The 237283-nt window shown below is 35.2% G+C and overlaps 15 protein-coding genes and 1 non-coding gene across 32 annotated transcripts; 6 read left to right on the top strand and 10 right to left on the bottom strand.

Moving 5' to 3' along the window:
* Positions 1-3797: 3797 nt before the first annotated feature.
* Positions 3798-7051, bottom strand: LOC123316743 (putative exonuclease GOR). Its single transcript, XM_044902958.1, has 3 exons — positions 6992-7051; positions 5888-6173; positions 3798-5481 (listed from the first exon to the last, which is right to left on the bottom strand). Exons 1-3 carry the CDS (start codon positions 7049-7051, stop codon positions 4364-4366), a joined length of 1464 nt encoding a protein of 487 aa, XP_044758893.1. The 3' UTR covers positions 3798-4363.
* A 3874-nt stretch (positions 7052-10925) lies between these two features.
* LOC123317438 (putative exonuclease GOR) lies at positions 10926-17093 on the bottom strand. Of its 3 annotated transcripts, none has more exons than XM_044903973.1 (3): positions 16747-17093; positions 13032-13344; positions 10926-12630 (listed from the first exon to the last, which is right to left on the bottom strand). In XM_044903973.1, exons 1-3 carry the CDS (start codon positions 16840-16842, stop codon positions 11492-11494), a joined length of 1548 nt encoding a protein of 515 aa, XP_044759908.1. In that variant the 5' UTR covers positions 16843-17093; the 3' UTR covers positions 10926-11491. The 3 variants fall into 3 exon arrangements, with proteins under 3 accessions (XP_044759908.1, XP_044759911.1, XP_044759910.1); XM_044903976.1 differs by lacking the exon at positions 16747-17093 and adding an exon at positions 15188-15597; XM_044903975.1 differs by lacking the exon at positions 16747-17093 and adding an exon at positions 14650-15057.
* A 9123-nt stretch (positions 17094-26216) lies between these two features.
* On the bottom strand, positions 26217-29851 carry LOC123317396 (multiple inositol polyphosphate phosphatase 1-like). Its single transcript, XM_044903909.1, has 9 exons — positions 29688-29851; positions 29113-29247; positions 28555-28730; positions 28014-28127; positions 27801-27954; positions 27571-27671; positions 26764-26876; positions 26550-26711; positions 26217-26497 (listed from the first exon to the last, which is right to left on the bottom strand). Exons 1-9 carry the CDS (start codon positions 29827-29829, stop codon positions 26227-26229), a joined length of 1368 nt encoding a protein of 455 aa, XP_044759844.1. The 5' UTR covers positions 29830-29851; the 3' UTR covers positions 26217-26226.
* Positions 29852-31648: 1797 nt separating this feature from the next.
* Positions 31649-34114, bottom strand: LOC123316551 (multiple inositol polyphosphate phosphatase 1-like). 2 transcript variants are annotated; one of them, XM_044902680.1, is made up of 10 exons: positions 33632-34114; positions 33441-33575; positions 33189-33364; positions 33011-33136; positions 32806-32959; positions 32646-32746; positions 32462-32574; positions 32142-32336; positions 31999-32069; positions 31649-31947 (listed from the first exon to the last, which is right to left on the bottom strand). In XM_044902680.1, the coding sequence occupies exons 1-10, from the start codon at positions 33798-33800 to the stop codon at positions 31871-31873; spliced, it is 1317 nt and encodes a 438-aa protein (XP_044758615.1). In that variant the 5' UTR covers positions 33801-34114; the 3' UTR covers positions 31649-31870. The 2 variants fall into 2 exon arrangements, with proteins under 2 accessions (XP_044758615.1, XP_044758614.1); XM_044902679.1 differs by having other exon boundaries at positions 31649-32069; positions 33632-34113.
* A 162-nt stretch (positions 34115-34276) lies between these two features.
* On the bottom strand, positions 34277-36272 carry LOC123316619 (cell cycle checkpoint protein RAD17). Its single transcript, XM_044902790.1, has 7 exons — positions 36121-36272; positions 35814-36056; positions 35469-35758; positions 35289-35417; positions 35060-35238; positions 34530-34983; positions 34277-34436 (listed from the first exon to the last, which is right to left on the bottom strand). Exons 1-7 carry the CDS (start codon positions 36136-36138, stop codon positions 34346-34348), a joined length of 1404 nt encoding a protein of 467 aa, XP_044758725.1. The 5' UTR covers positions 36139-36272; the 3' UTR covers positions 34277-34345.
* A 136-nt stretch (positions 36273-36408) lies between these two features.
* LOC123316620 (density-regulated protein homolog) lies at positions 36409-37362 on the top strand. Its single transcript, XM_044902791.1, has 4 exons — positions 36409-36595; positions 36662-36920; positions 36982-37121; positions 37236-37362. The coding sequence occupies exons 1-4, from the start codon at positions 36500-36502 to the stop codon at positions 37278-37280; spliced, it is 540 nt and encodes a 179-aa protein (XP_044758726.1). The 5' UTR covers positions 36409-36499; the 3' UTR covers positions 37281-37362.
* Positions 37362-38235, bottom strand: LOC123316621 (DNA-directed RNA polymerase III subunit RPC9). Its single transcript, XM_044902792.1, has 4 exons — positions 38198-38235; positions 38030-38141; positions 37765-37917; positions 37362-37689 (listed from the first exon to the last, which is right to left on the bottom strand). Exons 1-4 carry the CDS (start codon positions 38203-38205, stop codon positions 37564-37566), a joined length of 399 nt encoding a protein of 132 aa, XP_044758727.1. The 5' UTR covers positions 38206-38235; the 3' UTR covers positions 37362-37563.
* A 287-nt stretch (positions 38236-38522) lies between these two features.
* Positions 38523-52622, bottom strand: LOC123316617. Its single transcript, XM_044902787.1, has 3 exons — positions 52354-52622; positions 41252-41496; positions 38523-39495 (listed from the first exon to the last, which is right to left on the bottom strand). The coding sequence occupies exons 1-3, from the start codon at positions 52620-52622 to the stop codon at positions 39176-39178; spliced, it is 834 nt and encodes a 277-aa protein (XP_044758722.1). The 3' UTR covers positions 38523-39175.
* Positions 52623-52662: 40 nt separating this feature from the next.
* Positions 52663-56323, top strand: LOC123316616. The gene is made up of 3 exons (XM_044902786.1): positions 52663-52788; positions 54564-54835; positions 55316-56323. The coding sequence occupies exons 2-3, from the start codon at positions 54650-54652 to the stop codon at positions 56261-56263; spliced, it is 1134 nt and encodes a 377-aa protein (XP_044758721.1). The 5' UTR covers positions 52663-52788; positions 54564-54649; the 3' UTR covers positions 56264-56323.
* A 122-nt stretch (positions 56324-56445) lies between these two features.
* Positions 56446-57823, bottom strand: LOC123316618 (DNA-directed RNA polymerase III subunit RPC8). The gene is made up of 4 exons (XM_044902788.1): positions 57564-57823; positions 57301-57484; positions 56987-57246; positions 56446-56755 (listed from the first exon to the last, which is right to left on the bottom strand). Exons 1-4 carry the CDS (start codon positions 57672-57674, stop codon positions 56705-56707), a joined length of 606 nt encoding a protein of 201 aa, XP_044758723.1. The 5' UTR covers positions 57675-57823; the 3' UTR covers positions 56446-56704.
* A 680-nt stretch (positions 57824-58503) lies between these two features.
* On the top strand, positions 58504-71897 carry LOC123316241. Of its 6 annotated transcripts, none has more exons than XM_044902198.1 (4): positions 58504-58684; positions 59210-59263; positions 62657-62698; positions 63599-64017. In XM_044902198.1, the coding sequence occupies exons 1-4, from the start codon at positions 58600-58602 to the stop codon at positions 63919-63921; spliced, it is 504 nt and encodes a 167-aa protein (XP_044758133.1). In that variant the 5' UTR covers positions 58504-58599; the 3' UTR covers positions 63922-64017. The 6 variants fall into 6 exon arrangements, with proteins under 6 accessions (XP_044758133.1, XP_044758134.1, XP_044758137.1 ...); XM_044902199.1 differs by lacking the exon at positions 63599-64017 and adding an exon at positions 68284-68609 and having other exon boundaries at positions 58509-58684; XM_044902202.1 differs by lacking the exon at positions 63599-64017 and adding an exon at positions 71691-71897 and having other exon boundaries at positions 58513-58684.
* A 699-nt stretch (positions 71898-72596) lies between these two features.
* LOC123316238 (platelet-activating factor acetylhydrolase-like) lies at positions 72597-78115 on the bottom strand. 2 transcript variants are annotated; one of them, XM_044902187.1, is made up of 7 exons: positions 77971-78115; positions 76236-76375; positions 75743-75843; positions 73825-74105; positions 73409-73765; positions 73143-73316; positions 72597-72897 (listed from the first exon to the last, which is right to left on the bottom strand). In XM_044902187.1, the coding sequence occupies exons 2-7, from the start codon at positions 76276-76278 to the stop codon at positions 72669-72671; spliced, it is 1185 nt and encodes a 394-aa protein (XP_044758122.1). In that variant the 5' UTR covers positions 76279-76375; positions 77971-78115; the 3' UTR covers positions 72597-72668. The 2 variants fall into 2 exon arrangements, with proteins under 2 accessions (XP_044758122.1, XP_044758121.1); XM_044902186.1 differs by lacking the exon at positions 77971-78115 and adding an exon at positions 76552-76692.
* Positions 76141-82607, top strand: LOC123316239 (deoxynucleoside kinase-like). 2 transcript variants are annotated; one of them, XM_044902188.1, is made up of 5 exons: positions 76141-76247; positions 78869-79121; positions 81775-82081; positions 82138-82368; positions 82424-82607. In XM_044902188.1, exons 1-5 carry the CDS (start codon positions 76174-76176, stop codon positions 82507-82509), a joined length of 951 nt encoding a protein of 316 aa, XP_044758123.1. In that variant the 5' UTR covers positions 76141-76173; the 3' UTR covers positions 82510-82607. The 2 variants fall into 2 exon arrangements, with proteins under 2 accessions (XP_044758123.1, XP_044758124.1); XM_044902189.1 differs by lacking the exon at positions 76141-76247 and adding an exon at positions 76750-76888.
* On the top strand, positions 79823-79984 carry LOC123318108. The gene has a single exon (XR_006538265.1). It is a non-coding gene; the product is annotated as a U1 spliceosomal RNA (small nuclear RNA).
* A 243-nt stretch (positions 82608-82850) lies between the features above and the next one.
* LOC123316240 (class A basic helix-loop-helix protein 15-like) lies at positions 82851-140770 on the bottom strand. 7 transcript variants are annotated; one of them, XM_044902194.1, is made up of 7 exons: positions 140674-140770; positions 126301-126348; positions 114749-114822; positions 85950-86109; positions 85414-85559; positions 84957-85093; positions 82851-84778 (listed from the first exon to the last, which is right to left on the bottom strand). In XM_044902194.1, exons 4-7 carry the CDS (start codon positions 86098-86100, stop codon positions 84640-84642), a joined length of 573 nt encoding a protein of 190 aa, XP_044758129.1. In that variant the 5' UTR covers positions 86101-86109; positions 114749-114822; positions 126301-126348; positions 140674-140770; the 3' UTR covers positions 82851-84639. The 7 variants fall into 7 exon arrangements, with proteins under 7 accessions (XP_044758129.1, XP_044758131.1, XP_044758130.1 ...); XM_044902196.1 differs by lacking the exon at positions 114749-114822 and having other exon boundaries at positions 140674-140764; XM_044902195.1 differs by lacking the exons at positions 126301-126348; positions 140674-140770 and adding an exon at positions 114881-115014.
* A 38409-nt stretch (positions 140771-179179) lies between these two features.
* LOC123316932 lies at positions 179180-179954 on the top strand. Its single transcript, XM_044903250.1, has 2 exons — positions 179180-179415; positions 179583-179954. The coding sequence occupies exons 1-2, from the start codon at positions 179217-179219 to the stop codon at positions 179840-179842; spliced, it is 459 nt and encodes a 152-aa protein (XP_044759185.1). The 5' UTR covers positions 179180-179216; the 3' UTR covers positions 179843-179954.
* Positions 179955-237283: the final 57329 nt, after the last annotated feature.

Raw genomic sequence — 237283 nt, 5'->3', positions numbered from 1 at the left:
ATATTCTGGAATAGGGAGATCCTTTATAGGACTGGGGACATTTTTCAATTTCATTTTTCCATTCAGTGTGAAAGGAAAATCATTTAAGATCAGTTGAAGCACAAGTTTCATTAGTGGGACGAAGCACAAGTGTCATTCGTGGGACGAAGCACAAGTGTCATTCGTGGGACAAAGCACAAGTGTCATCTATGTGCGAAGCATACATGTATCTGTGTGCGAAGCATAAATGTCACGTATGTGACGATCTGTTGTTCCTCGAAAAATCCTGAAAAAGATGGAATAGGTTAAAGATTCGTCAAGACCGAACGGCTCTTTATGATTATGTAGGTATCTCATTACGACGATTTTTCGTTGGGAGGGATATCAATCAAACAATATTTAATTAAGTATGTTACGCATAAACGGAATAGAATAAGAATAAAACTCATAAATTCAAATTAAAAAGCAAAGTGAAGATTTACAACAACATTTCCATGACCAATTAGACTCAGATGGCATAAAATCATAAAGGAACAAATAACAGAATCTTACATGAAGGAAGCAATTTGAAATAATAAGAACTTAGTTGAATCATTAGAATAGTTTGAAATAACTTATTCGAAACCTGATAAAATTCCATTTTGATTGTCTCTTTCCTTTATAATTTTATTCATTTATTTGTACGCAATTCTCGTTTCAGCACATGCATAAATTCTCGAACATTCTTTCCATTATCCTCCAAAGAATTTCAATTTGAACCTATGAACCATAATTTCAAAGAATCTGCCTATTAGTTTTGAATGATGTGCCTACCATAAAAGATAAGCAGTGGTGCATACCGGGAAGTAAAAGATGTCGTTAAGGCATAGGTATTGTTCACCCTCCATTACCTGGAAAATCAAAATCAACTTGTCATATACTTAATAACACTATTAGACCTTTAGCTCAATTCTCTTTGAATCGCACCCCTAATTTGGTACATACCTAATGTCTCTTACGCCTTTCAGTCTTTTATTATTCCTCGGGTAAAATATTTGCATCACCTAAGATACCTACCGTAATTCCAAATGGTCAATTTTATGAGGATTCCAGGAAAACAATACGACTAACATCGACTTTCAATACTCATAAACTAATGTCTTAGAACTACATAGGTATATGGCCAATATGGAGCTCCTTTTTTGTTTTATTTGTAGGCTACATACCTTGTTAAATGACCAATATCATCCATAACATAGAAAAGCGTTTTAGAGCTTTCATTCTCATGAACAATAAAGTTATCAAATAATTGCAATTTTCCAATTTTGACACCAAAATGGTCTCACGTCTCAAACAATCGAATTTTATTTATTAATGAAGAATACGTAGTCAAATTCAAAGGTCCGAAATTATCAAAGGAATAATAAGTACCGGTAGATTCGGGTAGATTCGGCAGCTAAGATAAAAAGAGATGGACTGCCGAACTTTTTCGAAAACATATCTATTTGGATAACATATGACGTCTTGTGTCTTAGGAACAAAACAGTTTTCGACAAAAGTCTGAGGTCGCAATCTTTCTGAAACACCCTGTATAGTGTATATCATCCTGATTTAGAAAAAAACTACTTTCGTTCAATCAATTCTCGTTTCAGCATATGCATAAATTCTCGAACATTCTTTCTATTATTCTCGAAAGAATTTCAATTTGAATCATTTGAATAAACCATAATTTCAAAGAATCTCCTTATTAGTTTTGAATGATGTGCCTACCATAAGATGAGCAGGGTTGTCCATACAGGGAAGTAAAGGATGTTGTTTAGGCCATTTCTTCGAAAATCAAAATCAACTTGCATTTACAATAACACTATTAATTATCAATTATCTTTGAATGTCACCACTAATTTGGTACCTATCTAAGGTCCCTCAGGCCTTTCGATCTTCTTATTCTTCCTCGTTCAAAATATCTGCATGAAAAAAATAGTAGGTACGCCAAAATGATATTCATTTCCACAATTCTTATATAATTTGGAACAAAAATAATCTCTCTGTTTTCTCTAGGATGCCCTACTTTTCAGTAAAACTTGAAAATCATTATTTATATTCGAAAACATACTTGAGTAGAGCAATCGAACATTGAATTTTATTTAATGTCGGATTACAGTAATTGTTGAAAATGGCTGCCTCCAGCTAAGATAAAAATATATGGACTGCCGAACTTTTTCGAAAACATATCTATTTGGATAGCATATAACGTCCTGTGTCTTGGAAACAAAACAGTTTTCGACAAAGGTCTGAGGTCACAATCTTTCTGAAACACACCCTGTATAGTGTATATCATCCTGATTCAGAAAAAAACTACTTTCGTTTAATCAATTCACGTTTCAGCACTTGCATAAATTCTCGAACATTCTTCCATTATTCTCGAAAGAATTTCTATTTGAACCAATAAACCATAATTTCAAAGAATCTCCCTATTAGTTTTGAATCATGTGCATACCATAAAAGATAAGCAGAGTGGACCATACTGGGAAGTAAAAGAAGACACATTAAAATGACCACACTATAAAAGTATACCAAAAAGCGTTCTGGATGATGCATAGATGAAACTGCGAATATTTTCCTTTAAAAAGTTCCTTTACTCAAAAAGATATCTTTCGGCCTGCACATTTACCATCAAAATTTCTCTAGAATAAGTCAAGTTCAATTTTGGCCATTATTTTTGTCCTTTAGGCGAAAGGTACAAAACGTTCTGGAATAGGGAGATCCTTTATTGGATCGGGGACATTTCTCAATTTCATTTTTCCATTCAGTGTGAAAGGAAAATCAGTTGAATCACAAGTGTCATTCGTGGGACGAAGCACAAGTGTCATTTATGTGCGAAGCATAAGTTCATCTGTGTGCGAAGCATAAATGTCACCTATGTGACGATCTGTTGCTCCTCGAAAATCCTGAAAAAGATGGAGTATTTTTGTCCTTTAGGCAAAAGGTGCAAAACGTTCTGGAATAGGGAGATCCTTTATTGGACCGGGGACATTTCCCAATTTCATTTTTCCATTCAGTGTGAAAGGAAAATCAGTTGAATCACAAGTGTCATTCGTGGGACGAAGCACAAGTGTCATTTATGTGCGAAGCATAAGTTCATCTGTGTGCGAAGCATAAATGTCACCTATGTGACGATCTGTTGTTCCTCCAAAAATCCTGAAAAATATGTAGTCAGTTAAAGATTCGCCAAGACCAAACGGTTGCACTGAGGTCGATGAAATTTCGAGATTTATTACTAGAAGAAATGCTTTTTATGATTATGTATCATATTAAGCTCTACGATGATTTTTCTGGGAGATACGCGTGTTGAAGTTTGTTCTTCAAAAAATCCTGAAAAATATTTTTTTCAAGATCGAACGCTTGAACTGAGGTCGATGAAATTTCGAGATTAATTACAAGAAGAGTTGCTCTTTATCATTATGTAAGTATCTCATTAATATCTACGACGATTTTTCGTTGGGAAGGATATCTAAATGATGGAACTCTGATTTTTAACGGAAAAATCAAATTATATTGAAACGATTCAATTATAGAGTATATTGTATGAGATAAGTGCCTCGTCTGATTATTTATCCATTCAAGGAATTTCTGCAGGATAATTGATTTCGTCATATCATCAAAGATGTCCAGAATTCATGAAGGGAAATATTTTACTATGATGGTTCTAGGAATATTTTTTGATTGGTATTTTTATTGTGCGTTATAGGAGGCTTTGCTTCGATTTATTCAAGGCAGGCTTAACTGTAAGCCTCAAATATGTATGTATTCCGTATGCAATTAAGTAATAAAAGAAAAAATTTGAAAAGAACTTCTATTATTATTCATAAAATAATTTGTACATTGACAGCACAGCCATGATTGGAACTTAAGATTAACATAAAAAAGTAGATATTTACAATTATATACAAATAGTGGACGGTGATAGATAGAAATTTGTCCATAAGTAAAAATGACAAAATTGTCGATATAAAATTGTATTCATTCATACAATTTTGTTTTAAAATCAGTTTGTTTTTATATACGTTTAGGAACATCTTTATAGTAATCATATGAAACTAATTTAGACATTTTTTCAAACTGTTTGCTATCAAAAGTTTGGTAATAAATTGAAATGTCCTAATTCAATTAGAAAACAAGGATTTATTTGAAATATAAACATATATACATATATACATAAGTGCGGTCAATTTAAAAGTAACACAACCAATTGAATTAACAATTAGCTAACATACTGAGATCATATAAAATATTGAAATATATACATAAAAATTTTAGTTTTATATCACATGTGTTGTACCTATATACAAAATTCATGATGAGGATCACGGAACTGTTGGACAAGATCTTGCGAACTGGTCTCTTCTTAAATTGTGAGACGTCTCTCAGCGTAGTACAGTTGTATCTTAAACTTTATCAGCTCCAAGCAACTCAGAGCATCCTCATATGGACTATGTCCATGATCGGATGTCTGAATTGCTTTATTCAGATGAACTGACATCAACTGTTTTAAGGAGTTCCTGAAGGGAAAACCGCGCTCATGAGGGAAAATGAGAGACGTGTCCACAATTTTAGAATGGACCAGTTTCAGCACTCGCAAATCATTGTCCAACGCGTGTCCTATCAGAATGGTGTCCTCGTGGATAATGTTCAATAATTCACTCTGAACCTGTTGGAAAGTTTTCGAATTTGCCCCATACACATCACTTTTCGTCACTCCGGAAAATCTAGTGTTGTAGTCCACAACTTCTTCCTCCGGTTGCACAAAAAAATCGTACACCGTGGCACCATCAAAACCCAGAACGGTTACCCTGCAAAGTTCCAAGCCTCGCACGGTGTAGCACATTTCGCAGTCTACAGCGAAAACCTTCCGTTCTGCTTTTTTGCTGCGTCTTGTGCTTATGAAACCTTGCAGGGGCTCGTTGATCCCGGCCACTGTACCGTTCCAGACGTGGTGTTTTGATGATGTGCAACCTTTGGATCCCGGAGTGTTCTCGCAACATGTATGGCGGCAGTACGAAATTTTCCCCCAGTGGTAGAAGCACTGCTGTTTCGTCAAGTAACCGTTCTCGTTGACGAAGAACTGATCGTTACACCGAACGCAGGTCCTCTCAACTGCGGTCGGTGAATTCCGATCAAAATCCTCCTCAATACCAGCCAATCTCCTCGGGATCCTGAAAGGTTTTCCAAAACAGTGTTTGTACAGGCGGACTTGGTTCTTAACCTTATCCACCTGTGGAAAACCATTGGAAAACAGATCCTCCGGAGCTACGGTGAACTGGTTGAGGAGGTTGTACAGTCGTTCTTCGGTCAATCCGAACACTGGCGAAACAGCAGCTTCCACCCTAGGGGGGTTATTCCTTTCCTTGGCACCACAATCTGATGGTCGTTCGTCCCTTGCTGAGCGAATCGGCTTCTTACATTTCTTCTTTAATGGTTTCTGCTGCTGAGGACACCTCGGTGAGCCAGCATCAGATTGTTTTTCTGGAAAATAAAAGTTGATTGATGAATACGCCAATGACGCCGAATCTCAGTATTAAAAATGGTCAGGGATCTAGAGGATTTTGAAGATTAGATAGCGAAAAGAAAAAAAGGCTCTATGATGTACCTATGCACTTTTTTTTCAGCGGTGGGTAAAGAGTCTGCAGGTTTTCAAAGATGTCATATTAAGATACTTTCATTTGAGCCACCTTATTTTGAGAAGAAAAGACTGTATATTATGAAAGGTATTTCAACATTGAACCCTGAATCTTTCAAGTCTTGAGACCAATTCAAAAAGTCTCGAAACTAGTAGTTACAAGCATGAAACTTGTGAACTGAAGAACTTTCCCTCCTGGTTCTAATCATACATAATATCATTATTTTTGTAATTCCAGAGTGGTCGACTTACCGTAAAAACTTGAATGCCGACGTTGAGTATCATTGTGGTGCCTCCTGCTTCTTTTCTCATCCTTGACATTTTCACATTCTTCAGGCAAAGGTCTTCTGTGGTGCTTATTCGCCGAAGCTGAAGCCATATGACTGTTGGCAGTTCCGTAATAGGTGGTACCGTTCACTTCATAGACATTAGGTTGCTGCACATTATTGTAATGAAGACTGATGGACTGTTGTCTGGGATGGAGGATCGGTGGCTGTAAAAGCTGGGGTGTGTGCCAAACTGGTGGCTGTACCAAATTCTGGAAAAAAAATTCAAGATTAGTATGGGACACAGAATAAATCAAACTTTTATTTAATTGATGCAACAATCCGAATGATTGTTGTTGGAAGACCGAATTTTCAAAACGCTGAATTGAATTGAATCATCTCAATTTACTGAAAAAGTAATGAATTTTTCATGGTGTGGTTTACTGGGCTATTTCAATTATTTTGGAAGAAGTTGGAAAATTATTCTGACAGTAGATTCTCGAGGTCAAAATAAACAATTTTTTCCTTTACCATTTTTTACGAATCGACTCGGTTTGAAAGATACAGACTGTTGCCATGAAAAAAATTTCTTGTTCAAATAGGCTTTTGCGTCGCTTGGCTATCGTACTGTAAAATATCAAGGAATCGAGTTTCTTGAACGAACATCGACATTTCGACGAAAATGAAAGAAGCAAAACACGGAGAAATTCTCGTACAATGAACATTTCTGTATCACAACTTTACACAGACTGAGTATCTGAAGAGCTGTTCGGCCCTGTTGGGAATTTTGGCACTTAGTCAAATTGGCTACAATACGCATGTACCTCGAATATTCGAAATTTGAAAATGACAAATGACAGATGACAGATATATTTCAAGAAATACTTCAGCGGCCGTTTCATGAACTATTGGGAATTTTGGCACTCACTCAAATTGGCTGTAGTACGCATGTACGTATTCGAATATTCGAAAATGACAAATGATAGAAAAAAAAAAATTAAAGTTTTGATGTATTTCAAGAATTCAAATTCGGCGTTACGATTCGACATATTATCAACTTCAATGAATGTTCAAACAAAAATTTACTTACCCCTCTGCGATCGAAAAACATAGCTGGCCTGCCGTACGCTGAAAAATCTGGATGATACATCTTGACAAAATCGAAAAAATCACAAAAATCACAACACGTTGAATTTTACTCACAACTAAGAACACTTCTGTATCACACGTATACCAAGCGAAGAATGATCTGAAGAACCCTCTTTGGGCCCTTTATATATGAGATGGGCAAAATTTTTGCATAGTCTAATTGCTTAATACGCAGGTCATCAGGTACCTACCCCTTCAGTTATTTCCAAAAATTTTGGGTGGATTCGTCATTAGTCAAATGACAGGTCGTTAATATAAGAAAGTTCCAGGTATTAAAGATAAGAAAGGGTGCATGTCAGATTTCAGCGGTCAATACAAACAGTATTGAATTGAGTATGTAACACATAATCTGAATAGAATAAGAACAACTCATAAATTGATATCAGAAAGAAAAGTGAATAGAATCAAGAAAATTTACAACAATACTTTCATGACAAATTAGATTCAGATGACATAAAATCATAAAGGAACAAATAACAGAATCTTATATGAAGGAAAAATTTTGATATGAGAAGAACTTAGTTGAATAATTAGAATAGTTTAAAACAACTTTTTCGAAACCTGATAAAATTCTATTTTGATTGTCTCTTTTATTTATAATATTATTCAGTTATTTTTACGCAATTCTCGTTTCAGCACATGCATAAATTCTCGAACATTCTTCCATTATCCTCGAAAGAATTTCAATTTGAACCTATAAATCATAATTTCAAAGAATCTCCCTATTAGTTTTGAATGATGTGCCTACCATAAGATGAGCAGGGTTGTCCATACAGGGATGGACTGCCGAGCTTTCTCGAAAACATATCCATTTGAGAAACATATATGACGTCCTGTGTCTTGAAAACAAAACAGTTTTCGACAAAGGTCCAAGGTCGCAATCTTTCTGAAACACCCTGTATAGTGTATATCATCCTGATTCAGAAAAAAACTACTTTCGTTCAATCAATTCTCGTTTCAGCACATGCATAAATTCTAGAACTTTCCTTCCATTATCCTAGAAAGAATTTCAATTTGAACCTTTAAACCATAATTTCGAAGAATCTGCCTATTAGTTTTGAATGATGTGCCTACCATAAAAGATAAGTAGGGTGGTTCATACTGGGAAGTAAAAGATGTCGTTAAGGCATACGTATTGTTCTCCCTCCATTACCTCGAAAATCAGAATCAACTTGTCATATACTTAATAACACTATTAGACCTTTTGCTCAATTCTCTTTGAATGGCACCCCTAATTTGGTACCTACCTAATGTCCCTTACGCCTTTGAGTCTTTCATTACTCCTCGGGTAAAATATTTGCATCACCTAAGATACTTACCGTAATTTCAAACGGTCAATTTTATGAGGATTCCAGGAAAACAATACGACTAACATCGACTTTCAATACTCATAAACTAATGTCTTAGAACTACATAGGTATATGGCCAATATGGAGCTCCTTTTTTGTTTTATTTGTAGGCTACATACCTTGTTAAATGACCAATATCATCCATAACATAGAGAAGAGTTTTCGAGCTTTCATTCTCATGAACAATAAAGTTATCAAATAATTGCAATTTTCCAATTTTGACACTAAAATGGTCTCACGTCTCAAACAATTGAATTTTATTTATTAATGAAGAATACGTAGTCAAATTCAAAGGTCCGAAATTATCAAAGGAATAATAAGTACCGGTAGATTCGCGTAGATTCGGCAGCTAAGATAAAAAGAGATGGACTGCCGAACTTTTTCGAAAACATATCTATTTGGATAACATATGACGTCTTGTGTCTTAGGAACAAAATAGTTTTCGACAAAAGTCTGAGGTCGCAATCTTTCTGAAACACACCCTGTATAGTGTATATCATCCTGATTCAGAAAAAAACTACTTTCGTTCAATCAATTCTCGTTTCAGCATATGCATAAATTCTCGAACATTCTTTCTATTATTCTCGAAAGAATTTCAATTTGAATCATTTGAATAAACCATAATTTCAAAGAATCTCCCTATTAGTTTTGAATGATGTGCCTACCATAAGATGAGCAGGGTTGTCCATACAGGGACAACATCCTCTGTTTAGGCCATTTCCTCGAAAATCAAAATCAACTTGTCATATATACAATAACACTATTAATTTTCAATTATCTTTGAATCTCACCACTAATTTGGTACCTATCTAAGGTCCCTAAGGCCCTTCAATATTCTTATTCTTACTCGTTGAAAATATCTGCATGAAAAAAATAGTAGGTACGCCAAAATGATATTCATTTCCACAATTCTTATATAATTTAGAACAAAAATAATCTCTCTGTTTTCTCTAGGATGCCCTACTTTTCAGTAAAACTTGAAAATCATTATTTATATTCGAAAACAAACTTGAGTAGAGCAATCGAACATTGAATTTTATTGCATGTCGGATTACAGTAATTGTTGAAAATGGCTGCCTCCAGCTAAGATAAAAATATATGGACTGCCGAACTTTTTCGAAAACATATCTATTTGGATAGCATATAACGTCCTGTGTCTTGGAAACAAAACAGTTTTCGACAAAGGTCTGAGGTCGCAATCTTTCTGAAACACACCCTGTATAGTGTATATCATCCTGATTCAGAAAAAAACTACTTTCGTTTAATCAATTCACGTTTCAGCACATGCATACATTCTGGAACATTCTTCCATTATTCTCGAAAGAATTTCAATTTGAACCTATGAACCATAATTTCAAAGAATCTCCCTATTAGTTTTGAATCATGTGCCTACCATAAAAGATAAGCAGAGTGGTCCATACTGGGAAGTAAAAGAAGACACATTAAAATGACCACACTATAAAAGTATACCAAAAAGCGTTCTGGATGATGCATAGATGAAACTGCGAATATTTTCCTTTAAAAAGTTTCCTTCACTCAAAAAGATATCTTTCGGCCTGCACATTTACCATCAAAATTTCTCTAGAATAAGTCAAATTCAGTTTTGGCCATTATTTTTGTCCTTTAGGCGAAAGGTACAAAACGTTCTGGAATAGGGAGATCCTTAATTGGATCGGGGACATTTCTCAATTTCATTTTTCCTTTCAGTGTGAAAGGAAAATCAGTTGAATCACAAGTGTCATTCGTGGGACGAAGCACAAGTGTCATTTATGTGCGAAGCATAAGTTCATCTGTGTGCGAAGCATAAATGTCACCTATGTGACGATCTGTAGTTCCTCGAAAATCCTGAAAAAGGTGGAGTATTTTTGTCCTTTAGGCAAAAGGTGCAAAACGTTCTGGAATAGGGAGATCCTTTATTGGACCGGGGACATTTCCCAATTTCATTTTTCCATTCAGTGTGAAAGAAAAATCAGTTGAATCACAAGTGTCATTCGTGGGACGAAGCACAAGTGTCATTTATGTGCGAAGCGTGTTGAAGTTTGTTCTTCAAAAAATCCTGAAAAATATTTTTTTCAAGATCGAACGCTTGAACTGAGGTCGATGAAATTTCGAGATTAATTACAAGAAGAGTTGCTCTTTATGATTATGTAGGTATCTCATTAAGATCTACGACGATTTTTCGTTGGGAAGGATATCTAAATGATGGAACTCTGATTTTTAACGGAAAAATCAAATTATATTGAAACGATTTAATTATAGAGTATATTGTATGAGATAAGTGCCTCGTCTGCTTATTATTTTTCCATTCAAGGAATTTCTGCAGGATAATTGATTTCGTCATATCATCAAAGATGTCCAGAATTCATGAAGGGAAATATTTTACTATGATGGTTCTAGGAATATTTTTTGATTGGTATTTTTATTGAGCGTTATAGGAGGCTTTGCTTCGATTTATTCAAGGCAGGCTTAACTGTAAGCCTCAAATATGTATGTATTTCGTATGCAATTGAGTAATAAAAGAAAAAATTTGAAAAGAACTTCTATTATTATTCATAAAATAATTTGTACATTGACAGCACAGCCATGATTGGAACTTAAGATTAACATAAAAAAGTAGATATTTACAATAATAAACAAATAGTGGACGGTGATAGATAGAAATTTGTCCATAAGTAAAAATGACAAAATTGTCGATATAAAATTGTATTCATTCATACAATTTTGTTTTAAAATCAGTTTGTTTTTATATACGTTTAGGAACATCTTTATAGTAATCATATGAAACTAATTCAGACATTTTGTTAAACTGTTTGCTATCAAAAGTTTGGTATTAGATTGAAATGTCCTAATTCAATTTGAAAACAAAGATTTATTTGAAATATAAACATATATACATATATACATAAGTGCGGTCAATTTAAAAGTAACACAACCAATTGAATTAACAATTAGCTAACATACTGAGATCATATAAAATATTGAAATATATACATAAAAATTTTAGTTTTATATCACATGTGTTGTACCTATATACAAAATTCAGGATGAGGATCACGGAACTGTTGGACAAGATCTTGCCAACTGGTCTCTTCTTAAATTGTGAGACGTCTCTCAGCGTAGTGCAGTTGTATTTTAAACTTTATCAGCTCCAAGCAACTCAGAGCATCCTCATATGGACTATGTCCATGATCGGATGTCTGAATTGCTTTATTCAGATGAACTGACATCAACTGTTTTAACGAGTTCCTGAAGGGAAAACCACGCTCGTGAGGGAAAATGAGAGACGTGTCCACAATTTTAGAATGGACCAGTTTAAGCACTCGCAAATCGTTGTCCAACGCGTGTCCTATAAGAATGGTGTCCTCGTGGATAAGATTCAACAAATCGCTCTGGGCCTGTTGGAAGGTTTTCGACTTTGCCCCATACACGTCACTTTCGGTCACTCCGGAAAATTTAGTGTTGTAGTCCACAACTTCTTCCTCCGGTTGCACAAAAAAATCGTACACCGTGGCACCATCAAAACCCAGAACGGTTACCCTGCAAAGTTCCAAGCCACGCACGGTGTAGCACATTTCGCAGTCTACAGCGAAAACCTTGCGTTCCGCTTTTTTGCTGCGTTTTGTGCTTATGAAACCTTGCAGGGGCTCGTTGATCCCGGCCACTGTACCGTTCCAGACGTGGTGTTTTGACGAAGTGCAACCTTTGGATCCCGGAGTGTTTTCGCAACATGTATGGCGGCAGTACGAAATTTTCCCCCAGTGGTAGAAGCACTGCTGTTTCGTCAGGTAACCGTTCTCGTTGACGAAGAACTGATCGTTACACCGAACGCAGGTCCTCTCAACTGCGGTCGGTGAATTCCGATCGAAATCCTCCTCAATACCAGCCAATCTCTTCGGGATCCTGAAAGGTTTTCCGAAAGAGTGTTTGTACAGGCGGACTTGGTTCTTAACCATATCCACCTGTGGAAAACCGTTGGAAAACAGATCCTCCGGAGCTACGGTGAACTGGTTGAGGAGGTTGTACAGTCGTTCTTCAGTCAATCCGAACACTGGCGAAACAGCAGCTTCCACCCTAGGGGGGTTATTCCTTTCTTTAGCACCACAATCTGATGGTCGTTCGTCCCTTGCCGAGCGAATGGGCTTGAACACATTAGGGAATGGCTTCTTAGATTTCTTCTTGTTCGGCCTCTGCTGCTGGGGACACCTCGGTGAGCCAACATCAGATTGTTTTTCTGGAAAATAAAAGTTGATTGATGAACACGCCAATGACGCCGAATCTCAGTATTAAAAATGGTCAGGGATCTAGAGGATTTTGAAGATTAGATAGCGAAAAGAAAAAAAGGCTCTATGATGTACCTATGCACTTTCAGCGCTGGGTAAAGAGTCTGCAAGTTTTCAAAGATGTCATATTAAGATACTGTCATTTGAGCCGCCTTATTTTGAGAAGAAAAGACTGTATATTATGAAAGGTATTTCAACATTGAACCCTGAATCTTTCAAGTCTTGAGACCAATTCAAAAAGTCTCGAAACTAATAGTTACAAGCATGAAACTTGTGAACTGAAGAACTTTCCCTCCTGGTTCTAATCATACATAATATCATTATTTTTGTAATTCCAGAGTGCTCGACTTACCGAAAAAACTTGAATGCCGACGTTGACCATCGTTGTGGTGCCTCCTGATTCTTTTCTCATCCTTTGCATTTTCACATTCTTCAGGCAAAGGTCTTCTGTGGTGCTTATTCGCCGAAGCTGAAGCCATATGACTGTTGGCAGTTCCGTAATAGGTGGTACCGTTCACTTCATAGACATTAGGTTGCTGCACATTATTGTAATGAAGACTGATGGTACCTTCATCAGGAATATTCTGATGAAACTGTTGTCTGGGATGGAGGATCGGTGGCTGTAAAAGCTGGGGTGTGTGCCAAACTGGTGGCTGTACCAAATTCTGGAAAAAAAATTCAAGATAAGTATGGGACACAGAATAAATCAAACTTTTATTTAATTGATGCAACAATCCGGATGATTGTTGTTGGAAGACCGAATTTTCAAAACGCTGAATTGAATTGAATCATCTCAATTTACTGAAAAAGTAATGAATTTTTCATGGTGTGGTTTACTGGGCTAATTCAATTATTTTGGAAGAAGTTGGAAAATTATTCTAGCAGTAGATTCTTGAGATCAAAAGGAAAATATTTTTCATCTACCATTTTTTCCGAATCGACTCGGTTTGAAAGATTCAGGCTGTTGCAAAACCATAAAAAAATTTCTTGTTCCATCTCTTAAACGCTTTTATCGAATGAAATGAATTTCGGAATGTAGTTTTTCATTTATTTGATGTATCTTTTTCGAACACCCACGTCTTCCAGTTTACTCAATATGACACTTTCGTACCATAAAAACACCAAAAATTCAAAGAACCAAACTCTTGAAAATAAGTTGGACGCTATCAAATGAATATTTAAACGTTTTGTAAAATAAAAGTATTCTTTATATTTTTTCGTATAGTGTCATAGATTTGCTAGTTATTCTGAAAGTAATTTTGTTTTTCCAGGGGTGGCACAGCTCATTATGAAAACTTAAAATGGCTATATCTTTTTATCAGGGCCGAATCGGAAAAAATGTTTTTCTTTTGACCTCAATAATATACTGTTGAAATATTTGTACGTGTTAAAGACTCTCCCTGTATATAGGTAGATATGTGTATATAGTTATGTGAAAACATAGAAAAAATCAACAAATTGGTAGTACGCAGTTGATCGTTTCAAGGAAAACAACATGTTGAAGCATTTCCATGCTCGTCTAAAAATAAGCGAGAACATAAACGTAACCACTATATTGAAAAACTTGGAAAGTCTGTGTGAAAGCAGTAAGGTGAGTAAATTATAGTGCGAAATCAATTAAAAGTTCATCGCATGTTGCTATAAATGAACACCACGTGTGCGGGCAATACGTCACAGAATCAATCAAAATGGCGACCTTGAGGTCAATTTTCAAAACAGAACAAGTCATCGTGCCCGACAGTCAGTGACATGACAAGTGTTTTTGAGTTGGTACAACCGTGCAGTTTAGATTTCATCGATGTTGATAAGGAATCGATCGGTGATGATGCCCCCTTATCAATTGCAATTGCAGTTACTCAATCCTCAAGAAAAAACATCGCTTTGTTGTGAAAGAGTTCATTGATCAAGATCGTACGAGCGAAATACTGAGCAGATTTTTTGAGTGGGACTCATAATACTAAATTACTCGCCATTTCAAAGGTTCACATGCTGAAAAGTGCACTTTGAATATGACACAGAGCACGATCATCGACTAAAGAAGACTGAGTAACAAAAAATCACAATATGACCGCTAGCATCAGGCAATCGAGGAATAATGAGATGTAAAAATACTAAAAATAATCGGCCTCTAGCCTTGCATCCGAACATGCTCGAACACTGACCCCGCAAGTAGCGATTTTTCGATAAACATAACCTTCAAAACAATAACTTGGAGCGAGACAACAAAAGACAACAAATTTTGTTTACCTCCATAAATAATGCATCACCTATTTGGCGAAATGATTCCGCCGATTCTAATTTCATAGGAATAGGGAAATAGATTGAGATTCAGACTAGGAAAAACTTTCAAGTACGAATCCAAAATAGGTCTGTACCAAGAGAGGCTTCTCTTGGTGAATAATTCATAGTCTTGCTTTGGTAAATCACGAATATTTGATATTCATCAGTCGATCAAGCGGAAGGCGCATTAGAAAATATTCAAAAAAATTCTTGACTGTCATGACTTACTTTTTCGGAAAAACAACAAATCTCACATCTCTCCCAGCATTTATAACAACACTTCAATCATACCGACCAATTCGATGCTATTGACAATCAAAAACGTAATCACCGAGGAGAACTTTTTAAAAACCTTCATTAGTATATGAACGGTGAACAAATGAATCATTAGTCTAATGACACACTTGGTTTGGTTGCACGTAGCGCTTTTGGATAAACACGTATAGTCGGCTGGGTTAACTAGATTTGTTGGAACCACGTGGCTGAGACAAAACAAAACAGAAGTGCGATAAGTAAGTATAAGGCGATCAACCTATTACGATCGAATGATAGCAGTTTTGGGTTTGATACATCTAGCAGGCCATGACAAAGAAACAATGGCTCTTTGTGAGTCATGTAGGTGAGCGATATTGTGCGGAATATCAGTTTTGAGTCTCCAGAAACTAGAGCGATCAAACAATCGTCGGTACAAGAATATCTTGCGAAAGGATTGAATGCCAATTTCATGATATGATATGTCATATACCCCCTGATAAATTGAAATATACAGGGTCGCCCAAAAAGACATGAAGAATGATAGTTATGTTTTTGTTGAAGGAACGTCTTGTTGATTTCAAACATTTTTATTTTCTATGATAAAGGTGCCTTAATTCATTAATTTTCTAGAAATCGGCATTTCAAAAGAGAGAAAATAACAAGTGAAACGGTTTTGAATGGCGAAAACCCAAACTAATGCTTGAGATAATTTGTATCCTTGTCATTTGGTAAATTTCAAAACAATTTCAATATTTCTTTTATTCAATACTTGGAAATTTCTAGAAGTTTATTGACTACAGAGTTGTTAACTAATACAAGTCTATTGAATCAAGGGTTGACCTTTTGCGCCGTTTTCCCTATTGCTCATCAATAAAACCTTTCCGACTCCTAATGACTTTAGCAGGTACGGAGTTGTAGAGTCGAGATTCAACAACACGTGGCTATTTCATGTAAACACAGAATATAGCCAAAGAATAATAAATGAATGACAATGAATTCCGACGTGACTATGATTGTCTTCAATCTTCAAAAATATCTTCTCAGTCTATAACACAAATTTGTATTCCAAATAACAAGAGAAAACTTTTCTTATTGCTGAAATCTTTTTTTTGATTTTCGTAATATTCAAATATGAAAATGGTATCTCTCGAAAATTAATGAAAACATGAAAGAATCTACCATTTGAAATTCACACTAAATACTAACACTAAACAATAATAACAGTGAATATTTAAAACCAAGTAAATCACTTGAAGTAATATCAAAACATTTAAGAACATAATACACGTCGGGTACAAAACTTTCAAGTAATCTATTAGTTATCAGTCAATAATCTTCAAATTGCTGCAGCCCATAGTTTGAATAAAAGAGAATTTATGAATGACAAATTTAGAAATATGCGATTCTAACGACTCTACTTAGTTTGTTTAGAGCAAAGTTGAGGAGAATCTTCATTACCATTGCAAATGACGAATATATTCCAAGAAATACTTCAGTTATAGAAGGAATATTTTGAACAAAAATTCACTCACCCCAGACCGATCAAAAAACAAAATAGGCTTTTGCGTCGCTTGGCTATCGTACTGTAAAATATCAAGGAATCGAGTTTCTTGAACGAACATCGACATTTCGACGAAAATGAAAGAAGCAAAACACGGAGAAATTCTCGTACAATGAACATTTCTGTAGCACAACTTTACACAGACTGAGTATCTGAAGAACTGTTCGGCCCTGTTGGGAATTTTGGCACTTAGTCAAATTGGCTACAATACGCATGTACCTCGAATATTCGAAATTTGAAAATGACAAATGACAGATGACAGATATATTTCAAGAAATACTTCAGCGGCCGTTTCATGAACTATTGGGAATTTTGGCACTCAGTCAAATTGGCCGTAGTACGCATGCACGTATTCGAATATTCAAAAATGACAAATGACAGAAAGAAAAAATATTAAAGTTTTGATGTACTTCAAGAATTCAAATTCAGCGTTACGATTCGACATATTATCAACGTCAATGAATGTTCAAACAAAAATTTACTTACCCCTCTGCGATCGAAAAACATAGCTGGCCTGCCGTACGCTGAAAAATCTGGATGATACATCTTGACAAAAACGGAAGAATAACAAAAATCACAACACGTTGAATTTTTCTCACAACTAAGAACACTTCTGTATCACAAGTATACTAAGCGAAGAATGATCTGAAGAACCCTCTTTGGGCCCTTTATATATGAGATGGGCAAAATTTTTGCATAGTCTAATTGCTTATTACGCAGGTCATCAGGTACCTACCCCTTCAGTTATTTCCAAAAATTTTGGGTGGATTCGTCATTAGTCAAATGACAGGTCGTTAATATAAGAAAGTTCCAGGTATTAAAGATAAGAAAGGGTGCATGTCAGATTTCAGCGGTCAATACAAACAGTACTGAATTGAGTATGTAACGCATAATCTGAATACAATAAGAACAACTCATAAATTAATATCAAAAAGAAAAGTGAATAGAATCAAGAAAATTTACAACAATACTTTCATGACAAATAAGACTCAGATGACATAAAATCATAAAGGAACAAATAACAGAATCTTACATGAAGGAAAAAATTTGATATATGAAGAACTTAGTTGAATAATTAGAATAGTTTGAAATAACTTTTTCGAAACCTGATAAAATTCTATTTTGATTGCCTCTTTTATTTATAATATTATTCAGTTATTTTTACGCAATTCTCGTTTCAGCACATGCATAAATTCTCGAACATTCTTCCATTATCCTCGAAAGAATTTCAATTTGAACCTATAAACCATAATTTCAAAGAATCTCCCTATTAGTTTTGAATGATGTGCCTACCATAAGATGAGCAGGGTTGTCCATACAGGGAAGTAAAGGATGTTGTTTAGGCCATTTCCTCGAAAATCAAAATCAACTTGTCATATGCAATAACACTATTAATTATCAATTATCTTTGAATGTCACCCCTAATTTGCTACCTATCTAAGGTCCATCAGGCCTTTCAATCATCTTATTCTTCCTCGTTCAAAATATCTGTATGAAAAAAATAGTAGGTACGCCAAAATGATATTCATTTCCACAATTCTTGTATAATTTAGAACAAAAATAATCTCTCTGTCTTTCTCTAGAATGACCAACTTTTCAGTAAAACCTGAAAAGCATTTTTTATATTCGAAAACATACTTGAGTAGAGCGATCAAACATTCAATTTTATTACACGTCGGATTACATGTTGAAAATGGCTGCCTCTAGCTAAGATAAAAAGAGATGGACTGCCGAACTTTTTCGAAAACATATCTATTTAGAAAACATATATGACGTCCTGTGTCTTTGAAACAAAACAGTTTTCGACAAAGGTCCAAGGTCGCAATCTTTCTGAAACACCATGTATAGTGTATATCATCCTGATTCAGAAAAAAACTACTTTCGTTCAATCAATTCTCGTTTCAGCACATGCATAAATTCTAGAACATTCCTTCCATTATCCTAGAAAGAATTTCAATTTGAACCTTTAAACCATAATTTCGAAGAATCTGCCTATTAGTTTTGAATGATGTGCCTACCATAAAAGATAAGCAGGGTGGTTCATACTGGGAAGTAAAAGATGTCGTTAAGGCATACGTATTGTTCTTCCTTCATCTCCTCGAAACTCGAAATCAACTTGTCATATACTTAATAACACTATTAGCCCTTTAGATCAATTCTCTTTGAATCGAACCCCTAATTTGGTACCTACCTAATGTCCCTTACGCCTTTGAGTCTTCTTCTTAGGTATTCCTCGGGTAAAATATTTGAATCACCTAAGATACCTACCGTAATTCCAAAGGGTCAATTTTATGAGGATTCCAAGAAAACTATACGACTACATCAACTTTCAATACTCTTTAGTTAATGTCTTAGAACTACATAGGTATATGGCGAATCTTGTTCTCCTTTTTTGTTTTATTTGTGGGCTACATACCTTATTAAATGACCAATATAATCCATAACATAGAAAGGCATTTTCGAGCTTTCATTCTTATAAACAATAAAGTTATCAAATGTTTGCAATTTTCGAATTTTGACACCAAAATGATCTCACGTCTCAAACAATTGAATTTTATTCATTAATAAAGAATACGTGCTAGATTTCTTTGTTTCTTACCATTTATGAGTGAAGGGACAAACTTATAAGAGTGTGTAGCGTCTTTTCCGTTAGTTTAATTAATTCCTGTTGAGTTTGCCGTGACCAGAGCGTTTGAATTGACAGTAAAAATTTACGAATTCAGGATAGTAAAAGCGCGTTTTTTATGGACCTTTTACTTTCTAGTGTCCTGTACAAGTGTTTCACTTTGTGCATGTGTAATTTTTTTTTCTGGATACGTGGGATATTATATTGGGATATCAGATATGTCATTAAACAAGGTTGTTTACAAATCAAACACCAAGTCTCCTGACGGGTGACTTGGGACAAGTATATTTTATTTTTTATAAATTTATATCCGAGTTCTGAAGCATGGTATATATCCTAATCAATAGTCCGAGTAATTAAGTATATTTGAACCTCTTTCTCACATGAAAATAGGTCACCGTTTTTGGAATATGATAAGTTGAATTTCAAAATCGTCCCAAGTCACCCGAATCTACGATACTACAGATTTTTCAAATGTATGTGCACACAAAGAAAGCGAATAAAGTAGCTGGAATTGTATTATATAATAAATAAATCAATATCATAAAGGACCTACGTTGTAGATTATACAGTAAATTTGAATGAATATTTAATACATATTTTGTGTTTCATTGACCAATTCCTGATTCTTGATTTCCTATACTCTAAGTTCTAAGTCACATGTCGCGAAATATACTACGGAAGTGATAAAAATTGCAAAATAGTAAGGCTTCTTTTTCCCCCTATAAAGTTCGCCGATAAGAATTTTTTATCAGAGAACAAATAAAATTTCGGTTCATTAGCATGTCGACCTTAAACTGTAACGTTGATTCTGAAGAGGACAGGAAAAAAAGATAAGAGATGAGACGTATGTGAATCGTATCAAGTTTTGATGCTAATTAAGGTTGAATTCTCCGCAATATCAGTATCGTGCCATTTGAAAAATTGAGGTCAGTTATATTTGAGGACATCCATTGAAGTGGAGACTTTATTGTTGTTTACATTTCCTTACTTTTCCAAGGCGTACACGTCAAACTTGGATAGAAATGTATGAATACGCAGATAAACGCAATTACCTAATGGTATTGATCAACAGTATGATATTTTCGGAATGGAATATTCCAAATCATTAATTTTCTCACTTCAGAATTTACCGTACTTTCTTTAGAGTTTATTTTTCAGCGAAGACTGACACTATATGCATCCTGAAATCGATCAGAACTACTTGTTTTGGATACTGAGTGAAACATGCTGCAATTAAGATCGAAATGTCTATAATTATGAATGTAAATGTTAGGTATTATCAATAGGTAATTAAGAAAAAATTGATTGATTCAGTGTATGATTTTCTTGTTCCATTAGTGAAATGAAGTATTTCCATTTTCTATTTCTATACTAGTGGATAAGGTTATAACTTTCTGGTATCGGTAGATTCGGGTGACTTGGGACAGTCCTGTAACTTGAGACAATTACCCCCCTTGCAGATTTCTTTGTTTCTTACCATTTATTAGTGAAGGGACAAACTTATAAGATTGTGTAGCGTCTTTTCGGTCAGTTTAACAATTAATTTCTGTTGAGTTTGTAATGACCAGAGCGTTAGAATTGACAGGAAAAATTAACGAATTCAGGAGAGTAAAAGCGCGTTTTTTATGGCCCTTATACTTTCTAGTGTCCTGTACATGTGTTTCACTTCGTGCATGTGTAATTTTTTTTTCTGGATACATGGGATATTGGGATATTAGATATGTCATGAAACAAGGTTGTTTACAAATCAAATGGCAACACTGATCTCATTCATTTATTTTGTTGTTTCATAGGGTGACTTGGGACAATGCCGAATAGATACAAGCGGCGCATTGGCAGCAGGAAATATGCCGATTTTTCGCAGGATATTATTATTTATGTAATTTAGACAAAGAAATCAACAAAGAATGAAAGAAATCGAAGTTTCCTTGTTTTGTTTACTTTTCTTACATTTGAGTTGCAATATATTTACTTTCGTTGTAATAGGGGTTTATCATTTAATTTCCTTTCCGAATTTCAACTATATTATCACAAATTCTAATTTTTCAAAACTATACACCGTCCCAAGTCACCTATTTCATTTGAGAGTTGAGAAATCAATAGATTTTAACTTGTGTCCCAGCCTCCCAAATCGGTAGGCGACTTGGGACAAGAATATTTTATTTTTTTTTATTTATATCCGAATTCTGAAGCATGGTATATATCCTAATGAATAGTCTGAGTCATTAAGCATATTTGAACCTCTTTCTCACATGAAAATAGGTCACCCGTTTTGAAATATGACAAGTTAAATTTCAAAATCGTCCCAAGTCACCTGAATCTACGGTACCTATGAAAAAAATGAAGAATAGTTGATACATAGAAAAATAGTTTGTCTTTCAGACTATGTATCAAGAAATATCATTGATTTATCACAATCAAAATTATCGTCGCACCCTTCCATTGAGAAATAGTACCTACATGTAAATATTGTTCGAAAATTTCGAAATAATACGCAGTTCTACATTGGGTAAATGAGGTTGTCAAATATTGATAATGCAAAGAAGGCGAACGACTCACGCAGTGCTTATCCAATTTATTATTGAACATATATCAACACAAATTATGTTAAATATAAGCGAAGGATTTTGCACGTCATCCAATTGATTACGTTTACTGATATTGCTGAGAGATTTTCTACATGATTATACTAGAGATTTGCCAGTTCTCTAGGAAGTTTATTAACAAATTGGAACATTAAAATGATAAAGAGCACATATTACGTTTCTTGACTATTTCTGGATCTCATATGAGTTCCTGACCGCCTATATAGTATTTGTATTAATACTCGTTATAGAATATTATGTCATTGTCTAAGTCCTTGTACCTTGCTTGCTTCTACAAAAAAAACAAAACATGAAACATAATATTATATTTCGCTACGATAACTTTTAAAATCAAACAGTTAACTATGTGACAAACCTTGGAAATCTCTTCCTTATTTCGTTCACACTATATACTATTCTGGACAGGTCGTATATCTGCATGTATATCAAACAACATGACTACGATTCTGTTCACGATTCATTCTCGTACGTAAATTATCAATATTCTCAGCAAGGATAATTTTAATACAGCATCAGAATCATAATCTGTTTTTAGGAGAGTGGTAGAAGATGTCAATGCTCTCATTTGATTCAGAAAGTACTGGATTAATATAGAAGAGTGATCTGAGTAAGCAGATATTCAACTGCAGGGGCAATTTCAACCCTTTTAAAGTTAGATTTTAATTTTTTTTTATTTCCATGATGGAGGAGATGACTGCTGAAGATTTTCGAAATTTTCTTTGTGTTTCCCAATATCACGACTACCTATACGATTAATCAATTTGCTCTACAAGATTGCCACTACTTAGTAAGACGAATTCTATTTGGTTGTGCAAATGAATCATATCTCCATTGAATACCTTACAGTACAACTTTATTTCAAGGACCTTTATACATAATAATATACAGATAGCAAATGACCTCCAAAATTTCAATGCCTTTAAGCTTTACAGCTTCAAAAAACTCTGCCTAGGTATAAGGTTCCATATTTAAGAGAACGAATCTCAATTCATTTTTAAAATTCTTTCGATCTTCAAAGTATCAAAACTAGTTGAGTTATTTAACCATTACTAATCCTATTGAAAATCGGGTAATTCAGTTTTAAGTTCAAAAGTACCTGCAGTATATGAAGTATGCTATGATTTATTCCAGAATCTTGAAGTAATACAAAAATTTTCAGCATTTTTCAATTATAATTCCAACCTAAAACCATAATTCACCTGTTAATTTCATCGATTGATTCTTCATTTCAAAATCGACTAAATAATATACGAATTTCCATTTTTCATGAAATTATCATATCGGATATTCCATATGACAAAAAATGTGATCATTGCCTTGGAAATAACAATGGCTGTGACGTTTTTGAGAATGAGCCTATATATTCGATAATTCAAGTAATAATTGTTTCATCGTTTGAAGAATATGTTAATCACTATTCCACTGAAAGCAAGGACATAAATTCGACAAAATGCAATAGATTTTCTCAGGGAAATAATTCTGTTTTTCGATTTTCAAATTATTAAGAAGCACATCTTCATTTCTTACCTAGATATGATTTTTTGAATGGAATTATTTATGACAATAAAATTTTTCGAAAATCACCTCCAAAAATTGTCAATAAGTTCATTTCATGAAATAGCATGCAATGAACTTTCTTGTCGGGTGGATACCTTGCTGGGTGTTCTTGATTTTAAGCCTAAAATGAATTTTAAGAACTAAAAATTTAAGGCCTAGAAAGATTCCATTAAAATGAAGACTACCGACTAGGGCTATATTTTTCAACGTACGAATTTCCAAGAACAAATGAGATCATCATTCGCTTCATGAAGTATAACTTGAATAAATAAGATAAAAAAAGGCGAGTAAGGTTCCTTTGTTCCTAGGCATATGTATATATCTTTAATAATAGAGGTAACACTAGAATAATTGCCTAATTTCAACATAAAGTTACTTTTATGAGTCATTAGTAGTTAAGCTGTTAAAAGAGTTAATCTCTGTTTAGTTTCTATCATGACTGTGAATTTAATTTTGGCTCCACCACTTCTTTACGCATTCTTACATCATTCCACTAGATATAGTGGGCCACAACTCTATTTGGGAGTCAACTCATTAGAATAAACAAAACAGTAATACTAATTCTTATGCCCAGTACGACCTGCGTAGTATGATTAGCGTATAAATGTATTCCTTCATGGCCTACTACACCAATGACCCAAGGTCAGAATGTAGGTTCTCTTCCGCAATGCTGAGCCCTGTGGTACACCGTAGTCCGGACCATAATATATGCCGGTGACTTGGTCAATAAACTCTCTGAGAATCGAGACATAGATAGGTGGGTCTTGGTATGCCAGTAGTACTGGGTATGAACGGCTCTCGAATTTTATCCAACTGGATATGAGAATACCTTTGAATCAAAAGGAGGTACAACAAAAAATAAATTAAATCGCTGAGAAATTTGGCAGGAAGAAATTACTCATAGAACAAGCATCGCATAAGGACATCTTATAGCCTATTTAAAAATATTAGGGTGTTTACATGCGGCAAACTGCAGGAGATGATTGCTGGTCTGAAAACATCAATATTTCGTAAAGAAACACTCTCTCTTCTGAGGGTTGTAAAAATCAGCACTTCCCTCACCAAAAATTCAAAGGACAAAGATATATTTCTTTGATATTTTTGATATGTATCCAGTGGCCAATTGTTTCAGTGCAGTGAGGTAAAACAAGAACTTAAGTTCACATGATCTGAATTTTCTACGAAGTAAAAAGTTCAGACAGCACTGTTCCTGCAAGAAACCTAAATTAATTCAAATAAAGAAGTCTTTGGCTCATATACAGGATTGGGATGGAATTCAGTAAACATCTTCAAAATAAAAAAGATATTTTTTATGAAACATTCGCAGGTTGCACTCAAGTACAATGATCTTTTCAAATTCGTTTCATTCCATCCATGTCAACTGTTCCATTAAGGGATTATTGCTGAGTCTTCATCCCATAAAGAGTGAATTTCACCGAATGAAGAAATTAAAGTACGTAATCCTATCGACGATGTTGGTCAGAAACGGTTCCCTACTTATCATCGAATTTTGGACATAGAGAAGACGTTGATGCAACATTTGATAATATTGTATCAGTCATAATCGTTTCATATTAAGTAGAGCCATGAAATTATAAATTGGTCTGCGTAGATTGACTCGATTGTAATTTTTTGATTCTCAATGAACCTGTTTTTTCGACAGCTTGCTTACGTGTTAATTGATTAATGAATAATTCCAAGTGGATATTATATAACACAGGTGAACTGTATGAGTTATATGAATTGCTGAAAATACTTCAACACTATTTCGTGAGGGGTTAAAAATGTAGGAAAGTCTCTGATCTTTTTGATGGGTGAGAATCCTGAGAATAAAGCTCATGAAAAGGATTATTTCACACATTCTGTATATCGAATAAATCCAACGACCATCCACGGCATTGCTCCTTTCATGGTAGTACCTCTACTGGTAGAATTCTCAGAATTCCTCATAACCGATTGGGAGATGTTACAAGGCTCGTCCAATATGAGTCCTCCAACCTTCTACCATACTCCAGACATGGTCTATAGAGGCTCGACAAACGGCGTCCCAAGTATGAATCAGTCACTGACCGTAAACTAACGGAATTTAAACTGCCCAGTGGAGACTGGCTGAAATGAAAGCGGCGTATTTTTTTGTTGTTATTAAATTCAGCGAATTCTCGCGAGGTGACTGGTTTTCTGATACATTCCGTGGAACCAGATTCAAACTACGTCGCGGAATTCTTTCAGACTGGAGCAGTGACTTCTAGCAGGTAGATTTCAATGATTTGCTCCGTGGTATGACTACCGAACTAACGAATGAAACAATATTTCATCACCTTCAGATTAATACTTAAGGCAACTCTTTTTTCTTCACTACAACAAACACAAAGAAGTTTGAGCCTTTTCGAAGTATTATTGAGACGAAATTTCATACAGGGCGTTCACTTAAATTGCACCAACAATTCTCTAGTTTATTCCTCATCCGAAAACAATTCGTGAATCAAAGTATGGGGTCAGATATGCGCTTCTCTTCTGAGATTTGGGTATGGTTTGTCAAAAATCACTCATCCCACGTTTTCATGGATAATATTCAAAGGCAAGAGATAGTTCGTTAAATAAATCATTACTAACATTTCATTTTGTGAATCAAACTCTCGACTTATTTCAGCCTTTTTTTTTAATTATTCAACAAAATATGTTTACAATAGGTTAGGATGAAAATAATCGAAAAATTCATATTAATGTTAGAGCCCCTGTTGAACATTATAAAAGATTCCAATTCAATACGATTATTTTGTTCTTTCTTCTCACATATTTCGTCGTAGGCACAAATGTGGGAGTAATACTCCGAAATCTTGTTCAGCTCACACAATATAGTGAAGGGACAGAAAGGAAGTTTGATAACATGCTCCTCAAATAGTGTCAAAACTTTAAAGACACCATGACAGCTAAAATTAAAAAAAAATCACAATTTTAACTCAACGCTACATCAATACTCACTTATATAAAACGAACGCCAAATTCGTCTCGAATGGATTGACATGGGCGATACCAAGATTCTTTCTGGAGAACTCATCGTTGTACTTGTCGAAAAATAGCAGTACCCTCATGATCGCCCCTGAGTTAGTGAAATAAATCGTGCACTTACGAGCATCATCTTCACTGAAAAGTATCATTTGATGAATGTGGTATATTTGGTTCAAATATAATTCACCTCTTCATGAAAGTGATCAAGTCATCAAAAGCTACGCATGATTTTCTTTCATTCGAAATCCTGGAGTGTTCATGTTCTGAGAAATATTTGACATCCTCAAGGTATTTGAGCACCTAAAATATAACATGTAAGAACATGTAAGAACATTACAGATTGAGTCAAGTAAAGAGAAGTCTTTCTTCAAGAAAGTATAACTATAAGTAGTCCCATACCACAACAATAAAGCAGTACCTAGTAGCTCAACAAAATCTGATTTTCCCAAGTATTTTATTTCCTTAGTGCTGGATATGCAGAAAACCTTCCAAGTGTTTGCGTGTGTATAAAAATAATTTAGCAAAAAAGTGCAATTTTTCGTTTTATCCTTTCGTCTTAGTCAAAGTAGCATCTTTACGCTTAATATTTTCTTATGGAAGATGACAGTTGCAAAATTGCGAAGGCTTCGGTCACTTATATTATCTGTACACTAAATAAGAGGGCAAATTTCATTGAAATTGTACGTAAGTACAACGAAAAAGTTTCTTTATTTTAGGAGATTTATTATTCTTGGAACCTCGTCTGTAAACTATTTACGCTGCAAAATATTTTTTATTGATGGAGTCAGTTGCAAAATGGCGCAGGCGTTTGACACTATTATAAATATTACCTAAAAGTACATAGAACTGGTAGATGGGAAAAAGTTGTGCCAAGATCTGCTGAATAAAAATCATCCCTACACTAAACCCCCCGATGTTGTGGAGCGTTGATAATATTAATATTCGCATCTTTCGAAAAAACTGTTTTTGAAACTTAATTTTGGAGGTTACTTACCTTCAAGTGATGAACAGAAAAAGCTGAACACCATGGTGACTTGGTTGATATGTTAGATGCTGTCTCAAACAAACAGCAAGTATGCATAAGATGTATATCCTCTGTCAATATAAAAGAAAAATTATTTCAATCAGAATATTCCACAATAAAGTTCTATTTCGAATTTCAAAGACAAAGGACGAAGGAAATCATAAACAGATTCGATTGGAGACTGAAATAACAAATTTTACCAAAATTGATTGTGTCCTCTGGTAGTTTCAATCTTTCATTTATCTCGTCAACAGTCTGTGAGATTAGGATGTCACTGGATACTTGTTGCTTCAATTTGGGTACTGCAGCATTATCAACTCTATTCACTTTCCAAGCCTCACATATCTTGCTTAGCTGAAATCAGCGAAAACATGAGTTGGAAATAAAATACAGGTTTGATACAAAATTATTACTTCCGCTACGGTATCTACTCTTGAAGTATTATCATACCAAGATCTACTGTTTTTATCGTCGAACAGGCCCATGGTGAAGAAATATGGTGGACCCTTAGACTCCGCATATTTCAACTGAAATAATAAATCATAAATGAAGGAAAACAGAGGTATGTGCGATTACATATTAATTCTGCATTAGCTATGCAATCCTTAAGCAAGTACAAGTCTATATAGTATCATTTTAAAACAAAAAACAAGTAAAAAATGAACAATTATACAAAAAAATAGGAAATAAAAAAATCATCTGCTAAATAACAAAATTAATAAAAAATGTGATTCATCCCCAATTCTGCCAGAAGGAGTAACATTAATATTTCGTAATACCCTGTATACTAAGCTCGAGAATAAGGTTATATATGGACGTGGCTACTTGGTATATAAGCAAATGTAAAAACACTCAAAATGATAGAAATTATAAATAGGTACATACATAGAAAAATAGGTAAAGCATTTCAGTTAGTAAAATTGAATGCTACTTGAAATGAAGTCATATCATTACCTTATAAATATCTCTGTCATATCCCTTACTCAACAAAGATGGGAATCGTATTCTCATTCTTTCAGCAACATGCATCAATTCTTTTTCGTTTTCCGTTGGCAACTTGTAATAATCGTGGGAGTTCAACTTGTTATCCCATTTTCGAAAAGCTCTCAAATCATAATCGTGCAGTATATCTACAAGGAAATAGACTAAGGGACATGGAAAACAGTACACCCCAGTATATGAATGAATTTATTAGAAAGTATTTCTAGGAATTTGTTTAGGGCCCAGTTGCAGAAAAAACCATTAATAAGATCTGATGCCTCATTAAAATTAAAAACTGTCATTTTTGAAAGGAAAAATGGCGGATTAACAGTTCGATGGAGTATCAAATTTTAACGAACTTTCCTCTGCAATGATGGGCGTGAGTCAGTATAAGGAAGTATGAGTTTTTTAACCATGTTCTGTTTTCTATTCCACTGTGTATACCTATACGAAAAGAATAATTCCAAACAAAACACTTTGGATTCTAACCGAAAATTTTTTTCACTCAATAAAAATCTGCACTATACTTACTTGAGGAGGTAGGATTATATTTCAGTATCAGATTCCTGATTCTAGGTAATCTCTTTCCTATCAGATAAATGTCTTTCATGGTAGGACCCCTATTCCCGCGCTTTATCATCATCCATATTTTGCTTGATTTACAACCTGTAATACAGTTAACTCTAATGCCTACTGTTTTCTCATCTTTTGAGAGAACACCATGAATGAACGGAAATAAATTTCTTATGTATGCAGACAATTATCTACATTTAATAGGTTGAAATTGATAGTGATATTGAAGATCTTTATTATATAAATACAAAATGGAGCCCTTTTCTGCGTTTTGTCATCGCATCACGTAAAAACTGCTGAACCGATTTATCCGTTTTTTCTTTGAAACCGTCCTCATACTTCGTGCAAGGTTCTAACGAAAGAAATAAAGTTTAAGTTTAGAATTTAATAAAAGTTGATTGGTGAACACTTCGAAATTTACATGTATTGGGATGGGACACTTTGACCTGTAACTTTTACAATGTACAGCAAGGCAAACAGCATATGTGTCCAACGTAAATTCTAATAAAGGGAAACGAAAACTTTATACATACCAGGAATCTCAAGCTTTTCAGAGAGTCTATTGAAAATTTTCTTGTGAATATTCTTTTTAGTCCATATATTCTCATTGGAATTCGTGACGGAGATTGAAACAAATGTAATTAAGAAAATCAACACCTTATTGATTTTGTTCATATTGAAGAATGGCACGCATATTGAATCTGTATTACGCTGAACTTGTTTTAAAATTATTCTCTTCCTACTTCGGGAATACTGAAGAGAAAAACGATAGGGAGTCAGACAATGGTCAGCAGATAAGATAGTTTGTTTTTTGTTGTAACCTATATGCCCGCTCATTACTGTTCAATAGTGAAAGATACACAAAGTTTCTAATTGGTTCAACTATCCTTCTATTGAAAAGTTATACTTATACGAGAGCGAGGTGGCAAATAACTAAATGAATATTCATTATAAGTTACACAATGTTAAACTAGGTATCGTTGATTCGGGTGACATGGGACGATTGTTGAATTCAACTTGTCATATTTTCCAGACGGTGACTATTTTTATCTGAAAAAGAGGTTCGAATATGCTTAATGAATAGACTATTGATTAGGATCACCATGCTTCAGAATTCGGATATAAATTTTGAAAAAAAATAAAATGTACTTGTCCCAAGTCACCCACCGATTTGGGAGGCTTGGGACACAATTTAAAATCTATTGATTTCTCAACTCTCAAATGAAATAGGTGACTTGGAACGGTGGTAGTTTTCCTGGAATCCTCATAAAATTGACCATTTGGATTTACGGTAGGTACCTTAGGTGATTCAAATATTTTACCCGAGGAATAATAAGAAGATTCAAAGGCGTAAGGTACAATAGGTAGGTACCAAATTAAGGGTGCGATTCAAAGAGAATTGATCTAAAGGGCTAATAGTGCTATTAAGTATATGACAAGTTGATTTTGGTTTTCGAGGTAATGGAGGAAGAACAATACGTAAGCCTTAACGACATCTTTCACTTCCCAGTATGGACCACCCTACTTATCTTTTATGGTAGGCACATCATTCAAAACTAATAGGGAGACTCAACAGGAATTAATTGTTAAACTAACCGAAAAGACGCCACACAATCTCATAAGTTTGTCCCTTCACTCATAAATGGTAAGAAACAAAGAAATCAGCAAGGGGGTAATTGTCCCAAGTCACCCGAATCTACCGGTATATATGAATCTGGTACCGATTTATTTCATAATATGGTTATCGACAGATAATCCTCTCCAATTCAATTCGATACCCTACTCATCTCCTATCCCCGGGTTTCATAAAGCTTGATCCGGGAATCAACGGTTGATTGAATAATAGACGTCAATTTGTTTTCAATAGATAATTCAGTCATGATCATTCAGAATATCATTCTCGCATCAAATTATGATGTTCCTACGTCCATTCATTTATTCTCAATTGCTCTGTCCTCAATATATTCAGAAATGCAAAGGTTTCAGTGATTTCATTTTAGAAATCGAGTGACTGTCAAATCGTTGATCGGGCAATCAAAGTTATATGATACCCGCTATATATCTTGCAATATAAGGTTGAAAACTGGCGGCTACTCGTCGTTTTTAAATAGTATATTATTCAAGGAGCATATTTTGCTGGCTATTATTCCACGCTGATGACATTCACCAAAAGTCGATTTTGGTGAATCGTCCAAGTGTGAATAAGATGCGAGAAGAATACTATACTTTGCCCACGATATAACCTATTAATTTTTCCTGTAGAAGACGTTGAAATTTTGATACTATTTTGTTATTTGTTCAATTTACTCAACGAAACTTTGGCAGTCCAACATCAGCGAGTTCAGTTTTCTTTATAGAGTTCACTGTCCAGCATTTAACATTTGGCAAACTCTATTTCATGACATGTTACCCTCTCAGTATCATTGACGACCATTTTTTTTACCTTCTCTATTCATTTACTTGGGGAAAGGGGCATATTTTGAAGAATTAACTCTTAGTTTCATGGCAGTTTAATAACAATCTGTTACAAAATAAATAAAATATATTTCCTTACAAAAATATGTCATTTTCGTTAAAACTGTTATCTCAGTTTCATAACTTACGTATGAATCATTAAAACCGCGGCTTTCTACTTTCCTAACTATCGAATTAGCAATATATCTCAACTAAACTCATCTACTGGCTTGTCTATTCACTGGATGTTATGATTTTGTTCTCAAATGCTATCATCTGTGTTCTCTTCATCCGTTTCATCAGTTCCGTTATCACAAATTTCTTCGAATTCGCAGGTAGCTGTGTCACCTCTGTAGTATCTTAGAGTTTCATTAAAACCGCAGAGGTCGCTTGTGGGACAACTGGGTAACCTAACGATTCGTTCCTGATGAAGAGCTAATATTTTGGGGGTTCCTTCACAACTGCAAAAGCCAGCATATTAGAGAAATATTCAATAATTAACTCATTTATAGTCATCAAAGTGTTCTACTCACTCCATTAACACTAACGCCAAATTAGTGGCAAAAGATCCAATGCGACTAACTCGGAATGTTCTATTGTCAACTTTATCGTTGAAGTTATTCTCAGTGAGCGGTTGATCTTCCTTATATAGTCCAAAGTGCGACATTACTTTCAAAAGAGTTCCAGAATGGGTGAAATAAACAGTTGCCTTAGGATAGGAGCTCTTACTGAAATGATATTTAGTGAGGAATATAGAATAGAAGCGACACAAAATGTTTATTTTCCTAACAAGTGCAGAAAGTAACACTTTTCCGCACGAGTACTGGAAAGTGATTAGAAAAACATGTTTTACCTGTTGAAGAAAGACACAACATCATCAAAGGCCACACATGCCTGTTTATGATTCAAATTATAACCATATCCATCAATCCAGTAATATTTCAAATCTTCGTAGTATTCAAATGCCTGAAATTATGAAAAAAATTTTATAATCACTCATACAACTGAAATTAGATGAGATATGGAATAAAAAACACCTTCATATCATTTATAGTGAAAGCAGAACACCAAGGTGACTTCACATTCGCTTTCCAAGCAGTTTCGAAGGCACAAGTTGAATACATGGTGTAAGCATCATCTGGAAAAAGAGATAAAGATAAAAAATTCACAAAAATTTTTGCCCCTTTCAAAACTCACCGAATGTTAAACTGTTCTTCGGCAACTTTAATCTATCACTAATCTCTGTAACAATCTTTGTCATCAGAGGACTCGCTCCAAAAGCTGTTCTGTGCGATAAGCTCTCAGGATTTAGTTTAACATCGTTCCTCCACTTCTTGCACAGTTTATAAAACTACAATGTATATCATCAGTATTGATACAATTTCGAAAATTTCAAACTCACTCTCAGAATGGGGTCTTTCTTTGAGGGCTCAGGATACCAAACTGACTTAGCTGTATTTTTACCGAAAAGTCCTACAGCAAAATAATATGCACTTTTCTTTGTTCTTTGTGAATCGGTAAACTTGAACTGAAAGATCCAAATTATAAGTAAGAAATTAACGTAAAATATTATATCCTACCTTATAAGAGGTATTACTGTAAATATTACTGAGGAGAGATGGAAATCTACTTTGCATTCTCTCAGCTATATTGATCAATTCATTTTGTCCTTCGTGTGTTAATTTTTTTGAATCTTTTTTGTGGAGCTTTGCATCCCATTTTTGAAATGCCATCAAATCAGAATTGTGTAAAACTTCTGAATAAAAGAGAAATATCTTAGCACATATCTTCAGAATTATCTTCCTGAATTAAAATAATGAATTATAGAATACCTGATGAAATTGTATTATGCTTCAATATGAGATCTCTTATTTGGGGCAATCTATTATTCATGGATTCAATGAACGAGTGACTGGGGTTCCTAGTGCCATGTCTCACTATCATCCAAATTTTCTTAGTAGTACATCCTGAAAGATTTTCACAAGTTATGTATGCAAGTATTATTCATAAATCAATTTTCAACCTGGGTACTCTATTCTTCCAAAAGTATTATTTCCAACAAATCTGTAGGGCGTTTTCGTTCCTAAATAATTTTGATAGGCTTTGGGATTATCACTACATATTTCACCCCCCAAATTATAGGTTACGCAGATTGCAAGGTAAAGCAATATTAGCCAAATTTTGTTCTCCATTGGAACAAAATTGTGAGAACGTTGAACTATTGAAAATTACTTGAATATGAGACTCATTTGCTGGCAACAAAATTTATAGCTGCTATTCACAACTTGTTTAACCAGAAATACCGTTATCCTTTGGAATATCCCACCTAACGTAAATTTAGAATTAAATCATTCTGTAATCTGGAAATAAATTCCAACATCTAGGGGAACCTTTTTTAAACTTTGATCCCTATTTTCACATCGGATATTTACTCTTTCCAATTTTATTTAGGGGGAATGGGGGAAACCTGTGGAAATATCACAGAAATAACTTAATTTTCACAGGTGAAACTGTCGTAGTTCTTTTGTATTATTTGCAAACAGGACTGTTATTGTACAGGACCGGCTTCAGGTTTTTTGATCTTTGATTTTGATTCACTGTTTTAGCAGGCTATGAATTAACGAATTATATTCTTGAAGTTTTTGTGAGCAGAACAACTATTCATTTAATTTGAAGTATTTATTCACAGATAAATTTAAATATAATAATAAATATAAATAATTGTGATGACAGAACACTAACATAAAAACTGGCCATCTTTACATGACTTCCTGATGATACTTGCATAAAATTCATCCACAGTATTCAAAGTTTCTTGATTTCGTATTCTGAAAATAAAATTATTTTCACTTCATGTAAATGTAAAAGAGAATATTTTCAATTTTCATAATTTTCACAGAAAAAAAAACTGAGGCACCTACATTTTTTTCTGCATTTTCTTAGGTCCTTCAATTTGATTCCACTTGGAAACTTTATGATTGTTCACACTCATTAATCCCAAAATAGATATCCACAAAGGATAGACATGAAGATCATTCCTTTCCGTCCATTTATCAAAGAACTTTTGTGAAAAGCTGAGGAATTCAGAAGCTTCTTGACATTCTCTCAAATCCCCAAAGTATTTTATATAATTGGTGAATAAAAAAGAGACTGTATTTTCAGGCTGAGATTGAAGTTCTGTTATGAGACTGTCAAAGTCACAATTCAGTTTACCATTATCTGTTCTTTTAGGGTTCAGTACTCTGCCCAAAGCATGGAATAATCCAAGCGTTTCATCTTTAGCCATAATTTTGATGCTTGAGGACTTTTCTGTTCTTTTCCTCTTCATACCAGTCTTTATTGTGATGTTTTTCTCTGTTGGCATTTCTTTGCTCCCTAAAAGACAAATTTTTCATTTCAAATATGCTGCTCTCAAATATTTACACATACAGAATGAAAAATGAGAAATTACCTAACAGACTAGCAAAATAATATTGACTTATAGCACATCTTATGTCCCCCATGGATGAGGACAAAATTGCATCTACTAACTTAGAGGATGGTGTTTGAAATAGGTCTTTATTTTTTTGTACTATATCATGTGCCCTTCTTAGGGCTGTTTTCAGCAGTGTCGGAGCACAAGCATTGAAACTAAAACTCATTTAGTGAGATCAAATAACATACTATTAAACTACACCCACCTTATATGTGCTATGCCATATTTAACTAAAATTTCTTGTGGAAATAAATTATATACTAAGTTGACTCTATTATTAGCAACCTCTGTACAAATAAATACTATAGGATGTTTTGATTTATAGTGGCATTCACTGAAAATAAAGTTTTTATTTTTTAAAAACACAAGATCTATGTTACCTCACTCTAAGATGTTGGCAAATTCTTCGTGCTGCTTAATGAAGATATTAGGAAAATCTTCAACTAACACAATTCTTTTAGAGGATGAAATATCAAAAAGTGATGTATAATTAGATTCAGTTGTTAAAAATTCCAAGAATTTGTTAGCTTGATTTGGTCCTCTCAATAGTTCGAAGTCCTGATCAACCGGATTTATCCATTCAGAAATAGAAATTCCCATACTTTTACAGAGAACATTAAGAGTTGCTGTTTTACCTGACCCTGTGGGTCCTGATAGTAGTAAAAAAGATTTTTGCTACAAAAATTATAATAGAAAGGATTTCAAATAGTACAGAGGCAAGGTGACATACCCCATTTTCATCGTTGAACACCTTTTCTAACCAAAATTTCACCTCCTCAATTTTTTTCGAGTGCACTGCTAAATCACTAACATCTCTTGGGGAGAGTTCTGCGAAAAAATCAAATGATTTCTTCTGAGAATAATTATTTTTTGTATTAGCAGGCCGTTCCCATTCTGTATTAGAAGTTTGAGTAATAGATGAACGCTTTTTGGGCAATACTTTTTCAGGGCCAAAATCGAAGGACTTCCAGGACTAAAATGATAATGGCAACGAAATTTTTCGATTCAAAGTGAGTTAAATAATCTGATCAACTCACATTAGCAGATTTTTTCATGTCCTCTTCCTATTATATTATTGAAAAACAAAAATCAGATTCTGTTTGTTTTAAAATTTCGATTTTGAAATAATAATGAGTCAAAAGATCTACTACGAACACTCATCAATTTCAAACTATTTCTGATTCCAATGAATATTTGCTTGACTCCTTGTAAAACGAAGATTATTTGAATCATTGTTCACAATAACTTCGAATTGCCATTACTCAATTTCGAAAATATCTTCATATTTTCAAAATTTTGAATCAAGGTAGGTTATATGTCCTTCATAACCTCTTAATTTGACAACACCAGTTCATTCAAGAAAGGCTGATCGTGAAAAGGAAATTGTTTAACACTTATATAAATTATTAATGAAAAATGACTGAAGTTGATAAACTAGCTATGGGTCCTAGAGAAGGCGTTACATATCCAATTCATGTTCCATATTGTGGAAATTGCAGTATGCCTATTGAGGTATGCAAAATTAAAACTTCTTGCTACTAGTTGAAACTTTTTTATTATTTTCTCTTTAATCTTCAGTATTGCGAATATTACCCTGAATATGAAAAGTGTAAATTATGGTTAGAAAAAAATCTACCTGATGAATTTGACAAAATGAGAGTTATAGATGAATCTGAAGGTGGTGTAACAGAAGAAGAAAAGAAAAGGCAGAAGCGAGGAGGTAAAGGTATCATTAAAGCGAAAAAGAAGGAGGATGGGCCCAAGAGAGTATGCGTTTCAAGAGCCCCTAGAGGAAAAAAGAAGTCTGTAACAGTAGTGACAGGCTTGAATACTTTTGGTAATAGCTGAATAGTGTTAGATAACACCACATATAACTCTAAATTGATATCATTTTGTAGATATTGATTTGAAAGTGGCTGCTAAATATTTTGGCACCAAATTTGCTTGTGGATCTTCAGTAACAGGTGATGACGAAATAGTCATTCAAGGTGATGTGAAGGATGATTTATTTGATATTATACCAGAAAAATGGCCAGAAGTAAGTGTTTTTTTTGTATCTTATTTGTGAATTCATTACAGCGAATAAAATCTTCAAGATTTTATAGAGAGGAATTAATTTTTTTAATCATATTTTACATAATACTTTTTTCAGATCGATGAGGACTTCATTGAAGATTTGGGAGATCAGAAACGATAAATAATTGCTAATAAAATATATTTAAATAATGTATTTGGTGTACCTTTCAGAGAATAAAATTGTCCGGCAAATAAAAAAAAAACACTTTCACATTTACTTTTTGAAATAACAAATTTAATTAGGTAGTTTAATCATACAATATCACATTTTGTTTGGTTAGGAAGTGAATCTTAATTCTAAATCAGGAGTAAATGTACTTGCATACACTTTTTAAAATTTGAATTTATGAATGCATCTCTTAAAAACCTGATGTATTGATGTATGGCAAGCAACAAATTCCCTGCTATTCAGAATCGTCATCTTCACTGTCTTTCTTTACTTCTTTAACATGGGGAAAGTTCCTTGCAATTATTTCCAAAATTTTATCCACCTCTTCTTCAGTAAGACGTTCTTCACTATCTGAGATTATCTAGAGATGTGATGATTAGAATTGAAGTATGAATTTTTTATTTTGTTCTTTGATTAAAGAAAAAATTTCACATACCAGTTGCAGTTCAACTGCATTTCCTGGCGGGGTATTTACAAGCATTAATCTTTCCAAGTCTCTCAGTACAAATGGTTTCAATTCCCTCATGCAATTCCTTACAGATGAATCACTCATTTTTTTACAAGGTGTACTTTCAAGATAACATAAGGTCTGAAAGATGAATTCATAGAACCAATTACGAGAAAAAACTGGAACTCGATTGAAGTGTTTTCTTTCGATGATATATCGAGAAAAATTCAAATTACAATTTGAATTTACGTACCTCATATGTTATCGTCGCTAATTCTCCTTTCTTCATTGTTTTAGCTGCTCTGATTTTTTTGAGCTTTTCCATTACTTCAAAATTGCAAAGAGTGGCTACATTTTCATTTTTGCTGTAAGTAGGGTTTCTATGAATTTGTACTGATCCTTCTTGAAAACAGATACTCACGTCTCCATTTAGAATTATTTACTGATTTATAGTATTTATACCAATTGAACACAGTTGATTTCCTTTTAATCCTGAGCTTTGTTTCTGCATTTAGATTTGTTGTCGATAAAATTTAGGTTAAGTTAGTGAGGTTAGGATGAATTAAATCTTTGGTTTCCTAAGAGATACTTCTATGGTTAGAAAATTGAGTTTTGTTCTCCTAGCGGAGACTTACTGAACCTTCGAATACCTCCTCTTGCGCATAATTTAAAAAATTTTCAAACTTCTTTCTGGAAGTTTTTTGTATGGAAATTTTTGAATGGTAGGAAGGAAAAACAAGAAACTATTTCACTTGGATTTTTTTATTCATTGAGTACTTAACCGATTACTTTCTTTCTACAAATAAATAATATTCTTAAGTATGCATTCATCAGAATGCGTTGATCATTCATCTAAAAAAACTTAAATTTCATTTTCCAAATAAAGTGTTTGTTTATTCGAAATTGCTCCATTATTTTTATATCCTAAATCCTAGATATAAGAACCTGGTACGCAGTGTATATAAATATAAATAATATCTAGTGAAATGAAAGATTTTCGTTGAGGAAAACTATTGTCTAACTTAAATAGAGATAGTTTTCAACATAAATAACCTATTCTTTTGTATAATAGGTTATATTTTTGTGATATACCTACTTGGATGAAGGAAAAGTTAGTAATATAACTTTTTGAAGCAATCCGTTTCCTGATTTTTTATTTTATTAATGAAAATGATGGAATTTCAGGCAATTAACATTCTTTTCAAGTGATTTTTGATCAGCAGAGATAAAATATCCAAATTTCCTACTAATAATATAGTGGAGATACAAAAATGGCCTCTGATATAGGACTACGCGGTTTATACTAGGTGATGAATATGAAATAAAACATTCGTTTAATTTTCTGGAACGTCTTCTTCACAGAAAATACCTATTTAAAGTTTTGTGGACTGTCTGGAAATCAAAATTCTTTAGCCTTCCTGAAAATTTTTCCTTCTTCACGGTCTTCCAAGCAAGGCACTTTGACCAAATTGAAATATATGTGACCTAAGATTTGAGCAGACTTTGTCCTCTGCATTTTCATGCATTTATGAAAAATATCGTCGCATGTGCAGTGTGATTTTGTGTACAAAGAGTCGTTGTTCAGATTGTATTTTTTCGAATACGCTCTAATTTTCACCGGGCAAAGATCATGGTTTCTGCAACACATGTCAGTCGATACGTCTTCTCCTAGATCGTGGTAATTCTTGGCTATATCACCTGTGCCACACCATTTAGTACCTGAAACAGACGTAAAATTATAAAATTGAATGTTGTTCCTCTTTTTATCCGTTGTCAAATAACAAAGCAAAATACAGTTAAAGTTCTTAAACCCTCACTTCGAGCAGAACTATGGAATCCTCCATTACAAAATCAATAATAATAAGAACTGTATATTTTCAATTATTCAGTATTCCCAATAAACACACACACGTGTATTATACGTTTAAATGTGGTGGGGGGCGTTGATTCAAGGTTACTCGTTGAATTTTGTAACGTTATTTCGAAACCTAAATTCCACCATAGGTTGATTTCACATATAATCAACGTTTATGATCAAGCTGGTTACTGAATCCACTAACATGAAACGTTGTTATTTCAGTGCACCATCAACGTGTATTCAATAGGAAGTGAGAAACATTGAATTAACGTTGAATACGATACCATTCAACAACTCGTTACTGTAGTCACCAATATGTAACGTTTCTTTAGCGTACTTCCTCAACGTATATTCAATAGGAAATAAATAACATTACATCAACGTTGTATACGAAATCATTCAACAACTCGTTACTGCAGTCACGAATATGAAACGTGGATATGTGGTGTTTTCTCAAAGTATATTCTATTATATTAAAAGCAACGAACATCCCCTTCTTTTAGCCACTATTACAGAACGTTTCCTTGTCTTGCCAAGTAGGATATATCGAAAAAAAATGAGTGTCCTGTATGTGGCATTGTAAGAGCAATAGCGATCACTTTTTTATAATGGATTGAGTATGTTCTACCAGTTACCATTAATTATGAGATCTGCTTATAATTTGAATCAATTCAAGAGACTGGTAATGGTAATAAAGAATAGGTATTGAGCGAATGACTGTTGATGTAGATATATTGTAAATATAATGTTATGAACTTTGCAGCTAATGGAATATTCACTACTACTATCGTAAAAACTATAGGTTGCAGTGGTCTCGAGGGCAGCGATGTAGGGTAGGACGCCAGAGGTAGCAGGTTCGAATCCCGGCGGTGATGGATGTTTGCGGTTGTCTCGATGAACCTAGTGTGGGAAGAGATATAATGTTGGCTAATGGGAACTATTACAAGACTAGTGGGTGCTGGGCAAAAGAGCAAATAAATATTTATTTTAGAATCAACATTTGAATTTCGCATTGTACTTGTAGCAACGTTACTTCAATCGAATGGCAACGTTATATTCTCGTAGAATTTCCATTCCAAAAAGATTGTCCGCTACGTTACTGTACCACTAGAACGAAACGTATTTCCTAACGACATTTTGCCGGTTTCTCAACGTAGCGTTACTTGAAGAACTCAACGTTACTTCCACGTATCTGTGTTTATTGGGTTGAGCCCATATCGAACATTTAAAGTTTTCTCGAACAATCAATAGAATAGATATAACCCACAACCTACTTTCATTTTGTTTAATATTTGAAGAACTTCTGGAAATAAGATATATTTTATGCAGCAAATCGATAAGTCGTTAATATGAAGTTATATCCAATTGGTAAAACTGGATTCTTCCAGAAATTGGAAAATTCTTGAAGCAGCTTCATTCGATAGGTATATTTTTTTCAGAGTGATGGGCACAAAGGACCCTTTTTTCAAAACAAGTTACTTTCATCACAGAACACAACAAAATTTCGTTGGAAAGTAGTGAGTAGTAGTGAGTTTTTACAGATGCATTTTCCTATACCGATATAGGTAATGAATAATAAATAGTAAGAATTCTGTTGTATCGTATACTCCAACACACCTGGTATGATTCCACTGAGCAGAACTAATTGGCTATTGATTATAGCTTTGGCCTCTTCAACTCTCGTAGTGAAGTTCTTTCGTTCTTCTTCGCTCTGCTGGGATACACCAGTCCGGTGTCTTCTCTTCATTCGTTCTAACTGAACGCATTGGTCCATCAGATGCACCATTTCATTGAAATTAATTGGCACTGGGGTTGTTTTGTCCACTAGTGGACCCATGGCTTTGTCCACGTCGGTTGGGGAACTGCAAATATGATATAAAGCCCAAAGTAATACAAATATGTTGATTGCCAATCAAAAATGAAGAAAAGATTCGTTTTCAAATATCACAAGCTGTGATAGCCATTATCGGATGCCAATAAAGATTTTTGATTTTACCCAGGGATGCGAACTATTGAAATCAGCATTGTCAAGGCTTCCACGCTAGCACAAAAATTCGATTTCGAAAATCTCGATATTTTAGGTCAAAAATGAGCAAGGGGTTAGACCCCCCTAAAATCACCTATTTGCTACTCTGTCTGAGAATCAGGAGGTTCTATTACTGTCCTCGGATGAGGAGTGCATAGAATTTGTTTCGAAGATTCTAGAAAACAAAACAGTTGATGATTCAATAGAGAATTGTACTCCAGAGAGCTCTTCAAAGTCAACACGAAAATGAAAAGTCGAAAAACAAAAAAAAACTATTTTCTCCTAAACAGTGTCAGATATTGGAAAGTTTGGTATGTAAATATAGGTTTTCGAACACGCTGAATCTATTGCGAGCAATTTCGAAAGCCTATCTCGCTTCGTTTAGATTTTCATCTCCGAAATGGCATTTTTCAAAAAATTGCAATTTCCAATCTGCGATATCTCCTGTTATATTCATCTGATCCAATTGGGATTTCCGGTTATATAATCAGCATTGCCTAGGCTTCCACCCTAGCACAAAAACTCGATTTCGAAAATCTCGATTTTTTAGGTCAAAAATGAGCAAGGGGTTAGACCCCCCTAAAATCACCTATTTGCTACTCTGTCTCAAAATCAGGATGTTCTATTACTGTCCTCGGATATGGAGTGCATAGAATTTGTTTTGAAGATTCTAAAAAACAAAACAATTGATGATTCAATAGAGAATTGCACTCCAGAGAGCTCTTCGAACTCAACTCGAAAATGAAAAGTCGAAAAACAAAAAAAATTATTTTCTCCTAAACAGTGTCAGATATTGGGAAGTTTGGTATAAAAATATAGGTTTTCGAACACGCTGAATCTATTGCGAGCAATTTCGAAAGCCTATCTCGCTTCGTTTAGATTTTCATCTCCGAAATGGCATTTTTCAAAAAATTGCAATTTTCAATCTGCGATATCTCCTGTTATATTCATCTGATCCAATTGGGATTTCCGGTTATATAATCAGCATTGCCTAGGCTTCCACCCTAGCACAAAAACTCGATTTCGAAAATCTCGATTTTTTAGGTCAAAAATGAGCAAGGGGTTAGACCCCCCTAAAATCACCTATTTGCTACTCTGTCTAAAAATCAGGATGTTCTATTACTGTCCTCGGATATGGAGTGCATAGAATTTGTTTTGAAGATTCAAAAAAACAAAACAATTGATGATTCAATAGAGAATTGCACTCCAGAGAGCTCTTCGAACTCAACTCGAAAATGAAAAGTCGAAATACAAAAAAAATTATTTTCTCCTAAACAGTGTCAGATATTGGAAAGTTTGGTAAGAAAATATAGGTTTTCGAACACGCTGAATCTATTGCGAGCAATTTCGAAAGCCTATCTCGCTTCGTTTAGATTTTCATCTCGGAAATGGCATTTTTCAAAAAATTGCAATTTTCAATCTGCGATATCTCCTGTTATATTCATCTGATCCAATTGGGATTTCCGGTTATATAATCAGCATTGCCTAGGCTTCCACCCTAGCACAAAAACTCGATTTCGAAAATCTCGATTTTTCAGGTCAAAAATGAGCAAGGGGTTAGACCCCCCTAAAATCACCTATTTGCTACTCTGTCTCAAAATCAGGATGTTCTATTACTGTCCTCGGATATGGAGTGTATAGAATTTGTTTTGAAGATTCTAAAAAACAAAACAATGATGATTCAATAGAGAATTGCACTCCAGAGAGCTCTTCGAACTCAACTCGAAAATGAAAAGTCGAAAAACAAAAAAAATTATTTTCTCCTAAACAGTGTCAGATATTGGAAAGTTTGGTATGAAAATATAGGTTTTCGAACACGCTGAATCCATTGCGAGCAATTTCGAAAGCCTATCTCGCTTCGTTTAGATTTTCATCTCCGAAATGGCATTTTTCAAAAAATTGCAATTTTCAATCTGCGATATCTCCTGTTATATTCATCTGATCCAATTGGGATTTCCGGTTATATAATCAGCATTGCCTAGGCTTCCACCCTAGCACAAAAACTCGATTTCGAAAATCTCGATTTTTTAGGTCAAAAATGAGCAAGGGGTTAGACCCTCCTAAAATCACCTATTTGCTACTCTGTCTAAAAATCAGGATGTTCTATTACTGTCCTCGGATATGGAGTGCATAGAATTTGTTTTGAAGATTCAAAAAAACAAAACAATTGATGATTCAATAGAGAATTGCACTCCAGAGAGCTCTTCGAACTCAACTCGAAAATGAAAAGTCGAAATACAAAAAAAATTATTTTCTCCTAAACAGTGTCAGATATTGGAAAGTTTGGTATGAAAATATAGGTTTTCGAACACGCTGAATCTATTGCGAGCAATTTCGAAAGCCTATCTCGCTTCGTTTAGATTTTCATCTCGGAAATGGCATTTTTCAAAAAATTGCAATTTTCAATCTGCGATATCTCCTGTTATATTCATCTGATCCAATTGGGATTTCCGGTTATATAATCAGCATTGCCTAGGCTTCCACCCTAGCACAAAAACTCGATTTCGAAAATCTCGATTTTTCAGGTCAAAAATGAGCAAGGGGTTAGACCCCCCTAAAATCACCTATTTGCTACTCTGTCTCAAAATCAGGATGTTCTATTACTGTCCTCGGATATGGAGTGTATAGAATTTGTTTTGAAGATTCTAAAAAACAAAACAATGATGATTCAATAGAGAATTGCACTCCAGAGAGCTCTTCGAACTCAACTCGAAAATGAAAAGTCGAAAAACAAAAAAAATTATTTTCTCCTAAACAGTGTCAGATATTGGAAAGTTTGGTATGAAAATATAGGTTTTCGAACACGCTGAATCCATTGCGAGCAATTTCGAAAGCCTATCTCGCTTCGTTTAGATTTTCATCTCCGAAATGGCATTTTTCAAAAAATTGCAATTTTCAATCTGCGATATCTCCTGTTATATTCATCTGATCCAATTGGGATTTCCGGTTATATAATCAGCATTGCCTAGGCTTCCACCCTAGCACAAAAACTCGATTTCGAAAATCTCGATTTTTTAGGTCAAAAATGAGCAAGGGGTTAGACCCTCCTAAAATCACCTATTTGCTACTCTGTCTAAAAATCAGGATGTTCTATTACTGTCCTCGGATATGGAGTGCATAGAATTTGTTTTGAAGATTCAAAAAAACAAAACAATTGATGATTCAATAGAGAATTGCACTCCAGAGAGCTCTTCGAACTCAACTCGAAAATGAAAAGTCGAAATACAAAAAAAATTATTTTCTCCTAAACAGTGTCAGATATTGGAAAGTTTGGTATGAAAATATAGGTTTTCGAACACGCTGAATCTATTGCGAGCAATTTCGAAAGCCTATCTCGCTTCTTTTAGATTTTCATCTCGGAAATGGCATTTTTCAAAAAATTGCAATTTTCAATCTGCGATATCTCCTGTTATATTCATCTGATCCAATTGGGATTTCCGGTTATATAATCAGCATTGCCTAGGCTTCCACCCTAGCACAAAAACTCGATTTCGAAAATCTCGATTTTTTGGGTCAAAAATGAGCAAGGGGTTAGACCCCCCTAAAATCACCTATTTGCTACTCTGACTAAAAATCAGGATGTTCTATTACTGTCCTCGGATATGGAGTGCATAGAATTAGTTTTGAAGATTCAAAAAAACAAAACAATTGATGATTCAATAGAGAATTGCACTCCAGAGAGCTCTTCGAACTCAACTCGAAAATGAAAAGTCGAAAAACAAAAAAAATTATTTTCTCCTAAACAGTGTCAGATATTGGAAAGTTTGGTATGAAAATATAGGTTTTCGAACACGCTGAATCTATTTCGAGCAATTTCGAAAGCCTATCTCGCTTCGTTTAGATTTTCATCTCGGAAATGGCATTTTTCAAAAAATTGCAATTTTCAATCTGCGATATCTCCTGTTATATTCATCTGATCCAATTGGGATTTCCGGTTATATAATCAGCATTGCCTAGGCTTCCACCCTAGCACAAAAACTCGATTTCGAAAATCCCGATTTTTTAGGTCAAAAATGAGCAAGGGGTTAGACCCCCCTAAAATCACCTATTTGCTACTCTGTCTCAAAATCAGGATGTTCTATTACTGTCCTCGGATATGGAGTGCATAGAATTTGTTTTGAAGATTCTAAAAAACAAAACAATGATGATTCAATAGAGAATTGCACTCGAGAGAACTCTTCGAACTCAACTCGAAAATGAAAAGTCGAAAAACAAAAAAAATTATTTTCTCCTAAACAGTGTCAGATATTGAAAAGCTTGGTATGAAAATATAGGTTTTCGAACACACTGAATCTATTGCGAGCAATTTCGAAAACCTATCTCGCTTCGTTTAGATTTTCATCCCGAAAATGGCATTTTTCAAAAAATTGCAATTTTCAATCTGCGATATCTCCTGTTATATTCATCTGATCCAATTGGGATTTCCGGTTATATAATCAGCATTGCCTAGGCTTCCACCCTAGCACAAAAACTCGATTTCGAAAATCTCGATTTTTTAGGTCAAAAATGAGCAAGGGGTTAGACCCCCCTAAAATCACCTATTTGCTACTCTGACTAAAAATCAGGATGTTCTATTACTGTCCTCGGATATGGAGTGCATAGAATTTGTTTTGAAGATTCAAAAAAACAAAACAATTAATGATTCAATAGAGATTTGCACTCCAGAGAGCTCTTCGAACTCAACTCGAAAATGAAAAGTCGAAAAACAAAAAAAATTATTTTCTCCTGAACAGTGTCAGATATTGGAAAGTTTGGTATGAAAATATAGGTTTTCGAACACGCTGAATCTATTGCGAGCAATTTCGAAAGCCTATCTCGCTTCGTTTAGATTTTCATCTCGGAAATGGCATTTATCAAAAAATTGCAATTTTCAATCTGCGATATCTCCTGTTATATTCATCTGATCCAAATGGGATTTCCGGTTATATAATCAGCATTACCTAGGCTTCCACCCTAGCACAAAAACTCGATTTCGAAAATCTCGATTTTTTGGGTCAAAAATGAGCAAGGGGTTAGACCCCCCTAAAATCACCTATTTGCTACTCTGACTAAAAATCAGGATGTTCTATTACTGTCCTCGGATATGGAGTGCATAGAATTAGTTTTGAAGATTCAAAAAAACAAAACAATTGATGATTCAATAGAGAATTGCACTCCAGAGAGCTCTTCGAACTCAACTCGAAAATGAAAAGTCGAAAAACAAAAAAAATTATTTTCTCCTAAACAGTGTCAGATATTGGAAAGTTTGGTATGAAAATATAGGTTTTCGAACACGCTGAATCTATTTCGAGCAATTTCGAAAGCCTATCTCGCTTCGTTTAGATTTTCATCTCGGAAATGGCATTTTTCAAAAAATTGCAATTTTCAATCTGCGATATCTCCTGTTATATTCATCTGATCCAATTGGGATTTCCGGTTATATAATCAGCATTGCCTAGGCTTCCACCCTAGCACAAAAACTCGATTTCGAAAATCTCGATTTTTTAGGTCAAAAATGAGCAAGGGGTTAGACCCCCCTAAAATCACCTATTTGCTACTCTGACTAAAAATCAGGATGTTCTATTACTGTCCTCGGATATGGAGTGCATAGAATTTGTTTTGAAGATTCAAAAAAACAAAACAATTAATGATTCAATAGAGATTTGCACTCCAGAGAGCTCTTCGAACTCAACTCGAAAATGAAAAGTCGAAAAACAAAAAAAATTATTTTCTCCTAAACAGTGTCAGATATTGGAAAGTTTGGTATGAAAATATAGGTTTTCGAACACGCTGAATCTATTGCGAGCAATTTCGAAAGCCTATCTCGCTTCGTTTAGATTTTCATCTCGGAAATGGCATTTATCAAAAAATTGCAATTTTCAATCTGCGATATCTCCTGTTATATTCATCTGATCCAATTGGGATTTCCGGTTATATAATCAGCATTACCTAGGCTTCCACCCTAGCACAAAAACTCGATTTCGAAAATCTCGATTTTTTGGGTCAAAAATGAGCAATGGGTTAGACCCCCCTAAAATCACCTATTTGCTACTCTGACTAAAAATCAGGATGTTCTATTACTGTCCTCGGATATGGAGTGCATAGAATTAGTTTTGAAGATTCAAAAAAACAAAACAATTGATGATTCAATAGAGAATTGCACTCCAGAGAGCTCTTTGAACTCAACTCGAAAATGAAAAGTCGCAAAACAAAAAAAATTATTTTCTCCTAAACAGTGTTAGATATCGGAATGTTTGGTATAAAAATATAGGTTTTCGAACACGCTGAATCCATTGCAAGCAATTTCGAAAGCCTATCTCGCTTCGTTTAGATTTTCATCTCGGAAATGGCATTTTTCAAAAAATTGCAATTTTCAATCTGCGATATCTCCTGTTATATTCATCTGATCCAATTGGGATTTCCGGTTATATAATCAGCATTGCCTAGGCTTCCACCCTAGCACAAAAACTCGATTTCGAAAATCTCGATTTTTCAGGTCAAAAATGAGCAAGGGGTTAGACCCCCCTAAAATCACCTATTTGCTACTCTGACTTAAAATCAGGATGTTCTATTACTGTCCTCGGATATGGAGTGCATAGAATTTGTTTTGAAGATTCAAAAAAACAAAACAATTGATGATTCAATAGAGAATTGCACTCCAGAGAGCTCTTCGAACTCAACTCGAAAATGAAAAGTCGAAAAACAAAAAAAATTATTTTCTCCTAAACAGTGTCAGATATTGGAAAGTTTGGTATGAAAATATAGGTTTTCGAAGACGCTGAATCTATTGCGAGTAATTTCGAAAACCTATCTCGCTTCGTTTAGATTTTCATCTCGAAAATGGCATTTTTAAAAAATTGCAATTTTCAATCTGCGATATCTCCTGTTGTATTCGTCTGATCGAATTAGGATTTCCGAATTGATGCGAAAGATTTCAATGGGCTTTGGATTTATGAGGCATTAAACATTTTGTTTTTATATTAGCAATATCAGTTTCGTCGGTATTCCACTCAAAAAAGAATAATTGGTGCGTTATTTCGCACTAATGATAAGGTACTTAAATTATAAGCATTTCTAAAGAGTAATGTGGGTCTATAATCTACCATTTTGCAATAATAATGGACAACTGTAGATAGGTATGCTATTAACTTATTCAAGGGTAAGCGTTAAATAACGTGATAGAATGTAAATTTTGTGAAAGGTGTTCTTGCTTTGTCTTGGTTACAATAAAAATCGTCGAAAAGTGATTTATTGTCTCCTTTTCTTGCCAATTGTTAGAAAAATTAATGTTTTTGGAGCGAAAAGCAATGCATATTGTTCTGATCAATAGGTATTCATGAAAATTATAAAATTCCAAGTTTAATTTAATTACGTTATGTTTAGGAATATAAAATTATTTGAAAAAATCGATTTTCTTTGATGGAACTACCAGAGTATCTAATTAATCACTTCAATTTTAATGCCAATGGTAATTCACATCAAATTTTCCATCATAAAAGTGATTATTTCACGAGATCATATGCAGTTCAATCAGGGAGTGAAATGTTTATAACTCCCATTATTGCCTTTTTCAATCAAATTGAGAAATTTTGTTTGAACAACTTCTTTCAAGGATATTTGAAATATTGTGGAATTGCTTCTTTTATTACCGGTGTGAAATGAATGTACAACTACAATTTCTTTCAAAATACTGGAAGAATTGAAATTATATATTTTAAATGTTGTAGGATAGACTTTGTATTCCATAATGGGAATGTAAGGTTTGTTGACCTTAAGATAAAAAAGGTGCATTGAAATTACTGAAATGATGCTTTGTTTCGGATAACTAGAAAAAATGTAGATACCGATAAACCCCACATATCACACAATGCGGGGAATGGTATAGAACCATTGAATTGTCAATTTGTTGAAGATTTTATAACTTAGATTGAAAGAAATGAAGATTTCAATTGTTATCTCCGAATTGCACGCATAAATATTTTTCATTCTATCGTTTGACTGCATTCATAAACCTACATATTCCAATGATTGATTCAACCAAAGTTTCGCTACTAAAATAATAATGATATTTGATGAAACGATATTCAAATCATCTCTTATATACTGACAAATAAGATGTAGTTTGTTATTGAGTCAAGTTATTTATTTGTTTTAGAAATTATTTACAAAAAACTTGATTATATATATTTATATCACGCATGCATCATTTCATGACAGAAGTATTGGGATAAGGTTATTCTTCTAATGAGGTGTAACTTCAAATAACCCAAGAATTTAATATTTTAAGAACGGATGAATTTTTTATAGTACAAATAAAAAACCCAAAGTCATTTTTAGTATGTAGCCTTTTACTTTGAAAAGTATATTCAGAGCTTGTGGTTCTTCTCAAAAATAATCATTGATATTCCAAAATTCAAGAGAACCCTTCATCATTGTGATTGAAAATAAGTTATTGAAGCACTCCTGCACTGTAAGATGATGTAGGAATACCAATAGCTAAATCTACAATCCATAAGGGAAAAATAAATGTCCGAATTGATCATTGGAATCCTTGACACGTTCTCATAAATGTACGTGTCATTATCATCCAACTATGAGAGCAGATTTTGGACAGAATATGTATCCATCCAATGAAACACGTTTAAGCAAACTTATATATTATGTTCAGGGCATACAAATTATCAGAAACTTAGTTTCGGCTATAGACTCAGCTCTATACCAGTCTATATAGATGTGGATATACACATGCATAGATCTGCTATAACAAAAATTAGTTTGTTTTGGAAAATATTCAAATTTCTGCCAAAAAGTTCTAAGAAAATACGAATGAAATAGTTTATCTTTAAATTTCCTACTTTCATAATAATCGAAAATAAATGATCCTCTCATATACAGCATTAATTTGATAAAGGCTCCAAATAAGTGCCTTCAATCAAATGGACAATTTTTTGTTGAAAAGAAAAGCCTTGTCACGATAGATAAACCAATGGTTTTACGTAATATTCAACTTAATGGAATTGACATGATAATTTTGCAATGAAACAACGGCATTTTGACGGGGAACATACATGATATGACTGGAAATGATCGATCATTATTTATACCAGGAATTTTGAGATGACTCAAATGACCTTTATTGGTTTACCATTAATCTAAGTGAGGATTCTTGCAGAAACCTTATGTTATCTTGTGGTTGATAGTCTAATTTCCTCTTAATCATTAGCTCCATGCAAAAAATTTGCATACTTATCGTGGATTGATTGAATCTCCAGAATTATTATATTTCTCTATCAAAAGCTTTCAAAATATCGGTTGGTAGAATTGGTATAGAATTTTTGTTTGGCAAGCTCCACAGCAGTCCTGTATGATAATTTACCAAACAATTTTTTTCATAAGTGAGATTTCATTTATTTTGGATTCTAGCCTTTATTAAGGTTTATTTATGGCATTTTTCGAGGGTCAAAAATATTTCCCTCAAGTTTTCAAAGAGGGGTCCATGGCTTATATATATGGCCCCCTACTAGAACCACCCTTGCTTGACATATAATTTTTGAGACCTTCAAATAATATTTTATCACTACAATAGTAGTTGTTCCCTTACAGTGGTATTGGACTTTCAGAAATGATGTGAACACTTGGACACAGCTTCAACATCATGAATATTGATGTAGGTAGATATTCAAACACGAGATGTGAGTTCCTATTATGTAATCGGCCGAATTTGCACAATAATAAATAAATTATTATATAATTGCGAAAGTTTGGTTTTATTACTATATGGTATGGAAGAAAAATGTGATATTATACTGGTACAAATAACGAAAGTATTCAAAAGGGGTAAACATTTGGTTTTTGTGCCTTTTCTGTCCTCATTTTTGAAGTTGATTAGAATTGAATCCATTATTCCAGGGAAATTTGATTTTTAGTTTGAGTTAGAGTTTTACGATGGGAAATAAAAATGATAAAAAAAATAAATGAAATTATTTTTTTTTAACCCAACTCATGTTTTTATTAAGACCACTGGAACTCTGCACTACAAAAGGTGTAGCATGTTTAAATATGAACTGAGTTATATAAATTTTAAAAAAACATTACATTGAGTTTTGACGAGGGGTTGAATACTCAAAGATTTCATTAAAAATAGATACTTTTGATAAACTCATGAGCTAAAACACGTTTTGTGAATTATCATCTGCCCAATAATACTTCGAAACCAAAAATCTAATAAAACAAAATGAACACTGAACACAACATTGTTATTTGTTTTAATCATCAATTTTCTACCCTCCAAATGAGTCGATAGGGTAAAAAGAATAATGGTCTCGAAAAGCTTTAGAATTTTGTTCAAAATTTCATAGGGTAATCCCCAATAGTTTCCTAGAGGAAACCAGATATCTTTATATTCGTTTTTTTTCTACAAATCTGCTACAAGAACGGTAATTATAAATTAATGACCCATTAATTTTTTAATCCTCCATTAAACAGAATATATAAACCGTTTAATGGAGGATTAGTATTCACAATAAAATCGATATTTCTACCTCAGCATGACTAGCTTTTCAAGTAGAGATCATTATACATAAGAAGTTGAGTAATCAGACAAAAATATGAATGAGTTCAGCAAAGGAGGAATAAGAATTTCCATCGTGAATCCTTCTGCAACTCTTCGAGTGTATGATATAAAATTTGAGACATTGAAATGAGTGCAACTTACTATATTTCTATTATGTTACAATTGAGCAATAACTTCTTAGGTCCCAGTTCCACCACAGCCACACTCAGGTCGTGATAGTACACCATCAGCAGAGAATCATCCCTTAACCGATTCCCGTCGTATCGCTTGATGGCTGGGGGTGGTCCATCGTTGAGCCGCAAACCGGGAAGATGAAAATTGAAATTAAGCGATCTCTCCGCAGCCTCCGCACTCTGTAGCGCACAAAATAGTCCGAAAATAAACGGAAAAACCAATTTCTTGACGATCATTTCTGCGTGTTGCACTGAGCGCGAAACAGTGTTGGCTTTGAATTTATGAAGTTTTGTCACATTTTAAAATCCGAACATTGTCAATGATTGTCAAGCGCGACCAGTCGATACAGTTCTTGTGAGACGAAGAGAAATTCGAGAAATGAACGAAGGCAACGCTTTGTAGGTCAGTATGATTCCTGTGTTGTTTGACCACACTGTACAACGTTCTATCGTATACTAATTCTCCTGTTTCCATTCATTAAGATTGGTGGCTGACAGGTGAACTCATTGACGATTCAAACCTTAACAGATCTTGCGCACGTTTATCTGATCTTTTTGTTTTTCGAATACAAACTGAGCATTATGGACTGTTGCACTCTTGTGTCGCCATTATTTGAGGTGAAATTGCCAAATTACCGATGAAACGCTCGGTTGAACTCCTATCACAATTCGGTTGCATCAGTCGATGACTTTTATCGCATTCAAGGCGTTTTTATGATCATCTCCGAGAGCTGAAAATTTCACGAATTTGTCCAGAGTTATTTACCACTTTTGCAATTGTAGAAAGAATTATTTTTCAATCGAGAATGAAAGATCACCACCCTGTGTGTTTTTTCGAGAAACGCTTAAGGGAAAAGCTACAAAAAATTTTCTTGTCTGCTCAATTCATTTCACAAAGAAAAATTCAAAAATTGCATCTGAGGTACCATCTTCAGGGAAATTTATCTAAGCAAGGACTGCTCAAAACATGCTATTTTTTGGACAAGGAATATTCTCTCAATATTTTTTGTAACTATTTCATTTACTCTAAATTTTTTTTTGCCTTTCCACTAAAACCAGAATCGTTCAACTTCTGGCTGATTGAAAGGAGACGAAACATGTTCTTCTTCATTCAACTTTGAAATGTAACCTTGGATAAATAACGAACATTTACAATTTCTTCACACAGTCCCTCTCACTATTCAAAATTCCCTCGATGAATTTTTTTTTCCAGTTTCTTTGTTAAAAGAGCGCCCAAAATTGCATTGGCCAAAGAGATTTCCAATCCGAATGAACTTGAAAATCGGATCTGTACGAGGTCATGTTTATCTTTCGGAGAAACCAATTGCATTGGAGTGTGAAATTTTTTCAACACTTTTCCCAGAAGCTGTATCCGCTTCTAAATTATATCTGTACTCGACTATAAGACTTCATTACTCTATGAGACAGCGAATTGTACGACCTAGAAAGATTTCTTGAGGGTTATTACCTATAATTATATGATCTCTGAGATTACTCATCTAGTCATCTACACTTAATTTGATTCTCAATTAGTTTAATAGTAATTCCCCCTAATCTCTGTTAGATGGATGATGTTACTATGAAATTCATTAATGGAAATTGAATTTATATAGTTCTTGTGAATGAATTCACATCTTCGAAATTTACTTTTTGTAGAAAAATTAACCAAATTTTTTCATGTACTATTGTTTTATCAACATTTTTCTGAATTTACTTAGGAATGAAATGGTTTAACTCAATGAATTAGAATTTTTTATGCATTTTGAGAGCGACGACAAACAGTATAGTTGTGATTGATATTTTTGTTGATATCGAAAACATGTCTTTTATATGGGGTAAATGATATTTTATGAATAAGGCATCTGAAACACATTACAAAAATAAATGAACATGTATGAACGTTCTTTCATCTTTCTCCATAAGAAAAAAAAACATCAATCACTTCCAAAGATGTATATTGTTGATCTCAAAATACATAAAAAAATTTAAATTAAAAACCTCTTTTTTATTGGCAAAGATGATTTATTTTCCAGATACATATATGTATTTATCAACTCTTCATCATATCAGGGTCTTCTATACTTCTTCCTAGCTATATTTAACATAAGTATCTAGGAAACCAATTCAGAAAAGATGGTTAATAATTAGTATCTAATATGATTTTTGTTTTTGTTACAGGTCGAAGAGTCATCCACTTGTTCTTACCTCTATCTTTCTCCATTTTGATGATTTTTCATAGTTGGACATAGTTTGTAGTATCACTCATGTTTTACGCAACATCGTATTCTGAAGAAAAGAGTATTACGGAGAGCGAGAAGAACAGAGAAGTTTCCAGATGGCTGAACCATGAGGAAGATGAAGAATTGGACGACGAGCTGAAGGAAATTTTCAGAAATGACGAGGAATTTGCTTCGAAAATTGTGATGAGCTCTTCCACTTCTGAATCCGAGGTAGGAATCAAATTGGGTATTTTTCTTCACTTGGACAATATCAGATCCAATTTGAGACCAAGTGAATATGTTTCACTGAGGAGTGCAGTAAAAATTGTACATATCGTATAATAAATGCTCTATAATGCCCATCTTCACCAAGAGCACCAAAACAAGCACCTATCTAAGTATTCCTTAGCATTAACTAACTCTGCCATTAGCATAAATTAATTTTACAACGTAGTAAGTTACAAGAAAGGGGTTGTTACCCAAAACACTTCGACTCCCTAAGGGATTTCACACCGGCAGGAATCCTATTCACAGTACTGACGAATTAAAACGCGGTTATCCCCAAATTAGAACTAAAACAGGATAAAAACGGTCCTCAATGTTATAAGCCTCCTTTTTACCCTGTCCCTTTGGTGTTCATTCATCTGTTGACGTTTCTTGAGCCCAATATTGGCATTTTCCACATCATCTGAGGTATTTTCTACTCGATAGGGAAACGTTGAAGGCGCAACTGAAGGCATCCAGGACTTCCACATCCCCGAACCCACTTCAGACGATGAAAAGGAGAGAAACAGACCAGGAAAAGTTTTCATAATTGGCGCGAGCAGGAAGGACTACAGAACACCCGGACAAATGGACATAAAATCAACTTCTGATGAATCGGAACCGGTTAAGCAGTTCCATCTGTACGTAACGTCGTTCGAGAACAGGGACAGATCCAGGCCCCTCATCACTGTCGAAAAATTCAGGAAAGCCGTCGAAGACGTTATAGCGAGCTCTCAGATGCTGGTGCTACAAGTGCGTTGCGGTCTTCTGGTGACCGTCACCAGGCAAACGGACGTCGACAAGATTCTGAAGACCAATTTTCCGAAAATCTTCGGTAGTCCGGTCCAGATTGCCAACATTTCAAAGAACGACCCACCGTTCAGACGGAGGGTTTTCTTTAGGACCATACCTTGGATAATCACGCTGAGGGAGATAAGATGTTGCCTGGAGAGGCAAGGGATAAGGTACGGACGAATAAAGAGGGTGAAAAACGTTGTCAAAGTTGAAATTTTGAATTCGAATCACGAAGAGCGACTTTTGAAAGAGGGGTTGAACTTTTATAACACTGTATCTTTTATGGGTATACCAGAAATACCGCACTACAGCGACAGGTGTAGGACGAAAGAGGTTATTCAGTGTTATAACTGTCAGGGATTTTGGCACACTGCCACCAACTGTAAGAACGAAGTCAGATGCGTGAGATGTGGGGAGCATCACGAGGTGGAGCAATGCAAGACTTCGAAAAACAACCCGTTGTGTTGTAATTGTCATGGAAATCACCACGCCGCATATAAACTTTGCCCGGTGCGCTTGCAGATGATGAGTTATATTAACCTCAGTTACAAGACTGTCCCTAGAAGCCCAAACTTTTTGACCAGAGCTTCTACATCTTGAACCAAAAGAAAATATTAAGTTTGTAGAGTTTTTTCGCTTTAATAAAGCAGATTCCATAAGCAGCCTTGTTTTCCTCTAAGAAAAAAGCTTCAGAAGAGATTCTTGACTTTTACCAAATGCAAATCAGATTCAGGCTGGAAATATGTGGAATACTTAGTAATTGATCAACCAAATACCGAAAATATTTCTTCGATGTTTATATTTAATATATCAAAATATTACAAAATAATTAACATAATACAATCGATTTTGCATAAGTATTCTTCTATTGTATGAATAGATAGGCCCTGTTAAAGAAGAGTAGATGCAGAATATGATTATGGTTGAAAAACTTGAACACAAGTAAACTGTTGAATCTTATTTACAAAATTTCTCAAAAAAAAAAATAAAAAAATAGGTAATCAAATATTTACAAGTTGGTCATCTAGGTGTTACATCTTATTAATCTGCCCACCAATGTAGAACCCCCAAGCCTTGCTCACATATACTACCCTGAAAGAACAATATGCATGATTATTTCACTGAATGATAGCAGTTACAGTTTGATTTTTATATATCGAAAAAAGATAATCCCATATTCAATGTCTGATGAACAAATGTGTGAAAGACTAGCACAGCCAAAATTAGGCAAGAATAAAAGTGAAGATAAATGAGACATGCCTATATAACATGACAATACAGCTATCGAACAATATGAATTTTTTCTGCGATTTCATGACATACCTTTAATGAATAAGGTGTTTTATTGTCTATATCCTTAGGTAGTTCTGTAGCTGTTCCTTCAGTTGTCGGTGTTGTGTCAACGAAGGTTTCCTCGATCACCCTAAATCTGATATTGTCATCAGTATCTATATATAAATCATGTTTATCCCCTTCTGCTGTAACATATTCCCAAATCCAGGCTTGGTCATCTTCAGAAAACCTTGAGGGATATGGAATATACTTTGGTGGAATGTGTATATCATCGAAAAACCCAAGGGTGACTGAAACGATATGGATGTTGGGATAAAGATGAACATTGAAAATATTCAACATACCGTGTATTCCTTCACGACTGACACTTTTGACTTTTCCTACCAAAATTTCCTCCATTGAAGGCCTGAATATAATGTATCGAAAAGTAACCTTCGTGTATGTCGCCCCTTCTCCAGGTTTAATGAAGCTTTCTCCAATATCCGTGATATCATAAAGAGCAATGCAGAGGCCTACACAAATGAGCACCTATAAAAAGCATTTTGGGAAGATATTTATTATGAACATTGGACACTATTATTGGTGCATCATATTTGTAACTACTCACTTTATTAGCTAGTTTTTTATTCAATTCTTGTTCAACAGCTTCACGTAAGTCTAGATGAAATAGCTCTGGAGGAATACGGAGACTATTTTCGAGTAAAGCTAGTACAAACATTTTCCCTTATAAGTTCACAGTAACTGGTTTTATATACAATCAGCAAATATTAATGATTTTTTGCTACAGTTTTTATACGTGCATTTTGACAACATATTTCTAGGTTAAGAACACTTCAAAGTGAGGTTAGGTATTTTGGCACCGAAGCACAGAATATAAGCAAATTTTTCATTTTTGTTGGAAAACGAATACTCAGTCTCGGTTTTTCAGTTAATTTGAAAAATCCAATTCAACAAAATTATTATTGAGGAACATATATGAGCAATATGTTATCAATTTTCAATTAAGTCAATGTTTTTTCTGTACCAGTATTTGCACTTGCCCGAAAGAATCAAAAGAGAATTTCCACTACCTATATTTTGTATTTTTGATGATATAAAATGAAAAATTTATCACTAGTTGTCTCAAAATCTCCAATTGATGGATATATGAGGTGGAATTACACTTGTTTAACATTCGTTCTAAGTTTTTTTCGAATATTTAACATTAAAAATATGTAGCCTATCTTCTTAAATCAGCCGCAACTTTACGAATCATTACCATATGAAATCAATTCGTGCAAATTCGTTGAAGTCACACTGTAATTTTCAACATCAAAATTGAACTGATTTCAACTAGGTAGAAGATACAGTTCAACCTCAATCGAGGGACCCTTTTCATTTTATGATTTTCGATTGAATTCGAAAAAAGCATAATAAAACTCATCGAAACAATCTCAATTTAGGTGTAAGATTGAAATATTATAATTTGAATGGAGGAATAAATCGATTAATGGATCATTCATAAGTGGGATGTTTATAGTTACCTGAATAAACTATAACTTTCTTTATCTTCCTTATATATCCAGCATTGTGTATCCAGTCTTCTTCAGTGAGTTTTGGTTGTTTTGAGGCTAATTACACCTGCTACAATAAATAAATCGATAATGAAAGTGTTATACTTCCTACTGATTTTTTTGTTGGCCTATGCTGCTGCAACCCAGGCTTTGCCATCTCACCAAACATCTGATGGTAAGTAAAAGTGCTTTCATGACAAAAATCTGTTTAATGAATCAATTTTTATGTGTTTTTCGACTGATCCACAAATTGAATCCCAATGTGTAGGGATCTAAATTTTCAATCGACGAACTTCAAACTATCAGTATGTACATAGTATCACATTGTATAGTGTATACTGATGGAGCCCCCTAAAACTGGCACTAAAAATGGCAATTTTAAATTTTCATCTTAGAAACCAGAAATGAAATTATCTTTTAGGGGACTGTTTAAAAAAAAAACAATTTATATGAAAGACCCACACTCTTTAATGACAAGGATACACTCCCTAAATTTTTTGTTCATTTACTTTAGACCCTGTATAAGAGGCTCGTGGATGATAAAAATATATAACATATATATTGATTTAAAGGAAAGCCATTTTGAAAAAAAAATTAAACTGTTTGGTAGATTTTGTTCTACTACCTGAAAATTTTTCTTTTTTCTTTGTGTTTATTTTCTTTGATAAATTGTAAATTTTCTTTTTATTTTCGATTTCAGGTGCAGATATGGATGGAACCGTAGAAAGCGTAGATGAAGTCAGGGCGAAAAGAGGTACCTACATTATTTGTTTAAAAATCATAGATGCCTATGAAAACTTGATCGGATATCTTAAGATATTCGATCATTTGTATATTTCGTCATACATTTAATATTATGAATGCGATCAATATCAATCAACTATCATTCGAAATAATATAAGGGATAAAATAATAGATATGATAACGATAACATACATATTCCGGTGAAAAGATGAAATTTCTTGGAATCTGTCAATTTTGAAATCACTGTGAGTTGTTTTCTCGTTGTTTCAGATAGGCAAACAGAGAAAATAGAAAGACAAGGCGAACTGATCAATAAACTAATTAATATCGGTAAAAAAACTCAAAGCGTTCAAGTGACAAAAACCCAACAAAAATTAAATTTGTACGAATACGCCACATTGAAGTTTATTTAATAATTTATTAACAACCAAACAGTAGGTAGTATATCAATACAATACCACACAATACACACAATAAGAACAACCGTCCAAACAAAAATATGAAACCTATATTACTATTTTCAACACACAGAGTGTTTGCTCATTTGACATACCTTACATGTAACAAAAACACACAAAAACCTATCCTCTATCGAATGTTTTCTTCATAAAATATTTCATGAAAAGACAAATCACACACACTCGTCAATTTGAGAGAATTGTTATGAATTTTATTATTTCATTAAAATTTTAAATTGTTTTAAGAGTACACAATATACAAGGTTCCATTTCGTTTTTTCAAATGTTAATTGCTTGTGAGAATTCTGAAATTTTCACGAATTTTTTCTTTATTTTTTTGAACTCACCTCCATATCATAAGTTTTTTTTTAGCTTCATAAGTACAGATGGAATATTTTCCGAAATATGTAAATTCTTCAAATTTCTAGCCTTAGGGGATGAAAGCAACCTTGTTTAATTGTGACCGATTTTCGAACAAAAATCTCATTGAATGATTAATTTTATTTTTGATTATATTTTTAGAACAATGGAAGGTAGCAAAAGATTTTACTTCCTTATTTTCTCACAACTCACAGGTCACATTAATGTTTCCTTCTATCTAGCTATATTTGTCTCAATGCTTGTTTCCGAAGCTTTCAATTGACAATAAATTAATCAAGAAAGGTGTAGGCTTCTTGGAAGATATATTATCTTTAATTCTAAGAGACTGAACCAAATCCTTTTGGTTTTCCTTTTTTCTTTTCGCGATAAATTACATTGTTTTTTTATATTTTAGATTTTTCCAAATTAGAAAAAATATTGTTTTTTTTTTTTAAATTCTCTCGAGAAGCTGTACCTCTATTCATTTTAATTGAATTAAGTTCGGGTCTTTTTTGGTGCAAAATAAATAGTAGATAGATACCCACATAGTTTCATTCTTTAAACGGAAGAAAAACTATTTTGGCGTTAAAAAAAGAAGAATTTCACTAACAATATCCAAATAATACAAAAATAGATAACGTATTCTGCTTGAATTTGTGTGATGTTTTTTATATAAACGCGTTCTGTGAATACGCACAATGAAATCATGTGATATTTTTGTGACAAACTATACCTATTAGGTAAGTAAGTCTTATTTATGTTTTCTCAAAAAAAAATTGGGATCTATTAATAATGAAATTCAAAAACAAATAAGCAAACACTCTGATGGTTTGAAACGCACCTAGATTTTCATTTATCTCATCAAACCATCAAATGTTTTTTTGTTATCGGTACTTGGTAGATTGTGATTGAAAATATTCTCAATTCAAATTTGCAAGAAATTATTATAAGTACCTCTTTCTTGTTATAAAAATGGAGCATCCCATATCCAGGCAATTGAATTTATTCATTTGAACATCAATATAACAATAAGTGTCTATATGCACTCAAAAATAGTTACATAATGAAATCATATGAGAACATCAATCACTAAGAAACAGAATAAATATCATAAATTTCAGTTTAACTGTGAAATGTCCGAAAATTCTTAATTTTGAAAGCAGTTCTTAGTTCGAATGATTAAAATGATCTACTAGGATTCAAAGAGAGAAATGATTAAAAAATAAGTACGTTACTTGCACGATTGAATATACCAGTTCACATATTAACTAAGTACCTTGTGCTCAAAACAACAATACATTTACAGTAAAAAATCGGAAACTATATATATTCTGAAAATTTTAATGCGAATATTTTTTCAGGTATATTCTCAACTCGAAATCCACTTTTTAGTTCCATCATCAGAAACATAATTTCTATATTTTTCCCGTTCATGGTTCCTGTTATAATGGCTTACGATATTCTACGTGGAATGCTGAAAATTTTGTCATCAATTTTCAGAAATTAACATGCATTGTTGATTATAGAAGTCTTTTGAATGAATTAAAATTTTATTAATCAGTACTTATTGTTTTCATCTATTTACCCCATTGATTGCGGAATGCTAATTTATTTTTCGTTTTCTTTTTACTATAATACTCATGTGGCTTCAATTAAGGTCATTCTAAATATGACTAACTTGTTGAAATTTGTGAACGTTGTTGGGTTTTTGCCATATTGGACTGAAAATTCAATATCGAGTATCTTCTACTTTTTTGAGATGGCGGTATTTCAGGTATGTCGGTTGAGGATTTTGTCTTGAATCGCAGAAAAGGAAGAAACCTCTGGAAATAATATCAGAGTCAAACCTTATCAATATATGAAGGCAATGTAATCGAATAAGTATTCGGATAAAGTGTGAGCTACATTCGTTTCTTATTTACAGTATAATAATAATGTACAGAAACCTCCAAATAAAGGTTGTTCTATTCACAGCACTTGAGCCATTTTTATTTCATCATTCGGCGAACTGGGATTTTCTGTGCAAATTTTAGTTTCAGATCAAATCTTTTCTAATTAGACTCTTGAAATTTAAATTAAAACTGTCATGCATAACAAAATTTTATGTGATGTTTCTTTAAATAAGAAATTTGGGAGTAAAACATTCAATAAAACTGCCCTCATGGCGTAAAATTATATCTCTGTAGCTGTTGAAAAACAAGGTGAAAAGATTGAAATGAAAATAATACAGAAAAGCGTTGAGAGTAGATATGTTTCTGGATACTTGAGATTATAATGCTATTCCATACATATTTTGTTCAACACAAGTGAGGATTTCCGGTGTTATGAAAAAGTGTTTACCAGAAAAAAGGAATTTACTTTCAGTGTAATAAACTTAGAAGTGCTTTTAGCAGCTTTTAGCAGGAATGAAATTAAATAAAAAATAGGTACCTATGGTATTTGAAGGATATGCTTCGATAGGGATATCCGGGGATGTATCAACATAGAAAAAGAAGGAATATAATTGAATAAGAATATAAGTTTGAAATAATAGAGGGTTTTTATTTTTTAAAACTGCTGAAATTTTATTCGTTTTTTGTTCACAGGTTTCGACGACAGAGAAAGTTCATCATTGAGGGACAAACGAGGTGAGTAATTAGCAAGAAATCAATGTTATAAAAGATCTAACAATGAAATCAATCATAGTTTTGAAATATTTACAAAACTTTCCAATTAACGGTTTTTCACTTTCCTTTTTAATTACAGAATTTTAGTGACTTATGTTGGTTTTGTTTAATTTTCAAATGGAAGAAATTGACGTTAATCTTCCTTTTGACTGTAGTGATGTGTATTCAATTACTTTATCGAAAGGTTTCTCAAGTTCCTCATTCAAGTGTTCTCTAGTGTTTTAGTGGTAAATAGAAATTGTGTCCGAAAGGTAAGTCTTCTTTTGTCTCGATCAATGTTATTTATATTCATGGTGAGGCTTCGAAGGTAACTTTGTATTTCAGTTACTTTTCCATTGGGTTTATCATTTTGTAGAAAATAAAAGAGGTTTTTCAACAAAGCTTGAACCAGTTCAGAATACTCTGTTCTCTGGTTATGAGTTTGAGAAAACGCACAAAAGCTCCTAAAGTGTTTTTCTCATTTATTATCAATTCATCGAATTTTTTTAACAGAACAAAGTTGATTACAATCATTTTCTTTCTTCAGAGAATTCTGAATTGGTTTTCAAGGAAAAAACATTTCTTGTTTTTGACTCAACATTGCACTCATTTTAATACATACTCATTTTAATGGCTCTACTATTTGTAGGGCCAGAAGTCAAGGCATGCTTCCTCATATTTATTTCCCAATAGCAAATTGAACCACTGAAGTGAAAAACCTCTTTTTTCATCCGCTTTAAGGCAACCTGCTTTCGGTCTGTTGAATCAACAGAAGTTTTGTAAATATTTTGGAACCAGTATCCACTTTGTATATGAAGAAGTCGGATCACTGAACATCGTTGGGGAATTGCCATAGAAAAGAACTAAATCTTTCGATTTCAGATTATATATCGCAACTGACAAATACTTATTTGAGCAAAATTAGGCTTAAACGTGATACTCTAATCCGAACATACGTGACGCAAATAGGAATCTATATCGCTCAGTTTTTGACCAAGCTTCTGGGTGATGCAGCCACTGACAACATGAAAGGATTGTTCAAAACTGCTAATATCAAGAAAGGTGCCAGTATCTTAATGAAATTTGGGAAATCTAGGCTTAAAGGCAGACGTTCCAAATCTATGCCGAAGAAGCAGGAAAAAAATTTGAATATCAACATCGACCGTACCAAAAAAACGAAAATCTACAAGAATAGGGGTTATTGATTCAGGAAAATTGGAGTGAAAATTAACTTCCATATATCTTGCGATGCTTGTGTTTCAATTGATTGTAATAGGAAATAAAATGAGCCAAATTTCGAATGATACGTTATTTCGAATCCCTTATGAATTTTGCCTTGAAAATGTGGAAATGTTGCATGTTTCTTTGGAGCGTTGATTAATATACAGAGTGAGTAAAAAGTAACGCCCGAAATTCTAATCTTCGATATTCATCTTTTTGTAGTAAATGCACCTCTTGATTTTGAGGATGATTCGGTCACCCATGGGTTTTTTATCGTCTTTTTTTTATTATAGGGAAGAAATGGTTGACCATTCCTCTTTCATGTATTTTGAGGTCTAATGACATACACTTAAGCAGTGATTTATGTTTTTAAGTGCTACAGAAAACGTGCTTTTTTCGTAGGTTTGTAATTGGTGAATAATTTGAATCTTTCATCAATTCTATATTTTAGATAACACTAGTATCATTCACTCCTAAAGGGAATGTCATTTACACCCAAAATACATGAAAAATTCAATAAGTTTGATGATTCCTTTCCTATAATAAAAAGGTTGATGAAATTCAAAGACAATTCCTCAGCAACTAAATGCCATTTCTTCTTGCACAAACCTTCCAACCTATTGTAGGGGTTTAATGACAAAAACCTCGATTAAAAAATTGCAAATGAAAATTGACCTATTCGGGATTTCTTCCAAAAAATGAATAACGAATATACAGGGTGAGTCTTCGATTCATACAAATATTTAAACAGTATATTCTTGAGGTCAAAAGAAACACGTTTTTCCTATATCATTTTTTCCGATTCAGCTCTGATAAAAAGATATGGCCATTTTAAGTTCTCCTAATAGGCTATGCCACCCTGGAAAAACAAAATTACCTTCAGAAAAACTAGCTAAGTCTGTGACACTACACATCTGTGGATCCTTTAAACAGAGATGTTCACAATTTTTCAAATTTCGCAGATACTTTTTAATTTTTGAACATCAAATTACTCGAAAACGGCTTATTAAACAAGAAAAGATGAAGGATACTCTTATTTTAAAAACTGTTTAACTATTCATTAGATAGCATCAAATAAATGAAAAACTATATACCGAAATTCAGTTCATTCGATAAAACCGTTTGTGAGATAGAACTGAAAATAACCTCTTTTCATGGTTTTCAACAGCCTGTATCTTTTAAACCGAGCTGATTCGAAAAATGGTATAGGAAAGGTGTTTCTTTTGACCTCGAGAATGTACTGTTCAAATATTTGTACCAATCGAAGACTCACCCTGTATAAATTCGGTTAGTTACTTGTACTCATTTTGTATAGGTTTGTCTAAAACTTGTATAATAACTTGTTATTTAAGCATTGTTGGTGTTCTGTGTGGCGACTAGATTTTCATTAAACCGAGGTGAATGAATTAATTCTTACGTAAAACAATATCAATAATTGATCTTTGTTACCCCAGAAAAAGCCTACTTTCAATCATAAATTTTTTATAAGTTTTTGAAACTTATATAATTCAAAAAGATTTTTTGACGTATTCTGTATTTTTATGTTTCCTAAATTATTTCCAAAAAGTAAAGTGATAAAGAGATTTGTTTTGTGTTGTTTTAAAGATATCGAATAGGATATCTCTTTTTATGTCCATCAAAAAAATGCCTTCCTTAAATCTTGTTTTCTCTTTTCTCATTCTTGTAATCTTGATAGATTTATTTGCGGTTTTTATTTCGAATTAAAAATTGAACAACGAATTGACGACAAATATATATCGAATTCAAACATAAAGTGCAATTTGTAGGGTTCCCATTTGAACAAAAATTGTCTATGGCAATATCTCATCATGGTCGATTGCAATGTTTTTATTCTGAACGAAGCATAACACAATTATAATTTTTTCGTTAATTTTTGACATAGGTCAAAAGGTGCCTTTATTTTCATGATTGATAGTTACATATCGTTTTCATCTCCAACTCAACTATATCGATCATAGTATTAACAATCCCATCATTGTTTCTAGAAATTGAGGGATCTGTTTATTTTCGCCAGTGGCTTTCTACCAAAACTTTGATTGGCGGTATCCGTTTCGCATGTAGTCTCCTGATGAGATGTCTAGCTGGCGTATCTTTCCCAGGGGAAAGGTTTCTGCCAGGGGGAAGTTTCAACAGTTTCGCAGGATCTATGAAAATAAGAATTTCTGAATTCCAGAAAATAATATTCTGAAAATTTGTAAATCATCTGTAAAGTGTTGCCAGTTGGGTCGGTATTTTCATCGAAAGAACATTCGGATCCTTCATTATTTCCTTATATCTATTCATAAATTCAAGAATAACCAATAATATGACTTATGACATATTAGTTTGATTTTTTTCGCTTTAAGCTGCAGTTAATAATTTGCATTTCAGATGACGGAATAGAACAAGATGCTCTGAATTGGCTCACCCACTATTTGAAGGGATCTGGTTTGATCCGGATTATTTGTTTCATTTTTATAGGGTACACGAGATCCCTTCCTGCCATGATCAGAAATACCTTGTTTTAGTTCTCCCCATAAAAATTATCTATAAAATATTCAAACCATGGTCCTTCAATACTTCAAAATCCAATGAAAATCGTAAATACTTTCCACGCAACATCGTCACAAGTCATTCAACTTACAAAATAAAACAAACGCCATATTCTATATCAGGTACCTACATGCACAGAACACCACAATTATATCCGAAAAAACCTTAACACATGAACAGATAAAAGCCCAAAAGATACATGCAATATTACTAAACAATATTACAACATTCAACAGATGTTGGGGGTAAGTTTTTTTTTATTAGTATTACCATCTGAAATAGTTGTTATTACTATGAAATTCCTACGTGTTCTTTCTGAAAAATGGGCCTGTTTTGACAATATTCTATGGATGATAAAACTCTATTTGAAATGTGAAAACTTAGATGTTCTCCAATTGTAAAAAATTACAGAAAATAAAGTGGAATTTTATCATACCGAATCAAATGTTTTTTCATTACGTTTATAGATGTGTGTTCTAAAATAACGCCATTCGAAAATCAAATTTCAAATTAATTTCATAGACATGTGCAAAAGTTTTATTAATTGCATGGTATGAAATAAATTACTATTACTCTCATTGAACTGTAATTGAGACTTATGTAATACGATGAAATAATGATAATGCCTTAACAGGAGGCAATGAATACAATAACAAGAATTATTTTACCGTTCGCATCAATTCTGCCGCGAACTGAACGTGCCCCAACTTCTCGATTCATATATGTATGTTGTCTGCAATAAGCAGGCTTATTGACTTCGAGGAAATATGGGGCCTAAGATTATAGAGCTAACCAACTCTAATATTTGGAGTTAACTCTATAATCTTTGCATGGGACATATGCCATTGTCTTTGTCTGGGTTTCGATCAGAGGGGATGGAACCGGACCTCGTTTCATACTGGATGGCGCTCGATAATACTCGATACTCGAAGATATTGCCAGTATTTCCGTCAATTCCAAACGTTTTCCATCGAAGAAGGAGCTGTGTTGCTCTGACGAGGTCAAACGAGATCGAAACCATGGTCAGCATTTGCTCTTCTTCGGTGGAACGTTCTCTATTTAGTTGTCTTGGCAATGGCAAATTGACTAGTTCAATTCGGATCGTAACACTTGTTGATATTCATATCAGCGTGTGGTATGCATCTCAATTAGTTCTTATTATTGATTAAGTAATCTTTTTACGCCTTGAAAAATGTCCTGTTGAGTTGAGTACATTTTGTACTTATTCAATATGAATTATGAAGATATTACCGTCTTTTCGGTCATAACATACTCCAAAAATGATACTATAATGAAAATAGTGCGAGTTCTCTTTAACTAATTTATTTGCACTTGTGAAATTATATACTTACTACTAAATATTTATACAATTGTATAATGTATTTTCACTGCCCGAATTTATCTTGTGTTGAACTGTACTCATTCTGTTTTAGTGAGAGTAGACTAGAAACCTTCTTACCTATTTTACTTAGCCATTTAAAAAATTACTTGCACTGGTGAAAAACATTGAAATGAATAAGTACCTACCTTGTCTTGTTGGTGGTTTTCAGTGAATTCAACGTCTGTTGTACTTTTTACCTTTAACTTACGAATTAATTCGTTGAAGGCCTTTTAAGAAATTTTCAGCCAGTCCAGATATAAAACACTTATTTTAAATTCAAAATTTTTCGAATAGTATCCAGTTTGCCCCTTCATTATTTTTTTGAGCTAGAGTGAGGACTGCCGAAAAAGCATAAAACAATTCTTCTTCTTCAAATTATGTGATATGTGTTAACGAAATCCATTTTTTTCAGATCTTACTATTTCCGATATTTTGCAACCACCCGATATGTACCTTATGTTTAATTATGGTTTAGACTTAGTTTTCAAACTATTTGGAATAACCCCCTATCAGATGATTCTGCTTTTACGAATGGCTACTAAATTATTGGCAGTTTGGGACAGTTTTTCGAACAGTTATCACTTGGTCTTAGCTAGAATGAACAATTTTATAGACTTCCACTACAACTCAGTAGAAGATGTCAACTAACGTATCATGCCAAAATAATTTTATTGTAATCATTTGTGATGAACTTCCTCGTTGTTAACTCAAGCAAATAAAGACAATCTCCCTTAAAAATTGGCTTCAATTCCAACGCAGAATATTCAATTTTCAACATTTTTATTAATTTAACTTTAACCATCGTATACAGGGTGATTTAATAAGATGACCGATTGGATTTTTTTATTTGCACCCTGTCGATTGCTGATAACTGAGTCTTCATGACTTAAACTGCTCCAGAAAAATCAAAGGAAGTTCAGAAATTTTGAGAGTGTTTCAAGAATCCCAATTTTTTCTAACCCATTTCAAAGGAGTATGAGAAATTTGATTGTGATTTTTCTGAATTATTCTAGGTGACCCCATTTCGACTTACGTTGTGAATTTTAACTCAATCTGAATTAACAAAATTGAATCGTTCAGAAGCAGAATGAAAAAAAGCCAATAAAGTAACTCTGGATCTATTCACGCTTGTACGATAATACATTATTGCATAGGTGCAATATAATTAATACCATAACAAAGACACATTTGAGTAGACACAAAGAATAGTCAATGAATAATTGCTTTCATCCTATTTAGCTTTTCACAGTACAATATTTTATCCATAACGATACTTACGTCGTAGACAAACTCTCTGCTGAAATCTGATTATCATGGTCGAGTCTCTCGAGGATAAGTTTATGTTGTTCAGAATGAAATCCTCATAATAATTTCCTTCAAATCTGTCGGAAGCTCCTTTTAATTTTTTAACTGGAATTTGCCTGATGACACTCATCAAAATGCCCGAAAGATTTCTGCAGTGGCGATACAAAGAAGCTCCTGTCAGATTTGGCAATATTTGGTAAAAGTGTATTTCATTATCTGCAAAGTTACATCACCAAAAATATGAAATGGGAACCGACCCTATTGGAATGAAACGCACTTTGATCAATTATTTCAACTGTAGCTCGATATATTTCCATATACGTAAAATATTTTATAACCTCTTCGTGCTTTCATTCGGTGAAATTATGCTAAGTGAAACTACATTTGTGAGTTTTAGTTTATCCGTGAAATAGGAAGAATGTGGGGTTCATTTTGATGGGTGTACTTCAGACCATGCTATTCCAGTTAAGTTGATGATACCTTTTGAAATATCCAGTAATCAAAAAGCCCCATCCTGAATTAAGTTTTTTATTTTCAGAAGAAAATTCTGTCTTTGACAAGGCGAGTGAATACGCTAAAAAGATGGAAAAACAATTAATGGATGCTGCCACAGTGGCGCGAAACACTTTGTCCTCGTTCTTGGGAGGCTCCAAGCTGAAAGCTTGATCGAACTGCTTCTATCCCTAACCAGCTAGTCAGGGTTTGATCGAATTTAATTTTTAGATTATTAAGGTCATTAAATATCAAGAATAAATTGTGTGTCTCTTTACGGACCTAATGAATCTAATAGAAAGATTGAACAGTTTATCTAGAGAGCTCTGGAATCCATTTATTCAACCCCTATTTTGGTTATATTTAGGAATCAGATAAACTGATATATCGTTGACTACTTTAGATGACGGAGAAAAAATTTTCGTAATTTATAATCATTCTTCAGGGCTGAAATTGAGATTTAAAACGTAATAATTGCATATTCTAGTTATGTGGTTCTCAGAATAAATTGTGTATATAGTGTTTTCTTCAAAGACATGTACCGCTACATGCAAGTGTTCGTGATAGTGTGGTGATTGAAAATTCATCGTCAGTGAAAAATTTTTTTCGAACTCACTACATCGGTCACACAATTCAATGATTTGCCCAAGAAGAAACAAACAGCCATGAAGTTACTCAAAGAATAAAAGCGTGTCATGTTTGGATTCAAGGAGAGTGATTTTCATAGGTATGGCCACATATACGACATACAAATCTGGCAGTATACATTTATATTTCTCGAATTCTCTAATTTTCAACATACGAAAAGTAAGTTCAAATAATATCTGTTATTTTCAAAATGGAAACCTCACGATAAATTATGAGAAGCTCTGACTTCCACCTCTGACTTAGAGCCTGGATGTCTTTCAAGTAGGACTGCAACATTCAAGGTGAGAAATGTACTCATATAAACCCATAGGGCTGTACAAAGAATGTGTAAATAAGTTCACTGTATATAGCGTATTTTAAATGTTATTAGTGCTTTTGCTTTTGTATATTTTTTAGTTGAAATTGATTTATTGAAGGGATTTCACTTTGAAGTACATTATCCTTTCGCATTCTAGATATATGTATTTGAATATAATAATTGATATAAATTTGCACGAATACCTATATTATATCTACGAATTAAATGAGAAACCTAAAGTGTTTTCAATTTTTGTCAGGAAATGTTTGGTAAAAAGGTTCAAAAATATTGAGTAATATCTTGAATCATATGAGATTTCTGTTTTTATAGATCATCAGTATTGAATTTAAAAAGTTATCAAAATATTCTGCAGTTACCAAAACATTCCATTATAATTATCGACACTGTGTAATATTAATCAGACATTAATTCGACAGCGATAGTGAAATTTTGATTCTTTTTCAAGGAGTATGCTGACTGTTTTATTATTGTAATTCCTATCTTTTTTCACTTTTAATTATTATTGTGAAATGGTTTTTCTAGAGGTTTTGTATGTATTATGGTAATCCTACATATCGCTTCGAATTTATTAGCATACAGTAACCCCACAAATACAGACTAGGAGAACATTACAAACAAAATGTCCCTTTCTACCATGGTCTCACTGATTGTTTTTATTTTCAATTCTCGACAGCGTTTCGAATTAGGGAGCACTAAGCCGATATCATTATCACTTGTATATACATATATTCTTTATCATTAACTCTGCTTTTTTTATAAAATATCCATCGAAACTTAACACGATCCCATTAATATTGTCAGATCATTTTTAGCATTTTGGTCAATTCGTAACATTGCATTCGAAATCAATTCGAAAATATGTGATTTTCTTGAGAAATTAAGTATTGAATTTTAAGTTTTGCTATTTGAATTTCCTTCATTATGCAAATAATATCATGTCTTCCTCATGACATCAATATTTTTCATTACAAGATTTACATATACTGTAAATTCATTTTTCATAATCCTGAACGATTAAAAAACGAGCGATTTTTATAATTCATTCTACTTTTCAGATATGATTGAGGTTTGGGCACATTCTGTTTCCATCTTCAGGGACAGATCCATGTCACTATTCTGTATAATTAGAACCTTCGTGGTAAAACGTACATGCCGTTTTTTATCCCGAATGAGAGACTTGATGCTCATAATGCCCTTCTGAGTTATCATTCTTTAATTGTGATTTAATGTGAAATTGCGAAAATAAATGATAGTTACCAGGATTTCTCTTTTCATTCGGAATATCGCAGATTTTATAAAATAAATGAATAAATAGATAAAATAAAATCATAAATTATTAAGCCTATCATTATCATCGTCATGCTGCATCCCGCTGCCGGGAATGAATCTACAAAAAGAACAAAAAAGGAAAAAGCAAAAAGAAAAAAAAATATTAAGCCTATGGATAGTATTGAACAAACGAAGAAGAAGCGACTATCCATAAACAAATATCAAAAAGAGAAAAATTAAGAGCAAAGTGGATGAAAGTTCTTTGTCGATGAAATGCAATCTACAGCTAAATTGGACGAAATGATATAACTGCTAATGATTTTGACAAAGCAGTTGTTTTAAGTAAGATAGTACGGGATCGGAAAATTAGAAATCATTCAAACTGAGTCCAGTTCCATTATCTGATGACCAACAATAGAAAACTGTTGCGAAAAAAATCTTAAATGACAGAATCACTGACATACGTCATTCTTCACTTGCCGAAGTATCAATCTAGCACTCAGAAATGACTCATTTGAAATTGCTAGCAAAACTGCATGCAAGTTGTACTTTTTCATAAAAAAGAATAAACTTTTTTGGGGCAGTTTGAGATTTCAGAATCTGACTATTTCCTTATAAATTACTTCAGTCAATCCTACTAGAAATTCGAAAGAAGATACACTATTTGCCGATAATGTGGAATTATACTCTCATTTAAAAATAAATAACATCTTTATTTCCATAATCGATAAAAAAAGAAAAACTAAATAAATATCTCAGTAAAATCATACCCACGGCTTTGTAAGACCCTTTTCAATATTTCTACTTTGTTCGTTTATCAGATCTTCGTGCTCTGTTGCTTCACTTGGATGTCCGACATGAATACTCAAGAATTTCAGTATCAGAGAATTGTTGATTCTCAGAGCCATGTAAGGGTTTAGCTTTTTCATGAACCAGTTCAGCCAGTAGCCTATGAGCAGCACAGAATCAGATTGGTTTTCATGGGTGGTATGCCTGTAATCAAGGGAAAAAGTGGAATAATCGGATAAAGACAAATATCTTCTTATTTGGTTACTTCTACATTAATGTTACTATGAGAATGAGAATTTAGCAGATTTGGAACATTTACTATATACCCACTCATTAAAACATACTACCTCTTTGAGAGGAAGTTTAATAAAATGTAGCTTCATATCTTTTCAAGAAGTGGAAGTATTTTAACCTAATCTTTTATTTTTTGGAGTTCCACCCACACTTACAATATCGTATACATCTCTCGCTTCTGGGGATCAGTCATGTACCTTGACATTGCTTCTGTATTCGCACTCACATGAAAAGTTTGTGTGTTTACGAATAAAAGTGGTTGATTCACTTTCTCATCAAGCTTCTCGTCCTTTATGGAAAACATCCATGGATCTAACAGCACACCGTACCTGAAACATACAAAAAATCGTGCATGAAATCGATGTAGCTAGCTGTCAGCTGCAACCAGTATAATAAGAAGAATATTCGTTTATATACACACTTTAGTTCCTTCCTTCGGCTCAGAGTAAGCAAAGCAGTTGCTCCACCAAAAGAATGCCCCATCATGATGATGTTTTCAACATCCAAATGGCCAACAAGGTCGGACAGTTTGAAGTTAGACAATCGCTGTCTGCACATCACATCGTCCATCACATTGTGTGGGACATCGCCTGCATTCAGACCCAAAATAAAATCAAGCACTTTTGTACATTCGTCGGATCGTAGATGCACTTGTTTTTTCCTAGTTTCAAAATGGCCTCCATCGAGTGGAATCCTCTTGTATCTGATGCTTGTTCTGCAGTCGTTTTTGGCATGTTCTTCGTTTTGGTAGTAGTAAGTATAAGGTCCGGATTTATCCCTGAAATACCATTAATTCGTCTCCTTCATGTAAAACAGAAAGTGAAGCTTGTTACAGACCTATGCTCAATGGCGAACACTATGAATCCTTGAGAAGCAAGCTCGTAGCAGATGAGGCTGTATAAGAATCTGCTGCCTCCAAGTCCGTGCGACAATATGATGCATTTCATTTTTTCACCCTTAGGTTTCCTGATCCTTTCGCCGAAAAGAACAGGAACATGAATGTTACCAGACCACCATATCAACCCTTTCACCACAACAGGAAGTAGCATCAGAACAGAAGCTATACCATCTAGGTAATCTGAGTCAGGGATCCAGGGTATCCATTTTCTGTGGTTGTCCTATAATCAAGTGGATTGATTGAATGTTTTCAACTTCTACTACGAGAGCGTGGAAGTGTCACCCGAAATATTTTTTTCGTAATGTATAATTCTGACTTAGGAGTCGGAATTCTGAGATTCGAGTGAAATTCCGAGATCCATAAGTCGGACATCTGAAATATAAGTCAGAAATCTGAGGTACAAGACGGAATTTTGAGATTCAAGACAAAATTCTGGAACCCACAAGTCAGAATTTCAATTTGCTAGTCAAAATCCTGAGTTAGGAGTGGAATATCTGGGGCCCAAGTCGGAATGCTGAGATACAAATCGAAAATTTCACTTACAAGTCAGAATTCTGAGATTCAAGAGAAATTCTTATATTCAAGTCGAAATTTTGGAATTCACAAGTCAGAATTTCGATTTGCTAGTCGAAATTCTGAGATAAGAGTGGAAAATCTGAGGTCCAAATCGGAATTCTGAGGTACAAGTCGAAAATTTGAGATACAAGTAAGAATTCCGAGATTCAAGCCAAAATTTGATGTTTAAGTCGAAATTCTGAAACTCACAAGTCCGAATTTCAAAGTGCAAGTCGAAATTCTGAGGTAAAAGTGAAAAATCTGAGGTCCAATTGAGAATTCTGAGATACAAGTAGAAATTCTGTGATACAAGTTGGACTTCTGAGATACAAGTGGAAATACTAATCGGTAATCTGATGAGGTACAAGTCGGAAATGTAATTTCTCAGATATTAGTCGGAAATGCCACTTATAAGTCGAAATTCTGAGATAGAAGTCAGAATTTTGAGATACAAGACGGAATTCTGGATACAAGTCGGACTTCTTAAGTTCGAGCCGAAAATCTGATACTCATAAGTCGGAATTCTGAGATACAAGTCGAACATTTGAAATATAAGTATAAGAATTCTGAGATATAAGCTGAAATTCGGATATTAAAGTCGTAATTCTGAAAACTCGCAAGTCAGAATTGCAATTTGCAAGTCGAAATTCTGGAATATGAGTTGAAAATTTTAGGTAAGTCTGAGATATAAGTTGTATTTCTGAGATTGAATCGAAATTCTCAGGTAGAATAAGTCGGAATTCTGAGATACGAGTCGGAATTCTTAGATACGTGTCAAAAATCTGAGATATAAATCAGAATTCCGAGATACGAGTCGAAATATTGAAAACCGAGCCGAAATTCAGAGATAAAAGTCGGAAATCAGAGGAACAAGTCAGAATTCGGAATTATTCCGAAACGCAAATCGGTATTCTGGGATACTAGTCAGAAATGTTAGGAACAAGTCAGAATCCTGAGGTACAAGTCAGAATTCTGAGACACACAAGTCAGAATTCTTAGGTGAAAGTAAGAATTTTGGGATAAAAGGAGGAAATCTGAAGTACAAGACGGAATTCTGAGATACGAGTTGGACTTCTTGAATTCGAGTCGAAATTCTGATACTCACAAGTCAGAATTCTGAGATACAAGTCGAATATTTGAGGTACAAGCCAGAATTCTGAGATATAAGCCAAAATTCTGCTATTCAAGACAAAATTCTGAAAGCCACAAGTCAGAATTTCGATTTGCAAGTAGAAATCTAGAGATGAGAGTGAAGAATCTGAGGACCAAGTTGGAATTCTGAGATTAGTTTACGTTACTTACATTATCGTTTTTAGATGCGTCTGTTGGGTAATAAACTCTCATCAATACGCCATCTATAGAATAATCGAGCATCACATCAGCTGCACCAGGAACGAAGGGACCTGAAAATCAATGTTATCTTGAAAGATAAGTGGAAATACCTGTGTTTCCCAATAGATGGAGAGTGCATCTATCTTAGACAGAAATCTATCAGCTTAGAATTCACATAAACTAGGGGTCCCACTCCTGATAATAAAAAGTTCACCCTCTGATGCCCTGAACTTTGTTTAACGAATTAACGCAAAATGGTATCTCATGAATATTCCCGCCAATTCAAAGGCGGGAACCAAGGTCGTGCGCATCGACCACAAAACACTAGTAGGATAGTGTCAACGTACCAGAGACAACAGTTGTCTCTGCAACGTACTCTAGATTTGGGAGTCGTATGTGTTATGTTAAGCTTGAAAAGTGCTGTAGTACGTATAATACCACGTTTTAAAAGAGTGACACTCACCTCTGGCTGCAGGTAAATGGTTCGGTTTTCTTCCGAAACTCATCTTCAGCACTAAAACAGTTCGTTCACATATAGATGGTTGTCTTGGCGATGACCCTTTTGAGGTTATGGCGCGATTTAAAATATTATTTCGGCACTACCTGTAAACCAGTATCAAGGTTTAGTGATTCTTCGACAATGGTATGAGATGGGTGGTTCAAAGATCAAAGAAAGGCGGTCATGAAAAGCACTTCAATCGAAGTGTGGTGAAATTGAATTAAAGCATAGCTTTGATGTATAGACGTAGGAATTTATTGTGAATAGATAATAAACCTACCAGTATCCAAACTGCGGAAATTTTATCGAGTCTGAAACAATGGTTGTGGGAGTCTTTGAAACTCCGGTTAAATTTCACGCTAAAACTAACGACATTTAACTGAATCGCCTATTTTGATTTCGCTTCAAAGTTCAAAAAGATGATAAGCGGATGGCAATCTATTGAAAAAATGCAATCAAGTTCCAGTTAGTAGTACGGATACCCAACCATGATCGCACTATTGACCAACGAACTGACTGCACGAAGTGTAAACACTAATTGACCGTTGTGTTCATCAATTAAATCGTAACCACAATGGATTTATACCTGAATGTTGGTAAAGGTTTTTGAACTGCCGGTAATTTGGAATGAAATTTGAATTTAAATTCGAATTGGGCAACGATTGACGTTCGAAGTTTCCCAAAACGAACGGATTGATTTGTGGAATTTTACCAGATAAGTTGCCAACTGCCGCAATATGTCCTGAATTTCATTCGAATTATGATTTAGCTTCGTAATAAAAGATAGTTGATAGTTGATGTTTTGTGCTTCAAAATTAATAATTAGAATTTAATTATATAAGTTATCAATAGAAGAATAAAATAAAAAGTTGCACTCGAAATAAAACAATAAAAAAATATAAAAATGGCTAAGTTTTTAATGAGAACGGAAATGGGAGAAAATAGTGCAAAATTATTGAAATAATTAATAAAGTAAATTGCAGATATTTTTTCAATGTAATAATAATATACCTACATACATGTATATATCATAATATGCTATTCACTAATTATTCACCTATCGCAAAATAATCGTATGATGAAAATCTATTCGCGATACAACTATCCATATTTTTGAAAATTATATCTTCAATAACAACAATAATTATTATCCGAATAATTTCTTGTTCCATATTTTTCACTATGCATAACATGAGAAATTGTTTCCATATCATAATTGGTTCAAGTTGCTTATCGAAAAAATTCGAATATTGTCATACTGTTTTCGCTGTGAAAAATGACCTAAATAACACTAAAATTTTTCTCAATTGTTTATTTGAAAAAACTTGAAATTTTTATAGTAGATAACGAATATCAAATTTGTGTTTTGCACAAAAAGTATTTTCCAAAAAAATGCCCCCCCAGAAAATTTCTTGAATTGCAATTGTTTCGTCGAGGTCTCGATCTTAGAATTAATTCAACAATTTACATAAAAAAAACTAATAGGCATTCACAAAAATGATCACACACAAATTGAATTTCTGTGAGTTTTTTGCAATGAGAAGATTATTACCGTTATAATAGCACTTTGTATGTTCAAATTAAGTTTTTATTATTATAATAATAATTGCGTGAGTTTGGTCAAAAAGTCTAGTTTCTCGAACAAAATTATGTTTGGATATACTACTATTGTTTCCAATTTTGAATTGATTTTACTTACAGTTATGAATTTCATGCACTTCACATCAAGCAAAGCCACAAATTTACATTTTCTATGGTGGAAATCATCAATATAGGTTCGAAATATAGGCAATCAAACATTCTCCAAGAGAGAATGAGAAATGAAGAGAGATATATTTCTTTGTATTTTTATTTTATCAATCGAATTCAAATGATAATAATCAATAGAATATAACCGATATCAACTGGTGCAATTTTATAACACCGAACAACACAAATGAAAATATTATTCAGGTAGATAATATTTTCATTTATTTTATCACGAGAATATTTATTATTATTTTGTTATGATGCGTTCTTTTATCAATCGCATTTTTTTTACCTGATTCACGTTATTATATTACATACCAACGTTTCAAAAGGACGCACATGGACCTTAACTATAATCCGTAAATCATCAAATATAACATACCTGTCTACTGGTTAGTTAAAAATGAATATTTGGAAGAAATTCCAACGTGACTCTTGTTATTAATGGTTTTGTTTCACTTATTTCACTTTGAGGTATAGGAGAAATTCTGTTGTATCACATGTAACTGATTTATTTGTTGACCAGCCAGAGTTAGAGAAAGTTGGAATGGGTTTTAATCGAAACTTGATAATTCCGTGTTATAGAGCTGTTGATAAGTAAAAGAAATCTTTGAGATGAATATGTGTAGAGACCTACAGTCACATATTTCACGACCCTTTTCTGTAATAGCATTGAGTATTAAGGCAGGGGGTTAATACTTGAAGGTACTAGACTAGTTGTATTCAATGATTTGACGCATACCATCTCTATTCGATCTAAGCTACCGAATAGGGCTTAATAAGAGAGTTGATAACTATTTTTGCACTCTAAAACCTTCAGAAACAAGAATTACCTAATTATTTTTCAGTTCGTTAGCAAGATCCAGTGGCAACATGGAAAATGTTCTACTCAACATAGTCAAGGGAGCTAATGACGAAAAGGTCACTTCAGTGTTTTCACCTGGCAAACAGGCAAACTTCTTGGGTATATCACCACTGAAAGATGTTGAAACCAAGAGAGAGGGAAGGCCGTTTCGGGTTTCTATAGAGGGAAACATAGGGGCTGGAAAATCGACGTGTATTGAGTATTTCGACAAGTTAGCTACAGTTGAAACATATGCCGTAAGTTGGTTGAAGAGTAGAATTTTTGATTTTAGCAATCGTCTGTTTTTTCCGATCCTTGACTTCTAAATTTCTTTATTCTTTATTTCAGACAGAATAAAAAGAATAAAATGATAATATTAGTTGCCAATGTAATACTACTAGAACATCATAATGTAAATTTCTATAACTAGTAAGCCCGTAAATCTAACTTGCGGGTAGATTCATCATTACAGGCTGAATTCGCCTTTCTTGTGTAGCTCGGGCCTACGGCCCTCACGTTTCGCTTATGCTCCGTAGCTCGGGCTTTCGGCCTTTTATAAATGTCTAAGCCAAAAAAGCTATTTCAAGAGCCCGTTCTGTGATCGCTGCCAAGATACTTCCGTCAAAACTGACGTTGACATTGCACATTGTCAAAGTACACCAAATTTTTTCTGATAATCGATAGAAATAATTCAATAGCAGTTGCCAATGTAACAGACTCACTCAATAATATTTATTGTGCATCGGATACAGCATCATAATCATTATATGGAACATTCTTCCCCATTTATTCCATGTTTAGAGCCATCTACAGTCGTAATATTGAAACCTCTGCAGGAGCCTTTATGGAGCGCTGGTTTTAGTTACATTGTCGTCCGTGAAGATGGTGCCACCAATTGTATATGACTCATTAAAACGTTTCCTAGGGATATATAACGGATCCCCGAGCTGCACAATTCATACTTACCTGGCGTAGGGGTTACCGTGATCAACAAGGCGGTTCCCCCGGAGTGAGGCCCTTTCATTGCACTTCGATCGGGCTGACCTCTGCGATTATCCCTAATGCGGATAACTCGGGCGCGTAATTTTTGGTAGTCGGGACTGCGTACGCGCTGTCCCGGATCTAATAATGAATATTAGTAGCACTTTTAGACCTAAAGAGTGGATTCTGCTCAATTTGGGTTATCTTATCACAGCATATGCAAGGTTAAACTGAATAATTATGGGTTTCATTCATGAATTTTTCAAATGCACCGCGAAAACTATTCAAAATCATTCTTCAAATATGAGGTTTTAAAATTTAAATCGCTTCGTCTCTAGATCACTATTTGGCAACAGCGTTCACTAGAAGAAGAAAAGAACTATGGCTTCTTTATAAAATAACAACTGTTCATCACAGCCATCATAAGGCGCGTACTCACTGGCGAGCCTCAACAGCAACCGGCCATAAAAATCCCATAAAATTTTACGACCTTCTTCGTCCGTCCCAGACTTCATAGACACTAGACAGCCATTTTTGTCTATCTCATCAAGATAATGTATTTGTTGTCCTTTAATATCAACGCATATTTCAGTCGATGTTGCCAACTTGGGCAATTGCAACGAAACCCTTTAAATTTAAAACACCCGTTTTTATTTTTCATTTTCACTCGAATAAAACGATCCACTCTTTTTTTCAGTCATAGTTAATGAGGTTGTGGGCCATCTTGTTGGAAAATGGTCGTTTGATGGTCTTCTGCATTCTCCATTGAGGAGGTAAGCTTCATAAATACTAGGGCTAACCTAGACAAGAAAATACACAACGTATCAATTCGGCATCACGGGAATTCTGGAAGATAAAGGACAGAGTGTTTTAAAATCACGTCCTCAATCTGAAGGCCAAGGCAGCTGTTTATAAAGCAGTGGTCCTCCCAACGCTTCTTTACGGAAGTGAAAGCTGAACGCCCTACAGGCGACATATTAAACAGCTTGAACAAACGGAACAACGTCATCTAAGACAAATAATGCACATCAGATGGTTCCACAAAGTTTCAAATGCAGGTCTTGCAACGCGCGAGTTGTACAACAACTGAGACTCAAGTAACGAGGGCCCGACTCAGATGGAGCGGCCACATTCTGAGGATGCAAGACACAAGACTCCCCAAAATAGCTATGTATGGCGAATTCACAGAGGGAGCTTGGAAACCAGGACGCCAAAATAAGCGCTTTAAGGATATACTACATCAATCCCTATAATCAGTTAATGCCTATCATAACTGGGAACAACTAGCGTTATACAGGTCACCGTGGAGGTCTTTGGTACACAATTATAATGGAGATTCGAGAAGGATACAGCGGCGGCCAGATCTGGTTGGCGACTATCCACGCCCGGAGTGTGGAAGGATCTGTAGATCACGGTTGGGTCTCTTCAGTCACAGGAGGGCACACAGTCGCAATTAGCCCTAAGAAATTATAAGTCTGTTCGCACCGTTTTTTTTTGTGTGTGTCTTTTCGTATATTTATCCCCGGTAACGGGATGCAGCAATGATGAATGAACGACAGTTATGCCGGTTAACAATGTCGTTAAGGTAAAATGAATACTCGTCCGAAAAACAGATAACGAACATGTAGTTTTGATTACCGTTAATCATTTCACTGACCACTTCCCAGAACACAGTCGGCGATCGGGATCATCCTCATTCAGTTCCTGAACCTGTAATATCTCACTAGTAAGCCAGTAGATCTACCTTTATTGGAAGATTCAAAGCTCAGGCCTGCGGCCATCCTTGTTCGCCTCAGATATGAGCCTGCTTGTTGTTAATACCTCTACTATTATGATGGTCTTGATGCTTACGTCAGATACAGATAGATACTGACAATTAAACCAACCTAATGGTCTATACAGACTGATCACATACGTTTTCTTATGCAGGAACCCATTGAGTGGTGGAGGAACGTAGACGGGGAGAACCTTCTAGAGCTCCTTTACACTGACATCAATAAATGGATTAGCGTCTTCCAGAGCTACGTCCAACTAACAAGACTGAAAGTACAAACAACCAAACCTAAGAAGCTTGATACTACTGTCCAAATCTTCGAAAGGTCTATACAGAATAACAGATTTTGCTTCTTGGAGCATGCGTACAGGAAGGGTTCCCTAACCAGTGCAGATTACGCTGTGTTGGATCAGTGGTACAGGTGGATTAGGGCTAATGTTGATATAAACCTCGATTTGATAGGTGAAAATCTCAATTTTAAATACCTTCCATATATAATTGCAAATATGTTATTACAGTTTACCTGAGGACATCTCCAGAGGTAGTATACGAGAGAGTGAAGACAAGGAATCGACCAGAAGAAACTGGATTGACTCTTGAATATCTCAAAGATTTACATGACAGCCATGAAAAATGGCTGATGTCCAATGATGAGAGGTTCAACAACGTTCCACTGATAGTGTTAGACGGCAATAAGCCTCTTGCTGAGATGGAAACACAATACAAAATATTCGAAGACCAAATACTAGGTACGCGAGTAATTCCATCGCATATTCTGCACGCATTTGAATCTTTTTGTTGCAGGACGAGATAGTAGAGGACTGAAAAGAAGTAATACCGCAGACGAACTCTTGGGTAGGGTGAAGAAAAATTTAAGAGAAGATTTATAATCATACAAAAAACATCAACTATATGTAGTGATGGAATTCCAAATATTACTTTATATTTTCTCAGAACAATTAATCATAATAAACTATATTTTCAAATCGTCCAGATTTTTTTTATAACATCGCTTTAGAGTGACGTTGTCGCCCATTTTTGAAGGCTAGTATTCATCGTCCGCATCAGACACTTTTCGTCCGTAAACACTTTTCATCCGCTGTTCGTCACTAAGATACAAATACGCCAATGCGATTGCATCAATTTCGTGAATCCAAGATTACTTTATATTCTTCAGGGATTTGCCAGATTTGTCAATTAGTCGATATGGAATAAGCTAGAGACAAGTATGTTTCAGTATGCATCTCGTAACTTTATTTATAGTTGACACATGTCCATAAACTTTAATATAATTAATATACGTTCAATAATATTCTTATAAGAATACACTTAGTTACATTCATCATAAAATATATAATATAATAATTACTTATACATTTTTTATATAACTAAAAACTTGTGCAAGTTTTTCTACCATATCACAATTGCATTTGGAACTTTATGCTTCTTTTTCTTCATGTACAATTTGTTTACTATTGAAAGAATAATACAGTCAGATCATTTTTTGTTTTCTCCTAAATTTCTCAATTTTTAACTCCTTATAAACAAATGTACACAATGAATTAGTACCACTTTGAGCATAGCTTGGTTAGAGTATTTGGAAGAAAGTGAACTTCCCAACAAGGTAACTCGATTCATGTACTACTATAATCTAAATTCCTGTTATCGGGATTTGAACTAGACGTTTTTCAGTTGATTGCATTCAACTTGAAATCATATTCAGTCGTAATATAATTGTACATTCACATTTCTAAACAGAATTGGCTGGACTGATATGGAATGTTGTTGATAGAATATTAATTGTTTCGAAAAAATTGAATGACGTTTCAAAAATACTTTCTCAAGATACAAATTGGTATAAGGAATGTCTAGAACTGCCTATATAGTAAGTAAATTATAATAATATGAGAAAATGGGTAAGTACAAAATGAAGGATTGTAAAACAAACGATCTGAAAATATAATTTGACATTTAGTAATCTCGTACTTCGCAAAAATTTCCTAATAATACGTGTTTAATTATATGTACATTGTTATCTACAAATCTAGGAAATAATTCAATGCTGGATGAAAACTTCCTGAATCCTCTTCTTTGATTATATTCTATATAACTAAAATACACACCACAGAAGCACATTGAAATCACATTTGCTTATCATAGAATCAGATTAAGATCGGCCATGCGGCCTAGAGATATGCACATTCAGTGGTTTTTGAGAATGGGCTGAACTTTGAACTCTTTCTGCTATTCGAATCTTGGATGTATCTATAAAAATAAATGCGGAAGAAATTCAACGAGTTTTGCTCTTAGCACTCCCAGAAGAAGTTCATAGTTCTGTTAAAGTCGTAATACAAATATATAATATTCATATTTAGATTCATACAATATACGTTATATATGTATAAAATATAGGGATGTTGATTACGCCTAAAAATCTCTGAGTTTCGAATATTCACCAGAAATGTTCACTGTAATGGTAGGCAGATAGACTTATTTTGAAACTGCGAAAAAGTGCTTATGAAATTATATCGAAAAGTTTTGATTCAACTTTTTCAAAAAAGAGCTGTTCTCATTCACGTTATGGTTTTCGTCTATCATTACCCAATTAATGATTTCGGCAAAAATGGTCAACCTTGAGAACTGAAGATAAAACACCGTACTGCGATAAATTTCCATTTTCGTTTTCGACTATGAATGAATACAAATTTGGACTATCTTCATAATTGTTCGTACAACTTGCCTAAGGAATACACTTAATTAACATACACGTACATAAGCTGATTTACGTGAATTCGAACAAGCTGATAAGGACTGCAGTGATGTGATATTTTCACGAATGTTGATTACCAACAATCAGCAAGATCATCTTGGCAGTTGCTGCGAAGATGTGGCAGCATTTTTTCACGATAGTCGAAGAATATTAACGAAAATTCGTGTTTCTCGATTAGGAAATGAATTCGCACTCACTAGCTGCTGTCTATCTGTACCATTGAACTAGGTAATCACTAGAATGATTGGCTTCAACGCGAGTTGATCATTTCATTGTCTTGGTGATTCTCTAGATTTTGCTGGAACATCGAGTTGTTATTTTGTTCTCTACTGATTTCTTCCGATGTTGGTTCTAATTCTATATTCGTATCACTTTCTACGTCTTGGAATCTGAAAGGGATCATTTATTAATCACCAGATGAACACAAAAAGGGATGGAAACGAATTCTTGAGATTGAAAAGAGACTTGAAATTATGTTTCCTTGTACACACATTTCATCACAACTTTTTCTAAGCTACGTGTGTAGTTATACACACATCGATAAAATAATAAATTCAGATTACTTACGTGTAATGTTTTTCCTCTCCTCTCATCTCACAAATAACATTTGTAAGGGCCATAATATAATTTTTAGCTAATGTAAGTGTTTCTATTTTGGACAGCTTCCTCTCCATTTTTATATGTGGTATAACTTCTCTGAGTTGCTGAAATGAATCGTAGTAAATTAAATACTTGCCGATAGAAATTTTTCTCTATCTCTTCATCTTTTCAAATTGAAAACAACAATTCTGTTCCAATAATGCGAGCTAGTCATGAAGAGTGCAGGAAATCCCAGAGAAATCGAAACATCTAAACTGCAGATCGGTTTAGGGATCATTGTCCCTCATCATTACAGTGTAGGGTTAAATATTCCAACCTCACTTTCTGTGCAGACTCCTACATCAATTCATGGCTCCCAGATTTAACTTTAATGTCTTCATCTTTCATTGAGATTCGATTCATATTTTTGCTAAGAAAAACTCACCTCGAAGGCGTCGTTAAGTGAGTGCATTCTCATTCTTTCTCTCTCATTGCTTTCCAGTCTTCTTAAATTTCTCTCTCTCGCACTAATACAGGTTTTTCTACGTCGTGTCGTTGTAGCACTGGATGCACTACCACTGGACGCACTACCTATGGATGAGAAATAAAAAATCTGAGAAAGATTAACAAACTTTTCATAAAAAAGACTCTCAGCATTTTAAAATGATCGAGTGTTTCTCCAATATACTCTAGAAGACTAAAACATGTCCAGGAGCTTCTGGTTTGGGAGAAAACTAAGTTTTTTTGACAAACCTCAATTTATGAGTGCTTCTGCGTATTATTGCAAAGAAGTTACGCGCGCATGCTAACAATAACGTGAATAATAAGTAACAACAATTGTATGCGCATGAGCTAGAATAAATCAAATACCTACATCCAAACGTTACGTTGAAATTGTAACAAATTTATTCTTACTCGTGCACTGTAGTTATTATTTTAAATTCAGTTTGTCCAGCCTCAAATATACAAAAATCTATTTACCTCCATTTTTTCTTCTTTTTCTACCTACAGCTTCGTCACTACTAGATTCTGTGAGATCATCCCTTCCATCATGTTTGCTCAGCTCCATGTCTTCAACTTCTACATCCTCTTCTTCCTCGGGCCAAGGAGTTGATAGTTCAAGCGATCTCATTCTCGTAAACTGAAAAAAAAACATATTTTTAAGACAAAATGTCTGAACAGGTCAATTTTCAATTTAAATCACGCTACTTTTAATTTATAACAGAGGAGTTTATGCACCCTCCAAGAGAAATGGAGGGTAGTTGTTTTTTTTGAATGGCAACCTTTCCATGTTTGACAGAAGTTATATATGTTTGCCAAGCCTCTCAATGAAATTGTAATTTGAAATGAAAATTGACGATTATTATTCTAATAAAATACTGAATATTGAAAGTTATGAGTCAATTGAAGAATGATAAATTGGAAGACAATTTGTTAGTCGAAAAAGCTGTAAGATTCAACAATATAATCAAAAGTTTAGCACCAAAGATTATGAATTCTGTGTGTTACTTTTTACTGTCTCTGTATACAATTACTGTGGTAAATTAAATTTGTTCAGAGGGAGAATGTTGGTAATTTTACTATTATTCTAGTTTACGAATATTCTGGTGAATGAACCAGTCCTATAACACGAATTTTTTCAGTTTAGAAATCTTGCTCATAAGCTATAAGCCATGTTTACATGTTAAGGATAAATCTGAGTTCATTTTCCTAAAAAATGATCGAAGGTAGAGTTTTAGAGATCGCCTCCTATTAGTGGTACTGAATTTTACTTACGTTCTAAGATATATTCTCAGACAATAATAACAATGGAACGTACACGCAACATTAGAAGGTAAAAATTGTAAGCACAACACTTCGTTGATCCACCAAAATGTCAATATATTGTAGAATACGAAAGGAACTCAATTAAAATTCGAAGCTGATAAGGGGGCACTTAGGAATTGCATTTTGCATATTTCGATAAATATCAATGACGAAAACGATAATTGTAACAAAAATATCAATTATTCGAGTACCTATATGAGAAACGTATATGCCAGTACTATAATCTCGTGCTGGAGATCAAATGTCAAACTAAAATGATTACATTCGAAAATCGGAGATTTAATTGGTGATCATTCTGTTAATTAGGGTTCGTGATTAGGGAATCACATGTGGACTGGAAATTTGTGGAAGTGCGTTTTTATTGGAATTGTTTTTGAAAACTCTGGATTGACCCCGATTTAGTTGTGATGGATTTTTCTCGAGGAAGGTTAGAATATGCCCGGAAATTACACTGATAAGATATTCCTGAAAATTATTCTTCTTGGTCTAACAGACCAAGGATTTTTGGGATTCCACAATTGAAAACATTCTTATGGTTCATCCTTAATAACGAAGTTAAATGCTTCTTGACTATACTGCTCCACAAAAGTTGAGGAAATTTTGTTACCTTTTCAAAAGTTTGTTCAGCAATAATGCCTAGATACATAGGCGTAACAATAGGGGTTATTGGAGACCTAACCCCATAGATTAGAAGAAATTGAAACAAAATTGGAAGTATCAACAAAATAAATATAATGGGGGAAGATTGTGAAGGGAGTAATGTGTTGCAGTGATTGACTGGGGTGAACCCTCATGAGTCAACTTAGTTACGCCACTGCCTAGCCCTAAACTTAGTCAGGATGAAGCCAATAAGGTTATTGGTATGATCGTTAGTGATAATCTTATACTCTTGTCTTTTTTTTTTGTATGCTCTTCAACTTTGATCTGAAGATCGGTAAGTTCTGGCATCAGATATCATTTTCATTGATTGACCACCTATTGTGTCAAATCACACAAACTTTTTATGAAAATAACAGTTTATTCGTACGTTTTCCATCTCCTCAGAATATCTTTGCAACTTCCCTCGAACAAAAATAAATATTTCGATCCGAATTCAGAGAGATTCGAGTGATTGAACTGAAATATAGGAATTATTTATTCATTGTTGTGTAAAAATGGGACATCGTGAGAATATAAATTGAAAATTATGTAGCAATTTAGCCTGAAGAAATTTCCACTGCCATCTTTTCAAGGGATATGTTTCAGGAAAGATAGCAGATTGATTTTCTGAACTCGAAATATTGAAGTTTATGATGGGCCCTGATGAAATTCTTGAACTATTTCTTCGTCAATTGAACTGTGAAATATACAGGGTCACCCACAAAGGTGTTCAGTGTTTGGACATGAGAAAAATTGCTGCAAAAAGGATCCCCTAATGTTTGAATGTTGTCCAAAAGCGTGCAAGGGTAGAAGCATTGCGTTCGATCTGTGCTCGATTTGAAAACGATGTAGACTTCTTAAACCGAATTGTTTGTTTACTCTGGATGAGACTTGGGTACATTTCTACGATCCAGAAACAAAGCAACAATCGATGGAATGGCGACACTCTGGTTCTTTAAGACCTAAGAAGTATCGTGTCCAAAAATGTGCTGGAAAAGTTCTTGCTTCAGTTTTTTGGGATTGCCATGGAGTAATAGTGATTGATTTCTTGGTTAAGGGTAGAACAATAACCGGAGATTACTATTCGAGATTACCGATCACTCTCAGGGAAAAAATTAAATTGAAAATTGAAATTTTGTTAAATTCTATAGTAGGCTAAGAATCTTTCAATATATCCTCGTATGCTAAATCTATATTTAGTAGATCAGTAGATCATCAAACTCATGATTGAAAATTCCATCATCAACTTCTGGTGGAGCTATATTTGTCCAAATCGTGGCAGCTTCATACTCATTACTCGTACTGAACAAATCCTAAATGTGAAACACCCATCCATTATGGATATAAAGGACCTAAACCGCGCGTTATATACAAAATCCATCAGCAGTTCCACAAATAATAATGTGATAGTGACCGAACCAGAGACTCTCTGCAAGTATTTTAAAATGTGGCGCCAGATTTGAGCAGAGAATCAAATTTAAGCATCTCGCGTTTGCTTATTCGTCGGTTTAAAGCCGAAGTTTTAATTTTCCGTCCATCATAATAATGTTACAGCTTGTGAAGTGCCTGAGTCAACCGCGGTTTTCAGTTTAATATTCAATTTAAGGGAAAAACGTGAGCTTGATGTTAATACTATACGCGACTGGATTACAGGGGGAAAAAACGGTTTTCGAGGGCGACTGATGAAAAATGGAAAATTGATTTTGAAAAAAATTGGAAGAATTAACACGAATCTGGGTTAAGAGTGGTTTATACGGTTTTACTACTGAAAAACATATAGAAAATTGAAAGAAACTTTTGACGACAATGTTGTTCAACATAATTATTCAATCCTAAATATCTCGAAATGAAACTAGATTTTAAATTTGAGGTTCATCGAGATTGATATTGATAAGGTAGCTTTAGTTGATTACTCTTGTTCTGTTTGGTTCCACTAATGTAAATGTACGAGGATGTATTGATATCTAGTTAGCCTAGACCAGTTCTATGCATAAAAAAATATTGCGTTACCATAGCAACGAACAATAACTCATTAGAAGTGTCAGTGTGAAGTTTGAGGTCGAAAAAGTAAACCAGAGTTACACAATAAATTAAAAGAAAGAAGATGTTCACCGAAATTGTGAAAATGGAAAAATTGGAGCATCGAGGCATCATCAAGTACCTGTATTTAAAAGGGTTAAGTGGTAAGCAGATTTACGAAGATATGCTTGATACCCTTGGTGATCAATGTCCTTCGTATCCGACCGTGAAACAATGGACTGCAAGCTTCAAAATAGGAAAATTTTCTATTGAAGATGATGACCGATCGGTAGGCCAGTTTCTGTGTCAGTCCCCGAAAATATCGATGCAGTTCATGACATGATTTTATCAGACCGTCTAATTGGGCTAAAACAGATATCAGGAGCACTGAATATTTCATGCGAACACGTTTATCATATAGTTCAACGTCAATTTGGACAGAAAAATTGCTGCAAAATGGATCTGTGCTCGATTTGAAAACGATGTGGACTTCTTAAACCGAATTCTTACTATGGATGAGACTTGGGCACATTTCTACGATCCGGAAACAAAGCAATAATAATCGATGGAATGGCGACACTCTGGTTCTCCAAGACCTAAGAAGTTTCGTGTCCAAAAATCTGCTGGAAAAGTTCTTGCTTCAGTTTTTTGGGATTGCCATGGAGTAATCAGGATTGATTTTGAGTGGTTTGTGTTTTTGCTTCAGTGCAATGATTGTATTGAAAATCAAAATTACATTAATCATGTATACCTCGCTTCTGTGCCGTAATTTGAATAACAGAATTGACCGAAATACCTATGCTTTCACACGACTACACACATGCCATGAAACCCCCTGATATTAGCAGCGTACACCCTTCCTGAGCGAGCTGGAGATAGCAAACGAACCATCGAAGAAGCAATTAGACCCCGAAATTTGAATCGTACAAGGATGCCTATTACCTCCGGTCTAGAAATAGCCTTTCACAATTTCGACTTGCAGATGTTCTCTTGCTCTGAATTGAATTGGAAATGGAAGACACTGCGCGTTGTCTGATTATTAGTCGAAAAATCCTATTATGGTTGATAATTTTTGTTCGAACGCTTGCACAGGGGAAAAAATATTACTCCACCCTGAATTTTTCCATTTTACGTTTTGAGCAGAAAAAAATATACAGGGTGAGTCTTTGATTCGTACAAATATTTCAGTAGTAGATTCTTGAGGTCAAAAGAAACACGTCTTTCTTATATAATTTTTTCCTATTCGGCCCTGATAAAAAGATATAGCCATTTTAAGTTTTCATAATGAGCTGTGCCACCCCTGGGAAAACAAAATTACCTTCAGAATAACTAACTAAATCTGCGACCCTGCACATCTGCGGATCTTTCAAAAAGGGTTACATTCGGTCTGAGTACCCAATTTTTCGAATTTCACAAATACAGGGTGTCCGGGGAATAACTGTACATACTCTTACCAGAGATAGAGTTGGACTAGCTGGTTACGGATTGACTATAAAAAATTAATTTCTGGATTTCCCTAGAAAGCTACAGGGTGATTTTCCAACTTCATGGAAATACTTAGATCATCATAAAATCCAAACTTATTGACGGATATTATTGAAACTTAGGAGGTTATTGACACATGCTAAGTCCAAGTCAGAAAGATATCAATTATTTCATTATTTCAGGGCCGGACTCATTAATATTCATTTAAAGTGTTCAGGGCAAAAAAAAACACTTTGTATTTCAAATTACAAATAATTGATTCGTTTTTTAGGAAGAAGCTAAACTATGCTTCAATTCTCGGCATCACTCAAAGTTGTCACATCAAGAATTATTTTTTTATGAATTTTTGAATTTGGATAAAGTTCGAAAATTTGAATTTTTCACCATTAAGAGAACTGAAAATCTCATGTTTGAATATAAAATGTATTAGTAGAAAATTTACAAAAAAGTTCAGAGATTTAATAAGCACTTCAATAACGAAACAATAACAAATGAAAAAAACTAAAATACAGTAAAGAGTACCTAATAAAAATAAAAATAGAAACGAATGAATTGCTGAGTCAACGATGTTTCAAAAGTGGTTCGAAATGAAAACCATCAGCTTGTATACATTTTTCTTGCCGAATTTTCAAATTGGACACAGCCTTTCGAATCATATCGCCATTATTTCTTAAAATATCGCAACAATTGTTTATTCTGTTCATCAGCTGTTCTCTTCACTGGAAGAAGTGTAACTTTGGTCTATATCATTGTTGTCGAACACCCAGTATACATAAGAATAATTTTGAAATATGCTTCTGTACAACCAATACACATCACTAATTTTTTTTTTCAAAATACCTTCATTTACTCCCTCAAAGTGAAATCCGCGTCTGGGGTGGCCACCCAGTATATCAACAAATTATTATAGTCTTCTTCACCTTCAGTGACTTTTTTAAGAAAATTATTTATTTATTTTCGACCTGCACAAGATGACTACGTCCTGTTCAGGTAAATAAATTGCAATTTTCGAACTTTATCCAAATTAAAAAATTCATAAAAAAATAATTGTTGATGTGACAACTTTGAGCGGTACCAAAAATTGAAGCATAATTTAGCTTCTTTCTAAAAAGCTAATCAATTATTTGTAATTCGAAATACAAAGTGTTTTTTTTACCCTGAATACTTTGAAAGGCGATTAATGAGTCCGGCCCTGGAATAATGGAATAATTGATATCTTTCTGACTCAACCTTAGCATGTGTCAAGAACCTCCTAAGTTTCAATAATAGCCGTCAATTAGTTTGGATTTTATGATGGTCTAAGTATGTCCATGAAGTTGGAAAATCACCCTGTAGCTTTTCAGGGAAATCCAGAAATTAATTTTTTATAGTCAATCCGTAATCAGCTAGTCCAACTCTATCTCTGGTATGAGTATGTACAGTTACTCCACGGACACCCTGTATATTTTATTGTTATTATAGATGATGATAAAAAACGCTCTTGATACCATTCGACACAAAATTTAATGCTCAGTCACCTTCATAGAGATCACTTTCATCATTAATAAGTTATGTTAGAAGATATTTTCACAAAACTAGTGTTAGAACGAATATTTTTCATTATTTTGAAAAATTGAACTTTGAGAACTTTTATAATGGAAACGGTTGGTCCGAAATACACGCATCAGGTCTCATTTGACGCGAAATTCAATACTCTACAACATTCATATCGAGCATTTTTTCCGAAATTTCTTTCTTACAGGAGATATGGTCGAAAAACCGCGAACAACCCTCTAGAAGGGGATATTAATATTCGGACATACAGTCCCTGGCCATATTATTAGACGCATTGATTCGATGCAAAATCTCAATATTGAATTATTAAATTGAATGTATATGTTACATATACTTAATCTGTAAATGGTTTTCACATATAATATATCATATTCAATAAAAAATATTGATTTATTGATGATTAAACATGAAATTCTAATATTTTGCTGAGCCACCCTGTGTAGCTATGAGAGCTTCATACTATCAATGCAGAATTGTTCGGTTTGCTGCATTCGAAGATAATGATTTCATATGTGGATTATCGAAATAACGTCCGAACCTGCAGAATGCAAGACGTCCACTGGAAGACATAGTACTGATTCATGCTTAAGTACTAATACTACAACATCAAAAATAAATGCCAAATAGAACAATTTAATGAGAGTCGTAGATGAAACTAACATTCTGTGGAAATGAAATTCAAATATTCTGCTTTTTCCTCGAGCAATACCAGTAAATATAAAAAAAATCCTCAGTGCGTCTAATAAACTGGCCAGGGACTGTATATCTGAAGCCATTCCAGCAATGAATTCTTGGGTTGCAATTTTTTCATAATCGGTAGATTTTAGAGTTAAAGCTACTGACCGAAGTAATTTCTTCATTGAAATGAAAGTTGTTCTGGAATTTTTGTGATGGAAGAAATTTAATGGTGAAATGCAGTGAACTGATTATGAGATCATGTTATAACAACTTCTACGGATTACTGAACTGGTTTCCAATGAATGACTTTTCTATCGAATACGCATGACTGGGATGATTTGAATGAAAATGTTGCCATTATGACCATTTCACTCTTCCACTATTTTACCTATCATTTCGGTATCGATGAAAATTTTGAGGAGAAATTTCAGGATCAGATAGTACTCTATAAGATCTTCAACATGAGGTATCGCAACACCCCTCATCCTAATAAAAATCGAGGAGAGGTATGCTTAATACCCTTAGTGATCAATGTCCTTCGTATGCGACCGTGAAAAATTGGACTGCAAGCTTCAAAAGAGGTAAATTTTCCATTGATGATGATCGGGAAGGCCAGTTTCTGTGTCAGTCCCCGAAAATATCGATGCAGTTCATGACATGATTTTATCAGACCGTCGAATTGGGCTAAAACGGGTATCTGAAGCACTGAATATTTTATACGAACGCGTCCATCATATAGTTCACGTCAATATGGACGTGAGAAAATTGCTGCAAAATGGATCCCCAAATGTTTGAATGTTGACCAAAAGCGTGCAAGGGTAGAAGCATCGCGTTCGATCTGTGCTCGATTTGAAAACGATGTAGACTTCTTGAACCGAATTGTTACTATAGATGAGACTTGGGTACATTTCTACGATCCAGAAACAAAGCAACAATCGATGGAATGACGACACTCTGGTTCTCCAAGACCTAAGAAGTTTCGTGTCCAAAAATCTGCTGGAAAAGTTCTTGCTTCAGTTTTTTGGGATTGCCATGGAGTAGATTGATTTTTTGGATAAGGGTAGAACAATAATTACTATTCGACACTACTGACCACTCTACAAGAAGAAATTGAAGAGAAAAGACGCGGAAAGCTATCCAAAGGTGTTTTGTTTTTGCAGGACAACGCCCCTGCACATAAATCTCATGGTGCCATGCAAAAAATTCGTGATTTAGGGTTTGAATTACTAGAACACCCCCCTTATTCACCAGATTTGGCTATATCCGACTATCATCTCTTTCCTCAACTGAAAAAAAGTTTAAAAGGTCGTAAATTTCCTTCCAACGAGGAGGTAATGAAAGCTGTGGAGGTCTGGTTTGCAGAGCAAGAAGTAACTTTTTTTTTGAAAGGTCTAGAGAAGTTGCAGGTTCGCTGTAATAAATGTATCTATCCAATTAAGAGGAGAATATGTTGAGTATGTAATAAAATATTTTGACATAATGAAGATGTTGACATTTTGACCATTTCACTCTTCCACTATTGTTGTTCCCTCTCGAATCAGAAACTGATGGGTCTGAGCGAAAAAATCAGTGGGATTTTAGTTGGAGAAGTGGCCTATGAAAAACTAAGTTATTAAATATCATGCATAGGATGATGAACTTTTAATTCAAAGTAGTAACTCCTCTCAATATTGGTGGCCACTTCTAGAGACATGGAAGGACGATTTATTAATATCTGAGCACAAATGCAAAACCGGATTTCATACCTCCGTATCGTGTTTCCTTCCAGAACTAATCGGGCATCGCTTTATAATTTGGAGAAAGCTCCTTTCAATGGCTAGGAAGTGAAGGAAGGAAAAAGTAAATCCGGCTTCTATTGTACTTTCTTTCGAATAGGTAATCCGGCATTGTGAGATGCAAAAAATCTCATACTTGGTCGGTCGCGTACACAGGTATTCCAATTATGTTCAGAGTTTAGAGGAGATGTTTTACAATATCATATCGATCAGGGATTCAACTCTATTCAAACTTATTGAATGCCAGTCAAACAAATATGTTTTACGGACTTTATTCCAACAAAAATGCGAAGCTTAAACAATAGATTGATCATGCTGATAAACGAGAATTTCCATACGGAGGATTCAATTAGACAAAGACTAATTAGCTGATTAATTCGCCAGATGTACAGGGGAACAAAATTGCTCCACGGAAGTTCATCGGAATCTGTTCACACAGTTAGCTCTGATGGTTTCTTCAGTGTCCTATCCACGACTTTGAAATGCTTCGACAAGAAAATACCTGGCCTTGGAAGAGCCCTAAGAAATAAACACGGGTGTGTTTGTAACTATTATAATTACCACATGAAATGTTTACTGTTAATATGGATGTTTTGCATTCATTATAATTAACATTCCTCAGAAAAAGTCGAAAAAATGTAGAGCACCTTTCGATTCAGAATGATCACATCTATAAATTTTATTCCAATCATTCCAGCATCATACAGGGGAAATCCATCAGTTTTGATATACTCCTGTCCCAGGATTAATGGCAAAAATTCAGATATAGGTTCAGTACCTCGAAATAAGTTCCAAAGTCTTTAAATGTTTCAGAAGCCATCAGTTATCTCTAAGGAAAGATAATAGTGCTATCCATGCCTTGGAAGAACATTATAATTTTCATTATGCCTACCAACCAAATTCAGCGAAGTATCTATACTACATTCATATTTATTTTAGCAGTCGGTTGGCCATGAAATAATTTTCTCAAGTTTTTGTAACTAGAACGGAGTAAGGTTGGCACTCATGCAATGTCATAACGCCGTTGCCACAACTAATATCAATTTTTATTACGAAAATGCTGAAAGTGATTGAAAAAAGAGACAGGGTTTCAGGAAGTGCTTTTAAGAATGCAGGTCCGTTCATTCAAATATAGTTATACCCTGATATTCTAAAATCCACAATACGTCAGAAGGTAGCGAAAATATTCAATGTTAGAGAATTCATATAATGTTTCATCTGAATCTGAACGACTTATATTTCAGCTGAATATTTCCACAATCAGAAAGATTGTAAATGAAGGGGATGACCAAGAATTTCCTTCTATCGGGAGACCCAAAAAAGTGATGTCATTTGAGAATTTTATGTTTGAGTGAAGTAATGCGAAAAGTTTACTACAGGATTTTCGATGAATGTCATCGTAGAATAAGTTCCGAAAATTGATTTTTCTATTTTTCATTTGACTTGTCCTATACATTGTAAATGTCTTAAGGTACCAATAAATACCTAATTATTATTATTATATCAATGCATTAAGATGAACAGCCACTAATACTTCTGAAACCACTGAAACTTCCTTCAATTCCTTTTACTTATATTATCAATATAACTTATATTGATGCAAGATGATTTTTGTTGAGGAAGTTAACATTCTTGTAATTATCTGTTAATTATTTCGGGAGATACCCATTCCCAACCACTGCAACATATGCATTTCATCTTCGGGTTAATATTTTTGAAATCTACAACTGATGTAACGTATTCAAACTTTAGCCAAAGAAGATAACGAACATCAACTCTCCTCAAGCTAGTGCGTATTATGTTATTATACTGATCTCTTGTATTTTCCATGCAAATAACTGGATTTGGTATGCCTTCAATAAGTTTGTATAAACTTCAATTAGGTTCGTCACATATTTTCCGGAGAGACATTGTCATAAACTATGTAATAACAGAAACTTTTACGTAGAACGAGCAACATAGCGTTGATTTAAAACCCAAAAATGTTTTGACAAGCTTCATAACCCCACATTTTCGTACTAAACAGAGTGAAATGTGTCAAATTTCTATGGCCAACCGAGTGCTAAAATAAAAGTGAATGGAGTATACTTAGTACATCAAGGAGCTTTCGAGAAAAATTCCGTACTGAATTTTTGTCCATCCTAGAGAAACGTGAATGTAAAAGTAACGAATATTCAGCTTGACTCCCATGAAGATAGCAAGCAATGATATACTTGTACATTTAAATTTTTGCCCTATATTCTGGGGAGTTTCAAGAGCTCCTATCCCAGTGCATATGGATTCAACATAAAAAATTCCAGACATGAAAGAAGTGTTTCGCGTGTATTGAAAGCAGGGCGAACAAGGGTAGTCGACTTGAATTATTCAAAGTAGAATTTTATTGAACATTATTACATAATAATGCTCAGCACATGCTGAATGACATAAAAATATTCATTGTAATCGAAAATAATATTTCCTGGTTGTAGCCATAAACCCTATTTGATTTATATACCTTCTTCTATCTGTTCACCGTATTTGTATGCAAAAGTGGTTACAATGTAGGTATTTCCGTGGAAAATTGGCAAGAAAAGGCACCTTCCATCCGAAATTATGCGAGTTGGAATATAAATGAAACGTTTTCCTTGAATTCCGCTTGAAAATTATCAGAATGAATTTGCAATTTTTTCCTTTGAAATTTTAAGGAAATTTTCAGTTTTTCACTTCGTTTATTTGAGACTTTGAGGAGTAGAACCTATTTCCTCAATATCAACTGTATTCTATTCACCATTCAGCTGAAAATGATGACCTTTCTGAACGAAATACACAGACTAATCAGTATGATCACTGCATTTCTCATTCCTGAGTCGGAAATGAGAAACAGTTAACATTTACCTGCAGTGAAATTCTTTGTAATGTGAACGCTCTAAGATTGTTCCCATTTCTTCGATACACAAGGCCGCATAACATATTCCGGATGGGTTTACAGTGTAGTGCATATCATTATTTTCGTGAAGAATAAATTTACATCAGTGGATTGAATCGATACGATATTAGGTATCCAGTAGAACTAGTTTGTTTCGTTAGACTTTGAAGCTCTCGAATCTTCAACATTCAAATCGTATTCGAATTGCTGGTCGGCCTGGTGAGGTGTCTAGACCACACCACGATTTTATCATGCAAATTGTTCGAAAGCCTTGACACTTGGGATTCTATCAAGCTGTATATTCCTGAGGATTAATCCTGCCTTAGCACGCGTTTTTTTTTTGAGAGAGATTAGGAAAAACGTGGATACTCTTAGATGTTCACCATTCTTAAGACAGAGAGGAGTGTATTGTATAGGGTGTCCCACAGAGATGAGTTAAATTGGAAAAAATGTTAAGGGCAAAACGTTTTTCTTTTGACCTCAGGAATCTTGTGTTAAAATATATGTACAAGTCAAAGACTCGCCTGTACCTATATTGAATGATGACCAAACATAGTTCAGGCGTATGTGTCGTATAGGTTCTTTTGTAATGAAAGGAATGCAGCACTGGATATTACTGTTTTATTATCAAATCTTACCATAAGTTCATGAGTTATGAGGATGTATTGATATCTTGTTAGCCTAGACCAGTTCCATGTATAACAAAAATATTGCGTTACCATAGCAACGAACAATAACTCATTGGTCAGTGTCAGTGTGAAGTTTGAGTTCAAAAAAGCAAACCAGAGTTAAGCAATAAATTAAAAGAAAGAAGATGCCCACCGAAATTGTGAAAATCGAAAAATTGGAGTATCGAGCCATCATCAAGTACCTGTATTTAAAAGGGTTAAGAGGTAAGCAGATTTGCGAAGATATGCATAATACCCTTGGTGATCAATGTCCTTCATATGCGACCGTGAAAAATTGGATGGCAAGCTTCAAAATAGGTGAATTTTCCATTGAAGATGATGACTGATCGGGAAGGCCAGTTTCTATGTCAGTTCCCGAAAATATCGATGCAGTTCATGACATGATTTTATCAGACCGTCGAATTGGGCTAAAACGGATATCTGAAGCACTAAATTTTTGATATGAATACGTTCATCACATAGTTCACGTCAATTTGGACATGAGAAAAATTGCTGCAAAATGGATCCCCGAATGTTTGAATGTTGACCAAAAGTGTGCAAGGGTAGAAGCATCGCGTTCGATCTGTGCTCGATTTGAAAACGATGTAGAATTTTCAAACCGAATTGTTACTATGGATGAGACTTAGGTACATTTGTACGATCCAGAAATGAAGCTACAATCGATGGAATGGCGACACTCTGGTTCCCCAAGACCTAAGAAGTTTCGTGTCCAAAAATCTGCTGGAAAGGTTCTTGCTTCAGTTTTTTGGGATTGCCATGGAGTAATCATGATTGATTTTTGGATAAGGGTAGAACAATAACCGGAGATTACCATTCGACATAACTGACTACTCTACGGGAAAAAATTAAAGAGAAAAGACGCGGAAAGCTATTCAAAGGTGTTTTGATTTTGCAGGACAACGCCCCTGCCCACAAATCTCATGTTACCATGCAAAAAATTCGTGATTTAGGGTTTGAATTACTAGAACATCCCTCTTATTCACCAGATTTGGCTCCATTCGACTAGCATCTCTTTCCTCAACAGAAAAAAGTTTAAAATGTAGTAAATTTTCTTCCAACGAGGAGGTCATAAAAGCTGTGGAGGTCTGGTTTGCAGAGCAAGAAGAAACATTTTTTTTGAAAGGTCTAGAGACGTTGCAGGTTCGCTGTCATAAATGTATCCAATTAAGAGGAGAATATGTTGAGTAATAAAATATTTTAACATTGAAATTTTGTTTGATTCTATAGTAGGCTGGAACAGAATAGAACTGACGACAATATTCGTGTGTTTGCGCAGCACAATTCACGTATTTTTCTCTCATCTCTTCATTCTAGATTCCATCTTCGGTATACTTTCCTCCAGGAAGTGTAGAAACCAGGCCAATAGAATAATCTATATGTAATCTTACGGTTCGATGCGAATATCGAGATAATGGTTGCAAAATTAATAGCAGAGCAGTTTCATGACTGGTCTTTGCTTTTCTCACGTACACGTACAGGATCGCTGGCTGTGTAATTTCGAAAGATATTGTTACTTTTTTCCTTTCTTCGTACTTTCTCTACTCAGTTATCCAACTGATCGCATTCGAATTAACGTGTGGACTCGATCTGCAGTTGTCGTTAAAAATGGATTGGTTTCATGTCATGCTTTCGGATGACTAGAAGAAACCCCGTCAAAAAGTTAGGTCACATTGGAGGAGAACAATCGGATTGAACAGATGAGTAATCTGCTTGGTCGTGCCGTGATTTAGAAATATTTGTCTATTCAATCGTGACAATTACAAGTACTATTGTTCCGGAATCGAAGAAAGTTCTCCATCCATTGAAGAACATAATCTCTCTACAGTATTTTGGACAAGAAATTGTAGTGCTGTCCAAACCATATGCTACAATACCATTTCGTAGAGAAAGAGTGGGTGCTGACCAAGGTTTCGGTCTCATTTCACCTCGTCAGAGCTCAAACTCATACCTCGACGAAAATGGAACTCTCAGTAGTCGGTACAGTGAAGGAATGCACACTAACGCCATCTGACAGGAAGAGTGATGATGGCAGCATGTAGCCATTTCCTCTTTAGTTGTTTTGTTTTGTTTCTAGGCGTGTTATTGCTCATTATGAAAACTTAAAATGGCTGAATCAGAATCAAGAAGGCAAAAAATTGTTTCTTTTGAGCTCAAGAATCTTAAACATATACAGGATGACAAACTTGTCATGCCAGTTATGTCGCAACGAGGATGTTTTCAGAGAAAATGCCGGAACAGGTCAATTTTTATTCGTAGGGGGACATATTTTGAGCAGAATTGTAAGCTGAAATCTCCTCAACCCTAGGTGTCGGGGATATCATCCCTAAATTCTTAATAGGGAATAGGGGGTGAGATTTACCGCAATTGAAAGATCACTTGTCCCTCTACGTGAATACTGTGGTTTGCAATTTTTTATTGATTCCTTGAAGTAGTTACAGGAGGTGACAATTTGCAAACTTGCCAGGCCAATTATGTCTCGACAAGGGTGCTTTCAAAGAAATAGCTGAAACAGTTCAATTTTTTAAGGGAGGGGGACATATTTTGAGCGAAATTGTGAGCTGAAATCTCCTCAAACCTAGGTATAGGGGCTGTCACCCCTAAATTCTCCATAGAGAATAGGAGGTGAGATTTACCTCAATTGAAAGATCACTTGTCCCTCTACGTGAATACTGTGGTTTACAATTTTTTATTGATTCCTTGAAGTAGTTACAGGAGGTGACAATTTGCAAACTTGCCAGGCCAATTATGTCTCGACAATGGTGCTTTCAAAGAAATAGCTGGAACAGTTCAATTTTTAAAGGGAGGGGGACATATTTAGAGCGAAATTGTAAGCTGTATGTACAAGTCAGAGGCTCAACTTGTATAAAAAGAACCCAGGGGCCTACAGTCTGTGATGTCTTTAGTTACGTTCTCAAAAATTCACCCTGTTTATATTTCCTGAAACATCAGACATGCGAACACATTCTAATTGAGCTTTGCTATTTCCGCTAATTTGTGCAACAAATCGATTATTTCGAGAAGAAAAGGTCAATGCAATCTCCTATGGAAGGAAACATGTCCAAGCATTAATTATTACAATAATAACAATGCCATATAGATCGGAATCAGTTGTTCGATTTTTTTATTACGAATGAAAAATTTTACACAGTCAAAAAGGGCAACCCCCGCATACCCCACCAAGCTATTATTGCACAAACATTGTTCCTACATCAGTCAAATTATATTTGGTTCCTTAATATATATTCGAATTGAACAGTCAATCAGGTGCTCGATCGAAAGATCAAGTTGCATGAAGCAAACACCACTTATAAAGTTAATCGATTCACTGAAATTCCACGTGTGTGATATTGGAGAAAATTTGGTCCTTCGGGCCGGATTCTGAGCTGGAAATTTTAGATCAGACCATTTTCCACTTGCCAATTAATAATACTTTTAGATGTCAGTTTAATAATTCTCTGAAACACTTGGGATATATTATTGGTGAAAATATGGTCCTTCGGGCAGGATTTTCGTTTAATTTTGAATATTTTCTTCAATAGCCAGATCCTCCTGAAATGAAATGGGATTTCGGCTAGTAGATTATCGAGGCAATAATGTAGAAATTAATGATAATGCATCAATTCGAATCATACACATGAGTCGTGCACGGTTTTCCTAGAAGGAGATCGGCTTGAGAAACATTCGTAGGAAAATTTACGGTTTTTCCAACCAAAGCAAACGCAGTACTGTTTTCAGTAATATTTATAGGAAAAATGAATGAGGGCAGTGTATGTTCGAAGCATTATTTTGCACTCTTCTTTTACAGTCTCTAAATTGGGTGAAAAACGCGTGAAAAACGGTACATCAAAGCGCTGATCAGGTTTTCCTCGTGTATAGCGTTATTGAATTCTGGTGGTTTTGGGGAATTCGAAACAAGGTTGATAACACTCTTCACGCTCAGCGGTTTTATGCGCGAAAAATAGCCTAATACCATTATAATTCGTAGAATAATTGGTATTTCACTAGATTATCCGGAGCACATTTCCATGAATGTCCACATTGTATGGGGTTATTACATGCAAAAATTACAAAGGCGTTGAGAGGAAATTTGGTGCAGTTTATTCCAAAAAATATGATGCAGTTCCTGTTTTTTTTTTAATGAAGGAAAATCATTTTCAGTAAAATGATTCTAGTGGAATATAATGTCAACTCTTGAATTAATTCAATAAAAGAAAAATATATGGAAGATATTTCCTTCTATTCCAAGATAACGTTTTTATATACTTTATTTATAGATTGAAGTGAAAGAGACAACAAAAAATATTTCACAGACATTCAACCTTTTATTTTTTTTTAATGAGTGGAATATTGACGCAAAAATGCAAATGATTATGCACATAACTGACGGAATATGTAAATAAACGATTGCTTTACTATCCATTCGATATTATAAATTCTTGAAGAAATTGCAAGAATATTATTGACCTTGATCAGAAAAGTTGCATTCGATATACCTACTCTTTCATCCATAAAAATTTATGAGGTATAAAAGGAGTAGACTTTCAGATCGAATGCATAAATTCGAGAAAAATAATTGGTCGATACTTGGATTGATAAAGTCGATAATAAAAAATTCACGGAAAGGAGAATGCTGGAATCGTTGAAAAAATTACCTGAAATCGAATTTTTCCTTAATTTATGCAGTCGATTGAGACGTTTATGTTTATTTGATTGGAACTGCAATAATAATTCTGAAAAATCCTGTCGGATTTTGTATTCGTCCCAAGGACTGGCACTTCAAATGGAGAATAATTTAGTACGGTTTTAAAATCCTTGTAGAGATATACTATGTTGACCATGAGGTTTGCTAGACGGTTGAAAATAACATGGGACTTTTTTAAGGAAGTGAAGGATTTTCTTGAAACTAAAAAAAAAGAAATAGAAGAATCTATAATCAAAGCCAAAGTTGAGTATATAATGTACAGAGTGAGTAAAAAGTAACGCACAAAATTCATCTTTGGTACATATTTACTGTTTAGTAAAAAAACGCTGGGACAAATTAATCTTTTGTTTCATGCATAGTTGAGGAGTGGGTCATGTAATCTCTACGATCTGTAGGGGGTGGCTTTTTCAGCTGGCAACCCTAACCTTCTGTTGCTGAGGATGATTTGTTTATTGATATGTTTTTTCATAAACTATTTTTCTTTTATTATAGAGATGAAATGGTAAAAGCTCGATCCGTCTATGAATTATGGACTAGGAAATGAAGGATTCTACTTTGGCGAAACAGACTCTAATTAGCACATAGGCTAAAATTATGTTTGACCTTATAAAATTGTCCGAAAGTCGTGAAACACAATACCACCCTGCTTTTCCAAATGAGAATACCCAATTTTTATATCATAGTCTGAATCTATGTCTTTTTGTTGTGTCTTTTTGATGTATTCCACTTTTTTCCACAAATTCCATAGTTATGAATATTTTAGGTAGAGATCAGATCTTCAAAACCATTCAAGCTAAATGTATGATTAATTTTATCGAAATCCAAGCCCTTTGCAGTTTTTAGGATCACTCTACAGTTCATCCCAAAGGAGCAGCAATTTTTCCAAAATGACTAACTAAATTTTTTCAAATGACAACATTTTTTTTATCTGTTGTTTGGTGAAAATAACTATGTAGAGGAAGTAGAGCCAGATTGAGGTGGAATAAATAAAAGAGACAAAAAGCAGATTAACAAATACGTGGAAGAGAACCTAATAGCATGCAATAAGAGAGATAGGTACAGAGGAAAAGCAGAGACTCTAGTGTGAAAAGCGAATAGTTCAAAGAGGGAGGATTTGTTAGTCGAATTTCGAACACTAACAATGAGCTGGGATAACGAAGAGCAAAACTAAGAAAAACATAAATGAAGAGTTCGACAAATTAAAAGATAATTTAATAGTTCCTAAAACAAACAGAAGTAAATGAAAAAAACTGGAAACATAGTGGAATAGTTTAAAAATTTCGAACACTAACAATGAGTTGATGTAATGAAGAGAAAACTGAGAAAAGCATAAAAGAACAGTTCAACAAAATAAAAGATAATTTAATACTTCCTAAAACAACCAGAAGTAAATGTAAGAAACTGAAAACATAGTGGAATAGTTTAGACATTAACAATATACAAAGGTAATAAGATAAGTGGCTAACCAAGAATATACGAAAAGTAGAAACAGAAAAGTTACGGATTGATATCGAAAGGATTTTTCCAAAAGTGTTGGAGGAAAAAGCTGAGAGGTTTTGTGAGGAGACAGAGTAGCTATTGAAGGGTAAGAAAAGAGGATCGAGAGATATGGTAAAATGCTTCCTTTTTGCATCAGTTTTCAGGGTATCTTTCGGAGCTTGGGCTAGTCAGGAGATTGCAGGCATCCACCCTTTGGTGATATTCATTCGTAGCTCAAAAGTAACATTATCTGATAATATCAGAGTCATATATTAACATGGAGGTTCTGCATCATTTCCATGGGAGATATTTACACACGAAATAATCAAAACCAGCCGAAGATAAGAGGTCGTTGAAGGACTTCAACCTACCGGCAGCCCAGATATTCTATCTCTGAGGACCATTCACTTATTCCAAGCTGTCACAATTCACAACGCGCACTGATGCATCGCAGCGCCGATGATCGGAATCCACGAAACGCAGGAAAAAATGGCACGTTCACCGTCACAAACGAGCTACAATCGAATACTAAATAGTGCTGGCGGTGGCCCCCCGGTGCCGAGGTACTTGCTGGTATCGGAACGGTGGTACCGACGAAGAATGGACTGAAGAGGTGAAGCATACGTTCATGCAGGAGTGAAACTGAATTATTTGAAACGTGTTCCGAAGAATTTCGCGCTTTCCCGTTATCTGGTGAATGGCGATGTAAAAATCTAGGTCGGTCGGCTGGGTTTAGGCTGGGAACCGGACAGGCCGATTGGGACGAGATTTTGATTGATTATTTTCGTTCTCTGCGATGGCGGTGCTGATCCTGAGCAGCACTGAGCAAATCTCCAGTAAATTTTACTAATAATAGTACTTGAGTACCTTGGGTAGTTCCCAAGCACAATCATTCTGACGAGACACAGTAGATGATACTTGCCCTGGACAGAAGTGAGCAAGTAAAATATACCCACACATGTACTTGAGTACTACAAGTACCATCACCTACTGGCGAGACTCAGTACCTGAAACATTTTGAATTTCCTTTTTTTCCTAAACATCCTGAGCAGAGATTCACAGTAAAAGATCAAATTATAATTGAAACAGTATGTACTTTATGGCTTGGTAAAGGGGTAACATTTAACTGCCACCCTACGGTGAATTGTGCCACCAATCACACAACTGAGGAATCTACAGCTCGCCCTCCAGCTGCAGAGCTCCAATGAATCCAAGTATCTGACAAGATTTCAAGGAGGTTAAGTCCTCATTCCTTCTATAATTTTCTTCAAACAGTACTTAGATAAATGGTACCCACAATAATATTTGGGTAGATCGTCCACCATGAAGATTGAACACTAAATCAAGTCAATTTCCTCTTGGGGAGACTATGTACCTACTTCAGTACTTCCTCGACTTCCTGAGAAGAGCTACTTGGATAAATGGCACCCAAAATAATACTTGTTTAGCCCCCGAGTACCTTGAGTTTTTTTATTTACTCCACTAGGATGGTACTCAATTGTCCACCCAAAGTTCTACTCAGTCACAGTTCATTTTGATGAGACTAAGTATTTGAAAAAAATTTAAAACTCATACTGATGAGTACGATGTGAGTCAAACTCAGAATGATATTTGACGTTTTCATCGAGAGGTACTTATGAGTGTGTTGAGTTATTCATTGATTCTTTCCATTTCGGATTGATCAAGCTAATCCTGAGCACAACTGAGTAGTACTCGAGTATATTACACTCAAAATAGTTCTCCAGCACCTAAACTGAGTACTTTAGGGACTGGGTACTTACTTCAGTACTTCCTCGACTTCCTGAGAAGAGCTTTGCGGTAAGAGTTTAAATAGTACTTTGATAAATGACATCCAAAATAATACTTGTTTAGCCCTTGAATACCTTGAGTTTTTTTCTTTACTTCACTGGGGTGGTCCTCAATTTTCTACTCAAAGTACCTACTCGGTCAGAGTTCATTTTGATTAGACTCAGTATTTGAAAAAATTAAAAACCTTGATTGATCATTCGCGTTTCTCGACAGAGTACGCTGTAAGTCAAACTAAGAATTATATTTGACGTTTTCATCGAGCGGTACTTATGACTGTGTTGAGTTATTCATTGATTCTTTCTATTTCGGTTTGATCATGCTAATCCTAGGCTTAACTGGCAGTACTCAAGTATAAATATAATCAAAATAGTACCTAAAGTACAGAGTAGGAGGTACTTTAATTTCTGTCATCACACAGTTCTTGAAGATACTGAATTATATTGACTACTTGAAGTATTCATTAAGCCGCACTTATACTTTCAGATTCAGATTTGATTGGACCTCGATGTTGATTCTTGACAAACCTGGTTTTCGAGATAATTGAAATCAAAATAGCACTTAAGTACCAGAGGTACTGAGTGACAGGTAGGTACTGACATTTCGACCAGACTCAGTAGTTGACAATTTTGAGCTTTGATTTATTCCGTCTGTTTCTTGACTATCATTGAGAAGTCATTTAGTATTAGTATTAGTATTTTCCACTACAGTACTACCCAGTCCTACCCATTATTTGTATATTGGATACGAATGAGCAATACTAAAGTTAAAATACTCCCTATTGTACAGAATACTCATTGAGCAGTACTTCCAATTTGACCAGAATAATTTATCAAAAGAGATTTAGATTGATCCTCTGGACAAATGGAGAGTACCCGAGTATCCATCGAGTGGTACTCATGAGTACCGCTGAATGAGTGTATGATTTTGATTGAATCTTTACTCTTCTCCACAAGACAATGATGGTCCTGGGCAGAGCTTGTAGTACTCGAGTAAATTCAACTCAAAATAGTAATTGAGTACTAAAAGTACCTAGTAGGCAGACAAGAAGCAGAACAGTAAAAATTCGAGTAGTTTTTGTTTCAAAGTAACAGTTGTTTCTTCTAGACCTAGACTAACCTTGTTAACTACCAACGACTAGACAACGATGGTCCTGGGCAGAGCTTGTAGTACTCGAGTAAATTTTACTAAAAATGAAAATTGAGTACTAAAAGTACTTTGTAGTCAGACCAGAAACAGAACAGTGAAAATTCGTGTAGTCAAAGTTTCAGAGTAATCGTTGTTTTTCCAGACTGAACTTGAGTACCAATATTGAGTATTAAATTCAATGGTACCAACGAATCAAGGCAAGAATAGAAAATGTTGTGGAAAACACGATCATGATCGAAATTCGTTTGGGGCTAAATCATATTGGGTATCAATATTTGTTGAATATTTTAATCACTGATTGAACTTTTCTGAAAATGGCACCAATTATATAATTGGTGGTTATAACATTTTACAGTCTGAAATGAGAAAGAAAATATTTTCTTTCTCATTTCAGACTGTAAAATGTTATAAAGTCGATGCGTGGCAATTGAATCAGAAATGAATTTGCTACCACGTTAGATAGAAGCTTCACAACGAAACGACAACTTCTTGGTCCACCATAATTCTTTTATAAGGGATGTAGCAATCCTTAAAAAACTCAAACTCAACGAAATCGCCCTATCAAAACTCCCAGACAACCGGAGCTCTAGTTCAAATATCACGGACATAGGAGAATAGAATTAATGGGTGTTTTCGATGGAAATCCGTAAATGTCATATGTCAAACCAAGGCCGTCCAGATTCTAATTTAATGGAAGTGAACAGAGAAATGAATTATGAATTAACCATGCGTGAATTTGAATTATAACAATCTAGCGGAGATTTTTTTGAGTGAACGACTTATCGGAGGAAACTTTTTGCGAATGTCGTGCATAAAACGATGGAACCGAATATTTCGAACCACGCTAGATGCCTGGGATTTACCGCAATGCTTCCTGGAAAACGTGAGGTAATGTAAATATGGATCTGTATGGCTGGATTGAAATAAATATACACATAACCATTGTTTCCTCGAGTCGAAAAGGATACGGAAAGTTATGCTCGCGACCATTTGAATCTGTAATTATCCAGTTCTGGTTTTGAATAACGGAAATTGCAGACAGATATTGTGACGTTTTATAGCTATCTTAAGAGGGAAAACTTTCGTTGTTGGAGAACCTTGATATTTGTCTCAGCGCTATTCAGTTCCGTCTACTGAATTCATTTCGGAATATCTTTCTATGAGAATTATAACTACTATACTTCATTCACTTTTATTTTAGCAGTCGGTTGGCCATGGAAATTTGACACATTTCACTCTGTATAGTACGAAAATGTGGGGTTATGAAGCTTGTCAAAACATTTTTGAATTTTAAATCAACGCTATGTTGCCCGTTCTACGTAAAAGTTTCTGTTATTACGTATTTTATCACAATGTCGAATCTCTTCGGAAAATATGTGACGAACATAGTTCATACGAACTGATTGAAGGCATACCAAATCCAAATATTTGCATGGAAAATACAAGAGATCAGTATAATATCACAATATGCACTAGCTTGAGGAGAGTTAATGTTCGTTATCTTCTTTGGCTTACATCATTTGTAGATTTCAAAAATATTAACCCGAAGATGAAATGCATATGATGCAGTGGTTGGGAATGGGTATCTCCCGAAGGAATTAACACATAATTACAAGAATGTTAAATTCTTCAACAAAAATCATCCTGCATAAGTGAGAGGAATTGAAGGAAGTTTCAAGTTAAGATGAACTTCACCTTTGAACAAAAATTTCACATGAATATACAAGTAACAGGGCAACTTGCGCGTATTTGTGGCTATTCATCTCAATACATTGAAGTAATAATAATAATAATTAGGCATTTATTGGTACCTTAAGACATTTACAATGTATAGGACAAGTCAAATAAAAAAATAGAAAAATCAATTCATTCATTAATTCACTCAAACATAAAATTCTCAAATGCCACCACTTTTTTGGGTCTCCCAATAGAAGGAAATTCTTTCTCATCCTCTTCATTCACAATCTTTCTGATTGTGGAAATATTCAGCTGAAATATAAGTCGTTTAGATTCAGATGAAACATTATATATTTTCGCTACCGTCTGACGTATTGTGGATTTTAGAATATCAGGGTATAACTATTTGAATGAGCGGACCTGCATTCTGAATAGCACTTCCTGAAACCCTGTCTCTTTTTTCAATCACTTTCAGCATTTTCGTAATAAAAATTGTTATTAGTTGTGGCAACGGGGTTATGACATTAACGACATTTCATGAGTGCCAACCTTACTCCGTTCTTGTTACAAAAACTTGAGAAAATTATTTCATGGCCAACCGACTGCTAAAATAAATATGAATGAAGTATAGATCTTCAGTTTTTTCAAACATTGTTGCAGTTATAAAAAATTCCACTCCGTCTGTCTTATAAAATTGTGCAAAAGATACCTATTTTCTACTCACCCCATAAGAACCACAGATTCACCGACAAAAATTGACATTTCCCACTGGAAAACCCTTGAAGCTGCCATATTTCCTTTCCCAAATGCGACTCGATACTATTAGAGCATTTCATTGAAAACGATAAATCTCCATTAGGTGCATAAAGTTTTAAAATGCAGTACATATTTTTAATATCTAACCCATTTCGAGGTCCGCTTCATTAACTGCCATTTTACAATCCATTGTGGCTATAATGTGGGTATAACCATGAAAAAATGATGGCCTAAGGTACCTACATTTTGTTCATTAGACGCAGCCACCTCGTCTATTGAATTGCTGATGGAAAGAATGTTGATGAAAGCAGATATCCACTTGGAATTGACCATGATTGTCAATTTTCTGTGTTGGTAGTTATGGATAGATATTCGAGACTAACAACTGCATGCATGGTATAAGTAGAATTCATGTAATAAAAGCCATAAAGTTATTATTTGAAAAGGAACTTGGGGAATTCCTTGTTCATATATTATCTCTTCGATACGCTTAAGAAGTTTCAAGTAGGAAGATATTATGAATGCAGACACTGGAAAGTCTAGACCTCTTGGGAAATATATGCTCATTTTCTTCTAATTAATTGTTTCATACTACTTTGGTAAGAAAATACCTGATTTGTAACTAGCACTGATAATCTTCAACAAAACATAAGAATTTGTTGATTCTCTCTAAGCCGACCTATAATACAACCTACATTGATATAATGTTTTCTACTCCTTATAATGTTTCTTACTCCTTATTGAATATACAACAGACTCGCTGCTCTGCAAGGTGAACTCTAGCCTACGATCTACGATGATTTGTATGGGAGAAACTCGTGTTTCCTTCGAAAATCCTTCGAAAAAGATGAGGTCAGTTGAAAATTATTCAAGACCCAACGGTTGCATCAAGCTACACGAAATTTCTAAATTTGTCACTAGAAGAGCTACTCTTTCAGAATAGATATCACATTTGGATCTGAGATGATTTTTCTAAGAGATACACGTGTGCAAAGCTGACATTCGACCAACCAAAAGTTCTCACAATGATGGGGTCAGTTAAAATGTCGTCAAAACCGAACAGTTGCATCGAGCTCTATGGAATTTCGAGATTTGTCTTTAGAAGAGTTGCTCTTATGGATTGTGTATCATATTTGGACCTTCGTTGATTTCTTTGGAAGAAACGCGTGTTGAAAGTTGACCTTCGAAAAGTTCCCAGAAAGGTGGCAAAATCTAGCAAAAACAGCTTCATATTGATATGTTTTGGGAGGCAAAGAAAACCAGAAAGAAGCTCAGCCTCCTCTGGATATGTAAAAGCATTGATTATAGGCAGAAAGACCTACGTAGTCACCCCTTTGAAATATCGTTCCAATAAAGTTTATTATTGTAGATTCGGGTGACTTGGGACGATTTTGAAATTCAACTTGTCATATTTCGAAAACGGTGACCTATTTTCATGAGACAAAGAGGTTCAAATATGCTTAATGACTCAGACTATTGATCAGGATATATACCATGCTTCAGAATTCGGATATAAGTTTAAAAAAAAATAAAAATATTTGTCCCAAGTCAGCCACCGAGTTGGGAGGTTTGGGATACAAGTTAAAATCCATTGATTTCTCAACTCTCAAATTAAATAGGTGACTTGGGACGGTGTATAGTTTTGAAAAATTAGAATTTGTGATTATATAGTTGAAATTCGGAAAGGAAATTAAATGATAAACCCCTATGATAGCGAAATTAAATATATTGCAACTCAAATGTAAAAAAACTAAACAAAACAAGGGAACTTTGATTTCCTTCATTTTTTGGTGATTTCTTTGTGGAAATAACGTAAAAAATAATAACCTGCAAAAAATCGGTATATTTCCTGCTGCCAATGCGCCGCTTGAATCTACTCGGCATTGTCCCAAGTCACCCTATGAAACAACAGAATAAATGAATGAGATGCGTGTTGCGGTTTAATTTGTAAACAACCTTGTTTCATGACATATCTAATATCCCAATATCCCACGTATCCAGAAAAAAAATTACACATGCACAAAGTGAAACAAATGTACAGGACACTAGAAAGTATAAGGGCCATAAAAAACTGTCCTGAATTCGTTAATTTTTCCTCTCAATTCAAACGCTCTGGTCACGGAAAACTCAACAGGAATTAATTGTTGAACTAACCGAAAAGACGCTACACAATCTTATAAGTTTGTCCCTTAACTCATAAATGGTAAGAAACAAAGAAATCTGCAAGGGGGGTTTTTGTCCCAAATTACAATGGAGACTCATGAGGAGGCTAAGGCAGTTCATGTTACACGTCAATTTACAAAGGAGACACTGGAGGCCAGAGGAAATCCAAAGACTTCCGTTACTTTTTTTTTTTCATTACAGCAACAAGTATGAAAACTGCTCTAGTATCATACAAACTCACCAAACAATACGATGAACCCGCGGCCAGGAATAGATTCGGAACGGTTAATGCTTCCTCCTTGACATATTAATTGATCTAAGAGAAAAAAAAACTGACAACCTCTCGACCGAGACCAGATCTTCGTCGGTCAAAAATCTCTGGCCAACCTACTTCATTCAGCAGCATGATGGAATGGCCTAACTGGATTTTCTTCCGGCTATGCTCATCCAATTAGATTTTGAACTTGCCGGTTTCGTTTATGCGGTATGAGTCTTCGAGCTCAAGTGTAAAATACACCAGACTGGCCATGTCAACGACCCAGGCGTATGAAAATATTAAGCTAATTGTCGATTCCGGACAGGCTGGATTTTGATAGATAACTGTGGGTTTTATCTATAATTGAAAACAGTCCGGACTATCGCTTGGCATGCGCATCAGGTGCGATAGGGGTTTTGGAAGGAAGGTACACAGGTAATGAAGGCGATAAAAACACTTTACACCTATCCGCTAAAGACCCTATTTCAATGCAGACACTTTAGTAATTCAGTCACCTCACATTTATGCAAATAATACGAGGATATATTGAAAAATTCTTAGCCTACTATAGAACCAAACAAAATTTCAATGTCAAAATTTTTTATCACTCAACATATTCTCCTTTTAATTGGATACATTTATTACAGCGAACCTGCAACGTTTCTAGACCTTCGAAAAAAATGTTTCTTCTTGCCCTGCTAACCAGACCTCCACAGCTTTTATTACCTCCTCGTTGGAAGAAAATTTACGACCTTTTTAAACTTTTTTTCAGTCGAGGAAAGAGATGATAGTCGGATGGAGCCAAATCTGGTGAATAAGGGGGGTGTTCTAGTAATTCAAACCCTAAATCAAGAATTTTTGCATGGTATCATGTGATTTTTGTGCAGGGGCGTTTTCCAGCGAAAACAAAACACCTTTGGATAGCTTTCCACGCCTTTTCTCTTAAATTTTTTTGCGTAGAGTGGTCAGTAATGTCGAATACTTATTGTTCTACCCTTATCCAAAACATAAATCATGATTACTCCATGGCAATTCCAAAAAACTGAAGCAAGAACTTTTCCAGCAGATTTTTGGACACGACACTTCTTAGGTCTTGGAGAACCAGAGTGTCGCCATTCCATCGATTGTTGCTTTGTTTCTGGATCGTAGAAATGTACCCAAGTCTCATCCATAGTAAAAATTCGGTTCATGAAGTCTACAGCGTTTTCAAATCGAGCACAGATCGAACGCGATGCTTCTACCCTTGCACGCTTTTGGTCAACATTCAAACATTTGGGGATCCATTTTGCAGCAATTTTCTTATGTCCTAATTGACGTGAACTATATGATGAACGCGTCGCATGAAATTTCAGTGCTTCAGATATCTGTTTTAGCCCAATTCGACGGTTTGATAAAATCATGTCATGAACTGCATCGATATTTTAGGGGACTGACACAGAAACTGGCCTTCCAGATCGGTCATCATCTTCAAAGGAAAATTTACCTCTTTTGAAGCATGCAGTCCAATTTTTCACGGTCGCATACGAAGGACTTTGATCAACAAGGGTATCAAGCATATCTTCGTGAATCTGCTTACTTCTTAACCCTTTTAAATACAGGTACTTGATGATGGCTCGATACTACAATTTTTCGATTTTCACAATTTCGGTGGACATCTTCTTTCTTTTAATTCATTGCGTAACTCTAGTTTACTTTTCTGACCTCAAACTTCACTCTGACATTATTGTTCTTTGCTATGGTAACTCAATATTTTTTTATGCATGGAACTGGTTAAGGCCAACTAGATATCTATAAATCCTCGTAAACACAAAGGATTCTCTTCCTAATTTGCAACAAGTTTAGATTTTCTGTATCTCTTTCACGTAGCCGGAATGGAAAAAATCGTTAAGGCAAAAAGTGTTTCTTTTTACCTCTGGAATCTTGTGTTGAAATATAGGTAGAGGAGTCCTTCATATTTATTCACAGACACCCTGTATAATTGAAGATATCATCGTTCTATTTCAATTTTGAAATGAAAGTGTATCTACAAATTTCATCCTGAAAGCCTAAGGCATTCAAAATATTATTGTTAAATATGCAGAACGACATGAAAAACAGCGTTATCACCCACCAGAAGAAAATGAGCTATGTTGTGTTACAAATTATAACGAAATTGCAAAATCCCAACAAGATTAAAGACAGAAAAATAGATTAAAATTGTATATCTGATAACGCTTCTTACCTTATTTGAATTGGACTGATGAAAGAGGAGTCCACCTCTTTTATACGTTAGTCAATGGTTCAAACGGTGGATGGCTGAAAAAAAAATTGACAATGATACCTACTAATAATTGAATTCATTAAATGAACATACTCTATGATACCATTGATAACCCTTTTTGTATGGAATAAAATAGTTACAAATTGTGGTCCTATCCCTAGGTTGGTATTGGTTTTTTACCGAAATTCGTCAGTTTTACTGAATATCACCGAACAGGCTAGCTCTCTACTGTCGCTTCCTTCAGCATCATTCAACAAATTTCGATTTGTTGCACTCATAAAATGAATTAATGTTTTTTTTAGTTCCTCATGATTCCACAATGAAATATCCCTTAATGACCAAACGCAATAAACCAACTTTATTGTCCCGATAGCGATGGCGCTGTAGTAGGTAGATGACGTTCAATTTTTTCGACGTCTCAGTATTCAAAATTCGCGAGTAATTGTTCCATTTCACTTTCACTTATCGGAGGCTGTTTCAATCTAGCGGTCTAGAATTCACTAGATGGCGGTGCAGAGCAAATGACGAAACTATTTTGCAATTGGGTAAAGGGCAGGGCAGTTTCTACGCCACAGATAATAATGCCAAGATAGGCTGTATTACGTCAGATGTATTCATTACAAATAGAATGTTGATCCTTTTAATGATGTAAGAAACTCAATTTCTTGAACTATAACATCAGAATTGAAAGGCGAACAAATGAAAATGAGAACCATTGTGAGATGCTTTCTTTATGATAGGTCTGGAGTCAAATGAGAGGTGTCCTCACTCAAACGCGGATATGCAATACACAATAATTGGTTTCTCTAGAACCCTCTGACCTTTTTTAAGAAGCGAAGACGGTTTGATACAGATCCAACTTCCATAACTTCACCTAGTTAGCAAATCTACCCATTTAGGTTTGATTTCTTCAATGGACACAAATAACTTATATAAATAGGTTTAATCTGAACTGAACTAGCAAACCATCACCACTCAGGGAACCGAAAGAAACACCCTTTGATCAATTCTAGACACGCTTATCTTCCAGAAAAACATGGAAGATCTAAATGTGATACATATCAAAGATTCTTAGCCTACTATAGAACTAAACAAAATTTCAATGTCAAAATATTTAATTGTTCAACATATTCTCTTCTTAATTGAATACATTTATAAAAGCGAACCTGTAACGTCTCTAGACCTTTCAAAAAAATTGTTTCATCTTGCTCTGCAAACCAGACCTCCACAGCTCTTATAACCTCCTCATTGGAGGAAAATTTACGAACTTTTAAACTTTTTTTCGATGGTCTGATAAAATCATGTCATGAACTGCATCGATATTTTCGGGGACTGACATATAAATTGGCATTCCCGATCGGTCATCATCTTCAATGGAAAATTTACCTCTTTTGAAGCTTGTAGTCCAATTTTTCACGGTCGCATACAAAAGACATTGATCACCAAGGGTATTAAGCATATCTTCGTAAATCTGCTTACCTCTTAACCCTTTTAAATACAGGTACTTGATGATGGCTCGATACTCCAATTTTTCGATTTTCACAATTTCGGTGGACATCTTCTTTCTTTTAATTGATTGCGTCTTTTTTACTTTTTGGACCTAAAACGTCACACTGACACTTCTAATGAGTTATTGTTTGTTGCTATGGTAACGCAATATTTTTGTATGCATGGAACTGGTCTAGTGTAACTAGATATCAGTATTCTGAAAGAGCAGTGAATGTATGTGTTCGAAAAAATATTAATCGCAAGTTCCCAGAGGGAAGGGGGACGGGGTTCTAGTATAGAGTATCGAAATACGGTAGCGCCATCTAGCAGCCAACAAGCCAAGATTGTATTTCGATACTTCAGAACTTGGAGAGTGTTACATCTGAATATCATTATGTTATCATATCGAGAGCTTTTCCCCATTAACTATAGTATTATTAGAACCTACCGATGATGAGCATTAAATGATTCCTTTTATTCAATCATTTATTATATAGTTCCAGCAGGAACGCTTCCAAAACAAATATCAAAATTTGCATTTGTCCGCAATAGTTGAGATTCCAATCAATATGTATTTCTTTATTAATTACATAAGACAATAAACTTGTTCCACTTCGTTCTACTTTCCATTTCCACGTTAACCAGTTGAATTGCTATATGAGAAAAGCCTTAGCATACCCAGAACCGTTATCAATAATTACGAATTATTATTAAAAACATAACTGCGATTATAAACGAAGCAGATCTGTCGCTCCGATATTGTGTTACACAGTAGGTTTATTCTATATCTGATTGTTTCTGTAACGGATCATGACAGAAAGGAGAGCAAAAATGTCTCTTTTCAAACCTAGAGAGAGCCTGAACGAATTGTTTCAATAACTCAAAACCGATCTACTATTTTACTCATGATTAAGCTATAGGTATACTGAATGTTTATCAATAATTTTTACTATTAAATTTAAAAGTTGCTCAGGTCTCCTCAGTCAAACTACATTAATTTTGTTGTATATTCATAAACAAAGGTAGTTATTTCTACATTCGGATGGTCAACCAAGAACCGAATGCTTGCTGTATAATGAAAATATGAAAAATAACGAATGAATAATGCATCACTTGTTATCTCCAAATTGAGAACCACCAACAAAAATGAATAATTCCTGAATTTGTAGACGGAAAGGAATGAAAACAACACATCGCCTCTTCGTGATGGAAAAATAACGTCATACACGCTCTACCATGGATGGAAGGTACAAAAGGTGGCCCAAAAATGTTAGGGTGGGCAATTAAAAAACTCAACTACCCTCCATGCAAAGATACATGTCAAACTACTAAATAATACATGAAAATTGACCTGTTGAGGTTCAACTGAAAACGTAACCGAAAGATCGAGAAGTAGACGCCCAAGATCTATCACTACTACACAAGATCGGTTTCTGACTGTGTCTACCCTTTGAACGAATCTTGTAACAGTGGCTTTTGAACGCTTCTAGCGGTGGACGCGTTCAACAGAGCAATTCCAATTCCGTTAGATACCGAGAGACGAAATTCATAAAGATATGAGATACAGATCGACCTCTCATGACGATTAATAACAGTTGAACAACACCAAGACAGGGTCAACAATCGTTTCAGTCCTATGAACTGCAGGTCCTGACCACCTACGACAAACAATACTGACACATAATCCGAGAACAGATCAAAACATAATCCTCGCCAGAATGAACCACATATACCTGGTGTAATTATGATATTAAAGTGTAGAAAGTTGTAGGTTACGTTGATTGGAGAGCGGCATGAAATCGTAGAAGTTTCCGCCATTCTATTACGCTCAATATAAACGGTAGGTGGATGTTTTCTACCAAAAAAGACTGCGAAAACGCCCTGTGTATGGACGATTATGACACCGGACATCCATTCCGTCTCACCAGCTGCTTCTGGTTAAGATATTTCCCTTGTTTCTTGCCCTTTTCCGACCCCACTTATCAAACCGTACATTGAACAGGAGATGCCTGAGCTTTTCACCAGGAGATGTCAGTTTTCCTCCTTCTGAATGAAATTTTCCGAGTTTTTTTGACTGAAAGCATCAGCGCGTATAATGGGCTTTACTTGTATGCACAAATGCGTTGGTGTCAAAACGGCATCAACCCATTTATTTCTTGAATGAAGGACGTGTAGTGAAATACGATACAGTTTTTTTATTTTGAGCCATCCTGTGGACAACGACATGCTCAAAAGGCAATAATTTCGTGGTTGGATATTGAATTCAAATAAGTACTGAATATGGAAAAATAAGTACGTTTACCCACCATTGATACATACGAGGATGTATTGATATCTAGTTAGCCTAGACCAGCTCCATGCATAAAAAAATATTGCCTTACCATAGCAACGAACAATAACTCCTTAGAAGTGTCAGTGTGAAATTTGAGGTCAAAAAAGTAAACCAGAGTTACGCAATAAATTAAAAGAAAGATGTCCACCGAAATTGTGAAAATCGAAAAATTGGAGTATCGAGCCATCGTCAAGTACCTGAGTTAAGAGGTAAGCAGATTTACGAAGATATGCTTAATACCCTTGGTGAAGAATTTCCTTCGTATGCGACCGTGAAAAATTGGACTGCAAGCTTCAAAAGAGGTAAATTTTCCATTGCAGATGATGACCGATCGGGAAGGCCAGTTTCTGTGTCAGTCCCCGAAAATATCGATGCAGTTTATGACATGATTTTGTCAGACCGTCGAATTGGGCTCAAACGGATATTTGAAGCACTGTATATTTGTTACGAACGCGTTCATCATATAGTTCACGTCAATTTGGACATGAGAAACATTGCTGCAAAATGGATCCCAAAATGTTTGAATGTTGACCAAAAGCGTGCAAGGGTAGAAGCATTGCGTTCGATCTGTGCTCGATTTGAAAACGATGTAGACTTCTCAAACCGAATTGTTACTATGGATGAGACTTGGGTACATTTCTACGATCCAGAAACAAAGCAACAATCGATGGAATGGCGACACTCTGGTTCTCCAAGACCTAAGAAGTTTCGTGTCCAAAAATCTGCTGGAAAAGTTCTTGCTTCAGTTTTTTAGGATTGCCATGGAGTAATAATGATTGATTTTTTGATAGGGGTAGAACAATAAGCGGAGATTACTATTCGACATTACTGACGACTCTACAGGAAAAAATTAAAGAGAAAAGACTCGGAAAGCTATCCAAAGGTGTTTTGTTTTTGCAGGACAACGCCCCTGCACACAAATCTCATGTTGCCATGCAAAAAATTCGTGATTCAGGGTTTGAATTACTAGAATACTCCCCTTATTCACCAGATTTGGCTCCATCCGACTATCATCTTTTTCCTCTACTGAAAAAAAAGTTTAAAAGTTCGTAAATTTTCTTCCAACGGGCAGGTAATAAAAGCTGTGGAGGTCTGGTTTGCAGAGCAAGAAGAAACATTGTTGTTGTGACGTTGCAGGTTCGCTGTAATAAATGTATCCAAGTAAGAGGACAATATGAAATATTTTGACATTGAAATTTTGTTTGATTCTATAGTAGGCTAAGAATTTTTCACATTATATCCTCGTGAAGTGTACATAATCTATGTGTTTCCTTGAGCATTATAAATCACTCGTTCATTGAACTATTATTCACTGATTCTCTATCGAGAATCCTTTAATCACTTGGGATTTATGAGCCATTAGAGTGGTCTATCAAACTGCATATTCAAAACCAGGCTCTGGCACCTTTGAAAAACCTTTTTTAGGAGTAACCTTATCTCTTGAACGCTGACGATTAGACTCATTGTAAACTTTGCATCAATTCTGTATGTTCATCCATTACCTATTCTTCTCGGTGAAGAGCACAGAGAAGGCAAATTAGAAAGAGCTTCAAAATGCTCGACACTACTGGAGATAATCCTGATGAATAATGTGCTCAAATATAAAGTCACAGCGACCTAATTTATCGAAGCCCCATGGCGTTCTATCATGGCCGCTGACTGTCGTAGAGAGCAGGAAAACAATTCTTAATCTTGATAGCCAACAGGCTTTGTCCGTCCTCAAATTTCTTGTTTTTCCTTCTCGTTCTTCTGGGACTCGGTTGGATCATGAAGGAAAACGGTTTGAAAGGGAGTGTATTGTTTTTATATGGGACATCTGAGGAACTGTGGAAATTTTATAGGTTCATGTTTTGATTGAAACTGATGCAATAATCCAGCCGTATAAAAGAGGGGAAGTTCTGTTTCTTTCTCGTTTATTGATTTATGTGGATATTGAATTTGGCAGTAGACTTGCAACGTCCTTGAAATAATCAATTTTCATGTTCCTCTGATCTCCATACCTTTTATATATTATTTTGAAACTCTCAAACCATTTTTCAATGGGGAACATCAAGGACATTGATTACAAAGGGTATTTAGCATTTCCTGGTAAAGCTGCTCCACTTTCACCCCCCAAATACAGGTTGTACTTCAGGGCAGTTCGATTTTGACAATTACCAAACATTTGATGATTCAATAGAGAATTGCACTCCAGACAGCTCTTCAAAGTCAACTCGAAAATGAAAAGTGGAAAAACAAAAAAAAATTATTTTCTACTAAACAGTGGCAAATATTCATAATTTTGGTATGGAAATGTAGGTTTTCGAACACGCTGAATCTATTGCAAGCAATTTCGAAAGCCTATCTTCGTTCGTTTAGATTTTCATCTTGGAAATGGCATTTTTAAAAAATTACAATTTTCAATCTGCGATATCTCCTGTTATATTCGTCTGATCCAATTGGGATTTCCGGTTTCGTAATCAGCGTTGATGAGGCTTTCATCCTAGCACAAAAACTCAATTTCGAAAATCTCGATTTTTTGGGTCAAAAATGAGCAAGGGGTTAGACCCCCCTAAAATGACATATTTGCTACTCTGTCTAAAAATCAGGATGTTTTATTGCTGTCCTCGGATGTGGAGTGCATAGAATTTGTTTTGTAGATTCTAGAAAACCAAACAGTTGATGATTCAATAGAGAATTGCACTCCAGACAGCTCTTCAAAGTCAACTCGAAAATGAAAAGTGGAAAAACAAAAAAAATTATTTTCTACTAAACAGTGACAGATATTCATAATTTTGGTATGGCAATGTAGGTTTTCGAACACGCTGAATCTATTGCAAGCAATTTCGAAAGCCTATCTTCGTTCGTTTAGATTTTCATCTTGGAAATGGCATTTTTCAAAAATTGCAATTTTCAATCTGCGATATCTCCTTATATATTCGTCTGATCCAATTGGGATTTCCGGTTTCGTAATCAGCATTGATGAGGCTTTCATCCTAGCACAAAAACTCAAATTCGAAAATCTCGCTTTTTTGGGTCAAAAATGAGCAAGGGGTTAGACCCCCCTAAAATGACATATTTGCTACTCTGTCTAAAAATCAGGATGTTTTATTGCTGTCCTCGGATATGGAGTGCATAGAATTTGTTTTGTAGATTCTAGAAAACCAAACAGTTGATGATTCAATAGAGAATTGCACTTCAGACAGCTCTTCAAAGTCAACTCGAAAATGAAAAGTGGAAAAACAAAAAAAATTGTTTTCTACTAAACAGTGGCAGATATTCATAATTTTGGTATGGAAATGTAGGTTTTCGAACACGCTGAATCTATTGCGAGCAATTTCGAAAGCCTATCTTCGTTCGTTTAGATTTTCATCTTGGAAATGGCATTTTTCAAAAATTGCAATTTTCAATCTGCGATATCTCCTTATATATTCGTCTGATCCAATTGGGATTTTCGGTTTCGTAATCAGCATTGATGAGGCTTTCATCGTAGCACAAAAACTCAAATTCGAAAATCTCGATTTTTTGGGTCAAAAATGAGCAAGGGGTTAGACCCCCCTAAAATGACATATTTGCTACTCTGTCTAAAAATCAGGATGTTTTATTGCTGTCCTCGGATATGGAGTGCATAGAATTTGTTTTGTAGATTCTAGAAAACCAAACAGTTGATGATTCAATAGAAAATTGCACTCCAGACAGCTCTTCAAAGTCAACTCGAAAATGAAAAGTGGAAAAACAAAAAAAATCATTTTCTACTAAACAGTGGCAGATATTCATAATTTTGGTATGGAAATGTAGGTTTTCGAACACGCTGAATCTATTGCAAGCAATTTCGAAAGCCTATCTTCGTTCGTTTAGATTTTCATCTTGGAAATGGCATTTTTCAAAAATTGCCATTTTCAATCTGCGATATCTCCTTATATATTGGTCTGATCCAATTGGGATTTCCGGTTTCGTAATCAGCATTGATGAGGCTTTCATCGTAGCACAAAAACTCAAATTCGAAAATCTCGATTTTTTGGGTCAAAAATGAGCAAGGGGTTAGACCCCCCTAAAATGACATATTTGCTACTCTGTCTAAAAATCAGGATGTTTTATTGCTGTCCTCGGATATGGAGTGCATAGAATTTGTTTTGTAGATTCTAGAAAACCAAACATTTGATGATTCAATAGAGAATTGCACTCCAGACAGCTCTTCAAAGTCAACTCGAAAATGAAAAGTGGAAAAAGAAAAAAAATTATTTTCTACTAAACAGTGGCAGATATTCATAATTTTGGTATGGAAATGTAGGTTTTCGAACACGTTGAATCTATTGCAAGCAATTTCGTAAGCCTATCTTCGTTCGTTTAGATTTTCATCTTGGTAATGGCATTTTTCAAAAATTGCCATTTTCAATCTGCGATATCTCCTTATATATTGGTCTGATCCAATTGGGATTTCCGGTTTCGTGATCAGCATTGATGAGGCTTTCATAATAGCACAAAAACTCAAATTCGAAAATCTCGATTTTTTGGGTCATAAATGAGCAAGGGGTTAGACCCCCCTAAAATGACATATTTGCTACTCTGTCTAAAAATCAGGATGTTTTATTGCTGTCCTCGGATATGGAGTGCATAGAATTTGTTTTGTAGATTCTAGAAAACCAAACAGTTGATGATTCAATAGAGAATTGCACTCCAGACAGCTCTTCAAAGTCAACTCGAAAATGAAAAGTGGAAAAACAAAAAAAATTATTTTCTACTCAACAGTGGCAGATATTCATAATTTTGGTATGGAAATGTAGGTTTTCGAACACGTTGAATCTATTGCAAGCAATTTCGTAAGCCTATCTTCGTTCGTTTAGATTTTCATCTTGGTAATGGCATTTTTCAAAAATTGTAATTTTCAATCTGCGATATCTCCTTATATATTCGTCTGATCCAATTGGGATTTCCGGTTTCGTAATCAGCATTGATGAGGCTTTCATCCTAGCACAAAAACTCAATTTCGAAAATCTCGATATTTTGGGTCAAAAATGAGCAAGTGGTTAGACCCCCCTAAAATGACATATTTGCTACTCTATCTAAAAATCAGGATGTTTTATCGCTGTCCTCGGATATGGAGTGCATAGAATTTGTTTCGTAGATTCTAGAAAACCAACGAATTTGACAATAACATACTTCTTCTAAAAAGCTGCTACTTGCATTCAGATAACTAATATCCGAGCATAACAATCGTAAAAGCTCTGTTGGATGGCATCCAATTAACGAATTTATTCCGTGGATTGTCCACCAAGTCTTAGCCTGGTGAAATTTCCATTTTATGTTGAATAGAATATTTATTCAGAACCGAGTTTTCATTCAGAAGTGCATTTGTTTATGCATACATTCTGCATACGAAATTTGAGGATTACCAACTCCTACTACACTTTGTATGCGAGAACGTACATACCACAAAGATGGGGATTACGATTTGATATGGAAAGTGTGAAAATTTCAAGTGAAGTTGACACTGTTCGACTGCTGAATATCTGAGGAGAATTGGGTGAAAGTTCTGGATTTGAAAATAATGCCGATTTGAATGTTGGTCGTGGAAGTGAGAGCTTAGTGGATACCAAAACACTTGCCAGAATAAGAAGCACGGACTGTTTTTGTGATGAAGGGAAAGGGCTTTATAACAAAGAGTTTCAATAGAAGAAGGATAATATTTCCAGAAGTTTTGAGAAAAATATTCAGGTTACCTACTAGATTGTCAATATCTCAAGGAACATATACAGTAGGTACCTACTGGTGATGAGATTCCATCTCATGGTGAAAGTAAAGGCTTCTTAAAACATTATTTACAATTTACGAATTTTATACATAAAAGAAAGAAAAGAGTGAATTAAAATTAATCAAGAAAGTATATCCTTCTTCCAAATTAACCATCACAGTTGAAAATCCAAATGTAAATACTTATCTTGATACGAACAAGAAAGAATCAGAACTGTCAGAATTCGAAACAAAGCATCAACCTCAGAAGAAACATAAGAAAAAAAAACAAACTTCACTTTCATCTCTTTTATACCTTTGTGTTAAATTTCCGCAATTTCCTATAGAATACTTGAAGAATTCTGAACTGAGAGAGGTAATAAAACGAATGGAACTTTGCATTCCAGGAACAAGCCAGGTTTTTTCACCCTTCGAATTTCCCTCCATTGTCAATGTGATAAAAACATCGGGTAATGATTATTGGGGTTTTCCATAGAAGCGGCGATAAGATAAAAGTGGAGAGGCGTCTTTACATAGCTTATTGAAAGCTGAAATTTGTTCTAATCGATAAGTTTGCAATAAAAGCTGTCGTACCTACGTCAACTGAATGAGCTATCAGAAAAATAACAGTTTAGGAGATTTCAGATAGGTATTTTTCTTTCTATTCCATATCACCTGAACTTTTGATACATTATTAGATATCCCCATTCTTCAGATTCCAACTAAACGTGCCTCGTAGCAACCAATAAATAACGAACCTATAACATCAGGTAAAATGGAGGAAAACCATTCAATCTCCGATGAAATTGCGCTCCCTAAGTAGTAAAAATATACTCAAAATGCAATAAAACCAAGAGATAATCATCTGCACTTCAATGAGCAGTATCAATCAGACCAGCATTCTACAAAAATGGGACATCGTTAACATTTCTCTGGTGATCGAAAAAGAAAGTGACCAAATTAAATGTCAGTTGTACGATCGTTCGCTGCAGATTACAGAATCCTTGTCCCGCATTCTCATCCAATCTAAGAAATCACTTATCGCCACTCCAATTGGACATCATGTTGTGTCTTATTGAAATTTTCTACGTTCAGCTACCAAAGAGTAAAAAATAAATCAAACTGTAAGAATACCACAATAAACACACCCCTTCTTATCTTCTCTTTTGATTGCAACAGTCTTGGTCTATATCGTTATAGAATTGATCAATACATCTCGATGTTGAAAAGGGTTAAGGGATACATGTATAGAGGTATTTCATCATTTCTCCAAGAATCTGTAGAATTTTTAAGATCTACATAGTATAATCATATTTCATCGATTTCTTATATTTCAAGAACGTTAAGGAAATGTTCCAAGGTGTTGTCTAAAGTGGACAACATTATTTCTGAATGGCTCCAGATGAATTTCAAGGACGTCACATTTGAAAAAATAAATTACTTCTACTTTTATATGATATATGGAAACAACACATTCATGAAAGGTCAGAACCATATGTACTTGAGGTAGAAAAATCAATGAAAAATGTCACATAAATCATTGCATTGAAACAATTCTTCCATAAATGTATCATAATAGTGGAATGTTCTCAACAGTAAGGGAAAGGTCATTGTCGTCATTAGATAAATATTAATTGATGAAATTCAAGTGGTCAAGTGTAACATTCATAGTTCTTCAGATCAACTACGACTCCCAATGAATTTGGAAGATGGTGATTACAATTATGTTACAAATAAAACATCATGTGGTCGAATTCTAAATCATGAAATTTTTTTCGACTACTATGAATCTAAATCTAAATATTTCAATGAATCCCTATCTGCCTCCACACGTTTATGAATTTGGAATGTGGGTTTACTAACTATCAACGAATATGTTGGGTACTTCTGTTCTTTATGGCCTTTTTCCAACATAGAAGAATGAATAGATGAAAATCAGCTAGTTCAAAAGACTTTTGAGTATATAAAAAGTTAGATTACTTACATTTTAGTTCTCTGTTGTCGATGAAACTATCATTTGTGGTAGCAGAATCTGTAAATGAATAATGAAATATAAAAACTAATAGAAACAATGTAATGAATATTTAACTCCTTACTTAAGAACTAGTAGAAGTAGCACAACTAGCAATCCATTGAGAGGAATTATTCTTTCTATAAAAATTGTTCGACTTCAATAATTCAAAACCGTATTGAAGAACCAATGTTGAACAATATTTAGATTTAAATATCTCAAAAACAACTGGATTAAAGAAAATATTAAATATGATCAACTCAGAATAGAAGGGTTATTTGTATTACAACAATGGTTTCAAGCCATACAGTTTTTAATTTAAAAAATCTACGTGTCAGAGCGTTTTCATATAATTCTGTGCTGTCGATCTACAGAGCCGTTGGTTCGTTCTCAATGGCCCACTCTGTATATGTAAACGTGGTACTGAAATCTTGGATTGTGATGGGACAGAAAACGATCTCAATATTTTGCAAGGCAGAAGTACTTCCTCAGGTCAATTCAACGAAAAGCACCTAATTTTTCAGTCGAAAGTAATTGTTATGCATTTATTGAAATGTCGATGGACTCGTTATATAACAGTACCTGGTATAAACTGGCTTCAGGATAGCTGATATTTCACTGGAAGCAATCAAGAAAGCCGTTCTTGAGTTTGATCTCGTAAGTTTGAGTTATCGGTAATTTGTTTTTGGACTTGTAGGTGTTAATTGCCCATTGAAGTTGTGTTCAGAATCATAAGCAATTAATTAACCTACGACAATATGTGCGATACAATCAGAGACTTAATGAAAAATCTCGAAGGATATTCCTTCCATGCAATCATTCTTTTCATTTCTATATCCAAGAATTGCCCAACTTGGAAAGGCTTTGGTGTTTGCTTATAACAAGACAAAAGTACTTTTTCAATCAATTTTTTGATAATTTAGAGTCTGAAGCTACTTCTCACCGGCTGTAAGCTTCGAGTGTTTTCTTCGTGGATTCACCAAATGGCTTGAATATTTTCATTCATTGTTATATAATCCCTTTTCCGACTGACATTAATTTAAACCCCAGAATCTCGGATGAAGTTCGAAGAAACACCAGGGGTGCCCGACTTTCCGTAGGCGGTTTATGATTATGTGCAAAATGAAACGGGGAGTAATTTGTAACAGAATGATTTTTTTTCGAGTTCTTGGTGAAGATGGGATGGTGCAGAGCGCCACCCTAGGTGAGATTTTCTGTCACGACTTTCAAAATACAATTAGGAAACATTTAATCGAAACACGTAGGTTGAAGATATAATTTTTTGCGATATACACTGCTCGAAATATGAAGTGGATAATCATTTGCGTCAAATTTTCAGTGTTGCTGTAGGGGGTATCGAAAATTGTTTGATTTAAGCTCGTTGAAAGAAGTCCTGGGCTCGATTTTGATGAGAAGTCCATTAGTGTAGGTTAGTAGGATGTATTGATATTTAGTGAGCCTAGACCAGTTCCATGCATAAATAACATATTGAGTTACCATAGCAACGAACAATTAGAAGTGTCAGTGTGAAGTTTGAGGCAGAAAAAGTAAATCAGAGTTACGCAATAAATTAAAAGAAAGATGTGCACCGAAATTGTGAGAATCGAAAAATTGGAGTATGGAGCATTCATCAAGTACCTGTATTTAAAAGGGTTAAGCGGTGAGCAGATTTACGAAGATATGCTTAATACCCTTGGTGATCAATGTCCTTCGTATGCGACCGAGAAAAATTGGACTGCAAGCTTCAAAAGAACTAAATTTTCCATTGAAGATGATGACCGAACGAGAAGGCCAGTTTCTGTGTCAGTCCCCGAAAATATCGATGCAGTTCATGACATGATTTTATCAGACCGTCGAATTGGGCTAAAATGGATATCTGAAGCACTGAATATTTCATACGAACGCGTTCATCATATAGTTCAGGTTAATTTGGACATGAGAAAAATTGCTGTTGACTAAAAGCGTGCAAGACTAGAAGCATCGCGTTCGATCTGTGCTCGATTTGAAAACGATGTAGACTTCTTAAACCGAATTGTTACTATGAGACTATGAGTTGAGACTTGGGTACATTTCTACGATTCAGAAACAGAGCAACAATTGATGGAATGGCGACACTTTGGTTCTCCACGACCTAAGAAGTTTCGTGTCCAAAAATCTGCAGGAAAAGTTCTTGCTTCAGTTTTTTGGGATTGCCATGGAGTAATCATGATTGATTTTTTGGATAAGGGTATCGGAGATTACTATTCGACATTACTGACCACTCTACGGAAAGAAAATTAAAGAGAAAAGTCGTGGAAAGCTATCCAAAGGTGTTTTGTTTTTGCAGAACAACGCCCCTGCACACAAATCTCATGTTGCCATGCAAAAAATTCGTGATTTAGGGTTTGAATTACTAGAACACCTCCCTTATTCACCAGATTTGGCTCCATCCGACTATCATCTGTTTCCTCAACTGAAAAAAGTTTAAAAAGTCGTAAATTTTCTTCCAACGAGGAGGTAATAAAAGCTATGGAGGTCTGGTTTGTACAGCAAGAAGAAACATTTTTTTTTAAAGATCAAGAGACGTTCCAGGTTCGCTGTAATAAATGTATCCAATTAAGAGGAGAATATAATGGGTAATTTGATTATTTGACATTGAAATATTGTTTGGTTCTATAGTAGGCTAAGAATTTTGCAATATATCTCCGTATAACCAAATTTTGATATATTCTCGATTCTGAAAATGTTCCATAACTTTTGTTTTCGATAAGACCTTTCTTGAGGAACTTTTTCGCTGGAAATAGGACACTATATTCAACTGTTTTTTGAACACCATTTCTGTGAAGAAATTTCAACTGTATGCTTTTCAAATAAAATTCGGTTGTGGGCCCTAAGTTGTTCCAAGGAACAAGAGCTGCTGCTTCTTAAAGCACATATTCAGAATTTCAGAAAAGAACATCGACTTCGATATCTCTGTGATAGAAATCGATGGGTTTATAGACTCATTCAATGTGGAAACTGTATGGAGTGATACGTAATGTTATCATTGCAATGAACCATATATTTACACTAGAATTGTCAGCTGCGGAATTCGAAATCGTCGAGTGCTGAATTCAAGGTATGACAGGTCAATAATGCCATCTCGTTATCGTCCAGAAGAAGGTGTTAGCCTTTTTAGTCAGACATTCATCTCACCAATGGGATTTATTTTATTGACTCGAGATGCATAAAACACCGAATGCAGGTTTTATGAGACATTTCCCGCTGATCGTTAAATTGAATATACCCAATTAAAGATTACTGCCTGGATAACCACTGATCATAATTCGGGGGGACGTATTTGTATCGAGACTTGCTGGCCAATTCGAACGAAATTGAAGGGCATCTAGAAATATGAAAAATTTCGACTATTTATCCATTTTCATTTCGTTATTATTCGAAAATTTTCTGATTTGCAGTGCTAACTAACGTTTTAAGCATGTGAGAATGTATTATACAACATGTAAACTGGGGAAAATTTCATATATCCTAAAACAAAATTCATCTGGTAGAAATATTTCAACAGTTGATTCTTGTGGTCAACAGAAACACTTTTTTCCTTTACCATTTCTTCTGAATCGGCTTGGTTTGAACGATACAGGCTGTTGAAAAACCATAAAAAACGTTATTTCTCACAAACTGCTTCATCGAATGAAATAAATTTCGGAATAGTTTCTCGTTCATTTGATAAATCTTTTTCGAATACAAGATATCACCCACGTCTTCCATTTTTCTCATTACGACCATTTCGTACCATAAAAATCACAAAAATTCAAACAACCCAACTCTTGAAACTAAGTTGGATGCTATCTTACGAATATTTGGACATAAAATAAAAGTATTCTTCATATTTTTTAGTATAGTACGCAGTTTTCGAGTAATTTGATGTTCAAACATTAAAAAGTATCTGTGAAATTTGAAAAATTGGGTATTTTCGCTGAATACAACCCTGTTCAAAAGATCCACAGATGTATAGTGTCACAGATTTAGCTAGTTATTCTGAAGGTGGTTTTGTTTTTCCAGGGGTAGCACAGCTCATTATGAAAACTTAAAATGGCTATATCCTTATATCAGGACCGAATCGAAAAAAATGGTATATGTTATATATGGTATAAGGTTATGTTTTGACACTTGACTACATGTGTTAAAATGAACCAATCAAACTTAGATATAAAAAAGATTGTGATACTTTCATGAAATTTACACATCTTTTGAATTTCAAAAAGATGGAATTCGAAGACCTAGTGAAAAAGAGTTTTTTTCAATGACAAGAATGACATATTTCTGAGCTGGTAAATGGGTCAATTTTTACAAGATTCTAGCCTACTCCTCCAGCCAAAATATATTAGTGTATCTCAGAGTGTCAAACATTCGGACAGTTGCAATTATTTAAATTCTGATATTTTCCCAAAATGTCAACAGCAATGAATATGTATAATTAAAATTTATTCAGAAGGTTAGTTGGTTACCCAGCCCAAAACTTGAAATCTGCAGATAAGGATTTTTTACACCTCTCTACCGTGCTGTTATTTTTAATAATAATATGTATTTACATCTTAGCAAGAAACTCATTTAGTTCGCATCAGACTGGTTGGTTATACTTAATTGCATCTCAGGAATTTTTATCCGAAGGTTTTCGTTAGTGAAATGCAACTGAATATTGATTTTATAGATCTTTTCAATAATATATGACAATTCTTAAGGAACGAGTTAATAAAGAATATTGTACGAAACATCTAATCACAATATCTAAAAACTACTTTTCGCTTGCATACCAGACAATGAATGCATTCTCTGATTGTGCAATAGAGAGGTTTAAATTTTCAGTTGTTTAAATTAGACACGAATATTGTAATACATATGCAAATGAAATGTTATTTAATGAATCAATTAGAAAGGTAACTTTATCAATAACAAGGAATATTGTGGTATTTATTTTGGAGACTACATTTGGAAGTAGTAATGAAAGTTTGTTGTCAATAAAGTTCGCATTATTTTTTTGCTTTATTTCCATTTCAATATTGAATAGATTGGATGTCAAGAAATATATGATTAAATTGTATTTATCTCTAATTATTTCTTCCCCAAATATTTGACCTGATAAGACAAAATGAGACTGACGAAATACAGAAGGGAATACTTCCCACTAATTTTGCCAACAAATCTTATAACCTATTGAAATCGTCCAGAATGTCAACTCATTATTTTTAGCTGGAAAATTTTCGAAGGTATTCGAGAGATGTTGAGAAATAAACTCCAATAGGGTTTGTTTCATCCTCGGCGTAAAAATTCATGAGACCGCATTGGGTAGCTAATTAAACTTAAAATTCAAAGCAATCCTAATGAGCTAATTTTATAAGCAGTCACTTGCTTTTTTGGGGGATTAGTTAGAAACTTTTTTCTGGCACAATTTCCATAATTTCATATAAAGTATTATTTTTTACATCGTTCAAAGCATCAACCGCTACCTGCCTTGCAGTAGGTGTTAGTTTTTCAGTTGACCTTTTCATAAGATAACTCAAACTGTGTCAAGTATCAAACATTACCGGGAAATGTTTTGTTCCAAAATGAAAAATCACGTGAAATAGACAAAAACCAAAGAAAAACATTTCAAAAAGCTTTCCACTTTGCCATTTAAACAGCTGATTAAAACAGAAGGTAAAGAAGACAAATTACGATTATACTGTGAAGGCCTGAGTTGTAAAAAAAATTTCACTACATTTTTTGCTTCATTCAACGCATAGAAATCCTCCCAATGTTTGGTCACTTGGAAACTGAACACTCGGTGTAACCAACATAGTAGTCGAATCGGAAATATTTCACCACATATTTACTGTTCAGATATTGTTTTGTTTACGGAAAACAGTGATAAAATTAATCCCATATCTTTCAACTGATAACTGATTTGATCGGGTATCCCTCAATTGGTAGATTAATCAGGAACACTCTGTGATACTTGAGTTCCGATAAATATTCCAGGCAGGAGATAAGACTTTTCTTTCATTAGAGTATCTGCTTCGTATTGAAATATACAGTGTGTGAATGCTCTAATCATGAGCAAAAACTGAATGAGACTTAATTTAGCAAGAACTAGAAGATCTATGTATCTTCCATCAAAGGTGCTGCAACTTATACAGCGTGATCCAACTTTTCCACTTTGTACCCTGAAGAAAATCTAGAGGTTTCATAAAAATTTTCGTTCATCAAATATAGGCTATTTAGAGCCCTCTGTTTACCCTGACTGTATGTACATTTCCCAATGAATCACCTTGTATAAGGCACATTTAGGTAATTCTGGATTGAGCAGTGAAAAGACTCCTTGGCTACAAAATCACAGTGGCAATTTCAGATCAGGATGCTTCCGCAGAAACAAAGAACCTTAACAAACCGTTAACTACCGAAACTCCCTCAATTCATATTCGAGTACAAGACAACTTTCATCGGCAGAAACAATTTTACGTAATTGACAAAACAAGTCCTGCAATTTGCACTGAAGTACCGGTCCTGTCGAGATTTCGCGAAAGCTGTTTGTTACCGAAATATTTGGCTGCGAGACTACTGTGCTTCACTCTTCACTCACTGAAAAACAGAAATGTTTCATCAAGTAAAGAGCTTCGAAGCGGTGTATACGACTGCTATTTCTATGCAAGCCAGTGAAAAAACGAGAAAATTTTATGTTCGCACGTTGATGAGATGTGGAAGCTTTCGTCATATTCAAGATGGGACGATGTTGAAAGTTATTATAAAATTTAGGAGAATTCTTCAAGGTTGCCAAGGCGAACATCCTTTCTGAAGTTCAGAAAAATACCTAATACCGAAGTTTCAACCCCCATTATTGAAAATGAATAGATTGTCTTATTCATAATTAGTCTATATCCATTCTGGATAGTGAAAACGAATTCATATTAGCTCTGCTATTCATTTCCAGAACGTAACCATTTATTATAGTTGTTCATTTATTTCAATTCGTTCACGAGTTACCAGATTCGAATATAACCCATTTAACGTTTCATCTTCAAAAATTATATGAAACAAAAATATAATCTGACAGTTTCAGCAAACCAAAACAATAAAAATTGGCCATAAAGGTCACAAAAATCAGTTGTTTTGAATTATCTCCTCTCCTGGGCTTCAAATTGTTTTCGCATTCATTACAAAAGTTGTAAAGCATAACATTTTCTACAAATTTTGTCCGAAGCATTTTTTTCTACGTTTGAACGTTTCTGAGATATTTGGCGATAAATGTACCTTACACAGTACAGTTTCTACATTGACCTTGGCCTTTCGCATGTGTGGCTAAGCTCCTTGCCTTTATCACCATCTAGCTCGAAAACGGTTAGGGGTATGAAAAATTGCTTCAGACAAAAGTTGTATAGAATTTTATTATCTACAACTTTCATATTGAATAAAGAAATGATCAGAGGTACAGGAAGGGAAATATCTTTAAAAATGCCTTGTTATCATCTTCAAACTGTCAGATTAAGAAATTCCCCCTGATTATTGTCAGATTAATGGGTCAACATGTCTGCAAGACCGAGATTAACCATCTGTATGAACATCTGACACGCGCGAGTATGTAGGTACACCTGACGATTTTTTTTACAACTTTGAGAACCGGCAGGCGCTTTCCAAACCGCTGAAAGTGCATACATCATGGAATCTTTTTTCTTTTTTCCATCTTATCTTCAAAATCCACTAGGTCTCCACGAAGCTCCAGTAAATCCCGATTTAGCATCGTCGGCTCCCCAACTATACACAGTGAAAACAAAATTCCATAAGTTAAGGGTAATTTTTTCAAGCGAACGAAAAATTAAATGCTATTTTCTTCTGTGCGATACTGCCTGTCGAAGCCATGGTTCAAGCGATTGATTTAACAGTGACTCCAACGTCTGCGTTTAAGAAAAATGTCGAAAGCAATGAGGAAAGCGTGAAGAGTAGACGGTTTGACGTCATTGCTTCATAGAGAGAATCCACTTCGACGGAATATTGTTTTCTTCGTCGTTTCCTCGTGAATTCACGAAGAATATTATCGCTCCAGACTTTTATCATGTTTATGTTGAAACCACGATCTGGCGAAAAATCGTATCGTATGTTTTAAAGGTTTAGTTGAACCACACTATAGGTGAGCTTATCCCAGACTTTTTTACGAAGCAAAACTAAAAGATATATCGGTTGATTATAACGTCGTCGCGTCGTCAAGAATTTTTGAGGCCGATATTCTGGACTTATTGGAATTCTTTCATATCTTTTTGGATATGAAATCTTTTTGGATTGAAAGTTGAAAGGCACTTCTGCAGAAAAAGTACCAACATATTCAAGCATTGTTTGAATTACCTTCAGTGCAAGAAAAGTCAGGAAAAACCTATTGGGATAGGTATTCAATAAAAATTTTCTCACAAACAGGTGTTCACGATTCCAATACATTCGGCCAATTCAACAAATCGCGTTCAATAATAAACACACCATTATTCTCCCTCCTTTCTTTTCTCTTGTAGGTGTTTCACTCATAAAAGAATGGAAATCTCCCGATTCAAAGCTGCGAGAATCATTTCGAGCTGACCTAGACAAGAACAAATATTTTTATTTTGATCGATCCATTATAATCAGGTCAGAAATACCTTCACTTTGTTTAACATTTACAGTTAAATCCTCAAACTTCAATGACGTTATTATGCCGAATTGCAATATCACGTTCTTGATTCATGGAACAGACGAAATAAGTGGAATTGCACTCGAGGATTAACGTGAAAACGAGTGAGTCATCTGGGGGATGTTATGGGAAAATTCATAAAAAGTTTTTCTCGAATTCAATGAGTTCTTTTAACGCAGAATATCCTAATTTGGCTGTTCTGTTGAGATCTTCGCGTGAAAGAAAATAAAACTCTTTTTCATATTTCATATGAAATATATCTTGCTCAGTATTCTCAGCAGCCTATAGAAAGACCACTAAGTACCGGTAGATTCAGTTGACTTGGGACAGTCCTGTAACTTGGGACAATTACCCCCCTTGCAGATTTCTTTGTTTCTTACCATTTATGAGTGAAGGGACAATCTTATAAAATTGAGTAGCGTCTTTTCGGTTAGTTTAACAATTAATTCCTGTTGAGTTTGCCGTGACCAGAGCGTTTGAATTGACAGGAAAAATTAACGAATTCAGGAGAGTAAAAGCGCGTTTTTTATGGCCCTTATACTTTCTAGTGTCCTGTACATGTGTTTCACTTTGTGCATGTGTAATTTTTTTTCTCGATACGTGGGATATTGGGATGTTAGATATGTCACGAAACAAGGTTGTTCACAAATCGAACGGCAACACGGATCTCATTCATTTATTTTGTTATTTCATAGGGTGACTTGGGACAATGCCGAATAGATACAAGCGGCGCATTGGCAGCAGGAAATATGCCAATTTTTCGCAGGATATTATTATTTACGTTATTTCTACGAAGAAGTCACCGAAGAATGAAAGAAATCAAAGTTCCCTCGTTTTGTTTAGTTTTTCTACATTTGAGTTGCAATATATTTACTTTTGCTGTAATATGGGTTTATCATTTAATTTCCTTACCGAAATTCAACTATATAATCACAAATTCTAATTTTTCAAAACTATACACCGTCCCAAGTCACTTATTTCATTTGAGAGTTGAGAAATCAATAGATTTTAACTTGTGTCCCAAGCCTCCCAAATCGGTGGTTGACTTGGGACAAGTATATTTTATTTTTTTCAAAATTTATATCCGAATTCTGAAGAATGTATATATCCTAATCAATAGTCTGAGTCATTGAGCATATTCGAACCTTTTTTTCAGATAAAAATAGGTCACCGTTTCGAAAATATGACGTTATTATTATACATGTGTTAATTCACAACAGATTTTTCTCTTGATTTGTTTCACAGGAAAATTCATCAGCAGGAATGAAAATCTTATACATCATATCATTGAAATCTTCGGGTTCACGCTATAGGACAACTGAAATTTAACTCTGAGCACTCAGTTAGATCGTTTTCTATAACGTCGAATCAGATCAGGTCGTTAACTTTATTCCTGTGCTTCCAATTTGATCAGAATTGCATTCGGTGGAAAAAACTCCTTCTTCACTAACGAACAGCCGGGTGAATGTTTCATAAATGATGTAACAGATCTTCCGAACGGTGAAATCTAAGAACGAATATCTGATTTTCAACTCTCTATCGATACCAATTTTTCCAGTAATTTCGTCGAAGGAGGCATTATGCATCTGCAAACCACCCATGAATTGAATTCAGAATGCATATAATTGAGATGTTGAATGGATATCAACGAGTGCTACGATCTGAACGAACCAATTTGCCATCGCCAGGACAACTAAATGGAGAACGTTCCACCGAAGAAGAGCAGATGCTGACCATGGTTTCGGTCTCATTTGACCTCTGCATCTGCTCTTCTTCCAAGGAACTTTCTCTCTTTCGTTGTCCTGACGATGACAAATTGGCACTTGTTGATATTCTTTGGTATGCATCTGAATTAATTGTATTTATTGCCTCCCTGGTAAGGTCTTATCTGTTTCATTATTGTTAATATTGTTTGAAAGGTTTGTATTTGGTTCTATATACTTCATTCCAACCAGATCTTACGTAGGTTTTTAAAGCCACCACTTGGAAAAAACCTATTGTACCCATTGAAAATGATTGGAGAATGAAATCATCATTTTTTTCAACTGCTCTCTCACGATCTTTATTTTTCGATATCCTTGCAGATAAATGCAAATTACTTGAATGCAAAACATCCAAATTTCATCAAAACAGTAGTTTGCTGAACTTTCTGTAGGATATTTAGGACGAAACTAGTAGGAATATTGCCTCGAAACAATCTTGGGAATAAAGTTCCTATAAATCTTCAGAGAACAGACTATTCAGTTTGGGGAAAGAGCTCATAATGTCAGAGACGAAGCTACGCTTTCCAAGAAGAAAGTCGTTTTGAGTATATCCTTGTGAAAACAGTTTTTTCTTCAAAATCCGGAATTGATGAGGAACTTACAAGTCCAAGAGTCAGAAGGGGTAATCCTTCCATGAATGGAAGAGATATATCCATCGCTGGTCTACTTTGGCAGTTCAGATTAGAATACATTGAAGATGTCAATGCGATGCATATGAAATCTCATCATTTCTTAACGAGAAGACGTTCTCTTCCACATGAACACAATTTGGTAAATAACCTAAATACCAAATTTCATTACATGAAACAATTCTTCCAGGAAAATAGATTCAGCTGTGGGGATGTTGGAGAGGGATAAACGATAAACTATGAGGCTTCCCAAGGGGTTTCTTTTCAATGAATCCCTTATAACTTGACCTCCAATAGTCATGCAATCATTACTTTCTTCTTTTCCTTCGTAACTTCCCTTTGAACTTTTACCGAATCTGTTCTAATAAATGTCAGATACTGCACACCTTTCGCTTTCCTATTGAAATTCAACCGATAGTCGATAAATTAGAAAGTTGATTCACTGAGGCATATAATTCATAGTTTATAATGAATCAATTATGTTGAGATGTCCTGTAATATCATAATCTACACGATCTATATAGGTTCATTCGCTCATGATTATCATTAAATGAATACTGAGACATTCTGGTTGTTGGATTTGCTCGAATTTGAAAGTCTTCAAGTTTCCAAGCATTCCACTATTGAAACTGACCGAAAAAGGACTATTATACAAAAAAGATCATCATCCTTGAACACATCAAGAGTCATATCTTGTTTATTATGTTTTTTATCTCACTATTATTTGATATTTTAAAAGCTACACCTCCTCCCCTAATTCTAAACTCGCTTTTTATCATACTCTATAGAGAAAATTGTTCAATACTGCAATTCAAAGATTCCTTTACTAGCACTCATTTTTCTATGATTTTGAAAAGTGCGATAACTTGGGTGAACCTTACCACCTATTTCACCGGATGTAGAAATAGAATCAAAACGGGAAATTGTACCTATTTCACTCTTCTTGAAATTCTCTAGATGTAGTTTCCCTGATAGAAATGCATAGGGAAAATTTCACTCTGAGAGGAAAAGTTAGACAACTGAAAGCTTCTCTGAAGTTAGAGATTGAGAAATCTTTTCAGGAAATACTGTCCCCGTATCAACGTTGGTTGTTATTAGTTCACATAGAAGATTATGGATATATCAATAATAGGTATATTGATAGAGCATGGCTGTAAACGTCAAGAATTCATATTTCCTGTGTTTCGGAAAATATTCATACTATGATATTTTGCTCACATCTTATTTTTACTGATTAAATAGCAGTAAGATATTTATAATCATTGTATGCCCATAATACTTCGTTTTTCATCGATTTTTTTTCAGTGATTTCATGCTGCATCCCCCTAGCACAGGGAAATATCCCCCAGGCAGGAAATTGTTATCAGCACTTTACAGGTTTCACATTGTATACTCATTTACTCGAATTCCCGCAGTTTCAGAAAAGGGCGTTGAAAAGCTTTCACAAATCTTGCATCTGAAATCGTTTGAAGAGCCTTTTAAGCAGAATAAGGAAAAATATTCTGATACCTTTTTGTCTAACGATGCTGATGTGGTGGTGGAATACATAAACTTTGGTTTGTTGAAAAATCCATCTATTCTGTTAATGCTCTTGAACTTCGTGACGTGAAATTTAGTAGGGGGAGTACAAAGAGAGGATCTCGGAAACTAGGAGAGGAGAGCAAAATAGATTGTTCCTTTTCTACACACTTTCTTCGTTCCTGAGTAACAAGCAAAAACAAGACGAAAAATTCATGTGTGTTTTTCTCTAGCTCTCCTAGTTTCAGAGTTCCCCTCACTGAGCATCGAATTTGGGACACCCTGTATATACTTCTATAGATGACGGTGAAATAATCCAAAATGAATGAACGCGTAGCTGCTGCACAGAAAAAAACCGAAATTTTGCTCACACTTTCAACATTATAAAACGATTAGTCTCATGAATGCAATTTAATAAATCGAATTATTATATCTTGTTATTCGACTCAATAAATCAACTGTTGCTTTGAGGAGTGTAAATCTATATAATCCCATTTGGAAGCTTTGTACAGTAACGGGCGTGGTCGTTCTGGGTTGTTATACATTCTTTACAAATGGGACATGATTTAGTGTCAAGGACTACCTACTTTGATATCATATTTTTAATGAATATAATCGATATCGAATTAATTGATACGTGGTTTGCATATCGAGTTTGCGAAAAATTTGCAAGAATGGATATGGTAGACGACATTTTTCATAAACGTACAGGGTCGCCAAATTACATGTCATTGCGCCTAATAGATGGAATGGGATTTCTTCAGCTAACATTCTACATAGAGAACTAAGTGCAGTTCACTTCAGGATTACTTTAAAATGACTGGATAGAATGTTGGTACTGATAATATGATAATGTTCAATTCACTCCTTGAAAACTCCATGACATTATCGAAAAAACATCCATGAAGATGATAAACATCTTCATTAGTTATGACAGTTAAATGCCACTTCTCATACTTGATATTCTGTAGTTACATAGGTTATGTTTGAATCTGGTAACTCTTGTACGAAATGAATTGAACAACAACAATAAAGGATAAAACACTGGCTGATACGAAGCACTCGAAGCAGTGTTTAATACAATATCTGGATGGGTGATCCATTTATTTCTTATTCTAGGAAAACGAGTCGAGTGTAACAGAATCCAATTTATCGCATTTGTGAAGAGAATCTAGGGTCCTTGAGTACTATACACATGTGACAAAAATCGAATTTTTCAATACCAAAGGCATAGCAGATATGATTCTTCATTTTCGAAGGATATTGATACTTATTCTCTTTGACTCACACAAAAGAAACTTTGATTTTTCGTTTTCGAGAACCTGTTGTACATTTCCCTGCAACAGGTGACTACAACCTTCTTGTCTTTTAACTCTAAACGGTCAAATTCAACTTATAACTTCACCAGAGCACTCACTAGCAAATACTTTATCACCATGTAGGTTGTGATGTTATTAGCTTATAATGAAATATATATTAACAGCAGGGATTCACCAATCTGTCAAACAGGAAGTAGATTGACGCTACAACACCTAGAGGAAAAATTATTGAGCAATTACAGAGCCAACTATTGTTCCAATCATTATCTCCATTAACGTGTTTCCCAAATTTTGCGGTGACCAAGTCAAACAAATTGAAATTTTCCTTTTTTTCACAACGATCGAGATAAACGCTCTGACATCATCAGTACGTGAGACGAAGCGTTTGATATAGTATTTGTGGATTGTAGTTGGGAAACTCCGTCGATGAATTGACGTGGAAAACTTACGTTTTTGCCGTGTTTAGCGTTTCACAGATTCACATAACCGCGTCGAGGAACTTTTCACGCACTAGTCTAACGAGAAATGCGGAGTTAAATTGTTACGCTCGATGCGGGCGCGTGCGCATCTCCGTACCAAACGTCATTGAGTAGCACGTGGTGATGGAAAGCTCTTAACACCCCCGCTTTTTCTGGGGTGCAGACGGGTCTCAATGGGAAAATTGGCATGGAGCCAGTGACGTAGGTGGATGAGTGCTGCGGAAAATTGAAGCGTTACGCTTTTCATTGAGGTCGCTGGCGGAAGTTTGGAAAAACAATCTCATTTTGAAACACTCTGAGATGCAATCTAATCCTGAAATGTACCGTTGGAGAAAGGGGTTCACTTGCAATGGAGAGTATCCTCGATATTATACAGGGCGAGTCTTTGACTCGTACAAATATTTCATCAGTAGATTCTTGAGATCAAAAGAAACACTTTTTTCCTTTACCATTTTTACCGGATCGGTTCGGTTTAAAAGATACAGGCTGTTGAAAAACTAAAAAAAGGGTTATTTTTAGTTATATATCACCAACAGTTTTATCGGATGAAATGAATTTCGGAATATAGTTTTTCATTTATTTGATGAATCTTTTTCGAATACAAGATATCACCCACGTCCTTCAGTTTTCTCATTATGATCATACTTAAAAATGAAAAATAAAAATGGGTATTTAAAATTTGAAGCGTTTTGTGTCAATTGCACAAGCTGGCAACGTCGATCGAAATATTCGTTGATAATAAAGGACAACAAATACATTGTCTTGATGAGATAGACAAAGATGGCTGTCTATGAAGTCTGCGTCGAACGAGGAAGGTCGTAAAATGATGGCTGTAAATAAACATCTGTTATTTTATAAACAAGCTGATCGGACATTGTTCGTTTTATTTTCTAGTAGGCGCTGTTGCCAAATCGTGAACTTGAAACAAAGCGATTTAAATTTCAAAACCCCATATTTGGAGATTGACTTTGAATAGTTTTGAATAGAATTTGAAAAATTCATGAATGAAACTCATAATTATTCACTTTAAAATTTCCTGTGCAGTGATGACCCAAATTGGGGAGAATTCCCCAATATCCGAATTTTCAATACATAACTGTTTTTTGTGAATCTCATATTATCTAGTCTATATTTGAGAAGATTGATCTTTACTTTTTTTAAACCGATTTATTCATCGGACTTATTTATTTATACTTGTTTTCCATCCACGTGTTTGTAGTGGGTATTCTGAATGGAAATTCCCTGATCCATCATTCTGAACCTCCATTCAACACTTTATCCGGAATATATGAAAATACACACGCCAAATTGAAATTTTACCCCATAATAGAATATGGACGTACTGAGTGTGGGTGTTTATCTAATATTGGCAGATTTATTCGATGCCTAGTTCAAACCGATTTTATCGTTTCATGGAGAAGCTAGGCAACGCTTGCAATATTCGGATATCTTTCAGCGAATCAGATGAAATCTCCAGTTGTGTTCAGCTGATCGAATTCCATTTTCTCTTATAGGAATTCGAAATATGGTAGGTGACATCAAAATAATAATTCAATTCGGTTTTTAAATATGACAAATCTGTGAAACTATACTCCATTCACATTTATTTTAGCAGTCGGTTGGCCATGAAATAATTTTCTCAAGTTTTTGTAACTAGAACGGGGTAAGGTTGGCATTCGTGAAATGTCGTTAATGTCATAACGCCGTTGCCACAACTAATATCAATTTTCATTACGAAAATGCCGAAAGTGATTGAAAAAAGAGACAGGGTTTCAGGAAGTGCTATTTTAAGAATTCAGGTCCGCTCATTCAAATAGTTATACCCTGATATTCTAAAATCCACAATATGTCAGACGGTAGCGAACATATTCAATGTAGGAGAATTTATATAATGTTTCATCTGATTTTAAACGACTTATATTTCAGCTGAATATTTCCACAATCAGAAAGATTGTGAATGAAGAGGACGACAAAGAATTTCCTTCTATTGGGAGACCCAAAAAATTTGTGATATTTGAGAATTTTATGTTTGAGTGAATTAATGCGAAAAGTTTACTACACTATCATCGTAGAATAAGTTTCCGAAAATTAACTTTTCATTTGTCCTACACATTGTAAATGTCTTAAGGTACCAATAAATACCTCATTATTATTATTATTATTATATCAATGTATTAAGATGAACAGCCACAAATACGCGCCAGTTGTCTTGTTAATTGTTTATTCATGTGAAATTATTTTTGTTCAAAGGTGAAGTACATCTTGACTTGAAACTTCCTTCAATTCCTTTTACTTATATTGATGCAAGATGATTTTTGTTGGAGAATTTAACATTCTTGTAATTATGTGTTAATTCCTTCAGGAGATACCCACTCCCAACCACTGCATAATATGCATTTCATATTCGGGTTAATATTTTTGAAATCTACAACTGATGTATCGTATTCAAACTTTAGCAAAAGAAGATAACGAACATTAACTCTCCTCAAGCTAGTGCATATTATGATATTATACTGAGCTCTTGTATTTTTCATGCAAATATTTGGATTTGGTATGCCTTCAATCAGTTTGTATAAACTATGTTCGTCACATATTTTCCGAAGAGATTCGACATTGTGATAAAATACGTAATAACAGAAACTTCAACGTAGAACGGGCAACATAGCGTTGATTTAAAACGCAAAAATGTTTTGACAAGCTTCATAACCCCAAAATTTTCGTACTATACAGAGTGAAATGAGTCAAATTTCCATGGCCAACCGAGTGCTACAATAAAAGTGAATGAAGTATACTTATTTCATTCACTGTGATTATTTTGTGAAAATTAGGTCAATTATGTCAATTTAGCGGTATAACTACATGTTTATTCCGAAGAAAATTTACGTTGACGATAGGGAAAAATCGCGCAGATGAGAAAAAACACTGAGAAATGTGTCAGATTGTATATCATGTTTCCTTGGACTCTCATTCTATTGATCCACGAGAATTGGAATTGGGACGAGAGATTCTGATGAGTTAATTAAGAAACCTATTCCTTACATGCCCGTCTACTCTGTCCAGAGTCCAGACGGCGAAAAAAGAATTATCTGGAGGAGTTTCAGAGAGAGGGGTGAAATAAAGGACAATAGGTGCTTTTCTTTCATGACTTTCTTTGTATTTTGATGCAATGTAGTCGTGGACTATTCAGGTTTTGAATGGAGCTCAAATTCGAACATATCAAAATCTGTGTTGTGAAAAACGTTGAGAGACTTCAACTTATAATGATTTTCTTGTAGAAATAAGGACAGTGGGCGGTAAAAAAATAAAATATTGAAAAATGTGGGAGTTGAGAAACGAGGATATATTGAAAAATTCTTAGCCTATTATAAAACCAAACAAAATTTCAATGTCAAAATATGTCCCTAGACCTTTCAAAAAAAGTTTCTTCTTGCTCTGCCCACCAGACCTCCACAGCTTTTATTACCTCTTACTTACTATTACCCTTTACGACCTTTTAATCTTTTTTTCAGTTGAGGAAAGAGATGATAGTCGATATCTGGTGAATGAGGAGAGTGTTCTAGTAATTCAAACCCTAAATCACGAATTTTTTGCATGGCAACATGAGATTTGTGTGCAGGGGCGTTGTTCTGCAAAAACAAAACACTTTTGGATAGCTTTCCGCGCCTTTTCTCTTAAATTTTCTTCCCGTAGAGAGGTCAGTAATGTCGAATGATAATTTCCGGTTATTGTTCTACCCTTATCTCAATCCCGAAAAACTGAAGCAAGAACATTTCCAGCAGATTCTTGGACACGAAACTTCTTAGGTCTTGGAGAACCAGAGTGTCGTCATTCCATCGATTCTTGCTTTGTTTCTGGATCGTGGAAATGTACCCAAGTCTCATCCATAGTAAATATTTGGTTTAAGAAGTCTACATCGTTTTCAAATCGAGCACAGATCGAACGCGATGCTTCTACCCTTTCACGCTTTTGGTCAACATTCAAACATTTGGGGATTCATTTTGCAGCAATTTTTCTCATATCCCAATTGACGTGAACTATAATGATGAACTCGTTCGTATGAAATATTCAGTGCTTTAGATTTTTTATGCATGGAACTGGTCTAGGCTAACTAGATATCGAAGCAAATTAAGGGTTTCTGCATTATTTTTTGTTGAGAGATCGAAAATGACTCATGTGACAGAGGGAAGGATTTTTCTAATCTTCTTTGACTTTTCAGTGATGAAATAACTACTGAGACTTGTATCTTCATAGGCTAGGTAACTGTAACTGTATGGAGAACCTTACAGTTTCCCATAGAACATCCACTCATTAGTGCCCATTTGCATTGATTCAATTGAGGCAATCTTTTTTTCAATACATAGAGCTGTTTCCATGCAAATCGGTGAAGACTGTAAGGTCTTATGGTGAGTCGAAAACTATGAGCTATTACATCAATCTAAATCGAAATCTCTGATTTCTGAGTTCCCCTAGGACTGGCGGAAGATATACGGACAAATCACGTACAAATGAATGTTCGAATATCCCGATTGAGGTCATATGATCCCCGTTGGGAAGTCGAACTCGGCTAAAATTTTAAGTTACGAACCTAACTATCGTCAGTAGAATTTATAGCTCTCTAAGGGGCCAATTTGGAATTCTGATATTCGTAACTACCGTAAGGGATTTTTCAGGAGGATTTGGTCTATCAATTACGCTCCCTAATATTCTTGAGAGTTCTAAAAATTGACTCTCCAAATTATTTCGAATTCCCACATCAACTCAGCATGTTTTTCGAACAAGTGTTAAATTCCTTCCACTTCAATTTTCGCCAGTATTCATCACTAGCAGGAATTATAGCTTCAAACTCGGCTTCTTGGACTTTGGATTGTTTGTTAGCCGCTAGTCCCGATCAGGCTTACAATCCCCAAATTAATCTGGGTCCAGTGACTGTATAGGAAATGCGGTGTTAAGGACGTAGCAGGTTTGCCTTTTGGAAAACAAATTGCTCATCTGACGCGACAGATTACAAGGAGGATTTCAGAAACTAGTAATTAAATGTCGACAGTGATCTACACTAACAAGGGCGGTTCATTACCAACAATTATGGAAAATAGTAAGGAAATTATTTTGTCATTTTCCACAGACGGAGAGGCAACGATATCTTTCCTGATCAAAATATTTAATGGTCGATATAAAAGCACAGTAACTCAAAGAAAACATAAGGATATCAATTGCCTTAAACTGTATCTACAGTCAGAAAATTCTTCAAGAAATCAATACCTATGCTTCAGGGTAAAAATAAGCCAATTTGATGAAACAAATACTGTTAAGAAAGTCTTTCATTAGTGTTTCAAATCCACAAGTGCCAATGTTCCTCATTGATTATTTCAAGGATTTTTTCAGGTGTTTTCCCACCTTGTAAAGGACACTAGAAAGATTGGAAGGCCTATGGGACATACCCACTAAAGAGTGAAGTAAGGAAAAACTTCGCACTGGCTTCCGGAGAAGCAATTGAAGGAATCAACGTGCAATTCTAGGTTTTCAGCTGCTCCCCCATTCAATTCCTCCAAAAATTGCCCATCTCATAGTGATGTGCCGTAAATAAAACAATCAAACGCCAGTAGGTGGTCCAGAAACCCAATAAAACATCCGTTTAATTGTGACTCGTAAATTCGGAACGTGTCATTAGGAGAGCTTCGACGGTGGAAGGGCTCGGGGGTTGATGTAGCACCCCTAAGTCGTGGCGGCCTCCACCGTTTGTCCCACTGGCTGAAAATACATCAGTGGAGCAAGTGACAGTGCTAGTCTCCCTCTACCAACACTTCGTTTGAATGTTGTTACACTTGTTGCGTCGATTGCGAATGAGGACGTTTATGAGCACTCTGTGTAACCCAGCATGGAATCGATGATGTATCTTAAAGGATTGTTTGATGCTAGCTTCTCGTTACCTATTGAAGCGTGGCTTTGCCATGAGGGTCAAAGGTTTGAGTCACAGCCGAGGAGAAACAGGAGACCGAAAATTTACGACCTTTTAACCTTTTTTTCAGTTGAGGAAAGAGATGATAGTCGGATGGAGCCAAATCTGGTGAATAAGGGGGAATTCAAACCCTAAATGACGAATTTTTTGCATGGCAACATGAGATTTGTGTGCAGGGGCGTTGTCCTGCTAAAACAAAACACCTTTGGATAGCTTTCCGCGTCTTTTCTCTTAAATTTTTACCCGTACAGTGGTCAGTAATGTCGAATAGTAATCTCCGATACCCTTATCCACAAAATCCATCATGATTCCTCCATGGCAATCCCAAAAAACTGAAGCAAGAACTTTTCCAGCAGATTTTCGAACACGAAACTTCTTAGGTCTTGGAGAACCAGAGTGTCGCCATTCCATCGATCGTTGCTTTGTTTCTGGATTGTAGAAATGTACCAAAGTCTCATTCATAGTAACAATTCGGTTGAAGAAGTCTACATCGTTTTCAAATCGAGCATAGATCGAACGCGATGCTTCTACCCTTGCACGCTTTTGGTCAACATTCAAACATTTGGGGATCCATTTTGCAGCAATTTTTCTCATGTCCAAACTATATGATTAACGCGTTCGTATAAAATATTCAGTGCTTCAGATATCCGTTACAGCCCAATTCGACGATCTGTTAAAATCATGTCATGAGATGCATCGATATTTTCGATGACTGACACAGAAACTGGCTTTACCTATCGGTCATCATCTGCAATGAAAAATTTACCGATTTTGAAGCTTGCAGTCCAATTTTTCACGGTCTCATACGAAGGACATTTATCACCAAGGGTATTAAGCATATTTTCGTAAATCTGCTTACCTCTTAACCCTTTTAAATACAGGTACTTGATGATGGCTCGATACTCCAATTTTTCGATTTTCACAATTTCTGTGGACATCTTCTTTCTTTTGATTCATTGCGTAACTCTGGTTTATTTTTTTGAACTCAAACTTCACACTGACACTTCTAATGAGTTATTGTTCGTTGCTATGGTAAGTCAATATTATTTGTATGCATGGAACTGGTCTAGGCTAACTAGATATCAATACATCCTCGTATCTTCAAACCTCCGAGTTTTTTCTGAATTTTGCTCTTCCTATTTAAACCTATCTCTGAACTGAAAAAGAATAGTTTAGTCTGAGAATGCTTGGCAATGGATGAGGCTTCGAACTACAAGTAAGTTTTCGATAACTCAAAGTACTTAGAAACATCCCTTCAGTCTATTCATTTCTAGCATGAAAAGCTACGGTTGCCATATGAAAAACTAAACTACCCTTCAGCCATCATAAAGGGTGCCTGACAAACTTCCTTTAGTACACATGAAAAGTTGCATAAATTCAAATAAAAAGAGTTTTTGTTACATAGTAAATACCGAAAATATGGAATTCTTTGGGTTGAATCCAACGATGTATAAATTGCTCTTGTACATTTTTCAATGCCTTGTAGGTTCACCAAAAGAATAGGTAAAAAGTTTCGGATTCCTGAGAATTATAACTTATGACCCTTCAAATAACTACTTCTGAAATATCTTTGGATATTGCATAAACAGTGTTACCTCACTTTCACGTAGGCCCCATTCTGGCGCTAGCGCTTATTGATTTTTCTGTGGGTGTTTTCTCTCACATTAACACCAACTTAACACCATCGACATCTTGAAATTGGTTGTTTATCAATTAATTCGTTAGTTAACCCTTTGAATACAAATTTACCAAGAAATCTTTGATTACGTTCTGTTGTTTTGAATAACACTTAATTTAAACCATCTATTTCATGAAAAATCAAAATCCACAAACAAATTTCTCAAGGAATTTTTTCAGGTATAAATCGGCGATAATATTTATGATAAGGGTAAGTGGGAGAAAAAGAGACTCTATCTGATCCAACTCTTATTTCCAATTAATGGGAGTTTCATCCTACTAAGCGTCTAGACAGAAGGATCTTTTGTCCCAACACGTTAATTTCTTTGAGTGTCCCTGAACTCAGTGAGGATAAATTTTATGTACCTCAGGGATCTGCCCTTTCAAGTCCTCTCGGTCTTATTGTTGATCACTGGTAGACAATCAGAGCTCAGCAGTCATAGGACATATTGATTAATGAAGAGAAGATTCTTGTGAAACGGCTTTCAAGATTCTGATCTTTGCCATCAATAATACACTGCGCAAAAAAATTAACGCACATTCTGAAAATCTCAATTTTAATGAAAGTTAACTCTACATTGACTTTATAACTTATTTTTTATGTTCTCTCGGGAAGGTTTTGAACGAAACAAGACACATTTAATGGAAAAAAAATTCAGGATTTCACCGAATCTTATGTGAAAGAAGAGAAATGAACAATTTTCAAAATACTGAAATGCTGATAAGTGATTTAATACTTGGTATTTCCACCCCTTGCGTTAACTACAGCTCGGCAACGACGGTTCATACTCAAAATGAGTGATCTTAAAATGTTCTGATCTAATCCTTCCCAGATTTCTCCGAGTTGGATTCCTAAGTCATTAAGAGTAGCTGGATGATTTTCTGAACTTCTCAGCCTTCTATTGAGGTTGTCCCAAACTTGCTCAATCGGATTGAGATCTGGACTTCTTGCTGGCCATTCCATTCGAGAGACTTCAACCTCTTCAAGGTACTCCCGAACGATGCGCGCACGATGGGGTCTGGCATTATCGTCCATAAAAATGAAATTTTCACCAATGTATGGGGCAAATGGCACTCCATGCTCTTTAAGAATATTCCTTATGTACTTATCAGCATTCATAGCTCCATAATCAACGACCACTAGGTCTGTGCGAGCAGTCAAAGATATTCCACCCCATACCATAATCGATCCTCCCCCGAAACCAGTAGTATTCAGGAAATTGCACTGAGCATATCTTTCATGTGGACGTCTGTATACAAGGGAACGTCGATCACAATGATAGAGGCAGAATCTAGACTCATCTGTGAAGAGAACTCTTTCCCAATCGGCCTCTTCCCAATGGATATGCTCTCTCGCAAAATCCAAACGCGCCCTTCGATGGGCTGGGGAAAGAGCTGGGCCTCTTGCCGCGACACGAGGCCTTAAATCATATTCTCTGAGGCGATTTCTTATTGTCTGAGTGCTAATTTGCACCTCATGAGTTTGCTCAAGCTGAATTTGAAGGAGGCGAGCGGTTGCAAACCGTTGTCTCAATGAAGAAACTCTCAAGTAACGTTCTTGAATGGCAGTTGTTACCCGTGGTCTACCCTGTCCTGGTCTTCGGACATTCATACCTGTCTCCCTGAATCGCTGCAACATTCTGGACACACTTGTATGGGAAACTCCAAACCTTTCTGTAATTCTTGTGTATGTCCACCCTTCTGCTCGCAAAACTACCGCTTGGGCACATTCCTCTTGGGTCAAATTGCGTGTTTCGCGTTGCATAGCGATCTTCTGTAGGAAATCAAACGAAAGAAAAACTATTGATCAATAGAAATTATCGAGAACAACTGATTTTAGAATGGAGCTAATACATTCAAAATCTGATATCATCTTTTTTTATTCCTGCTGGGAAAAAACATCTATATTGAAGAAAACCATTGAAAGTGGATAACATATGCATGTATAATTCTGATAAAATAATTATCATTGAGAACCTTCAGTTGTAGAATAAATTGGAGATTTCCATAATGTGCTTTAATTTTTTTGCGCAGTGTGTATATAATTGTTCAAATTAAAACTTACAATGTATTGGAACCTCATGAAATCTATTCGAATCGGTTTTTTCTTTCGTTTCTAATAGCAATTCAGATGGAGTGCAATTTCGTCATAATCCGCAAACAGGAATACGACATCCTGCTCCGATCCAGCATCATTTCCAGAATACCACCCGATGTCTTTCTCAGATTACTGCTGCCATTGACAAAGTAGAGGCAGTTTGATATACTGAAAATAGTCCACCCTACAAATAATGGAGGAAATAAGCCACCCACTGATCCTGGTGGGTTTTGGTCGTCTGTGGAAGGTGTAATAAATATGATTTCGGATTTTCCGCTACTCGCTTCAGCGACTAATACGCAATGGAATCTCAGCAAGGCATTGAAGACTTTAGGGGTGTACGCAATGTTTATCTTGGAGGGGCAGAAAACCAACGACTTTTAGTATATTGATGTGCCTTTGGGTGGAAAGCTAGAGAACGCAGCAGTTTTTCCACTGAAGGAAAGATACACTGCTCAATACATGAAATGATATACAGGGTGGCCTATTAGACGTTCACTCAGAAAGGATCATATGCTATAATCTTCGTTATTTCAATTGGGACATCCTACACGAATTTCATCTTCAGAATCTCAGAGACCCCTATGCCTATTTCATTGGATCCATGTTTTTAGCAATTTTTTGTGTGATATGATATCCCATTTCACTTTATGCATGTTTGCCACGTCGTGAATTGAAATTTAAGATGTTTTAACGTAAATTTCTCTCAACGTGGAAAAACGAACTAGGATCATCGACCAATAAATGTCCATATCAGGGGATTTGTGGAACAGGAAATCTTATTTGACAACGTGGATTCTATTAAATGTTCCACAGATTGGAATTATGGAAGTGGATTAGTTTGGTTAACCAAGGAATATGTGTCCTCGAATTTTCTACTTTCTACATTCATTCTGTGGCGAATCTTCTCCTATACGTGAACGAAAATGAAAACCTTTGTTTTCATCCCACCACAAAAATCTCAAGCATTTAAGGTTTTCAAGTAAATTAGGTAAAATCATTATAGGCACTCAGATTTATCATTTTATTGTAATAATGTAATGTAATGTAATGTAATGTAATGCTTATTTACACATTCTTTCTTATTGCTCGCCCAAGAGACTTCATTTTTTAAGATTTTCTTCATTCTGATAAGTATATTTACAATTTTTCTCTAGTACTAAATAGTTACATTAGTTTTGATTTTTGTATTTCATTTTCAGTTATTCAAATATATTTACTATTATCAGTTCAATAGACGCTAACAGATAGACATCGCGCAGATTGAATAGAAAGCCATACAGGGTGACAATTTAAAAACTTGCCAGGTCAATTATGTTGCGACAAGGATGTTTTCAGAGAAAATTTTAGGAAACGTCAATTTTTATTCGGAGGGGGAGATATTTCGAGCAGAATTGTAAGCCGAAATATCCTCAAACCTAGGTGTAGGGGCTATCACCCCTAAATTCTTAATAGGGAATAGGGGGTGAAATTTACCTCAATGGAAAGCTCACTTGTCCCTCTACATGAATACTAAGGTTTGCAAGTTTTTATTGATTCCTTGGAGTAGTTACAGGAGGTGACAATTTGAAAACTTGCCAGGCCAATTATGTCTCGACAAGGAAGCAAGGAAGAATATAAATTGACCTGTTTCGGCATTTTCTTTGAAATCATCCTTGTCGTGACATAATTGTACTGGCAAGATTTAAAATTGCCACCGTGTATTAGCATATTGTATGTTCGGGAGAAGAATCTATCCCGCCATATTCACACTTAAAAGTCTCTTCAATCACAAAATATTATGTTTAATTCTATAAGGCCCTGATCTGCAGAGTTCTGACCATGGCTCTTCTGATATCATTTCTGAGGCTATATGATATATAATCCCTTGATATGTTTATATCTTGAGATATGTGCAAATGGTGTCTAGTGGTGCAGTTCATAAAGCGTCGCGGATCCCCTTTACAGGTGAAGAATGTTAAAAATAAAGCGAAAATACCCAACTGAAATCTATTGACTAATAATAGAGGGAGATTAAATATCATAAGAAAAGGGTGAAAGCTACATGGCTACGAGTGCTTTAGTTAGCTAAGAATATCCTACGTCTAATCTATCACTACATATCACACAAGAAGCTAATAACTAACCTAACCTAAATATTTACAGTAGACATTGTCCCAACCCAACACCAACTAACCTAAACCTACCATCTAACTTTCAGAGCACGCGTATCACATGAAGAGAGAGGCTTGAAAAATAGAATTTTGTGGTAAGTATAAAAATAGAAGGATAAAGAGGGATTTTGCATAGTCTAAGTTGTCATTAATTATTATTGTCAACGGTTCAGTAATATCGGGCGAAATGAGGGATCAGAAGTTTGGTGTGAACTCTGCATATCCGGGAATCAACAGATCTCGGATGATGAGTTGCGATCAAGATTCGTTCTTATAGCGGAAGGAAATGTATTATTGTAATTCAAGATATTGTGGCGACATCTTGCTACTTCCATCAGAATGCAGTTCAATATTTCATTTATTTATCGAAGCTTATCTTTATCGTTTTATCGAAGGAAATATTTCCATATGAACAACTGACGGTTACTTCAGTTTTCCGAAAATATACGTCACTGAATTTCCACTCAGAGATGTGTTTTTTGAATTAATTTCAATCTAGTCGTTTTTTTTCTGGTTTTCAATTTCCATTTCGATTTTGTGTGATTTCTACATGATATTATACAGCATTCATTTTAATAAAGTGTCTGAAGTTTCTTCAATATATTTCCTGTGTTTTTTTACTCCATAATGAATAACAAATGGTATATCTATGGGAGATGATTAACCAATCCAATACCTAACTCAATATATCCTACAAATTAAAGGCCCAAATTCCTTGGTGCCCCCAGTTTTCCTTCTTCATCTGCTACTGCTACTTCTCGAATTTATTGCAGATTTTTGAGCTATGCTGAAATGACCAATCCACCACCTTTCTTATTACATCGAACCCATAAACAATGAAGGGATTATTAAAATTTCCAACATATTCCTCGAAACCTTTCATCACATACCTCAGTTTTAGATTATTGTGTAGTTTATAGAATGAATCTCCGATTTATTCAATCATCCACTCATCCAAATTCGATCTGAATGAAAAATGATAGTAATGTGTCGGTAGTTGGGGAGCCCATGAAGAAAATTCGGGATTTACACGAGAGTTTCAGATTATTATAAGGGGAGATATCTCGGATGTTGTAGAGTAACTCTACCACAAATTAGACCTGTATATAGGGGGAATTATCTAGGACAGCCTGTAAGATTGATAAAAAAAAACGGTCATTGTACATACTCGAGCTTGTCAGTTACAGATATAGATATATGTGTTAATTACATGTTGAAAAGTATACATTCTCTTAATCTAACCAAAACCCAACTATAAAAACTGGCCATAGATGTCACAAAGATAAGTTTATTTGAATCATATCCCCTCCTGGGCTTCAAATTGTTTTCGCATTCATTAAAAAAGTTGTAAAGCATAACATTTTCTACAAATTTTGTCCGAAGCAATTTTTTCTAGGTTTGATCGTTTCTGAGATACGATAAATGTACCTTAGACTGAGTTTCTACATTGACCTTGGTCTTTCGCACGTGTGGCTAAGCTCCTCGCTTTTATCACCCTCTAGCTCAAAAATGATTATTGGTATGAAAAATTGCTTCAGACAAAAGTTGTATAGAATTTTATTATCTACAACTTTCATAATGAAAACAGAAACGATTAGAGGTACAGGAAGGGAGATATTTAAAAAAAAATCATTGTTATCATCTTCAAACTGTCAGATTAAGAGAACCTCCCTGATAAGTGTCAGATTAATGGACCAACACGTCTGCAACACCGAGATTAACCATCTGTATGAAAATCTGACACGATCGAGTAGATTTTTCTCCATTTTCAAAGGACCACTGACATGACCTTGCATCACGTCCGAATTGCCAGTCTCTCAGATTAACATGAATTTATCATCAGAGATACGTAGGGCATATACAGTATCTTAATCTGACACGCTCGAGTATGTACACCAGACGATTTTTTTTACATCTTTGAAAATGTATCAACGCTCGAGTAAATATCGATTTAGCATCGTCGGCTGACCAACTACCAACTATAACTTTCTTGATATATTTTCTTATGCTAGTTTCTCATTTAAATGAGAAACTAGCATAAATTTATGTTTCATTTTATAAACTGGGCCTCAGCCCATATGTGGCCCTTGGGTTTGCGAAGCTTTTATTCGACAAGAGACATCATCGGACGTGTTTTCTCCTTGTAATTTTTGGGACGCTTTTCACCGTGCTGTCATTTAAAAAGCGTAATGAATTGTAAACCTGTAAATTTCGGTATGAGACTAAACTTTATGGAAATTATTTGAAAGCTACTCTTGCATCGATCTTAACTAAACCTACTCTCAAGACTTAAGACTTTTGAATAAGAAATTACCTTACATCCTAACCTAACCTACAAAATGAATGTATCTATATCGCGCCGTATTACGTAGAATTCTCCTTATAACTACTAGCACAAGAACCTCGATTCGAAGGTCAATTAAAGAATTGGGGCGATAGTACGATATGGGCAGTCCATAAGCGGGATCTTAAAGATTCGATAGTGGTTATGATGATGATCATGTCGAACAGCGTGCAAACTTCGCAAATCCGGGAATCAACAGATCTCGGATGATGAGGGAAGAAGGGATGCCTTCTTATTCTTGAGAGTAATGCTCCTTTAAGAAGGTTTATGGAGTGGTGACATCTGTGAGAGGATGCTTGAACATAATGAAAATGTGTCTTTATTGTAATAATTGAAAATGATCGAGAGGTAATCAGGGAGATAGTTGCCATATGCTTGCAGACATTTTTTGAAATGATGATAACATGGAAGGTATATGAAATGCAGATTTGGCTGGACAGACAATGACAATGAGTAAGTGCCTATACGATTTGTGAGAGAATTTTCTTTGAGGGATATTTTGAAACTGTGAATAAACAAAGTGACACAACTATTTACATTTGTTTATTAGTTCTTTATAGTGCTCCTCCAGAAATCAAAACGAACTGATTCGAATTGAGAATATTAAACAATTGTCTACGAAACGTACATTCTTTTTATTTTTGTTCGGTCTTAATCTACGCAGATGTATTTTGTCAAGAAGAAAAATATTGATTAATTATTTGTTTTGAGCAATAAGCTTAAATATTTTCATTGTGTTCACTATAGACTTCTCAACATAGCCAAAACCACCTGAGAAAGACATCTAGACTAAATGTTCAGCTTTATAAAACATCTGAGTTGGCCTGTTGATTAAAATCATGAATGCCATAAGAATTTTCACTTTTATCTTACGAGCTTGGGCTCTCCAAACACACTTTTTCTGCCTTGTTCAGTTGTCAAGTTCTAAGAAAAAAGAATTCATTCAATACAATACTAGATTTCAGAAATGCTCCCATCCAATATACCGAAATAAAGGACAATTCTTTTATTTCAACGAACATATAATCCAGCCGACTCTATCCAATTGAGGAGCAAACAATAACCCCACCAAGGCAATATAATAAAAGACAGGGTATGAATATCTGAACAAATATAGAATAGGATGTATTATTATTTTTGATCAGAATCATCTTGATGTAGGTACTTATCTTCTCAAGAATTGAATTTCTGTAAATATTTGTGAGCAAGTTTCAATCTGTGATATCTCCTGTTATATTCATCCGATGCAATTGGGATTCCCAGTTCTGTAATCAGCGATGCCAAGGCTTCCACCTTAGCACAAAAACTCGATTTCGAAAATCTCTATTTTTGGGTCAAAAATGGGCAAGGGTTTAGACCCACTAAAATGACCTATTTTCTACTATGTCTGAAAATCTGGATATTCTATTACTGTCCTAGGATATGTACTGCATTGAAGTTGTTTTGAATATTCTAGAAAACCAAGCAGTGGATGATCCAATAGAGAATTGCACCCCAGAGAGCTCTTCGCAGTCAACTCAAAAATGAAAAGTGGAAAACAAAAAATTATTTTCTGCTAAACAGGGCCAGATATTTGAAATGTTGGTACGAAATATAGGTTGTCGAACACTCTGAATCTATTGCGAGCACTTTCGAAAACCTTTCCCTCTTCGTTTAGATTTTCATCTTGGAAATGGCATTCTTAAAAAAAATGCAAATTTCACTCGAGAATTCGTCAAGACCTAACGGTTGCTCTGAAATGGATGATATTTTCAGATTTATAACTAGGAGACTTGCTCTTTCAGAATATGTATCATATTCGGCTATACGATGATTTTCCAGGGAGGAAAACTACTCGCAAGTTGACCATCGAAAAATTCCCAAAATGATGGGGTTAGTTGAAACTTCCTCAAGACCGAACGGTTGTGCCGAAATGGATGAAGTTCTCAGATTCATTACTAAAAGTGTTGCTCTTTCAGAATGTGTATGACATTAAGATCTACGATAATTTTTCTGGAAGAAAAACTACTCGCAAATTGACCATCGAAAAATTCCCAAAAAGAAAAATGGAAAAACAATAAATTTGATTTTTATCTGAACAATGTCGGATATCTGAAAGTTTGGTAAGAAAATGTAGGTTTTCCAATACGCTGAATCTATTGTAAGCATTTCTGGAGCCCTATCTCCATCCGTTCAGATTTTCATCGTCGAGATGACACTTTTCAAAAATTGCAAATTTCAATCTTCGGTATCTCCTGTTATATTCCTCCGATCCAATTGGGATTTTCGATTTTGTAATCAGCGTTGCCAGGGTTTTCACCCTAGCTTAAAAACTCGATTTCGAAAATCCAGATATTTTGTCGATTGTGGTAATTTCATCCAGATTCTATCTTATTCATAGGCATTGGATGGGTGATGAGCCATCTAAAAATTGATACGTCTTTCATGAATACACTACCAAGTATGTTTAGTTGCCTACTAGGTAGGGGCAATATAGCTCCGTTATGACCATAAATATAGTTTATAGTATGTAGGTAGGTAACTATCATAATGTAAAGAATTCAGGATTTCCTGATATGAAGTTCCGTAATTGCAATACAGAATATTTTTATGAATTTGAATCTTTGCAAAAAAAAATGGATGTTTTCCTCCCACAGCATGGGGAAATTTCCTTGGACTTAATTACCCTTCCGCACTTTCCAATTCTTCACTTTTTTGAGAGGAATACCGAATACCACTTGAAAAAACGCAATCCTGATTATTTTCGAGAGAAATACCCATTCTCACGCGACGTCTAGCCAATCTCATAAGAAAGGACCAAAAGGTATGGGATGGCGTGTCAGAGGGATGTTAAACATGAGGCGGATGATGGCATCAAATCGACGACATTGTGCTAATGTATTCATGGAAATTGCAAACTGATCGAGGAATGTCAAAAAAAGACTTGAATACCTTTTCCACCTCCGAATGCGTGATGCTCTGCTTTTGATCACTTGCCGATAAGTTCGAGGTAAGTTTGTTGGTTTCTTCGTAGGTATTTATTAGCTGAGTATAGGTTCTTATGTAGATGGGGAGATGGAATGTTTTCGTCGACTTCAAAATTCCTTATTCTTTAATCTACCTACTATGAATTATCGGTGATCCACAGACGTCATTGCTTCAAATATGTGCAAAGTATTTTCGAATTATCTATACAAGGCACTATGTCTAGAGGTTCAATATACGCCATGCTTCGTTTAGATTTTCATCTTGGAAATGGAATTTTTCAAAAATTGCAATTTTCAATCTGCGATATCTCCTGTTATATTCGTCTGATCCAATTGGGATTTCCGGTTTCGTAATCAGCGTTGATAAGGCTTTCATCCTAGCACGAAAACTCAATTTCGAAAATCTCGATTTTTTTGGGTCAAAAATGAGCAAGGGGTTAGACCCCCCTAAAATGACATATTTGCTACTCTGTCTAAAAATCAGGATGTTTTATTGCTTTCCTCGGATATGGAGTGCATAGAATTTGTTTTGTAGATTCTAGAAAACCAAACAGTTGATGACTCAATAAAGAATTGCACTCCAGACAGCTCTTCAAAGTCAACTCGAAAATGAAAAGTGGAAAAACAAAAAAAAATATTTTCTACTAAACAGTGCTAGATATTCATAATTTTGGTATGGAAATGTAGGTTTTCGAACACGCTGAATCTATTGCAAGCAATTTCGAAAGCCTATCTCCGTTCGTTAAAATTTTCATCTTGGAAATGGCATTTTTCAAAAATTGCAATTTTCAATCTGCGATATCTCCTGTTATATTCGTCTGATCCAATTGGGATTTCCGGTTTCGTAATCAGCATTGATGAGGCTTTCATCCTAGCACGAAAACTCAATTTCGAAAATCTCAATTTTTTCGGTCAAAAATGAGCAAGGGGTTAGACCCCCCTAAAATGACATATTTGCTACTCTGTCTAAAAATCAGGATGTTTTATTGCTTTCCTCGGATATGGAGTGCATGGAATTTGTTTGGTAGATTCTAGAAAACCAAACAGTTGATGACTCAATAAAGAATTGCACTCCAGACAGCTCTTCAAAGTCAACTCGAAAATGAAAAGTGGAAAAACAAAAAAAATTATTTTCTACTAAACAGTGCTAGATATTCATAATTTTGGTATGGAAATGTAGGTTTTCGAACACGCTGAATCTATTGCAAGCAATTTCGAAAGCCTATCTCCGTTCGTTAAAATTTTCATCTTGGAAATGGCATTTTTCAAAAATTGCAATTTTCAATCTGCGATATCTCCTGTTATATTCGTCTGATCCAATTGGGATTTCCGGTTTCGTAATCAGCATTGATGAGGCTTTCATCCTAGCACGAAAACTCAATTTCGAAAATCTCAATTTTTTCGGTCAAAAATGAGCAAGGGGTTAGACCCCCCTAAAATGACATATTTGCTACTCTGTCTAAAAATCAGGATGTTTTATTGCTTTCCTCGGATATGGAGTGCATGGAATTTGTTTGGTAGATTCTAGAAAACCAAACAGTTGATGACTCAATAAAGAATTGCACTCCAGACAGCTCTTCAAAGTCAACTCGAAAATGAAAAGTGGAAAAACAAAAAAAATTATTTTCTACTAAACAGTGCTAGATATTCATAATTTTGGTATGGAAATGTAGGTTTTCGAACACGCTGAATCTATTGCAAGCAATTTCGAAAGCCTATCTCCGTTCGTTTAAATTTTCATCTTGGAAATGGCATTTTTCAAAAATTGCAATTTTCAATCTGCGATATCTCCTGTTATATTCGTCTGATCCAATTGGGATTTCCGGTTTCGTAATCAGCATTGATGAGGCTTTCATCCTAGCACGAAAACTAAATTTCGAAAATCTCGATTTTTTGGGTCAAAAATGAGCAAGGGGTTAGACCCCCCTAAAATGACATATTTTCTACTCTGTCTAAAAATCAGGTTGTTTTATTGCTGTCCTCGGATATGGAGTGCATAGAATTTGTTTTGTAGATTCTAGAAAACCAAACAGTTGATGATTCAATAGAGAATTGCACTCCAGACAGCTCTTCAAAGTCAACTCGAAAATGAAAAGTGGAAAAACAAAAAAAATTATTTTCTACTGAACAGTGGCAGATATTCATAATTTTGGTATGGAAATGTAGGTTTTCGAACACGCTGAATCTATTGCAAGCAATTTCGAAAGCCTATCTCCGTTCGTTTAGATTTTCATCTTGGAAATGGCATTTTTCAATAATTTGCAATTTTCAATCTGCGATATCTCCTGTTATATTCGTCTGATCCAATTGGGATTTCCGGTTTCGTAATCAGCATTGATGAGGCTTTCATCCTAGCACGAAAACTCAATTTCGAAAATCTCGATTTTTTGGGTCAAAAATGAGCAAGGGGTTAGACCCCCCTAAAATGACATATTTTCTACTCTGTCTAAAAATCAGGTTGTTTTATTGCTGTCCTCGGATATGGAGTGCATAGAATTTGTTTTGTAGATTCTAGAAAACCAAACAGTTGATGATTCAATAGAGAATTGCACTCCAGACAGCTCTTCAAAGTCAACTCGAAAATGAAAAGTGGAAAAACAAAAAAAATTATTTTCTACTGAACAGTGGCAGATATTCATAATTTTGGTATGGAAATGTAGGTTTTCGAACACGCTGAATCTATTGCAAGCAATTTCGAAAGCCTATCCCCGTTCGTTTAGATTTTCATCTTGGAAATGGCATTTTTCAATAATTTGCAATTTTCAATCTGCGATATCTCCTGTTATATTCGTCTGATCCAATTGGGATTTCCGGTTTCGTAATCAGCATTGATGAGGCTTTCATCCTAGCACGAAAACTCAATTTCGAAAATCTCGATTTTTTGGGTCAAAAATGAGCAAGGGGTTAGACCCCCCTAAAATGACATATTTTCTACTCTGTCTAAAAATCAGGTTGTTTTATTGCTGTCCTCGGATATGGAGTGCATAGAATTTGTTTTGTAGATTCTAGAAAACCAAACAGTTGATGATTCAATAGAGAATTGCACTCCAGACAGCTCTTCAAAGTCAACTCGAAAATGAAAAGTGGAAAAACAAAAAAAATTATTTTCTACTGAACAGTGGCAGATATTCATAATTTTGGTATGGAAATGTAGGTTTTCGAACACGCTGAATCTATTGCAAGCAATTTCGAAAGCCTATCCCCGTTCGTTTAGATTTTCATCTTGGAAATGGCATTTTTCAATAATTTGCAATTTTCAATCTGCGATATCTCCTGTTATATTCGTCTGATCCAATTGGGATTTCCCGTTTCGTAATCAGCATCGTTGAAGCTTTCATCCTAGCACAAAAACTCAATTTCGAAAATCTCGATTTTTTGGGTCAAAAATGAGCAAGGGGTTAGACCCCCCTAAAATGACATATTTGCTACTCTGTCTAAAAATCAGGATGTTTTATTGCTGTCCTCGGATATGGAGTGCATAGAATTTGTTTTGTAGATTCTAGAAAACCAAACAGTTGATGATTCAATAGAGAATTACACTCCAGACAGCTCTCCAAAGTCAACTCGAAAATGAAAAGTGGAAAAAAAAATATTTTCTACTAAACAGTGGCAGATATTCATAATTTTGGTATGGAAATGTAGGTTTTCGAACACGCTGAATCTATTGCAAGCAATTCCGAAAGCCTATCTTCGTTAGTTGAGATTTTCATCTTGGAAATGGCATTTTTCAAAAATTGCAATTTTCAATCTGCGATATCTCCTGTTATATTCGTCTGATCCAATTGGGATTTCCGGTTTCGTAATCAGCATTGATGAGGCTTTCATCCTAGCACAAAAACTCAATTTCGAAAATCTCGATTTTTTGGGTCAAAAATGAGCAAGGGGTTAGACCCCCCTAAAATGACATATTTGCTACTCTGTCTAAAAATCAGGATGTTTTATTGCTTCCCTCGGATATGGAGTGCATAGAATTTGTTTTGTAGATTCTAGAAAACCAAACAGTTGATCACTCAATGAAGAATTGCACTCCAGACAGCTCTTCAAAGTCAACTCCAAAATAAAAGTGGAAAAACAAAAAAAATTATTTTCTACTAAACAGTGCTAGATATTCATAATTTTGGTATGAAAATGTAGGTTTTCGAACACGCTGAATCTATTGCCACCAATTTCGAAAGCCTATCTCCGTTCGTTTAGATTTTCATCTTGGAAATGGCATTTTTCAAAAATTTGCAATTTTCAATCTGCGATATCTCCTGTTATATTCGTCTGATCCAATTGGGATTTCCGGTTTCGTAATCAGCATTGATGAGGCTTTCATCCTAGCACAAAAACTCAATTTCGAAAATCTCGATTTTTTGGGTCAAAAATGAGCAAGGGGTTAGACCCCCCTAAAATGACATATTTGCTACTCTGTCTAAAAATCAGGATGTTTTATTGCTGTCCTCGGATATGGAGTGCATAGAATTTGTTTTGTAGATTCTAGAAAACCAAACAGTTGATGATTCAATAGAGAATTGCACTCCAGACAGCTCTTCAAACTCAACTCGAAAATGAAAAGTGGAAAAACAAAAAAAATTATTTTCTACTAAACAGTGCTAGATATTCATAATTTTGGTATGGAAATGTAGGTTTTCGAACACGCTGAATCTATTGCAAGCAATTTCGAAAGCCTTTCTTCGTTCGTTTAGATTTTCATCTTGGAAATGGCATTTTTCAAAAATTGCAATTTTCAATCTGCGATATCTCCTGTTATATTCGTCTGATCCAATTGGGATTTCCGGTTTCGTAATCAGCATTGATGAGACTTTCATCCTAGCACAAGAACTCAATTTCGAAAATCTTGATTTTTTGGGTCAAAAATGAGTTAGACCCCCTTAAAATGACATATTTGCTACTCTGTCTAAAAATCAGGATGTTTTATTGCTGTCCTCGGATATGGAGTGCATAGAATTTGTTTTGTAGATTCTAGAAAACCAAACAGTTGATGATTCAATAGAGATTTGCACTCCAGACAGCTCTTCAAAGTCAACTCGGAAATGAAAAGTGGAAAAACAAAAAAAATTATTTTCTACTAAACAGTGGCAGATATTCATAATTTTGGTATGGAAATGTAGGTTTTCGAACACGCTGAATCTATTGCAAGCAATTTCGAAAGCCTATCTTCGTTCGTTTAGATTTTCATCTTGGAAATGGCATTTTTCAAAAATTTGCAATTTTCAATCTGCGATATCTCCTGTTATATTCGTCTGATCCAATTGGGATTTTCGGTTTCGTAATCAGCATTGATGAGGCTTTCATCCTAGCACAAAAACTCAATTTCGAAAATTTCGATTTTTTGGGTCAAAAATGAGCAAGGGGTTAGACCCCCCTAAAATGACATATTTGCTACTCTGTCTAAAAATCAGGATGTTTAATTGCTGTCCTCGGATATGGAGTGCAAAGAATTTGTTTTGTAGATTCTAGAAAACCAAACAGTTGATGATTCAATAGAGAATTGCACTCCAGACAGCTCTTCAAAGTCAACTCGAAAATGAAAAGTGGAAAAACAAAAAAAATTATTTTCTACTAAACAGTGGCAGATATTCATAATTTTGGTATGGAAATGTAGGTTTTCGAACACGCTGAATCTATTGCAAGCAATTTCGAAAGCCTTTCTTCGTTCGTTTAGATTTTCATCTTGGAAATGGCATTTTTCAAAAATTGCAATTTTCAATCTGCGATATCTCCTGTTATGAAGTAGGAATCACGTCCTTGGTTATTCATGCTGAGTACTTTAATAGGAATTAGGACAGGTAGTGAAGAACAAGACTGCTGAACTAAATGCCGACGTTTCGTCCGTATATTCGAACTTTTTCAAGGCAAGTTCAATTTGTCTGATATAAAAGTTGTTGTTAACATTAAGATTCGGAAAAATTGCATCCAAGCTTTGTCAAATTTCATCCCAAACATGGAAAAACAGCTACAACTACCATCGAAATTAATTGATTAATTAATTGATCAATTAATTTCGATGGTAGTTGTAACTGTTTTTCCATGTTTGGGATGAAATTTGACAAAGCTTGGATGCAATTTTTCCGAATCTTAATGTTAACAACAACTTTTATATCAGACAAATTGAACTTGCCTTGAAAAAGTTCGAATATACGGACGAAACGTCGGCATTTAGTTCAGCAGTCTTGTTCTTCACTACCTGTCCTAATTCCTATTAAAGTACTCAGCATCTCCTGTTATATTCGTCTGATCCAATTGGGATTTCCGGTTTCGTAATCAGCATTGATGAGGCTTTCATCCTAGCACAAAAACTCAATTTCGAAAATTTCGATTTTTTGGGTCAAAAATGAGCAAGGGGTTAGACCCCCCTAAAATGACATATTTGCTACTCTGTCTAAAAATCAGGATGTTTTATTGCTGTCCTCGGATATGGAGTGCATAGAATTTGTTTTGTAGATTCTAGAAAACCAAACAGTTGATGATTCAATAGAGATTTGCACTCCAGACAGCTCTTCAAAGTCAACTCGGAAATGAAAAGTGGAAAAACAAAAAAAATTATTTTCTACTAAACAGTGGCAGATATTCATAATTTTGGTATGGAAATGTAGGTTTTCGAACACGCTGAATCTATTGCAAGCAATTTCGAAAGCCTATCTTCGTTCGTTTAGATTTTCATCTTGGAAATGGCATTTTTCAAAAATTTGCAATTTTCAATCTGCGATATCTCCTGTTATATTCGTCTGATCCAATTGGGATTTTCGGTTTCGTAATCAGCATTGATGAGGCTTTCATCCTAGCACAAAAACTCAATTTCGAAAATTTCGATTTTTTGGGTCAAAAATGACCCCCCTAAAATGACATATTTGCTACTCTGTCTAAAAATCAGGATGTTTTATTGCTGTCCTCGGATATGGAGTGCATAGAATTGGTTTTGTAGATTCTAGAAAACCAAACAGTTGATGATTCAATAGAGAATTGCACTCCAGACAGCTCTTCAAAGTCAACTCGAAAATGAAAAGTGGAAAAACAAAAAAAATTATTTTCTACTGAACAGTGCTAGATATTCATAATTTTGGTATGGAAATGTTGGTTTTCGAATACGCTGAATCTATTGCAAGCAAATTCGAAGGTCTATCTTCCTTCGTTTAGATTTTCATTTCGGAAATGGCATTTTTCAGAAATTGCAATTTTCAATCTGCCATATCTTCTGTTATATTGGTCTGATCCAATTAGGATATCTGGTTCAATAATCAGCATTACCAAGAGGCTTCCACCATAGCACAAAAACTCGATTACGATATTCCCTTTTTTTTTTATTTTTGAGTCTCTCAGAATTCGAACCAAAGTACGGAAAACAAGCATCATGTGTACAAAAATTCGGGACACATGCCTGCATCAGTATAGGTTGCTGGACCTCATAATTACCAAGCATCCATCCATATCCTCTCAACGAGGAGCAAACAACATTTTAACCGTTTCGAAACTTTTTTCAGATTTCAATTATTTGATACAGAAGACACGCCGGTTTCTTCCTACGATCGCCTACAGCATTAGAGATCGTTCTCGAGATCTGTAAACTGGCGTCCGTCAAATGAATTCTCGAACAAATTAAGATTCAATTCATCATCTCACGTTCGTCTCGCGTATCAGTTTTTCTGGTCTACACGCCAGCAGAATTATATTTTAATTGATCATCGAGGACCGAACGAGCGGTTTTCGAGCGAGATAAATTCGGTAATTATAGGAATATTGAAATTATCCTTTTCGGGTGAAACTGCCCAGCGAATAAAACAGGGTTGTCAGATGTTTCACCGAAATCTCTGATATTTGATTCATTCGTTCCGATTAAAATGTAACATGGCACAGAAAAAATACAGCTCAGGCAGTACTGGAAGAACTACCGAAATTTTTGTTTTTATTCCTTGTGTTTCAGCTGTTGATAAAAAAACCATAGTAAGGTTCAAGAAAAATGCAGAAGTGGATAGATTTTTTGTGACTGAGGATGATTTGGTCTTATCATTCCATTTCTATATTAAAACAAGGTTTTTAAAAATGCCCTTCAAGATCGAATCCTTGAAATGGACGCATTACACAAGAAAAAATTGATTTTACTTTAATTTTTAAAAATGATCAAATGTAATGATCAGTTGTCGTTTAATAGGACTGAAACTTTGGATTAACTGTATGATCTGGCAATGCTGATAAGTCATTATAAGCAAAGCGTGTAATCTGTGTGTGGTTTGACGCCTTAAGAAGATGGTTAAATGGGAAAAACTAGTTGGGATGTGAATTAAGATCAAGAGGTATGCCTAATAACATAGTTCATTTCGGAGTGTAGGAACGTGTTGATTTTTTCTGATAAAGCTAACCGAATTAAAAATTGATTATACATGGCTTTACTAGGTTAACAAGATACTATACGACTCTACATCTGATAGGTGTTGAAAATTATAGATAAGACAAATCATGGCCAAGTTGTAAAAAACACATACGTACATATCTACTGGTAGCTATCAAAAACAATAATATGTGTAATCAAATATCGACTGGCGTCATTAATTCTCATGATCCAGAGATCCATTGTACCATTTTTCTTTTAACTGGTTCTGATATGCTCAGTATTCTAGGTCATAAGAATTGGAAATTTGAATGTACAATGTAAAATGTACAGTGTAGAATATAGGTACAATGTAACAGTGCACCAGTGTACAATGTAATAATGTACAAAGTTCCAATGTACAGTGTACCGTGTACCAATCTATCAATGTACAATATCGACTGGCATCATTATTTCTCATGATCCAGTTAAAGATCTATTGTACCATTTTTCTTCATCGAACAGGTTCTGATATGCTCAATATTCTAGGTCATAAGAATTGGAAATTTGAATGTTCAATGTAAAATGTACAGTGTAGAATATAGGTACAGAGTAACAGAGCACTAGTGTACAATGTGATAATGTACAAAGTACCAATGTACAATGTACCATGTACCAATCTATCAATGTACAATATCGACTGGCATCATTATTTCTCATGATCCAGTTAATGATCTATTGTACCATTTTTCTTCATCTAACTGGTTCTGATATGCTCAGTATTCTTGGTCATAAGAATTGGAAATTTGAATGTACAAGGTAAAATGTACAGTGAAGAATATAGGTACAAGGTAACTGTGCACCAGTGTACAATGTGATAATGTACAAAGTACCAATGTACAATGTACCATGTACCAATCTATCAATGTACAATATCGACTGGCATCATTATTTCTTACAATCCAGTTAAAGATCTATTGCACCATTTTTCTTCATCGGACAGGTTCTGATATGCTCAATATTCTAGGTCATAAGAATTGGAAATTTGAATGTACAATGTAAAATGTACAGTGTAGAATATAGGTACCATGTAACAGCTCACCAGTGTACAATGTGATAATGTACAAAGTACCAATGTACAATGTATCATGTACCAATCTATTAATGTACAATATCGACTGGCATCATTATTTCTCATGATCCAGTTAAAGATCCATTGTACCATTTTTCCTCATGGAATAACAGGTTCTGATACGCTCAGTATTCTAGGTCATAAGAATTGGAAATTTGAATGTACAATGTAAAATGTACAGTGTAGAATATAGGTACAATGTAACAGTGCACCAGTGTACAATGTGATAATGTACAATGTACCAATGTACAATGTACCATGTACCAATCTATCAGTGTACAATATCGACTGGCATCATTATTTCTCATGATCCGGTTAAAGATCTATTGTACCATTTTTCTTCATCGAACAGGTTGTGATATGCTCTATATTCTAGGTCATAAGAATTGAAAATTTGAATGTACAATGTAAAATGTACAGTGTAGAATATAGGTACAATGTAACAGTGCACCAGTGTACAATGTGATAATGTACAAAGTACCAATGTACAATGTACCATGTACCAATCTATCAATGTACAATATCGACTGGCATCATTATTTCTCATGATCCAGTTGAAGATCTATTGTACCATTTTTCTTCATCGAACAGGTTCTGATATGCCCAATATTTTAGCTCATCAGAATTGTACATTTGAATGTACAATGTAAAATGTACAGTGTAGAATATAGGTACAATGTAACAGTTCACCAGTGTACAATGTGATAATGTACAAAGTACCAATGTACAATGTACCATATACCAATCTATCAATGTACAATATCGACTGGCATCATTATTTCTCATGATCCAGTTAAAGATCTATTGTACTATTTTTCTCCATCGAACAGGTTCTGATATACTCAGTATTCTAGGTCATAAGAATTGGAAATTTGAATGTAGAATGTGAAATGTACAATGTAAAATATAGGTGCAATGTAACAGTGCACCAGTGTACAATGTTCCAATGTACAATGTACCAATGTGCAATGTACCAATGTGCAATGTACCAATGTGCAATGTACCAATGTGCAATGTACTAATGTGCAATGTACTAATGCACAATGTACCAATGTACAATGTACCGACGTAAAATGTACAATGTACCAATGCTCCAATGGACAATGTACCCCTATTGTATTATAAGCACTTGTCGTCTGCTTTTAGATATCTGGCCGAGAAGAGTTACAAAAAAAGATTGAAAACTATGTTGGTACATTGGGCATACTATAGCATAGAGTCATAGACGAATACATCAGAGTACAGTATATATATGAGTCTTTGACCCGTACAAATATTTCAACAGTAGATTCTTGAGGTCAAAAGAAACACTTTTTCGCTATATATTTTATGCTTCGCCGATTACGAGGAATATCTGTCCTTCTGCCGATACACAATTCCTTGGGCGTCTTCCTCGTCGTCCTTGAGAATAGCCAGAGCCACCTTACGATTTATATCCGTGTACTACGCAACGAAATAAATTGGAAGCGGGCATGGCATGAAAGAACAGCGAACGTAACATTATTATGAATTCGTGTAAAACTAACTTATAATTAGCCGTAGAGTCAGTGGTCCGATGAGGCAGCAACTGCCGCATGCCTTGCACGGGTGCGGGTGCGTATTTGCAGTCTCTGCCGCCTCCTCCTCAGCTCACTGGCTGGGGGCAACACGAACTTGACCCCGCGCACGCTCGGCACTATCTTTCCTTGCTTCTCCACTAAATTAGCAGTCATCCGTACCGTAAATATGATATTTACGGTGGTCGTGTGTTATCACTTTCGGACTGGAAAAAAAATGGAATAACTTGGAGCGCGTCCCGCGCGCGGTTCTTGGTGTCTTTGAAATATTTGAGAGTCCGCGGGCTGCTGGGGCAGCGCTTTTTCGTAATAGTCGATGGTCGCGCTAATGACTCGTGCACAGAGCGTGGTGGGTGAGTTATTGTAAGTCGACGTCGTGCAGGTCGAGGGAATGCCTGGTGAGCGGCATCTTTGACAAAAATAGTGGTGGATGCTGGTATTGCGGTTCGATATTTTATCGGATTCTTTCCTCAGACATCTGGTTTCCGGATTAAATGAGTAATCTGGGTTCATATCTTCTGATGTTTGGCCTGGAAAGAGAAAAAGTGATGTCATCTAGTTGTTGTCCCAAACAGCAGACGTTAAACTGCTGGAGTTGGCAATATATAGGGCATTACACGAGCTCAAAAGCGTCTTCAACAATTTTCCAGATTAAACAGCACGGGAATGTACGTCATTAGGGCTCGTAGCTGGGGAGCCCAAAAAAGAAATTCGGGATTTACTCGAGAGTGTCAGATTAATACAAGGGGAGGTACCTTGGACCCTGTAGAGTACCTATACCTAAAATTAGACCTGTATGTAGAGGGAATTGTCCTGTTGAAAAGTATATATTCCCTTAATCTGACAATTTAAGCGTGAAAATGTGTGGTGTGGCGTCAAACTAAAAAAAACGTCACGTGTACATTCTTGAGCTCAGTGGCTTTTTTCTTGATTTGAAGCTGTTATTCAAGAATAACGAAAAAAATATAATCTGACAGTTTCAGCAAGCCGAAACAATGAAAATTGGCCATAAAGGTCACAAAAATAAGTTTTTTTGAATTATCTCCTCTCCTAGGCTTCAAATTGTTTTCGCATTCATTATAAAAGTTGTAGAGCATAACATTTTCTACAAATTTTGTCCCAAGCAATTTTTTCTAGGTTTGAACATTTCTGAGATATATGGCGATGAATGTACATAAGACTGAGTTTCTACGTTGACCTTGGCCTTTCGCATGTGTGGCTAAGATCCTCGCCCTTATCGCCATCTAACTCGAAAACGGTTAAGAGTAGGCAAAATTGCTTCAGACAAAAGTTGTATAGAATTTTATTATATACAACTTTCATAATGAATACAGAAACGATTAGAGGTACAGAAAAGAAGATATTTCAAAGAAATGCCTTGTTATCATCTTCAAACTGTCAGGTTAAGAAAACCCCTGATGATTAGTGTCAGATTGATGGGTCAACACGTCTGCAACACCGAGATTAACCATCTGTATGAAAATCTGACACGGTGGAGTATGTGCAAATAACGATTATTTTTGTATTTTCAAAGGACCACCACGCAAACTGTCAGATTAAGATGAATTTATTATCAGAGACACGAAGGGCATATACAGTATCTTAATCTGACACGCTCGAGTATGTACACCTGACGATTTCTTTTACATCTTTGAGAACCTGCAGACGCTTTCTCCACCGCTGAAGGTGCATACTTCATACAACCTCTTTTTTTTTCTACCATCTAATCTTCTTCTTGATTCGGATGGTTTTTCGCTGTTTCGAATAATTTCTCTGCTTTTCTGTTCATGAATTCCGTTATGGTTTTCCATTTTATTACCCTATAAATCTGTTTATTCAAGACAAACCAAGGTGCATCTATTTCACATCGTAGCAACTTGTTTTCAGTAGCCTGAATTCTTTTGATATGGCTCTTTGCCGCGAAACCCCAGGCAACTGATCCATAAGTCAGTTGAGGCCTAGAAACGGCTTTGATTATCTTCAATTTTGTCTCTTTCGACATGTGGCTTCTTCTTCCTATCAGAGGGTAGAGTCTATTCATCGCTGCGTTCGTTTTGTCGATTGCTTGTTTGATATGACTTCTCCAAGTAAGTCCTTTGTCAAGCGTTATTCCTAAATATTTGGCTTCATTTTTCCAGTCGATTTCTTCGCCGTCAACTTTCAGATTCGTTGTGGGTCGCAGTCTTCTCTTCTGTAGTAATATTGCTTGGCTCTTTTATCCATTGAGCTTGATTTTCCACTTTATGCGCCAGTCATTCGTTTCGTCAATCGTTTCTTGTAGAACTCGTTCTATCACTTCTGGGTTGCGGTGTCGAGTTACTATGCCTGTGTCGTCAGCATATAACGTTAGCATAGGCTCTCCAAATAATTGGTGAGCAAAGATTTATATAGGAGAAAGATGCCAAACGCCCTCATATCTTTAGTACCAAAAACATTTTGATTGGTGAAAACACATTTGACCATGAGATGGCGCGGAAGACGTACTGTCAATACAATAATACTGAATTTTCAGACTTGAGTATTAAAATCGCATGGAAAGTGCGAGAAAAACCCCATTCCCTTTAATCTCTTTTTCCTGGATATTCTATCAAATTGAAGGAATTTTGATACACAAAGTGTTTTTTTGGTTGCACAGTATTCATGAATTTTTCGTAGGCTAGATTTGAATAGAAATCAGTTACTAATGTCAGTGAAAACTACTTATTTGTAGAGATTAAACGTACCAAATGTCATCTGAAAACATAGGGTGGTTACAAAGTTATGGGTAATAGGGTAAATGACAAAATCATTAAAACACTCTTTATTTTGAGTATGAACAGCGGTAGACCCTTTAATTATAGGTTATTCTGGCTCATTTCAGTGTCCTCTATATACCCTTAGCTTCTGCCCATTTACCAATGAATCACCTTGTCCATAGCTGTGTCGATGATTGCTGACATGAGTATGCCTGTAAGAGGTGTTGGGATAAGATTCAGATTTGATGGAGGCCTGTTCAAACTGAAGCGCCTCAGAGCAAAAACCAGTACCAAGTTTATCACTGAACTTCAATATGCAGACGACTGTTCACGTATCGCTAGCAGCTCGGAGGATCTACAGATAATGTTGGACACCTATAAACATATATACGAAGCTTTAGGCCTTAGAATCAATATCGACAAAACCAAAATCCTGGTTAGTCCGCTAGAAAGCCTTCCAACAGATATCAGCCTGGAGAATGAAACTCTAGAACAGGTCGAGCAGTTCAAATACTTGGGAAGCTTCATAAATACTAGGGCTAATCTTGACACGGAAATACACAACCGTATCAATTCGGCATCACGGGCATTCTGGAAGCTGAAGGATAGAATGTTTCAAAATCACGACCTCAATCTGAAGACCAAGACAGCTGTTTACAGGGCAGTCATCCTCCCAACGCTTCTTTACGGAAGCGAAAGCTGGACGCCGTACAGGCGACATATTAAACAGCTTGAACAAACGCAACAACGTCATCTAAGACAGATAATGCACATCAGATGGTTCCACAAAGTTTCGAATGCAGAAGTCTTGCAGCGCGCGAGTTGTACAACAATTGAGACTCAAGTAACGAGGGCCCGACTCAGATGGAGCGGCCACATTCTGAGGATGCAAGACACAAGACTCCCCAAAATAGCTCTATATGGCGAATTCACTGAGGGAGCCCGGAAACCAGGAGGCCAGTACAAGCGGTTTAAGGATACACTACATCAATCCCTAAAATCAGTTAATGCCAATCATAACTGGGAACAACTAGCATTAGACAGGTCACAGTGGAGGTCTTTGGTACACAGTTATAATGAGACTCGAGAAGGATACAGCGGCGGCCAGATCTGGTTGGTGACTATCCATGCCCGGAGTGTGGTGTGATATGTAGGTCACGGTTGGGACTCTATAGTCACAGGAGAGCACACAGTCGCAATTAGCCCTGAAAAATTATAAGTCTGTTCGCACCTTTTTTTTCTTTCCTTTCTTCTTTTTTTTTTGTTTTTCCCTGTTTTCGTCTTTTTGTAGATTCATTCCTGGCAACGGAATACAGCAATGATGATGATGATGAATCACCTTGTATATAACATTTAACTGCATATTTTATTAGTCGATGCCAGAGCTCTAATGAATATGAATGAAGACCAGATCATGGGCATATTCGCCTAACAGTTTATATTTCGAATTATCGATAGAGGAAGAAGGAAATTGAATTTTCCATTACAACCACGAACCAACTCCAACTCCCACAGGTTGATAGAATAATCGTTCTGAGTTATTGAAGCGAAACCCTTCCATTTGCGACGATTTGTGTTGATGAGCGCTGATAATACCCCCATTAGGCCAACGATATCCTCGGGATGTTCGAAATATCAACGCCTGTGAACAGAGTCGTGAGTTTTGAGGCTATTGAAATGAAATTTATGCTATAATTGAATAATGCTGATAAAATTGTTGCCCAGATTACGGCTTATCCATTGAGTCTTCCGTGCACAATAACTCAGGAACGTAACCGACGACGGTTCGGTATGTAGATCAAACCAGAATTAGGTAAAAATGCCGGACTTCTGGATCCAGTCCGTTGCATGACCATTGTTTCCAGCTTGGGCTATTTCTGTTTTTCATTATCTCGTCGCTGGTATCGATAGATGTTTGAATAATTGGATCACGATTCTTGCGGAATATTTACTGCCTACTAATATAGTCCGATTTGGAAATGTTCCTAGTCAGACCACGAAACATAACATGCCTGTGGGAGTTGTACGATGGTAGAAGAACATAACTAAGTACTAATTCGTAGACTTGCCTGTCGCAGACATAATTATCTGATAATTTCACGCTAACTTTGTAACGCCAGACGTGGAGGTTTCTCTTTTTGGGACTCTACAGGGTGGGTCTTTCACTGGTACAAATATTTCAACAGTACATTCTTGAGGTCAAAAGAAACACTTTTTTTCTATACCATTCTTTCAGATTCGGCCCTGATAAAAAGATTTGGCCATTTTAAGTGTTGATAATGAGCTGTACTACACCTGGAAAAGCAAAGTTACCCTCAGTATTACTAGTTAAATCCGTGACACTACACATCTGTGAATCTTTTAAACAGAATTGTAGTCAGCCAAAGTGTTATACGAGAAATTATAAAGAATACTTGTTTTTTTCACAAACAGTTCAAATATTTGTTAGATAGTGCCAACTTAGTCTCAAGAGTTGGGTTCTTTGAATTTTTGGTACGAAATGAACATAATGAGAAAACTGGAAAATGTGGGTGATACGAGGATGTATAGATATCTAGTTAGCCTAGACCAGTTCCATGCATAAAAAAATATTGCGTTACCATAGCAACGAACAATAACCCATTAGAAGTGTCAGTGTGAAGTTTGAGATTAAAGAAGTAAACCAGAGTTACGCAATAAATTGAAAGAAAGAAGATGTCCACCGAAATTTTGAAAATCGACAAATTGGAGTATCGAGCCATCATCAAGTACCTGTATTTAAAAGGGTTAAGAGGTAAGCAGATTTACGAAGATATGCTTAATACCCTTGGTGATCAATGTCCTTCGTATGCGACCGTGAAACATTGGACTGCAAGCTTCAAAAGAGGTAAATTTTCCATTGATGATGATCGGGAAGCCCAGTTTCTGTGTCAGTCCCCGAAAATATCGATGCAGTTCATGACATGATTTTATCAGACCGTCGAATTGGGCTAAAACGGATATCTGAAGCACTGAATATGTTATACGAACGCGTTCATCATATAGTACACGTCAATTGGGACATGAGAATAATTACTGCAAAATGGATGTTTTGTGTTGGTTTTAACTTGTTCGTTTCTTACCAACCCCAAGAAAACTGTACTTGTATAAAAATTATATGCTATTGATATTTCCCAATATACAAGGGCGAGGCCAACTGAACAAAACAGATGGATCTAGTAGCTCAACAATAACGCCCATAAAATACTCCAATGCATATCTCAACCGACTTTCTCTTTTTCCTAGTAAAACACTACCCATTCCCGAAGGCATTTAGAAAAACCACATTACCTAGAACAATATTCTGAATGCAGAAATCTAACCCGAGGTATGGATGGTATAAATAATGAGATCATAAAATAAAATCACGGCTTTATTTATTGTCTATTGTTGGGGTCAGCGCAGTTAAACAAACAAACGGTGTTTCGGAGCATTGGGAAAATGTGATGTAACGTTAAGGCTGTATCTATGGTTATTGTTTTTAGTGTATCTAGGATTTTCTGTGCATTAATGTCCGAAGTAAAACCGCCTTTATTTGTTGGATTACCTACTGTAGTAGGATTTTCACGAAAGAGATCGTGAACGAGGCAGCAGTTCATTATTATGTAAGGAATTTGGTATACAGGGTGTTTTTTTGGGTTCAATCTTATTAATCAGTTTTTACAAGGCAGGGGCTGAAAAGAAACTCAGTTACTACGCCAGTATAAACTATTTGTTGTGGAGATTAAACGTATCACATATCATCAAAATATATAGGATGGTTCGAGAGTTATGGGTAATTGAAGAAATTTGGAAAATCATCAATTAATTCGATATCCATATGGATTTCTTTCCAAACTATTCTACTCTTGATGTTATTTCAGTTTTTATCTTCGGAGGTTTGTGATATTGTTTTGAGGAGATGTTTGCCGTTGAAAATACGATAGATGGATTGTTTAAGTCATGCATGAAGCCTTCTCATTTGAAATCCCCCAGAGATAGCCGCTCTATCTCTCCATTTCTATCCATGGTGAAGCCGGACCATCAATAACAATGGTTTATTATGTAAGTTTTCAGAGAGTGCCGGCATTTTTTGCTTTAGCATTCTATCGGTATCTACAAATGTCTTCACACCTCAAAGAATGCAACCAATAAATAGCATCATTCTTTTCGAAGAAATCAATTTGCAACGTACGTAGGCGTGCGACAAGTCGAAAACAGCAGTTATCATACTTTATTGGTTTATTTTGTTGTTGCTAACAATACCGACAGATATAATGATACCGCACGCTAATGGACAAATGTGCGTGAAAAATTCCATTCGATTTATCCTAGCTAGCCTCCATAGGATAGGGCATCCGACCATAGCAGATATATTGCAAAAATACGTGCTCAAAAATAAACTTAGACGTGCAGATATGAATTTGTGATTTTGGGTTTGAATTACTAGAACACCCCCCTTATTGACTAGATTTGGCTCCATCCGACTATCATCTCTTTCCTCAACTGAAAAAAGTTTAAAAGGTCGTAGATTTTCTTCCAACGAGAGGGTAATAAAAGCTGTATAGGTCTGGTTTGCAGAGGAAGAAGAAACATTTTTTCTGACAGGTCTAGAGACGTTGCAGGTTGGCTCTAATAAATGTATCCAATTAAGAGGAGAAATGTTGAGTGATAAAATATTTTGAGATTGTTTGGTTCTATAGTAGGCTAAGAATTTTTCAATATATCCTTGTATATACCAGATTCTAGAAGTGCCAGATTGAAATCCTGTAAGCCTTTATGGACTAATGATTTACAAAGGATTGTAGCAATCAGAATGAAATTCGTGTAATCCCTTCAATAAAATGCTGACTATTACTTGGAAGAATACCTATCGAGTGAATTATGATTATGATGTATGGAAAGATGAAACCAATAATACTTTCTTGCGATTTCAGATTGAGATTTCTACGACCCGTTTCTTAGGCCACATATCATCTCCTAATTATGCGGTAATGATCTGAACCACTTCTTTACGTATTTCGACATCAGTTCCATTGATTTAATAACAGGTTGTGAATTTGTAGGTGTTACAAGCGTTCTATTTCTAGATACCGAAAATGTTTTCGGCCCGTATATTGATTTACGATACATATTAAGACGTAGAGATAAAGAACCATCTGGGTTTATATTGAGAAAACGTGACCGAAGCAACCACACCTCGTGGTTAACTAATACGAGATTTTTATAAGATCTAAATTACATCCTGTGGGTTGAAGTACTAATATTTTCGATTTCTCTCCATTAGAAAAATTTCGTTTCCGATTGATGATAACTTCATTGAATTTCTATTATCTCAATACAGATGAAATGGTTGAATTTGTACTTATGGAGGGAAGTATTTCTTCAAGTTGATTCTTTTGGTAAAAAGATGAGTATATTATTATTTCTATTGTATAATTTATGATACAAAACCAGATTTCATGTATAAATCACCAGTACATGAGGACATACGTCAAATTTTTGATTTCGTCATCCACAACATTCTTTTTTTTCTGGCGGTTTTTGCATGAAAGGAACCTAAATCGCAAGGTAGTTATTTGATTGATGGTATCTTTTGATAGTTTAGGTCGGCCATAAAATTCTCTGAAAGTGTAGAAGTAATTTTTAACGTAAGGAAATATGTTTCATCCTAGTTTCATAGCAACGTTACCAACTTATGTTGATTCTAGGTTTGTTACACGTAGCAACTATCCTCTTTGTGGGTAGAATTCTATAAGGAGAAATAACCATGCAGGCTAGTGTCGAAATAACGCTGTTGAGATAAAAATTCCAGGCGCTGCAACAATGTTTCTTATTCTTGTCAGCTAAGCTTATTAACCATCAATTCAATCGTTGCTAATTATTTCGAAATCCTCTGATAATATAATAAGTATTTTCATCAGATCTTTTTTTTCAGTTTATCGAAATACATACTTATTGCAATACGGAAAATCCAGAACGATTAATGCGCCCCATCCACTATCCGTTTGCCTCGAGAGAGACTGGTATTATTTGTTGCTTTTATCTTTTTTTTTTTGGTGTAGCAGGGGGAAAATCTGCAAGTCAGACGAACCACCCTCTCCTGGGGGGAAACAAGTGTGGGGATTCTCACTGTCCTGAGCTCGAGACCCACTAAAAACCCTTAACTGCTTCTTGAATATTGGTTCCGGGCATTTGCCTATAAACCGTTCATCTCTTAGTCGGTTTTCTTCTCGCACTCTATCGTGCTGGGATTTATAGGTTTATCCTCTATTGGATAACACTTTATTGGATTCTTCAATAAGTTTCTGTTCTTATTTTAATCTCTTTTTAATTGATCTCTTGGTCTCCTTGGGTAAATTCGCATTCTCCTTTTGTCTTCTTCTGGGTCGTAGTCCACTAGTCTCCTGAGTTCTTGATTCGGATGGTTTTTCGCTGTTTCGAATAATTTCTCTGCTTTTCTGTTCATGAATTCCGTTATGATTTCCCATTTAAGCTCCCTATAAATCTGTCTATTTCTGACAAACCAAGGTGCATCTATTGCACATCGTAGCAGCTTGTTTTCAGTGGCCTGAATTCTTTTGATATGGCTCTTTGCCGCGAAACCCCAGGCACCTGATCCATAAGTCAGTTGAGGCCTAGCAACGTCTTTGATTATCTTCAATTTTGTCTCTTTCGACATGTGGATTCTTCTTCCTACCAGAGGGTAGAGTCTATTCATCGCTGCTTTCGTTCTGTTGATTGCTTGTTTGATATGAGTTTAACAAGTGAGTCCTTTGTCAAGCGTTATTCCTAAATAGTTGGCTTCATTTTTCCAGTCGATTTCTTCGCCGTCAACATCTAGATTCGTCGTGGGTGTCAGTCTTTTCTTCTGCAGTGATATTGCTTGACTCCGTTGTCCATTGAGCTTGATTTTGCACTTTATTCACCAGTCATTTGTTTTGTCAATAGTTTATTGTAGAACTCGTTCTATTACTTCTGGGTTGCGGTGTCGAGTTGCTTTGCCTCTGTCGTCAGGATATAACGTTAGCATGGTTCTTGGATTCTTCGGAATATCGTGAATGTACATGTTGTACAGAAGTGGCCCAAGTACTGACCCTTGGGGTACTCCAGCCTCTATATCTCTTGTTGTGGAGCATTCTCCTTCCACTTTCACGTGAAATCTTCTATTTTTGAGATAATTCCTGATCAACTTGCATATTTCGATCGAATATCCAGCACATATCATCTTATATATTATTACTTCATGCCATACTCTGTCGAATGCTCTGGCGACGTCTAGAAAAACAAGATCTGCAGCTTCTTTATTTTGGAATCCATCTGTAATGTGTTCTGTGAGCCTTAATAATTGTTGCTCTGTGGAATGCTCTCTTCTGAATCCGAACTGTTGCTTTACGATATTGGTGTCTTAATATCCTTTTGATCAGGCGGCATGCAGGAAATCGTATAGTGTGTGGACCACACATCATTCGTTGGCAGAATATTGTTTATAGTTTATACAAATGATACGAAGTATCAATCCTCTTTAATATAAATATTCATAAATCTCCAAATTCCACATTCGCATTATTTCTCGATACAACATCCCATCATGTTGAAGTTCGCGGTATTTTTAATAATAACAAGCTTGGTATGTTCAGTAAAGGGTGATAAGCTTGACGACATGCCTTGGGAACCAGGAGATTTGATCACATGCAAATTATCAGGTGTCGGTGGCTTCTTTGGTTTCAAACATTATATGATAGGAAGTGATACACCAAGGCATGTGATAACAGTTCTTAACAATAAGGGTAAGTGGATAATTTTCAAGGAGAAAAGAAAAATATTTAAATAATATTTTTTCTGTCAAAAAGAAGCCTCACCTCCGAAAACATCCTGTAAACTGTAGAATTTCACGAAGAATAATCTATTTTTATATTCGACCAAAAAGTAATCAGGGATTCAATTCTTTTTACAGGTGATGGACGAATCGAAGACATACATCAAGCACAATTTACAAGAGGCATAAACAGATCTCGATGTAGAAATAGGGGAAAAGGAAAACTAACAAGGGAAGAAACGATTGAACGTGCTAAGAGATGGGTGGGAACGAAATTCACCTATAATCTGTTTCGTTGTAATTGCCAACACTGGACAAATGACTGGACGAAGGGTTCATCTGGTAGATGGTATAATAATCAGTCTCTTCGACCATCAGCAAGATATTGTCCAATTTAGCCCAGAGGAATTCATAAAGTATTAATGATACTTTGGCATCCTATCGTCGATTTTATATTAATAAATAATAATAATAATAATTTTTATGTATATTACAATAAATTTGGTTGTTCAAATCGTGTTATGACTATATACACTGCGCAAAAAAATTAACGCACATTACGGAAATCTCAAATTTATTCTACAACTGAAGGTGTTCTCAATGATAATTATTTTTATCCGAATTATGCATGCATATGTTATCCACTTTCAACGGTTTTCTACAATACAAATGTTTTTTCCCAGCAGGAATAAAAAAAGATGATATTATCAGATTTTGAATGTATTGGCTCCATTCTAAAATCAGTTGTTCTCGGTCAATTCTAGTGATCAATAGTTTTTCTTTCGTTTGATTTTCTACACTCGATCGCTATGCAACGCGAAACACGCAATTTGACCCAAGAGAAATGTGCCCAAGCGGTAGTTTTGCGAGAAGAAGGGTGGACATACACAAGAATTGCAGAAAGGTTTGGAGTTTCCCATACAAGTGTGTCCAGAATGTTGCAGCGATTCAAGGAGATATGTCTCCACAAGGATTAAAAAAAAATCTTTGAGCACTAGAGCTTATTTCTCAAAGAGTATTTCCTGACAATATACAAAACATCCTTTGTTGTATTCAAATAACATTTTTCAATTGATTGGAAAGAAACTTTGCTTAGAACAACTCCTCCAGGTCTGAAAAACCTCCGTACCATAATTCGCAGTATATATTTAATGAATTACGATATTGATAAATAATCGAGATCGCTGTAGCAACAAGGTAATCTACCTGCAATTTCCTTCATATAATTATGAGCATAGTACTGGATTCCTGAAGATGAAAGCTAGGAGTTCAAAAAAGAGAATAATTGGCTTTATATTGATGGCCAGGATGATGCATAGTCGAAAATGATGGGTAAGTATGGTAGATATTTCTTGTTTCGTGAGTTTTTAGACGTGGATTTAAATGCTTGATTACATGATCATTCTTTGAACTGATGCTTTTTGCGCTGATACTACTGCGATTGCTATCTATCAAAAAGGTTATAATTTCAATAACTCGATTACCATCTATCTAACCAATACAGAGGTTTCATGAGAAAAGTTTTTGTCGCAAGCAACTGTTGTTGATCTTCCAACATCCACTTTGAAGCTGGACAAGGATGCGTATCATAAATATTTGAAATTCTTTCAATCTGTCACGATGACCATATCAAAAAAGGACATTTTTCTCACTATGGTCTTCTTTGAGAATATGGCTGATACGAATACATAGTTTTAGTGAGCTTTCATCTCCATCTCATATACCTACCTATCCAAATGGGCAAAAACATATATTGCTGACATTGTGACATTATAAGGCATGTACACAAGGTGGGTCTTTGACTCGTATAAATATATTAACATTAGATTCTTGAGGTGAAAAGAAACACTTTTGTCAGCTTATTCTAGCTGATTTTTGTAGATAGAAAAACCAAATTTCATTATCATAAAAGAGATGTTCAAAAGACACGAAAGAGGTGTGGTTTTTTTATTAGGATGGTTTTCTTACTGTACAAGGAAATATCGAAACACGAATGGTTTTACTGGGTCATCTAGACATGAAGGTGATTTCTAGATCCTCCAATTTCGTCCCATCTACTTCTGATTACCTATCGAATTAAACGCAATCATCCTCATGGAACGACTGGACAGATTTTACCACCGTAATCTACGGTAGAAATAACAGGTATGAGCTCAGCGCAGCTCGTGGTTTGTTCCCAGTTATTCCAGCTCCTTAACACTCATAATGGTAGTAGTTAAAAGTCATCGTGACACCGATGAAAAAACAGCCAGCTGTCCGTAGCAATGCCGCTGTACCCTTATCTATTTGATCAGCAATAGAGGGTCAATCACTATCTGTCCTCCAGCGATACCATCAGCGGTTATTTAGTGAGCGTTCTTCGTGGTGGCGGGTACAAAGGAGCCATTATAAATAATTCAGTTCCTGCTGATTGTTTCACGAAATAGGAGGCGTTTTTCAGTTTAGTGGAAATCGTTGGTTCAGCACATACAGGATGATCCAATGAAAACTCAACTACTCCGACTCTGATTCAAGGGGGAAACATTTTTCCGCTTTTTTCATCCCCGTTTACTTCAACTTCCTAATAGGGTTGCGATAACTAATTTTGATGATCCTATCGAGTACTAACTGACCATAAAATTTCGCTATATATCCATCGATTATGAAATAACAGCGAAAATAGTAAAAGGGGCAATGAGGAATTTATCTCGAGAATATTATTCGTATCAGATAGATTACAAAGGTATTTAGTGGTTATGTTGTTAATTTTTTGTCCAAAAAAGTAGACAGACCATGTTCTTGATTAACCTTATAGTCTGTCGTGAATTTTTAAGGACGTTACAAGTGTGTCAAATCCATTGTACGAGGATATATTGAAAAATTCTTAGCCTGCTATAGAACCAAACAAGATTTCAATGTCAAAATATTTTATTACTCAACATATTCTCCTCTTAATTGGATACATCTAGTACAGCGAACCTGCAACGTCTCTAGACCTTTCAAAAAAAATGTTTCCTCTTGCTCTACAAACCAGACCTCCACAGCTTTTAGTACCTCCTCGTTGGAAGAAAATTTACGACTTTTTTTCAGTTGAGGAAAGAGATGATAGTCGGATGGAGCAATATATGGTGAATAAGGGGGGTGTTCTAGTAATTCAAACTCTAAATCAAGAATTTTTTGCATGGCAATGTGAGATTTGTGTGCAGGGGCGTTGCCCTGCAAAAACAAAAAATCTTTGGATAGCTTTCCGCGTCTTTTCTCTTTAATTTTTTCCCGTAGAGTGGTCAGTAATGTCGAAAAGTAATCTCCGGTTATTGTTCTACCCTTATCCAAAAAATCAATCATGATTACACCATGGCAATCCCAAAAAACTGAAGCAAGAACTTTTCCAGCAGATTTTTGGACACGAAACTTCTTAGGTCTTGGAGAACCAGAGTGTAACCACGACACGTGTTTCGCTAACGCAATAGCATCTTCAAGGCTGTAACAGAAAACTGTTTCCAGCTCTATTTAGTAAGTTTTACATCGTGAATAACGAGCCACATTCATCCTTGTTACTGAAGGTTTCCTCTATGATATCACAGCATCGATGTAAATTAACAATATTCTAAGTAGCTCATTTCTTGTTATGAGAATTTATGAGGCATGAAGTTATGTGAATGAATAACAAAGAAGAGCGAGGAGTTTTCAGAGAGATAATCTAACCCACTAAAGTTTCATTGAAAAACATGTCTGTGATAAGGTCCATTCAATTGAATCAGATGGGGATTTATGTAGTGCATTTTATTCAAATATTTCTCTGCTCATTGAATCGTATCGACTGTATTGGTATTCGCACCTCCATTGGGTAAAATTTATAATCCACCTGATGAAAAGACAATAACTCTCTTCAAAACTATATCGAATTTTCGCCTGACAGAACCCCCTAAAGAATAAAGCAGTTTCTAAATCCTCAACTAGACGTATATAAATCATAAGTTGAAACAAGAATAATTTTCAGAATGCCTATAACTGAATTATTTCTCCATGAAACCCAGTATAAATATGGGATCTAACAAATTTTTCATTTATTCCTCGACCACTTTCTAGTGGTCGAATTTAACTGCTAGGACAATATTAAAAGGGCTCAAAGTCTGTTAGATGTTCTAGATATACCAGTTTATATAATCTTTCACCACAAAATAAAAAAAATTGCAGCAGTCTTCCCAAAAAATCGATGCATTCTCAATCACTGATATTCTTCACAATTACAAGGTATTCTTTGATACTCCTCTGCGTTCGGTCTCATGAAATTTCCATTTCGTCAATATTTCTTGTTAGAACATTCATGGGAAATAATGTCTTCATATACGAGCTCAGCAGATATTGATAAATGGTATAATAACTTCATCACGAATCCATTAAAAACTGAAGCGTTAGATATGGAAGTAGTTTCGTGTGATAAATCACGTATGAACTCTATTCGTATACATCCAATAATGATAAATATATGTAGTTACAAGTCCCACATTATATCCGAGATTTGTGTCCCATAAATAAGGCCTGGGTACACATAGGAGCACAAAAAACCGTCCAAATTGGTAGGATACAAACTGATACTCAGCTTCCTAATTGACTCTTGGTCCGGATCTAATAGGACCAGGTGCATTCTCCCATACCATCACGAGAGAACCTGAAGAGGAACGGCAAAAATTTTATAATTAATACATATTCCCCAGTCCCACGGGCTTAAAGCTGGAACCATTTATTACTATTTATAAGGTATGCGAACCTACTACCATACTGATTACGAGTTATAGAGATCATCGGTAACTATTCTTTATAGCTCACTAGATCATTACAGACGGCTGTTCTAGATAAATCATATTTATGAAAGAGATAACTCAAAGTGCGATATCAAGGCAAAAATATGCGATAAATATATTAGCCGTTTTATATTTTGCTATTTACATCCTTTTTCTTTCCATCTAAACGTTGGAACAAAAAAACGTTTCTCATTTTATCTGTTGAAGGAATGTGTTCAAGAAATATTTTTAAACAGTGGATGAATTCCCCTGTGGTGCATAGACGAATTTATGGAAATTAAGAGATCGAACATTGTGGGGCAAATGGTTATTAAGTTTAACACATTGATACATAGGGAACATATTAAACTTAGCTGTTTTCTGCTTGGGCACAAATAATGTTCTTCTGGTATCATAGTTATGAAAACTGGACATTTTTCTTCACATATAAAAGACATTTAAAAATAAGAATTGATGGTAAAGTTAGAGTATCGTTTCTACAAATATGGGTCTACAGGACAAACGTGGAGGTATGTTGAAAATTATACGTAAAAAACGTTTTTGTATTATGAAAACCCTTCCAACATCCGAAGAGTTTCCTGTAGTAGATCATGAGAAGATAAGTGGCTATAGACCAAACTATAATAGATATTTTAAGTCATTCTAAGGGAAGTCAGGTTCTCATGCACCCTATTAATGGCAAAATAAGAACTGTTCAGTTTTTTGCATACAAAATCAATGTGCCTACCCCATTCATCAAATTGTTCAGTTGTTGAGGAGCTGACGATGCTGAATCGGAATTTACTAGAGCGTCTTGGAGTCCTAGTGGATTCTGAGAATAGATGGTAGAAAGAAAAAAGGTTCTATGATGTATGCATTTTCAGCGGTGGGGAAAGCTTCTGCAGGTTTTCAAAGATGTAAAAAAAAATCGTCAGGTGTACATATCCATATTGTTATTTTTATGACAACAGTTTACAAAAATCTAATAGTAGCCCATACAGCGCCTGGAGTTCTTCAAGTGATGACTCAACAAAAACTTTCTTATTGAAGATGAAAAGCTTATCGTGATTCAGATTCAGGAACATTGCTCTTAAATTAACAGGGATCCTTCAAACAGAAGAGGCCCAAGGATGGATCCTTGTGGCACTCCCAGACTAAGATCGTGCTCGCCAGATAGATAGGGTAGATCCATCTTTTTAAAGGTTGATGACTGACCTTCAGAAAGATGGATCTACCCTCAAGATAGCTTCGGAACCAATAAGGAGATAGATTGTACATTGACATGTTTTCGAATTGATTATTTTTTTGGAATAACTCAATATCAATAATTCCTGTATTCAGGAATGTTCATTATCTTAAATAATGAATCAAAAATGGGTTATCTTCAAGTATTCAACCCAGACTGTCAATCCCACTAGCTCAACATGTGGAACTTCCGAATATGGCGAGGCATGCATGAGGATTGATCCTAGACCACCTATATCAAGTCGACTTTGTGTACTAGAATCACCTTCCGCCGCGGTAGGTATTGTTTAATAAAATCCACCAGAATTAACTTTCACGTGTACGATCATTTCCTGCTGTTAGTATTTATCGAATCGTGGCTAGTCGGGCGGCTTCTGAGCATTTTTCGCTGTTTTCTTCTGTTGGGCATTCGGTGTAAAAGGCGTGGTCGTAATTACTTCGAAGTAATTAATATCGGCCTCCTCTGATGTTGTTCCTATGTGGATGCGTTATTTTTTAACGATTTGGCGCATGCTTAGAGTTTAAGTTATCAGGGATGAAACTTTGTGCGAGGTTTCGTTTTCATATATTTGAAATGACGGAATATAAATATATGCTAGATTATAGAACTTAATCATGAAGAATAAACGAAGAATAAAACACAATTTCAAAAAAAAAAACGTATTTTTAATTCATTTTTACGAGCGTATTCCCTTGCTGAAGTGCAACCATAGTTGAATTTTATCTCTATTGGCTTCATAAGATTTATTTATTTAGCTCCAGTCAATTTTTCAATGAAACATTGAAATGCATTCTCACTCCTCCAACTATAACCTGTCGATGGTATTCTTTACTTCGAAAGTATATTTTCAATTATTTAATCAATATACAGGGTGTTTTCAAAGGTGAGCAAATTCCGATTCGCTTTAATTTTTAATTGAAAATTTCGTCAGCTATCATATAACCGACGCATTCACCAATTTGCCACTATATTTCACTGTTGTTTTTTGTAATCTCTATACTAGTCTATACCGATATACAGGGTGAGACATTGACTCACATTTTTCCTCTACCATTTTTTCTGATTGGGCCCTGATAAAAAGATATAGCTATTTTAAGTTTTCATAATGAGCTGTGCCAACCCTGGAAAAACAAAATTACCTTCAGAATAATTATCTGAATCTGTGACACTACACATCTGTGGTTCTTTCAAACAGAGTTTTATTCAGCCAAATTACTCGAAAACGGCGCATTATACCAGAAAATATGAAGAATACTAACCTAACCTGAAATCGCCGATTTTCGGGATATTTTTCTATTCACAGGGCCAATTTGTGATTAAGGACAGCGTTTTTCACCCATATTATCACCCCTATAGAGGGGTTTTATTCTGAGTAATAAAAATTATGCAGAAAAAACAATTTTTTGATTATAATTTTAATTTTGATTTTTTTAATTTAAATTTACTTGGGTTTTCGATTAATTACTTGAAATAATTTTAATTAGGTGTGATGAAACAATAATCTAGGATTAATATGATTTAAAATCGCTATCCTTTGTCATAAACTGGCCCTGTGATTGGAAAAAATAGTTCGGAAATCGGCAACTTTAGGTATTTTCATAAAATTCAGGTTATTTTGGAAACGGTACATTTTCGCTGAACTAATATTGGTGTCATTCAATAGTATTTGGTCTACTCTATCGTGGTGTGACGTTTGATTCACTAGTTTTGGGACACACTGTATAATATGGCACATTTTCGAAATCGACAAAATATCAAAACTTGGAAACAGCCAAAATCATGTAGTTTGACACACCCTGTATAACAGATGTTTCAAATAACTCAACACAAGCCACGAATATAGAGAAATTTAAACGTGATCCTTATCAAATGACAGTTTACGTTTACTGGGCCCTCATTTCTAAATGTAAATTCAAATTTCAAGTTTTCCTTGCGAAATACAACAAAATCTGAAGCTCATGTATTGTCATTTTTCAATTTCTCACCCTTTCCTATTGATGATCAACAAGATTAATCACGAATTTGATCTAGATACTCTTAAATTCTATTTGCAGAACCGGTTTCATAAGCATCTACAGAAGGGTTTTCCCCTAGTCGAACAATACGATGAGGAATATCGTATCAAAAATTATTCCAACGATTCATTCTTAAAGCTCACTTAAAAAGGTGATTTCCATAGCAGTGGTTGCAACTCGACCAAGTTCTCATGGAATAGTCAGGGATGTTTAATTCTTCTCAGTTTTGAGACTGCAGTGTACGCCTAAAGGTCGGGGTATAAGGGTTGGCATTACCCTCTTCCCGACGACTTCAACCACGTGACATATTGAACGTGACGAATTGTTCAACTAATCGTGTGTTCAAATTTTCATAACAATTCGAGCAGGCTGTTCTGAAGGGGCCTTCAGTTGCCATAACTACAATGTCAAAAGAAGTTGGGGGGACAAAGCTTAACACATAAATAAATCCAGATCATCTTCCTGATGTAGGGAAATATTTGTTGATTTATCCTGGATAGATCGTTAGTGCACATTTAAACATAAAATCAAAGGCTGAATATTAAAATGGAATAAATTTATCCAATGATAATATTTTTAATATTGTACGAAAATGGTAAAACTCTATGGCATAGGATAGTCGTTACTTGAATAGTGGCTGAGCTCATATCATGCAGTGAGAGTACTTTATTGATATTATATTATATTCTTGTTTGTAGAAGAACATAATTTATGCGAATATCAGTTTGGTTTCTGACGGTCGATTTCAGAAGTTAATGCGCGAAAAAATAAATGAATAAGTGTCAAATATGTCCTTTTTGCGCATAACTTCAAACCCCGTTTTATGCAGGCACCGTTTTGTTCAGAGGTATGTATATGCGATCATATAAAACGATAAGTATTTTATCAGGAGTACCTACGTATTGTGTTCCTTTAATCATAAAACTCTATCTCGATTCTGCACGCTAGATATAAACATATTATAAATTGTATTCAAATCATTTCACATTATTCATCCAGTGCATATGTTAATGGGCAAGATGAAGATAAAATAGATGTATAGCCAGACTCCTCTTGCCCATAGATGTAAATTAAAGGAATGCGCTAATTCATTTCTATGCGCCCATATCAAATACAATAACTTTATCGCCAGCTTAATTATGGGTTAGATTGGAACAATAGCTTTGGTATGACTTGAATTAATGCTTGCCTTTGGAGTTTTTCCTTCGTTGAAAAAAATAATTTCTGGAGGGGGGAAATTTTTTTATACAGGGTATTTTTGTAGGTGGGGCTTTTTCGACAGAAGTCATCAAAATAACTCCAATTTCAGACCAATTCCATGCATTGAAAAATATTGCGTTACTATAGCAACGAACAATAACTCATTAGAAGTGTCAGTGTAAAGTTTTAGGACAAAAAAGTAAACCAGAGTTACGCAATAAATTACAAGAATGTACCTGTATTTGAAAGGGTTAAGAGGTGAGCAGATTCACGAAGATATGCTCAATACCCTTGGTGATCAATGTCCTTCGTATACGACCGTCAAGAATGCAAGCTTCAAAAGAGGTCAATTTTCCATTGAAGGTGATGACCGATCGGGAAGGCCAGTTTCTGTGTCAGTCCCCGAAAATATCGATGTAGTTCATGACATGATTTTATCAGACCGTCGAATTGGGCTAAGACGGATATCTGAACCACTGAATATCTCATACGAACGCGTTCATCATATAGTTCCTGTCAATTTGGACATGAGAAAAATTGCTGCAAAATGGATCCCTAAATGTTTGAATGTTGACCAAAAGCGTGCAAGAGTAGAAGCATCGCGTTCGATCTGTGCTCGATTTGAAAACGATGTAGACTTCTTAAACCGAATTGTTACTATGGATGAGACTTGGGTACATTTCTACGATCCAGAAACGAAACAACAATCGATGGAATGGCGACACTCTGGTTCTCCAAGACATAAGAAGTTTCGTGTCCAAAAATATGCTGAAAAAGTTCTTGCTTCAGTTTTTTGAGATTGCTATGGAGTAATCATGATTGATTTTTTGGATAAGGATAGAACAATAACCGGAGATTACTATTCGACAATACTGACCACTTTACGGGAAGAAATTAATGAGAAAAAACTCGGAAAGCTATCCAAAGGTGTTTTGTTTTTGTAGGACAACGCCCCTGCACACAAATATTATTTTGCCATGCAAAAAATTCGTGATGTAGGGTTTGAATTACTAGAACACCCCCCTTATTCACCAGATTTGGCTCCATCCGACTATCACCTCTTTCCTCCACTGAAAAAAGTTCTACAAGTTTAACTTACCATCTTCGGTTCAAACCAAAATCTACGAAAAGCATTTTTGTAATTTAAATTTGGAATGCGTTAATGTGAATTTGATTTTTCTAACGTCTCACATAGCCAACTACCACCTGGCCTAGCATGCTCATCTCATTCCTCATACTTAGCGCAATCAATTAGGTCCCGAACCGAGCCAAGAATGGAATTGCGTTGCAAGAAGACGTTTTCCGTGACACTAAACCCAGATATCGAAAGCAGGTGCATGCAATCATGTGTGAACTTTTCCCACATATCAGGAATCCGGCGAGGTATTGGAAAAATCGAGGAAAAATGAGGACTACAAGATACCGACTAATTAGGTTTCTTGTTCCCAATTCAAAATTCAATTAGAGGGATAAAATAGTCTGATTTATGTTCGAACATCTGAGTTGTCCGGACAAATCGAATTAATATATCGTAAGTTGTGCATTAATATACTACTTATAATTCGTTATACAGCACGGTTGTTGGCGATTTATATAGATAAGACGGTCGTGCAAAGAAAAACTTTTATGTCGATTTATATTTCCTGAACATGATCGTGCGTTTCCTCTTGAGATGATTTAGTTGCAACAGTTTCTTTTAATCTTCACCGCTGATATTTTCATAATTGTTTGTGAAATAGTACCCCTATGCGCCCATGAAGGGGAATATATTCATAACTGATTGTGAGATAAAATCAGTTTGCTTTGACAGGTTACAGCAGAGTTCGTGTTGAATTTAATTAATCATTATTTCTTGATATGTTCAGTCAATGGAAAAAATTCATATGCATTAAGGTGTTCCGTTTGTTACTGGCATTTGGACAACATTTCAGAAGTTGCTTCGCAAAATAGTCATCGTTTTTCAGTCGCAGATCTTTCAGAGCCCAGGTAAAGCAGAATGATTTTCTGTATACAGTTATTCAGCTGAAAATATATAGTAAAAAGATCAATACCACCAACGAACATAAGGATTGTCTGGTTTGGAGATTAAAATTTGAATTGTTGGTATTTTATGGTACGTTATGGTCATAATGAGAAAAGTGGAAGAAGTGGGTGATATGTTGTGTTCGAAAAAGATTCAACGAATAAATGAAATGATGGATGTATTGATATCTAGTTAGCCTAGAACAATTCCATGCCTGAAAAAACTATTGCGTTACCATAGCAACGAACAATAACTCATTAGAAGTATCAGTGTAAGGTTTTAGGACAAAAAAGTAAACCAGAGTTACACAATAAATTAAAAGAAAGAAAATGTCCACCGAAACTGTGAAAATCGAAAAATTGGAGTATCGAGCCATCATCAAGTACCTGTATTTAAAAGGGTTAAGAGGTAAGCAGATTTACGAAGATATGCTTGATACCCTTGGAGATCAATGTCCTTCGTATGCGACCGTGAAAAATTGGACTGCAAGCTTCAAAAGAGGTAATTTTCCATTGAGGATGATGACCGATCAGGAAGGCCAGTTTCTGTGTCAGTCCCCGGAATTATCGATGCAGTTCATGACATGATTTTATCAGACCGTCGAATTTGGCTAAAACGGATATCTGAAGCACTGAATATTTCATACGAACGCGTTCATCATATAGTTCACGTCTATTTTTGAATGTTTACCAAAAGCGTGCAAGGGTAGAAGCATCGGGTTCGATCTGTGCTCGATTTGAAAACGACGTAGACTTCTTAAACCGAATTGTTACTATGGATGAGATTTGGGTACATTTCTACGATCCAGAAACAAAGCAATAATAATCGATGGAATGTTGACACTCTGGTTCTCCAAGACCTAAGAAGTTTCGTGTCCAAAAATCTGCTGGAAAAGTTCTTGCTTCAGTTTTTTGGGATTGCCAATCATGATTGATTTTTTGGATAAGGGTAGAACTATAACCGGAAATTACTATTCAACATTAGTGACCTCTCTACGGAAAAAAATTTAAGAAAAAAGACTCTCCTATATTTGAACCTTTCAGTTCCCCTTTCATAGGCCATCAAACTCGAGTGATCTTCTACCTACTCCATTTTACTGTATATTCAGTTAGGATACAACTCTGGGGAATTAACTGGAGGCTACACTCACCGAAAGATCTGTACGTACAAATTGCCTTCGAAACAAAGAAATAACACCGACCACCCATTAATCTACTTCAATTTGATTTAATATCCGCACTAGAACTACCACTCATTAAAAGCGCTGAATTTATGGCTAATATTCGAATGAATGAACCTATAAATTCCAGATCATCATTTATAAAACGGGTTAGTTTCGTGCTTAATGGATTTGTACATCGTAAGTTCGCGATCTATCAAGAATTTCCGTATCTTTCCTTGAAAATAATTCCTCAGGAAGGTATATTCTACACCGAATGCGAATAAATAAGGTTTTGCTCGGATGGAGACTGAGTCTGAAATAGGAAGCGGATTCCGAATTATTTCTAGATTATATAGTTTGCATAATGTATGCAAATGCGACAGAAGAAACCAGAGGCGCCGGCTTTTGGAAAACCACGCGGTTACCAGTCTGACGCTCTTGAATCTTCCTCATTCGAAATGCCACATAGATCTTCAGTGCGCGTATCTTCCTCTGCAAGCTGTAATTGCCAGTTATTTCATGACTACTAGTGTTGCCCACGAGTGTTTTTTTTTAAGCCACAGACAGTCTCTGACTTTGTGGTATATTAGTTTGTTTGTTATAGGTTTATTGGTTTCATTTTTCTTATTTTAATTGTATTACCTCTTCGATAAATAAATTATGACTTTTGCTTTGCGGCTTTTACATTCCTCTCCAGAGGAACATTCACTAATCCCAGATATCTCAGATATTAAAAGTATTAAGCTCTGTTGGAGCCCTTTCCAGGTTGTCCGGCTCGTAGTGGTGGTCGGCTTCCTGTCGTCGGTAGGATTCCTGCTCCACCCTTACTACCTGTCGGAGCAGACAGTGTTCCTCTGCATTCCCCATGTACTTGCGTACAGTTCTCGCCGTTCCCAGCATTACTGCCTTTTGCATAACTCTATAGATATTTTCGTCCAACTGAAGTTTCCCCAAGTTCTCTGGTAGTTTCTTCGGTATCAGGCCTGTAGATGAGATGACAATAGGGATGGTCTTGATATCTTTCAGCTTCCACTGTCTCCTGGTTTGTTCCTCGAGATCTCTGTATTTTGAAATTTTTTCAGTGTGCCTATCTAGAAGATTGTTATTATTTGGAATGGCCACATCGATGAATAGTGCTCTGTCCTCGTCCTTATTGAGCAATATGAGGTCTGGTCTATTGTGGGTTATTTTGCTGGCTGTGAGAACTGCGCGATCCCAGTAGAGCTTGTGATGTTCATTTTCCTATACAGCATCCGGATGGTAATTGTAATAAGGAACCTTTTTCGAACTTAGAAGTTGGTGTCTTAGTGCCAATTCTTGGTGAAGAATCTTGGCAACAGCATCATCTTTATTTTTGTACACCGTGCCCGCGAACCTCTGACATCCCCCGGTGATGTGCTGGATGGCTTCATGTGTCGCACAGCCAAAACGACAGCTATCGTCCGCAACTGAGGCATCCTTGGCGATATATTTCATGTGTTTCCTGATCCTGGATGGCGAGCATGAAGTCTTCTCTCTCAGGAAACAACCTTCCAGAAGTCAACCAGTAGTTCGACGCAGATATGTCGACGTAATCATGCTTGATCTCCTTCTGGTGCCTTCCAAGCAAAGGTTTGCCAATCAGTTTCTGCATTTTACTTTCTGCAGAGTGTTCGACGGTTTCCAAGTGGTCCTGTTGTAGCTTAAACGGTGTAGAACTATCAGCAATACAAACTACTCGATGGATTTCTGATGAAGCAGCCTTGTTCAGGAAATATTTTCGAAGTCCTTCAATTTCCTGGGACATGCGGTTAGAAAAGTCAACAATTCCTCTACCCCAGAGGTGTCGTGGCAGCTCTGTGCGTTCTATTGAGCTTTTGGGGTGATGTTCATTATGTTTTGTGAGCATTGTCCTTATTTTTCTCTGTTGGGCTGCTGAATCCGTGGTGGTCCAAGAGATGATACCGAATGAGTAGCTCAGCGCCGAGCAAGTATAGGTATTAATTGTTTTTATCAGATTCTTAACAGTTCTCATTATCCTTTTCAATCTTCGGGTGAACTCCTCCATTAATTCTTTTTTCATCTGGTTCTGATTGATTTTTCTTGCCTGTTTTATGCCTAGATAATTGAATGTGTCTCCTTCCTTTAATGCTTCAATTTCTGCACCTTCCCTCAGTTTATTTAATAGATCGTGAAGTGAACCATCTGTGGCCTTAACAAATGAAAACGAGACAAGCGTGGGCATCACTAGTCACGTTGCCAATTGCTCAATTCCATCTTTCCAATTCTGATCGCAGAAATGAAAATTTCTTATTGAAAATGGCTACTAGTCTTGTATTTTTCCCTACCAAGTTTTCAGGGGTTGAATTCATTTATTGCATTCTTTGGTATATTGCTTCTCTATCACTGTTTACTACTCGTGTCTAAGTTGTGGTACTTAATCAAGGAAATTATGTTTATTTGGTGTTTTTGGGATATAATATAACTTCTGACGTCCAAACAAAGACATAGCATTCTAGGGGTATTGGAACCAAAGCCATTCTGTGATGCATTTTGAGTTTCCTAAAAGATCTAGGAAATTTCATTGACATCCATGAAAAGATCTGTTTTTTACACTGAAGCACATATTAGATGGGATCAATTTAATATCAACTTCGGACCAAATGTGGACTAGCTACGATACATCTCGAGGCTTAGCTTTCAATATACCTAGAAAGATGTTTCCATGAGAAACATGCGATCCAAACTCTTTCATAAATCGCAAATGACGCTGATCAATATGCCACTCAGCTAAACTCTAATGAAGTCTCCCTCTTCCCCACACAAAAAGTCACATTTGAACCGTAAGAGAGCAACTGTATCTCACCATAGAGACTGCTGCCCACTTGCTATTGTGTGACGGTTCCATACGTTAACGGAGGACCATAATGGGTCGTTCGTATGGCCAACACCCGATATGACCTTGCAAGATTCGGTTCCGCATTCCAGTCAATGTCACTGTTTGTTATGCACAGGCAGATTTGTTTACTGAGGGCCAACGTTTGATATAGTCGAGCGCGGATGCGTATTTCGAAAATGTACGAAGATATAGAAGAGCATTTTGATGACAGAAAAATCTGCGAAAAGTAGTGGCCATGAAGTCTACGCGAATTATGTGTCTTCTTGTCAAAATTATGTAGTTTAGATCGACAAAATATCAAGTTAATGCTACTCATAACAAGCCAGATAATGAGAAGTTTACATGAATAACAATCATTAGGAGAGATCCTAATTCAGCAACATTTGAATGAAATTTAACTCCATTATTATTAATATTCAAATACACTGCATACAAAAGATAGTATAATAATCAAAGTATATGTATACTTCATTCAAATTTATTTGAGCAGTCGGTTGGCCATGAAATAATTTTCTCAAGTTTTTGTAACTAGAACGAAGTTAGGTTGGCACTCATGAAATGTCGTTAATGTCATAAGGCCGTTGCCCCAACTAATATCAATTTTTATCACGAAAATTCGAAAATGCCAAAAGTGACTGAAAAAAAGAGACAGGGTTTCAGGAAGTGCTACTTAGAATTCAGGTCCGCTCATTCAAATAGTTATACCCTGATATTCTAAAATCCACAATACGTCAGACGGTAGCTAACATATTCAATGTAAGAGAATTTATATAAGGCTTGTTCGTAGAGTGGTTCACAACGGTTGTGAAATGTACAGAGCAATTCCATTTTAGGATAGCGAAAATCCATTTGCGCTTGCTCTGTACAGTTCACAACCGTTGTGAACCACTCTACGAACAAGCCTATAATGTTTCATCTGAATCTAAACGACTTATATTTCAGCTGAATATTTCCACAATCAGAAAGATTATGAATGAAGAGGATGACAAAGGATTTCCTTCTATTGGGAGACCCAAAAAAGTGGTGGCATTTGAGAATTTTATGTTTGAGTGAATTAATGCGAAAAGTTTACTACAGGATTTTCGATAAATTTCATCGGAGAATAAGTTCCCTAAAATGGATTTTTCTATTTTTCATTTGACTTGTCCTATACAATGTACATGTCTTAAGGTACTAATAAATATCTAATTATTATTATTACATCAATGTATTAAGATGAATAGCCACAAATACGCGCAAGTTGCTCTGTTACTTGTTTATTCATGTGAAATTTTTGTTCAACGGTGAAGTTGCATCTTAACTTGAAACTTCCTTCAATTCCTTTTACTTATATTGATGCAAGATGATTTTGTTGAAGAATTTAACATTCTTGTAATTATCTGTTAATTCCTTCGGGAGATACCCATTCCCAACCACTGCATCATATGCATTTCATCTTCGGGTTAATATTTTTGAAATCTACAAATGATGTAAGCCAAAGAAGATAACGAACATTAACTCTCCTCAAGCTAGTGCATATTATGATATTATACTGATCTCTTGTATTTTCCATGCAAATAACTGGATTTGGTATGATTTCAAACAGTTTGTATAAACTTCAATTATGTTCGTCACATATTTTCCGAAGAGATTCGACATTGTGATAAAATACGTAATAACAGAAACTTTTACGTAGAACGGGCAACATTGCGTTGATTTAAAACCCAAAAATGTTTTGACAAGCTTCATAACCCCACATTTTCGTACTATACAGAGTGAAATGTGTCAAATTTCCATGGCCAACCGACTGCTAAAATAAAATTGAATAAAGTATAGTCACACTGCTTTATTTTCCGAATGCGCTTCTTCGTATTTAAGTGACAGCAATGACAACCGCAAAGGCATATGATTAGGAATAATTCATTATTTATTAGTCCCAACGATTGTTTGAGTACGTGAAAAATTGCTTGTGGAAACAAATCGATTCCTCGTACTGTAGGTTCACAGAAATTGTTGTTTATTGTTATGGTGCGATTTGGCGACAGGTTCTTGAACTGTACGAAATTTAAATCTGCAGAAACTAAGCTTAACGATAAAGAGGATCTCCCCAACACCTTGATAAAGGCGCCAGGCATAGGGACAAAGGAGATCGTGTCCCCACAGCACAGATTCCTCACCTGCAGTGTGTGAACGCTGGTCCCATTCAAAAACTGAATGCGTATTCCCCTCATTTATAATGGGCAGCATAAATGCACTCATACATGTTTGGAAAATAAATGAGTGTAGCATAAGTGGACATTCGCGAGACTTGAAGTCCGATTTTACCGGTTTGCGAGGGGTAGAAGTGGACTTATGGTATTACCATAGAGTTATTATAGTTGGGGAACCCAAGAGGGAAATTCGGGATTTACTCGATCGTGTCAGGTTAGTATAATGGGAGATACCTTGGATCCTTTAGACTACTCTGACAGCCTGCCAGAATAGTAAAAAAAGAACGATCATTGTACATACTCGAGCGTGTCACATTAAGATATATGTGGTTAATTACATGTTGAAAAGTATATATTTTCTTAATATGACGATTTAATCGTGACGATATTGTGTGGGAGGGCGCCAAAGTTGCAAAAAAAAAACGTCACGTGTATATTCTCCAGCGGTGTGGATGTTTTTCCCATTTTGAAGCTAATGATCCAAGAATAATGGAAAAAATATAATCTGACAGTTTCAGCAAGCCGAAACAATAAAAATTGGCCATAAAAGTCACAAAAATCAGTTTTTTTTTTTAAATTATCTCCTCTCCTGAGCTTCAAATCGTCTCCACATTCATTATGAAAGTTGTAGAGTATAATATTTTCTACAAATTTTGTCCGAAGTAATTTTTTCTACCTTTGACCGTTTTTGAGATATATGGCGATGAATGTACATTAGACTGGGTTTCTACATTTACCTTGGCATTTTGCATGTGTGGCTAAGCTCCTCGCCCTTATCGCCCTTGTTTCAGACAAAAGTTGTATAGAATTGTATTATCTACAACATTCAACTTTCATAATGAATGCAGAAACAATTAGAGGTACAGGAAGGAAGATATATTTTTTTTTTGATCTTCAAACTGTCAGATCAAGAAAACCACCAAATCTCAAACTTATTATACAACTGAAGGAGTTCTCAATGATAATTATTTTTATCAGAATTATGCATGCATATGTTTTCTTCAATACAGATGTTTTTTTCCTGCAGGAATAAAAAAAGATGATATTATCAGATTTTGAATGTATTGGCTCCATTCTAAAATCAGTTGTTCTCGATCAATTCTAGTGATCAATAGTTTTTCTTTCGTTTGATTTTCTACACTCGATCGCTATGCAACGCGAAACACGCAATTTGACCCAAGAGGAATGTGCCCAAGCGGTAGTTTTGCGACAAGAAGGGTGGACATACACAAGAATTGCAGAAAGGTTTGGAGTTTCCCATACAAGTGTGTCCAGAATGTTGCAGCGATTCAGGGAGACAGGTATGAATGTCCGAAGACCAGGACAGGGTAGACTACGGGTAACAACTGCCATTCAAGAACGTTACTTGAGAGTTTCTTCGTTGAGACAACGGTTTGCAACCGCTCGCCTCCTTCAAATTCAAATTCAGCAAACTCATGAGGTGCAAATTAGCACTCAGACAATAAGAAATCGCCTCAGAGAATATGATTAAGGGCCTCGTGTCGCGGCAAGAGGCCCAGCTCATCGAAGGGCGCGTTTGGATTTTGAGAGAGAACACATCCATTGGGAAGAGGCCGATTGGAAAAGAGTTCTCTTCACAGATGAGTCTAGATTCAGACTCTGCCATTGTGATCGACGTTCTCTTGTATACAGACGTCCACATGAAAGATATGCTCAGTGCAGTTTCCTGAATACTACTGGTTTCGGGGGAAGATCGATTATGGTATGGGGTGGAATATCTTTTATTGCTCGCACAGACCTAGTGGTGGTTGATAATGGAGCTATGAATGCTGATAAGTATATAAGTGATAGATATATGAAGAATTCTGAAGAGCATGTAGTGCCATTTGCCCAATACATTGGTGAAAATTTCATTTTTATGGACGATAATGCCAGACCCCATCGTGCGCGCATCGTTCAGGAGTACCTTGAAGAGGTTGAAGTCTCTCGAATGGAAGCAAGAAGTCCATATCTCAATCCGATTGAGCAGGTTTGGGGCAACCTCAATAGAAGGCTGAGAAGTTCAGAAAATCATCCAGCTACTCTTAATGACTTAGGAATCCAACTCGGAGAAATCTGGGCAGGATTAGATCAGAACATTTTAAGATCACTCATTTTGAGTATGAACCGTTGTTGCCGAGCTGTAATTAACGCAAGGGGTGGAAATACCAAGTATTAAATCACTTATCAGCATTTCAGTATTTTGAAAATTGTTCATTTCTCTTCTTTGACATAAGATTCGCTGAAATCCTGAATTTTTCTTCCATTCAATGTGTCTTGTTTCGTTCAAAACCTTCCCGAGAGAACATAAAAAATAAGTTATAAAGTCAATGTAGAGCTAACTTTCATTAAAATTGAGATTTTCAGAATGTGCGTTAATTTTTTTGCGCAGTGTATTATAGTCGCCTTCGATACTGGTTCAAGGAGTTGACAAAAAAAAAAAAAACAGTAGGAACTGTATAGATGTACCCTTAAAGGATGTTTTATCGCAAATTATGATAAAGTCCTCAATAAATCACCTATTCAATTAAATTAGTAATTTAATAATTAATTAACATCAACTAGTCATCTTAAGATATACTTCGTAGCAGATTCAGTCCCATTGGTCAGTATGAATGGCTTTGATATTCCGAAATGATTCAAACCGCGTGATTTATACCGAGCTTCGCGTGTTTCCCAAAGCGAAGAATTGATTCTATTTGCGTGCCAACTAATGACTGGAACAACCAGGGAAAAATTCCGTATTCTCATTGAATAAATCGCTCCCGCTTATTTTACACGTTCCCCGTAGCATCTTCTCTTCTCTCGTATTTATACAAAGGAATTTACATAGCTCGGGTAAATTATTCATTCAAACGACTGGGCAGGAACAGAATGGAGATTGCTATGCTCTGTTGGAGATGAATGTGTCCACTGTTTCGAAGATTTAAAGTAAGAATGTGTTAGTTTATTCTTGCTCGGTGATTTTTACCGAATCTGCTCGAACCGCTGGATGATCTGAAATTATTGAATTTGTACAGGGCGGGGTTCATGTTGAGATTGGATAAATCTCTTCCAAACTTCTCCAAGATGTTTATTTTTGCAAGTTGAGTCCGGAAGAGTTGAACCCCTTTTCACTTTGAAGCCACTCAATTGGTATCTGTAAATGGTAGCAAATCATTTTTTTGCGTGAAGATATCACGCCCAAATTGGTAACGATAGATAATAGTAGAGTGATGGTGAACATTTTGAGTACAGCAATACTTTTTAAGCAACCGAAAATTGGCTCAAGTCATGGGAGAGTTGAACAGGGTGCGAGAGAGACTTGACCATAAGTTTGTTTATCAGGAACAACCTAGCTTTTCTCAGAAAGAAATGCACATATAAATAACAGTCAAAGTATACATCGATAAATCCTTAATCCATTATTTCCTATAGTAATTTTATACTTGTTGGCTCTCGCCGATGATAATAATTTCTAATTTGTTGAAAATGCAGGAAATAAGCCGGCAGAAATTCTTCCACAATTTTCCACCGAATACCTATCTCACAGTCACTGTGATTACAAGCCGCGTGCAGAGAATTTTCCGAAGATTCCGAACGCAATTCTCTATGGCCACTCCTTCTGCCGATAATGATCTGGTGCCATTTTTAGGTGAAAATAAAATAACAGATGAAATGTCAAGTGAGAAACTGCCTATTAAGTTAATTCATTCGAGATATTTATTAGGAATTACGCAATGGATATGATATGATTCGGTGCTAATTGCAGATTATCAAATGCAACACTTAATTAAGATGTAGTGTGCTGGTTGGAAACTGAGGTTATATTTCATAAACCTTTGTGATTATAATGATTGTGAGATATTCCTATCACGTGATAATTTTCCAAGAATATTCTGTTTACATAGATTTTCGAAAGCGCGTATTTGTTCTAGCACAAAAACTCGATTTTTTGGGTCAAATATAAGGAACGGGTTAAACCCACTAAAACGACCTATTTGCTACTCTGTCTAAAAATCAGGATGTCCTATTGATGTCCTCGGATATGGAGTGCATAGAATTTGTTTTGTAGATTCTAGAAAACCGAACAGTTGATGATTCAATAGAAAATTGCACACTAGACAGCTCTTTGAAGTCAACTCGAAAATGAAAAGTGGAAAAACAAAAAAAATTATTTTCTCCTAAACAGGGTCAGATATTTGAAATTCCGGTATGAAAATATAGGTTTTCGAACACGCTGAATCTATTGCGAGCAATTTCGAAAGCCTATCTTCCTTCGTTTAGATTTTCATCTTGGAAAATGGCATTTTTCAAAAATTGCAATTTTCAATCTGCGATATCTCCTGTTATATTCGTCTGATCTAATTGGGATTTCCGGTTATGTAATCAGCATTGCCTAGGCTTCAACCATAGCTCAAAAACTCAATTTCGAAAATCTCGATTTTTTGGGTCAAAAATGAGCAAGGGGTTAGACCCCCCTAAAATGACATATTTGCTACTATGTCTAAAAATCAGGATGTTCTATTACTGTCCTCGGATATGGAGTGCATAGAATTTGTTTTGAAGATTCTAGAAAACCAAACAGTTGATGATTCAATAGAGAATTGCACTCCAGAGAGCTCTTCGAAGTCAACTCGAAAATGAAAAGTGGAAAAAAAATTATTTTCTACTAAACAGTGCCAGATATTCGGAATTCTGGTATGAAAATATAAGTTTTTGAACACGCTGAATCTATTGCAAGTAATTTCGAAAGCCTATCTATGTTCGTTTAGATTTTCATTCCGAAAATGGCATTTTTCAAAAAAAGCAATTTTCAATCTGCGATATCTCCTGTTATATTCGTCTGATCCAATTGGGATTTCCGGTTTCGTAATCAGCGTTGATGAGGCTTTCATCCTAGCACAAAAACTCAATTTCGAAAATCTCGATTTTTTTGGTCAAAAATGAGCAAGGGGTTAGACCCCCCTAAAATGACATATTTGCTACTCTGTCTAAAAATCAGGATGTTTTATTGCTGTCCTCGGATATGGAGTGCATAGAATTTGTTTTGTAGATTCTAGAAAACCAAACAGTTGATGACTCAATAGAGAATTGCACTCCAGACAGCTCTTCAAAGTCAACTCGAAAATGAAAAGTGGAAAAACAAAAAAAATTATTTTCTACTGAACAGCGGCAGATATTCATAATTTCGGTATGGAAATGTAGGGTTTTGAGCACGCTGAATCTATTGCAAGTAATTTAGAAAGCCTATCTTCGTTCGTTTAGATTTTCATTTTGGAAATGGCATTTTTCAAAATTTACAATTTTCAATCTGCGATATCTCCTGTTATATTCGTCTGATCCAATTGGGATTTCCGGTTTCGTAATCAGCGTTGATGAGGCTTTCATCCTAGCACAAAAACTCAATTTCGAAAATCTCGATTTTTTTGGTCAAAAATGAGCAAGGGGTTAGACCCCCCTAAAATGACATATTTGCTACTCTGTCTAAAAATCAGGATGTTTTATTGCTGTCCTCGGATATGGAGTGCATAGAATTTGTTTTGTAGATTCTAGAAAACCAAACAGTTGATGATTCAATAGAGAATTGCACTCCAGACAGCTCTTCAAAGTCAACTCGAAAATGAAAAGTGGAAAAACAAAAAAAATTATTTTCTACTGAACAGCGGCAGATATTCATAATTTCGGTATGGAAATGTAGGTTTTCGAGCACGCTGAATCTATTGCAAGCAATTTCGAAAGCCTATCTTCGTTCGTTTAGATTTTCATTTTGGAAATGGCATTTTTCAAAATTTACAATTTTCAATCTGCGATATCTCCTGTTATATTCGTCTGATCCAATTGGGATTTCCGGTTTCGTAATCAGCGTTGATGAGGCTTTCATCCTAGCACAAAAACTCAATTTCGAAAATCTCGATTTTTTTGGTCAAAAATGAGCAAGGGGTTAGACCCCCCTAAAATGACATATTTGCTACTCTGTCTAAAAATCAGGATGTTTTATTGCTGTCCTCGGATATGGAGTGCATAGAATTTGTTTTGTAGATTCTAGAAAACCAAACAGTTGATGATTCAATAGAGAATTGCACTCCAGACAGCTCTTCAAAGTCAACTCGAAGATGAAAAGTGGAAAAACAAAAAAAATTATTTTCTACTAAAAAGTGGCAGATATTCATAATTTTGGTATGGAAATGTAGGTTTTCGAACACGCTGAATCTATTGCAAGCAATTTCGAAAGCCTATCTCCCTCCGTTTAGATTTTCATCTTGGAAATGGCATTTTTCAAAAAGTGCAAATTTCACTTGAGAATTCGTCAAGACCGAACGGTTGTGCCGGAATGGATTAAATTCTCAGATTCATTACTAGGAGTGTCGCTCTTGAAGAATATGTATCACATTTAGATTTGCGGTAATTTTCCTGGAAGAAAAACGCCTCGAAAATTGACTTTCGAAAAATTCCCCAAAAAGTTGGGTTCAGTTCAAACTTCCTCAAGATCGAACGGTTGCGCCAGCATGGATGTAATGTCGTGATTCATCACTAAAATGTTGCTCTTTCAGAGTATGTATCACGTCTAAATCTACTATGATTTTTTGCTAGATTCCACCCAACTCGAAAGTTGAAAAATTAAAAATTTGATATTCTGATACGAATACATCAACATGAAAATTTTCGATGTACCGGATGGATAAACATTAATCACTCCTTCGTCGAAAGATAATTCTTCATTTCCCACCAAACATTCCATAACAGAGTTTTATATGGATACATTTTCTGTGGTGACACAGATAAATCACCCAATATCTGAACAGCCTTCTGATGTCCCCCGAACTGACTTATTATTTTAGATTCATGGCACCAGTCCTCGCTACTGGTTTTAAATTTTAACACTTCGGAAATCTGGTCAGAAATCCGAGGAATTAAACCAGATTTCTTCCAAATTCCACCGGTCGATTTACTGCCATACCGCGTGTTTCTACAGTAACTTAATTAATTGACAACCAACGGACGCGATTGTATAAAATCTCTATATTTGGAACTAATTAGACTGGAGAAATACTTATCACTAATTATTCGGGTCTATTTCAAAGAGCCCTCGTTTTCAACTCAACATTTTTATTCGGTATCTCAGTTTTTATCCCCAGTCGTTCTGAGATTCATCAAGGAGATTAATGAACTTTATGACTTCAGTATTCATTATGTGGGAAAGTTTAAGAGGGCATAAAACGACTGTTGCTTCCTTTCAAAATATCTACAGTTTTTTAGTTTAAAGTCATTTCGATTTTTATTTTTGTAGAAAATGTTTCAATTGGATTGGTATATGTACATTGTTTGTCTTTGACTCATGCAGATATTTCAACAGAACTGTTTGAATATCTTTATTAGTCAAAGACTCACCCTGTATAGCAAAATTTATGCTTGCCAATATCAGGTACGGCAGACGAGAAAAACCGATGAGAAATTTTCGTTTTGTTTTGGGACACATTCTTCTTAGCATTTATGAACTATTGATGCAGACAGAACATGCAAGAGAGAATATTGTAGGGTACCTTATAATGATGGCTGCCAAGTCTTCCTTAACATTCATGTGAGACTCCAGAGTACAACAATGAGATGAATAGACTAAGTGATAATTTAGTATAATCAATCAGAAATAATAACCATGAAACTTAAATACAGAGACACGCCATGATATCAGTAATTACCTTTTAATTAAAAATTACTTTGAGCTGGATCATGTTTGTTTGGATATATTTCTGTGTTGTCGCCAGAGGAAACACTTGGGATGTAATTTCTTCAAAAAACTGTTACTTTGGCGGGAGCAACTCATTGTCTAGGATGAAACGTAGCTCTATGCTTCCTAATTTGACTCACTGTTCTCGAATACCACCTACAGGTTCTTTTACCTTCGTGTGTGTAATGTTAATTGATTGAAGATTTCAGTGAGCAGCATGAGATTCTTTATGAACACTATACTCCGTTCACTTTTATTTAAGCACTCGGTTTGCCATGGAAATTTGACACATTTCACTCTGTATAGTACGAAAATGTGGGGTTATGACGCTTGTCAAAACGTTCTTGGGTTTTAAATCAACGCAATGTTGCCCGTTCTACGTAAAAATTTCTGTTATTACGTATTTTATCACAATGTCGAATCTCTTCGGAAAATATGTGACGAACATAATTGAAGTTTATAGAAAATGATTGAAGGCATACCTAATCCAGTTATTTGCATGGAAAATACAAGAGATCAGTATAATATCATAATATGCACTAGCACGAGGAGAGTTAATGTTCGTTAACTTCTTTGGCTAAAGTTTGAATACGTTACATCAGTTGTAGATTTAAAAAATATTAACCCGAAGATGAAATGCATATGATGCAGTGGTTGGGAATGGGTATCTCCCGAAGGAATCAACAGAAAGTTACAAGAATGTTGAATTCTTCAACAAAAATCATCTTGCATCAATATAAGTAGAAGGAATTGAAGGAAGTTTCAAGTCAAGATGAACTTCACCTTTGAACAAAAATTTCACATTCATGAACAATTAAGAGCACAACTGGCGCGTATTTGTGACTGTTCATCTTAATACATTGATATAATAATAATAATTAGGTATTTATTGGTACCTTAAGACATTTACAATGTATAGAATAAGTCAAATGAAAAATAGAAAAATCAATTTTCGGAAACTTATTCTACGATGACATTCATCGAAAATCCTGTAGTAAACTTTTCGCATTAATTCACTCAAACATAAAATTCTCAAATGCCACCACTTTTTTGGGTCTCCGAAAAGAAGGAAATTCTTTGTCATCCTCTTCATTCACAATCTTTCTGATTGTGGAAAAAATTAGCTGAAATATGAGTCATTTAGATTCAGATGAAACATTATATAAATTCTCTTACATTGAATATGTTCGCCGACGTATTGTGGATTTTAGAATATCAGGGTATAACAAAAAATGCATCACCTTTAAATATACCCTGTATATCAAGAAGCAATTACAAAAATATATTGATTCAACTCCTATGCTTCTTGTGCATTCTTGGATAGATTCAAAAAATAATAAACGCTTAGTAGATCCGAATTTGTGCAACTGTGTTTCTTGTCGTTATTCTTTTATATGATGATGTATATCTGTGATCTTAATTAGAATTTACATAATGATAAGGATTTAATTTATGTTGTCCATATATTGCGAAATCCATGAGCGAATATCCATGTGTATTTATATTGTTAGTTCAAAATATGAACTGAAAATTCATATTGACTTGTATGTTGTGTTTTGTTTCATCTTCTCTGAATAACTATTACCATTATTATTATTATTATATTGAAAACTTTGGTGTTTTCGGATGAAACTTGAATTTTCTAGCTTCTATCAAAGGACATACCAATGCTTCCAGTTATTCTCTGTTAATTGAAAATTCCCTATACCCTATACAGGGTGTTTTGATTTTAGTGTCAAAGTCAGTCATAACAAACATTTTCTTTCAAATACACCTTGTGTAAAGGAAAATATTCAGAACCTCTTTAGTTGTATATGTATTTAGCATTCTACGAACAAGATGACGCGAAAAATTCGAAACACTTTTCACAATCTCGCGGGCTGAACATCTGCGTTCAATCAGATTCACCCCATATCTATTTTATGCAAATCCCAACGGACTGGTCTGACCGAAGACCATTATTCTTTTCTCGAGATAATAGAGGGATTTGAATTATCGCGAATTTTCGTGGGGCGATACCCCCAGCAGCGGAGATCTCAACGGTCGACCAGGCGCGAAACCACCCTCCGAACCTCGCTACCCCGTCCGCAAACGGGATTTTCCCCTCGGTTTCGCCCGCGAACTTCCACGTGGTCCGGGGGGTCGATTTGCATTTCCAAAATTCCCCGACAAACGCGCACAAAAGGAGGTTCGCAGATGAAATTGATGAAAGGTGGTCCAATTTTTTTTTCGTCAAGGTTTAAATGGTATTTTGAGGTGGCCAAGGGTGGGAGCAGGTTCTGGTTGAATTTTCCTTACTGTTTCTTATTTCAGGGGTGGCACAGCTCATTATGAAAACTTAAATGGCTACGGCCCAGTTGCAGGAAAGTCCATTAAGATTTGATGCCCTATCAAAATTTAAAACTGTCATTTTTGAAGGGGAAAATGAAGGATTGAGATTTTAATAATGTATTGAACTTTAATGGACTTCACTGCAACTGAACGTATATCTTTCAATCAGGGTCGAATCGAAAAAAATGGTATGGGAAAAAAGTGTTTCTTTCGACAAAAAAGAATCTACTATTTAAATATTTGTATGAGTCAAATACTCATCACCCTGTGTATTAATAAATGAAGAAATTGACGAAATCAATAAAACACTTTTAATCTCGATTACAAAGGGAAAAACCCCTTTAAATATAGATTAGGTAAGGTTAGGCTATATTAGGATAGGTTTGGTTGAGTTAGGCTATATTAGGTTAGGTTATATAGGCTTCCCCCCTACCTCTTGGGCACAAAAAAGGGTAAGGTTGATGTAATTTGACGGAATCAAAAAAACACTTTTAATCTCGGATACAAAGGGTAAAACACCTTTAAATAAAGGTTAGGTTAGGCTAGGTAAGGCTATATTAGGTTAGGTTAGGTTAGGTTAATTATTGGGTAAATATAGGTTATTCTTATATATTATTCCTTATCTACTTAAGAAAGCTTCCGCCCATTCATCATTTACGCCTTGTATACAGATGTCCTTAAATTAATGCAACAAAATTTGGTCACAGACTCTTGAGATAATATTGAGAGACCCTTTTTTGGATTTTTGCCAGGAGCTCCTCCTTATCGAAAACAAATCCCCTTGGATTTTTGCACCCTTAAACCGAAAATCAAAAAAGAGCTCCAACAGAGCTTAATCGTTCAGATATTTGAGAAATCCTCTCTGGAGCAAAATGTGAAAGGAGCAGGGCTACAACCATACAATTTAAAATTTCTCACGAGACACTGTGACTATCTTGAGAAGGAAAAGAATGTTGGATAAATGTGTGAGGTCTCAAAACATCTTTTTTCTGCTAAATATTTCAATACTTTCGAAAAGAAGGGTGGTTCAGAATTTTAAAAACTCCCATCCAAGTTTCCTGTAAACTCAGAATATCGAGGATCGCCTAGTATACAAAATGTGATAACAAACGTCGACTAGAGAAGACGTATTCTCAGTCTCGCGATGGCTACCTCCATTTACCGCGGAATGCAAATCTTTAATTGACACGCGAACACCTGAATTCGACCTGTTGAAAAATATAAAAGCAATCACGGTAGATAAGAAAGGTGTGAGTCGTAAAAATTTTATCACCTCTGAAAATCGCATTTGGAGCAGAGTATTTATAGCCAATTTACGACCACTGTTCTGGGCAATGAATGTCACGAAGATATTGGAATTCTTGACTTCTATAAACGTTAGTCCGTAGTGGTATTGGTGGAGATAGGGACAAACTGAAATCTGTATGATCGAACGATTGCGAGATTGATGGCAACCCTCAATCTAACGCAGGAATCTTTATGGAATGTTGGTAGTCTGCAGACATCCAGCATCTCCTATTTGATATCATCGATCATCGTTTAGCGATCAGATTCATTTTATGAGAGATCGCTGAACCAAATTCACATTCCAGCCCAGAAAAGCCAGTACTTATCACTTTTCCCTAACCATATAATGATGATTGGAATTAATTTTACTCTGTATATCCCGTTCACATTTATTTTAGCAGTGGGTTGGCTATGAAATAATTTTCTCAAGTTTTTGTAACTAGAACGGAGTAAGTTTGGCACTTATGGACTGTTGTGTCATAACGACGTTGCCACAACTGATATCAATTTATTACAAAAACGCCGAAAATGATGGAGGAAAAAAGAGACATGGCTTCAGTAGGTGTTATTTGGAATTCGGGTTCGCTCATTCAAATAGTTATACTCTGATATTTTAAAATCCACAATACGTCATACGGTAGCGAACATAATTCGATGTAAGAGAATTTATATAATGTTTCATCTGAATCTGAACGACTTATATTTCAGCTGAATATTTCCACAATCAGAAAGATTGTGAATGAAGAGGATGACAAAGAATTTCCTTCTATTGGGAGACCCAAAATGTGGTGGCATTTGAGAATTTTATGTTCGAGTGAATTAATGCGAAAAGTTTACTATAGGATTTTCGATAAATGTCATCGTAGAACAAGTTCCCGAAAATTGATTTTTCTCTTTTTCATTTGACTTTTCCTATACATTTTAAATGTCTCGAGCTACCAATAAATACCTAATCATTATCATTATATCAATGTATTAAGATTAACAGCCACAAATTCGATCTTTCTTGAATCATTTTCATTTTCCTTCTTCCTTCCTAACTATATTTGAGCTGTTTTATTCAAAGGAGAAAAGATACTGTTATTAAACATCTTTTCTCGAATGTAGAAGACCTGCTTCACCAAACTGAAATTTTTTCTCCATCAAGTGAATTCACTTGAATAGGTTTCCGTTAATTTTTTTTTAAATTGTGGTGACAATAATATCGAATTGAATATCGCGAATCTGCTCAAAAAATATCGGTAAATAACTGAAAATATGACCGAGAGAAATTTCGTAAATTATACTGTAGTTCGATTCGATTTTTCGCTCATTCCATTGCACCTTTTTGTTCAATCTGCAAAAGTGCATTCATTCTTATTCCAACCAGGCCCACCTGAAGAAGTCGGAAGCAGAAATCACTCCCAGAACGCTTCAATTAAAAGGAATCAAGTGAGATGATGAATACGTTGACATGAGAAGAATCAACCCCTTTCCCTTCTTAATAACTTGTCTTCCTTCCATCTGAATGAACCCAACAGGGTGAGAGCACTCGCTATAAGGTCCAGCCTGGTGGCGGGAGCAACCAGTTATGTTATGATGGTCAACAAACAGAATAGGTCTGATCTTCCAAGAGCACTCTTGAGCTAACCGCGCTCACGATGACTTAACAGAGCCTTGCTCTGACTCCGATCTCCACTTGTTATCGAGTTCTTTGGTCGCGGATCAGATACGACACCGACAATCCAAAGTGGTACCCCGCGGTACCATGTGATCGGGGACATTGAAGTGACTGATGGGATTTCGATTTTTTTCAGTGAAAAGTTTATTTCCGATGAGACAGGACAGTTGCGGAGGTTCTGGATGAGACCAGGATTGGAATATTTGTTGTAATGAAGTTTCGACTGTTTGTGATCAGTGAACTGTCAAAATTTAGTGCATCTCGCAGAGAGTGCTGAAGGTATTTCAACTGAGTTTTTTTGCACGAAACATCTGTTAAGGGTGAGTCTTTCACTCGTACTAATAATTTAACAGTGGATTCTTGAGGTCGAAAGAAACACTTTTTTCCCTTACCATTTTCTCCGAATCGGCTCGGCTCAAAAGATACAGGGTGTTAAAAAACTATAAAAAATGTTATTTTTAGTTCTATCTCACAAACGGTTTTATAGAATGAAATGAATATCTGAATATAGTTTTTCATTGCTTTGATGAATCTTTTTCGAACACGTCTTCCGGTTTTCTCTTTATGACCATTACGTACCATAAAAATACCAAAAATTCAAAGAAACCAACACTTGAAACTAAGTTGGATGCTATCTAATGAAAATTTGAACGTTTTATAAAATAGAAGTATTCTTCATATTTTCTCGTATAATGCGCTCTTTTTGAGTAACTTGATGTTCAAATTTAAAAAGTATCTGTTGATTTGAAATATTGAGTACTTTGGCTGAATACAACTCAGTTTAAAAAATCCACAGATGTGTAGTGTCACAGATTTAGATAGTTATTCTGAAGGTAATTTTGTTTTTCCAAGGATGGCACAGCTCATTATGAGAACTTAAAATGGCTATATCTTTTTATCAGGACCGAATATGAAAAAAGTGTTTCTTTTGAGTTGAAGATTATATCTATATGAGTCAAGGACTCGCCCTGTATGTCTTGATGATACTCTCGCTTCAAAAGCTATTATAGGTGCTAAGTTACTTGAAGAATTTATTACAATGCATCGAAGTTAACTATCTTATCTCAATTCCCAATAGTGGTTTATTCATCTATCGAGGTTTTGCTCATTATTTAAAAGACCGAAAAAGGTCATAAAAGATTTTTTTGTGTTTTTATAACAGAAGCTTTCCTCAAGCCTATTAAAACGACAATGCCAAACGTGAAACACAAATATAGCATTCTCTCCTCAATAATTCCCACTCCATCAATGAAGGAATACATTGTGGATGTTCGAAACAAAATCTGTTAAAAAAAAATCCCAAATTTTGTTGTTTTGGATCTGAAACCTACATCGAAGATTTCAAATTTGTTCCTCTGATGATAACTGGAGAACAAGAAAGCTTGAAATCGACAGAGGAGGCCATGTTTTCATCAGTTTCAATCAAAATTACAAAGAATTTGTAGGTAATAATTGTATGAGGAATGAAAAAAAGTATCTCTTTAGAACTGACCATTAAACATTATATTTGCTGATAGAGCTCTGCGATCTTTTCGTAAAAAACAGAAATATCATATGATAAAACTATTGTGTACCAAATTCAGTGATTTTCGTATATCCAGTTTCCAAGATATAAAAACAAACTACGCAAATTTTGCGTCGAGAATGTGTGACTGAATATTGTTGCATTCATTTCGGGGCAGCCTGTGTATATAACTATTTTAGGTGTTCTCTGTCAAGAACCTACAGGGCTCCTGTAATAATATTCAATTCTATTCGTTTCGAGTCGACCACAGGCAGCACGCAAGCGATCCTGTGGATTATCCTTTTAAAAGTTCATTAAACATACCATTTTGTCAGCGATAACTGAAATATGGACCTCTGGAACGACGAGACCGTTTTCCATTAACTTTTATCGATTGACTCGTTAAATTTTTACGACTTCATCGATTTTTCGATCCAGAATGTAGACGGAACGATTCGGAGCCAAGGTCCCAAGTCTTCATCCTGGATTTATACTTTAACTCTGTTAAAACCGACTTGACAGAATAATTTTCGAACGATGAGCAGAGCGCTCAAGTGGGCAAAATTATGGATGTATCGGACATTTGATGCATTTTGTGAGACGTTTTACGACTTGACGGAGATCGGTTTTGGTAAATCGCGATGCATTTTGACGTGGAAGATTGTAAATATCGGTTTTTATTGAGTTTCCGTTTTTGGATATTTGTATAATGCAAATTTTTTCGAATGATATCACTTTTGGAATTAAAAATAAAGCCGTTTGAAATTTCAATGGAGTCGAATTGATTTAACGAATCAATTCTTTGTTGAAAATTATTGGATGCCATAGTAACATATTTCCAATCACCTTGTTCGAAAGTGGAAAAATGAACAAATTAAAAATTTGATTTTTTGGTGAACAGTGTTAGATATCCGAAAATATGGTGAGCAATTGTAGGTTTTCGAAGACGCTGAATCTATTGCAAGCAATTTCGAAAGCCTATCTCCCTTCGTTTAGATTTTCATCTTGAAAAATGGCATTTTTCAAAAATTGCAATTTTCAATCTGCGATATCTCCTGTTATATTCGTCTGATCCAATTGGGATTTCCGGTTTCGTAATCAGCGTTGATGAGGCTTTCATCCTAGCACAAAAACTCAATTTCGAAAACCTCGATTTTTTGGGTCAAAAATGAGCAAGGGGTTAGACCCCCCTAAAATGACTTATTTGGTCCTCTGCATGAAAATCAGGATGTTCTATTACTGTCCTAGGATATGGAGTGCATAGAATTTGTTTTGAAGATTCTAGAAAATCAAACAGTTGATGATTTAATAGAAAATTGCACTCCAGAGAGCTCTTCGAAGTCAACTCGAAAATGAGAAGTGGAAAAACAAAAAAAACTATTTCCTCTTGAACATGGCCAGATATTTGAAATTTTGGTATGGAAATATAGGTTTTTGAACACGCTGAATCTATTGAGTGCAATTTCGAAAGCCTATCTCCCTTCGTTTAGATTTTCATCTTGGAAAATGGCATTTTTCAAAACTTGCAATTTTCAACCTGCGATATCTCCTGTTATATTCGTCTGATCCAATTGGGATTTCCGGTTTCGCAATCAGCGTTAATGAGGCTTTCATCCTAGCACAAAAACTCAATTTCGAAAATCTCGATTTTTTGGGTCAAAAATGAGCAAGGGGTTAGACCCCCCTAAAATGAATTATTTGCTCCTCTGCATGAAAATCAGGATGTTCTATTACTGTCCTAGGATATGGAGTGCATAGAATTTGTTTTGAAGATTCTAGAAAATCAAACAGTTGATGATTTAATAGAGAATTGCACTCCAGAGAGCTCTTCGAAGTCAACTCGAAAATGAGAAGTGGAAAAACAAAAAAAACTATTTACTCTTGAACATGGCCAGATATTTGAAATTTTGGTATGGAAATATAGGTTTTCGAACACGCTGAATCTATTGACTGCAATTTCGAAAGCCTATCTCCCTTCGTTTAGATTTTCATCTTGGAAAATGGCATTTTTCAAAACTTGCAATTTTCAACCTGCGATATCTCCTGTTATATTCGTCTGATCCAATTGGGATTTCCGGTTTCGCAATCAGCGTTAATGAGGCTTTCATCCTAGCACAAAAACTCAATTTCGAAAATCTCGATTTTTTGGGTCAAAAATGAGCAAGGGGTTAGACCCCCCTAAAATGACCTATTTGCTCCTCTGCATGAAAATCTGGGTGTCCTATTACTGACTTAGGATATGAAGTGTATAAAACTTACTTCGTTGAATCCACCAAAGTAAACAGTTGATGATTCCATTGAGAATTGCACTCCAGACAGCTCTTCGAAGTCAACTCGAAAATGAAAAGTGGAAAAACAAAAAAAACTATTTCCTCCTAAATAGGGCCAGATATTTGGAATTTTGGTATGGAAATATAGGTTTTCGAACACGCTGAATCTATTGCGAGCATTTTCGAAAGCCTATCTCCCTTCGTTTAGATTTTCATCTTGGAAAATGGCATTTTTCAAAAATTGCAATTTCCAATCTGCGATATCTCCTGTTATATTCGTCTGATCCAATTCGGATTTCCGGTTTCGTAATCAGCGTTGATGAGGCTTTCATCCTAGCCTAAAAACTCAATTTCGAAAATCTCGATTTTTTGGGTCAAAAATGAGCAAGGGGTTAGACCCCCCTAAAATGACCTATTTGCTCCTCTGCATGAAAATCTATGTGTCCTATCACTGACTTAGGATATGGAGAGTATAATACTTACTTTGTAGATTGCACCAAAGCAAACCGTTGATGATTTCATTGAGAATTGCACCCCAGAGAGCTCTTCGAATTCAACTCGAAAATGAAAAGTGGAAAAACAAAAAAAACTATTTTCTCCTAAACAGGGCCGAATATTTGAAATTTTGGTATGGAAATATAGGTTTTCGAACACGCTGAGTCTATTGCGAGCAATTTCGAAAGCCTATCTCCTTTCGTTTAGATTTTCATCTTGAAAAATGGCATTTTTCAAAAATTGCAATTTTCAATCTGCGATATCTCCTGTTATATTCGTCTGATCCAATTGGGATTTCCGGTTTTAAAATCAGCATTGCCAAGGCTTCCACAGAAGCACAAAAATCATTGTGTCAATTTGCTTATTTATTTCTATTATAATTCTATTAACTCATTAAAATTTTCGGCCTCTTTCTATACTGTTCTTTATAACCTGCAGCAGAGGAAACCGTATATTTCTCGTGAAGACTCATGTAACGCCTCTACTCCAGTTCCAGAGAGTGGCAACAAATTTTCCGATAGTACCTGTCCAAACCAACAACTTAATGCGGTTCGCGGTTCCATTTATAAAGAACCTTACACCGATAACATAGTAAACCCGTGCCCCTTCAACATTTCAATAAATCTGCTCCGGAAGAGAGCCACCATAAAACTGCCTGCCGTTTCTTCTTCTTCTTCATCGAGGTGTTGGCCAGAGGGTGCGCCCATTCCGATACAGAGAGCTATGTCTGGGCATAGGAACGCGGTTTCGTGCTAATTAAGGTGCTATCAGGTAGATATCAACGGAGATAAGTCCGAGACATGTGTAAGTACGATGGATGTAAAAGTTGAGAACGATCCGGATGCTGCGTGGGGATTACAAAGGCTGTAATTATAAGAAGCTGCTGGCGGAGCTTTCTGATCAATCAAGAGATGCAATAATGAGGTGCGGAGGATTTTTATGGGACATTGCCGTTGTTCAAACTAGCGTAGGAAATTGGTAGAGGGCATTTTCAATGGATGGCCGAAAGCAATGAAGCTTTGTACAGGAAATTCGTGAAAATATACAGGGTGAGCCTTTAACTCGTACGAATTTTTTAAAAGTATATTCTTCAGTTCAAGAGAAACACTTTTTTTCTGTACCATTTTTTATGAATCGGCTCGGTTTAAGAGATATAGGCTGTTGAAAACCCATTTTCTCCTTTGCATTTCATTCAGAATATTTTCATGAAACGTGAACAAAATTGAGCTGAATCTTCTGATAAGATCGTTATGCATAAGATTAAGCGTGTCGTATATTCTTCATTGATTCGTTCAACTCATTCCTTGACATTCAACAAGATCAGCAAAAGAGTAAGCTGTTTTACCCGAACAAGTAGATAATCTTCGTCATTTGCACTTCCAGTTATCTTTTCTAAATATCAAATTATTTCGCAAATTCCCAATTACAACATTCTTAGTTATCCAGATTAAACAGATGCAAGATCATCAAGAACCTATAAATTTTAATAAGTCCACGCCTCTCGAAGAGCCACTTTACTAGAAAAGTTAAAGTGTTATTATTTTGATTTATTCCTACCTGAAGTCTAATTGGATTTTGCTGATTATCTGACAGAGAAAACTTAGTGCCTATAGGAAATCGGTATGATGTGTTTTATGGTATGAAATTAACTTTTCCATTTAGGTTGCGTTTAATCTTCTGGTTAACCGATAAGTTTCCTTATCAGAAAATTGATTTAAAAAATATTTCCAGTTTTTATTACTGATCCTTAGGTACTTTTTGAAACAGATTCAATTATGAGTATTAATAGAATGAAGAAAATTTGTAATTGGGGCATATACTTGACATATGACATAGATAATGGACAAAGAGTACAGCGTAATATTTATTAGACCTGAAAACCCATTAAACAATAATCAAGCAATTTTTTTTCAGTGTTAAACTTTATCGTTCAATATATTTGAATTTCAACCAGCGCAGCTTTTTGATTCTTCACAAATATTTGAGTATTATATCAGGGAAAAGTAATTTTACACCAGTAGGTTTAGTAGCTTTCAAATGTATACAATAATAATCATGTAAGATTCAATTTTTTTTCTGAAGAATATTTCATTGTATTCTTCAACAGTTATGTTTGCATTTTGAAGTTGAGTCACATCATTCTAGTTAATTAATATCTGATCCAATTGTAGAAAATTTATCGGTAAAATACCATTCGCATACCTCTCAGCAAAATTAGAATATCGCATAGACCAATTACTCCATCCTTATCTCTTCGAGCTATGATGATATTCAATCATTGGCTGCCATATGTTTAATGAGTACTGTTATTGATCAATGAAACGCTTGCTATTAATCTGCTACCAATTAAGTCGCCATTTTTGAATTTCAAATGGGTGCGTTCTATATATTTCGAAGTTTCACATGTTTATTTTCAACGCAAGTAACCATATTTGCATGTAGCGACCCTGTGATTGAGATCGAGATTAATTGAAATGCTTTGAATTAACTGCGTAGTCTGATATTTCTGATAAATGAGTACAACTTCTTCATTTTTGTCATTTCATGTTTTCAAAGTGTGAAGTGGGGTTAAACAATGATATTGTAGATTGATATTAGTTGGAATATTAGTTGGTCATTCGAAAACGTCATCGTGCTTTTATTGTGCATATTGTTTTTGTAAAAGCCAGTAGTAATTGTTGTTTATTGCTAAGGAAACAGTTGTTACAATTGAACTGCATGTAACTGTAATACATATTATTGATTTATAGAACGCGTGAATAAATTTGATTGATTGAATCAATGATAAAACCAACCTAAAATGAATAAAAATTTCGTCAATGTTTGATTTTGCAATCTTGAACACATCATTGTCTGAAAAGAAGCCTCAATCAATCTGAACTGAAACAAGTGTTTTCACCTCTTTTTCCGAAAACCATTAGTGTTAATTGGTCCGTAGTTAATGTCAATCATCAGCATCACCTGCTGATTCCCAAGAGATCGAACGATCAAATAGAATAAAAAGGCAGCCTGTCGAGTGTTGAACCAATCGAGGAAAAATGTGAACGGTTGAATTTCTCACCAATACAATCGCATTCATATGATTCCTATGGGATAGCACCGGTTGAAAAAACCATTAAACATTTTATCATCTCAACAGTTCCGATAGTCTTGCGCATGAGAGCGCTCGGACCTCTAAGGATAAATTTATTATCACAAATATATCAGCTTATTAAACTGACTGCTATCATTTACGGTTAATGTGTTTTACTTGAGTGAGAATTCTATAAGGAGGCCGTTAAATTTACACTCAAAGACAGAATCAAATGGCCTGTAGTGCGTATCTTTAACTCGTAGACTTCGTTTATGGTCGAAATGAGTAGATCTGTGAGGAAACTGGTTCACTTTTATCATTTCTTATAGGGAGCGTGAAGTCATTTCACCAGAAATTGTCTGTATGAAATATTAGAGATGGCTGAGCTACAACCCCTGGAATTTCCACTAAATTTCATGTACGGGACAGTGGAAGGTAACTCTGGCATCGCAAAAACGCAACAAAATATAATATAAACATATGGCTGGGACAATGAATGGTTCAGTACATCCGTGTCTACCTGATTATTTGCATCAGGTCACTTGAAAAATTGTTGTATTGTACGATTTGGGGTCAAAATATTGAAGAAAATTGAGACAGTTTATTGAAAATGCTTATGTTGACAAAGTGCTATTATTGTTACCCACTTTTACTACTATTGTTGTTGGGTTTGAACAAGAAGAAGATTGTGATGACCATTGTAAACAAATTTGTAAAGAATTCAGAGGAATTTTACTGGTGAGGTTTTGAACGAACATTATTTTTTTCTGCACTTGGTCCTAGGTAGCCATTTATAATATTGTTATTGAATGTTATTGAAAAGTTATTGAATAATGAGTAAAATTTGGCAATCCAAAGTTTCCTCTTTCAGTTTTACTTAAAAATATACTTGGCCAATATACCAAACGAAACCATATGGTTGAGTCAGTCATCACGAGAAAAGTTTCTTCCATTGCTTGGTGCTTATTCAGAAGGCAAATGATCTAGGATTCATTTCAGTCTTCATTTCAATTTTTTTTTTCATCTCTGTCAGTTTGACAGATTTTTATAGGCGATTTTTGGTGAAAAGCTTTATTTTGACCAGTCCTATCTACTGTTTAAAAGAGCCAAACCTTTAAATACACTCTATATAGATTCTACTTGACCTACCTACCTACTTGACCTACTTGACCTACCTACCTAACCTAACCTAACCTTAAAATACACTCTATATAGGAAACTCTAACGATTTGTCAAAATCAGCTAAGCGTTCGTTGCTGTGGGGCACACAAGCTTTTCCCTCCATTGATTCACATGCTGTTTTGGTCGAGTATTGTGTTTTGTGCATGCTTTTGGAAACTATTTTTTCCCGACGTTAGATTAAAGTGATAAGACTACAACTTTCTCAGAAAAGCCTGTTTATAGTGATAATAAAAAGTTTTGTGTGCCCCACGGTAACGAACAATCAGCTGATTTTGACAAATCTTTAGAGTACCCTATAGATACTACTTGAAGTATCGAACAACATAGACAAGGAAAGTTATTATGCTTTTCAAAAAAAAAAAATAGATTTTGACGATCCAACTGTAACTCAACATTTCGCTAACCTCTAACATTCATCACGAAACTATTAAACGTTTAAGGTTTCATCTATCTCCGGGAAGATTTCACATAAACCTAGGCAAACACTTTGCACCTTATTGGTTCGCATACATTGCCATAAGTACACACATACACATCTAATTGTAATTGCAGTACCTGAAGGCGAAGCATTATGTCTGTTGAAGAAAGGATGTACGAGTGTGTGAAATATTATGTCAAGTAGATTAACTGAAATGGACTCGAATAGAATTCAGTTTGTGGGAAATCACAAAGTAGAGCCCCTACTATTGATACCAAAGTTCATTCGAACTTTCAGTAACTACGAACTACAAAATGACAATTTCGGATGAAGAGATTATTTTGAATGAAGAATTTGAATCTGTAACCAAATGAATTTGAGGCAGAATGCTGAGTCTTATTTAATTTTGTTGCTAGAGAAAACAGAATATTTAAGTGCCGGTAATGTTTTATGTTATTTATATCAGTAAAACAAATTCTCAATGAAAAAAGAGAATCTACTATGTTCTCGCATGATATCTGTGAAGTTAATGTTGTAGAAGAACAAGAAATATGTCAAATTGACAAAGTTCTATGGATTTCCGCCATGTTGTGTGATCTATTGACGCGCCATCTGCGATGTGGTGTGTCCATATTTGTTCTAAACTTTCATGAGTGTAATTACAGGGTTTTAAATAGTCCTCTCTGCCCTGCTCAGCTAGTGGTTTAGGTTGAAATTCACCTGATGCCATAATTTGCGTACAATACAATCATTATTATATATTTATGCAACGTTGTAGGTGTTGTTCCATCTAACAAGATTACGAACATGTCTGACAAAGGAATTAGATCGAATTTATCGGCGGACAAACGCCTAAAGTATATCATTTCGATCGCAGCGTAGGGTAGACGACCACTACTGTAAATTCTCTACAAGTACTGACACGTATAAATAAATCTGTTGTCGCACAACCAACCTTTATCTTTAGCATTTACATCGGCGAAACGTAGTTTGATGCCAAGATGTTAGCATACCAACGGGTAATATCCAGTCCATATGCAGTAGACAACAATTTTTCGCAGAAGGATATGGCGCGAATAAATAAACCGAGCTATTTGAATCGACTGTATATACGAAGGTGCGGAAGATGAAGTGACAAACGCCGCTGAGTGATAGCGATCTTCCTACCTATCTGGTAGATCGAAAATTTGTCTCGTTTTTCAGCTATGATCTTGATAAAATCCAAGAAAGGAATCCGTGGATAAAGCAGGAAAATTATGGGCTCTCCAAAGCGAAAATATCAATTATTATAATACAGCCCTGAAGATGGCAATTTATATGAAAACACCACCTATTAATCGTGCAAAATGCACGATGTCATACCAAAATAAACCGATACCAGTTGATTGACTACCACGGTTCGAAAATAATGGAGGAATTGCCTGTAGCAGAATTTATAAAGGCCATGAGCATGTCCCTGCTTGGGCGCCAAATTTGTATCTTTGCTACGGGACCTTCCACATGATCCTTCTGGTTCTTTCTGGACGTTATTATGCTACAGGATACCTGAAATCACCTGTCAACTAAACTTTGAGTACTTATATTCCAAATTCCCATCAAAAAGTGCAAAATATTATTTTCAGAACGAATTTGCTTGAATCCTCTAAGTTCCAGTAGTTAAACTATGATGATGATTTTATTTTTGAATCAATCAAAGTTGTTGACTTCTAATATGAACAGCCTGATCGCATGCTTTAGAAATATCATGCCGGTATAATCTGGTTCATACGGATGAGTTGTATCTTCTTCGGTTTGCATCAATTTCGCATCAAGTATCGATTTCGAAGGTTTCTAGGTCAACTTTATGGAGCGGTAGTTGTCACACTGCATTCTGAAGGATATGAATATCATACAAGGTTTTCATAAAAGGCGATCAGTCAATTATGATTTGTAGCATTTTACCACAACTGAGTCAAGATTGGAATTCTTGATAGGCTTTATTTTCTTAGAAATGATCAAGGAAAAGTATTGACATTCGCGCTCGTTCCTCGAGTCATGACAAATATAGTAGACGCTCATATCAACGACTCTTTCGAGTACAGACAATATTGACCTTTATTATACGTATACATAAATGTAACTGTAACATTTTTACTTGTAATAATTATAGTTTTTTAGGTGAGGTGTCAAATTTTGTAGCCCCATCGAAAACTATGATATTTTTATTCAATACTGTTCACAGTGTGTCTTTCAATGATATCTCTGAGCTGATCCATTTTTATTAGCGTTCCCCTGTATATCTAGTAATGGGTTTGAAGAATGTTCTGTATTGCCAGTCAATTCACTCCGTTGACTTTTTCAATAATGAGTAAGCAACTTTGAATATTAACGTTTTTATCTTTTACGCTACATCAGCTTTGTCGGTATCATTCGACCGTAAAGTAATTAAATTAATCAGAAGTGAAAATTTTCATTGGATATGCTATAAGAGAAGAGAAGAAGATCAAATAGTTTTTCAACATAGATGTAGAGAATGACTCTTGAAATATGAAATATTTTGATATGAGAATCACCAAAGTAAATTCAAACAGAAGAACAGTAGAATCGTTTATTTCACGTGGTCAATCCGATAATTTGACAGAAGGTCATCAAAATGAGTAATTTAACCAAAAATTGTATTCAAGATGGCCGAGCTACAACCCCCTTAGAATTTCGACAAAATTTCATTAAATTCCAAGTACGGGAATGTGAAAAGTGACTTCAACATAGGAAAAACGAAACAAAACATAAAATATAGCTGGACATTGAATGGTTCAGTGCTTCCGAGTCTATTTCATCAGTTGCATGTTCTCTCGGGAAGGTTTTGAACGAAACAAGACACATTAAATGGAAGAAAAATTCAGGATTCCACCGAATCTTATGTGAAAGAAGAGAAATGAACAATTTTCAAAATACTGAAATGCTGATAAGTGATTAAATACTTGGTATTTCCACCCCTTCCGTTAATTACAGCTCGGCAACGACAGTTCATACTCAAAATGAGTGATCTTAAAATGTTCTGATCTAATCCTTCCCAGATTTCTCCGAGTTGGATTCCTAAGTCATTAAGAGTAGCTGGATGATTTTCTGAACTTCTCAGTCTTCTATTGAGGTTGTCCCAAACCTGCTCAATTGGATTGAGATCTGGACTTCTTGCTGGCCATTCCATTCGAGAGACTTCAACCTCTTCAAGGTACTCCTGAACGATGCGCGCACGATGGGGTCTGGCATTATCGTCCATAAAAATGACATTTTCACCAATGTATGGGGCAAATGGCACTACATGCTCTTCCAGAAAGTTCCTTATATACTTATCAGCATTCATAGCTCCATTATCAACGACCACTAGGTCTGTGCGAGCAGTCAAAGATATTCCACCCCATACCATAATCATTGTATAAAGACCACAATGTGGTCTTTATACAATGCCATAATCGATCCTCCCCCGAAACCAGTAGTATTCAGAAAATTTGCACTGAGCATATCTTTCATATGGACGTCTGTATACAAGGAAACGTCGATCACAATGGTAGAGGCAGAATCTAGACTCATCTGTGAAGAGAACTCTTTCCCAATCGGCCTCTTCTCAATGGATATGCTCTCTTGCAAAATGTACACGTGCCCTTCGATGGGCTGGGGTAAGAGCTGGGCCTCTTGCCGCGACACGAGGCCTTAAATCATATTCTCTGAGGCGATTTCTTATTGTCTGAGTGCTAATTTGCACCTCATGAGTTTGTTCAAGCTGAATTTGAATAATACGAGCGGTTGCAAACCGTTGCCTCAACGAAGAAACTCTCAAGTAACGTTCTTGAATGGCAGTTGTTACCCGTGGTCTACCCTGTCCTAGTCTTCGGACATTCATACCTGTCTCCCTGAATCGCTGTTACATTCAGGACACACTTGTATGGGAAACTCCAAACCTTTCTGCAATTCTTGTGTATGTCCACCCTTCTTCTCGCAAAACGACCGCTTGGGCACATTTCTCTTGGGTCAAATTGCGTGTTTCGCGTTTCATAGCGATCGAGTGTAGAAAATCAAACGAAAGAAAAACTATTGATCACTAGAATTGATCGAGAACAACTGATTTTAGAATGGAGCCAATACATTCAAAATCTGATAATATCTTTTTTTTTTTATTCCTGCTGGGAAAAAACATCTGTATCGAAGAAAACCGTTGAAAGTGGATAACATATGCATGCATAATTGTGATAAAAATAATTATCATTGAGAACACCTTCAGTTGTATAATAAATTTGGGATTTCCATAATGTGCGTTAATTTTTTTGCGCAGTGTACAATTTTCCCAGTAGTCACTCTTCTCCTCCTGAAGTTTAAGGTAAATGTTACAAAAGCAAGTTCCTCATGAAAAGAATTCTACCTGAATCATTCAAGGGTATCACAAGATGGCATGTAACTTTCACCTATTGGACAATTTCTCAGCCCATGCTCGATCTACCCTAACATTCGTACAGGATCTCCCCCTATATTGCGCAGGCGAAACGGGGTCTTGAAAACCCAGAGGTGTGTCGCCCATTTCCCATTTTCCGCCCCCGTGTGCTTGTTGAAAATCCTCCAAGTATAGCCACCCGTGGCACCTCCTCTCCATCTTTAGAATCACAGCATCAAACCAGGATCAATGAAATTTGATGGCACCGTCCGTCACTGCCCACTCAACAATAACTTCCACAATGTATTCGCCGACACAAAGCTCAACACGGAAGCAAGAAGAGCTAAAACAAGACCGATAACTTCCAAAGTGTCCTCCACACCTCCTCCCTGTCCATTCTATCCGTTCCCTGAAACAAACACCGTCCAACAATCAGTTCGCGTTGAAGCCACAAGTGGGCGTCGTAATCCAGAATATCTTATGAATACACGCACTCAGCGGACTCACAAAAGAAATAATCGAACTTATAAAAGGGACATTAAGGCCGCAATCTCTAATTCTATTATACACACTAATAAAGGGAATGCCATTAACAAGTTTAATCGCCAATAAAGAATCGCAACAACCCCGATTATGCAAATCCGAACATTTACTTTTATTTGCATGGTAAATCTTGAGCAGGAACGTCCATATTAGTCTGTTGCGCTGCCATAAGGCTTGCTCTACACCGTGTATACAACCGAAATAAATATGGCCGCGTCGGTACGTAGGAGAAATCTGCATGGTCCCTTTCTGGCGGAATTTCTTATCACGCGAGGAAAACTGCAATCTGTTTATGGGATTATCTCTGGGATTATGTCTGTTTTGATGTTAATTTTGGTCGTAACTTCGCACACACGAGCGTGGAGATTTGCTTTCGTGCGATCCGTAGCAGACATTTCCTGGAACACGAACCTCAACACTGCTAATAGCGTATCAAAGAGATTTGTCGTTGTTTTTGAGGAATTATAGTTATAATTAATAATTATAGCAAGTGTAGGAGAAAGAGTTTTAGCAGAGGTTAGCGTATACAATTTTGCGTGAGATGTAAGAGCCTAAAGCCCGTTTGTAATAGCCGAGAATTCTCTACCAAATTTTGGTATTAGTTTGTATGTAACTGAACAGTGAATTCTACCGAAAGAGCGTATGTAACTGTGAAGAATTCACGGCGCATAAATTCTCGAGTAAATTCTCTAGAGAATTCTCGGCTGTTGCAGAAAGGCTTAAGAAAAAACACCAGTAAAAAAGCCCATCTCCCCTTGAGTTCAGTGTATTGTCAGAGATCAACTACTGTTAACAAAATAAGCTGAAATATTTTATACACCTATTGCAGGGCATATCCCACTGCTAAAATTGATACTTTCCTCGGAGAAAAAGAAACTTTAGGGACCCTACTTCAAGTTACCAGAAAATTTTATCTGAAATAGAAAGAAAACCGTAGCAGAAAAATGTGCGATAATGAAACAACCTGTATAAATACAGGGTGTCTGTTAACAAATACGGACTTAGGGAGGTGATTCCTCGATGAAAATGAGCAGGGGTAGTTCCTATAATTTTTTTTCGAAATCTACCTCCCTTCCATGATACAGCCTTTGGAAGGCGATGACGAGTTGACAGTTTTTAATTTTTTTCACGGGTTCTAAAAAACACTGTGTCATAAAACTAAACATAATATGAAGCACTAAGTAGATGTTACTCACACAATTTTTTTAGATCTCATAACTATATTATTAGGGGTTGAAAATAACAACCCCTCATGATTTTCCTTCAAAAATTGTTTTCGTGGGATAGATTATCGAAAAATAAAATTTTCTTATGGTTTTCCATTCAATTCTGAAGACAAAAAGTCTCTTGCATAATTTCGATATAGTCGACACTTTTCTCTGAATAAATAAAAACTTAAAAGCAGTATAAAGAGGTCTATGAGGCAGTGTTGATGCATGTATTTTAACGGGAGGTAGTCATTTTATTTAACACATACGATGAAATGGAATGAACAGTAATCAGAACTACTTGTAAGTTTTTATTTGTTCCGAGAAAAGTATCGACTGTATCGAAATTTTGCAGAAGACTTTTTTTCTGCAGAATTGAATGGGAAACCATAAGAGAATTTTATTTTTCGAAAATCTATCCCAAGAAAACAATTTTTGAAGGAAAATCATGAGGGGTTGTTATTTTCAACCCTTATAATAAAGTTATGAGATCTAAAAAAATTGTGTGACTAACATTTACTTAGTGCTTCATATTATGTATAGTTTTATGACTCAGTGTTCTTTAGAACCAGTAAAAAAAATTTAAAACTGTCAACTCGTCATCGCCTTCCAAAAGCTGTATCTTGGAAGGGAGGTCGATTTGAAAACAAATTTATAGGAACTACCCCTGCTTACTTTCATCGAGGAATCATCTCCCTAAGTCCTTCGCATTCGTTTACAGACACCCTGTATGTCTGATTGACCTAAAATTCACAAACCAATTCAAAAAAGATTCGAAACTATCCTGAAATTTATAAATGGGACAATGATTAACCAGATGATTTATGGCTTCTTCTGGTTCCCTGCATTCACAACTAGGACTCTCAACTGAATTCCACTCGAAAAAGTAATTCCTCAAAATTCTTAAATCTGTAGATATATGTAGATTTTTCTCTTTGCAGCTGATCAGAATGACGGAATGTCCATGTAAAGTTCAAGTTTTATCACAAAGTTTCGAATATCTTCCATTTTAATCTCTTGAAAAAAGCATCATCAGAGGATGTGCTAATTATAACATCTTGTATCTTGGTTGAATGGCTCATAATTATGCTAATCAAATATCCAACGTCCAAGGAACTTTTTAAACGTAAAAAAATTAAACTACCAATATAATGTAAACATATGCTCCAAACAAAAGTTGTGAGAAATAATAAAAAGATCGATTCTAGTGATGGTGCTCGAATATTTTATGTAGAGACATTCTTTTTCTGAGTGAATATTCATTTGCAGGTGTAAAGTAAGGGGTTTCAGTATATATACAGAAATCATAACAACCAGGAAACATATTATTCTGCCACTTTGGTTTGAACCATTTATGGTGCTGCCTGCATCATTTTCCAAGTTTCAGATAACACTCTTAAGCCATCTTCAGATATTTCTTGTTGACAAACGATCTTATCACAAGAGTTATGAAAAAAATATCTAATTTTTATATAGTATTTGTTATGTAGCATTATTTCAGTATCCTTTTCTATATCATGAATCAAATGAACACAATGTTCTCAAATACCCAAATCTCGTTTTATACTGATGCAGTCTCAATCAACGGAACTGTATTAAAAAACATCCAAGAAGTGAACATTAAAATTCGGATCAGCATGCATAATAGCATCAACTTCCTAGCTTACTCACATCAGATTATTTTATTCATGATTATGTATTTTCTAATTCATTATATTCAAATTCGGCAATTTGGATGTGATTATTCATACTTAGCTCATTGTTCAGTAATAATATCGGTATTAAGGAAAAGGATCACGGAGAAAACAATGATTAACAAAGTAACTCGTTAAAAATTTACAGTGGTCTGAACTTCTACTTGATGAGGTCTGCTCTCGGAATAGATGAATGTTCATTAATTTGAGGTGTCTTGCTGGGTTTTGTGTAACTGAGACTTCATAAATTTGTTTCAGGATCATGGAGAGGTTGGCATTTCCGTTGGATGATTGTGCGGTAAGTGTTTGATACTAATTTATAAATATGGATGAGAACAAATTTGCGAAATTGAAAAAATAATCATATTCTGACCGTAACTCAAGATTATTCATAGATACACTTCTCCCAACAAGCTCGAAAATTTATATGAAAATAAACTCGTGTAAAAAGATAATATGACTGATAATGTCTTTTAAAAGACTTGAAAAATGGCCATTTGGTTCAATGGAAAGCTTTTTGATTCTACAGTCTTGGAGAATTGGTATAATTTCATCATTTTTCCGAATACCTCCCTAAATGAATAGTTTATGACTATTGCTTATTATATTTTCACTTAATTCATCCTCATCGACTAGCAAAATGAAAATACTAGACAGTTTGGATCGAATCTGATGAAAAATAGGCTGAAAGGTATGGTAAAAGCTAAAAACTACGTTTGAGGACAAAAATTCCACAGCTCACTCGACGAATTCGTTCAAAAAGTCGTTGTTTGAGCTTTAAAGCTCCATACTCGAATAATGAATCAGAATTCTTCAGACTAACAAGTTAAATGTATTCAAGAATCAAACATCGACTCTTCAATCCTAATTGGATCAGTTGAAAGATAAACACTCGGTTATGTTTCCATTGGGAAGAAAAAACTTATGAATAATCGAGGTTGATCTATGGCTTCCTAGTTTCCACACATGCCCATACAGGATGTAATTCAGATGCGTATAACTATGTAAATGGACATAATATTTGAACGCACCGTCCTGTTAACGAACCACTTCCGCTAGATACCGTAAATATGGTCCTTTTCGACCCAGCTGGCTGTTGGTACCAAAAACCAGTTCCAAACCACGCGAGCTACCATCGAATCAATCTTGGTTTTGGTAGGCAATCCAGCGATTATCAATGGAGATAAAACTTTTCAAATGACTCCTTTCCAACCATCAATTAATTATATCACATTACCCAGATGGGCGTTGATAAAGATTATGATTATACCATTATGCCCATTCCCATTGTGAGTCCTAGTGTGGAACCATTAAATCGCGTATTTATGGTTCTGACAGGATGAAGGATAGGTTACTAACTGGTCATATGAAAAATGTTACCGTTTATTCGTAACGTCTTATGAAATTAGTGCGAGGAAAAATGGACTGTGCCAGTAGGAATGACGTAGAAATCACAATTAATCTGAGTTGAAGGAATGGTATATCTTTGTCGGATGATAATAGTACCTGTATGATGTTTTCTGCCTTGTTGTGAATTACGAGGTTCGATAAACTTGAACAAGGCAAGCAATGTTGATGAAGATACAGAATTTTAGTGATGTTAATTGAATTTTACCAAAAAAAGTCCTTGTATATGAAACATTTGAAACTTTGGAGATTCAGTACGAAATAAGAAAAAATCCTTAGTTTGAGAAAAAAAAACTATACTCCATTCACTTTTATATTAGCAGTCGTTTGGCCATGGAAATTTGACACATTTCACTCTGTATAGTACGAAAATGTGGGGTTATGACGCTTGTCAAAACATTTTTGGGTTTTAAATCAACGCTATGTTGCCCGTTCTACGTAAAAGTTTCTGTTATTACATAGTTTATGACAATGTCGAATCTCTCCGGAAAATATGTGACGAACCTAATTGAAGTTTATACAAACTTATTGAAGGCATACCAAATCCAGTTATTTGCATGGAAAATACAAGAGATCAGTGTAATATCATAATATGCACTAGCTTGAGGAGAGTTGATGTTCGTTATCTTCTTTGGCTAGAGTTTGAATACGTTACATCAGTTGTAGATTTCAAAAATATCAACCCGAAGATGAAATGCATATGATGCAGTGGTTGGGAATGGATATCTCCCGAAGGAATAAACAGATAATTACAAGAATGTTAAATTCTTAACAAAAATCATCTTGCATCAATATAAGTAAAAGGAATTAAAGGAAGTTTCAATCAAGATAAACTTCACCTTTGAACAAAAATTTCACATGAATAAACAATTAGCAGGACAACTGGCGCGTATTTGTGGCTGTTCATCTTAATGCATTGATATAATAATAATAATTAGGTATTTATTGGTACCTTAAGACATTTACAATGTATAGGTCAAGTCAAATGAAAAATAGAAAAATCAATTTTCGGGAACTTATTCTACGATGACATTCATCGAAAATCCTATAGTAAACTTTTCGCATTAATTCACTCAAACATAAAATTCTCAAATGCCACCACTTTTTTGGGTGTCCCAATAGAAGGAAATTCTTTGTCATCCTCTTCATTCACAATCTTTCTGATTGTGGAAATATTCAGCTGAAATATAAGTCGTGTAGATTCAGATGAAAAATTATATAAGTTCTCTTACATTGAATATGTTCGCTACCGTCTGACGTATTGTGGATTTTAGAATATCAGGGTATAACTATTTGAATGAGCTGACCTGAATTCTAAATAGCACTTCCTGAAACCCTGTTTCTTTTTTCAATCTCTTTCGGCATTTTCGTAATAAAAAATTGATATTAGTTGTGGCAACGGCGTCATGACATTAACGACATTTCATGAGTGCCAACCTAACTCGGTTCTAGTTACAAAAACTTGAGAAAATTATTCCATGGCCAACCGACTGCTAAAATAAATATGAATGCAATATAGAAGCATTAAGTATTCAAGTTAATGCAATAAGGCAGTTGTTTTTTAATTTTCTATTCAGAGCTCTACCATGCCTCATACAATGTTTACCAGTTTCATTGTGGCCATGCAGCCCTTAAAGGAAATGTTTCTTGAGTTTTAATCCTATTCGTATTATGGAGAAAATCCTCAGGTATCAGAATTACCAATAGCAACGATCCAGTAACATTTTCTGTGTTAAACCACAAGAGATCTCAAGTTAAACTCGCACCAAAAAAAACTTATGAATAATTCAAGCATGAGAATCGTAGATTCCTCAACCTTTCTCGATTCATCATCATGTTTCAGTATTGAATATCGAAAAAACCCTCTAGAAATGCGTCTACGATAGCGACAAGGACTCAGCCACCCATAAGAACAAGATGGGTCTGTTCAATTATTATCCACAGACGGCGTTTCATGAATCACTTCATTTTCTGACATAAATTCAACCTGACGCATAATTTCCGGATATTTTCATCCATTATTGAATCATTTATTGAGATAATTTGACAGGTATGAAAGTTGTTGCGTTGAAGCGTGTATAGGAGAAAAAAAACGCTTTGGCTCGAAACAGCTCGGAGGGAATGTTTGACTGGATGATTGACTATCGACTTCAGGGGTTAAACAAGAGATTTGGTTTGCAATTATGGTTCAGAAATAGAATTGGAGATTGATTGGTAACAATCGCTTCAAGTGTCCATTATGATTCAGATTCTCAAAAGTGGAGACAATTCTCTGATTATTATATTGCTGGATTGGTACATAGAGGAGCAGCACGCCATCATATCGAACCATATTCGGCTGAAATACAGGGTGAATCTTCGACTCGTATAAATATTGCAACAGTAGATTCTTGAGGTAAAAAAAAACACTTTTTTATATCATTTTTTACGATTCGCCCCTGATAAAAATATATAGCCATTTTAAGTTCTCATAATGAGCTGTGGAACAAAATTAGCTTCAGAATAACTAGTTAAATCTGTGACACTATACATTTGTGGATCTTTTACAGAGTTGTATTCAGCCAAAGAACCTTATTTTTCAACAGCCTGTATCTTTTAAACCGAGCCGATTCGGAAAAAAAGGCAAAGGAAAAAAGTGTTTCTTTTGACCTCAAGAATCTATTGTTGAAATATTTGTACGAATCAAAGACTCACCCTATGTATTACCCTTCTTCAAAGTACCCAAAGATCCTTGACACATTGATTACCGATCAAGCTGTACAATTTGCGAAGAGATATCGCGAACGAACTACGAATTCTAAATCCTGAAATTAACCAGATACTCTCAACGATAGTTCAAAAAGATGAATATCTCGGGTAACTCGAAAATGCGATCAACCAGCAAATCTCATCTACTTTAATTAACAGTCATGGGAGGTTGGAGCGTGAGGCAGACAGGAAACTGAAAGATTTCAGCCATAAATAATACCCGAGCTTCGATTAGAGAAAATAACGAAATGCCATAAAAATATGCTTTATTTATTATAATATTACCTCCATTTCTCAACAGTGTTGCAGCATTTTTCAGAGCGACTGTAATTTCCTAGGAATCTGCAACGATGAGGCAACTGTAATTTTATTAATTGAAGTTTTCAAATTCTTCCTCGAGTAACATTTAGATTCCTTGGTGGAATTTTAATTATAGTGCGGAATACCAAAAGATTTTTCATTTCTGATATGGCGGAAACTGCACCAGGAAACAGATTGTGTCATGAATTCATCATATTTTCGGAAAATTGATCGTTCAGAGGATAAGATCGGAATGAAATCAACAAAAATTTGTATGACACATATCAATTTACAAACATGGAAATATACAGGTCTTATTTTTGAGAAAAATATACGTTGAAATGCTTTGAATTTGTAATAATTGATCGTAAAACCTATTTAAAGCAAATGGAGTTTGTTATTTGAGAGTGACAGCATATGACAGTTGACATTTTCCACAGATCGATGATGAACAACCAGTGAATAATCTCTGGTGACCTCTGTGAACCCAGCACACATTTACGTATTCCGCACAGCTACTCCTGCATCTAATAGGCTCTAGTACAGCGTAAAATATGTCATACAATGCCACTACCTGCTTAGAAATTACGTTTACGTATACCCAACCACTCCACTAGATTTCCTCGAATTGACATGAGAACACAGAACTAACAAAGCTTCCTCGGATGAATGAATAAACCTGATTGAAAATCGAGCAATTGTATTTCGCCTACAAAGAATTAACTGGCCGATTCAAAACCTGCCGCAACGCCCGCATAAAGAACTCCGTCACGGATACTCTGTGGCATAAACAATTCTGTGGTATAAATCCACAGAACAAATGGCTACACCGCTCTGTGGGACCCAATCAATGACTTTTAGACGTTTTCAGTGCGCCAAAGGGAAGATATCACTCATGGCGGACGGATCTGCTCTTACATATTCTGTGAGCGTACACAGAATACTGATGCTCTTTAATCGGGTAAGGTTGGATCCGCGAGACATAACTAACTCGTCCAGATCGAAATAATGGAAATGTCAGCTGACAGGACGTACGTATCTTCGGAAATGTTTCAGGTCGTTATTAGTTTGTTCAATACATAGGGGGTTATCACAAAACTCAGACGTTTTACCTACATCGAAAGCACAGATTAAAATGATAACAATGTACTCAAAGATTATAGAGTAGAAAGATAGGAAACGCCCTCATATCGCTAGTATTAAAAACCGACTACATTTTGGCCAGTGAAAACACATTTGACAATGAGATGGTGCTGGAAACGTACTGTTTAATAACAGTTTTCTGTTTTATAATTGAGGGGCGCGCAATTCGAATTCCATTCCTTGTATTGAATTCTAATATTGACCTTGTTGAAACCAGAAAACAAATATCCTGAGCGACAAAACAAAGGAATGGTTTTGTTTATGTGTAACTAGGATGTTAGTTTTCATCTGAACATTGTTTGGAATCACTTGGTACTCTTCTCAATCTTTTTCCATCTGGACCATAAAAAGAATATGCTTCCCAATACATGTTGGCTTATTGATATTGAATATTCCACTGAAATTACTGATTTCAACACACAATTATTCAAATACTTATATGGTATACACCTGAGTGAAAAAGGCAGATTGCTTGTGATGAATTATGCTAATAACTTTCATCCTGTTCTAAACAGGATGTTTGAATGAGATATATCAAAATACATAGGTTATTATTTATTGGCTACAAGGACTATTTGTATTTTTATTGCTTTTGTTGTAACGTAGGAGGGTTATGAGAAATGGTCATTCGTTAAGATTCCAATTTGAACATTTTGTTCTGTTAATTTATGGTGAAAAAATCTCCATTTCATTTTAATACAACTAAATGCTTCAAAGACTTGTTATTTATAATACTGAACGAGTACTTCTGTCAATCACATGGTTGTGGTTGTGAGTATAATAACCATAAATACTGATATGTATGGAATAGCTCCTAATATTCATACTTATGTGAACAATTTGATATATCACACCCTATATTCCGAACTTGTTTTCTCTCATACTCTCTGCGGGATGTCAGAACAAGAGGTGCAGTAACCCAAGATTTCCATGGCATGTTTACAAGTAATTATTGCACACACTTATGATGCATTGTTGAAATGTCATTCAGAGCAGAATATATTTCATGTTTTAAATGGATCTTTCATAACTAGAAACGCCTACCGATTTTGATTGAATCGGTATCAGTTGTTTATGTTTCGATTGAGTTATTTCTATATTTCCACCATTAGATTATCTCAACTCAACTTAAATTAATGCAAAACGTCGGAAATTTAAGTGATAGAGACTTTTCTACTCCTAAGATTTCCTTACTTGGTCACTTCTAGTCCTCACATTTATCTGACAGTGATAAGTCTTCTGTTTTACAAAAGATCCCTAAAGCAACAACAAGTGTTGGGTTTTGCAGTCTGCTAACAATTTTTGGTTGACTGGGAGCAAAGTGAACCCTCACAATATGTGTTCGCAATACCAGTTTATTGAGAAAAGTTCCGAACAGTTATTTTCATCGAATGAAAGGAACAACAAAGAATGACTCAATAAATCAGGGTATAATCGTCATCATTGACATTTCCAATCATTCTCAAATAAATATCACACAATTTCCTTGCTCCAGATCCCTTTATGCATTGGTCTGCTATGAATATGCAGAATTGCCGGCTATAAATCAAATTATACGCACAAATTACAAATGATGCAATAAATAACACAAATCATAATTCATACAGCACCATTTATTACAGTGTATAACACGACGCAATTAGCTTGACTACCTGTGGTACTATTACGGACTATTATTCGCTGCTACTCAATTAAATATGCAAAACTGAAAATTGAAAAAATATGGAAACGTCTCTTATTGCTCGGATATCCGTAGCAAAATAGAATTATTCTTGAACGTGGGAAATTTGTGCCTATCCCTCAATAATGTGTCAGATGATCTGGTTGAAAAATATAATATTTGAACCTCGATTTGAACATTGAGTTACGTTTCTATGGAATCTTGTCAATAGACTATTTCAGCCCTGTCTAGTTGGGGAGCCCACGAAACTGAGTCGGGATTTACTGGAGCGTTGTAGACACCAACTGTAGGGCTGGCCGTATGAAAAAAATGAAGATGGTGAAGAAAAAATGTTTGTTGAACGTAGCAGATTTTCAGAAGATATATTAGTTGGACCCGAAGGAAGCTATTTTTCGAAAGACTGACAAGTGATGCAAGCTCAAAATGTGGAAAAAATCGTTAGCTTCAAAATAGATTGTAATTGTAGATGGGGAGCCCTAGAGGGAAATTCGAGAATTAGTCGAGCGTGTCAGATTAACATAAGGGAAGATACCTTGAACCTTGTAGAGTTCTTCTACCAAAAATTAGACTTTTATATAGGGGGAATTGTCTAGGACAGCCTGTCAAAATAGTAGAAAAAACGATCATTGTACATACTCGAGCGTGTCAGATTGGGATATATGTGGTTAATTATATGTTGAAAAGTATATATTCCCTTAATCTGACACGTGACAGCGTGACGTAAATGTGTGGGAGGATGCCAAACTTGCAAAACAAAAACGTCAAGTTTACATTCTCGAGCGCTGTGGCTTTTTTTCTTATTTTGAAGCTAATGATTCGAGAATAACGGAAAAAATATAATCTGACAGTTTCAGCAAGCCGAAACAATAAAATTTGGCCATAAAGGTCACATAAAACAGTCCTCTCCTGGGCTTCAAATTGTTCTCGCATTCATAATGAAAGTTGTGAAGCATAACATTCTCTACAAATTTTGTCCGAAGCAATTTTTTCTAGGTTTTAACGTTTTCGAGATATATAGCAATGAATGTAAATTAGACTGGGTTTCTACATATGACCTTGGCTTTTTGCATGTGTGGCTAAGCTCCTCGCCCTTATCGCCCTCTAACTCGAAAACGGTTAAGAGTATGTAGAATTTCTTCAGACAAAAGTTCTACAGAATTTTATTATCTACACGATTCATAATGAATACAGTAAGGATTAGAGGAGCAGGAAGGAAGATATTTCAAAAAAATGCCACGCTATCATCTTCAAACTGTCAGATTAAGAAAACCCCCCATGATTAGTGTCAAATTAATGGGTCAACACGTCTGCAACACCGAGATTAACCTTCTGTATAGAAATGTTACACGCTCGAGTATGTACACCTGACGATTTTTTTACATCTTTGAAAACCTGCAGACGCTATGCACCTATGCACCGCTGAAAGTGCATACATTACAGAACCTTTTGTCTCTCTACCATTTAATCTTCAAAATCCACTAGGTCTCCACGACTCTCGAGTAAATCCGGAGTTAGCATCGTCGGCTCCCCAACTATCAGCCATTTACCGTCAATCCATTCTACGACATTGTCTAGACTGCAGACCCATAGACCATCAATAACGCCATATAAGTATACCACCCATATGATACATAGCACAATAATTGATATAAATAGGAGGAACCCGATCTCGGATCGGTAACACTTATAGTGAAGAAGTGTGTTCTATGTAAATGGATTTCAATAAATACCATCCAGGAATTCGACTGGCGATATGTGCCCCGTTCTTGAGATTTCTATATTAAGACCGCCATGGTGAGGCGGTGGCGCGGTTCAACTTCAATTGTAAAGAAGTGATTTAGTGATATTGCAACGGTCACTTCGCTTATCGCTTTTTGCAATTTATTTAATTATTTATTAATTATCGGCGGCTTGTTCGGTCTACCGTAGAGGTTAAGAACAGGAGCCTTATTGGAACCGATGAGCTTATGTGGTTGAGGAGGAATTTATATCACATGGGGGAGATTACGCGGAGTACCGAGTCGATCAAGTTAATAGGCTCATGAGATACTGGGTGTATAATTTTTTCACTAAGAAATTCCACAACGTAACCCGTAGGTAAGTGGAGATTGCATATTGGTCCTTCGAGCTGGAATGTAGTACTGTAAAGATATACTTCTTCTTTTGAAGAGTAAATCTTTCTTTCTTGCATAATTTTCCTGATTTCCTCCATGCAGCTGAATTATAAAACTGGTTATTCACAAAATTCAGAATTATATCTGGGCAAAATTATTCGAAACCAGGGATTCAAGTCAGTACTAATGCTGTCAGTATTCTTCCTTGTTTCTTATCACTACCTAGTGTGAAGGGAAGGTCAAGATCGAAGTTAAAATTCAGGATTAATTATTAGCAACTAGCAATTCAAGATTGATGCACGAAAATCAATAATAGGATGTCAAATAGCTCTAAGAATTATCGACATCTCAGTAGGCTGTCAACATGGAAATTTCCTATGTTGGTAGAAGCCCATTCAGGAAAATTTTGAGTTTTGGAACATATACTTCATTCACTTTTATTTTAGCAATCGATTGGCCATGGAAATTTGACACATTTCACTCTGTATAGTACGCAAATGTGGGGTTATGAAGCTTGTCAAAACATTTTTGGGTTTTAAATCAACGCTATGTTGCCCGTTCTACGTAAAAGTTTCTGTTATTACGTATTTTATCACAATGTCGAATCTCTTCGGAAAATATGTGACGAACATAATTGAAGTTTTATACAAACTGATTGAAGGCATACCGAATCCAGTTATTTGCATGGGAAATACAAGAGATCAGTATAATATCATAATATGCACTAGCTAGTTCATTATCTTCTTTGGCTAAAATTTGAAAACGTTACATCAGTTGTAGATTTCAAAAATATTAACCCGAAGATGAAATGCATTTGTTGCAGTGGTTAGGAATGGGTATCTCCCGAAGGAATTAACAGATAATTACAAGAATGTTAAATTCTTCAACAAAAATCATCTTGCATCAATATAAGTAAAAGGAAGTTTCAAGCAAGATGAACTTCACCTTTGAACAAAAATTTCACATGAATAAACAATTAGCAGAACAACTGGCGCGTATTTGTGGCTGTTCATCTTAATGCATTGATATAATAATAATAATTAGGTATTTATTGGTACCTTAAGACATTTACAATGTATAGGACAAGTCAAATGAGAAATAGAAAAATCACTTTTCGGGAACTTACAATGAATATGTTCGCTACCGTCTGACGTACTGTGGATTTTAGAATATCAGCGTATAACTATTTGAA

Source organism: Coccinella septempunctata, chromosome 7 (genome assembly GCF_907165205.1).
Source record: "Coccinella septempunctata chromosome 7, icCocSept1.1, whole genome shotgun sequence".
Classification (NCBI taxonomy): domain Eukaryota; kingdom Metazoa; phylum Arthropoda; class Insecta; order Coleoptera; family Coccinellidae; genus Coccinella; species Coccinella septempunctata.
This window is presented reverse-complemented; position numbering and strand designations above follow the sequence as displayed.

Excerpts from the sequence above, each read along its gene's own strand:
- LOC123316618 (XM_044902788.1), bottom strand. The coding sequence starts at position 57,674 with ATGTTTGTACTAGCTTTACTCGAAAATAGTCTCCGTATTCCTCCAGAG. Across the intron at positions 57,485-57,563 it reads ATAAAAAACTAGCTAATAAA|GTGCTCATTTGTGTAGGCCT; the intron begins GTGAGTAGTTAC and ends TGCTTTTTATAG. Across the intron at positions 57,247-57,300 it reads CAGTCGTGAAGGAATACACG|TCACCCTTGGGTTTTTCGAT; the intron begins GTATGTTGAATA and ends ATATCGTTTCAG.
- LOC123316616 (XM_044902786.1), top strand. The coding sequence starts at position 54,650 with ATGTTTTACGCAACATCGTATTCTGAAGAAAAGAGTATTACGGAGAGC. Across the intron at positions 54,836-55,315 it reads CTTCCACTTCTGAATCCGAG|GGAAACGTTGAAGGCGCAAC; the intron begins GTAGGAATCAAA and ends TCTACTCGATAG.
- LOC123316621 (XM_044902792.1), bottom strand. Across the intron at positions 37,918-38,029 it reads TAGCGACGATAACATATGAG|ACCTTATGTTATCTTGAAAG; the intron begins GTACGTAAATTC and ends TTCATCTTTCAG. Across the intron at positions 37,690-37,764 it reads ATGCAGTTGAACTGCAACTG|ATAATCTCAGATAGTGAAGA; the intron begins GTATGTGAAATT and ends TCACATCTCTAG.
- LOC123316239 (XM_044902188.1), top strand. The coding sequence starts at position 76,174 with ATGTTAAGCTTGAAAAGTGCTGTAGTACGTATAATACCACGTTTTAAA. Across the intron at positions 76,248-78,868 it reads ACACTCACCTCTGGCTGCAG|TTCGTTAGCAAGATCCAGTG; the intron begins GTAAATGGTTCG and ends ATTATTTTTCAG. Across the intron at positions 82,082-82,137 it reads TATAAACCTCGATTTGATAG|TTTACCTGAGGACATCTCCA; the intron begins GTGAAAATCTCA and ends ATGTTATTACAG.
- LOC123316619 (XM_044902790.1), bottom strand. Across the intron at positions 35,239-35,288 it reads TATGGCATAGCACATATAAG|TTTCAATGCTTGTGCTCCGA; the intron begins GTGGGTGTAGTT and ends AATGAGTTTTAG. Across the intron at positions 34,437-34,529 it reads AAGAAAATGCAGAAAAAAAT|AATACGAAATCAAGAAACTT; the intron begins GTAGGTGCCTCA and ends TTTTATTTTCAG.
- LOC123317396 (XM_044903909.1), bottom strand. The coding sequence starts at position 29,829 with ATGAACAAAATCAATAAGGTGTTGATTTTCTTAATTACATTTGTTTCA. Across the intron at positions 29,248-29,687 it reads TGAAAAGCTTGAGATTCCTG|GTTGTAAATCAAGCAAAATA; the intron begins GTATGTATAAAG and ends ACTGTATTACAG. Across the intron at positions 27,672-27,800 it reads AGAGGACACAATCAATTTTG|AGGATATACATCTTATGCAT; the intron begins GTAAAATTTGTT and ends TTATATTGACAG.
- LOC123316932 (XM_044903250.1), top strand. The coding sequence starts at position 179,217 with ATGTTGAAGTTCGCGGTATTTTTAATAATAACAAGCTTGGTATGTTCA. Across the intron at positions 179,416-179,582 it reads AACAGTTCTTAACAATAAGG|GTGATGGACGAATCGAAGAC; the intron begins GTAAGTGGATAA and ends TTCTTTTTACAG.
- LOC123317438 (XM_044903973.1), bottom strand. The coding sequence starts at position 16,842 with ATGTCGATGTTCGTTCAAGAAACTCGATTCCTTGATATTTTACAGTAC. Across the intron at positions 13,345-16,746 it reads TGTTTTTTGATCGGTCTGGG|AATTTGGTACAGCCACCAGT; the intron begins GTGAGTGAATTT and ends TTTTTTTTCCAG. Across the intron at positions 12,631-13,031 it reads TCGGCATTCAAGTTTTTTCG|AAAAACAATCTGATGTTGGC; the intron begins GTAAGTCGAGCA and ends TTTATTTTCCAG.
- LOC123316620 (XM_044902791.1), top strand. The coding sequence starts at position 36,500 with ATGACTGAAGTTGATAAACTAGCTATGGGTCCTAGAGAAGGCGTTACA. Across the intron at positions 36,596-36,661 it reads ATTGCAGTATGCCTATTGAG|TATTGCGAATATTACCCTGA; the intron begins GTATGCAAAATT and ends TTTAATCTTCAG. Across the intron at positions 37,122-37,235 it reads TACCAGAAAAATGGCCAGAA|ATCGATGAGGACTTCATTGA; the intron begins GTAAGTGTTTTT and ends TACTTTTTTCAG.
- LOC123316238 (XM_044902187.1), bottom strand. The coding sequence starts at position 76,278 with ATGAGTTTCGGAAGAAAACCGAACCATTTACCTGCAGCCAGAG. Across the intron at positions 73,317-73,408 it reads AGCCGAAGGAAGGAACTAAA|GTACGGTGTGCTGTTAGATC; the intron begins GTGTGTATATAA and ends TGTATGTTTCAG. Across the intron at positions 72,898-73,142 it reads CGAGAGATGTATACGATATT|GCATACCACCCATGAAAACC; the intron begins GTAAGTGTGGGT and ends CCTTGATTACAG.
- LOC123316241 (XM_044902198.1), top strand. The coding sequence starts at position 58,600 with ATGAAAGTGTTATACTTCCTACTGATTTTTTTGTTGGCCTATGCTGCT. Across the intron at positions 58,685-59,209 it reads ATCTCACCAAACATCTGATG|GTGCAGATATGGATGGAACC; the intron begins GTAAGTAAAAGT and ends TTTCGATTTCAG. Across the intron at positions 62,699-63,598 it reads ATCATTGAGGGACAAACGAG|ATTATATATCGCAACTGACA; the intron begins GTGAGTAATTAG and ends TTTCGATTTCAG.
- LOC123316743 (XM_044902958.1), bottom strand. The coding sequence starts at position 7,051 with ATGTATCATCCAGATTTTTCAGCGTACGGCAGGCCAGCTATGTTTTTC. Across the intron at positions 6,174-6,991 it reads TGTTTTTCGATCGCAGAGGG|AATTTGGTACAGCCACCAGT; the intron begins GTAAGTAAATTT and ends TTTTTTTTCCAG. Across the intron at positions 5,482-5,887 it reads TCGGCATTCAAGTTTTTACG|AAAAACAATCTGATGCTGGC; the intron begins GTAAGTCGACCA and ends TTTATTTTCCAG.
- LOC123316617 (XM_044902787.1), bottom strand. The coding sequence starts at position 52,622 with ATGATCGTCAAGAAATTGGTTTTTCCGTTTATTTTCGGACTATTTTGT. Across the intron at positions 41,497-52,353 it reads TGTAACATAATAGAAATATA|TTCCCCAACCGACGTGGACA; the intron begins GTAAGTTGCACT and ends TCATATTTGCAG. Across the intron at positions 39,496-41,251 it reads GCTCAGTGGAATCATACCAG|GTACTAAATGGTGTGGCACA; the intron begins GTGTGTTGGAGT and ends CGTCTGTTTCAG.
- LOC123316240 (XM_044902190.1), bottom strand. The coding sequence starts at position 105,124 with ATGGTCCTCAGAGATAGAATATCTGGGCTGCCG. Across the intron at positions 86,110-105,091 it reads ATAGAATATCTGGGCTGCCG|TTTACGAGAATGAGATCGCT; the intron begins GTAGGTTGAAGT and ends TTTTTTTTTCAG. Across the intron at positions 85,094-85,413 it reads CACTTAACGACGCCTTCGAG|CAACTCAGAGAAGTTATACC; the intron begins GTGAGTTTTTCT and ends GATTCATTTCAG.
- LOC123316551 (XM_044902679.1), bottom strand. The coding sequence starts at position 33,800 with ATGGAGAACAAAATTTGGCTAATATTGCTTTACCTTGCAATCTGCGTA. Across the intron at positions 33,137-33,188 it reads ACAGTAATACCTCTTATAAG|TTCAAGTTTACCGATTCACA; the intron begins GTAGGATATAAT and ends TGGATCTTTCAG. Across the intron at positions 32,575-32,645 it reads TCACTATAAATGATATGAAG|GCATTTGAATACTACGAAGA; the intron begins GTGTTTTTTATT and ends TCATAATTTCAG.